This window comes from Protopterus annectens, chromosome 10.part0 (assembly GCF_019279795.1).
Source record: "Protopterus annectens isolate FY-2018-M chromosome 10.part0, PAN1.0, whole genome shotgun sequence".
NCBI classification, from domain to species: Eukaryota; Metazoa; Chordata; order Ceratodontiformes; family Protopteridae; genus Protopterus; species Protopterus annectens.
The window spans coordinates 1,592,794,050-1,593,082,407 of record NC_056744.1 but is presented as its reverse complement, the minus strand read 5'-3'; the positions used below and the strand labels follow the sequence as shown (position 1 = coordinate 1,593,082,407).

General features: G+C 40.6%; 1 protein-coding gene across 3 annotated transcripts; it reads left to right on the top strand.

Moving 5' to 3' along the window:
- Nucleotides 1-74,053: 74,053 nt before the first annotated feature.
- Nucleotides 74,054-250,977, top strand: SGF29 (SAGA complex associated factor 29). Of its 3 annotated transcripts, none has more exons than XM_044086261.1 (10): nucleotides 74,054-74,147; nucleotides 82,530-82,628; nucleotides 84,716-84,791; nucleotides 149,561-149,633; nucleotides 149,796-149,860; nucleotides 162,439-162,568; nucleotides 192,268-192,414; nucleotides 219,468-219,503; nucleotides 242,660-242,822; nucleotides 249,302-250,977. In XM_044086261.1, the coding sequence occupies exons 2-10, from the start codon at nucleotides 82,554-82,556 to the stop codon at nucleotides 249,416-249,418; spliced, it is 882 nt and encodes a 293-aa protein (XP_043942196.1). In that variant the 5' UTR covers nucleotides 74,054-74,147; nucleotides 82,530-82,553; the 3' UTR covers nucleotides 249,419-250,977. The 3 variants fall into 3 exon arrangements, with proteins under 3 accessions (XP_043942196.1, XP_043942197.1, XP_043942198.1); XM_044086262.1 differs by lacking the exon at nucleotides 74,054-74,147 and adding an exon at nucleotides 74,172-74,335; XM_044086263.1 differs by lacking the exon at nucleotides 74,054-74,147 and adding an exon at nucleotides 81,166-81,185.
- Nucleotides 250,978-288,358: the final 37,381 nt, after the last annotated feature.

Genomic DNA, 288,358 nt, shown 5'->3' with positions numbered 1-288,358 from the left:
TCATCACTGACTGTTTGCTTAGGGTATTACTATTGATGTGGTAGTTTGCAGGAACATCACCCTTGCCGAAGGGATTGATAATGCATTTTTTAGAATTAAGTTTAAGACCATGACTTTGGCACCAGTCATTAGTCTGTGTAAGACCTTCTTGCAGGATATTGACACTGCCAGGGGTTCAATGATTGCTCCCAGTTTTCAGTCATCAGCAAACTTTGCAAGCCACAGTCTTTTAGCTTTAGCCTGTACTTCAGAGAAGTACATTCTGAATAGTAAGGATCCCAGAACCGATCCCTGTGGAATAACACTGGTTACTGGTCTGCTGGAGGAGGTGGATTCCTCTGTTTTGACCATATGAGTTCTATCAGTGAGCCAGTTTGCATCCCACCTGACAATATATGGGTTGATACCCAGCTGGGTAAGTTTATCAATGATGCCTGAGTGGGAGATTGTGTCAAAGGCCTTGGCTAGGTCTAAGTAGGCTGTTTGCAAAGATTTGCCCTTGTCTAGGGCTTTGGTGACTGTCTCAAAGAAGTCCACCAAGTTTAATAGGCATGATCTCCCCTAGACAAAGCCAAACTAGGTGAGGTCGAGCACTTGGAGATTTTCTGTAGCTTTGTTAATAAGGTCCATGATGATTCGTTCTATGGCCTTGCAGATAAGGGTGGTCAGGCTAATGGGTCTGTAGTTCCCAGGGTCCGTGGATGCACCCCCTTTGTGCAACGGGATGACAGTAGCTGTTTTCCATTCAGCTGGGATGAAGCCAGTGCTTAGGCTGTGATTGAAAAGCATGCCCAATGGTGATGCCAATTCCTGTTTTAACCCATGAGGAACACACCCTGGGATGTTGTCTAGTCCCATAAAGGCTCTGTTTTTGGCATTGGAGAGGGAGTTTAAGACCTGCTCCTCAGAGATACTAGATGGGGGACAGGTCTTAGGGATGCTTTGGGGTATATGTGACGGGGACAGGGGATTGAAGTTTTCACTGAACCTGTCAATCAGCAGATTTGCTATATCCATGGGTTCTGTATATTACATACGAGTTCAGTGCAAATCTGGGCCTTACCTTTGAGGTTACGGATGTAACTAAAGAATGCCTTGTGGTTACCCTTAGTTAGGGAAGCTAATTTGGATTCATAGTTAGCTTTGGAGGACTTCACTAAGAGTTTTATTTGCTTGTTTAAGATGAGGAGGGAGTGTTTCCAGTTTTGAGGCTGTTCCTTCCTACACTTAGACAACAATTTCTTTATCTTATTGTATAGCCTGTTAATGGCAGTTGTCCACCAGGCAGGTTTGATTTTCCTTGAAGATCTTGCTTTGGTTCTGTCAGGTATGGCAGAGTCAATACAATTGTACAGGTGCTTGTATAAAGCATTGGTGTAAGCACAGTTGTCTGTTCCATCAGTGGGGGGAGGGGTTATGTCACGTAAGAGGTTGTAATTGGCCTTAGAGAAGTTTTTTAGTCTAGTTGTTTCTAAGGGGTGGGGGTGGGTCTTGTGTTATAGTTACTTCTAGCCAGACTGATTTGCAGTCAGATCTCACCAAGGATGGCCACACATTGGGGGTGGTGCAGTGATTCCCCCATGTTGGTAAGCACCAGATCCAGGATGTTTGAGTCCCTTGTGGGTGTGTCAACCAACTGGCCCAGTGCATTGGAGTTAACAGAGTCTAGTAACCTTTGGGCAAGTGAGTTAGAACACATATAATTTACTCAGTCGATGGATAGGTAATTAAACTCACCCAAAACCAGGGTGTTTGTTTGCATCTTGATTAACTCAAGTAGATCTAAGTAGGCTGCATGGATGCCCTGATTCATGGAGGAGGTCCTATTGCTGGCAATGACCTGAAGAGGGGTCTTACCTACAGTCAATTGCACCTGAAGTAATTAAACGGAATTGTGCTCTTTAACCAATCTAGAGGTGTATTTATCTTTAATTAATATTAATACACCACCTCCTTTAGTTCTCACACCTTCAGTTTATGATCTAAACATGTGGAAGGAAATGCAACCTGGTATAGCTGGGGTGCTCCCCATAGCCTTAAACTATGTCTAAGTGACTGCACAAATGTCAGCATATTCCAAGGTGAGGACTGCTTTCAGTGAATGCAGTTTCTGGTTTAGACTCCTAGCATTTAGCAGCATAACCCTGAGGTTGTTTTTAGATGGTATTTTTACGTCAGGAATTTTGTTCTTGTGACATTGCCTAAAAAGGCACTATGGGGTGGCAAGAGCCTTAGCCAGTATCCAAAATCCCAGGGGTGACAGATAACTGGATCCCCTTTGAATGACACCAGAAACTATACCAATTGCTGAAGTCAATCTTTTTTTTGTATTGAGGTATCATCCTAGTCAAAGATAAAATGCTGCTTAAGGCTAGGTACATACCTGCTGATACACATAATCAGAGAGTTCAAGTCATGTCTTTCTTCATGTAGTCCAGTGAGGTACATATCAAGTCGTTCACACCAACACAGACTATGACAGAGTCATAACAGTGCCTGTTGTTGAGAGACTTGAGTGTGTGTGATGTGGCAGATCCTAGCAACTGACAGACAGCTGACTTTGCTTTTTCCTTAGCCAACCAAGTGAGAGAGACATCTGTGTGTCTCAATTGAGTCACCTATGACTATGATGTTTGTTTTTGTGTTATGCCTTGGGGGTTTGACTGGTGAGACACTGGTGTGTAATATATTATGTGTACTATGGTCGGCTGAGGATGTGTTATGTGAAGTGTGCTCGTGTTTGTCTTTGGGAGGTCTCTGATGTTTAGGTAAGCTTCTGGTAAGGACCTCTACATATGTAGGTTTATGTATTGTTGGATTGGTAGGTGCAGGAGGTGAGGAGTGCATGCTGGAAACCTGCTTAATATCAGATTAACTGACTGGTGAGTGAGAGAACCTGAAGGTTCTTGATATAGAAGCATCTCTCACATAATGAATTTGTGTGGACTAGGAGAAGTGGGTTGTCAGTGTACATAAGGCAATTGCTAAATTGCCTCAAGATACCCATGTCAACCAGGCTGGCTGGAGACTGCTGGAAATTGTCCATCCATAATGCTACGTAAGTTGATGTGGTCTGAAAGCAGGGAGAGGACAGGAATGACGAGTTAAAGTAGAGGACAGGAGAAGTGGACAGAAATGTGTATGTGAGTTAGGGTTAGGGTCGGGGATGGGTGAAGTATATGTGTTGTATGTTTGTGTGCAAGTTTATGTATTTTAAGGTTAAGGTCAGGGTTAGATAAGTGGATGAATATGGTGTTGTTTGTGTGTGTTTATGAATGTCTATGTGCCCAAGTATGTCTTGTGTAGTGGCAATGTTAGGGGGAAGGTTTTTAGTAGGGTTAGGTTTGAGGGAAGGGGCAGCATTAGGGTTAGCACCCATTTCCAAGGTGGTGCGGGTGTGTGTGGAATATTTCCATAACACTGCCACTATTCAGATGAATTTAGGCTATTGTTATGGGAGGTTTTAGTGTTAAGATCCAGAGAGGAAATATTTTTCCTTTCTTGATATTAATTCATTTGATATTTTTTGTTTTTGGTATTGTATATGTTCAAACTTTTTTGTCTGTGTTTTCAATTCAACATTAAATTAGTCTGATCATACACAATAGAAGCATATATATATATATATATATATATATATATATATATATATATATACATATATATATATATATATATATATATAGATATATATATATACATATACACACATACATGTACATCCATACACATACATACACACACACACACACACACATACACACACACAAACACACACACACACACACACACACACATATATATATATATATATATATATATATATATATATATATATATATATATATATATGGATTCACTTCAGAAGACTGAAAGCCCAAAATCTTGAAAGTTCAAAATACTTAATCTCAGAATATTGAAACACAGGATACCAACACTTACTATATTCCAACACAAGTAGCTACAGAAACAAATACAAGACAAACCATATTACTTTTCTCCAAGTATAAGCAGGGGAGCTCCAACCCCACACCCCCTGCTACTTAAATATCCGAGATTGCACTTCACTTCACTAACATGAGTTATGTTGTAGTATAGCAAGTTAGAAGGAACATGACTAAGATTACAACAGGCCATCATGAAACATGTAATGGAATGTTTGCCATTCTGTTCTGTGGTCTGTGATCTCGGAGTTGATATATTTAAGTAGCAGGGAATGAGGGGGCGCTAGGGGGCATGCCCCCCTGCTTATACTTGGAGAAGTGGTAAATGGTTTATCTTTTATTTGTTTCTGTATGTAGTTGTGCTGGAATATAATAAGTGTTGGTATCCTGTGTTTTCAGTATTCTGAGATTCAATATTTTGAGTTTTCAGTTTTATGAACTTTCAAGATTTTGGTCTCAGTCTTTTGAAATTCAAGATTTTGGGCTTTCAGGATTCTGAAGTGAAATCTATATATATATATATATATATATATATATATATATATATATATATATATACACACACACACACATACAAGTAGATAGATACAAACATAAAAACAACAATCCAAACCAAAGCAGCATATAAAACCAACAAAAAAATTAAGTGCTTTTGTTCACACTATACGTCAGTATGACATATATATGTGTGTTATTGATTGATAGATAGATAGATAGATAGATAGATAGATAGATAGATAGATAGATAGAGAGACATAGCTATATAGATGTATATAGCGATACATATTTATCAACACCAGTGTCACATAAATGTGGAGAAGGAGAAAGTGAGAAAAAAAACACTAACAGGAGGCAACAAACGTTTAGGTTTGACATTTTGACTATTGACTGAATCTCCAGCAGCAAGCAGTATGGTTCTCTTTTTAAGGATTTAAGGTATTATGTTTTTAAAAAGTCATATGAAGTATTTAATTGCATAACTTTATTTTATTACTTTTGCTATATTTCATTATTGCTTCTGAATACCCAAATAGAATGCATCAAGGGTTAGAGGTGTTTGTATAAATAAATGCAACCTTCTTTAGCATTATTCTTTTGTGAAAAAAGTATCTTTTTGAAATCATTTTGATTTTGTGTTCGTATATGATTGTTTAGCATAGCTGAAATCTCAAATTATTTTCTTTTGGGATTTCTCACTGCATCTCTTCCATCATATATCCATAGCAACAGGCTCTGCCAGTGTGAGATATTATAGGTTCATAGAAATACATGGTGATTGATCCAGTAGACCATTAAGAGTCTAACCACTATAAGGCCCACTTATATATTTATTTATTTATGTTAGACTTTGTTAACCATGTAGGTTGTCTGGTCTTAGGACCCTTTTCATCCCAAACCAAGGTGTAACAACATGAAGGATAACAAGGAAATTACATCATACATCATTATGAGCAAACGTCTTTTGGTGAAAAAACATGCAGAGGCTGTGAACGACAAAGCAAGTGCATCAAACAATACACAAGCAAATACACACACACACACACACACACATATATATATATATATATATATATATATATATATATATATATATATATATATATATATATATATATATAACTATATATATATATATATATATATATGCACACACACATATATGGGTCTACCTCGACCCATCAAAATTACGTTTCAACAAAACGTAAACAGGTGAACTCTTTTTCACGAAAGTGCATTTTCACAAAAATGCACTTTCGCGAAAAGGAAACTAAGTGAACAGCAACGGGGGCTGCTGCTTAGATTGTGGCACAGCAGGGATAAGGGAATATAAGTGAGAATATAAAAGTAGCAGGGGTGTGGGGATGCAGGGGGGCTTGCCCCCTGCATAAATGTGGTTCATGTTGTGTTTTTTTTCAGCTTATTTGTATTTTGCGAAAGTGCATTTTCATGAAAATGCACTTTTGCAAAAAAGAGTTTGCCTGTTTAAATTTCATTGAAATGTAATATCAATGAGTCAAAGTAGTCCCATATATATATATATATATATATATATATATATATCTATACACACACACACACATATATATATATATATATATATATACACACACATATATATATATATATATATATATATATATATATATATATATATATATATATATATATATATATATATATAGTACTTACGTATTATCGCAACTAGATTTTTGCAATAATACTGGTTGCTTCACGATGTTTAAATTCAATCATTAATGCCGTGAAGATGTCAAGCAATGTGTTTTCTTTCATGTTTTACCTCCTGTTTCTGTCTGCTGAAGTACACAAAGTATTGTGCATTAAATTGCTTTCCTTACATTGGGAATATGTAAGAGATCCAGCACTCCGTATTATCACCACCAGGCATTCGCGATAATACCAGTTGCTTCATGATGTCTAAATGTATTCTGTTAATGCTGTGAAGATGTCAGTGTGTTTTTTTTCACAGTGAAGAGTTTTATTCATAACCCTGCCTAAAACAAAGGAAAAATGTAGTGGCGCTACTTATGTATGCAGTTTACTGACACCATGTTATGTAGGTGGCAGTAAAGTGCATAGACGCTTCAATTGTCAGGGCTGCTCTCTTACTGACTGCAGTTACTCTCACCAAATATTGCTTCACTTCACATTTCTTCAGCAAGTAAGAACATTGCAGTGTTTCTGTTTTTATGTAACTGTGCCCACGGCTTACTATATTAGTGTACCCAACAGCTTGCACTCACTACTGCAGAACAGATCAACTCGTTCCGCCGTTACATAATGAATTATACTGCCCTAGAAAATCTGAGACAATTGAAGCGTGCATGTGTAATGCACGCAAAACAGGAAGAAGACTAAAATGATTGTTTCTCTCTTCCTGAATGTCTTCCAAATTTAGTTGTCATCAGTAAGGACTTCAAATAACAGCTTGCGGTGTTTTCCCCACTTGTTTTCATGCCAGCATGGTATTATCGCAACCGCGAAAATCTGGTTGCGATAATACGTAAGTACCATATATATATATATATATATATATATATATATATATATATATATATATATATATATATATATATTTATATATATATATATATATATATATATATATGGGAAATATGCTTATGAGCTTATTGGACATCAAGTTACAGCTCATTTTTTATATTATTAGTATATGTATAGAAAGCAGTCTTCATGCTATACAGAACATTATTTTAATATTATTAGCAAGAGTATAAAGAACAATATCTAATAAATGAAGTAACATATTCTTAGTAAATGTCTAAAAAAAAGTGTTTTCTGTTTCCTTACCACATCTGAGAGTGATGTTTACAGAAAAATGACCCTTTGCACTGGCCAGGAATAAAACCCTTGTCAACTGTTTGGAAGGCAGTTATGTTCATTAATCTACCAGCAATGCACTAGAACATAACACACTGTTTAACTTTGTTTTCCATGCCCAGCTATTTTTGTCAGACCACTTCCTGTTAGTCTTCTAACACTACTAAAACATGTAACCTGATACCACACTACTAAAACATGTCACCTGATACCACACTACTAAAACATGTCACCTGACACCTCTGTGTTTTTATTTCCACTCATTTTTCTCCTCCTTGAATGGAATAGGAACCAGCAGCAACTACAAGGTTTCCTCATGGATGCCTGATGTCTCAGCATTACCAAAACACTCTGCATTACATGATGTTGTTTATTTTGTGTGCAGCTGCCTAATTTGTAAAATCCCTCCCTAAAGTCCAGGCTGTAGAAAAAAGATGGAGTGTGGCACCTGAGCAGTTACTTGTCACGTCTGCCATTCACTTATTCTGACCTCCCTAAGTCACCAAGGTGGTACTAATCCAGAACACCTGTCTCAGTTTGGATTCATCAAAGGCAGGCCATGCTTACTCAGTCTGGTGGACTTTTTTGAAAAGTTTACCAAAACAATGGAAGGAGGTAATATGGTACACACCGCATACCTCATGGTACACACTGCATACCTCGACCTGGCCCAAGTCCCCCCCCTACCACTCTGACATAGTAGAGTAGCTAAATAAACTGGTAATAAACCCCTATGTCACCCAATGGATTGCCAGTTGGCTCAAAGATAGGATGAAGAAAATCAAAATAGAAGAATTTACCTCCACAAAGAGATCAGTCACCAGTGAAGTCCCTCGGGGTTCTGTGTTTGGACTTCTCCTGTTTGGCATGATGTACTCCTCAGAAGTTAAAGCCAATACCATAGGGCTGTGGATGCCTAAGCTTCAGATGACTACTAGAGAGGAACAGTCATTGAATCTCCATATGACTTAGCCATTCTGAAGGAATGTTTTTCCAAATAAATAACTGGCACCAAAATAATGGACTGAAACTGTTCTTCTTTCTGCTTTTCCTGGTTAGGGGTCGCCACAGTGGAACTCCGGTCCACTAATGATTAGCAGTAGATTTTTTACGGGTGCCAAGGTGCCAGCTCGATGGCCAACTTTCAACGAAGGCACGTCCATTCTACGCATGTCTTTTGAACACCACTCTAAATGCCAAAAATACATTACCTTGCCCTTTGGGAAGTTATCTAGCCCAGAGAACTACCACATTTTCCAATACAGCCCTAAGAGTTGACCCAAATTTTTGGGACTTGGGAACTTATGTGGACAGTGACCTAACTTTCAAACAATATGCGTCCATGTTATAAGAAAGTCCTTCTATATTGCACAGCTTATAAACAAAGGGATTGTGTCTAGATCTAGACATATCTTTGTTCCCCTATAGTCAGCATTGAGTATAATGCCTACTCTGGCATGTACTTGACCAGACACATGCAATAGCTGAAATGCCCACAGAGGTACCTTACTTTAAGGAAACAAGGCCTAAGCGATATGTCCAACATGCACTTCAAAGCCCTGTCACTATACTCTGTATCCTACAAACTGCTAAGAAGTGACCTGTGTCTGGTATACAAGGAATCCTCTGATCTAATGCTCATGGATTTACTGCACACGAGCAAATGGCAATGTCAAATGGCATCAAAAATACTCAGTCTGCAACATCAACATAATGATTTGGAGGGACAGATTTATCTCACAGAAGATACCACTGCCCTGGACCAGGCTCTCCATCCACATAAAACAAAGGTCATCCCTGTCCATATTCGAGGACAACTTGGATCTACAGATAGAAAATAGAAACTTTACTCAGGGACTAATCCCTGTACTACTAATGGACAGAAGAAGCTCCTAAATGCTTTATCCCATGCATGGGTTCCCTCAAATTATTTATGGTGTGATTCCTGTTATTTTTGCTGGTGGCAATGTATAATAATTGACCATCGAATGGGTAAAGCCAATCTAACACCACATGGGATAGAGTTAATTCAAGCCCCAAAAGGGAAACAGGCTAGCCTTAAAATGGACCACAAGGGCAGCTAGCCTAGTACTTACCTATAAACCTATGAGCCTACAGGAGACCATTGCACAAAATCATGTTGAAGAAGACAGGCAAAGGAGATAAGCAAAAAATGACATGCACTGCCAATTTGCCACCACACACAGCTCAGCTACGTTAACATGGCAAGTTCCTGATGCAGATGATGACCCCATGAGTAATAATCTTTTTTAACAGAAATTTGCTGGCTTGCCTCCAGCCCTAGGCTTTTTGAGACGTAGCACATCTGCAATGACCACTGGCTGCATTACAGTCAATTGGTTTTATCTCAGAAACTATTAGGTATATGGCATAGCAAAGGAATGAAATCACTCAGGCAAAGATAATGTAATTCTTTGGAGTATCACACTAAATGCTTTTATTACATTAAAGTAAAAATTTTATGGCAACATTTAGCAATGTTGCCTCACATTTCCTGAACCCTAGTTTAATTCTGGGGTGGGGTGCCTTCTGTGAGGAGCTTGAATTTCCTCCCAGTGCTCATTTGGGTCTCCATTGGAATCTCTGGTTTCCTCACACATTCCAGAAACATGCTGACAGGTTGATTGGTGTTACTAAACTGTTTGCAGGTATACTTGTGACTGTGTGTGTCAACTCTGGTGGACTGGCATTCTGAATGGAGTTGGTGTCTGCCTTGTGCCTACTGCTTGTTGGGACGGGTCAGACCAACTTCAGCTTTGAAATCAATGAAGTCGGTATTAAATAATTAAAACTCTAATTTGTTTTTATATTTTCTCTGATATTAACATTCTCACTGACCAATTATATTTGAATTTTCAGTCATTATTTAGTTCTCAGTAAACTTGTTTTCTGTAAGCCAATTACAAAACTTTTTCCAGATACTAATTTCTGAAAACATTTGCAGAATGTGTAGCACAATTCTTAAATGTTAAATGAAAGACAGTGACATAAAATAATCATAATTCAGTGTGACAACTCCAGACTGGAACAGTTGTGTCCTGTAAGAATTTAGGGCTGCCTTCTGCAAGAACATGGGACTACATAAACACAGTACTTTTGTTCATCATCCAAATGTTTGATATCTATACTCTTAGACTTCAGTTCAGCTCACCCACAAAACTGTACCAAAGAAGGCGCATTTTTTATACTGTGTAGGTGTGACTGTGCTGCGCTTATGTCTGTATTTGTTTTTGCTCTTCTGTAGAAAGATTATCATGTATGCATGTATACATTTCTCCTGTATATAACTGCACATACCAAGCCTTCTGTCTGACAACCTCTTTGTTTTTTACATTTCAGGGTGGCCTCCAAAGAAAAGAGCATGAAACTAAAGTTATCTTCAAGAATGGGCTTGCAAAAGGTTATACTAAAGATTATAAAAACATCTCCTGTTTTCTGTTGTGTTTCTGTCTCAAGCCCCTATAATTAATTATGGTTTCACTGTTTTTTCACCTGTAGTCCTCTCTCACCCTTTATCTTCCACTATCCTCATGCCTTTTTATCCTTTTTTCCTCATACCTCCGCTCTTCAATTGTTTTCTTTCCTTAGTTCTGTTTTTCTATTTTTTTATCACCTCATAGTTTTGAGATTAACTTTCTGCTTTATAACCAGTAGTTTAGGATCATCTCATTTAGTATTCCAATTGAATCTCTCTGTTTCCCTCACATTTCATGCCCCATTAATAATCTCACATTTAATTGGATGTAATTAATGCAGTATGTGCATGTAAGTCATGATACTTGAGATTCATGGGGGTGCCTGGAAGTTGGCACTAATGCACAGAGCTTTGTTCCCTGCATATACCCCCACTGACCCAGTTTTGAACAGTGGGTCTTGGCAGTGGATGAGACCATAATGGAGCTTCTGATGCCAGCTTATCCATTTCGTGAAAATGGAAGGAGCTGGCTAGACTCCCACTGTAGAAGGGATTCCTGATACGTGGTCATGTAATGTTACTCTACAATTAGGTTCTTGTAGAGATGCGTACCTACTAGTGAGCATATCAGGCACTCTAACCACAGAACAAGGGGATATGTGTAAAAAAAAAGCCCACACAGCCTTGGCAAAGCAGGCATTGTAAGTGCACCTGCTACCTCATAGGGTGTAGATGGCTTTCCAAACAACACCTCAAGGCATGGACAAATAGTACTTATTCGATCACAACTAACTGAGAATATAAATTCCCATATCACTACCTCCACTAGTCAAAAATAGTATTTTTGAAGGATGGTAATAACTCCTTCATTCACCATGTTGAGGGCATCCCCCTCACTTATCCATGCTAACTCCAAGATTACACAATAGCGGGCAAATGAAAAATAGTGTACAGCAGTCTTTTACATTACAAAGGGATGCTTAAATAACAATAGTAACAGTAACACAGAGTAAATTTCATTAAGAAGTTAGAACTCAATCACATTTCCTTCAATGGCTCATAGGGAAGCTGAGCAAATAAATACATAAAAGAAGAAATTCCCCTACCTCTTCAAGATAACTGCTTTGCCAGCTTACAGTTTATATGGGAAGGAAGAACAAATAGGTCAAGAAGGAATTGTGAATGAGTTCAGATGGACACAGGTGGACAGTAGTGCCAAAAATTGTTTTAAAAAAGATTCATATGTGTTGAGGCTGCAAGTAGTCTGCGGTTCTGATATCATGAAATGTCTGAAAGGCTTTTCCTAGTTTTACTTCTCATAACACACATGATTTGTAGGTAAGAGCTAGTATGGAGTGTGAGTGGTCAGATGAGAATAGGCCATCATGGAGGCTGCTTCCTTCTCCTGGGCAGGATCACATGACATCTCCGCTCACAATAATGCATCACTGCTAGTTGGGTAGCAGGACAGGGTCAGGTACTTTAACAAGAGTGGTGACTTCAGATTGGGATTTGATTACCTCCCATGCATGACACAGCATCAAAGTGTAAAGAGAAAGACATATAAAATAGGAAGTAATGACTAGTGAGGCATGTTTCACCTCTTGGGGTTCACTTTGCTGCCCGTGTGATGATGTTGCTACCATGCCATGTGAATTCTAATGCACAGATTGTACTGCAGAGGCTACCCCATTCAGCCTACCAGTCTGTCACAAGCAGATGAAAGTCTTAATGAAAGAAAAGCAGTGGTCAGGAGAGTTTTAATTCAACATTTTTGAAATTCAGATCATGCTACCAAGACATAAATATACCAAGCATGAGGCACATGGGACCCATACTTTGTACCAGGTTTGAATTGGGAATTTCAGACTTAACGGTTACAGGCATAATTGTGTACTGCAGAAATAGATGTCAAACCTGCATTCAACTCTTTTAATATGAGGAGCATGCAAGACTAGAGTTAGGCTGTCATAAATGCAGCCAGGTGATGCACTTAAAATCTGAAAATAAAAATACTTGTGGCATGACAGATTTATAAATAAACTAAACAATAAACTTTATGTGATGTGATGCTAAACATAAGCCCAACAGTGGTTTGTGCCCTAGAGTTCGTGTTGCTCCTAGTGTTACATGTTATAGAGTTTACACACACACACACACACACACACACACACACACACACACACACACACACGCACACACACACACACCATATCAAATACAAACAAACCCCCTGCAGATGTTCCCTGAAATCCTACAATTGACAGTGAAGGATTATGGGTGTCTTATTGCACTGGGTTTTAAACATTAAATTCAAATAACTGCACATGAGTAAGGGCCACTCAGAAACAACAGTAAAATCAGTATCCTAATCATAGAAATCAAAAATAATCCAACTACTGTTCTGTCTATACATAAGCATCTTTTTATAATATATTGGTCTAATAGTTCATTATTAAAGCACACAGTTACACAGTATTTAATTTTCCCTCAACTACATGAATGGGTAGGGACATGGAAATCACCGCACCACCAGGGACAGGCACAGAGACAGATAATGGTACCTTTCACTGAGCCTTGCACAAGGGGTTCTGTCTGCTATTTGAAGCAACATATTTACAGAAACGTATACCTACAAGAAGAGTGCTCCAGGGCATGTTTACCAGCATGCCAAATATCTACAAACAGAAACTAGCTCCTTAGTTGAACACAGCTCTTCAGACCTTATTTCCATTATGATATAAAGTGGACAGAAACCACTGAAATAAATATTACAACAGCATAATATGTATAGTACTAATGAAAAGTGGCACGTGGGACAGTCTGAAATATGTCCAGAGAATCCAGAGAGTCTCAGTGGGTGCAAGTGAATATGTCCAGAGAATCCAGATTGTCTGCGTGGGTGCAAGTGAATATGTCCAGAGAATCCAAAGAGTTTCGGTGGTTGCAAGTGAGCTCTTGGAAGAACACTTTCAAAAAAAAATGTCACAGACATAAGAACAAGAAGACAGAGTCTGAAGACTGAAAACTAAAAGGAGACAAAAGGATTTGTCTGTGCAAAAAGGGCAGTGAATAACTGGAACAGCATTCCTGAAGGGGGACACTGATAGCATTCATAAATGAGTGGCACATGCATAAATTAATATGTATGCTGGGTGGAAGAATATATACTAATGATTTGGTTAAGAACATTCTGCTGCTTATTAAAATAAACTAGCTGAACCAAGCAGTCATTATTAACCATCAAAATCCATCCTACAAACAAAACTAGGCACTTCCTTAATAGGCAGAATGGTGGATAAAGATACTAAAGTGTACATCTCATGAAATAAATAAAATACCACAGTTAAATTTCCTTACATGGAGATTTTTCCATGGTGTTTCACTGTATACACAGTTGTTTCTGTTCCTGGGCAAAGGTCTTCACAAACATGGAGCAGTCACCTAAACACAATTGCACTGTGGATATAGTATGCTGTCCAGGGGCCATCTCTCTATATCTCTTAGCACAAGAAATCTGGACAAAGCCTAAATTAATCGGGGACAATGGCCCAAAAATAGAAAAATATTTTAAATATGTCTTTTATAAACTTAGAAAGTTGCTAGAATAACAAGATTTGCTTTAGCATGCATTTCTGAAGGTTATGAAGTCTGAAACTCAAATGTATGTTGCTATTTAGTGACTTCAGTCCTCAATGATTTGCCTTGTGAAGTACAGACCAAACATATTAGCAAAAATCTGGACATTATCTGAAAATCTGGACAATTGAGAGGTATGTCTGGTGCATGATTCATGGAGGTAAAGAAATACATCAGTCTGACAAATGCAGACCTGTGATACTGGCAGTGAATCTAAGATCTTGCATACATTTGTACTGAAAGGCATCCTTGCTAATGTATAGCATGTATGCCTCAGGATTAGCAATAACACACAAGGTGCATGAAAACTGTAGAAAGCTCAGAATTATTTAACTGGGAAAATTACTTACCCCTCCCCCATTTGAAACAAACACTTACCAGACAGTCCAATCCTGGTATATCATCCTACCTACCAGTCTCTGATTCTACTAGCTTTTGGATCCCATGACTCCAACATGCTACTAAATCAACCCTCCACACAACACAGTATGTACCTCACATCTCTACACAACTCAGTACTATGTAAAGTAGTAGATGTCAGTAGCTATTATAGCACTAGGATGCTTGATAGCACTGTGACAGTTTGCAACAACTGTGATGGCACATTGTTTAGGACATTGTGGATCGTCTCTGTACGTTTGAGAGGAAGGCATCCCCTTATGCAATACACACACACACACGTGTGTGTGTGTGTGTGTGTGTGTGTGTGTGTGTGTTGCAGTAAGGTATATGGAACACTAACATTCTGTCCTGCTGCCACTACTCCACAAATATGGCCAAGATGATTCATAAAGTTTTCAGCTTCACACACATACACACACACACACACACACACACACACACACACACACACACACACACACACACACACACACACACACACACACACACACACACACACACACACACACACACACACACACACACACACACACACACACACACACACACACACACACACACAGTTTTCCACATAAGTACATTTGCACCCTTCATGCACATATTTTTTTTCATACCTATAATGAAGAGGTGCAAGGGATGATGCAAGATGCCTTCATATTTATATAGGCGAGGTCATAAATGTTGTCCTCTCTAGTGGGTACTCTAATTGTTTCAGGGCATTTGTAGTGACAAAGTCCAGGAATCTCTGTGCTTCTGAACTAGTGGTGATGTATGTTTAACAGTCTATAGTTGGCAAGTTTAGCTCAAGTAACAAAATGTTATTGGGTTTAATATTGAATGATTCCAGTTCTGTAGATAGGCACTGTGGCTTTCATGGGTCATAGAGGGAGGTCTATAGTTAGCTAATATATGGTAGGAGACATGACTGATGGCTGTTTAGACATAAAGAAGCTCTAGTGCATCATGCTGTTTTACCAATCTTGATGTGATTCTCTTCTGGATGAAGACTGAGACACCTCCACCTTTTCCCCCTCCCACACAATGGCTGGTCTAAACGTGTGGAAGGCATTATAGTTCTACAGAGCTGGAGTGCTCTGCACCTTTTTAAAATGTCTCAGTCACTACACAGACATCTACTTCATTAAAGGTGGGGAGGGCTTGCTGGGATTGGAGTTTCGTTTATAGGCTCCTAGCATTGAACAGTAACACCTTTATATCTTCCTTTGCTTGCCTGATTATTTTGGTAGGTTTATCAGGCTTTCATTGGCTAAAAATGACACTGTGGGGTTGGACAATATCTTTAAGAATAATTGAAACCTTAGAAGGGATGGATGGGTGCAGGCCATCTGTGGTGAAGTAACACAGTCTGCCAATCATCTCCTCCCAGGCTGACAAATATTAGACCCTCATTCGAATCACCAAAAGCGTAGCCAGTTATTAAAGTTAAGTATTTTTTGCTCATTTTGCAGGATCATACTTGGAGAAGGTAGAGTCCTGCTCAATGCTAGGCTCATACCTGCATTGGGCATATAGTCTGAGAGCTCCATCACGTCTCTCTTCATATAGTCAGGGAGGCTTATCTCAAGTCATTGACATCCACATATCTTATGACAGTCATATTGTTACTTTTTTTGTTTTTGGACTTGAGTAGATGTGTGATCTGATGGATCCTGGCATCAGACAAGTAACTTTCACTCTTTCCTTGTTCACCTTGGTGAGATGTATATCTGTATGCCTTACAATGGAGTCATCTTTAATTAGAATGACTCTTTGTGTAGGTGCCTGACTTACAGGTTCAACATCTGTGACTTTGGGACTCCTTGCACTATGTGAGGTCATAGGCTTAACTTGCTGAGTGCACTTTATGCCTGTGTTTTAATTTGGTGGTCTTTGAGATTTAGACAAGTTAAGCTTTAGAACCTCATCATATGATGGACAGTGTGTATTGTGATGGCTTTGGATAGGTGTGATGCATGGTATACCGCTGACAGTTTTGATGTCCACGTTTACTGTGTGTGAGATTTTTGTCTCCAAGGACATTATATATGTACATCTTTCACACACTTTGTTATGCTGCTTGACTAGTAGATGATCGCCACACAACATGAGACAATTCTTACCCTGTCTTAAGATAACCATCTCAGTCAGACTGGCTACAGAATTTGTGGGGAACACGGTTTTGGTAGAAATGACTCAGTGAGGGGTAGGCATACCTCTCAACATCTTAGTGCAAGAAATCTGGACAAAGTCTGACAAAATGGGGGATAAAGGCCCAAAAATAGAGACAGATTTTAAATATTGCTCTTACAAACTTAGAAAGTTGCTAGAGTAATAGGGACTGTGTTAACATGCATTTTTTGAACAATCTGAAGTCTGAAACTCAAATGTATGTCATTATTTGGTAACTTCAGTCCTCAGATCATCCCAGTGATTTGCCAGAAAACCACAAATTTTATGAGGAACAGACCACAAATATGATTCTGCTTCCTCATACTTGCACCACCATGTAACAGATTATGCTTATTCTGACTATGCTTTCTAACCTTGTCCAATATTACTGTTGTTCTCCACTGGATGTATAATTTATATTGTATATGATTTCAACAATGCATTTCATTCATGTTGGTTTATTTATTTGTTTACATAGTCTAATGTAAATAATCTTATCTATTTCATTTGTTTTATACGTTAATGTAAATACTCTTATTTCCTTGTAAACTGGAGGTTTTCCCCTCGGGTAACCACTGGAAACGGGTCATATGGCTCATCCAGATTAACACGGTTAACAAATATCAAATAAATAATAAATAAATGAGGCAAAAATCCAGACATTTTTGGAAAATCTGGATTTTTCAGAGGTATGGGGTTAGGGGTGACTGTAACTACTTGGAGTTCAGTTTTACAAAAAATAACACTCCAGGAGCCAAGCGATACATGATGCAAAGTTCTTTCCTAGAGTGTCTTTTTTTGTGATTTTAGTTCAGTTTTAACCACAAAATTAATCTACTTGAATATTTCTGACTTTGGCTAACAGTCTTTTAGCTCCTTATTTTTTTTTTCCTGGGCTGTGATCTTTGAAGATCTCAGTTTATCTATTAGAACACTACCAAATTCCTAATAACCATGAGAGCTAGTCCATTTAAAACTTGTGCCTTGTCTCCCCTTACGAAATCCAGAGTTTCTTCTACTTCTGTAACTCAAGACTCGTGTACATTTACTGCTTTCCTCTCTACAACAGCTCACAGCATGGCACCATGCCTCAGTTACCTCACAGCATGGCACTATTCCCCAGTTACCTCACAGCATGGCACCATGCCCCAGTTACCTCACAACATGGCACCATGCCCCAGTTACCTCACAGCATGGCACCATGCCCCAGTTACCTCACAACATGGCACCATGCCCCAGTTACCTCACAACATGGCACCATGCCCCAATTACCTCACAACATGGCACCATGCCTCAGTTACCTCAAAACATGGCCCTATTCCCCAGTTAGCTCACAGCATGGCACCATGCTCCAGTTACCTCACAACATGGCACCATGCCCCAGTTACCTCACAGCATGGCACCATGCCCCAGTTACCTCACAACATGGCACCATGCCCCAATTACCTCACAACATGGCACCACGCCCCAGTTACCTCACAGCATGGCACTATGCCCCAGTTACCTCACAACATGGCACCATGCCCCAATTACCTCACAACATGGCACCACGCCCCAGTTACCTCACAACATGGCACCATGCCCCAATTACCTCACAACATGGCACCACGCCCCAGTTACCTCACAGCATGGCACTATGCCCCAGTTACCTCACAGCAGGGCATCATGCCTGAATTACCTCACAGCAGGGCAGCATACCCACACTTTTATTCATGAAGGTCAAAACAAACTGTTCATTTAAAACTTCTTTTTCCCTGTCTACTGTGATTTCTCCCCCATTCATAATTAGCATGAACAAGTCTGTCCCTCCCTTCCTCCTTTCTGCACTATACATAAAAAGCATCTGTTCCCATTTTGACCACCTTTTGCTTACTTCCTGTTGACTTGTGCCTTTGCTGTCTCCACCTCTTTTGTCATAATCCCACTTGCCTTCTTGTGTTGTGATCCTCTTTCTTCACCATCCTTGTTTTTCCACCTCGTCTTTGCCTTCTCTTTTGCCAAGATCTCATTTCTTTGTAATCACATTAGCCTTCTGTTCTCCCTTATTTTTTCTGACTCTGTTTCAAAGCTGTTTTCACAAAACTGAGACCTCTGTCCCTAAGCATTTCCTACACCATTTGCATCCCTCAGTTTGACTCAGTTCCCCTACAACATGCTTGATACTCAACCCATAAGAGCATAATCCAATCCCCCAAAATCCTGCTCCCTAGGTTTTGCCTATGGTTTCTTACCCTTCCTCAATTCTAAGCCATGCTATGGTGTGATCACAGTTGGTTACAAACACCTTCAGCAGGACATCTATGAAATTAGTTTGATCACCACTGGTTAAAAACAATCTAAGTCATTTAGCATCCTCCACCTTCATTAGGAGAACATCCAGAATTATGACCTTTTGGGTACAGCCCTACACCCGCTGAATAAATCTGTTGTTGTCCAGATCTTCAGTCACCATCAATTTCCTACCTGCTATGGACCTTAGGATTTCCCAGTCTACTCTTGCCAAATTCAGATCTATATGAGAATAACCCCCATCCCCTCACTTATTTTATTTACTTTACTGCCTCCCTCAGTCTCTTGTCATCCTTCCCTGATGTATCAGAGAACCAGTGCTCTGTTTTAATTCAGCAACACTCCACTTCCTTCGTTTACCTTTGTTACAAAGTCACCTATTCATGGTACTGACCTTTCATGTTACCTCATCCCTATTATAGAATGAGGTTCCTAATTTTCCTAATCTTCCTTTGACATTTGAATTCTTCTGTTGTATAACAAGTCAACAGTACTTCCCCATTCCCATCTGCCACTCCTTCATCACTCATGCTTGTCACTGGCCCACACTTTCTTGATATCAGTAATGCCCATCATCTCCTACAAAACCAGCACTTACAGCAGTGCTTTTACCATTGACTGTGTTTTTTTAATTTTAATAAATAATTCCATCTTCTTCTTTGCCATATTCTTTGCATTGTCTCATAATACTATCTAGCCATGCTCCAAGTCACCCTTGTTTGCTCCGTTGCCTTTCTCTGTGCTTGGTATGCCTCTCTGCCTTGTGCTTGAGTGCCTAACATTCTCTTCCACTTTCAGGGCAACCCCTCTACCCTTCAAATCAGTTTAAAATTATAGTCATGAAGATGTACATTTCAACCAGGCTTTGAATACAGTAGTCTCTTCTCAGCTAAGATGGAGATGGTTCTTGACAACATTTTTTCTCTCTACCAAGTATTCCCATCTGCTTATCAGCCCAAACCCTTTTGCTACTTCCACTGATGCAACTAGTACTTAAACTTCCTAACCTATCCTTTCACTTCCAACAACCTACCAATGACATTTTTCTGCCACGTATTTGGCCCTGGCTGCTACCATCTCAAATCCTTTTTCTAGCAGGTTCTGCTGCTTATAAGTACCACATCACATGACCACTTATCTCACTTGATGATTAACTTGATCACTTTCTCCCTTGTCTTACTAAATCTAACCTCTGTGATTGAGTTGACTGTAACATGACATCCGCTGTCTTTCTTGGTCTTTGGTGTCTATGTTTACAATCATAACACTGTTCCTTCTGTCCTAACACTGACTCTCCTTTCCTGCCTCACTTCTTTCTATGTTTACAATCATTACACTGTTCCTTGTGTCCTAACACTGACTCTCCTTTCCTGCCTCACTTCTTTCTATGTTTACAATCATAACACTGTTCCTTGTGTCCTAACACTGACTCTCCTTTCCTGCCTCACGTCTTTTTATGTTTACAATCATAACACTGTTCCTTGTGTCCTAACACTGACTGTTCTTTCCTGCCTCACGTCTTTCTATGTTTACAATCATTACACTGTTCCTTCTGTCCTAACACTGACTCTCCTTTCCTGCCTCACGTCTTTCTATGTTTACAATCATTACACTGTTCCTTCTGTCCTAACACTGACTGTCCTTTCCTGCCTCACTTCTTTCTATGTTTACAATCATTACACAGTTCCTTGTGTCCTAACACTGACTCTCCTTTCCTGCCTCACGTCTTTCTATGTTTACAATCATAACACTGTTCCTTGTGTCCTAACACTGACTCTCCTTTCCTGCCTCACGTCTTTCTATGTTTACAATCATTACACTGTTCCTTCTGTCCTAACACTGACTGTCCTTTCCTGCCTCACGTCTTTCTATGTTTACAATCATAACACTGTTCCTTGTGTCCTAACACTGACTCTCCTTTCCTGCCTCACTTCTTTCTCCATGTTGATACCTCTCACATCTGCAGTCTTCTACCTCCATTTGTGCTATCCCCAACATTCCCATCTGTTGCTGCCAGCTACTGTTCAATATGTACTGTACCTGACCCCTGCATCATCTCTCCTGCATGCTTTATATAAACTTTCCTCACTACTGTAAATTCCTGATTCCCTCTTCTGTCATACTCTTCAGTTCCTACAATCTTCTGCTTTTCTTCCCTTCATTCTTCTTTCTTCCCCTCCTCTAATTGATCATTCTGCTCTGTCTCCATAGCAGGCATCAGTATCTGACCTACGACCTCTCCTCGACGCTTAGCTGTCCTTCTCTACCTACCCCTTTTAGAATATAGATATATATTTTATATGCTAATGAGTTAGGTACAGGAAATTGCAGGTTATGCAGCGCACTTGCCACTAGGGTGTTCCTTCAGAGTAAAGACCATTTGGATGCTAAGGCAAGCATACTCAGTTTTTTTTTCTTTATGTTTTGCTTAATAATATTTATTTGTTTTTTGATGTTTTTTTTAATTTGCATCTTATGCATATCTTATTTAATTTATGTCTTATCTAAGACATTCTGCATGACTTATTTACAGGGGATTCAGAAGTGAAGAAATACTTACAGAAGTAGAGAAATATATCTGCAGAACTGAAGAAATACATTTGCTTTCAAAAGTCCCTTTGTCTAAAAGTAAAATAATATGGTACAGTAGCAACCACTGGGAATGATTTATTGTCAATGAAAACTAGCAGAAAAGCAGAAGCTATGAAATTTGACGTATTCCTAACTTTCATATGAGTGAGAGAACAACACCGAAATGACAGACAAAGACCACTCGCAACACCGATGGAAAACAGGACATGGAAGTGCTTGGCCAACATATCAACTTTGCCCCTAACGTCCACAGTAGTGCAATGTTGGAGTTGGTATATTTAGTTGGCGGGGGGGGGGGTTGCGCAGCCACCCACATAGAGGTTGTGGGGACAAAACCACACATGGGTTTGTTTTGTTTGCTGACATTGTTGTGTGGTTGATGGGTTGGCCAATGGGTTACTTACCATCCATTTTTAACCCCAAAACCTTTTAAATCTTGGGAGGTTGCTACTCAAACAGCAATGTTCTCAAGGTAGGAAAACCAGCTACTAAAGCATTTTTTCAGGGAAGCAAGCCTCGTGGACTCTAAAATGGAAGCAAGACTCCACACCCATGAAACTTACTTAAGTATGTATGTGTCATTGTATATCATTTATATATATATATATATATATATATATATAGATAGATAGATATGTGTGTGTGTGTATAGATTTATATATATATATATATATATATATATATATATATATATATATATATATATGTGTGTGTGTGTGTGTGTGTGTGTGTGTAGTATTTTTTTATACAACATTTATTTACTGGGAAAGTCCAACTTGGAATAAATCCAATTTTCAGCAGAGGCCCAGGGAAAAACACTCCAGACCCATGTCTTTGTAACATGGAAGGAAAACAGAGCACCCAGAGGAAACTCACACGAACACAGGGAGGACATGCAAACTTTGCATAGAAGTCACCACAGCTAAGAATCAAACTGGATAACCTTTTGCTGTGAGGTGACAATGCTACCGTTGTAGCGCTGCACCGTCCATGTTCTGTATATAATGACTGAAATATCAATGTCCATAACCTCTACATATTAATGTTGACAACAGAACATTGACACTCTGCTGTACATGCTCCAAGGATTAGCATCTTAGCATGCAAAGTGAAAAACAAGTGTTTTGGCAGGGGGGCAGACCCCCCTGTACCCTCCATGTGGGGGGATTTCCCTCTCACACCTCCTGTTAATTACATATACTAACTCCGAGATCACACAGTCCCTAGAGAAAGGGAATAATCCCCTACCATGGGGACTGTCAGCCTTGCACGCCTGTCAACCATCTGTTTTGTAGACCAAAATGTTTCTATAAGTCAGGTGTCGATATTAGAACATTTTGCTGTAAAGAATAAAATCCATATTACACACACACACACACACACACACACACACACACACACACACACACACACACACACATATAAACTAAAAAAAAAAAACAGCAGCAATATTCCATACAGGGGCAGGCCTCTGCACCTACTATCTAAGAGGGCTGCACCCCCAACACCCCATACCACTTTATATATATATATATATATATATATATATATATATATATATATGTATATAGTTGCACTTGAAAAGATCAAACGGCTGAAATATCGAAGACCATATGGTTGAGAACATATGATCAATATTTCAGATCGATCTTCTACTATTGTAAAAAAAAAAAAAAAAACAAATACAGGAAGACGTTACTGCAGGGGGGCAAGTCCCCCTTCATCCCCTATGTGGGGGGCTGTGCCCCCCACACCCACCCTACTTAAATATACCAACTCTGAGATTGCGTTACATCAGGGAATAAGAAAACTTCCTGTTCTACACTGTATTGTCAGTGTTGAGCGATCTCGGAGATGGTATATTTAAGTGCGGGGGGCACAGCCCCCACATGGGGGGTGCAAGTGGGCAATGTCTTCTTGTATTTTTTTTTTTTACAATTGTAGAAGATTGATCTTCTGAAATATCGATCATATGGTCTCGACCATATGGTCTTCGATATTTCAGCCGTTCGATCTTTTCAAGTGTAAATATATATATATATATATATATATATATATATATATATATACATAATTTTGAGATCACAAAACAGCTACGAAAGAGCATATTCACAATCTCTATGGTACTCTGGTCTCACACAATTAAATGGCATCTTTCAGGCAACTGTGCAGCAAAAAAAATCAATAAATTGAGGCAATGAAATAGACTGTTATTGAAACTGCTGTCTTTGAATCAATGCATCCATCAAAATGAAAGCCTAGCAGCTTTTTAGGGGTTGTCATCTGCAGCTTCAGTATATTTTAAGTATTTTTTTTTCTAATCTGATTATATAAACACAGCTTGAAAAATAAACTTTTTTGTTAAGGAATGGAATTAGGTAACCAAAAAATGCAGTTTGCACAAGAAGTTCAGTCAGCTGTATTTCAGATAAACGTTTTCTTTGGTAAACATTCATATTTTGCATACTGTACGCATTTCAACATACATGCAGTGTTTAGTACAATCAGCTGTAATGTTCTCCTTCACTAAATAGTTGACTAAAACAAATGAATAGTATTTGCAGTGACCTCAGAAGACAAAGCTAGGTTCTCATCAACTTCTCTCTCAGACAAGGTTAACCTAAAGTCTCTTTCTCATGCACTTCCTCACAGATAAAGTATATTGCCTTCTGTATGAGATCAGCTCCTTTCCTTCACAGGAACATTCTCAGGATGACTGGATTCTGATACACGTGACTCCTTCCATTGTTTTCTCAGGCCTCTCTTTAGATCCATAGCATCTGCTCACTAGTAGGGCATCTGGCCTTAAATAGGCCTGTCTGCAGTTGTTTCTGGTTAAAGTTTACTTGCCTGCTTTCTCTGAGCTAGCACATTTAAAGGGACCAGCCACCACTATGCCACTAGGCCTTCTCCATCACAGAACTATACGTCCAAGCCTCAGCAGATGGCTTGTATGACCAGGACAGTCATCTGCATATAAATGACTGTGGCCTGGCCAGTGCATTATGTTAAAATTAAAGGGCTACAGTGTCAGTATCTACAGAACTAACTGCAAGTTGATATTGTTTTGAAATTACAGCCATTGAAATGGTATGTGATCTGTTACAAGTAAAAATCCCTGCACAACAGGTAGCATTTACAGCTGATGAAGGCCAATTAATGGCTAAACCCTCTCTTTATTATAGCTGTCAGCATTACCCAACTTTCTGCTAATATAGCAGACTGGTTGTTCTTCCCCATCTACATATGTATGCAGTTATGCTAACCTCTATGGCATCTGTGAGTACTGTTTCTCTGTTTTGCATTCAATGCAACCTTACATTTCTTACCTTTAGCAGGTTAGTGTAGGGACAAGCTACAGTGGTGAAACTGGAAACAAATTTTAGATAGTTAACCAGGCCAAAAAATCCTTTACATACATTTTTTTGTGGTTAGAAAGGATCAATTCTGTGCGGTTATCATTTTTCCAGTCTGTGATTTCACTATCCCTTGGCCTATCACATAGGCAAGATAGTGGGTTTATGCCATACTTAACTTGTCCTTAGCTGGGTTAGCCGTCAGCCCAGCCTGAGGATGAAAATTAAATTGACATGAACTTTGGGTAGATGTCTTTCCCATTTACCCAATATTGCAGTGTTATCTAAGTAGGCCTCTGCATATCTAATATGAGGTCTGAGGTTTTATTTATCAGCTTTTGAAAAGCTGAAGATGCCCCATGAAGACCAAAAGTCAGAACTGTATATTGCAACCTATTATACTTACTGTAGTATCTTTAGATTTCAACCATGTTTCAGTAGCAGTATAGATGTCTACCTTGTTTGACAGCAATATAAAGTTAATTCCTATATTACTTTATTTGTATTTATTGCTTTCCTTAATATATGCAGTTTCTTGTGAGAAATGAAGAATACACAAAAAATGGTAATAACTTTCTCCGAATTACTGAAATACTGTTTTGTTCCCTGTGGCAAAAGATGTATCATAGCATGAGAAAGGTTTTTATATTCTCTAGACATCATCTCCCAGAAAATAAAAACTCCAGTTTCCTAGCAGAAGCACCAATGTCTGAGTCATCTGTTAAACTGGTTAGATTGTAGTGTATTAAAAGACATAACGTGTTTCACCCCTGGGAAAGACAAAAGCTTTGCAAAAGTTTACATTAACACCACATTCTATAATGTTATGTATCCCACCATATTATTCTTGAACTCATATAAACATGTTAATCTCATGTGAACACTTACTAGAATTTATCTTCTTGAGTGCATGAATAATATTTTGAAATCCTGGTGCCAGAGAATGAAGTTGCAGTAACTAAGACAGGATCTATAATTCCCACTTGTTAAGATCTCTTTACCTTTGTCAGGCGAAACGTTTTCTGAAGTATGATTCAGAACAGGAGGCACATTCCTCCAACTAATACTCTCCTTTTGACATTTTCCTTGGATCTGCCACATTCATACTCCTATTAATTGTTTTGGAGACCGCTTCTTCTTCTAAATTAAATCAACATTGGTTAAAAGAGTATTAGCCAGTCTTTCTTCTGCCAAGCATAGCTTTATTTTCTTCATTTAAGAGAATGCAATGTTACTTTATCTATCTGTATTTAGCCAATGATCAACCTCTAGGCCTGAATTACAGCTTTCTTCAGTAATACACATTTCAGTATTTGACTGCGGTGGTGGTGCTGCGGTAGCGTTGTCGCCTCACAGTAAGACATTGTCCTGTTCGATTCTCAGCTAGAGCGTCTTCTGTGTAGAGACATGCGTGAATGGGCATACATTCGTTGAAGGTTGTGCATCAGGGCTGGCAACTCAGCACGTAAAAATCTACTGCCAATCATTAGCAGACCGGAGTTCTGCTGTGGCGACCCCTAACTGGGAAAAGCCGAAAGACACAACAACAACATTTTTTAGTATTTGAACAAGGTGTTAATAACATTGTTTCATCCATCAAATTGCTAACTGAAATTGCAAACAGTGTGTGTGTGTTGGGGGGAGTATTCAAAAAAAATTAACTCACTGCCTTAGGTAAAATAGCACAATGATTAGTGGTGCACAGGTTGGGGCCACACAAACACACACAGATTTGTGCTAGTATGGAAATCAACACATACAGCACCATATGCAAATGACTTTATGTTTATATGCAAACAACAGCTATTATGGAAATGAGGAGACCACGTTCATGAGGCCAGGTCAATCATACCACTGCAGGGTCATCATCACTAGGTGGCAGGAAAGATGCTGTACTCTAGTTCTGTGTGTCTGCTCGTCAGTGGCACAGGAAAATAACTTGCTTGGGTGGTGTAAGCCAGGGAACCTTGTTGGCTAGGCTTGTGTAGGCCCTTGGGCTGATAGCCTAGTACCTACCTATGAACCTATGAACCTATGAGCTTAACCAGCCTCCCCTGTGAGGTATACTCATAGAGAAGCTAAAGGAGCAGAAGTCACATCTATGCCTACAGCCATCTCTAGCTGTGTTGGCATCCATAAGCATTGTTATGGCTGTCAGTAGCCCATGAGGGATATGTGAAACTATGGTCTGTTGCCCACAAAAATGGCTGTGGAACCAGATCCCATGATACCTGTAACAGATTCAAAGTGGCCCTCCGATACTCTCAATAAGTCTGTGGGTTCCTGGTCCCTATATGCCATATCAGTATACAGGCAATCCAGACCCTCTCATATGTCATCACATATACTATTCATCATTTATTTTATTTATTTTTATTTTATTTACAATTAGATTCCAAACAACAAAACTCCAGAAGTATCCAGGCTCAGAAAAAAGTACAAAATAAATGAAGAACCAAAGCCAGTCGGTCAAAGCAGCACCACAAAACTTTAATAGTTCCACCAGGTTAAGCGCGTTCGTCTTATTTGTCAGACATCATCAGAACCTAGTTAAAAACATTAAAAAAAGTTAAAAGCTTGAATGAAAAAGCACACCCATTGATACACCCAGTAGAAAAATTGTACATCACACACCCTAAAATATTGTCCAATCAGAAAGTTATATTCATCATCAGTTGCCAGACAAAATTTGTAAATGTTAAAAAAATCTGTCAGCTTATAGTATTTTTCAAGTTGACAGATTTTTTTAACATTTACAGTTTTTGCCTGGCAACTGATGATGCATATAACTTTCTTAAGGTATGTGATGTAGGATTTTTCTATTGGGTGCATAAGTGGGTGTGCTTCTTATTCAAGCTTTTAAGTGTTTTTTAAAATGTTTTTAACTACGTTCTGATGATGTCTGACAAATAAGATGAAAGCACTTAACCTGGTGGAACTATTAAAGTTTTATAGTGCTTTTTTGACCACCTGGCTTTGGTTCTTCATTTATTTACAATTAGTTGACCTGATAAGTCTCACTAGGCCAGCAGTCTCTTTCCAGGGCAGTCCCAAGGTGGTATTCACACTGATTGGGGAACACTGGGGAAAGCCATGAAAGCTTTGCAAACTGGCTGGCTGTTAAATCATTAGCAGGATATAAGCTACGTAGCTAAGGCTACTGCAGCAGTGATCAAATTATGAACATCTTTTTATACTCATTTTGATAAGTGGTGTGGAATATTTTACATCCACCTGAGCTATCGTCAGCTCAGGGAGATGTGGCTTTGCTTTAATGTCACACTCAAGACTGCTGCACCCCCTACCACCCCCCATGCTGTACTGCATTTTCAGTATTAGAAAATGAATCTAAGCACCAATGTAGGGCATGCCACCTACTGAGCCATTGACACTGCATCACAGTAATCATCTCTGGGTAGCATCTGTCTGTGAATAGATCAGTGACCTACCCATCTACTGACTGATGTCCACTGTGGCACCAAGGTCAACTCTAGGGCAAAGTAGGTGTTGTGGTTTCAATGTCCATCAACACATCTCTCTCTTCTGTTTTGGAACATTTTTGTCATTTGTGTAGACAAGGACTGTGCACCTTGCAATAGGTTAATATAAATGGCATGGCCATCCTCAGATGTGAAAGAAGCATGGGTGGGGTCAACAACCATCACTGGCATGTCAGTAAAATTGTGAGGTACTATGGCCTCCACTAAAACATTGCTGATATTGGCACTGTGATGTCTGGCTGTGCTATGAGCAGGCTGTCATTATTATCAGGCACCAGTGAAGTACTGACATAACTCATGTCCTGTTCCCACAAAGATAGCACCTGGCAAGGCATTTAGAGAAACACTTGTGTATAACTGAGCATATGTGACAATTCCACACCCTGTGGCTATAACACCATTACATGTAAAAAAGGCTTTCAAAGGCAAAGATCACATACATACATACCTTTTGGTGTAGGATGTGATGATAATATCCCTGATGTACATATGGGAGACCTATGGCACTGTTTACAATCAGTAAGTTAATGACAGTGGTGTACCAGAATACACAGTTACCAGATCATGGGCATATCAACCTAGTGTGCCCCTGATAGACATTTATGGTCTCTCCACCAGTCCAACACCTACATCCAAGTCTTATCCTGGTATGAGTCTCCAGTTGCTGTCCACAGATATTGAGACCAAAAACTCTACAGTGGATGTCAGGGTTTTTCTGTGATGCTGATCCTCACCCTTGGCCATTCCTTATCCTTACAATGGCCTTACTTTCAGGTGGGTATGGTGACCCTATTATGGACATGCATTCCTGAACTGTTTTGTTGTCCTACATCACTTACATCAACTACCATGTCCTGTCCCTCCTAGAAGGTCTTGCTACCCTTGTCCACATTCAATATCTGACTGTTGTAACAGTGCAGGGCTAGTAGGGCTACCTCCATCTCTGCTGGCCTAAACTTCTCCAGCCTCTGTCAGTCTTTAGGTGCCATTCGAATTCTTGCTGACATGCACCCCCTGCAGCTTGACCCATGCACCCAGTGTGACTCCCTCCTCCTCTCATCGCTGTGGGTATCAGCTGAACCTCTGCATACTGTGTTCCTTACCACTTACCCTCCCAGTCTGTGTAGTCACCCAGCAGAATCACCCCAGCAATTCTTGGCAGTATAGATTCCCCACAGGTGGTTTGGGACAGCCAAGACCTCTACTGTTTATGATCTCATTTCCCTCACAGTAATGTCAGCCTGTATTCAGGTTGCTGTTGCACATCCCAATGTGTCCTGTGTCCATGCCTGCAGACAGCCTGTGCCCCTTACCTTATACTGTTATACTCAGTAATTTCCATAGAACCATTATTATGTATTCTCCAAGACTTTGCTATAATGGCAGTCATGGCCTATATCTTGCCAGTATTGGCCCCATAATGCCACTGTTATGCTAATGAAGTGATTTTGTGAAATGCCAACTCTAGATTACCATACCAGGCACACACCAGTCTGTGCACTCACCTGGTAGTCCATCACACAGACTGCACATGCATAGGCACATCAGTATTGCCAGCCCCATGCACCATTGTGATTTTGCAAAAAATGGGTTACTGACTTTCAGTGATGTCCTAGGGCTTTCAAGTAACAGTGCACTGCCATGTTGGCTGGCTGTGTATTGAGTGGTATAGCCACATAACCATGTATAAAGGCTGTGTTAATGCCTCCCTCAGTCCATATATGTCAGTTGTGGCTACACAACTGCATTGTCCATTGTGCTATGCCATGCTGTTATGCTGTTTGGCAATGCACATCATGATGTGTGGTCATCCTAAATGCAATACCATTTTTCACCTGAGTCTTACTAAGAGTAGCCACAGCTTCTCTGGGCACTGACATTGGAGGAGCTTCCCCTTGGTGCCCAATGAAAAGCTGGACACTTCTGCACCTTCTCCACCTAGACTATGGGAGGGTCTTTTGGACAGTTATGAAAGTTCACTGTACAAGGTGGACCTATGGGACCTATGGGAGCAGCTTATCAGGCATCTGAATGGTGCCAGTGGCATTCTTACTCTGGGTAGCAGATCTGGCAGTGATAGCTTTGGAGGTGCAACACAGACCATCTCTGCCAGTAAGATGAAGAGCATTGGGAGGGAGAGCCACCTGTCTTTTTAAGTTGATTCTTATTACACTGACAGTGTTGCATAGTTTTTGTGTATAGATGATTATCAGTTCTTATGTAAGGGATATCTTTTTTTAACACCTTTATTGAATTATCTCTTGTGACACAGGCAAACTTACATTATTTAAAAGTAATCAATCTATATTAACAAGTTCACATTTACAGACATTATACATCACCTATATTGTTGCAAATCATATAAGCTAAGCAACATTACATAAATCTCTTAAACCTCATTCCTCCTCCAAAACATTTTTTCTGCATGTATTTTTCCCACAATTTCATTTTTTTCTATGTAATTTACTCCTTCCCTTTTCTAAAGATCTCATGTCCTGTTCATTTATCTCTGTTACAAAATTCACTACTTCAAGTATTGTCAGTTTAGGTTTTAATTTTCATTTTTTAGTCATTTTTTTTTTTTTGTTGTTGTTTTTTTGTTTTGGTAGCCACCAGAATTAAACTTAACAAGGCCTTACTATGTCTGGACAATTCAATTCAGATCCTGATTTCCTGCTCAAAAAAAAAATCATTTTCTTACTTACACTCATTTGCTTGCCTAGTGTTCCTGACAAAGTACTCTATAGGGATTTTTTAAAGTCTGCCAAGTCATTACACTCCCAAAACATATGCTCCCAGTTACATAATTTGGGTGGCTCAGTGGTGCAGCAGTTAACGTTGTCACCTCACAGCAAGAGGTTCTGTGGTTTGATTCTCGACTGGGGTGCCTTCTGTGTGGAGTTTGCATGTTCAGCCTGCGTTCCTGTGGGTTTCCTCCGGGTACTCTGGTTTCCTCCTACATTCTAAAGATGTGTCTGGAGCATCTCTCCCTGGGCCTCCACTGAAAACAGGCTCTGTGGAACCTAGTCGGACTTTCCTGGTCAACAAATGTTAAACAAATAATAAATAAAATCTTTCATCCCTATCACATCTCCAGCATTTGCCATCTACCTCAGAAAAAATTATCTGGAGTCTGCTTGGGGTATAAAAATATCCATGCAAACAAGTCCAGGCAAAAATTCTAAATCTTCTAGATTTTTTTGCATATTTGGGAACCATGCATAATCCCATTTTTTTTTCCTTTGTGAACTGCATATCTAATCTCGCTTCTCAAACTTTTCTGACCTCTTCTGATTGATTCCAATATTTTTATGTCTTACTAATTATCCCTTTTCTAACAGCAACTTTTCTTCTAGATTCAATTAAAAACTCAACCGGTGCAGGTCTTTCGTTTAGGATTACCCTGTCCCTTTCTCTTTGTCTGTATGTACTCTGATATCAATTCTTGATAGGGAAGGCAGTCACTAGCCTGGAATCCAAATGTCTTCTTGGCCTCTTCCCATTCTATTACCTTTCCCTCTTTAATAATTTGCTCTCAATACCTTGGTTCCTTTGCCAGCTTCCTCCAATAAATTCTAGCCCCCTCTTTCCCATTCTCTGTACCCCTAATTGCAGTCATCCCTATCAGCAGAATTTTCTTTCTCCACTCCCATGTTGGCTCAGTTCTTAATATACTTTATGTTATTTTATGAATATAATATTCTGTATGACTGCTGTTATTCTGTTTAACGATCTGCATCCAAAATCCCCCTCCTAACTTATTTCTTAAATTAACCACCTCGCAACACTTCATTATCATCCCTTTACACTATGAACTGTAGCTTTCTGCTTGTTTTTTGTATAAGAGCCTTAACCATGTAGCTCTAAAATAGCCATTCAAATCAAGAACTCTACACCTCCTTGTTCTACTAGGAGGATCAGTTTATCCCACTTGACTCTTGCTCTTTTTCCATACCAAATAAAAACATTCAGCTCTTTATGAATTAATAACCACAACTTCTATGTAAGGAATACATTGCAGTATTTCTGTTATGTTTTTGGTCTGCCTCACTCCAGGAGATTGAGGCTAAAAGATCAACCTGCCAACGGAGACATGCCAGGCTCTCCAGGTGTCAATCACTATGCTCCGCCTCCTGGTGTTGTATGTGCATGTGTTTGTTTGTATGAACCTGCCACCTTACAGTTATCCTAATTCATTCATGCAGTTGCATTTTATTACCATCCTCCTCTTCCTTTTGTCCTTATGAGATAACATGGCTCGTGAGCCTCATGCAGCTTTCACTGTCTTGCCTGACTACTAGCTCAAATGATTTCTACATTCTCACTAATCTGTGTGTCTGCCTCCCTTACTTTTTTGCAAGTAAACAGTGGATCACGTTTTTTAGTAATCAAGGCAAGGTTTCTCTTTATGGATTCTCTAAATACAAACTTAAGAGACAGCATTTGCACAATACATTGTCATCAGTTTTTTAAAGTTATTATACAGTAATGGTGGCTTCTACATATATACAGATATAACAGACAGTTGTTGTTGTTGTATCTTTCGGCTTTTCCCGGTGAAGGGTCGTATTATTTAGAAATGGTGGTGGGTATTCAGAAACCAACAGCACACTGCTCACCATCCCTATTACCAGCAGGCTTACTTAGTACGCTAATGGTGTGTGATTCATTGACTGCTGTAGAACTAACATGGACTACTAGCTAATGTCACACACAAAAGTGGCAGTCCAGGGGCATGGCTAATGTAAATTAGCATTATGCTCTGCCCCACAGGCTTGATTTGTTATCAAAATAGCAAAGTAAAGTCAATTACAGTCATGTTTTACCACTTTACTTTGGAGCAGTGCAGTAGGACGGATCACAGTATATTTTAGCATTTGCCTACTGCAGTCTGCGGGCAGCAGTGAGGCAGGGAGTGCTGTAGCTGTGTGTGTGTGGGGAGTGGGGCATGATTTGGACTGTATGGGAATACGCGCATGTGTGTGTGTGTGTGTGTGTGTGTGTGTGTGTGTGTGTGTGTGTGTGTGTGTGTGTGTGTGTGTGTGTTTGTGCACGTCTGTGCAGTGGTATTGCAGAAGTTGAAAGTGGAACACAGATGCATTGCAGTTCAGTAAGTTCAATAAGAATCACAATGAGATTAATTTGTTAGATATCTGCATTTCCAAAAATGTATTTAGGGGCAGTTTTATTACTAAATTATATCATGAAGAAGTGGCCAGTAATGCATGTTCATGCTCACATCCTGACTAATCACCCCCATAAGACACTTCCTTCTCTGTAACTTACCTCCTCCTACTACTACTAGGCTCTACTAACACCTTATATCTCATCCTCACTTCTAAACTAACCAGATTTCTTCTCAACCTCAGTTGCTTCCCTTCATGTTCCGTTTTACTTCTTATTTACTTTTTACATGAATCCACCTCAATTTCATTAAACCTTTTCTATTTCACTTTATTTCTTTCCGTCTTACTACCAACCCGCCACCACTAAATGTTTAACCATTAACTGAATCTCAAGTGTCTGTTAAGGATCTATCACATTGATTTTTCATTTAAATTTTACCATACTGTAAACTTTGTAAAATGTATGCATTTTTGAATCAATCTTTTGCTGTAAGCAACATAATAATAATTATGTTCATATGGGGCTTTTCTTCCTGGGCCTCTACTGAAAATGGGTCCATGTGTCCAGTCAGAATTTCACATCCAACAAAAGGCAAATAAATATTTGGATTTCAGTAGTGTGCATCCTGGTTATATTAAGAAAAATGTTATCAAGGGACAATTGATGACAGTCAGTAGGTTAACCACTGATAACACAGTTTTCCACTAAGAACTGGATGAATTTAAGAATAAGTTTTTGGCCACAGGCTACTAAAATGATTTTATAGATGGGTGCATTCAAGAATTGGGTGTACCAATATTATTTAAAGATTTTAATAGCAATGACCAGATGGTCAACAATGGCTTGGGAGATAATATTATTAGGGCGGGTTTTGCTTTAGCCCACAGTTTAGACAGTGAAGGGATCAGAGATGTGTTATCTAAGAACTGTAATATTCGAGCCTCCAACCTCATGGCATCAAGGGTGATAGGAGAATCTCTGTGTTTTATAAATAAAAATAATTTTAAATATCAAATACATTTAGACAGCTGTATATAAAAGTATTAGGAATCTTGAGAAGGTACTAAAGGTTACTTTGCTTGTAATGTTTAATGTTTTCAAATATTGTAGATATATTTCTAACGCTCCATCTTTATGTTGTCCTAGTAGTATGAATCATATCAAGTCCCTGAATATTTTAATTGCAAGTCAGAAAGTTTAATGTATGCAGCATCCTGTCTTACATCTAAGACATTTTATATGGGTTGTACTAAAAGAACACTATACAAACTAACATAAAAGTCTTTCGGCTTTTCCCGTTTAGGGGTCGCCACAGTGGAACTCCAGTCCGCTAATGACTGGCAGTGGATTTTTATGGTGCCGAGTTGCCAGCCTGATGCCCAGCCTTCAAAGAAGGCACACCCATTCATGCACGCACCTACCTACATGTCTTTAGACATCACTCGACCATGGGGAGGACATGCAGACTCCACACAGAAGGCGCTCCAGCCGAGAATCAAACGGGAGAACCTGTTGCTGGGAGGTGTCAACGCTAACCGCTGCACCACTGCGGCCATAGTCAAACTAGCATATGAACATATTCATGCTATTTTAGTGAAAAATGACAAAAAAGGCTTATATAAACATTTTCTTATGTGTGAAAATTTTAAAAGATTTTTTTTAAGAACTGGAGGCAATATATCTAGACCACAGAAATGTTGGCATTGAAGAAAAGCTTAATTCCAGACAGTACCATTGGCAGGTGGTATATAATGCCACCTTTTCCCAGGAATTAATGATCAAATTAATTTCAAGGTGGTCTTGAAAAGGAAGAAGTTACAACAGTGATTGCCTCTTGTCGCTCATGTGCTTTTTACTAACATGTGAATATAAAACTTACTTAAGTGGATTCAGTAGTCTGAGGAAGTCTGTTAATGAGATGAAAGTGCTTACTAGTGTTCTGTTGCTTTGTCACATTCTAAGTGTAATAAACATTGGCCAAGTGAGTTCTTCCCTATGCTTTTATTTAAGAATGTAAAAATGTTTAAATCTAGCAAAGTGGTTTTCAGGTTTGTAAACATTGTAATAAAGTGTCTGATTAGTGGGAGAGAAGCATGTTTTGATGTATAATTTATTTAAATGTGAAGTTGTGCAGTGAAGGTAATGGGTGAATGCACTAATTAATAAAGTAAATTTGTAGTGTTAGAGAGAGATATATACATAGATGTATGAATGTATGACAGTTAATCAAACTGCCACTTCATCAGGAGTCGATCTGTTGAAAACATTGAAAATGCTGACTCTGCACCCATTGACATTTGCCATTGACTTTACTGAATTGTGTTTTTCATAAGGGGTCAAGACCCTACCTGCACTCCCACTCACACAAACAACTTTCTATACATCAATTATCAGATCGCACAACAGCACAGTCAAAGGGAAACCACACTACCTGCATTGTTCTGCAATCCCCAACATACATACTGCCACGGCCCAAAGAGTTTCAGTAGCACAGCCACCAAAATCACACCAGAAACTCCAGTATGCAACATCCATCACCTAGTAACACTAAATAAGAGTGCAGATCTGTTCATTTAAAATGATTTATACTGTTACAAGAAACTTACATTTCCACTACCCTAGTCATCAAACCTTTAAGTCACCCAAAGTACTTTAACATTAGTGCAGTGTGAATTTTCAGCATTCAGCCATGTGATGTTCATGACCTATACATATATATCTATATATTTATATATATCTGCATATATATTTGTCAGACGCTTGAGACATTGAAGCATGTATCTCCGGGGAAGCTGCTGTTGCCCATATGGGTGCTATTTCCATCACTGCGGCTGGTTGCTTTGATGGTGTTTAGAGGACTGGGGACTTTCCTGCACAGAGTATAACACTAATGCTGCTGCACATATGTTAGCCAGACATTCCCTTTTCTTTAAATAAGCTGTTTAGCTAATAAGTTGTGGATAAATCCCTTAATGGTATGGGTATAAACATTTCAGACATTTCCTTTCAACATTCAGTGCTGCTGTGATACTAAAGTGATAGGCTGGCTTTGCCTCTGAGTGACACATAGATGTGGGTGATCTGTGCCTAAGATAGTATTATCAGACTTGTTTTTACAAGTGATAGGTGAAGAAGCTCTTGTTTTTTAACATTTCCACTTCAGAATTCTCCACTCTTTCAAGATTTGGATCATTGTATGAATAATCATTGTTGTGGAGTTCTTCTGCCCCAGGTGACTTCCAGACAAATTTACAATTCATTTGATACATCTATTTGTTTCTATTATAAATAGAAGAAACACATCTAACAATTTATATTTGAAACATAAGCAGATAAACAAGAAACAAAACCTTTGCATTAGAAAAGAGTTGCGGGTTGCTTTTGTTTCATAAGAAATACGTCACAGTGAATATTTCTTATACATAAATATAGTGCTTTGTAATAATAACATCATACAGTAACACTGTAGTGATTACGAAAGCTATGCAGTATTTTACTTTGCATTTCACAATGTGTTCATTCACGCATTCTTCTTTGTAGTCAGCGGTATTTTAGAGAAGAAGGGTAATAACGGAAGCGGTCATCGTCATAATTAAAAGGAGTACAAATGTTAGTTCCGCTACTTCATTATGTTTGGTATCACACCTCAGTTCCTAAAAGTTTGCATGTTTTCCTTGCATTCACATGGGGGTTTGTTTGGATTTCCACTTTCCTCCCACTTCCCATAGACACGTGTGCAACTTAATTGCCCCTGGGCAAATAGCTCATAAGTGAATACGCAGTGTGCATGTCAGTGTGCACGTGTATATCCTGCTGTGGATTAGATCTGTTCATGAATGTTTTTAACTTGCTAAGGTAGAATCCAATATGAGAACATGTAAGATGATAGACAACTATTTCAGTGAGTCCCAGATCAAATAAATTTAGTTGAAACAATGTTTGCCAACAATAGTTTTCTTTCTTCTCTACTGTTGTGTGACCTTAAAGTAGGTATATGTTTGAAGTGTGTGAGTGTATTCCTTCATATGGATAGTGCGGGGTTGCAAAAATGTGCCTCAAAGCTTCAAAGAAAGCTGCTTTGGATCTTTTTTTTTTTTTTTTTTTTTTTTGGTCTATCGGCATTTGCTGTAACAGTTATAGATTATTGAATTTATTTATTTATTTACTATTTGGTAATCGGGGGGGGGGGGGTGAACTGGTCCAGCAAACCTTATCAGCTGTGATCTGAAACATGATCAACATGATTTCACCTGCTTTTGTGGCCATGCATTGAATAAAGTGGGTACTGAAAACTGGATGGATGGGTGGATGGATTTTTAGCTTTAGCACTAAATGCATTAAAGGCAATTTTTTTAAACATTCCTCCCATCAGATATAGCACTAGAGACATTCTCAGTATTCCCATGTACTACACTGGGATGTTTTTAAACTCCAGCAGGGCCATAAAGACATCTTTTCCTTTTTACCCTGCCTTTTTTGCACTTGCTTTATTGCCCCTTATGATTCTTTTTGCCATGTCATTTGGTTGTGGTATGCAGAATTAAAGGCCACTTGTTAAAAATTACAATCTTTTGCAATTCTGAAAAATGTGCCTGATGAAAAGAGAGGGCAACATTTTGACACTAACCAATCTGGGATCTGGGATACTACAAATGTGGAAGCACTGATTACAGTAATGGTATTACTGGTGTAGAATCTGTTCCTTCTCTAGCAGTGCAACTTAGAAGCGATATTTTTTTTGGCAGTAAGTAATCCTATGCCTCTGATTTAAACAAATTCCATTTCTTGCTTTCTTTCTGGAACTCCATGTTCAAGTGTTACAAGCATTATTTTTTAATTAGCTGTAGGTTTCTGCATGTATATACAACCAAAGTGAACATCAGAGAATTTGCATATTTCAAATACAATTTCCATTAACTAAAAACATCTCTTATCCTATAGACAATATTTTTTTTGGGGGGGGGGTGCCAGTGTGCAATAAGAATACATGAGAATTTAGCTCCAGCCATCCAAGGAGATGGAATGTAATCCAACAATTCTTTAAGGCCTTAATGGAAAAAATGGCTGAAAGCGACAAGGTATGAATTTCAAAACTTACATATGATGTCAAATTGTTTAGTATGATGATATTTATGAAGGACAACAAGAACTTGAAGGGATATATGGCTCAACCGTATACCTCAGCGAGTGAACAATTAGTGTTGTACAACTGCAACAAATGTAAAGTTATGCATCTAGGGCACTCCAGCAATAGCTATCCCTAAGGATTAAACTCTAAGATTAATGCCCAGGCATTAAATTACAAGATTATTCAGAGGTGAACAGAGTTTAAGGACCTTGCGGTATTAATAAGTTATAGCTTCAATGTCTCTACTCATGTTACTGTTGTCATGAAATGTTATGGAATAATCAGAAATATCCTCAGGTCTGTCTCTTAAGTGTAGAGCTGTACATATACCATTGTATATAAATATGATTAGGCTTGTCTTGGAGTATGGTTCTGGCTTTTATAGCTATAACAGCAACAAAGTGAACAAACTTGAGAAAGTCCAGAAATATTTTCCATTGCAGAAATTTATCATAAAGTGGAAAATGAAAACTACTTAAATCTGCCCTCAATACCTTCTAGAATAATAAGGGGTGAACTAATTTGGGTGTATAAATGAACCCATAATACTTTTGTATGTACAGCAACAGATGTTAGCATGTCCTGTTATATTTTACGTACAGCTAATAATAGTTCACTTTACAAAATAGGGAAATACTATGGCATTAGGAAAATGCATGTTTTTTTTTTTTTACAATAAGAATATCTAGAGTATGGAACAATTTACCAATAACTGTTACAAGATGCAGAAATTTCATTTAGTTTAAAGGGCCGATGGATTCCCATTTTAGTGATAAGGTATGTATGTCCAGGACTGGATAGAGTAGGTCTCATAATGACCACCTCTTAGGTCCTGAACCAGTCAATAACACTGTAATATTGTAACCCACAAAACTGTGATTATAAGTAGTGTTTTCAGTAGGAAAACTGCCTTGAAGTGGTTATGCAGAAGTTTGGGGTTTCCCACAGGGTTGCTTGTATAAACGGATCCACCGGAGACAAAGGAAACTGACCTGAAAGTGATAAGCCTAGAGCACAGATTTGAACAATTAGTACTACTTACCAGCAAAGTGCTAGAAAATAGTGTTGAAATTAATCACATGGCACAACAAAATAGTGAAAACATTAAAGCATAGCAGTCAAAACTCAGTTTTTGGAGACCATCACTTCATTCAATAGAACACGGAGCCAGGATTTACAGGCTTCAATAAGGGAGCAGCATTTGGCAATTTGCAGCTTGCAGCAACTTTATGCAAAAGCTAAATAACATTTTAAATTGTCGATGGTGAAACAACCTACACCTTGTGGGGCTTATAGCAGGCTCAGAGACAGTAAATCTGGTGGCATACCCCCGATAACCTTTAAACCATGCTGAAGCTTGATAATTAGATAATTACTAAAAGGGCACATTATTGGCCGAAATCAGCTTCATCATTGTCAAACCCCACTCTCTTTTTTTCTACATGGGGTCTGAGTGTTGGGTGAACTGTTGCTATCTCTCTCGAGTCACTGCCACCCTCCTAACTTCTTTGATAGTCATGTGTGACTGTCACAGGTCATCTCTCATGCAATTCATCCATCTCTTTGCTGCACGTTTTGCATTTTTCTTGACTTCTTCCTGTCTCTCCCAAATCCTCTTCACCAAATCATCTTCTGCTTTCCTGCGCATGCCCATACCACTGTAATCTATCCTCTCTGACCTTCTTTGCAATAGGAATTACTACAGCTTTAGGTCAAATGTCATCATTTCTTCCTCTTCCCCACAGTGTGCATCCTACCACCAGTCTCAGGTACTTCACCTCCATTGATTCTAGCTTCCTCAGCTGCTCTGCCTTCACTGTCCAAATTTCTGTATCATTCAGGAGTACTAGTTGCACCTCTGTTTTGTACACCTTAGTTTTCAACTTCTTTGGCATTCTTTTGTCAGGCAGTACCTCGGACACTCTCTGCCATTTGGTAGCAGATCCTCTGATTCTATCTTTGACCTCTTTATTCAGACTTCCTTCCTTTTCAGCTACCCCTCCCACACACAAGCTGTTACCATGTCACCTATTTTATCTCCAGTCTCAAGTTTCAGCTTTTTCTGATTCCCCATTTGCTGCCATGAAAACTGTCTTTTCTGTACTCATTTTCAGAAATTTAACTAGGGTTGGAGTAAGGGACAGCTGCCACAGATGGTATGGGTTAGGGGTGACTGGCAGATCCAAAATGGCTTTCAATGCATACTGGCTTTTAAATGCCAGTACTGCCTTTGCAGTCAGCACTGAAGCATTGTAGCACACTGTGTGTGGCACAAACTGTAGTAGAAAAGTAGCATGCAGTTTGCTACAGTTTAAAATTAGAAAAGAAGATTTTTTTAGAGTGCTAAATAGGGGAATGGCCCTGGGTTCAAAAATATCTAACTACACTTCTGCTCAATCTTGCATTCCATTCCTCTATCATTTAATTATTCTCCTCTTCAGAGCCTGTTTGTAATGCCACATTGTCTGCATGCAGCATCTCTGTTGATCTTTCTCTCTCCTCTTCAGAGCCTGTTTGTAATGCCACATTGTTTGCATGCAGCATCTCTGTTGATCTTTCTCTCTCCTCTTCAGAGCCTGTTTGTAATGTCACATTGTCTGCATGCAGCATCTCTGTTGATCTTTCTCTTCTGATCTGTTTGTTAATGTTGTCTGTTAACAGTATGAATAGCATTGGACTTAGACCTGAACCGTGATGTATACCCTCTCCCACTGGGAACCCCTCTGTGGGACTAAACACTGTACTTGAGTCAGTGGGTACTTGTACATAGCTTGCAATAATTCTACTAATGTTTCCAGGACTTCAAACCATCGCAGTACTGGGCAAATCAGCTTTCTTGGGACCTTGTCATATTCTTTCTACAAATCTAGGACTCTTTCTTCATTTTTAGCTACTTCTCGACTATCTGTCTTACTGCAAACATCAGGTCAGTTGTACTGCATCTTGTCTGAATCTGAACTGCTTGTTTTCTACCTTCCCTTCTACTACTCTGCATACTCATTTGTCAAGTCACGGTCTCCAGCATTTTTATACAGTATGACATGACTTTGACACCTCCATACTCCCCTCAGTTGTGAATGTCCCCTTTGTTATTGTACGCCAACAGTAAAATGCTTACTCCTCCACCATCTAGGACATACCTTTCTCTCTGTACTGCTATTACTATCCTCAGGAGCCAATTCTCCCATAACTCACCTAATATCTTGATCAAATCTGCCATGACCTCCTCTCAGCCTACTGCTGTCCCTGGATTTATGTCATGATTTAAAGATGTTCTTACTTCTTTCAGGCCGGGCCCTTCTTCCTCTTCCTCTTTCATCGTAAGATGCATATGGGGCTGTACAGCTTCTGTGGGGTTCTTCTTCAGTCAGAAGTTGCTGGAAGTACTTCTTTGATGCCTTGTAGACTGGTGAGCAGATTGTTGCTGTCTGAAACTGCCATCAAAAAGAAGAAGCCAAACAGGGAACTGATTTTATGCATTTTGAATTCTTCAAGCAAATAGCTAGTTATGGAAGGAAAGGTTTCATGTTATATTGTCAGAAGGTGCATTTGCATCAGGATTATTCAGTAAACCTTGCGAATAAAAGGAAAGTATTCACCCATCTCACAGCCCTTTGTCACCACAACTCCATACACACTAACCTCAGGTGCCCAACCAACTTTTGCTTTAAACAGTAGCAATAGCAGCATTTGTTTGAAAGCCCTGAGGTGGCATGGAACTGTTTGTACTCAGTACTATGAAGAGAAACTGTGAATAACTCATTAATCAGTAAATCCACCACCAGTACAATCCAGCTTGCTTCCAGTTCTAGGGATCACTCTAAACATCCCTCAGGACCAGGGAAGCTTTTTGTGTTTGAGAGACCTGCAAATCAGATGCTATTAGATAACCAAACAAGCACAGATAACCTTTTAGAACAGGCCATAAGCCCTGAATGAGAGTGACAGAAAAATGTTAATTGGCATTTATTCCCTACTTCAACCCAGTGCAGTTTTGAGGTACTAAAGGGAGCTGAACCTGCTGGGATGGAAGTGCAAACTTTGAAGATGGTGCCATAAGGCACAAGAAGAAGAAGAAGAAACTTGAGGGAGGAAGTCCACAAATGTGTGCATTCCTTCCTCAACTCATCACAATTTAAGAAAAATAAGAACAAGCAGCCGAACAGAGCAATGGCAAGAGATAAACTGAAAATTTGATTTCCACAGTACCTAAAGAATGTCTCCCAGAAGTATATTTTGCCTTTTACATTAGCATGAATATTTCTTCTTGGTGTACAGAAACAATAAAGGATTAGTAATGGCTAACTCATAACCAACCTGACATCCTAGCCATCTGAGAAACCTGGTTCAAACCCCATATCTCTGACTCTGAAATCTTGCCTAAAGGATTTCAGTCCCTCAGAGCTGACCGACTAAATAAAAAAGGCGGCGGCACTGCCCTTATCTACTCTAATCTTCTTACCTTAATTCCCCTCCAAATTCCTATCCCACAATTCAACAATACTGAACTAATAGTTGGTCTACTAAAAATGAACAAGCACAAAAAATATCTGCATCATAGTCCTTTATTTATCTCCTGGTAACAACATCTCTACCCTCAAAGATATCCTCCTATGGGCCTCATCTGAAATTAATTATGAAACTTATATTCTAGGGGACGTAAATCTCGACTGGAACAAGTTCAATAATTCCTCTCCCACCCTATCCATCAACCTCTGTAACTTCACTCAAGTAATCTTGTCCACCACTTGACCCAACAAAACAAATCCCCCAGGATCCATTATAGACTGGATCCTAGTCACCCATCCAAATAAAATAACTTACTCTGGTACCATTCCCGACACCATTAGCGACAACTTCGCTGCCTTCATACATTGTTCAATTACCTCTACCCCCCATCAGCATCAGTGCATTCTCACCTGAAACCTTAGCAAGTTCAACCCCTCAACCTCCTCAAATATCTTCAAACAAATAAACTGGCAAATCCTAAACACCCTTACTCTTGATAAAGCAATAGAACACTTCAACTCTGTCTTTCTCGACACTCTAAACTCCCTAGAACCACTAAGAAACAGAAGAATAAAAGCTAAAACCGCTCCATGGCTCTCCAAAGAAACCAAGCGAATTATGCTTCAAAGGGACAAAGCCTGGAAGTTTTACCATAACAACAAACTGCCCAAAACCCTGATCGAATACAACCAACTCTGTAACCTTGCAAAGCAATGCATCACAAAGGACAAAAAATCCTACAACTTTAAACTCCAGTCCAACAATAACCCCCAAACAATTCTGGAAATCCATAAACTTCCTTCTCAACCTCGGCTCAAGAATAACCCATGCCCTGACCCAAGTATATTTGACCTTGAACTAAGCTCCAAATTTAATTAATTTTTTATTGAAACTATATCCAACCTGACCAAGACCTTCCCTAACAATAATCCACCTAACCACCATTCCTCTTCTCCTAACCACCCTTTGTTTGAGCTTAAGCCAGTCTCTACTAATCTCATAAAAAGACTCCTATCCAAACTTAAAACTTGCTCCAATGCTCCTGATAATATTCCCGCCTCCTTCCTAAAATGCGCAGCCGACAGTATTGCACTCCCAATTAGCATCATAATCAACATATCTATAAAGGAGTCATATGTACCCAAACTATGGCATTCTGCTTACATTCTTCCTCTCCACAAAGGTGGCAAGAATACTGACATCTCAAACTTCCAGCCCATTGCTCTGCTCTCTCCAATCTCCAAAATCTTAGAAAAATGTATCCATCTCCAACTTATACCTTACCTAACCCAAAACCAACCCCTAACATCTACCCAGCATGGCTTCTGCCCTGGCCATAGCACCATAACTGCTTTACTCTCCTTAGAAACTGACAACCAAGCCCAAGATTCAGAATATTTAGTTTCCACAGTTCTACTCGACCTTTCTAAGGCTTTCGACACTGTTTCCCATAACCACCTTATCTATCATCTCTCTAACCTACATCTCACTCCAAACACTCTCGCCTGGTTCTCTTGCTACCTGTCAGAGAGATCTCAGCCAGTTAAATGGAAGAGCACCATCTCCTCATTTCTTCCTACCCCAACTGACATCCCTCAAGGGTCCATCCTCGGAACAATGCTTTTTAACATCTTTATCAATAGCCTTCACTTTGCCATTCCTGCTGCCAAAATCTTTCAATATGCAGATGATTATACAATAGTCTGCTCTACCTCAAACCTCCCTGAATTACTGACTAAAACCCAAGCTGCCTTTTCTATCACTGAAAACTGGATGCAACAAAATCACTTGTCTCTAAATGCAAATAAATCTAAACTTCAACTTTTCTCTCCCTCCAAGACTTTCTCTTTTGACAAAAAATTATTTAAAGTCCTCAGCCATTCCAACTCTCCCATTGAAGTAGTTCCCTTTGCAAAACTTCTTGGCATTACTATTGATGAACACCTCAAGTTCGATATCCATATCCAACAAAATATAAAGAAAACCATCAAAAGCTAGGTATGCTTTATGGGAACAATCTCTTTCTCTCAAACTCTACTAGACATATTTTAGCTACTACTTACCTCCTCCCATCGCTGTTATATGGAGCCCCTCTTCTAACTAACCTGACTGCCACCAACATCTCTAAACTGGAAAACTGCTATAACAAAATCCCCAAATTTGCCTCCAGATCCAAAACCTCCACCCATCACTGCCATGCCCTTAATTCTGTAAACTGGCTAGAACTCCCTAATTACCTAGACTGCCTCCAACTTACCATATCACACAGACTTGTATTTCACCCAAATAAATGTCCAGCTTTAATAAACATCCTTCCCTCCTACACCCCCAATAGACCTCTTAGATCTTAAAATCAAAACCCAATTACTATCCACAAACCAAAACAGCCTTCTGGTCAGCTTCTCCTCTCTTTCTCACTAGGCAAGAAATTGAATTCTCTCCCTACCACTCTTAGGACAATAACTAACTCAGAAAACTTTAAAACCCAGCTTTTCACTTACTTGAACTCCAAATGGAAATGCACCTGCTTTCACCCTGTCTAATTCTTTCTAACAACTGCCCTAAGGAGTTGTTACTCCTTGGCTCCTAATCTCTCCAACACCCCAACAACTAGTTCCCTGAGCTGTCTCTAGCTCTCTGCAATTCCTTCTGAAGATACTATATCTACCTTGTAAATATTGTAAATAGCTTCTTATGTTGAATGAATGCATGTAAACTGTTTCCTTACTTTAATTGATTGTTATGTTTAATGTTACTACACTTCAATTGTTATGAAGGCATTTCCTAAATGAATCTCCACAGTACAGCCTTCCAGATACATAAAAATTGTCTTTTGTCAACTAAGCCTGATACAGAATGTTCATTCATGTAAACTGTACTTTATTTTTGTAACTTGCTTACTTTTGTATTTTTAATGTTTATGTTATATTGGAGCTTTTCTCTCTGGGTCTCCACTGAAAACAGGCACTCATGGGCCCAGTGGACTTCCCCGGTCACCAAACTGAAATAAATAAATAAATAGTAATGCGTTTACTATACATCACCAATCCAGCTAATAAACTGTTGATCAAGTCTTTTTTTCTCTTTTCTGGGCCATCATATTTCAGTTTATTGACACGTGTTCAGTGTCACTTTTTCAAATTTTGCATTGCATTCTTTTTGTAACTATAATGTTACAAAATCCATTCATCCACAAACCCTTTTCCCATTTTTGAACATGGGGTGGAAGTGTCACTTACACCAACAATCACAAAGAGTCAAGGTTCACACCACCAGTGGGATAGCCCTTCCATGGCTATTCTTCAATACCACATCATTGGTATGCACACTCACACATATGGCCAATTTAGAATGTCCAAACCACTAGCTGAATATCTTTGGAATGTGGGAAGAAACTGGAGCACCTGGTAGAAACCATTCTGAACACAGGGAGGACATGCAGAATCTGTACAGCAGGCATCCCAGCTGAGAATCAAACTGGAGAACCTCTTGCTGGGAGGTGAATATGCTACCACTGTGCCACTTTACCGACTTAAGAGTTTATTAAATGATTTTACCACAGAATTACATGCACTTAGATATTGTTAATAACGGGCATTTAATTAGCATAGACAGGTTCAATTTAAAATGTTTGAGAATAAACATTAGAGGTTTCAGTTCTAAGTCAAACAGGAATACAGCAAACATATATTTTAAATCTGTAAATCTGACATAATCATACTACAGGAGGTTATGATATCTAAGAGTTACAGGAAATGATTGGGATGGTTCTTTAGTGGCTGTCTGTTGGACAGTTCTGCTCCCACCTAAAAGAGTGGCATCACTATATTTGTTAACCAAAGTTAGGGTAGAGGAGAGAGGAAGTTTCTAAGGGTAAGGAGTGTAAGCAGCTACTACTGAAATTCCATTCCCTATAGGGACTGATTATATGAGGCACAATATATCACCCCAGTATTTATTTCCCCCTGATCATCTCAGAGGTATTTGGGGCCTTGAACCCATTGATGGAGAGCAACATTCTGATTATAATGGGGGACTTTAATGTGACCTATGACCTGCTGGAAGGTAGTTCTAACAAAAATTTAGAGAGGCATGACAAAGCCCAAGTCTTGCTTGATGAGATGAATAGTTTTGGAGAATTCCAGGGCCCTTAATTAAAAAATGGAGATTATGGATTACAATTTTCTGCATCTGGAGAATCTTTTCACAGTAGAACTGACTACTGGAAGGTCACCTCAAATCATTTACATCATATTATATCATATTTCTAGCCTCCAACTTAGCATATGTGCAATGTCAGACCATAATGGAGGAGTGTAAGAATTAGCAGCCTGTGCTGTGGAGACAGTGTACCCAAGCAATGATGGGCAGGCCCACTGATAATGAATGATACCAAGTAAATTGGATTTGTCAGGAAGGAAGGGATAGGCTTTATGGCTACGAGTCCAGTTAACAGTATTGCCATAATGACAAGGTAGGAAAGCTTTGCATTGGCATTGATTGAATGATATCTGTAGTGCAGCCAAGGCAGAACTTTATCATACAATGGATAGTAATATATGAAAGTTTAAATCCAGTGGAGGCTCTCTACTTGCTAGATGCATCAGCAGCAAATTTAAACAGCCTTTTACATCTTTCAAGCTCTTAATGCAAGAAATCTGGACAAAGCCAAGAATAATTGGAGGACAAAGGCCCAAAAATAGGGACACTTTTAAAATATTGCTCTTACATACTTAGAAAGTTAATAGAATAACAAGTTTGCATTAATATACATTTTCTAAAGGGTATGAATTCTGGAAATCTAATGTCGGTCATTATTTGCTGACTTCAGTCTTCAATGGATTTGTCAGAAAACCACAAATTTTATGAGGAACAGACCAAACTTATGAGGCAAAAAACTGGACATTCTGCAAAAATCTGTACAGTTGAGAGGGATGCAGCTTTTGTTAATTAAAGAGTACAAACATGCCAACTTTGACTTAGTGGTGCCCACCAGCTGTAAGAATAACATGTATTTACATAGGGCAGCACTTGGAGCATGGGGGTACTTGGAGACAGACCAGGACTGTACAGCAGGGGACATGTATCAACACTGCAGTCATTAAAACCTAAGGGAGACTTTAAGGCTCAAACAAGGGTTTTATGATTTCTATAGAACCTTATACATAGAGTTGGAATAAAGGGAAAGTCTGGCCAGTAAAAGAAATGCCAAAGTTTATCTTCAACAGGTAACCACCTTCTGTCTTTAAGCAGACCTTTCATTTGTAAGGAGATGAGTGCAGCCATAACACTTACTAGAACTTGATAGTCTGATTACATATATATATAACACTGAGGTTCAACATTAACCAGGCCATTGCAAAGCTGTCCTATGAAATGGTAACTACAAGGTGTTCTCCAGTTTCCACAAAGGAACTGAGGATAATAAACTGGGCAATGACCAATTTCATTGATAAACATAGATGTATAGCTGCATACTAATATATCAGCTAAGTAATTGCAACTAGTTTTACCCTACCATATATATCATAACCATGCTGGTATTGTGAAAAGTCACCTAAGTGCTGAACATGGAAGGACTCCTGATTTATTTCAAGCAGATACAGAAGTTTTGGAAGAACTCAGCATGTGCAGTGCTAGAAGAGTTTGGAAAAGCATTTAAATTGGTCTGTTGGAGTTACCTGTAGTCAGAGCTTGTGCGCTTTTACTTTTCCAGGCAGATGATAACTGAGATTCAAACCCTTTAACAAACATTCCTTGTAAAAGTACCATCTAATTCTACTTTATTGTCTCCATTCTCTCTACATACAGGATGAGACAAATAAGTCCCTTGTCCTCATCTTTCTTTACATTGGCCATGGAAGCCTTAGATGGACAAGCACGTGAAACAAGTAAATTTGCAGTATGCAGATTTTGGGACATTAATAACACAACTTCAAACCATGTAAAAAATTAAAAAAAGGCAGTCAGCTGATGGTCAGCTGGGAGTGTGCAATGGGGGGGGGGGGGGCGCTGCCATATTTGCTAGAACTTCAAGCATTTGAGCTTTGTCTGAGCTCTGCAGTTGTCTCGCCAACCTTTTTGCACACTAGTGAATAACACTCAGGTTTTAGAGGCAAAAACCCTCCACTACTGAGCCCTGTAGAGACATGAACACAAATAATACCATTGTCATCCACAAACATATGCTTCCATAACCCCTGTAGCATGCACATTCATAGGCAATGAATATTCCACTACAGTATACATTCACAGACATACCTTGTCATGCAGACTGCTGCAGCTAGAGAACAGAGGTACCCAGAAGGATAGATATTCAAATGGGCCTCGGTTAATCATTCACTTTCAACATGTAGTGGAGTCTGCTATAGTGTACTGTAATGGGCACTACTAACTTTGGATTTCCTCTTTAGATGCATGACTGGTTAGTATCAGCCCAGCTCCTACATCCAAGCCACTCCCAGCTATGACCTCACTGAGTTGCTTCTAGTGTCTGTCACAATGTTCCGTGTCTGTTCCTCTGCATTGAATATCATATCATTAACCTTTTATATTAACTGCTTTACAGACTTATTCTGGCTGCCCACAGTTGTTATATTCCACATCAATCTCTGCCAAATCTGATCTCTAAAATGCTTGTCTGTGACACATTTGCCTAGGTGGTGCATGCTTTGTGCCAGGAGGGCAGCATTAGTACTTTATTCTCCTGGCTAGTGATCTTTACGAGGCGCTTCCTCCCTCTGCTGGCCATATCAGTACCTGTGCACATCTGACAGGAGTGTAGCAAGCAAATTCCACTTTGTACTCACATGCTGTTACTGCTGCCCCCCTTGGACACCTGGCACTTAAAACTGGACACATCTCTCAAAATGCTGCTCCCCCCAAGCACTTAATAAACGCAAGTAACATTTTCAGCTGTCCCCCCTAAAACTATTAAAAATATTGTTTTTAGATTAGCAATATTACACGTGTTGTTAAAGGGATTCACTTAGACAGTTGTAGACATAATATGACCTGAAAAATTCATGTTGATGTGATGCTCAGAAACAAAATGTACTTAGTAGAGTATAAAGAGTATGCCTAGCTACACCCTTGACAGCTGAAGACAACAGCTTCATGAGAAGTCTAAGAGAGAGGCAAAACGTGAGAAAAATCTGCCTTCCTCAGATGAAAACAAATATGGCCTTCCTTGTGGACAAATTACTATTTTTCCAAGAAGCAAATCCAGGTGGTGATGGAAGTTGGAACCAGCGAGGGAGCATGAGTGGGAGCAGCCAGCACTACCAGTCTTGGATTAAAAGGTATGTCTTCTGGGAAAGGGCTGCAGACACGTGAGATCCCAAAACCAGCAAGGAGAGCCAGGGTAAGAAAAAATGGTGCATGCAATATACAGGTACTTGGGATATAAAGCAGCATTCTGTACATTGAACATGGCTGCAAAAATTAGTGCAGAAGAAGGGTATGGCTAGGAACACATGTTGCAGTCTTTGTCAGCTGTGATTCATGGCCACCTGGCATCTAAATCTCATTTCTCAATACCATAAATACCAAAGTAGTATAGGAGGCTAAAAATGTAAGAGAGGGCCAGGAAGGTTATATATGCTCACACTGAAGGGGGGCAAAAGAAACTGTATAATTGCTACTTATGTATTTCACTGGTACACCTGTTACTGACTTTGTTCCTGGCTAAACATTTTAATGTTAAATAATTTTATGAGCCTCAGAAATGCCCCTCCAGTCCCCCTACAACCTACTTTTTGTGCAAAGACTGACATATATAACCCACTATTTATTTTTTCCAAGATCAGATTTATAAGCTTCCTTGGGAACTTTCAGAGAATGGCATCCACAGGAGTCACTTCCCCTACCAAATATTCTTGAAAATATGCTGAGTTTGAATTTTTCTTTCCTTCATCCACATTTTCAATTTCTGTGTCTCATCACAAGAATAACCCTTCACCCATGGGTTCATAAGCCTATACTGGGCTAATGACCCCAGGGATCTTTTTAACCCTAGTCATGATTTTCAAATTTATCTAACAAGTTGTGGTACTCTGAGGTTATTTTAGGTATATGTTTAGGCTTGGTTTTGGGTGGTTAAGCCTTTACAGGTGACCTCTGTATATTACAGACATAGGCGCCAGACTAGCGGCAAATAGTCTCCATCCACTGGTCCAAGTTTAATTTGAATTGGATTATGGAAGAACTCTGGTTTGCATGGATGGGAAGCCAGCTCTAGAGAAGAGACAGTCTTGGAGACGCATATTGTCCCTCCAACATATCTTATCTATGCCACAGACAAAGTTTAGGTCCCTAGATCAGGTAATTCTGATGTTATTTGTTTTGTGGATAGGTAGCAGATCCGTCAAGACCCGAGGATGCCTAAGCCAAGCCTAGCTCACCTCTCATTAGTCTGTAGGAGACAGATTACAGGGATAGGGCTTTGAGACAATCCACATAGGACATTTTGTTATGCCCGATATTCAACTTGTTGCATGTATCTGGTCAGATACATTCCAAAGGAGGCATTGTACTCAAATGATCAGTCTAATAAAGACTGAGCACAGTGGAATGATGGAATCCTTGGATCTAAATGTCATACCCTTGCTAAGTTGCACAATGTAGAATGATTTCCTTAGTAACACAGACACATGATGGTCAAAGGCAAGGTTACTGTCCTGTGTTCCCATATCCCTGATTAATGGATCTATTCTTAGGGGTGCGTTATCAATGTGGACATTTCCAAGGGTAGCCAACTTTACTCATTCCCTCCAGTACAGCTCTTTTGAGTGTGTACCTTTAATTGCTAGTGGGTGTGGCTTGAGTCTTTAACAAATGAAGTTATCACCTTACAGTTACAAAGAAATACTTATTGACAGAAGTCAATTACAATTGTATTTGCCATCACGTATGCTTCAAGATAAAATATTTTGGTACATAGTATGTAGCATGGTTTTGGAATTATTAATGCAAATATGAACAAGCAATATTTGACTCCTAGACGTGCAGTAGGAGTTAACTGTAAAAACGCCTAGAGGCACACTCAATGAATACTATTACACGTTTCTGGGCATTGAGTTTTAGACCATGGCTCTGGCACCAGATATCTGTCTGTCAGGCCTTCTTGGAGGATATTTGCATCTCCAGGGATTCCATGTCTGTACCTAGTATGCAATCATGTGCAAACTTGGTAAGACAGAAGCCCTTGATGTTGGCCTTGACTTCAGAGAAGTAGATGCCAAAAAGGAGTGGAACTAGCACAGAGGCCTGATGAACTCTGCTAGTGACCAGAAATCGACTCCCCTATCCTAACTTCTTGGGTCCTATCTGTGAGCCAGCAGGATATACAGCAGGTAACATAGGAGTTTTTACCTAATTCCATGAGTTTTTCTATAATGTCTGAGCCATGTATTGTGTGAAATGCACTGGCCATGTCAAGTCAGCAATATGCATCATTTTTCCCCTCGTCCGTTGTTTTGGTGACCTTCTCAAAGAAGTCCACAGGCTGAGTAGGCATGACCTGTCCTTAACGAAATCAAACTGGGTTGGATACAGTGTCTGAAGGTTTCCTATGTAATTTTTATCATTTTTAGTCTAATTCTTTCCATTGCTTTGCATATGAGGCTAATCAGACTTACAGGTCTGTAGTTACTGGGATCTGTAAATGACTCACACTTGTGCAGGAAGATGACCGTCACAGTTCTCCATTCGCATAGTATAAAGCCTATCTGGAGGCTACAGTTAAATACTGATTCTAGTGGTCCTGACAGGTCATGTTTAATGCTATTAAGGAGACATCCTGGGATATTATCAGGGCCCATTGTTGCAGTGTTCTTGGCCTTGGAGAGTGCACCGAAGACCTGTTTCCTAGCTGTGGTTAGATGAACTATGTTCAATGGTATTTTCTTGGGGGGGGGGGCAGGGTTTAAAGTTGAAGTTAAACTTGCCAGACAGTAGATGTGCTATATCTTTGGGCTCAGTGCAGGTGGCTCCATTTACAATTAGGTTGACACATTGTTGTGTATTGCCTTTGAGCCTGTGGATGTAGCTGAAGAAAGCTTTGTGATTACCCTCATTCTGTGAGGCTATATTTACCTCAAATTTGGATTTTGCAGACTTGATTAGCCCTCTGAATTGCTTGTTCAAATTAATGAGGGGGGTTTTACCTTGCTGGGCATTGCATTTTCTAATTTTTGCTATGATTTTTCTTCCTTTTGTTATACAACCTACTGATGTTGGGATTCCACCAGGGTGGCTTGTTTTTTTGAGTCTATCCTCTGCTTGTTCCTGGTAGGTATAGCTGTCTGTATGCAACTATTAACATGATTGCACAGTGTTTCTTTGAACAATTCCTCATAGATAGTGGTGTTCTGAGGGTTTGACGGGGCTTCACATTTTGCCAGGGTGCCACATAATAGTAGGAAGTTTGCATTAGAATAGTTCCTAAAAGTTCCAGGGTAAGCTGAGGTCCCAGGTTTTATTTTTATTTCAAAGGAGACAGTTTTATTGTCTGACCATACCAGAGAGAATATTACACCAAGGAGGGTGCAACATTCTCCCATGCTTGTGAGAATCAGATGCAGGATGTTAGTACCCCTAGATCATGTATGGGGTAACTTTTCATGCTGTTTGTGTTTACAAAGCCCAGGAATCTCTGGGCCTGCATGTTAGAGGTCATGTAGGATTCTTAGTTTATAGTGGGATGGTTAAAGTTGTCCATGAATATGGTATTGGTTGAATGAGGAGTGTCTCCAGTATATTTAAGTATGTATTATGGGTTTCCTGGGTTATAGAGGGTGACATTTAGCTTGCAACAATATGGTATGGGACTTTGTCGCCAGTCTAAAAGATGGTCGCTGTTGCATGTTCATCTCCAGTGAAAAATTCCTACAAAGGTTTTGCGTGAAGAGCTGAGGACTGCGTTGTCAAGTGTGGTCTGCCAGTGCAAGCACAACCCAATTTCAGACATGACCACTCTACCATTATTGCTAATTTGCCCTTGAGCCATGAGATCTTTCACACCTCACTGGTGACAATTTTGGTTAACTCCCAGAGCTTTCTACTTAGCTGACAAGGACCACGGCCCTTCAGTAACACGAACATTCCATCTCAGTCATCCATAATCACTGAGTTTAGGAACAAGTCGGGCTAAGGAAATATAATGTGATGCATGCCTTACTGAACATTTTCCTTATCAGTGTGGTATGATACAGACATATGTAAGTATGTACGTATGTATGTATGTATGTATGAAGTATATGGGTTCCAGTCAGAATAGTTTTCCCAGTAATCACCTAAACAATGAATATCATGTCTTTTCTTCCCTTGGCCCCATTATCTGGAAGTAATTATTTGCAACTGTGACAGAAGCTGCTATGTTGTTACTTATGCTTTTTTTATGTGAGTTCACATGAAGCTTGAGAGGAAACTGTCAATCTAGTGGATGATAGATTGATTCTAGATGCTGCCTGTGCTGTTACTGTATACCGTGGTTGCTACTTACAAATGCTAACCTCTCACTAACCATCTGCTGTTATAATCTAATTAGTTATTGTTTTTCTTATGACTACACAATCTTGTGTGTTGCTGCTCCTGCCATATCATTATATTTTGCTGCCTTTGGCCTGGGTTGTAACCGAAATGGGACTTTTCAGGATCATTTCTTTCTCTGCATTAACAAATGAGTATGTAAACAAAATGCGAACTTGTAGGGTGGATGGCCTGAGGGTATGAAACATTTGTAAATTACAAATAGAAATGCAGAGAAACATCTGTAGTATTGAGAGCGTTCTTTGAGTGTCTATGTACCAAGACCTCAGAAACATATAACTTGACAGAAAATGCACTCAAGTAGGCTTTCTTAAATGGAACATTTTGCTGTGCTCCTTGCATGTCTGTGTTTGACTATATGATTGTTGTCATGTATATATGTATATATATATATATATATATATATATATATATATATATATATATATATATATATGTGTATATATATATATATATATATGTATATAATTTTAGTTAGGTTACGGTATTCTTGTTTTGATTTTTTATAGTCCCTTAGTGGAAGAGATAGATTTACTCAACCAGTAAAACTGTGAATACATTTTAATTCACTCGTAAATGCTTCAACATACAACAAACAAATAAAATGAGAGTTTAACAAAAGTCTGAATGAGATGAATAAAACTGCTGTACAGAAACTGTCAAAACTCATTCTACACCACCAAATTGGAGATCTGTTACTTTCTGTGAATACATGAAACAAAGTCTTGTTCAAGCTTGCCCTAGAGAGCGAGAGAGAGAAAGACAAGAGTCCAGAGACAGTGTGTCATGCATTTCAATTATTTTCAGTGTCTGTCATAACAATTTAATTAACCACACATGGTAAACCTCAAGGTTCACGTTATGCAAAACCCTTAAAATGGTATAGACAACAATGTGAAATACAAACAAGAGCATAACAAACAACAAAGGAAAACACTGCTTGCCCTCTATAGCCTCCAGGTGGTTGTGCCATTGTATTGCCTCTTGTCTGCCTAGCAGAAGGCAGCCTATTACAGAAAGTTAGTCTAAGCTCAACTTTGAACTCAGCCATGTCACTTGAAAGAAGAAAAATGCTAAGCTTTAGGCATGTATTCTGTAGAGGAAAGAAGGACACGGGAGGACTTAATAAAGGGCCTCAAAGGATCTAAATGGAATAATTAAGATTCTATTAATGATGTCTGCTAATTGCAATGAGGTAAAAAAATGATAGACCACAGCCTAGTGATGAACAAGGAAAGATCCAGGAGGAGTATACGAAAACATTTCTTTATAGAAAGGATGGACAAGTAGAATACTTCAATGTGAGATATGGACGATTGGAAATCAGTAAGTGGGGATAAGGATTGGGTGGTGGTCAGATGAGAGGAGGAATAAACATAAAGTTGAGAGCAGTAAAAGCAGCAGCTGTGAGACAAGGGATTTACTACACAGGCAGTTTCTGCAGTCCAGGAGTCATGCTTCGACATATGTTTTTGTAAACTCATATAAAAATTATAGATGTAGACTACTAATAGAGCATCTACAATCCTATTATACTATACATTTATTTTTGTGTTCCATTTACACACGTTAGAAAACACACAACTTTTGTTAACATGCCCTGCTTCTCAATCTCTGTAGACACTTAATGCCTCATGCAATTCAATTCCTCACCATGATCTACAATAGCCCTCTTTGCTCATTTCTAAATCATCTTAATGATGTCACTTCATCTGTGGCACAACCTCATTTCCCTTATTTCAAAGGTCTCAGCCTTTTAGTTACTGCCTTATTACATGCTTCAGGGAAGGGTCCTGTGTGGTGGGTGGGGGGTATAGGTAATTCTCCTTACAGATAACAGAATTTGTCCCTAATGCAATGGTGTGGTGTGCCTTAGCACCCATTGTATGCTGTACATTCTTTTGATGGTTCAGGATGACTGATTCCTCCTGCCACTGCTTGGCCCTTAGTGCTTCCAGGAGTCCCATGAGTAGTTTACACTCCAGGCTTCCTGATAAATGTTCAGACAGTAATTGCAATTCCTGGAACTCTGAAATAAGTAGTCCAAATAAGCTGATATGTACTTACACTTGGACTGCTATATCACAGAGTGATCTCCCTACTTCAGGGCACAGCAGTTTTGGAGTTAATATATACAACTAGCAAGACTTGAAAAGTAGGACTGTGAGTTTTGTACTTCACTACTGGTTGAACTTCAGTTTATTTATCAAAGTGTTTGGATTTGTATTATTGGACCTCCAATTTCTGATAGGGATCTCAAGATCTCCACAATCTCACTAACCTCTTGGAGTAGGATAACATGTCAATGATCTCTTTATCCTGGTTTCAGTCACCCTGAGTGTCCTTCCAAATTCAGGTTGCCAACATTACAGATGCCTTACTTTGTGCCAGAAGCTTTTTAGCAAAATGCAGATTTATTTTTCTTAATATTTTCATAAATTCCATGATTTTGGAAATGCTATCTTTTCACCGGATACTACTCCATGCCCCACTCTAGCCACACTATTGCATGCTTAATCTTGTTCCCTAGCATGATTTATTCCTTTGTCTGAAGCCGTTAGTGTCAGCCAGGAGTGGTGGCTATCTTTCTGATAACAGAATCTTTGTTGTCAAATAACAGCTTCAGATTTTTCTGAATTCAAACTTACCAAGTTAAACGTTTTACTTTTTTCTTAGCAGGAGCCAGAACATGTTTTACAAATGAAATACAAGTCTCAGACATGCATCTTCATGGCATAGTTTCAGATAAGTAAACACTTAAGTGCCCCCATTGTGAACGTGTATAGGATTTTTGGATTCCAATAATTTTTTTTTTCTTACCAGAGATTTTTTGTTCATGAAACTTCAGTACACACATTTGCTATGATTTTTCATATGTACCCAGAAACCAGTATATGACTGCAGTGGTGGTGCTGCAGTAGCATTGTCGCCTCACAGTAAGATGCTGTCTGGTTCGATTCTCAGTTAGAGAGTCTTCTGCGTGGAGACATGTGTGAATGGGCGTACCTTCGTTGAAGGTTGTGCATCAGGGCTGGCAACTCGGCATGTAAAAATCTACTGCCAATCATTAGCGGACCAGAGTTCTGCTGTGGCGACCCCTAACCAGGAAAAGCCGAAAGACACAACAACCCAGAAACCAGTATATAACAAAAAATGTGTAATAGTTACAAGAATTAAGGACAAATGCAGTAAATAAATGCCACAGAACTAATGGCTCTTTTATCTTTACAAAATAAGTCCTCAATTTTAATTAAAATGGATTATACTAGCTACTATATAAGACTTCAAACAAAGAGAAACTGCATAAATTATCATGCCATTGGCCAATATTCAATCCTATGGTACTAGGATTCATGTAACAGGAGCATTATAAAGTACTTAATTTTCCCTTCACAGGTCTATATATTTATTCACTGCTGACAGAGCAGCTGAGAATAATAGATAGCCCTCAACCTTAGTACTTTTCCAGTCAAAGAAATACTGTTAGTGAGCTAAAACCTATTAAATTACCAAAAAAAAAAAAACAGGCAGAAATATTCATCCACTGAGCTCCTTGCAAGGCTACAATATCTTCCACACATTCGGACAGTAAAATGAATGTGTGAGAACCAAAGGAGGCAGTGTTCTTTCTATATTAGAAATAAATCCACCTCCTGTCTAGTTAGACTGGACAACTCCATGGAATTACTCCAAGTTCAGATTACGGTGGGTAAGACCCCCATTCAAGTCATAGTTAGTTATAGATCTCCCTCCATGGGTCATGACATGCACAAAGCCTACTTAACCAATCTGGAGACAATCCAAATATTACCAAACACTTTGGTTATGGGGGATTGCAATTATCCCACCATCAGCTGGGAAAACTATGCTAGCCTTAACACGCCAGTGCAAAAGTTCCTTGTCTTTGTTAACTCAAATGCCCTGGAACACATTGTTTATACCCCAACAAGAGGAACAAACATACTAGATCTGGTCCTCACTAACATGTCAAATGGATGCACCACCATAACTGTCAGACTCTCATTAGTTAAATCTGACCACAAATCAGTCACCTTCATGCTGACACTAACATCAGAACTTACAAAGGGCGAAATTAGACTAAAAAACTTCACCAAGGCATACGATACCCTCCTAGGTGAAGGTATAAATGCATTCTGAGCCCCACCCCCAGCTGGAAGTGGTAATAACACCAAAGCTTACACTAAAGTCCTGTACTTGCATAAGTATATAGACTCGGCTGTACCAGAAAGAATCAAAGCCAGAGCCCAAAATAAAAACAAGCCACGGTGGTGGACATCCAGCATCGACAAACTTTACAATAAATGCAAAAAGTTGCTGTCCATGAAAACAAAGGCAAGACCCCCAACAATAGAAAAGCACCCTCCTCAGTCTCAGCAGGCAAATAAGACAACTTTTCAAATCCTCTGAGGGCCTCTTTGAGAAAAACTTAGCTAGCACAACCTAGGATAACCATAAGGCCTTTTACTGCTGCATATGTAGTTTAAAAGGTAGGACCCAAGAATGTGTAGAACTAACAGCAGGAAATGTGTAGAACTAGTGATCAACGGTATCACAAACACACTGACACCACAGAGATAGAAAACCGGCTAGCACATAGGTTTGGTGAAAATTTCACCCCCTATTCCCTCCAAATCTATCACAAACCTTGCCCCAAACTCCCCCATCCCACCCTACATATCTGAAGAACAGATCATCAAAGCCTTGTCCAAAGCAAAAAACACTGCCTCTATGGGACCAGATGACTTCCCAGGCTGTCTTCTAAACAGTCTAAAACATGGACTAGCATCACCATAAAATATCCTTTTCAATCATAGTCTAACCACAGGCTTTGTTCCTACAGAATGAAGAACAGCAACAGTTATTCCCATCCACAAAGGTGGCCTAGCAACAGACCCGGGGAATTACAGACCCATAAGCCTGACCAGCCTCATCTGTAAAGCCATGGAACATATCATTATGGACCTCATAAATAAAGAGATAGGTGACATCCAAACCCTGTATCCTACTCAATTTGACTTCATCAAGGGCAGATCCTGCCTGTTAAATCTTGTGGAATTTTTTGAAAATGTGAACAGGACCATTGATAATAAGCTAAGGAAACTGAATGTAAACCCCTTCATTGTAAAATAGGTTGCTAACTGGCTTACAAACCAGACACACACACACACACACACACACACACACACACACACACACACACACACACACACACACACACACACACACACACTATCAAAGTGGGTGACTCCACATCAACCAGCAGACCTGTTACCAGCAGGGTGCCACAGGGGTCAGTGCTGGGCCCTTACTGTTTGGTATATACTTCTCAGAAGTTCAGGTCAAAACTAAGGGACTGTGGCTGACCATGTTAGCAAATGACTGCAAACTGGGTGCAATTATTTAATTCCCAAATTTTGTCAGTATACTCCAGGAGGGTCTTACACAGATCAACGACTGGTGTCTTAGTCACAGTCTCAAACTGAATGCAAAGAAATGCACCATTATTCCCTTTGGCACAAACAATGTCCCTTCACTCTATCAAATAAACAACAATATCCTAAGTACCCAGGACGTGGTAAGGGACTTGGGTTCATAAGTTGACAACAACCTTAACTTCAACCACCATGTGTCTACTGTAGTAAGGAAGGCTTTCGACGTAGCATCCTTGATTAGTAAATGCATCACCTCGAGAGCAAAGGAGGTTATAACCCATCTATACGTGGCACTAATCTGGCCCATAATTGAGTATAATGCCCTGCTTGGCATGTACCATACAAAGCACCTGCAGCAACTGGATAGATCTCAGAGGTTTCTGACAAAGATCAAGCGACTCCAACTTGTGCCGTACACAGACCGACTAAAGTCCCTTTCACTTTACTCTGTATCACATAGACTTCTTAGGAGAGAGACTTATGCCTGCTAATGAACTTGCTGCATATCCATAAATCAAAGAGACTTAAGCCACCCATTCCAGGGACCTAAATATGTCTGTGACTTAAATAGGACATGCTGGAGTGATAGAATTATCTCCCTGCCACTGCCCCATCTTTGGAATAGGCTACCTATTCATGTGAAACAGAGCACCTCTATGACACTGTTCAAATGGAACCTGGACAAGTGGATGGAGCACCATAAATTCTTACAGGGAATAGCATTCACAAACCTCCTGGACATGGGCAGTCATTATTAAATACAATCTTGGGTATTAACTAACATTTCTATGGTATTACATTGAGATGAAACAGCTAGGCTTGAAATGACCTCCGGGTCAGTAGCCTAGTAATCTCCTATGATCCTATGATAAATCTTGGCCAGCTTCTTTGCTTTATTAGCAAACTCATCTTCAGTACACTCCATGATCTTAGCTGTGAACAAAGAATAAATAACAGACGATACGTACATGAAGGATAAGACCCACAAAAGACTGAAAAGTAGGGATTATGGGTCTTCACTGACTATGACATTGCACCATAGCCAAGTGCACATCCTCTTGTATAGTACAAATGATAGAAAGGCAGTATAGAAGTTGACACCTACTGGTTGGACAACAAAAATATCACTGTGTACACCTAGGCCAGTATTGTGTCAGGAAATGAAAATAAAGAATATTTAGTAAAGTTGAATTGATCAAAGATAGTAAGACAGAAGAGAAGAGCTGGGGAAGAGCCAAAGTCTCTGTTGCATCCTTATCTATCCTGCCATGCTGAAGGACACTGTGCCCCCCCCAACACACACACACACACACACACACACACACACACACACACACACACACACACACACACACACACACACACACACACACACAGATGCACTGTGACTTTTATCAAAAGCTTTGCTGGTATCACTATTATGGTGGCTCAATTGCTAGAAAAGGCTGTACACTAACCAGCAATTCCAGCTTTCTCAACATTGCTGTGGGACAGTTCTGTGACTCTGCTGCTAATAGCAGACAACATGTTGGTTTCTGTAGCCACATGAGTAGATCTGTGTAAGCAAACAATCCCTGCCACAGGGGAAATGTGCACATGGATAACAAACTACAGCCTCAGCAATGGATTATTTACTTTCCCTCAAAGCGTGTTGTGATCAGTTGTGAAGATGCAGCAAAAAACACTTGCAACAGATTGTGCCTTCACAGTGCTTGTCAGTCAACATCTAGACTCCCCATTGATCAGGATGAGTTTTGCTATCAGTCACTGAAACTGTGCCAGACCCTGCATAAACTGGGATGCAGGAAACTTAACTCTAACATCATCATATCTAAGTTTTTTTTTTTCCATTATAGAACTGTATATAAATGGGACCAGATTCCAAAAGACTTGTTCCAGTGTAAGTGAATTATTGCAGCATAAAGCCTATTAAGCAGGCTTACACCAGAGTAAGACACTTACACCAAGAGTAAGTGTTTTAGATTCTGGCCCACGTGGATGCCAAGAAGTTAAAAAATGAATCTGACATCCATGTTGGTAAAACATAATAACAGGTTATTATTAGATAATGGATCATAATTCCTTATAGTGGATGGAATTTTATCTGCTGCATGTACTACATTACAGAAAAAAATAAAGTGTAGCAACATGATGTGTTTTACCATTTATTGATGCATTTGAAAGCCAGTAGAGCACTTAGCACTGCCTAAAGGCAGAAACAAAGTATCCCTGTAAAGAACAAAGAACTTTAAAAGCTGTTAAACACTTTGTTCTGACATGCTTTTCATTTGTAAGTGTGGCTGAGGTGAGTATCTAATAGGTTTTAAAGCTGTTTTACCTTCTGTCACTGTTCTTTGTGGGCCAGCGCTACCCATTGTTAGGCAGTACCATGAGACATGAGCTTAACAGCACTAGAGGTAGCTGACAAACTATTGTCAGGCACCACTGTTAAGATTCGGTCTTATACTAGGGACATCTGAAAGGTGCTTAAACTTCTAAACAAAGGAATTGTGTCTAGATTGAGTGATATCATTGCCTCCATTACTCAGCTCTCATTAGGCCAATAATTGAGTATAATGCACCATTTGGCATGTAACTGTCCAGACACATGCAACAATTGGAATATACACAGAGATACATTAAAAAAAGGATACAAGGTCTAAACAATATGCCCTACATGGACTGACTCAAAGCCCTGCCACCATACACAGTATCCAAAAGACTGTTAAGAGTTTACCTATGTCTGGTATACAAAGCATACTCTGATCCAATACTAATGGATTTACTGGACATTACCAAGACAAATGACATCAGAAATACTTGGTCTAGGGATCTGATCATCTTTGACAGTATTACCAGAATGGTTTGGAGGACAGATATATCTCACAGAGGGTACCACTGCTCTAGAACAGACTCCCCATCCATGTAAAATAAAGCTCATTCCTGTCTATATTTAAACACAACTTTGATCTATGGATGGGAAAAAGAAAATTTACCATAGGACTGCCCCCTGTACTACTAATGGACAGAGGAAGATCCTAAAAGTTTATCCCATGCATGGATCCCACTCAGTTATCTATGTTATGATCCAAACTATTCTCACTTGGGTTAATATATAATAGTAAACCATGGAATGTGTAAAGTCAGTGTAGCAGCAAATGGGATAGGTTATTTCAAGCATCAAAAGGGAAACTGGCTGGACTTAAAATGCTCAACAATTGCAGTTAGCCTAGTACTTACCTATGAACCTATGAAGCTATTATCTTTTTACTTATTTTGGGTCATAATGATGGTTAGATTTATTCAACTTTTTATTTATTTTATTTATTTTTGATTACACTGATCAAAAAAAGATTGTTTACAGGCACAACCCAGGTGAATAGCATTCAAAAGAATAACATACAGAAATGATACATACAGTATGAGAGAAGGTAACAAAGTATATGTGAAGAAAGAATATGAATTACATAAAGTAAAATGAACAATAGCTTACAACAACTTTTTGAGAAAGTTCATGACAGGTAATGTGTGAGTATAAGACAAGTAAATGGTACATCCAGAAATATGCAGGGAAGAGTTAAGGAGAGATTAGGTAATGCCACGCTTTGAAAAACAGTTGTACTTTGTTTGTTGTTTTAGGTGAGATTTTTTAGGTCCTTTTTGAAGATGCAGAGGTTGGTGAAGTCTCTTAGGTGTATCGTTGGGTAAGGGAAGATACCCGGAGGTATGTGTCATGTATAGAAAAGACATTCAAGGTAGACAAGAGGCTAGATCTACAGGTGTTGAGAGAAGGGGCAGATTGGGAGTGATTATGCAGGTTGTATATGGAGGATTTTTATGTAGTTTTACTGAAAGTGGGGAAAAACTGCTTAGGTGAAGCAATTTAAAGAGCTAGGATCTGAGTAGTAGCTACATATAAGAATAAAACAAAACAGAAGACAAAGAGAAAAGGAAATGAACTGCCTGATTGCTATTACTTCAACCCCTGCTAGCATAGTTGCTCTGTTTCAGTAATTAATTAATATTATGTCACTAACAGGGGTCGAGAGGTAGCAGCCAACCTTACCTGCTGCAACATCACCTGCTCATTACACTTCAGCAAAAATCAGTAACAGAATATTATTATTGCTAAGGCACTGCTACTACTGTTATCAGCATGTGGAGGGGACTGCAACTCACCACCCTTAACCCCCTGCAAGTGTTTTTTCACTATACTGGGGGCGGGGGGGGGGGGGTCAGCACAAGATGATAACCCTCAGTGGTGAGGATAGAGGTATTCATCCTGGAATAGCAATACTGGGGCATACACTGGCATGTGTTATCAGCCTTAAAGGTCTTGCATCACTCCACATTCAGCATGGTAGCAGGGCAAGTATAGGGCAACAAAAAATGCCTGAGGCAGAAAGTATGATGCTATACTGGAAAGCCTAAGTTCATTGGTTCATAGGTTCATAAGTAGGTACTAGGCTATCGGCCCAAGGGCCTAAGTAAGCCTAGCCAACAAGATTCCCTGGCTTATGCCGCCCAAGAAAGTTAATTTCCTGTACCCCTGTCGAGCAGAGCCACAGAAGTGTTCCCCGGGGTGTATTTCCTATTTCCCCATCCACTCATCAAGATTTTTCTTGAAGAGTGCTAATGAGGAACTTTGCTTGACATAGATGGGTAGCATGTTCCAGAATATAGGAAGTCTCTGGGACAGGAATCTATCCCTCCAGCATGTCCTGTTTATTGTGGTGACAAGGTTTAGATCCCTAGAGCGTGTAGCTCGAAGGGATTGGGATTTCTTTAGGTGAGGCATGTCCAACAGCTCTGGGTTTAACATAGCTTTATATGTTAGGCAGAGATCTCCTCAGAGTAGGCAATATGCTACAGAGTAAAGCTGGAGTTTTTTGAGACGGTCAGTGTAGGGCATCTGTTTGAGGCCAGTAATCCTCTTTGTGGAGTACTTCTGTGGCCTTTCCAGCTGCTGCAGATGTCTTGTGAGGTACATTCCAAAAGGGATGTTGTAGTCTATAATGGGTCTAATGAGTGCCAAGTAGAGGGGAACAATGACCTCTTTTTTCCTGGATGAGGACCCTTTTGTTATGAGGTGTGCCACACAGAAGGATTTCCTGACTACAGTGGTGATGTGATTATCAAAGGAGAGACTACTATCCACCTGGTTCCCAAGGTTTCTTATCACACATTTGGCATTAAGTAGACTGTCATTTATGTGGTAGTTCATGGGTACAGAGTTTTTACCAAAGGGGATGACAATGCACTTTTTGGCATTGAGCTTGAGGCCATGCCTCTGAGACCAGGCATCTGTCTCAGTGAGGCCCTTCTGTAGGATGTCCACATCATTTGGGGACTCGACTATGGCTCCTAGTTTGCAGTCATCTGTGAACTTTGTTAGCCAGAGGTCTTCTGTGTTAGCCTGTACTTCAGAGAAGTAGCTACCAAACAGAAGAGGTCCCAGGACTGAACCCTGTGGTACTCCATTTGTCACTTGTTTGAAGTCACATTTGGAGTCTTTTACAGTGTGGTTTCTGTCTGTGAGCCAGTTGGCAACCCATCTTGTGATGTAGGGATTTATACCTAGTTTATTGAGTTTAACAATAATTCCAGAATGGGGATGGTGTTAAAAGCCTTGGCGAGGTCAAGATATGCTGTGTAAACCACCTTACCCTCATCTACAACTTTGGTGGCTGCCTCAAAGAAGTCGATCAGGTTCAGAAGACATGATCTGCCTTTCACAAACCTGAACTGGGTGGGGTCCAGAGTTTGAAGGTTACCAATGTCTTTGTTTATGAGTTCCATGATGATACATTCCATGGTCTTGCAGACCAGGCTTGTCAGGCTAATAGGGTGATAGTTCCCAGGATCAGTGGTGGCTCCCGCTTTGTGGAGTGGGATAACTGTTCTGTGCGCCATCCAGTGGGCACAAAGCCTGATGTGAGATTTTGATTGAACATGGTGCTTAGGTGGGGAGCCAGTTCATTCTGAAGTTCATGTAAAACGCAGCCTGGGATGTTGTCTGGTCCCATGGATGCTGTGTTTTTGGTTTTAGAGAGTGCAGCTTTTACCTGCATAGATGTGATTGCAGGGACTCTGCATTCTTCCTATATAGATAGGGGCCCTTTAGAGGGCGAGAGGGGGGTAAAGTTAGCATTGAACCTATCTGCCTGGATGTTGGCAATATCAGTTGGCTCTGTAATTTTCATGCCGTTGTACTGTAACTCAGAGCAGATCTGGGTATTGCGAGATTCTTGACATAGCTATAGAATGCTTTGTGGCTGCCCTTAGAATCAGTGGCGATTTTGTTTTCTTAGCTAGCTTTGGAGGATCTTATAAGGGATCTCAGCTTCTTACTAAGGCTGACCAGAGAGCTCCTCCACTCATGGGATTTTACTCACTTTTGCAACAGTTTCTTCCTTTTGTTGTAGAGTTTGTTTATGGCAGGGGACCACCAGATCAGCTTCCTTTTTTTAGAGGATAGCATCTTGGTTCTTTTTGGGATAGCACGATCCATGCACTCGTGTAAGTGCTTATAGAGTGCATTTTTATTGGATTCAGCAGTCATACCTGTATTATCCATCTGCATGGGTGTCATGAAGTTTGCCACTTCTGTCTTAAGAAGCATGAAGTTGGCTTTGGAGTAATTTTTTACCATGGTTTCCTTAATGGTGGGTGGGGGCGGGATGTGGATATCTAGGGTGATTAGCTTATGGTCGGATCTGACCAATGAGGAGTTGACTTCAGGTGTGGAACACTGGTCACTCATGTTGGTAATGACTAGGTTTAGGATATTGTTGCCCCTGTTGGTGGTGTGGATAAGTTGATCCAGGGCACTGGAATTTATGAATCCCAGAAAGCGTTGAGCAAAGGAGTCGGTACATGAGTAGTTTTCCAGTTAATGGTGGGGTAGTTGAAATTGCCCATTATTAGGGTGTTTGGTTGAACCCAAATATTTTCCAGTATATCAAGGATAGAGGAGTGGGAATCCTAGGGTTTGGTTGGGGATCTGTAGCAAGCTACAATTTGGATTGCAGTTTTGCTCAGAGTTAGTTGCACTTGGATAACCTCAGATGCATTATGCTGCACAGCTAGCCTGGAGGTGTGGATATCCTTAATGAGTATGGACACACCTCCACCATTGCTGTACTGGTCCAGGTTAGATGGCCGAAAAGTGTGGTATGAGCTATAGCCTGGTAATACAGGGGTGCTCTCTAGAGCCTTGAACCAGGTCTCAGTCACTGCACAGATATCAATGTTCTTCATTTTAAGGAGTGCCTCGAGTGAGTGCATTTTGAGATTTAGACTTCTAGCATTGAGTAGCATCACCCTCAGTTTTTGCTTGCCTATACCTGTTACAGTGGTGAATTTGTCATTTGAACCTTGCCCAAGAAAGGCACTATAGGGGCAGCATGTGACTGACTTCTCTCTTACTAAGGGAATAATAAATCCAGGGGGCAAAGTCAATTGGTTCTCTGTGTTCAGAATCGAGGACAGACACCAGCAGCAGTTGATGGCCTGCTTTATAGGAGCAAAAACAAATAGGGGAAGTTGGGGGGTGAAAACATCCCCCTTTTGTGCTGCAAAAGGAGAGTTCAGTGAAAGATTTGTAGTAGAAAAACATCATTTCTTAAAGACTGATATTTTAACTTTATGTGAGGGGTACAAATCTCCCCACAACATTTAGATAGCAGTTTCACTATTTTTACAAATTGGATGAGATGGGGATGCAGCAGCTTCCTTTACATGCTGTAACTCAACACAACTCAAAAATGGAAAAGAAGCAGTACTTTAGGAAAATAATAAAAATAACTACAAAATGGTCACAAGCTGTGCATGCTGTTTTATAGTTTATTTTCTTTATTCCAATTGTTTTATTTTATAATGATATGTTTTTTAATACTGTTTTCTGTTTGCATAGTAAATCTCAAGTGTACCTTATTATGAAGAATACTCCTCATTTTTAGCTTTAAAAAGTCCATGCTCCTCACAGTCATAGCTCTCAACAAATCAGGGGTAAATCCAAAAATAATCAGAGACATTTTTAAAATATTAGTACTATTAACTTGTGACTGACAGAATAATACTATATAAATCCATATACATTTTCTGAAATAAAACAAGTTTATAATGCTTATGAAAAAAAACAGGTCAACACTCCCCAAAGCAAATGCCACGCTGCTAATAAAAATGATTATAATAGCAACAGAATATGAAGCAGCGAAGACAACCATGCAGCTCAGTTAAAATGGAATAAAACTCAGTTGTAATATCCAAAAACAGGAGCTTTATTTCGTGCACATAGATGGTAAGCGCTTTCACAGATCAGCTTCCTCAGACCATTAAAACAATGTGCTAATAATTAATGCATCCTTAAATACCTTTACTAAAACAATTATGACATCATGTCACATTTTTAATTAATGACTCCATATTAAAGAAACCAAGCTGAAAACAATCATACATACTATTCATATATAAAAAAAAGTATATAACGTACAAACATCAATGTGTACATGTATACATACACCTTTATGGTAAAAAGAATACAATTAATATAACAAAATTATTGTCAACGTTAAATAACTATGCTAAAGCTCATAAAAATGTAAAATAATAATACAAGTTATAAAACAGACTACCTAACACGCATACTCTTAGACTTAAGAAAGGGTCTAATAGAAGCTCTCTCATTTAATCCCATGCCCATATCAGCCCTTAGGCACATAATCCACTTGACTTCCTTTTCTACAGTAATATTCCTAACCCCCCCCCCTTGCTGGAAATTCAGTTGAATTACCTCAACTACCATAAATCTAAAAGTATGTTCCTGTCCTGTCAAAATAACATGTTTAGCTAAAGCATTAGTAGCCAAACCTATCCTGATATTATAAATGTGCTCTCTGATTCTATTTATAAAATGATTGACAGGTTGCACAGACAGCAAGGTAGACTACATGCTGGGTATTACAGTTCACTGAACAGTTGAAGCTATATTCTATCCCTGTATTGGGGTGTATAAATTTCCCAGTGTTGTCTATATAGCAGCAAAAGTTGCATTCACCACAAGGAGTGGTCACTGATTTAGATATGGCCCTATAATCAGCATGTGGATAGCAGAGCATCTTTTTTTAAGTTACGCTTATTCTTATATCTAAACTTAGTCTTCTCACTAATAATATTACTGATATCTGGATCTGTCATAAGGACATCCCAGTGTTTGTTAAAAATCTCAAAAATGTTTTTGTTATCTGTAGTATAGAACATAGGTATCCTAATCTCTGGGTTTTGAGTAGAGTATGCAATTCTCTCACTGTCCCTATTATTAGAAAAATAGGGCTTAGCTCTATCTAATCTAAGGGAATCAATATCATGTAACCCTATATTCAAGTCATGTTGACCATATCCTAATTGTAGAAACCTATTCTTCAAATTGACCAAGTCTGACGAGTAGCCTATATCAGTATTATTCAATCTAGAAATGCGCATTCCTTGTCCTTTCACCACATTACGAAAAACGTAATTGGGATGCATGCTCTGCCTATGTAGAAGTGTATTCCTATGACACTCCTTCCTAAACACTCCTGTGTTGAAGGAACCATCATTTAGCCTTTCCACAAAGACATCTAAGAATACCACCTTTACAGGAGAAGAAAACATAGTAAACTTCAAATAGGTAGTGACAGCATTCAACCAAATTTCCGGAGGGGAAATGTTAGGAATATTACTGAAGAAAACGAAGTCAAGTGGATTATGCACCTAAGAGCTGATATGGGCAAGGGATTAAATGAGAGGGCTTCTATTAGACCCTTTCTTAAGTCTAAGAGTATGCGTGTTAGGTAGTCTGTTTTATAACTTGTATTATTATTTTACATTTTTATGAGGTTTAGCATAGTTATTTAATGTTGACAATAATTTTGTTATATTAATTATATTCTTTTTACCCTAAAGGTGTATGTATACATGTACACATTGATGTTTGTACATTATATATTTTTGTTTTATATATGAAGTAGTATGTATGATTGTTTTCAGCTTGGTTCCTTTAATATGGAGTCGTTAATTAAAACTGTGACATGATGTCATAATTGTTTTAGTAAAGGTATTTAAGGATGCATTAATTATTAGCACATTGTTTTAATGGTCTGAGGAAGCTGATCTGTGAAAGCGCTTACCATTTATGTGCACGAAATAAAGCTGCTGTTTTTGGATATTACAATAGAGTTTTATTTGATTTGAACTAAGCTGCATGGTTGCCTTCGCTGCATCATATTCTGTTGCTATTATAATCAAGTTTATAATGCTAATTACTGTCATTAAATGTGATTCACTACCTTTTCTCCAAAAGTTACCATTTTTAGGAGGGATGAACAGGGACAGAGCTACAATCTTCTTCTTCTTCTTTCAGCTACTCCCATTACAGGTCGCCACAGCAGATCAACTGTTTCCATTTCTTCCTGTAAATCAAGGATGTGCCTTAAAATCAGGGACAGTTGAGAGGTACGCTTGCAATGCCACATTGAAAGGGTCTATTAGTATACCTCTCAACTGTTCCCAATTTTAACTCAAATTTTAGTTCTAGCTCTCTTAATACCGCCTAAAACTGGTGCTTTTTGAGAAAATGTGATGCATTACTCTTAATATATAATGACAATTATTAGAGTTATAGACTTATTATAGTTCAGAAAATGGTTATTAATTCACATTTGTCTTATTCTGTCAATGCATCAGGTTAATAGTATTAATATTTCTTTTTAAATACCCATGATTGTGACTGATTAATTCTGGATATGACCCCGATTCTGTTGAGATTTGTCCCTGATTCATTGAGAGCTATGTCTGTCACACAATATGTATTAAGAATGTTTTAGTTAATGTCTATAATAAATTTATTTATTTATTCGCGGTGGTGGTGCTGCGGTAGCGTTGTCGCCTCACAGTAAGACGCTGAACGGTTCGACTCTCAGCTAGAGTGTCTTCTGCGTGGAGACATATGTGAATGGGCGTACCTTCATTGAAGGTTGTGTGTTAGGGCTGGCAACTCAGCACGTAAAAATCAACTGCCAATCATTAGTGGACCGGAGTTCTGCTGTGGCGACCCCTAACCGGGAAAAGCCGAAAGACACAACAACATTGACATTTGATTACCAGGAAAGTCTGACTGGGTAAGAAGCCTATTTTCAGCAGATGCTCAGGGAGAAAAGCTCCAAATTAATACAAAACATTAAAAAAAATAATTTTACAATCTTCAAAAATGAAACAAAAAATCTATAGTTTAAATAGTTGTAACAAATTAGACAATATAAAACACTGGTTAAAAATCAGTACAAGATATATGACAATCATTTAATATTTAGAGAAATTTTAGATAGTTTGTAAAGAAATTAAAGGTAAGTTAGTCTAATACAAACAGGAATTGCAATATGAAGTAAGGGAAAAACAGGCTTACGGTATGTTTAGAAAGTCAGGGAAGAGAATTAGATATTAGTAAGGAAGTAAGTGAAAAAGAGAGAGTAAGGAGGTATAAGAAATGAAAATGTACTTGTTCACATTTAGGGATATTGTTTATCCTGGTTTTGAGTAAGAGCAGAGCCAGATTTTAGCTTGGAAGTTTTTCGCAATGGTTTTGAAAGATGGGAGGAACGGAAGGAGTTCCATGCCTTAGCAATCTCCTATGAGTACAGATAATGCCCAGCAGATTTGCTAAGTTTGTAGACAGACACGAGTTTTTAGTCACTGGATTGCAATGATGGACAGAGAACATAGTTGTGTAGAATGTTTTTAGTGCTGGACATACAGATGGATGCTGGATAATTTTATAGATGGTAAAAAGTGTGTATGTTAGTGGATGTAACAGTTCTAACCAATTTAGTCTTTTCAGTGCTATGCAGTGGTGGTTTCTGAAAGGGATATGTGCTGCAAATTTAGCAACTTTGTTATAACGTATATTATATAATATGTTATAATGTATATATAATATGTGTGTGTTATTGTTATATTATTAAATACTCCTTAATCATATTAATTCAGCAAAACAATGCTTTATAAATACAAACTAATAGGTTCATAGGTTCATAGGTTCGTACTGGGCTATCTGCCCTAGGGCATTTATAAGCCTAGCCAGAGTGTGTGCGGCTTTCACCACCCCTGAGAATACTACGCCCTTTTAGGGTTTAGTTTACTGTGCCTCTGTCTAGTAGTGACACAGAGATGACCTCCGGGGTAAACCTACGATCTCCCATCCACTCGTCAAGATTTCTCTTGAATAGAGTTAGTGAGGGGCTCTGCCTAACATGGATTGGGATTCTGTTCCAGAGTGTAGGGAGCCTCTGGGTTATGAATCTGTCCCTCCAGCACGTCCTATTTATTTCTGTGTTGAGGTTTAAGTCGCTTGCTCTCGTGGCTCTGATGGATTTGGATTTTCTGAGGTGGAGCATGTCCATTAATTCCAGATTGGACATGGCCTTGTACGTTAGGCACAGATCACCTCTGAGTAGGCGGTATGCGACTGAATAGAGCTGGAGTTTTTTCAGTCGGGTAGCATATGACATATGTTTAAGACCCTTTATCCTCTTGGTGAGGAACTTTTGGGGTCTTTCCAACTGCTGCAGGTGTCGGGTAAGATACATCCCAAATGGGGCATTGTACTCAATCATTGGCCTGATAAGCGAAGGGTACAGGGGCACAATGACCTCTCTTGATCTAGATGTGAAACCCTTCATGATAAGGTGGGCAATATAGAAGGTCTTCCTAACCACTTTGGCAATGTGAGTGTCAAATGAGAGGTTACTGTCAACCTGGGTCCCTAGGTCCCTGATTACCTCTTCCGTACTTAATGGATTACCACCTATGTGGTAATTTGTGGGTACGCGTTTATCATCCTGTTTGCTTCTTTATTGAGGTTGGCAGTAAACTCTTCACAGGTGTTCCACAGATTGCCGATTTTTTATTTACATTATGACGGGCATTGTTTCAAATTAGATATGACTGTTGTATAAAGTTCATTACAGGAAGTGTATGGGTAGACTGGGGTGGTGTTGCTAATGCTCATCCTAGGGGGTTCTTTCCTACACAAGCTCTGCCAGAAGTTGAAGTTACATTACCCCTCCCACCTTAAAAATTGTTTAATCAGCTCACGAAAATGATTGTTAAAAATATAAATGGGCTGTTTCAGTATAACACATCTATAGCTCTCAACTGCCCCTGATTTTCAACAAAATCCCTGACTTTGTCAGGTTTTACCTCTGGCCGTCTTAAACCCTTGACTTTTGGATAACAGAGGGTTACTTACACTTACTAAATAAAGATAATAATTAGAGTTATAGACTTCTTTTTCCTCAGGGAAAAATTATATTACTTCACATCCTCTTATTCTGTCTATGTTTCAAATTAATAGTACTAATATTTTAAAACTGCCCCCCCCCCTCAAATTAATAGTACTAATATTTTAAAACTGCACCCCCCCCCCCCCCCCTTTGTTAAGACTTATGGACATAGCTGACCAAATTAGTTTAAAAACGTTATCAGGAGTATTAAAGAGTAGGTGCAAAATATATAACTACAATTCCCGTGAGGCGTCACGGTGATTGTTTGGTTATGTAACGATGCCAAGACTCGTCGGACCGGAAGTGACTTCTTAGGATTGTTTACATTCTGTTACGGGACCTAAAGTTCCATGGTTTTAGCAAATCCTTGGTGCCAGGTACGAGGGAAGAATAAGATTTGTACACAGACATTTTAGCGCTGGCATTTAGGGAAAGCTTCGTTTTTTTTGTTTGTGCATATTTGTGTTTCCGCCATGCTGGCCTAATTTCAGCCGATGCTGCAGATTTTACATCAGTATAGCGTGCATAAATAATTTTGTATGTGCCATGCTGGTTGCACGCCACTGTTAGTACCCGTTTTTTTTTTTTTTTTTGCATTTCTGACTTAGTATGAAAACCATGTTAATTTCAAGATTAATGTAACATAACTGATTCATAACGGCTGTGACTTTTTAATTTTGTCTAAGCGCACGCACATGTGAGTGCATATATAACACATGTGTACGAGGGTACTAAGTGCATAATGTGTGTATGCATGTGTAGAATGGGTATCCTATACGTGTGCGTGCATATATAACACATGTGTACGAGGGTACTAAGTGCATAATGTGTGTATGCATGTGTAGAATGGGTATCCTATACGTGTGTGTGTAAAATGTGTACAGGTGTATAGAGTGCATGTGCATCTGTCAAGTGTGTGTATAAATACTATATGTGCGCATAATTATATGCATGCACGTTACATATTTTGTATTTACATTTGTCCTTGTAGCGCCTGATGGCTGAAAAGGCAACACAAAGGACTCTCGTATTTACCAAGTTAACAAATATAATAATTGTATAGACAGACTGGAAAAATATGTTTGTGCTACTTGCTTTGACAAAGTTTAATTGCAATCCATTGTTAGAATGAATGGTTTGTAGTTGGTAATTTGTTGTAAGTCTTCACAAGTTAACTTCAAAATCTTGAATACAAAAACAGAAAATTCACTGAACTGGAAACATAAATTATCTTTGTGTACAGTTCTGAAGCAGAATATTATCAGTTGTCAGCCTATATCCTCTCACTGTAATTTATTTATTTGTTGACTGGAAAGTCCACTGGGTCAGGAACCCATTTTCAGTGGAGGCCCGGGGAGAAAAGCTCCAAAATTAATACAGTCAAATAAAAATATAGACACTTGACAAAAAAATGTTTACAAGTCGAAATATGCAAAAATTAAAAAAAATATATATAAAAGTAGAATACACGGACAATATAAAACTTATCAGTATGTATCAGAATTTATATAAACTTAGATAACAGTTGGTAGTATAGTACAAAGCTTGAGTTGTTTCTTTTTGGCATTGAATGAAAAAAAACATGGCAGTTCTTGCCAAACAGTTATAGTGGTAGTAGAGCTGTTTTGCTGTCAGGGTAAAAGTTATTTTGGACTATGGGACTGGGTTAGTAATATTACCTTCTTTTTCATAGTCTTTGCTGCTTAAGTCTTAGACATTTTCCACTATCATTACTAAACATGTTATTCATTTTCTTTTCTCTAATATTTCATAACTGTTCACTTCTGTAAGTCTTCTCTTTCACCTCATTTCTGTTATGATTATTTGGCTGTTTACACTACCAACACTAATCCTAATAATAACACTTCTTTTTTTCATAATTCTAGAAACTAGGGACAAAATAACATGTATGCATGCAAAACTATTTTATACTATCTCTTGTATTGGTACAACACTGTTATGCTTAGGGATTGTATTTATTTTAAATATTTGTCTTTTTTCTTTAATTGTTTGTTTTTATTATACATACATTTCTTTATGCATGTTCACAAAACCTTATTTGTTGTTAATGTTCTGTATTTGGAGATTGCTGCTGTGGGCCAACACTGAAAAGGACGTTTTTTTTTTGTTGTGGATCATGCGGCCTTTTGTGGTTAACAAAGAAAATAAAGAAGGAAAGAAATAACAGACAAACTTGTGTGTATATCAGACTCCATTAGTCCTGGAGGTGCTGCTTGCTTTATTTTCTGCCTCCTGCAAGAGTGAAATGATTGTCCCCCTTAATGGTTAGTTTTTTTTTTCCATACAATGAAACCTTGCTAAACAAAGTAATGCTGTCCTATTTGGCATGCCATACTTTTCACATCTGATGCTCCTTTAACAGCAAAGCATTTTGTTTGCTGTGACAGGGGGCACAGTTTATAACTACCTGACATAGATTACTTTAAGGCTGTTCTGCACTTGCAGTAAGATCATGAAAATGCAGTTTTGAGAAGGCACATCATATAAAGTGCAACATTTTCTGTGGCCATCCAGTTGTGATGCAAAGATTCAAATGAAGACACCTAAAAGCATATGTTAAGTAATTCAGGTGTACAGTATAAACCATTATCGCCTCATAGCAAGAATCATTGTTTTAACGCAACACTGTACTTGTAGAACAGCTAAGTTGATCTGCGCTTTACTCAAGTAAACAAACGCAAATAAATACACAAACACACTATTTCTTTTTCTCAGAGAGCATTTTCTTCCCTACAGATTGATGTTGATACTTTCATATGTTAAAATGTTACAAAAAAGAACATCATGATTTGGCAAAAGCCTCCATCCTGTGGCATTTATTTTCTAGTAAGCTTCCTTACTTTGCATTGTGTTGGGGGTGAATTAAACCTCACAATACTTCCAGATGTTTCCCTTGCTATTATGTAATTTTGCCTGTCACATCTGAAAATTTCTGGCTGAGGCTGTAACACTTGTATCTGTAATTCTTTTCTTATTTGCACTTACTAGGGTCATAAAGCTATTCATGTTTTAAGAGTTTGTAGCTCTACTGTCATTTATAGCTGCATTCTTTCACTTGCCCGAGTTCATAAACTTACTGAGCCTTTGCTTAATTCTGAATGTTAACTATAATTCCAAAATAATGCATAATTTAAACATCTGGGAACATGTGCAAAGTATAACAAGGATTTTAGATGTAAGAAGGGCATGACTTAAGCTACTGAGCTTGTCACTTTTAAGAAGGAGCACAGAAAAAATATTTTTATGTAACGCTCTGTATGAAATAAGGAAGCTCATTTGATGCTAAATGACTGCTAGTGTGCATAGGTTTTGTGTGCATCCCAAGGATGCATTTCAAGTTGTTTGTTTTACTGGGCACATTTCTAGTTAGGCTTTTATCTTTGTGCAGTCAAGATTTATAAAAACATTGTTTAATTTAGTATAAAATCTGTTGCAAAAGAAGACAGAAGGTAAGACTAGAAATACAGTTTTGCTAGCAGAACCAGGCACAATGACTTTTTATTGTATGACGCTGTTCAAACTTAATGATTAGTCAACATGCTGAGATTTTTAAGGTAGGAAATATGATACTGTGGCTGAATTAAGGTGTGGAAGGAGTGCTGAAACAGGGCATGGAACTCAAATTCCAGTTTTCGGTGGTGTAGTGGTTAGTGTTGCAGCCTCACAGCACGAGGTTCTCTGGTTCGATTCTCTGCTTGGCTGGCTTTTGTGCAGAGTCTGCATGTCCTCCCTTTGGTCTTCTGGGTTTCTTCCGGGTGCTGGGGTTTCCTCCCACATCCCACAGACATGCTGTAGGTGGATTGGGCACTCTAAATCGGTCTTAGGTGTAAGTGTGTGTGCCTTCTGTGGAAGGTTAGGTGCCGGACTGGCAACTCAACACTGTAAAACTTCACTGCCAGTCGTTCTGTAGACCGTTGTTCAGCTGTGGTGACCCCTAACTGGGAAAAGCCGAAAGGAGCAGAAGAAAAAGGGTGTGTTATCTCAGCTATTTCCTTTAACCTCATCATGCACTGTTTAAAGAATGTGTGCACATACATATGAAGATAAATCCATAAGATTTACAGCAAATCAATCACTGACACTTCCACTAAGGATTCTTAAGCTTGGCAGTATTTCTCAGTGCTTACACTGTAAGATTTTGACATTAAAAGTTCCTAATATATGCTCTCAGACACAGTGTATTATGGGCAAGAAATGCTTTGCAAGAAAAAGTAAGTCACTATGCTTGCCTCCATTCAGTATTGGAAAAACATTAAAATTAATAATAACTAGTTACAAAGTTCCTGGCAGGTTTTGACTGTGTAGAACTTCATGGTAAGATAAAAAAGTTTTCAGTGTCTGCTCATACAGATTCTTTAACAAGTGTTTGGAAATAAGCTTGTTTGATGTAGGAGGCATTTCGCAGAGTTCATTGGTTCATAGGTTGTTACTAGGCTAATGACCACTAAGGCTGTTATAAGCCTAGCTGCGCACCCTAAACCATTTGGATCCCAAGTATCATGGGGGAGGGCATGTTAGTAGGTAGATAGCTAATGATTTTTGGGAGGGGGTGTTAGTTAGGAGTATACTTTTCTTATTGATGGCCTGTGTCTATAAGGGCCATGGGGGCTAGACTGGGGTTAAATTTACGATTTCCTATCCAGTTAAGATTTTGAGTAGGGTCTAGGATGAAGTTGGTTTTACATGGGTGGGGAGCTTATTTCATAGTGTGGGGATCCTTTGGGACACAGATCTCTCCAGCATGTGCTGCTTATGTCACAAGTGATGTTCAGATCCATGGATCTAGTGGTTCTGTTGCTGTTTGTTTTGGTCATGTGCAACAGATCATCAGGGCTGGGTCTGTGGAAGCCCTGTAAGCCAGATAAAGATCCCATAGGAGACTGAATACTGAAACAGAGCCTTTAGAATGTCAGTGTAGGGCAGGGTATTCATATCCTGAATTCTTCTGGTGAGAAACCTTTGTGAGCATTCAAACTGTTGTAAGTGTCTGGTTAGATACATGCCAAAGGGGACATTGTATTCAATAAAGTCTGATAAGGGCCAAGTAGAATGGTACTATAACTTCCTTGGACTTGGATGCTATACACATATCTATAAGTTGGGTGACATAAAATTATTTTCTTGTTATCTTAGTTATGTGTTAGTCGAAGACCAGATTTGTTGTTCACATATGTTCCCAGATCCCTTACTACTAGGTTGACTCTTAGGAGTATTTTATTGATCTAGTGACTAACTTGGGTTGACAGTTTCCGAAAGGGCATTATAATGCATTTTTTGTAGTCTGTTTTAGCCCATGGCTTTAGTATCAGTCATTTGTCAGTGTTAAACCCACTTGCAAGATGTTTGTGTCTTGGGGGGAATCTATAATAGCTCCCAATTTACAGTCATCTGTGAACTTGCTGAGCCAGGGGCTTCTGAGAAGTAGATGCCAAACAGGGGTCCAGCATGGAGCCCTGGGGTACTCCACTGGTGACTAGTCTGTTGGTGGAGGTGGTCTCACCAATTCTAACGTCTTTGGTCCTATCTCTGAGCCAGCCAGCAATCCAGTGAGTTATGTAAGGCTGGTCATCAATGCCTGAGTAGGGGTATTGAATCAAATGCTTTAGCAGGTCAAGCTATGGCAGTATGCACTTTTTATTCTCGTCTGTTGCCTTGTTGACCCTCTCAAAAAAGTCTACCAGGTTAAGTAGGCATGACCTTCACCTAACAAAGCCAAATCAGGATAGGTCCACTGTCTGTAGGTTGCCCATGTCCTTGTTTATCATTTCCATGACAATTCAGTCCATGGCTTTGAATATTTGACTTGTAAGAATGATTGGTCTGTAGTTCTCTGGGTTGACTGATGGTCTGACCTTGTGGAAGGAATTGACTGTTGTGGTCGTCCATTCACTTGGAACATAGCCTATTTCAGGCCTATAGTTGAAGAGTGCATCAAGTGGTTCTAATAGGTCATGTTTTAGACTGTTCAGGAGGCAACCACGGGTGTCAGGATCTATGAAGGCAGTGTTCTTGACTTTAGATAAAGCTGCCAGCACTTGGTCCCTGCTGATAGCTGAGGGACGCAATACACTCAGTAGTGTAGCACCCCCATTATACTGCACTGCACTGTCAGCAATCCATTTACCTGGTGTGGAAGTAGAACCCACAGCTTTTATTTAACATTTGTTTACTAGGAAAGTCCGACTTGGAATGAGCCAATTTTCAGTGGAGGCCTGGGAAGAAATACTCCAGATGCATGTCTTTGTAATGTGGGAGAAAGCTAGAGCACCTGGAGGAAATCCATATGAATGCAGGGAGGACATGCAAACTCTGCAAGGAATGAACCCCAGCCGAGAATCAGTCGGGGGAACCTCTTGCTGTGAGGCGAATCGCTGTCCGTCCTTTCTGTTCCAAAGGTAAGTGTGTTAACTTTTGCGCAACTTACAGTTGTGGTAGAACACTGAATTGCGGATCAAGCTGGAGGTATATATTTGGATAGGAAAAAGGTACACCTGCACATGGCTATGCTCATGAGTCTGCTGATTTGATGTCTGTAAAGTGTTCTTTCTAAGGAACTTTGGGTGTCATATGAGTAAGTTTTGTCACCAGTACAATGATGCATTTTTGGTCTCTAGCTGTTAGCTTTTGTCTGGCTTAATTCTGAATAAAGGGCGCCTCCCTTATGTTCTTTCAGTGAGCATTTGGAGGGTAGCAGTCGAAATTGAGACCCTTTGTTTATCTGAAACTATTTAGCATTTCTCTGGGCATAGATTAAAATAAAATATGTCTATCTATAATTTTATACAATCAGTTCTGCTTGGGTAAAATAATGTAAATGTAGCAAAAATTACAGCATTTTTATATGTTGGCAAAAATTGTAGCATCTATTATAGATTCTCGTACTGTCAAAATATATATGGCTTTGCATGTTTTATCCCTGTTTACGTAAAGGAAAATCATTTACAGCAGCATATTACCTTATTAATCTATTAAAGATATTTAGCGCACTAACCTCCACATACATCTTGGCTACTTGAATATTAAGTGTGAGGACAAGAATGGTTTTCTCAAGGTCCCATTTAAATGTAGTTCACATACCTTACTATAAACTCTTTCTTTTGCAGCTTTTTTCTGTAGATACCATATGCATTTTGCGTTAAGGACAGGTTTTGTCTAACATGGATGTAAAAGGAATGGGTGCATATTTTTTCAACATGAGCAAATATAATTTTGTACATATATAGATGCGGTTTGTTTTCTTTATGCCTGTATTTTTTTCTGTTTGTTTACCCACTCCTAATGACCGTCAAGCCTTTCTGCAGGTGGCTCATTCATTCCTCTCATTCATTCCTCTCCAGAACTGGTAATAGAAGCTGCCAGGATGAAGAGACAAGTGCCAAAGAGTGCAGTGGGAGGTTAGCAGTTTTCTTAATGCTGTTAACAACCCTCCCCAAGTTGGCCTGCAAGAGTAGTGGAATATCTTACTATACTGAGCTGCTGCTAAGTGTATATCATTGCATACTTTTGATGTTTGACTCTAGTGCATGTGTGTACTGCTTGGCTGGGCTCATGCTTTTGAGTTCCTGTCAATGGGACTCCATCAGTGGGCCTTTTCTGTCTCCCATGTGGCAGTCTTCTTGTAGGACTTAACCAACTCCATCCCTCTGAGATAGGGGAATTACCATCCCTTTCTGGCTTGCTCCTCCATTGCAGAGTTTCCCAATTGTCCTCAGAGTGTCCATTATATGATTAGGATCAGAACCTTCATATCACAGAGCTGGCATCAAATAAGGACTCTTGATTAAGTGTTTGCCACTTTGTCATTATTAAATACCTAAAATCTTTTCACAGTGGGAATGTTTGTTATTTTTGGTCTCACCTACTTTGTTTTCTCAACCAGTTAGTGTGCCAGACTAACTAAAAAAGGCCAATTTCAGCCACTACCCAAGAGAAAAGACTAATTTTTATTACAGTTTACATTAGACCCCCTATGACACTGCATAAACGGTCACCCAACCAGTCTTCCCACACAGCCTTTGGTTATAACAGGTTTTTGCAAACTACTAGAAAATGGAAAAACACAAAGACAAACTGGAAAAACGAACTATGTTAAAGCCAAAAAAAACGGAATAGCTTCTTATGAAAATTTAGTTATTTCAAACACACAAAATAATGATAGATATATTCTTTTTTTGGAGTGTTGAACTAATAGTTTATTTTAGGAAAATTATAATTGTAAAAACAAGCAATAATGCTCTCTGGGTAGTTGAAAAAGGTGCTTTTGGAAGGGGAGGGGGTCTTTGATGTCATTGAATGGATGAAATGTGATTTGTTTGCTATATGTATTTAAACTGCTATGTTAAAATGCATTTTATCTGATGAAGTTCACTAATAGATTTGTAAAGTGGACAAAACCGCTAATCGTTTTTATATAAAAGCTTTTATGGGTTTTTATTGGTTTGATATAGTTAGTTTCATAAGGAGCTATTCCGTTTTTTGATTTTTTAACATAAGGTTTAGGCTTTGTTTGCCAAACTATACAGAAAGTCATTTGCCATTTATGAATCCTCATGCTTCTTTGCAATCAGTTTTCTAGTGTCATTTGTTGCTTGAACTAATTTCTGCATTTTCATTTTTTTTCTGCTGAAGCAGTGTATTCTGTTTCATACTATGATTCTATAGTAATGTTTATATTTAATACTTTGGATGAAAGCTGATATTAAGTCATGGCTTAAGTTTATTTATTTTTACTTTTTCAGTCATTGTCAAATTGAGAAGCCACCATGTCTCTAGTGTCTGCTGATACACGCATATCTGAGCTTCTTAGTGAATTGCATCAACTCATAAAACAAACCCAAGTAAGTAACACCACTGGATTATTTGAAATTTGGTTTACAGCTAACACAGAGATAAGGAAAAGCCACACACAGTTTTTACTTTGAATGTTACGTATATAAATAGTTTTCTTGTAAGTATTGTACGAAAAAACATAATTCAATGTGTAGTAGCTGTGCATCAGAATCCACTGTACAGTGGATTTCATCCTCTATTCTCATTCTTTTATCCTGACTTGCAGGCTAATAGATAGCTTTCAGTGGTTTCCATGGAGATGTCAAGCACCGCAAAGGATGTTTATGTCTGGGGTTTCATTTCTCTACCTTTTTGTTTTGTATTTCTACTCTGTGCCCTCTCACCAAGTTAATAAGTTTCTTCTTTTTTATGTAGATTGTAAGGTGATGTCAGAAGGAGGAATGGGGTCCATTCCTATGTATAATGATTATACTGTTCTCATGATACCTTAAGTTTTGTTTATTTATTATTTGTTATCCAAGTAAATGGGCTAGTTCATGGACCTTGTTCGGCCATGATCCAGGCCACAAGGTCAAGGGAAAATGAAATTGCACATAAATAAGTGAATAAACATGATTAAATATGTAATTGTTTTTCTTCTCCTGAATAATGTACATATTGTTTATTATTCTGTGTATGCAGTAAAAATACGTGTATACCGGTGACAAATCCAGTGGAAATTAAAAATGCAAAAATGTATAAATAAAATACACTGTAACCACTAAAACACTAAGGTACAGAAGCTCAAATAAAATCATATTGATTATGGAAATGGTTTCACTGAAGAAGCTTTTAAGTGAAACTGTTTTGAGTTTCATAATCAATTTGATTTTATTTGAGCTTTTGTGCTTTAGTGGTTCCAGTGGATTTTATTTCTACATGCATGCATGCATATCTACATACATGGGTGTGTTATGTTTTATTTTAGAAACGTTTTTCTAATTATAAGACATCTACAAATTTCATCTGAAACACATTTAGTGAAATCAGATTACATCTAAAACTGCATATACAGAAAATATTGCTCCAGCACCCCCACACCCCCTTACTTAAGTATGCTAATGCCACAGTCATACATCCAGAGACAAAAGAGAAAAAACAACCCAGTGACTCCCTGCTGATGCACAAACCTGTGGGTAGGTATTGGCAAGGTACAAATGGTGCACTAGATGTATTTGTCTTGTAATGCTTACCACCCTAAACCCCTTCAGTTTTAGTTCTCTGTAACATACTGTACTTTTCTGTCATAAGTGATTAAATGAGTCTTAGATCAAATTGTTACACATTTTCAGATTAGACTAAGGGAGTCTGATGAAATGTCACTTGTGCAAGTTTGCACATATGTGTGTGTGTGTGTGTGTGTGTGTGTGTGTGTGTGTGTGTGTGTGTGTGTACATGTAGGTATCACAGTGAGTAGCATTGTCACCTCTCAGCTACAGTTTTTCCTCTTTGTTTCTCAGCTGAAATGTCTTATGTACAGAGTCTGTATGTCCTCTCTGTGTTTGCATGGATTTTCTCTGGACACTGCGGTTTCCTCTCAGACAGGTGGATTGAAGACTCTAATCTGTTCCTTGTGTGTGAGCTTCTAGATCATGTGATAGTTATACCAGACTTAATACTTTTTCTGTTTTCTAAAATACATGTTATTTCTATTATTTTTTTTTATTCCTCTTTATGGTAGGAAACCACAGCGCAAGTATATGAACTTTTGGCAGGCACAGCTATTCTGTTTTATTGCTTATAAAACTTATTTACAAGTTAGTTATGAGGTAGCAGAACAGTGTTCCCTACATAAAATATAAGCAGAACTGATTTCTTATACCGTTCTTTAGAATATACTGTTTGCTCGTTAAATTGTATTTGAGACTGCTTTTCCAACACAGGCCTAGCTTTGATGTAGTGTCCTCATGAAACAGGCATATTTGTCTGTTTATCTCTGTGTTATTGGATGTAGTTTTGGTGTATAACATGTGGCTGCTGTTATTTCTGTGTTATTGGCTGCAGGGTTGATGTAAAACATGGATGCTGCAGTTCTTATCTTTGTGCTACTGGAGGACTATTGAGAACTTTTTCTTTTATGTCCTTTCTCCTATAGGAAGAACGTTCTAGAAGTGAGCATAATTTAATCAACATTCAAAAAACTCATGAACGCATGCAGACTGAAAACAAAAGTAAGTATGTTCAGTAAGTGTTCCTGTTTTGGTAACTTCAGCAGCTGCAATGCATACATATACGAGTGCCTTAAAGTTACCTGCCACAAGAAGGGCTTTATGTATTAAGTACAAATACTGGTTGTTCCTTCCAGCATAATTTAGCAGGTGGGTATGCGCAGGATTGGTTTATAAAGTTTGAGCTATGTCTGCAAGAGGTGGTCTGTCTTTTTTACAGATACTATAGCCTTCTAGTGGGAATACTCATGCTCATTGCAGCATCCTTCTGTCTGAAATAAAGCATAATAAACCTAGAAAGAACATTCTTGAACATTTTGTTCATGTTAGTTGGTTTGCATAACTCATTGTTGAGGGTTTCAGTTTGTTGTTGTGTTGGCTCTGCTGTTGTAGGGAGTCTTCTTCAGGAAGGAATCCGGTGTTGAAATGGGCCACAACAAATTGCATGTTAACTTGGGCTTGAACATTTGCAGTGCTGTCATATTTAATCATTTTTGTGTATCTTGTTTTGTTTATATATTTACGGACCAGATAAGAGTTATTACAGGAGAACAGCAACCTTTTGGATGTGCCTTGAGAATGCACGTATGACTAAGAAATGTGCAGACAGTTACGTGTTGCTCAAGTGCATATCATCTGGATCCATACCTAGGTGCTTATTGCTTGTTGTGCATCCCGCAGGCTTTCCTGCCAGCTGTAGTTTTGCTGCAAAGGCTGAGAAGAAATTTTGAAAGGCAGCAATGCTCTGGTGACTTCTTGCATTTGATCGGAAGCTGGAATCTTACAGGAGACCAGGTGCTGTAATATAGATTAATGGCTGCCTTTTGATAGCCCCATGTGGCTGGCTAGTGGATCTTGAAAATGACAGCTGTACGGTTAAGTCTACCAGACTAGTATCAGGAATGCTGTCTGGACCTTTCATCTACAACTTGCATTTAAAAGCTGGAGGCATAGTAGCAGATGATGTGGGATATTTTTATAACACAGCAGACTACAAGGGCAGCACTGGAGATTGACTGTCTCAAGTATGCAAGTACTGATTTATTTGACGGAGAGAGATGCTTCACACTGTTAATACTAATGCACTAGGTGTAAAGTGAGCATGAGGCTATTTTTTTTTAAATGTTCATTGATTTCATGACCTAAACCCCGCTTAATATGAATCCCTGCATATGTGGTCGTCTGCATTCTTTAGTACAATGCAAGTCTAGAGATTTTTGAATTTATGCTTGTGCTTTGACAAGCTGATTTCATTAGGTAGAATTTTTGATGATGATGGATGATGTGGTTGTCTTTGTTGAGAAAGAGAATTACTGCCTTAAAGTGGTTGCTGCCTTTTACCCAGCTACACTCAACAACATTGTGTTAAAGTAGCTGGTTTACTGTTCTGGACATGGTAGATAAGTTAGTGGTTTGTGTTATTTCTTCACAGAGCCCCTCCTGTATTAGAAGTTTCCTTGGATATTTATGTTCTGCTGTTGAAAAACCAGTTTGTGAATCACTATAACTTGCCAAATTTGGGGAGTAATGTGTATAATGACAGTCAGTCAGTCACAACCAAGGGAATTATAAGACGTCTTCATGTTTGCAAGATATATTAGGTTATAAAGGCAAGAAAATCTGAGATGGTGTTGCCTGCTCACACACAGCTGCCCCGTATACTTAATCCATACTTTGTCCCATCCCATTTCAAAGCTAAATACAAAATTTAATTCCATCAGCCCATTAGGTAAACTTTTCCAAGGCCTAATAATGCTTTCCTTGGAATAACTTCCTAACATTCCCCTTAAAATAATCCTTTGAATTTTGCTAGTCCTATCTTTTTTTTTTTTTTTTTTTTTTTTTTTTTAACATTCTTGTTTCCTTAAACCCCTCTGCCTGCAGCTTAGGCCTGTATTATGCCATACCCATTACTACTGTCCTCTGTTGACATCATTTTACTTGGAAACAATGTTTCTTGGTAAAGTAGTTCTCTCTTTGATACACTTCTTTGCATATTTTCAGTTCTGTTCTTTTTTCTATATATTGCTTCTATCTGAAGTACAGTGCCTCAGGTGAGATGCATACAGCACTGAACTTCATCTTGCCTACATTTTATGCGTTTGATGTGAATAGAGTACAGTAAGTCTATGTAGTTTGCCTTTTTAAACTCCTTTTCAGTCCCTCCCACCTCTCCTCCTCGCCCTTTATCCACATGTCCAATCCTGTCTTAAATGCCTCTATGGAGTCATTCCCTTCCCTCCATTTTTGTAGTCCATTCCTTAAGTCAATAACCCTCTCTGTGAAGAAGTACTTTTGCTGCTCTAGAAAGTAATTAGTATGTGCAGTCTGTTATCTGCGCTTCCTCTTCCATCTGGCCTTCCTGTTCAGGGTGGCCTCTTTATATCTCCCTCACATTGTCTTGTGTACCAATATCATGATCTCCCTTCTCCTCTGGTCTGGAGTGAAAAGTAGAAAAACTGTAGCTGTTCAAGTTTCTGGTCCTAATTTTTCTTCTCAGCTTTCATCTGGGCAGCTTGATGCCCCCGTCCTTGTGTGCCTTTGAAAAGTTTGCCAGTTTTTTTTTTCTCAGTAAGCTACCATGTAGGTTATTTACTTACATGTGAGTTATTATACATACTTTGATTTAATTTTCTAATCTGATATCTTCAAAGTAACGTTATGAAGCATATATTTTATTCTTGGATTGCTTACCTCAGACTTTTTTTTTATCATTAAAATTTAAGCCATCCATCTGTAGATGTCTGTACCTTTCTCAAATCGTGTTGAGGCTTGTTTATTTAATTCTGCTAAATTCCCATTAAGAAATATACATTTCACTTGGTTCTCCATTCATTTCTACATTAAAGATCTGCATATATATTTATGCTTTTACATTAGTAGAGAAAATATTAGACTGTAGTAACTATTAATAGGAGATATAGAAACCGTTTTGTCCTGCTGTTGTAGGATATTTTAGTATTTCACTATATCTTTCTGTCTTCACCAGTAGTAGCATAGGATTGTTGTGATATTTACCTCTTGTTATAATTTATGTGAGCATCATAGTAGCACCCCATGTAGTAACACATTGTTCATATGATTGAGGTACACTTGCATTGCCTGTAAAATTGTGTCATGCATGATATGCATTATGTGGAAGCTTCTGCAGGAATGTTAACATTCACAACAGAAGGCACAACATGCCTTTAGGTCTGCAGCCATCCACATCAGCCACTGAGAATGGAGTTAAGGACAGAAGAAAACTTTAACGGCTGCCTGGATGATGGCCTCCTGCAACCAGCTCTCACCTGCAGGGAACAAGTGGGTCATTCAGTCACAAGGGAGCTAATGATCAGCACACTGTGAGGAGTAGAAGACACTGGGGAAAAATAGGAAGTTTTGTCTTAACAGACAATGTCATGGCTATGAGGCTATGAGGAGTAAGGGTATGCTGGCCAACCAAAAGCACTGTCTCAGGTGCGATAAGATTTGGTATGTGAAAAATGAATATCCTGAAATGGAGTGCTTATGCAGTAAAAGTGGTCACGAATGTTAAGGTTTGGTTTCCCTGTTAGCTGTGGATTGGCAGAACTCTGCATCTTGTAAAATTTCCGAGAGATTAATTTTTTCTGAAGCAGAAGTGAAAAATTGAATTTATTAAGAAGGAAATGGGTCTTTGTTAAGGGTATAAGCTGTTACTGAGGTGGTATTTCAGAAAGTGTGTAAGGCAGGTAGAAAAAAATTAAGTTTACAGAGTTTATGCCTGAGAGATCTCATGCATCCCAAATCTCTGACAAGTTCTGATACCCTTGATAAGTGTAAGCATGGGCCTGGGAGATGAACCATTTACATCTTCAAGCTAGGCAAGAGTCCTATGACCCATTTGTTCATGCCCAGGGTGCCTCATCATTTTGTTCATTTCCCTCTATAGCAAAAGTCGGGTAGAAGAGAGCAGCCAGCTTTCACGTCTGGTGGGCAGAGGTCTCTCCCCATTCACACTGCAGCTCCTGTAAGCTCCACTTTGTTGCCTTACTGTGAGGAGGCATGCACAAAGTGGTAGGATGTGGTCAGCTGGTGCTGCCTCTAGGTGTTACCCAAGCACTAAGCGAGGGCCAACTCCCTCCTACTAGGATGATGAGCTGGCAACAGACTCTTTCCTCCTATACTCCCCTGCCAACTCCATCAGGTGCCAGAGCCAGTAATCAAACTCGGGTTGCATGTGTCATACTCGGGGCTTTATCCCTGTATGCCACCAGAGCTAGCCTCCAAGGGAGGTTTATTTGATGAAAAAAGAAATTAAAATGATTTGTAATGTAGGAAGATATGTTTACCTGTGGTCATTGATTGAATATGTGAATGTGCAGTGGTTCATGAGTAGCTGAAGAGATCAAGGAGGAAGTGGAGCTTAATGATTGAAATAGCAGAGAACCGGAAGCTTCTTTATTTAGTGTTATGAAGTATACAAGTTTTTTTTTTTTTTTTTTTGTGCCTGGTATTGGCGAACAAATTGGTTGAGCTGTTACATTGGCAGTTACTACAGAACTAGTTTTTCAAGGTGTTGCAATACATATTAAAAGGGGAAAGTGATGACTTTTAAACCTTGTTTTTTTGTTTTTAAAGAAGGGGTTTTATATTTAAAGGCAGTGTGTCTTCTGGTTTGCAATAAGATTTATTTCCATTAAACTAAGATATTTTTGTCACTGTTTTATACATTTAGCTGCTGTTTTTTTTTCTCATACTAACAGGGAAGAATGGAGTTTTTTCTTTTTTGGGGGGCTGGTGCAGCTTATGATATGTTCATTTATAAGACTTTGCATTTTTTGTAATTATGTTGAAGATAATGGGTTGGGTGTGATGCATTCTAGGATTATTTCTTTATTGTGTTGCTTTATAAATCAGAAAAAAAAGCATCTGGGTGGTATTCCGATTAAACAGCTCACTTATTAGCTAATAGGAGGAATTCAAAGGACTAGAATACGAGGGTGTAAGGAAGAAAAAATAGGAGGATGGGTGATTTACTAAATGTGTGGAAGAAAGTAAAAGTGCTGAGGAGTGATGTGGAACAAGTTTTGCTGTGTTGGTTTAATGAGTTCTATAAGGTTGTTACATAGGTACGTGGACAAGACAGCAGTGGTAATCCATTATATGCACAGTAAGGGGATTTTGGTATGTAAACCAGAAGAGTAACAATTTTGTGATAGGCAAGGTTGTGTTCAGAAGGAAAAAATGTGCAATATTTGTTTGAATTTTCCTTTTTCTTTATTTACATTTGCTAAAAAAAAATTAGAAATTGTACGAGCTTATGTGGTATCTTGTGATCATAGGCAGTTGTGAGAGATGTTTCATATTCCCGAAACTAACTGCATGAGGTTACTTGCTCCAAAGATCTAAACCTGATCTCTGACATGAGTAGATTGTGCTGGAGAGACAGATGTGCATCTCAGAGAGTGCCCCTCCTCTGGAATAGGCTTCCTACTCACATGAAGAAGAGCCCTTCCCTGACCATCTTCAAGTGCAATCTGGACCGATAGATGGGAAATTGCAAATTTACTGCTGGAGTGATGCATGTCCCTTGTGGACAGAGGCAGTCTGTAAAAATTAGCCAATATCTCACTTGCTGACCCTTGTTATCTTTCTCATGGTGATAGAAAATTGGGTTGGCCTTGTAATCTCCTATGAACCTATGAGAAAAGATATGGAAAATTGATTATGGTGCTTGGCTTGGAGGTGATTGCAACCGTGTAGTATTGTATATGGAGTACGGTTTGCTTTGTTTAATGTTTCAAGGCAGACATTTTGCTCTGCAGGATTTGACTGTGAATTCTTTTTTTTTTTTTAACTTGACAAAGTGAGAAGGGATAAAGAGATACTGGTTTGCATGTTGCATAGTTTTCATGTATCTGTTACAGCTGTGTTTCTTTTGCTGGTGAAATATATTTAAGCTGTCCACTGTGCCAGTTATTATATGCCGTAATTCTTATCTTCCACAGTGTGCTTGTTTTTGGCATAAATAACACTTATGAGAAGGTTGCTCCAATCTCCTGTGCTGACATCACTCTCTCATCTTGTTGGCGTTACATCGTTGTACCTCAACTATTGTCTGTAACAGCTTATTGGTGTTTACATTCCCAACAGACAACATGACCATCCTGTCCTTTACTGGCTACTTGGACCACCCCTTTAAGTCTAATCCCCCAAACTGGGTTCACTGTAACCTGGTCATTTCTGTCTCCTTCCCTCCTTGGTCAGTCCTGCCTCTCTTGCCTAGACTATGCTGTTGGCGACAATTTCCTGTTGTTAAAACCATAATCTTTACCCACGTACTAGCTTTACTGTTCTGCCTCATGTCATGGTTTCTACTGTCTGTAACCTTTCTTCTCCATTTTCATCATGTGCAGCATTCCTCAGTGTGTCTGCTAACTCTCTTCTACCCTTCTTTTCTTGACCCCTTTTTTATTCAAGTCTTCCTACAAACTCACTGCACTGTTTACACTCTTCTTCTCCTGTTATTTCCTTCAGTCACCTCCTGATGTTCTTCTTGACCCCTTTTTTATTCAAGTCTTCCTACAAACTCACTGCACTGTTTACACTCTTCTTCTCCTGTTATTTCCTTCAGTCACCTCCTGATGTTCTTCTATGCCCTCATATCTGGACACCACTTTTTTGTCCTTCCCCTCCTCTTTTGTGTTGATTCCTGTCTGCTGTTCTCTACCTGTGCTGTACCTGTCTACCCCTTATATAATATAAAATCTGTCCTCCACTTCCCACTCTGACTTTTTCCAGTCCACCTTGCTTCCCTCTGACTGTTATGAAGTAGCTGTCTATCCTTTCCTTTTTCCCTTTCTCGTACCGTTTAAGCTTTCTTGCTTGCTTAAGTGTCCCATTATCCGATCTCTTTAGTGTGCTTCACTTTAAGGCCCCCCCCCACAGAGATCCCTTACCTGTAGTGCTAGCCCACACTTAGCACAGCAGACCTATCTGCACTCCACCACCACCAGTTCCTGCCAACTTTTTCTCTGTGATGGTTCTAGCTGCTGTCCATTTTACATGTTTGTATAATGCAGTTGGAGTGTAACACATTTCTTTATGCTCGGCCAAATAATTTAATTGATAACAGTTGATTTACTTGCATCTGAACGACCCCTATGATTCTTTTTAAGCAGTAACTTCACCTAATTGAAGCTTGTAATCCTGCATTAATGCTACCTCTAAGTAATGATCATCTGTGTATAGAGCAGCCTAGAAAAAAATAGGGTCAATACTGTGGGCCTGGAGTTTGAAGAGAGCTGGCATAAGGCATGGGTGGGGGAAATGACTGAAATTGAATTACCATAAAAGATATGCAGCCTCTCATAGCCAAAAATGACAGCCTGCATGAGACCCAACAACATCCCTGGCTGCATCCTACGTGAACTCAGGCAAGAGCTCTCAGCACTATTAGGCACCCTATGCAATCAACGGCTGAGCACTGGCTTAGTCCCAGCTGAATGGAGGACAGCCACTGTCATCCCTCTACACAAAGGTGGAGTGTCCACCGACCCAGGCAGTTATAGGTCCATCAGCCTAACTAGGCTGATCTGCAAGGCCATGGAATGCATTTTCATGGACTTTATAAACAAGGACATTGGCAATCTCCAAACGCTGGTCTCCACACAGTTGGGTTGTGTCAAAGGGAGATCATGCCTGTTAAACTTTGTTGATTTCTTCAAAACCGTCACCAAAGCCTTGGGCGAGGGGAAGATGGTGCACACCGCCTATCTTGACCTAGCCAAAGCCTGCAACACTATTCACCACTCTGCAACACTATTCCCCACTGGGACATAATAGATTAACTCTCCCAGCTAGGCATCAACCCGTATGTTACCAGATGGGTGGGTAATTGGCTCACTGATAGAACCCACTCAGTCAAAATAGGGGAAGCCACATCTTGTAGTACACCCATAAAGAGCGGCGTACCCCAAGGATTGGTCTTGGGGTCTCTACTGTTTGGGATATACTTTTCTGAGGTGCAAGCCAAAATGAGTGGTCTGTGGTTGACCAAGTTTGCAGATGACTGCAAGCTGGGTTCTGTCTTTAATTCCCCTAGTGATGTGAACATCCTGCAAGAGGGTCTTATGCAAACTAATGACTGGTGCCAGACGTATGACCTTAAACTGAATGCCAAGAAATGCATCGTTATCCCATTTGGGGAAAATGGTGTCCCCACTAATTATCACATTAATAACAATGTACTAAGCACGCAGTCAGTTGTGAGGGACTTGGGCACCCAGGTTTGATAGCAACATGACTTTTGACCACCACGTTGCCTCCGTTGAATGTAAGGCTTTCTATATGGCCAACCTCGTAAGTAAGGATATTTTATCCACCAACAAGAGGTCATTATATCCCTGTATTCCTCCCTTATTAGACCTATTATCGAGTACAATGCCCCCTTTGGCATGTACGTTGCCAAACACATGTAGCACAAAGAGGTTCCTGACCAGAAAAATCCAGGGTCTCAAACACCTGCCCTATACAGATAGGCTAAAAGCCCTGTCCCTTTCTTCATTCTCATACATACTGCTCAGAGGTGACCTGCGTCTGGCATACAGGGCCATCTCAGACCCAGCCTTTGTGGAGTTGCTACATATCTGTAAGTCGAACTCCACTCAGGCAGCCTGCATGCAAGGCCTCAACCTGGTTTGTGACATTAATAGAACTTTTTGACGGAATAGATTTGTGTCCCAAAGACTCCCTCATTTGTGGAATAGACCCCTTTCCATGTCAAACAGAGTACCAAACTAGCCCTCTTTAAGAGGAACCTGAACGACTGGATGGGAAACAAAAAAAAATACACCCCTGGGATCCCACCTGTGTCCTGCTGGACAGGGGAAACAGGTGCTGACTTTGTGGGAACATGGCTAGGCTTATAAGGGCCTCTGGCCAATAGCCTTTTATCATCCTATGAACCTATGGAGAGTCACTTTATTTAAGAAGACAACAGGAACAAGGTGAAAGGGTTAGGAGAACTGTGTCCTACTAGTATTGTCATCAGTTAATCATAAACTACTAGTTTGTATATTTCCTTGATTTTAAAAGCAAGATACACAGTGCACTTGTTATTCTGTCTTTCTGAAATTCACAAGAAATTATGTAGCAAGCAGGTAGTTTACATGCATCAAAAGTTGGTGTCTGCAGACAGACAGTTTGGACACAGTCAAGGTTTGTGTCTGCTTTAACCTGTCAGTTGAGATGTCTGCTGTTTGGGCTGCAATCTGTACCAGGTAATTACAACCTTTCGTGCCTGAATGCTGTGATAAGACCTGCTGAGTCCTGAAGGGTTTTTGACGAAGGAAGTTTTCCAGACTATAGCTTAAAGCTGCTAATATCTTACAAACTAAAGTCGTACAGGAAAACTTCTACTGATACTTGTGTCTTTTCAATGGTGCTGTTTTCAGTCTTTCAAAATTTAATTGTGATTTAACTTTTGATTTTGAATGTTGACTATGGAAGTGACTAAAATATTCACAAGTAAACTTTTATGTGCCAGAAACCATAACTGCCTGTTTTAATCCAGGTACACTGCAGCTACTGTCTTCCCCCATCCACGTCTTAGCAGTGGATATATATTTTTTCTTTTGACATAGTATGCCATTTGTGAACTTGTATTGGTTAGTGTCAACAAGAACATTATTCCCTACGGAGTCTAGCAGCCTTCTCTTAAATACCTCTTCCATTTCCTTCCATGCCATTACTGTACTTTTATGTCTGGTACATCTTTTATACATTCTGCTACATAGCAGAAGAATATTTACTTTTTTCTCTCCCATTTGCCTTTTGGGATTTTTGTTTTTAATTAGTTAGATTGCTGTGCTGCGGTAGCGTTGTCGCCTCACAGTAAGACGTTGTCCTGTTCGATTCTCGGCGAAAGCGTCTTCTGTGTGGAGACATGCGTGAATGGGCGTACCTTCGTTGAAGGTTGTGAGTCAGAGCTGGCAACTCGGCACGTAAAAATCTACTGCCAATCATTAGCGGACTGGAGTTCCGCTGTGGTGACCCCTAACCGGGAAAAGCCGAAAGACACAACAAGATTGCTGTGCTATCCATAACATATCTCTGTAGAGCTTATTTTCTTCCTCTTCTCTTTTACTCCCTCTCTGACTTTCTCTTCCAGCCATTAAAGCATCTTCCTGCATCTGGCATTTTTTCCTGCTTTCTGCTGCCCACTGAATGACTCTATAACTGCCTGCCACCCATTTCAGTATTCCACTCTGTGTGCCTTTGCTCTCCCCTCTTTGTAAAGAAGTTTTCTAACAGATCCAGAGAGTAGTTAATCTCAAGAGTTTACTGCCTCTGCATGGGTGTTTGTGGACTGTAATTGTGATTCTTGGAATAGTGTTAGCACATACTTCTCTCATCATAAGTACTAAGTACAGCAGTCTTGGAGTTGATTGTGTTTAAATGGTTTAACAAGATATTTCAAAGTACGCAGTACTTGCAATTTCAGGCCCTTACCAGTGTGATAGGATGCATCCCCTTCTTTCTAATTGTATGCTTCCTGATCAGGATGACCCTTTTACATCTCCCTGATATGATCCTCTGCTCCAGTATCATGTCTACCCCATATCCTCATCAGATTGAAAAGTGATGCAGCTGCTTTAGTCTCTGGTCACATCCCTTCTCCTTCATCCCTTTGATCTTTCTGGTGGCTTTCCAATGGATTTCTCCAGAAGCTCGATATCTGCTTCATTACAAAGTCAGCAGAACCACACACAGCACTCAGTGTCTTCTGAAAAGGACCTGATTATAGCAAACTAAGCAATTGCAAAAGGAGTCTGAAGTGTTAAACCACATGGTCTCCCAAAAAGCTAATGCAGCACTTTATCATATTTAATAGTGACCTTACTTAATAAGAAGCTCTTTTTCGTATTCATAGTATTGTACATTTATAAGATGCTTCATTCCAATGACATTTACTCGTAGCCATAATGGCTCAAGCAAGCTACAAGTCAAACACATTAAGCAGTCCCCTGTAATTTTATTTAATATTTCTTAACTGGGTTAGTCTGACTGGACAGATGTCCTTTTTCAGCAGAGACCCAAGGGCAAAAGCTCCAATAGAAATCTTAAAATACACAAAGTATTAGACATATTAACATCAGAGGACTGTAGTTTTGTCTTGTACGTTGTTAAAAAAAGAAGCATTGTACAAAACTTTGTAGAGATATGTTGAAGAGAGGTAATATTATAGTGCACTAGATCTGAGGCAGTGCATAAACAGTAAGATGTGTTGTGTATTTTAAGATTTACTCTTTGTTTCAAGTAAAGTTGTAAATGAAACATGTAAGACAGCCCCTGTAGATAAGATCAAGCTAGTAATGTAACTAGTCTCAATAACCTCATACAAATATTACCAATGTAGCACCTCTGCTGGCCCAGAAAAGTTGATTCAGTGTATTTTACAGCAGGAATTAGTACACCTGCAAAAGTAGAGAGTCTTTGAGCTCATGTTCAAAGCTTTAAAGAAAGTACACTTACAGGCCACTATTGAAATCCAGCAGATGCAGTATGTTCAGTGGCAAATGCTTTCCCATTTTTCTTTATTGTTTTTCTTGTGTAGAAGCTTATCATATGGATGGAAAATTCTGACTTACTGCTTTCAAGTACTACAAACCTGAAAGACGTATGTTTTAGTCTTTATTGTATGTTTACATATATTGCATTCATGTGAGTACTTTATTATTTAGTTAATGCATTTTATGCCATCTAAGTGCCTTACTGTGCAGGTCAGTTTTGAAAAGGACTAGTAGGCAGCATACCCATCTAATGAATCACTTCAAGACTTCATTAAGAAGATCATGTGGGAGTGCTGTATGCAGCTAAGGCGACAATAATATATCCATTATTTTTGAAAATGTGTGTTTTCTTGCAGACCATTGTCTAGCTCTGTGGTGCTCGCTGCTTGGCATTACATAGCACAGTACTTCTGTGCAGATTGTACTGTTGGCCTAACGTCTATACTGCATAACAGCAACTGTAGCATTCTTCACTTTCCTACTGTGGGCAGTAAAGCTAAAGGAGTTGGAGTTTCAATATATATTAAAGACATACACACCTCCACGCTGGTCAAACAGTGTGACACACAGGAGACACTCCAGGTGCAGTGCATTGAGGCACAGGAGACACTCCAGGTGCAGTTAACCATTGACAAGACCCCTATACAAATCATAGCTAGCTACCAGCCCCCAAATCTGACTCAAGGTGCCCAATCCACCTATCTGGACCTCTTCGAATCTATCAAGATCCAACCCTTTACCCAGATTCTGGGTGACTTTAACTACCCAAACATCGAGTAGAAGAACTACTCATGCCAGAACACAAATGCCCAGAGATTCCTTGATTTTTGTCAATGCAAATGCCTTGGAACAGCTAGTCAGTACCCTCACAAGAGGTGCTACTTGGTATTAACCAGCATGAGCAACCACTGCAGCATCCCTGCAGTATCATCCTTCCTGTAAAATCCGACCATAAAGCGGTCACTTTGAAAGTCACCATCCCCTGACCCCCCTCTAGCTAGGGTCAAACAAAAAAAAACTTCTCTAAAGCTGATTACAGACTCCTGAGGGATGGTATAAACAGCTTCACAGCCCCCTCCCCCTCTCTAGGAACTGGCACCAGTATCCAGAATACACCTAAGTACTATACGAGTATTTATATAGATGCATGGAATCAGGAATACCCGACAGAACTAAATCATCCACCGCAAGGAAGATTAAACCTTTCTGGTGAACATTTGCAATAAATAAACTCTATAACAAAAGGAAAAATTTGCTGTCCAGGACCAAGAAGGAGCAGGTGCGCAACTGGCAGCAATCTCTCCTTAGCCTGAACAAGCAAATAAGAGCACTAGTGAAATCCTCCAAAGCTAACTTCAAGTCCAAATTGGCCACATCTACTAGAGACAATCATAAGGTCTTCTTCACATATGTCTGCAATCTCAAACCAAGCACCCAGATCCTTTCAGAACTGGTGGTCAAGGACACCACATATACAAATACCGTAGCTATAGCAATCTTACTGGCTGACAGATTCAGCAAAGAATTTCACCCCCTCATCCCCCCATCCGTAAATCAGGACATCCCCAGTACCTGCCCTTCCCCTTATATCTATGGAACAGGTCATCACTGCTCACTCAAAGACAAGGGCATCCATGGAATCCGATAACCTCCCAGGCTGCATCCTACATGAACCCAGGCAGGAACTTACAGCACCAATAGGTGTCCTATTCAACCAAAGCCTGAGTACCGGTTTCATCCCAGTGGAGGACAGCCACTGTCATCCCTTTGCACAAAGGTGGACTGTCCACCGATCTGGGAAATTATAGACCCATCAGCCTAACTAGCCTGATCTGCAAGGCCATAGAACTCATTATCATGGACCTCATTAACAAGGACATTGGCAACCTCCAAACACTTGCTCCGATGCAGTTTGGCTTCATCATGAGGAGGTTGGGGTCATGTCTGTTAAATTTGGTCGACTTCTTTGAGACAGTCACTAAAGCCATGGACAAAGGGAAGACAGTGCACGCCATCTTCCTTGTCCTGATCAAAGCTTCAGCACTATTTCCCACTTGGGCATAACAGATAAACTCTCTCAATTAGGCATCAATCTTTATGTTACCAGATGGGAAGCTAACTGGCTCACTGACAGACCCCACCAAGTCAAACTTGGGGAAACCACCTCAAGTAGTGGACCTGTAACGAGCAGCGTACCCCAGGGTTCAGTCTTGGGGCCTCTGTTGTTTGAAATATACTTTTTGAGGTGCAGGCCAAAATCAGTGGGCTATGGCTGACCAGGTTTCCAAATGACTGCAAGTTGGGCGCAGTCATCAATTCCCCTAGTGATGCAGACATACTCCGAGAGGGTCTTACCCAAACTGATGACTGGTGCCAGAAACATGGCCTCAAGCTTAATACCAAAAAATACATCATCATCCCCTTTGAGGAGAGTGATGTCTCCACAATTTATCACATTAATAACAACGTCCTAAGCATGCAGTCGGTTGTGAGGGATTTGGGCACCCAGGTTGATAGCATCCGGACTTTTGAGCACCATGTTACTTCCATTATACGGAAAGCTTTATACATGGCCCACCTCATAAGTAAGGGTATCTCATCCAGGGACAAGGAGGTCATAACATCCCTATATTCTTCCCGTATAAGGACTGTTTATTGAGTACAATACCCCATTCGGCATGTACCTCGCAAAGCACATGCAGCAGCTGGAGAGACCACAGAGGTTCCTCACCAGGAGTATCCAGGTTCTCAAACATCTACCATACACAGAAAGGCTAAAAGCCCTATCCCTCTACTCACTTTCATACAGACTCCTCAGAATTGACGTCTGTCCATCATGCAAGGCGATCTCGGACCCCGCCTTCGTGGGTCTGCTGCATATCCGCAAGTCAAGCTCCACTCGAGTTACCCACACATGTAGCCTCAACGTGATCTGTGACATCAATAGGACTTGTTGGTGGGACAGACCTGGTGTCCCAGAGACTCCTCCCATCTGTGGAGTAGACTCCTTCTCCACATCAAGCAGAGTACCTCTTTACCCCTTTTTAAGTGTAACTTGGATAACTGGATGGGAAACAGAAAATACATCTCTGGAATTCCACCTGTGTCCCTGCTGGACAGGGGCATTGGGTACTCAGTTGTCTAAACATGGGTTAAACTCTTGACTAGGCTTATAAGGGCCTCGGGGCCATTAACTAGTAACTTTCTATGATCCTATTCCCATGGCACAGTCAATGATACATTTAGAATAATTATAAGGAAGTGCTGTATTTCCATCTCTTTGGTTTTCTGCCTGTTATTCCTCTACTCTGTACTCCTCCATCCACTCTGCTGTTATCCTTTCTGTCCATATCATGTTCTCATTCTTTTTTCCAAAGTAAACATTCCCAGCCCCTGCAGTCTATCTTTGTGTGACAGCTTACATAGCCCTTTTTTATGTTGGCAACTGCTCTACTTTCTTCATTGGTTTAATGTCTTTATTTCTTTAAAAGCTCTCCAACGCATAGCCATTTGCAGGTTTAAACTCACTGTGTAATGTGGCTACATAGAATGTACCATAGCTCATCATTTTTTGCTTGCCTTTGTAAGAATATTTATCAAAAAATGTAACAAGATGTCCTGGATGCATCCACGCAGCCAGCACTGGCATCTTATTGATTATGTTATAGTAAGGAGAAGGGACAGGCAGGATGTTAGAGTTACTAAGGCCATGTGTGGCACAGACTGCTGGACAGACCACAGACTCATCCTCTCAAAACTCAACATGCACATTCAGCCTAGGAGGCATCTGCAGGGGAAAAAGACCAATAAGTGCCTGAATGTCAGCAGGTTAGGAAAGCACTGTGTGCCAGAACCTCAGGGAGGACCTCGACAGTAAGCTTGACCAACTCAGCTTTGGCACCAATTGTACAGAAGAGGACTGGGCAGCCTTTAGGGATGTGGTCTTCAACACTGCTCTTGCTCATTTGGACCTGAACACATGCAAACACCAGGACTGGTTTGATGATAATGATGAAGACGTTCAGAAGCTGCTGGATAAGCAGCGTAATGCCTTCAGATCCCTCCAGCAAGACACTACATCCGTCTTCAAGAAAGCAGCCTATAACTCCATCAAATGCAAGGTGCAAGCAAAGCTCAGAGAGATGCAAGACTCCTGGCTTAGTAGAAAGGCAGATGAGATCCTGAAGTACTCTGATAGCAACAACTCCAAATGTTTCTATGATGCCCTGAAGACCATCTACGGGCCACAGTCCTCTGGAACATCACCACTGCTGTGCTGACAGGTCCACCCTGCTTACTGATAAGAAAGCCATCCTGGAAAGATGGGCTGAGCACTTCAGCAATGTCCTGAATAGGCCTTCCTCTATCAATACTGAAGCCATTGGTCGCTTGCTGCAAGTCGCCATTAACACCTCCCTGGCAGAAACTCCAAAGGAATCAGAGGTTAAGGAAGCAATTAAGCTTCTCTCCAATAGTAAAGCACCAGACTCTGACTCCATTCCTGCTGAAATCTACAAGACAGGGGGATCAGTCTTGTTACAGAAGCTCACCGAGCTCTTCCAGACCATGTGGCAACAGGAAGTTATCCCTCAGGAGCTAAAGTATGCCTCCATTGTCCATCTCTATAAGAGACAGAGAAACAGGCATTTTTGTGACAACCACAGAGGAATCTCTCTCCTGGTCATTGCCGGCAAAATCCTTGCCAGAGTCCTCCTCAACTGTCTGTCAACACATGGAAGATGGACACCTGCCAGAGAGTCAGTGCTGCTTTAGAGAGGGCCGAGGGACAATGGACATGATATTTGCAAAATGTCAGATTCAGGAGAAGTGCCAGGAACAAAGCAGGGACCTTTACACAGCGTTCATGGACCTGACCAAAGCCTTTGACACAGTCAGTCGTGAGGGGCTATGGCAGATCATTGAGAAGTTTGACTGCCCAGGCAAATTCATCAGTATGGTGCCAGTTCCATGATGGCATGCTTGCTCGAGTAGTGGACAGTGGAAACTCCTCTGATGCCTTCCCACTCACCAACAAGAGTCAAGCAAGGCTGTGTATTGGCACTCATGTTGTTCAGCATGACATTCTCGGCCATGCTGGCAGATGGCTTCTGCAATGATGAAGAAACCAGCATCAAGATCAGATGCAGGACTGATGGCAGGTTCTTCAACCTGTGGAGGCTACAGGCCAAAACCAAGGTTGAAGAGGACTTTGTGCATGATTTCCTGTTTGCAGATGACTGTGCACTCAGTGCTGCCACAGAGGCCCAGATCCAGCAGAGTATGAACTGCTTTTCCACTGCCTGCAGAAACTTCGGCCTCACAATTAATACCAAGAAGACTGAGGTTTTGCATCAGCCCGCACCGCAGAAGACTTATGCAGAACCAACTGTCACCTCTGAAGGTGAGATGTTGAAGGCTGTTGACAAGTTTACATACCTCGGCAGCACACTCTCCAGATTTGTGAACATTGACAGTGAGGTAGACACACACATCGCCAAGGTACGCTCAGCATTTGGACGGTTGGGGGAATCGGTGTGGGAGAGGAGAGGCATCAAACTGTCCACAAAGTTGAAAATGTAGAAGGCAGGCATACTGCCCACACTACTGTATGCCCGTGAGACATGGACTGTGTATGAGCATCATGCCAAAAAGCTGAATCACTTCCTTATGAACTGCTTAAGAAGACTGCTAAAAATTACCTGGCAGGACAAAGTTCCAGACATAGTTGTCCTCTCTCAAACTGGACTGCCAAGTATCTACACCCTGCTGAGGGGAGCCCAAGTCAGGTGAGCAAGTCACCTTGTACGTATGTCAGACACACACCTCCCCAAGAGACTGTGTTTTATGGTGAACTTGCAGGAGGCAAACGCACACAAGGTGAGCAGAAAAAGCGCTTCAAGGACACACTGAAAGTCTCTCTGAAGAGCTTTGGCATTGACCCAGACTCCTGAGAAACCCTAGCGCAAGACCGCTCACCTGGCGAAGCTGCATCAGCAAAGGTGCTACCTCCTACAAGCAGAGCAGGACTGCAGAGGCACAGAGGAAGTGTGAGCTGCATAAATCCACAGCCAACTCATTGCCAACCAAATCAAATGACCACTTGTGCCCAGCGTGCAGCAGAGCTTTCCAAGCCCCCATTGGACTAATCAGCCACAGATGGACACACCGTACTCGGTCAGCATCCTTGACATGATGTCTTTTGTCATCGTCGACAACGATGGACAAAGAACAATGTCTTTATTCCTTAAAAGTTATCAAACACCTAGCCATTTGCAGGTTTAACTCACTGTGTAATATGGCTACATAGAATGTACCATAGCTCATCATTTTTTGCTTGCCTTTTTAAGAATATTTATCAAAAAAGTTGTCTGTCTACTCCATTTTGCACTTTGAAATCATTTTACAGTTACTCATAATGTGCCTCCAGCAGAGAGACACACACACACACACACACACGCACGCACATATACATATGCATTTAATTTAATATGTTAGGCAGACTTCATGCCACTTCTGATTTGTGCCCAGTACCACAAATTCTACTTCCTAAAGAATTCTTCCAACAGTGCGGCTGTGGCACCGTCCTAACTTAAGCATTGCTAACAAATCTCTACCCACTGGATCCCTTAATGTTTACATATTTTTCTTGCTACTTCTAACACATGTTGTAAAAATGCTGTGATGTGTTTAACAGAGACAAAAAAAAAGAAATACCGTCAAATGTATTTGATTAGCCACTGTGAAATAAGTAAGAACAGGGATTGTGTTGCTAGTGCTTGCCTTACAAGATGGTAACAGCAAACAAGATTGTAACAGTTTATAAAAGAAAAAACTGTTCCCTCAAAGTATTCATCAGCAATATAGAATTAACAGGAAGCTTTTCTATAAGCATTTATAAGAATGCCAGTGCATAACTCCTTAACCTTTGTAGACCCAAGGGGTAAATATCTTAAATTAATTTCAGACATGCAAAAGGTTTAAGTAGACCCATACCTTAGGTAAGTGATATGCTCACTTTAAGTCACTGAAAACTGTCCACTTTTAAATACTCTGTTGATAAATATTTGTATTTTAAATAGGGATTACATCGAAGTCATGCAAATGGTTTCTTTACAACAAGCAGTCATGCCCAGTTTCGTTTTAAACTTATTTTTAAATTAATTTCAAGTTGAGAGTTTTAACTTTAACAAAGTTAACATTGTGGGTGAGCATAAGCATGTTTTTGCAGTTTAGGTTTATTCTACAAGTTTATAAAGGTGCATGTGTTTTTTTTATAGAAAAACAAACATCACCTTTGATATTTACAGTGAAATATCATTTCATGGCAGTGGATTCAATTTGTGTGTTTTTTTTTTTTTTTTAATTTTTTATTTATTTATTTTTAATTTTTACTGTTTTAAAATGCATAACAAGCGAGTGAACTGATGACAGAAATATTAAAATAGTCAGATTAGCAGTACAGCACTGAAACAAAATGCACATGGATAAAATAAGTATTTTCTCTACTTCTGTGTACAAAGTGAAGAAATTGTTAAAACACAGTCAGCCTTTAGAACCCAACATAAATGTACCCATTAGATGAATGCATAATAGTATGCACAAAGCAGGGTCAAACTTTGATCTTACATGTCTTGTGTGACTTTGCTTACCTTTACATATATAATAGAAGGGCATCTAGAGTGCCAAACGTTTAGTAGCTAAAATAAGCATGGACTAAACCAGAGAAACTTGGGAGAATCTTCCAGTGCAGGTATCCAGAGTACCTTAACAGATGTGGCAAAACAAGATTATGACCCCTAGTAGTCGACAAGCCTTCTGCACCCCATTTCATGGTCCCTTATCCGAGGGAATTTTGCTAATACATGTCACCAAGAACTTTGTGTTAAACTGCAGCATGTCTACGTCTGTTAGGGGTCTGAAGAAGTATTTTGTTCAGTCTATGTAGGCTGCATGGTAAATTCAGAATTTTACAGGCAAACAGTTAATTGTGGTCGAAGATTGACTGGTGCCATTAATTGGGCAACTATTTCAAAATTAAACAAGTCCGTGAAAAACACATCTGTAACCAATACAGATCTGGAACTGTTGTGCATTTGTATTTAAATACTGTATAAGGCATTATAAGTAATTATACACTGACTGGCCATTAATATTCCAAAACGAGCATGCTGATTGGTCAGCCCAATCAGTGTGCCCATTGTAAATCTCAGCATATACCAACGGAAAAAGGTCCGGTCGCCCAGACATTTTTCCACTGGTATACACTAACTTTTAACTTTAATTTTTTGTAAAAAAAATAAATAAATAAATAAAAAACAAAATTCAGACTCCGAACTTAGCAGAGAGACATGACGGAGAAAATGCTAGGAAAATCAGGTACGTCATCCAAAACTAATGACACTTACCTGATTTTCCTTTATTTCCTCCATTCTGTCTCTCTCCTACCCCTAAACTGTCAGAAACATTTTTTTTTTATTAAAAAAAAAAGAAAAGTAAAATGGAGACCACCTTTTCTCCGTTGCTTCCTTTCCAAAGCACTGATGTACTGGGTATGCGTGGGAATGCAAGTCCCGTACGCATGCACAGTACATCAGAAAAAGGCAACGGGCTATATACCAGCCGTGGAAGGCAGCATGGCTCCATTGTACAAAGACATTATTTAAGAATTTTTTTCTTAAATGTCATTCTATAATCGCAGTAACTGACCCTGTGGTGTAGTATATTAAGATTTACCCACAGTTGGTGTGGTTTAATCATGAGGGCGAAGTTGTCGGTTTTTGCTTAAGTCTCCACCTCTGCCTGTCTTACTAATGCTTGTTGCCAAACATGATTTGTTATTGTAGGAGGAGGGGGCATTAACCTCAACCTGTAAAATATGGTAAGAGTATTGTGCTGACAGATGCACCGACACTCTGTTGTATGTTATCCAGTCACATTATGGCAGGTGAATGGAGGTTGCAGCCTCAGAAAAGGTCTGCCAGGTCCCATCCTGTGCAGCTACTTTATCATAAGTAACTTACTTGGTCTTCTGTACATATATGTGTGTGTATATATGTATATGTATGTGTGTGTATACATATATATATATATATATATATATATATATATATAAAATATGTATAAAATATGTATAGGTTTGGTGGACTTGGGTAGGCAGATGCTATATGCAGCAGTTGTTTTGCAACAAAAGACTGCTTGCAATACCTACCTAATACCAGAATAGAATCCGAGACAATATCTTATGTCTTTAAATATTTACAAACCACTTTTTCTGAGACCTCACTTAGTAGATCTTCTAAATGCACTACTAGTGTCTACTGAACCACAAATTCCGTGTTGCTTCATATTTTTCAACAAGCATCCAGGCACATTTTCAGAGTAAGAAATAGTAACTGTGTAATACCTTTAAGCACATCGTAACAGCCTCTAACCTAAGTTTAGATGTATGCCAGAAAAAAAATGTTGCGTGGTCTGCCATAATCTTTTAGTAGTTTTAGTAACTTGCAAGACCAGTGAGGTTACACTGGGATTTAGAATCTTAGGAAGTAACACAGCCTTGTTTAATTCTGCACTGTGATCTTCGAAATCCCACGTGCAAACTGTTTCACTTGATTTCCTTCTGTCCTCGACTATCTGACATGGGATCCTTTCACCAAGGCAGGTGCACTCCTAAAACATTGTGCCTTTCTGCAGTCAGTAGTTTTTGCTTATTTGTTTATTCATTTAACTGCGTTAGAACATAGATTCACATGGACCTTTTTCAGTATCAGCCCAGGAGCACAAGTGATTTGCTGTGAGTTGCACAGAAGGCAAATGTAGGCAGAGGGAATCAAACCCTAGAGTACAGGTTGAAGGCTGTGTACAGCTCGTAACCCAAATTCTGTGTGCTGTCTGCCAGATTTCCTAGTATTACTCTCTTGTGCTACCAGGCATCCTTTAAGTGTGTGTGTCTGTTTGTGTGTCTCAGGAATTGTCAGGTAATTAAATTGCCTAGCTACAGACAAGCTCTGTGCAAACATTTGGCACTGGTGAGGAGGATGAAGTCACTTACGAGAAGAGAATGTACTGGGATGTTGTACATCTGTATATGTTAGTCACTGTCTTTTTTATAATTGAATTATTAAGTATGTGTAGGGAAGCATTCAAAAAAGGCCTGGAGTGCAATTTGATCCCTCTGAGGCCGCGTTCCAGTCCTCCTTTGAAGGACTAGTTTTAAATACCTTACCACAAGAGCTCTCAGAGGAGCTTATCTTGGCATTCCTTTGGTATGAACCAAAGCAGTAGTAAGATTAAAAGGTGAAAAAGTTGCAGGGCCTACTGGCTTGCCAGTTAAGCTCTATAACAAACTTTTTCACGGGAAATTGCTGACACTGTTAAAAATTTGGTGGACTACGGTAGGATCTACCTTTCTAAGTCCACCAAACGTATATAAATGGAAGGCCATGCTGGCAGACTTGTATTACACCTCATAGTTGCCTCTCCAATGTCAGTGCTATCCCTAAACATCTCACAGTGGTATGTATTGTATCTCTCTTAAATATTGATTATCAAATTTATATAACTTTTTGAGCCAGAAGACTGAAGAGGATTTATTCTTCTGTTGATGCACAGTGTTCGTATAAGGCATATATGCAGAAGTTTTGTTAGGGCCACCGTCATTTGAGTGCTTTGTTCAATAAAAGTGTCTCCTTGGCATCCATATCACCTGTAATTCTAAGTCTGAATGCTGAGAGGGTATCTGATAGCGTGTCTTGCATGTTTACACTTCCAAGCCCAATTGCTCAGTGTCTATCCTCGTCTTCCACTTGTTCAGTAGAGGTTATGGTAACCAAGAGGGACTGCATCACAAGGGGACATCCCTTCCCTTTTAAAGCTGTGACTTTCTGTCCTTCATTGTGCCTGGGGTGGGTTCCACAGACACAGAAGCTATGTATGCTGTCTGGGTTGTGAAGCCGGACTGAACATTGCCTGCCTCCAAACTGGTACCCTGCCCCTTGACCACGCCACACTTCAGCTGCTGTCATTGTCAGAGCCCAGTTCATCTCCAACATCTGGCAGCAGTGGATGTATGGTGGTGAAGTCTGATAAAACATTACTTGTGAAGACACCAAAGGAAAATACCCACAATAAAAATAAATGATCTGTCACCATTACCTTAATCGCAGGGAATGAATGAATACTGCTCTCTGTATTTGTAGGACAGTTTATTGGATAACATGCCCTGTGTTGCTTGCTGGTTTCCATAATTTTCCTGTGAAAAGATGCGATAATGCTTTTAATGTGTACTAAACCACACACTTACCCAGTATGCATATATTTTAACCTGTTAAAACATACCATATGGAGCATCTCCAGTGTCTAGCTAAGCTCCTATTACCAAGGACTCCACCATGGTGTCTGGATGTGTCTGAACTACCAAGTAGGGAGCTGAAGAACGCTTCCATCTCTGATAAACATGGTTCAGTCGATGAGCTACTTTCCAATGGCCTCCTGTGTCTGTTGAGTGTCATGAGCTTTAGCAGCACCGATCATGTCAGGGGCCCATAGTCGGAGTGCTGAGAAGGTATCTGGCATTGCTTCTTGGGTGTTTATGCTTTACTAATAGTCCACAACAAAACTGTCACTTCTTCAGAACAGGAAGGGCATGTGTATATAATGTGTATTATTTTACTAAAATAATTGTTCTGAAGAAGTCCACAGTTGTGGAAGAAAGCACTCAACCTTCATGTTTAATAAACTACTGTTTTTACTTTTATCCTATTTTGGAAGCTTCTGAGTTCATGGGGGCCTCTGCCTTACTGGTGAAGTTTTTTTTTTGTAGTTTATTAGTTTGGCTGAAACCGTTTTGGTGCACTTTTCTGGGTTACTGTTTATGCTTTACATAGGTTACTATCTCAGTGGAATTATTTGCAACAGTCCCAGTATCTTTCTGTTATGTCTGTCATGTGTGTTAAGACCGGGTTGGAGATTTCATAAAAAAAGTTTGAAAAATTCTACTGGGCACAAAAATTCTACTGGGCACAACCTTCCCATCCCTGTTATTGTTTGTTTAATCAGACCATTGAGTCTCTTGCATTCAAGGTTAATGTTAAATTTCTCAGTCTCACAAAGGAAAATGTCATCATTACAGTGTTTTAATATTATTCCCATTTATTGAATTAACTTTGAGAAGTATCTAGCTTTATTTACATTTCCCAGATACAGATGATAGGAACTGATGTTATGGAGCTGAAATGGATGAGAGAGCCGGTAAAGATTGCAGGCTCCTGTGATCAAGCTTTTGAAATACAGCTCAGAAGAGTAACAGAAAGACATACTGCAGAACAAAACCTTGCCACAGAGTGGTGGTAGCAGACCAGTGTGTGTATTGTGTGAAGTTGGTCACCAGGAGACACGTTAAAGGCCATGGATTTGCAAGTCAAGCTTCCGGAATTTGTCTATGGCATTATCCCTTCTGATCCCTATTCTGACGATTCCTCTCTGTGAGAAAATTTGACATTCTCTTGAAGAACCATTTGCCTTTCTGTCATGTTTAAAATTTTACTGATCACTCATTTCACTTGGGCAACTGGAAGCTCAGGATGAAAGAAGGTGCAGAAAAGGGAACTTCACTAACTATTCCAGACCCTTCAACCCCAAAAGCACCCCAAGGATCATTCAGCAATTCTACTATTATGCAGTCATGAAGGGAGGTTGTGACCAAAATAACCACCTCTTTCCTCTGTGAGAGAGTGTAGGAAGAAGAAGCAACCATATTTATCTGACAGCAGGATCATTTTTTCATTTTCAGTAGGGCTGATATGGTTCTCTTGCAAACATATTATAGTGGGTGTAATTAACTTAAAATGCTGAAAGCATCTTGCCCTCCTAATCAGATTATATATTTGAAGATACTGTCTGGAGACTATAGTTGGTATGGAGATAAACTGCTACACTTTGCGTTAAACTCCAGTGTTTAATTAGCTGTGCTGATCCCCTGTAACTATTCTTTCTATGTTCCGAAGTCTTGACCTCCAATGTTACATCATTCCTACCTTCTTAAAGGATGAGTCAGAGAGAGCGAGAGAGAAAAATATAGACACTGGATTTTAAATTCCTAAGTTTAACAGTACTGTTTATAGTTTAAAATAATGCTCAGCTAGTAACAGTATATCTACCTTAATTAGAATAACTTTAGAACAAGCAAGCATTCTTACCATCTACAGATGGTGTATATACATGAATTTCAAGAGACTTGTGGCAGAAATGCTGAGAACAAATCCTGTTCAGGTCACGCAGGTAGATGGGCATTCATGCTGCCTACTGTCAGCTAATTGACACTACTTCCTGAGAGTCTAGCAAACCAAAATAAGCAAGAAAGCATTAAGACATGCTTCGCTCTTAAGGTGAATTGTTACGGTCAGAGACCCAATCATAATTTTTTGTATTGCATGGAGCTCTTGAGTATTATTGGTTACAGAAAAAAAAAAATAAGAAAAAACTGCAAAGTGTTTTACTTGTTTTGAAAGCTGGTAAAGCCTTTAGCAAGCACTGGTAGTACTCCATGCCTAGCGTGAGACCCAGTATTACCAGCGCTAACAAATTGCTAAGTACCTTTCAAAGCACTGTTAATATTGGGTCTTGTACTACAGTAGCGCTGCACTGGTTTTTGTCTTTTTCTCAGTTATTGAAGCATAATCACACCATGCACTACATAGAGGATTATGATCGAGTTGACAATCTCAACTTGCTTATTATGTGTTTGAGACATAAATGCCAAGTAATTCACCTCAAGAGGTGAATCTTGGTATCCATGTCAAGAAGACACAATATTAGGTTATGATCTGTGACATGTACTACTAGTTACAGTAAAATAGGAAAAAAAAAAGGCCAAGTGTTTTGACGGCTTTCAAAGGTATAAATCAGTTCGCTTTTACTGTCAGAAAGGTGGTGTAATGCAATCTGTTATGTTTAAACTCACCTTTAATATTACTCAGCTGTCTAGACTTTTTGAACAACATCCAGGTTATTGTTTCATATTTCTGCTCAGTTCCTCATAAAATTTGTGTTTTTTGGACAAACCACTGAGGATTGAAGTCACTAATTAATGACTGTTGGTATCCTTCAGAAAATGCAGAGGAACACACATTCTGTTATTCCAACTAGTTTCTAAGTATATTGGAGGAAGGGACACCTTATTCCTGTGGACAGCAGGCAGAAACAAATTTTTTGTCCTGCCATTGTCATTTTCTGGTCAGTACAGGAAGATTTTACTGCCTATTTGACCCGACCTTGATAACTTTAGCCAGCAGTGCTTAACATTTGTTAAGGTTGGGTCTCGCGACACTTTAGCACTTACCTGGTTTATCTTTCTGAATATTGGAGCATAATTACCAGGCCGCTTGCACTACAAAAGTTTTACATTGAAAGTATTATCACAGTGAAATGGTCAAATTTGATTATCACAGAACCAAATGGAAGTAGAAAAGGAGCAAAGGCAGCAAGTAAATATGCTTTTTTTATCCTGTTAGTGCAGAGGTTTTTAGAACCCATTCAGTTAGATGGCAGTAGTTTATGGTATCAGTTAACATTGTATATATCAGTGAGGACTGTGCTCTACAGAGATTAAGTTCTTCCACATAATCTTGCATCAGCTGTAACTTTTATTGTAGGAATGGTGAATTAGTAAGTGAACCATTTATACTCAGCAGTGCTTGATTAGGAAAAGAAAATGAACTGTGAGGTTAACATTTACAGAACCTTTTTCGTGCGCTATCCTAAAGTGATACTGCACTTAGCTCTCAACCTAGGCAAGGCCAAAAATAATGAAAGGACAAAGCCCCAGAAATTGGAACAAATTTTAAAGTTTGCTCTTATAACCTTAGAAAGTTGCTAGAATGAAAGGTATTGTGTTACCATGCATTTTCTGAAGCATATGAAGTTCGAAACTCAAATGCCTGTCATTATATAGTGAATTCAGTCCTCACTTGTCGCCCATGAAAATCCAGAAAACCACAAATTTTATGAGGAACAAACCAAAAAAAAATATGTATCAATGATCTGGACGTTCTATGGAAATCTGGACAGTTGAGGGGTATGCTACTGCATATCCTTTAAAAGAAGCAAAAAACGCTGAAATGCCACTCGCCTACAGTGCAGCAAAGATAAGGCAAAACCAGCCTGGATTAAATCAACATAAAACATTTAATAAAATCAGTATAGGTTGAGCGCTTTCACTCGCATCACACGAGCTTCATCAGAACAAATAAAAATTCAAGTCTACCCATTCAAATATCAAAAGTTGGCGCCAAAAATGAGTTCACCTCTTAAAGCTATATTGCAAATTCATTACATAAATATACTGGAACAGTTTCTATCCTGTATGATACTATAAATATAACTTTAGTACATGAATATCAATAAATCTGATGGTTAAAAAATACAATGTTACAAAATATTGAATAAATACATATACAAACATATCACACTTAGCTTCTCAGCATTAAAACAGGTTTTACAGAGATATAGTCATTGATACCTGGTGCAGTCATAGCATCAGTAAATAGCTGCCACCAGTATTCCCTATATGCCAGCAAGTTCTTAATATTTCCACCCCTAGGGTCTATTGCAATAACATCCAAGATGGCAAATTTAAAATAGTGTTCCACACCTTCTTTGTTAATATGCCTATATAGTGCATTGGTCATGTCCTTTGTTTTAATACTATAATTGTGAGCATATATTCTCTTTTTAAATTGTCTTTGAGTTCTCCCTATATAGTAAGCAGGACAGATCATGCACTTGGCCATATATATGAGCATATTAGTTCTACAATTTCCTTTTTTGAAAATAACAGTGGTCTTGTTGATATTTTCCAAGATTAACCTACTTACTTCCAGGATATCCTTACACTGGTTGCAAGCCCCACACTTCCTAGTGTGTAGATCTATAGATGTGTTAGTCCTAACTCCATTTTCAAAATAAAATTTCAAGCTCTTACCCATTTTATGGACAAAATAAGGTCTTGCACCTAAAATATTAATAATGTCCTGTTCAGCAAAACATAGATCCCAATACTTGTTCATAATGTTCTTAATAAATTTTGTGTGCGGACCAAATTCTAAAATACATGCCCTATTAAACTTGGTATTATCTATACTGTTCAGATCTTTAGTCTGGGTCCCAGCATCATTGTTGCTGTTTATTCCCAACAATGGAGTATACTTGGTGCCCCATTGTTCTAAAACATATTGACTAGTGTTTAACAGCATTTTCTCATCATATCCTCTCTCCATGAATAACCTGGTAATGAACCTCACCTCCTCAATCATGTCATTATAGTCAGAGGTCATCCTTAATGCTCGTACAAGCTGCCCTTTAAAAATATTATTTTTCAGTTTGTAAGGGTGATTACTGCTAAACTCTAGATACGAGTTAGTGAAGGTACTTTTTCTATGTATCCTAGATTTAAAGCTACTACCATCATATGTTATTAGTGTATCTAAATAGGCTATTCCAGTGTGATTGTATTCACATGTAAATTTCAAATAACTTGTACTATTGTTCAAGTAAGTGACAAAATCAGTGAATGAATTGCTGTTCCCATTCCACAAAATGTAGATATCATCTAAATAACGGGAATAATAAACAATGTTGTCAGAATACTTACTACCAAAAACATATGTCTCTTCCCAATCTAGTAGCACCATGTTGGCGTAAATGGGGGCACAAGCTGCCCCCATCGCCACACCTTGGGTTTGTCTAAACATCTCACCCTCAAAAAAGATATAATTATGGTCGAGTACAATACTCATTAACTCAGACAGTAGCCGGATCCTTTCCCAACTCAACTTACTATGTTTAATCATGCTGTTGGTAAAAGCAGTAATCACTTCATTATGAGGGATACAAGAGAATAAATCCACTACATCAATGGAGGACAATAATAAATCTTTACATGAGATGTGAGTAGGAAAATTTTTAAGAAAAACCCAGGAGTCTTTCACTAGATGTTTAATATCAGAATAAATAGGTTTTAACATGGTGTCAATAACTACTCCTATGGGGAAAGGAAAGATAGACCTGCCTTGCTCTAGTGGGAGAACTGACCATTACAAACTGGAAGCTAAGGATTTTACATTTGACTTTTCGTTTGCCAACCTCACCGAGGAAGCGAGAACAGGAACTAAGCCCAAAGTAACTCAACCTATCCGCACTTATGGGCAGGTTGTTAATAACAGCGTTAAACAACCAGGTACTGTTAAAAATTCTGTTTTTGCTGGACAAAAAGACAAGAGCAAATATAATTTAAAAGATTTCTTCACAAAAGACTGTATTTTTGCTCATAATGATGACGGACATATTGTTAATAACTCTACGTCACTTCAAGGTACCTTGAAGGACAACATTTATTCGTTTGGCAAAAAGTTGAATGTCATTAACGCTGTAAAATTGGATAATGCATATTTAGCTCATTGCATTTCACTCAAAATTGTACCTATGGGTCTGCGTTTTTACAAGGCACCCATTGGAATTGATATTACTAGGGAGATTGAGAGGGAATTTAATGTGTTATTTGATTCCTTCGGTTTTGAGTATATGAAGCTATTAATTAAGCACAATGATGCTAAGTTATGTAAATTAATGACTGAAGTTGAAAGGATGAATCAAGCTATTACTCAAGATTTAGCATTTCCCCAATGGGAAAACTTGTATTTTAAGCAGTTTGAGTCAGCAGATTTTAAGGCCAAAAAAGCATTTGAAAGAAAGAATAAAAAAATAAATAGAGACACTGATCAGTATTCAAGGCATGATATGTATAAATGGAGCAATAGGGAGAATTATTATAGAAGTGTGAATAACCATGTGTTTGAGTATGGTGAAGAACAGGGTAACTATGTTGATGGAAGTAACAGTGATTTTTTTTTCAAAACCCCAGGAGAAGGAATGTACAGAAATGGAGGCAGGGGGGTGGTTGGAAAAAGAAATTTTAGATTGTGCTAACTTTAATACGGAAACTGCAAACAGTGTAATTAACACCAATGAAGAGATAGATTCTAATGTAATCAAGCAGGATGGGATAACTTTTGAATATAATAATTTTAAAATATTCAATTATGTTAATTTAGAACTGGATACTACTTATTTTACTTTGTTTTCAAAAGGTATGAAATTCATACCTACAACCAACTTTAACTTGGTTGATAGCCTAAGTGAGCTTAAGCTCTACACTAGGAAATTAAATTTAGCTTTAATGTTTGGTGATCGGACTGACATTACAACACAGCATACTAAGTTAAAGAAAAAAAGTAGATGTTCTTCATCTCACATTGCTGCAGTCCTTACATATGGCTAGTCCGCTGTCCTCGGTCGGCCCGAATACCAAAGTATTAGGCTGACGTCGGTCAAGGCGCTTAAAACTGACATCAGGACGTCAGGGTACAAATGCGCATGACCGACGTCATATCCTCAGTCTTTTTTGCCGCGTGGTCCGATGCAGAAGCAGCGTTGCAAGTGCCGTTCGGCGTTCTGAAATTTTTCGAGTTCGGAGTTTCAGACCGAATCCAAGTTGGCTAAGTACCCCGTTGGGGAATATTTTGTTTTTTTCTTGCCTCAGTGTTTTACCGGATGTCAGAAAAAGTAAATAACTGTATTTCTTGTGGGAAACAGATACCGCATAGGGATTATCATTCTTTGTGTATTCCTTGTTTGGGGCCTGAGCATGACGTTGTTGGGTGTCGCTTTTCTGCTAGGTTCAATAAGCGCACTATTAAGCGAAGGTTAGATTGTGCTAGGCTGGTCTTCGGGAAGCGGTGCAATTATAATATGCCGTCGGATTCTCCGGCGCCCGCTTCTACGAAGAAGCGCAAAGACAAAACAGTTAAACCCAGGCAAGATGAGTCGTCCGTTCCGGACGCCGGTTCTTTAGAGGCTTCAGTGGAACCGGTGGTTCCGACGGAGGCTTCTCTGGAGTCTCAGGGGGAGACTTTGATATTGCAGGATGTGGCCTCTCAGGAGGCAGGTCAGGCTGAAGGGGCTTCTCAGGTTACTGTACTCCCCTCCCTTCCTAGGGTGGTTAGGCCCTCTCCTTCTGTTTCCAAGGCTTCTCCCAGAGGCAGGCCAGGTTTAGCTTCTGTTGGTGTCACTCCTAGTTCAGCAGGGTCTGTGCCCAAGAAGCACATGCTTAAAATGGCAGAAGATTTGATTACTCTGATTAGAGGTTCTTTGCCACCTCCTGATAAGAGGCCTAGGGTGGAGCCAGAGTTGGGAAGTTTTGAGCAGGCTTGGATGTTTCAGAGTCTTCGGCTGAAGACTTGCAGGAGTACTCTCCTTATTCTGATTCTGATGCAGATGATTCTACTCCTTCTGCTTCTCCTCCAGAGGATTTTTCTTTTCAGAGACACTTCATTCTATGAGGGAACATTTTAAGTGGGAAGGTCAGGACTTCTCTGATTCCGGAAAAGGCTTAGGGAATTTTGCTTTTACCCCAACATAGGCCCTTGGCTATACCCCTGTTCTGGATGTTGTGGAAGATGTGTTTGCAGAGGCTTCACTTAATCCTGATTCTCTGCCTCCTGCTCCTGTTAAACCGGATAGGTATTACAGGGTGCCTGAGGCTCATAAATATCTTTATAAGAGTCCTAGGGCGGACCCAGAAACTATTAGTCAGGGACCTAAGGGTGTCAAGGCCTCTGTTGTAAAACATCCGGTTCCTCCAGATAAAGAGGCCAGAGCTTTGGATAGATGGGGAAAGAAGGTCTATACATCTTCTACCTTAGCTATGAGGGCTTTGAATTGCCAGTTTCATATGTTGAAATATCAAAACTTTCTTCTTTCTCAATTGAAGTCGAAGGTGGATGCTCTGGCGGAAGGCATTGAGTGTAAAGAATTACAAGATTTGGTGCATGTCTCTGAACAGGTGGGTAAGCATTCATTACAATGTGGTTTTGATGCTGTGCAGGCCTCGTCTAGGGTGGCTGCCACTGGTTCAGTTCTTCACAGGCACGCCTGGCTGAAGGATCAGAATTTATCTGACCATGTTAAGACAAGGATTTTGGATGCTCCTTTGCAGTCTGATGTGTTGTTTGGTTCACCTGTGGAGTCAGTCTTGAAGAAAATGGAAGACAAGGCTAAGTCTATACAGGCTGTTAAAGATTTTTGCAAGTTCAGCCTCCGAAGTTTAGTAGGAATTGGCCTGCTAAGGGGTGGGCGATCCTTCTTATGATTCTCAGTCTAGGGGTAGATCTAGGCGTGGTAGGGGCAGAGCTCAGAGTTCTTTCAGACCTAGAACAGGAGTTCACCTGCACAATCTTGGTGAGGGCGGGGGCCAGTCCTTTCGTAAACAGGCCCAATGACCTACCTTTTCAGCTGCCAGATCCTTCTTGCCTGGCAGCACCTTTGGGAGGAAGGTTGGCACTCTTCAAGGAAAATTGGAATTTGATTACCCAAGACAAATGGGTATTGGATATCATACACCAAGGTTACAAGTTTTATTTCCATACCTTGCCTCCTTTCAAAGGCATGCCGGGCGTTCCTCCTCAGCAAAGACTAGAGGCTCACAAACAAATTTCTCTACTACTTCAAATAAGGGCCATACAACCGGTCCCTCTGCCAGAAGTGGGCCTAGGATTTTATTCTCGCCTGTTTCTAGTACCAAAGAAAGGGAACACATGGAGACCAATTTTGGATTTATCTATCCTAAACACATATCTGGACATTCCCAAGTTCAAAATGTTGACGTTACAACAGCTTTTACCTCTGCTGGGCAAAGATCACTGGATGGTGACTCTGGATCTCAAGGAGGCTTACCTTCATGTTCCTATCAGGCTCAGTTGCAGGAAGTATCTGCGTTTTCGGGCTGGGACTTCTCATTATCAGTTCTCTGCATTGCCCTTTGGCTTATCTACTGCGCCCAGAGTGTTCACGAAGGTTCTGGCTCCAGTGATAGCTTTCTTCAGGCTAAGAGGAATACAAATCTTCCTTATTTGGACGATTGCCTGATTCTGGCCCAAGGAAAGGACGAACTTCTTCATCATTTACAGTATGTGATGGCAGTGTTAAGATGCCTGGGGTATTCTGTGAACGAAATAAAGTCCAGTCTAGTACCCTCTCAGGACATGTGCTTTCTGGGTGTGAGACTGAATACAGCATCCCAGATGGCCTTTTGACCCCGGACAAACAAAAGAATCTTTCTCTTTACTTCCACCAATTGTCTCGTCAGTCCAGGCTGACTGCAAGGACAGTCCTTCAAGCCTTGGGGTTCATGGCATCTTGTATTCTGGTACTTCCCAATGCCAAACTGCATATGAGGAAGCTACAATGGTATCTCAAAATGTATGGACACAGCACTGCCAAGATATGGACACTGTCATTCAGATAATACCTTGCATTCAAAAGGAATTTTTGTGGTGGGCTCAGGAATGTCACCTAAACAAGGGACTCTCTGTGACCCGGCCAGAGGCGAGTCAGATTCTAACGACAGATGCCTCAGACAAAGCTTGGGGAGCTCATCTAAATGGAAAATGGGTACAAGACACGTGGCCTGCCAGACTTCAACATCTACATATCAACTTGAAGGAGATGTTAGCAGTCCAATTTGCATTAATAGCTTTCAAGGATTTACTTCTTCCAGGGCAGGTGTTGATTCTAACAGACAACACAACTGTCATGTGGTACATCAACAAGCAAGGGGAACATTCTTATCCTCTATGCAGACAAGCAATGATTTTGTGGGAGACTGCTCTCAGTTTACAGCTAAATCTTCAGGCAAGGTTTCTGCCAGGAGCACAGAACTCCTTAGCAGATGTGTTGAGCAGACAAATTATGGATCCCCACGAGTGGAAATTGGATCCTCATGTATTTCAGAAATTGACAGTGTTATGGGGAACTCCAGACATAGATCTGTTCGCTTCTCCACTAAATTACCAGCTGCCAAAGTTTTGCACAAAAGGTTTCATCCCACAGCTTGGAAAGTGGATGCTCTCTCATTCAATTGGAGCAATCTTCATGTGTATGCCTTTCCACCTCTGCCTCTCCTCCCAAAGGTACTCCTGAAGGTCAGACAGGACAAGCCAAACATGATTTTAATAGCTCCGGATTGGCCTCGACAGCACTGGTACCCATTACTGAGAAGTCTGGTACGGAGCCTCCATGGCCTTTGCCTTGATTCCTCACCTGCTGTCTCAGGAGAACAGTCATTTACTCAATGTCAAACTTCACTCTCTACATCTAACAGCCTGGCATATTCTGTTTTAAACCCTGGAGGGTCTCAGCTTCCACAACAAGTTTTGAATGTTATTTTGGAGGCCAGAAGGCCTAGTACAAGGAAAGTGTACGCAGATAAATGGAGGAGATTTTTATTTTGGAGTACAGCAAAGGACTTTGATGTTTCTAAACCTAATTTAAGTGTGGCTCTTCAATACCTTACTGAGTTACTGGACAAAGGTTTGTCCTTCTCCTCTATTAAGGTTCATGCTGCAGCAATTTCTGCTCACTATGACTGTGACCCACCATTGTTTTCTCATCCTTTGTTTAAGCAATTCCTTAGAGGGGCAAAGAATATAAGACCCCCACGTAGAGCTCCTACTCCTGCTTGGGGTCTCAATTTTGTGTTGGAGAAACTCACTCTACAACCTTTTGAGCCTGCAGCGACTGCCGAGTTGAAATATTTATCATGGAAGACTGCTTTTTTGTTGGCCATTACCTCTGTAGAAGGGTTTCTGAATTACAGGCCCTTATGGCAGTTGAGCCTTTCCTAATTTTCCACAAGGATAGGGTATCTTTGCGTACTAACCCTTCCTTTATGCCTAAAGTGGTTTCTAGTGTGGCTTTAAACCAAACTATTCATTTACCTACTTTTATGCAAACCCCAAAATAAAGGGGAAAAGATTTTGCACACTTTGGATGTACACAGACAGTTGCGATATTATTTGAGCAGAACTAAAGGGTGCAGGCAGTCTCAGCAGTTGTTTGTTTCATTTGCTTTGGGTTCTCAGGGCAAACCTGTTTCAAAACAGACTATTTCTAAGTGGATTGGTTTTGTATTGCTTTCTGTTATTCCCATCATGGTAAGGAGATTCCAGCTGGGATTAGGCCTCATTCCACTAGGGCTACTGCCACTTCTACAGCTTTTTAAGGGGGTGGCTACTAAAGATATTTTGGAGGCAGCTACTTGGAGTTCTGTGCATACTTTCTCTAAGCATTACCACCTTCCACTTTACTCTAAATCTAGGGCTGGTTTTGCCACTGCAATTTTACAGGGCATTTTGGCAGCTCCTAATGCTTTATAGTTTTGCCATCCTCCTTACCTCTGCTTTGGGATTCTACCCATATGTAAGGACTGCAGCAATGTGAGATGAAGAACATAGTACAGTTTTGTACCTACCATAAATGTAGATGTTCGAAGATCCACATTGCTGCAGTCCAATTTACCCCCTCCTTCCCTCTGTAGTTAGAGGCGGTTGTGTGGTTTGGGTTGTGAATATTGTAAATATTGTAAATATGATTAGTGCAGGGGTGGTTGGTTGTTTTTTGCTGTCTTTTGGCTTTGGCATTTCTTTTTAGGGCCTTCTGGCATCTGGGGCAAGAAAAGACTGAGGATATGACGTCGGTCATGCGCATTTGTACCCTGACGTCCTGATGTCAGTTTTAAGCGCCTTGACCGACGTCAGCCTAATACTTTGGTATTCGGGCCGACCGAGGACAGCGGACTACCCATATGTAAGGACTGCAGCAATGTGGATCTTCGAACATCTACATTTATGGTAGGTACAAAACTGTACTTTTCATTCCAGTCAGTAATCCGCTGGTACATATATATGAGAACAAGGTATCAAGGGAATTATATAGGTATAACAACAAAACCAAGAAGTTTAAAGGGAATAGGAATCTTACCATTGAAGAACAGAGTATATTAAATGGGCTGCGGAAGAATAACAATGTGCGTATTATGAAACCCGATAAGGGTGGAGGAATTGTACTTTTTGATGCATTTCTTTATAGTTCCAAGTTACATAACATTTTACATGACTCAGGTAACTATGTGACAGTTTCAATTAATGAAGTAAATACAGCATATAGGAGGATAGACATGTATTTGGAAGATTTTTTGACGGAACAGAGAATTTCTGAAGATCTGTATCATTACATGTCGGTTGATTCTCCATATATGGCCACGATTGTTGGCATTCCTAAAGTACACAAAAACATCTTGGAGCCCCCTTTACGCCCCCTTATGTCTGGAAGTAGATCAAAAACTTTCCCCATAGGAGTAGTTATTGACACCATGTTAAAACCTATTTATTCTGATATTAAACATCTAGTGAAAGACTCCTGGGTTTTTCTTAAACTTTTCCTACTCACATCTCATGTAAAGATTTATTATTGTCCTCCATTGATGTAGTGGATTTATTCTCTTGTATCCCTCATAATGAAGTGATTACTGCTTTTACCAACAGCATGATTAAACATAGTAAGTTGAGTTGGGAAAGGATCCGGCTACTGTCTGAGTTAATGAGTATTGTACTCGACCATAATTATATCTTTTTTGAGGGTGAGATGTTTAGACAAACCCAAGGTGTGGCGATGGGGGCAGCTTGTGCCCCCATTTACGCCAACATGGTGCTACTAGATTGGGAAGAGACATATGTTTTTGGTAGTAAGTATTCTGACAACATTGTTTATTATTCCCGTTATTTAGATGATATCTACATTTTGTGGAATGGGAACAGCAATTCATTCACTGATTTTGTCACTTACTTGAACAATAGTACAAGTTATTTGAAATTTACATGTGAATACAATCACACTGGAATAGCCTATTTAGATACACTAATAACATATGATGGTAGTAGCTTTAAATCTAGGATACATAGAAAAAGTACCTTCACTAACTCGTATCTAGAGTTTAGCAGTAATCACCCTTACAAACTGAAAAATAATATTTTAAAGGGCAGCTTGTACGAGCATTAAGGATGACCTCTGACTATAATGACATGATTGAGGAGGTGAGGTTCATTACCAGGTTATTCATGGAGAGAGGATATGATGAGAAAATGCTGTTAAACACTAGTCAATATGTTTTAGAACAATGGGGCACCAAGTATACTCCATTGTTGGGAATAAACAGCAACAATGATGCTGGGACCCAGACTAAAGATCTGAACAGTATAGATAATACCAAGTTTAATAGGGCATGTATTTTAGAATTTGGTCCGCACACAAAATTTATTAAGAACATTATGAACAAGTATTGGGATCTATGTTTTGCTGAACAGGACATTATTAATATTTTAGGTGCAAGACCTTATTTTGTCCATAAAATGGGTAAGAGCTTGAAATTTTATTTTGAAAATGGAGTTAGGACTAACACATCTATAGATCTACACACTAGGAAGTGTGGGGCTTGCAACCAGTGTAAGGATATCCTGGAAGTAAGTAGGTTAATCTTGGAAAATATCAACAAGACCACTGTTATTTTCAAAAAGGAAATTGTAGAACTAACATGCTCATATATATGGCCAAGTGCATGATCTGTCCTGCCTACTATATAGGGAGAACTCAAAGACAATTTAAAAAGAGAATATATGCTCACAATTATAGTATTAAAACAAAGGACATGACCAATGCACTATATAGGCATATTAACAAAGAAGGTGTGGAACACTATTTTAAATTTGCCATCTTGGATGTTATTGCAATAGACCCTAGGGGTGGAAATATTAAGAACTTGCTGGCATATAGGGAATACTGGTGGCAGCTATTTACTGATGCTATGACTGCACCAGGTATCAATGACTATATCTCTGTAAAACCTGTTTTAATGCTGAGAAGCTAAGTGTGATATGTTTGTATATGTATTTATTCAATATTTTGTAACATTGTATTTTTTAACCATCAGATTTATTGATATTCATGTACTAAAGTTATATTTATAGTATCATACAGGATAGAAACTGTTCCAGTATATTTATGTAATGAATTTGCAATATAGCTTTAAGAGGTGAACTCATTTTTGGCGCCAACTTTTGATATTTAAATGGGTAGACTTGAATTTTTATTTGTTCTGATGAAGCTCGTGTGATGCGAGTGAAAGCGCTCAACCTATACTGATTTTATTAAATGTTTTATGTTGATTTAATCCAGGCTGGTTTTGCCTTATCTTTGCTGCACTGTAGGCGAGTGGTATTTCAGCGTTTTTTGCTTCTTTTGTGGACATTTGGTGCGCATACTTAAGACGTTGTTTCAGTTGTGGAGGATGCATATCCTTTAAGGCACAGTCATATTTTTGAACTTGTGTTTATGGCATCAGTAAACAGGAGAAACTGATACTGTAATAACCGCTTTATTCAGGATGACTTTCTATATGCCTTGCACCCATTGAGAGCTGGGACATGTTTTGGCTCCCCCAGTTTTGCATTGAGTTAAGCGGGTAATATGAGGGTAATAAATATTATCTGATTATTTGATTGAATATGTTGTTGTAAACTATTAAAGTATCCCCTGCTTATAAAATCTCCACAGTCAGACTATACACTTGACTGTGAACTAATGTCAGGAAAATATAGTCGTGTAACTACACGTATTGTATGTAATTAGTGCAATAACATTGAAAAATGTAAGTAATGTATTATAAGTGTAACGCATGAAAACAGCAACAGTAATTTTAAACCTAATATTTAAATTGTTTCATTTGAATAAATGTGTTTTTAGACTATCATTTAGACATGGATGTGTAATTTAAAAGTCCATGCATTTTCTCTTTGTTATTATTACAGTGGTATATATATCTCCCCCCTCTTACACCTAATTGTGTTTGCTCAGTCATTAACGATATTTATACTTTTGATGTTCATCTTTTGAGTCTTTTGGAAGCTCATTCATTGCATCAGTTTCTCTGTTATTTCTGACAAAATGTTATACTAACCTGGTTTTAAATGTACATTACTTTTCTTTGTTGAAGATGTCACAAGAACATGTGATCTACACGCAACATACTGTGAGTTACAGTTAATGCAGTATCAGGTCTGAAGGGTTGCGCCTGTATGTTTGCAGCAAAAACTTTTGACTCTGTATATTGTTTTAAAATATGAGCAGTAGTTGCATGGATAACAACCAGATACTTTCTGTATCTTTGTCTCTCCGCCGAAGAAAAGGTTTATTGTCTTTATTTAGAAAAATTACATAAAGTTCTAAGTCTTCTATATGACTTCATTGGTTTATTTCTAATTCAGGGTGTTAACATTGGGTCATAAACCCAATGTACACCAAAGCTTTTCAACATATAGGTTTAATAACTCTGAATGTTCAGCAAACACACTGCCTTACTGGCATTTGGGTAGTAGTGCCTTGTTGCTGTTTCTCTAGCAGCCTACCAATTCTCAGACTCCCTCTGAGTGCCTGTCTTTGGGTCTGATGGACCAGTCATCTGGTAGTACAGGAACTGCCTTACAGATCCACAGATAGGACTCTTACAGTTTTCTAGTCTCCAGCAGGAAGAGAAGATGGAAACACCTACTGATGTTCATCGTGTTTCACTGTTGCAGTCATCACTGTAGGGTTCTTCCTGCTGGCAGGCAGCCCTCGGTTGGCCAGAATCCCAAAGTCTGGGTCCGGCGTCGGCTGAGAACGCATCCTCCCTGACATCAGTGTGCCAGGGGTACAAAGCCTCCAGCTGACGCCATGTTCCCCAGTCTTTCTTGCCACGCGGTGCCCGAAGCAGAAGCAGTTCACAAGTGCCGGTCGGCTGTCTCCTGTTACTTTTGGTGCTTCAGTCCAAAGAGTTTCTTCTTCTTCTTCTTAAGTACCCCATTGGGGAAAAACTCTTTTCTTGCTCCAGTCCGATGTCAGAAAAAGTTAATTGTATTTCATGTGGGAAGCAAATACCTCATAAGGATTTCCATTCTTACTGTATTTCTTGTCTATGCCCTGACCACGACGTAGCTAGTTGTCGGTTTTGTGCTAGATTTAATCAACGAACTATTAAAAGGAGATACGATTTTGCCTTTCATTATTTTGGGAGAAGATTTAATTATAACATGTCGTCGGACACGCTTCCGACTACCAGAATTCATAAAAGGTGCAAAGATAAGGATAGGCCTCTGAGGTCCAAATCAGATGACAGTTCTCTTTTACAGCCAGTTGCTGGTTCGGCCGTCGTCAGTGAGGCGCTTTCGTAGCCCCTGTCGTCCGCCATTTCAGATCCGCTTGCCGATACCAACTCCCACAAGGAGCCGACGAGGCCTTCGGATCTTCAAGGTGGTGGACCTTCGGACAATGCTCCCTCGGATGGGTCCGGAGCCGCTGTGCAGGTACCGGCTTCCGGGGGGGGTCTTCAGGCCTACACAGCTGCAGATAAAGACAAAGGCTGCAAAGGCAAAGACTCCTTCTAAAGCAAAGACTCAAGCCCAGACCTCCTCTGATCTGGGACCTAAATCTCAGAAGCAAATGCTTAAAATGGCTGAGGACCTATTGACTATGATTAGGGGTTCCCATCCCCCTCCAGACAAAAGGCCAAGACAAGAGTTAAATTATGAATCTTCTGATCAGGTTTCTGTCTCTTCAGTTTCCTCCTCTGAACAGGATTACACTTTCCCTCCTTACGAGGATTCTGATGCTGAAGATTCCATTCCTTCAGCTTCTCCTCCTGAAGATTACTCTTTTGGGGAGACTTTACATAGCATGAGGGAGCATTTTTATTGGGAAAGGCAGGAGTATTCTGAATCTAAGAGAAGGCTTAGGGATTTCCTTCTTCTTCCTCTTCCCCAACACAGGCCCCTTGCTATACCTCCTATTCTGGATATTGTGGATGATGTTTTTACTGAATCTAATTTATCTCCTGACTCTTTTCCTCTGGCTCCTGTTAAACCTGATAGATATTACAGGGTTCCTGACTCACACAAGTTTCTATTTAAAAATCCTACTGCTGACCCTGAAACCATTTCTCAGTGTCCTAAAGGTGTTAAGGCTGCCACTGCTAAGAACCCTATTCCTTCTGATAGGGATTCCAGAGCTTTGGAGAGATGGGGCAAAAAAGTGTACACTTCTGCAACTTTATCTGTTAGAGCTTTGAATTGTCAATTTCATATGTTGAAATATCAGCAATACCTTTTGTCTGTTATGAAACAAAAAATGTTGGCCTTTTCTGCTTGTGCAGATAATAAGGAATTACAAGATTTGATGCATGCTACTGAGCAAGTGGGGAAACATACCTTACACTGTGGTTTTGATGCTTTGGAGGCCTCTTGCAGGGCGGCTGCCACTGGTATGGTCATTAGAAGGCATGCTTGGTTAAAGGAACAAAATTTGCCTGATCAGGTAAAAGCAAAATTACTGGATGCTCCTGTTCAATATAATGTTTTGTTTGAGCCTAAGGCAGAAGAGGTTTTAAAGAAAATGGAGGATAAGGCAAAATCCATGCAAACGGTTAAAGATTTTTTACAAGTTCAGCCTCCTAGATTCAGCAGAAACTGGCCAGCTAAAAATTGGTCCTTTCCCAGCTCGGACAGGCCTCAGAGGTGTAGATATAGACACCCCAGAGGGAGGGCCCAAACTCAGACTTCGTACAGGCCTAGACAGTGGGAGTGCTTCCATCCCCAAGGGGGAAGAAGATAGGTCACACCCTTATAGGAAACAGGCACAATGACTCCTCCTGCATGGCTCAAGGACTCTTCCTTCCAGAAGCTCCTCTAGGAGGAAAACTTTCTCTTTTTCACCAAAATTGGACTTGCATAACCCAAGACAAATGGGTTCTGGATGTAGTTTTAAGAGGTTACAAATTCCACTTTCTCGCACCTTGCCAAAACCAAACGAATGGCCAGACCTGCCAAATAATCAATGGGCAGAGGCAGTAAAACAGGTGAGGTCCCTCATGGCTATGAGGGCCATAGAATTGGTTCCAAATTCAGAGACGGGGCAAGGTTTTTATTCGAGACTCTTTCTAGTTCCCAGAAAGGAAAATTCTTGGAGACCCATCCTGGATCTGTCAGTCTTAAATACTTTCCTGGAAATACCAAAGTTCAAGATGCTTACTCTGCAGCAGCTCCTGCCAATGTTGAGCAAAAATGCATGGATGGTGACATTGGATTTAAAGGAGGCTTACCTGCACATTCCAATCAGACAGGAGTGCAGAAGATATCTCAGGTTCAAGGCAGGCTCGAAGCATTACCAATTCTCTGCGCTGCCCTTTGGCTTATCTACTGCGCCCAGGGTCTTTACCAAGTGCCTGGTACCAGTTGTAGCTTACTGCAATCTCAAGGGAATTCAAATTTACCCTTATTTGGACGACTGCCTTATTCAAGCAGACAACAAGGGCATTTTACTCCAGCACCTGGAATTTGTTCAGAATCTACTCAAGTGCCTGGGATTCACAGTGAACCTAAAAAAGTCAAATTTGGTACCCACTCAACAGATAACATTCCTGGGTGCATTTTTAAACACTACAGCCCAGATGGCATACCTGACACCAGAAAAACAAATGCAACTGCTTCAACTTTCAAAAGCCTGGCATCAGTGTCTCAGCTAACTGCAAGAACATTTCTGCAGGCTTTGGGTTACATGGCATCCTGCATCCTGCTCATACCATATGCAAGACTGCATATGAGGAAGATACAATGGTACCTAAAAAGGGTATGGTCCCAACATTGTCACAGTCTGGAAACCATGATTGCAGTCTTGCCTTGCCTACAAAAAGAATTTCATTGGTGGACCACAGCATGTCTTCAAAATAAAGGGAAAGCCTTCAGTCCACCTCCAGCTACCAAGTGATCACCACAGATGCCTCGGATTACGCATGGGGAGCCCACATGCAGGGAAAAGGCATGCAAGGTTCATGGACAGAGGATCAGACGCACCTGCACAACAACTTAAAAGAGATGTTAGCTGTGCAGAATGCCCTCACAGCTTTCAGGGAACTTTTACAGCCGGGGCAGTTACTGATACAGACGGACAACACCACAGTTATGTGGTACATAAACAAGCAAGGGGGTTCCCACTCCTACCCCCTTTGCAGATTAGCCATGCCTCTATGGAACACAGCACTGGCTTACAAAGTGGATTTACAAGCTCAATTTCTTCCAGGAATAGTAAACACTCTGGTGGACAATCTGAGCAGGAACCTGTCGGACCCACACGAATGGATGCTGGACTCTTTCATATTCAAGATGATTACAGAAGCCTGGGGTTGCCCGGTCATAGATCTGTTTGCATCTCCCCAGAACTACCAGTTACAGACTTTTTGCACAAGGACTTATCACAAGCTAGCATGGAAGGTGGATGTTCTCTCATTCAGTTGGAGGAACCTTTCGATGTATGCCTTTCCTCCACTACCTCTCATACCAAAAGTGTTATTGAAAATAAAACAGGACAAGCCAAAGATGATCTTACTGGCCCCAAATTGGCCCCATCAATTTTGGTACTCAACACTGATGAATCTATCCCAGGAACCTCCTTGGATTCTCCCAATGATTCCAAATCTTTTGTCTCAACATCAGGGCCAGATCCTGCACTCCATATCAAAACTCTCAGTCTGGCAGCTTGGCGTTTACAAGACCTATAATTAATCCTACGCTTACCAAACAGGAAATGGATGTTATCTTAGAAGCCAGAAGGCCTAGTACTAGGAAGATTTTGTACCTGGATGCATGCTCAGGATTCGGATCCTCTCATTCCAAACAGTCCTCTGATTTTACAGTACCTAACAGAGATGTTGCAGAAGGGCTTATCTTTTTCCTCCATAAAAATACATGCCTCAGCTATTTCTGCGCATGATAACTCAGATCCACCAATTTTTTCACATCCACTTCTTAAACAATATCTCAGAGGGGCAAATAATTTAAGACCCCCTAGGAGGCCACCTATTCCTGCTTGGGACCTCAATTATGTACTGGAAAAACTTACTCAGCCACCTTTTGAGCCTGCTGCCACATCCGATATAAAGTACTTATCATGGAAGACTGCTATCCTTTTGGCTTTAACTTCAGCCAGGAGAGTCTCGGAGATGCAAGCACTCATGGCTGTGGAACCTTACATTATTTTTCATCAAGACAGGGTTTCTTTGAGGACTAACCCTACTTTCATGCCTAAAGTGGTTTCTAAAGTGGCTTTAAATCAAACTATTCACCTGCCAACTTTTTTCCCTAATCCTCAAAATAAGGGGGAGAGGATCTTGCATTCTTTGGACATACCTGGACAGAACCAAGGATGTCAGGAAAACAGAACAACTGTTTGTTGCTTATTCAGCTAATTCTCAAGGCAAAGCCATTTTCAAAACAGACCATTTCTAAATGGATTGCTCATGGTATCAGATTTTGTTACTCTCATCATGGAAAGCAAATTCCTGGTAGCATAAGGACACAGTCTACCAGAGCTGCTGCTACTTCAGCTGCCTTTCTCAGGGGAGTCCTACCAAAGACATTTTGGAAGCTGCTACTTGGAGTTCAGTGCATACTTTCTCTAAGCACTATATCTCCCTTTTTACTCTAAATCTAGGGCAGGCTTTGCCTCTGCAGTTTTGCAAGGCCTTCTAGCCGCCCCTTCTGTTCTTTAACCACCACCAACCTGTTTCTCAGCTTTGGGATTCAACCCTACAGTGATGACTGCAACAGTGAAACACGATGAACATAGTACAGTTGTGTACACTTACCATAAATGTAGATGTTCGAGTGTCTTCACTGTTGCAGTCTGGGTTACCCTCCCTCCTGTCCCCTACTTTTATTGGTGTTGTTCTCTGCCTTTCCCTTCTTCTGAGGAGTATTTGCTGCAGGTTATGGGGAAAGTTGTATGTTGTACTATTGTGATGTTTTGTTCTGTTGTTAACCTTTATTTTTGGGCACCTGACATCTGGGGCAAGAAAAACTGGGGAACATGGCGTCGGCTGGAGGCTTTGTACCCCTGGCGCATCTGACGTCAGGAAGGATGCGGTCTCAGCCGACGCCGGACCCAGACTTTGGAATTCTGGCCGACCGAGGGCTGCCTGCCAGCAGGAAGAACCCTACAGTGATGACTGCAACAGTGAAGACACTCTAACATCTGCATTTATGGTAAGTGTACACAACTGTACTTTCCAAACAAGGAAAAAAAAACAGACACAAAGCAACATAGCTCAATGGCAACCCAACACTGAACTATGTACATCAAAAAAGGGGGATGGTGGGTGAGTACTGCCAGTAAGGTAGTGTGTTCTACGAACATCTGCTGTTACAATTAAGAAGGACTTAGTACAGCTGAGTAAATTCAACAAACACACTGCCTTACGGATAAATGCATAGATTCCAGAGCTTACCCAACCTGAGAGGAGACAGAGTAAGGGTCCAGGAGCCCCAGGTGAATGGTCCTAGTTTAGTCTTCTCTGGTTCTAGAAAAAGCATCCAGCTTGTAGAGCTTCATAAATGTATTGACCGAGACCCAAGTTGCTGCCTCCGGAATACTTCTGGACCCTACTACTGTCCAGTATGCCACCGAAGAGGAAAAGGCCCTGGTGGAATGCGCCTTCACATTGTCTGCATTCATCTTGCCATGGCAGATGTAACAAAACCAGTGCCTGAGGACAACCAATGAACAGTGGTTTCCTTAGAGACAGGTTGACCCTTCTTTGCCCCTGTGTAGGAAATAGTGTTTCAGCCTTCCTGAAGGGTTTCATTCTGTCGAGGTAGTACTTGAGCTGCTGGTGCACATCCAAGGTATGAAGTAACCTCTCTTCCATATTAATAGGTTCTGGGAAGAACACAGGGAGGTTGATAGACTGATCATCAGTAATTCTGAGAACATTTTCAGCATGAAAGAGAAGGTGGTATGTAACACTACCCTATCTCTGTTCAAAATCCGATAAGGTTCCCCACCATGAGAGCTTGTAGTGCAGAGACTCGCCTTCCAGATATCTGAGCATTAAACAAAACAGTTTTTTCCACATTAAGCAACCTGAGCAGTAGGTATGAATGGTGGTAAGGTAAATTTTTCCAGAATGTAGTTGAGATCCTATGAATTAGGGGGTTGCTTGCAAGGGGGGGGTCTCATATGCAGTACTCCTTTCATAAACTGTTTTACCAAAAGAGAAGATGAAAGAGGGGAATCCATTGGCAGACAAGCAGAGATGGCCATTAAATGCACCTTTACTGGACCTATACAATAAGACGTCCTGAAATAACTCACACAGATCTTTCAAGACCAGAGGGATGTTAACCCCAGGGGACCTTCTCTTCCTGCTTAGGCACCACTTGGGAAAGCCCCCCCCCCCCATTTTGTAAACATAAGGTTTTCTAATACCAGGTTTTCTGGCCTGTTAACTCCTGCTTCACATCCTTATGAGACAAGTGCTTAAATGGAGTCAATATTGAATTATCTAGGCTGTCAGTAGCGACTTCTCCAAGCTAGGGTGCACCAGTCACCCCTGAGACTGTGTGGAAGTCTGTGGTAATTGCTCTTCACCAGTACCATTATAAGGGAAAACCAAGATTGCCTGGGCCAGTAGGGGGTCACTACAGTGATCTTTGGCATTTATTTCCGAATCTTCAGAAGTGCCTTGTAAATTGGTGGAAAGGGTGGAAATGCATACAGGAACATTTCCATCCAGGTTTAATGAGAATACGTCTGTCCTCCAGGCATAGCTGCAAGGATATCTGGAACAGAATTTATCTGGCTGGCTGTTGTGAAAGGAGGTGAACAGATCTTTTTTAGGTATTCGCCATATCTGGAGTAAACCCAGGAACACCACTGCCTTAAGTTGCCACTCATGCAATTCTGCCCAAGATCTGTTTAGTCTGTCTGCCACAGTGTTTTGCTCTGACAGAATGTATGATGCCTGAAGAGACAGAGAATGCTGTAAAGCCAGCTCTCAGGCAATCAACGGTGTGACCTTGTAACCCCTTGTTTGTTGAGGTACCACATCACTGTGGTGTTGTCTGTAACCACAAGAGGAGGACCTGTGTCCATAGGTAGTAAAGGAGTTTCAATGCTTGGATCACTGCCAACATTTCCTTGATATTGGTGTGTGACGTCAGATGAATCTATCTGGACAGATTGCATTGGAACATGTGGGAAGAAGGGAAGTCCTGGATTGATATTCAACCATGTTCACCACCAGTGTACCTCTCATATGGCGAAGGGTAGAACCAGCAACTGGGATTCCAGGGAATGTAGGTTCATAGGTATGTACTGGGCTAATGGCCCTGGGGCCTTTACAAGCCTAGCCCATAGAAGTGCCCTGGCATTGTGCTGCCCATCGTTAGTTTCCAGTGCCTCCATCAGGTAGTGCCACTGGAGTGATCCCCAGGGTGAACTTTCTATTTTCCATCCACTCATCAAGATTTCGCTTGAAGAGGGCTAGTGAGGTGCTCTGCTTGACATGTATGGGGAGTCTATTCCAGAGCATGAGTAGTCTCTGGGTTATGAACCTGTCCCTCCAGCATGTTCTGTTGATTGTGGTAATAAGGTTGAGGTCTCTGCAGCGCGTGGTGTGGAGGGATTGGGATTTCTTTAGATGTAGCATTTCTAATAGAGCTGGGTCAGACATGGCTTTGTAAGTCAAGCAGAGATTGCCTCTTAGTAGATGATTTGAGACAGGGAATAGCTGGAGTTTTTTGAGTCTGTCCGTGTAGGACATGTATTTAAGGCCTAGGATCCTCTTTGTGAGATACTTTGGTGGCCTCTCCAGCTGTTGCAGATGTCTAGTGAGGTACATGCCAAATTGGGCATTATACCCTATGATTGGTCTAATGAGGGAAGAGTAGAGAGAAATGATGACCTCTTTCTTCCTGGATGCAGAACCCTTGGTAATGAGATGTGCCACATAGAAGGACTTTCTGACCACAGTGGCACTGTAGTGGTCGAAGGAGAGGTAGCTGTCAACTTGTGTCCCCAGATCTCTTATAACTCCTTCAGTGTTCAGTGGGCGGCCATCGATGTGGTAATTAGTGGGAACTGAGTTTTTCCCAAAGGGGATGACAAAGCATTTTTTGGCATTAAGCTTAAGGCCATGGTTTTGACACCAGTCACTGATCTCAATGAAGCCTTTCTGTAGGATGACATCACTTGGGGAGTTAATAGTGGCTCCCAGCTTGCAATTGTCTGCAAATTTGGTCAGCTAGAGTCCCTCCGTGTTGGTCTGGACCTCTCAGAAGTAGATACCAAACGGGACCGATCCCTGTGGGACTCCACTCATGACTGGTCAGCAGTTTGACTTGGAGTCCACTACTTTCACACTGTGGGTTGTATCTGTGAGCCAGTTTGCAACCCACCTAACAATATAGGGGTTGATGCCTAGTTTGTTGAGTTTATCAGTAATTCCTGAGTGAGGAATGGTATCAAAAGCCTTGGCCAGATCGAGGTAGGCTGTATGAACTGCCTTACCTTCATCCACCGCTCTGGTGACTGACTCAAAGAAGTCAACCAGGTTGACTAGGCATGATCTACCTTTCACAAAACCAAATTGTGTGGGATCTAGAGTTTGGAGACTCCCTATATCCTTGTTAATTAGGTCCATGATGATGCACTCCATAGCCTTAGATATCAGACTCGTCAGGCTAATGGGGTGATAATTTTCAGGGTCTGTAGTCGCTCATCCTTTATGAAGAGGGATGACTGTAGCAGTGCACCATTCGGTAGGGACAAAGCCTGAGGTGAGGCTGTGACTGTACAGAGCACACAGATGTGGTGCCAGTTCTGTAATTCATTTAGAACACAGCCAGGGATATTGTCAGGTCCAGTGGAAGTTGTATTCTTGGCCTTAGACAATGCAGCTTTAACCTGTGCTGCTGTAATGTTGGCTGCCTGGCATTTTTCTGGTATTGAAATTGGTCCTTTGGTGGGGGGAGGGGTAAAGTTGGCACTGAATCTGTCACGTATGTTGGCAATATCTGTTGGCTCAGTATAGGAGGTACTGTTGTGCAGTAACTCTGAGCAAATCTGGGTATTACCATGGAGATTTTTGATATAACTATAGAAGGCTTTCTGGTTGTTTTTAGTGTCTGCCACAATTCTGCCTTCATAGCTGGCTTTGGAGATTTTGATGAGGGATTTCAACTTTTTGTTGAGGCTAATAAGGGAATTTTTCCAGTCTTGGAACGTCACCTTTTTCTGCAACAGTTTCTTCCTCCTGTTGTAGAGTTTATTAATGGCAGGGATCCACCAGGCTGGCTTCCTTTATTTGGAGGAGAGCATTTTAGTTATGTTGGGTATGGCTAGTTCCATGCATTTATGTACTTGTTCATACAGTGCATTGGTGTATGATTCGGCAGTCATGCATCTATTTTCCATTGGCATGGGTGCCGTGAAGTTATCCACCTGTGTTTTTAGGAGTCTAAAGTCAGCTTTGGAGAAGTTTTTCATGGTGAATACTATTGCGGTGGGTGTGGGTGAGATGTGGATTTCCATGGTGATTAGTTTGTGGTCTGATCTAACCAGGGAGGAATTGACTATTGGTGTAGAGCAATGTTGTCCATGTTAGTAATAACCAGGTCAAGGATGTTGCTTCCTCTAGTGGGGGGTAAGAATGAGGTACTGGTTCACACTGTTTTTCACATTAGGAAAAATCAGTGTTGACAGGCCAGTGGTATCATGAGAATCATGAACATCATTAGTCCTAGAATTTTTAGGAATTCTCTTTGTTGAGGTGGTGTGCCTCCTGGAGAATTCCTGAAACATCATCTGATAGGGCAGAACCTTGTCTTCAAGCAGAAGGACCATTCTTTTGCTGGTGTCGATTTTAAGCACCACAGACATGACTTCCAAAGGTTCAACTTGAACCTTGGCTAAGAGTGTAAGGTCAAGATCTTCTCTCATGATTCCAAACACCTGGCTGCAGACTCTACACAGATCAGTAAGTCATCAAAGTAAGAAAAAAATGTGAATGCCAGCAGTGGGCCACTGCCAGAGCAAGGCATTTCGTAAACACTCATGGTGCACTTGATAGCTTAAAGGGCAATGCAGAGAACTTGATAGCTTAAAGGGCAATGCAGAGAACAAGACGCATCAAATCTTGGATATCTCCTGAAGCAGTAAGTAGTGGAGTTATGATAACACACGTCCTTCAAGTCCAGGGTCACCAGGAAGCACTGGTCCAGCAGAAGAGAAAGCACTGTCTGTAGTATGAGCATCTTGAACTTGGAGACCTTGACAAAAGTATTCAGAAAGGATAGGGCCAACATTGGTGGTCTTGACCATTCTTTTTTGTGAACCAGGAAAATTCTGTAGTAGTAACCTTTCATTCCTGTGAAGGAGGGACCAGCTGTCTGACCCCTGTGTCCAGCATGTTGTGGGGTATAGGCTGGTGGATGAGAGGAAACCACCCTGAATGGAGGTGGATGTTCCATCCTCTGCCAACAATATTAGAAACCACTGATTGCCAGGTCAGCTTGTTGAAAGCTAACATTCATAATAAGGCACCCAGAGGGGAACTTGGAAATGACAGGTGCCGAACCTCGGCGTAGTCTTAGGTTGGGAGGTGGATATCCTTTTTGTGAAAGGAACCCTTTTGTTAGGTTGCTGGAGTTCTCATCCTCTTATTTCCTTTTGGTGCTGTGTTTTTTGTTCATCTGGGATTTTTGTTGGACTACAGGAAATTCTTGCTTATTGTAGGAAAACATGAGAATATGAAAATTAGACACCCCTTGCATCAGTTTGCCATCCTGGTGTTTAAGGATCTGATTATGTGTTTGGTACAGCAGTTAGTCATTTTCAAGTGGAGCTTTCAGAATCTCATTTTTTAACTCCTCAGAAAAGTTTTGACTTTGCAACAAAGCATACCTCCTTGCATTTCTTGAAACAGTTTCTGTCTCCTCCAAGGCACTCTTTAAAACATGTTTAGACACTAGAGAAACACTGGAAACTGTTTCACACAGTTTTTCTGCTGCACTAGTAAAGGTGCAGTAAACTTGTCTAAACTATACATACACCTCAATGCAAACTTCCACATAAAGTGCTGGTAAATAAATATATTAAAAGCTACCATGTTGGACCGTGCCAGCCTCTTTCCCTGAAATTCTAGCATCTGGTTTATCTTGAGGGACTAGGTTTGATAAAGACAGTCATTTTATTGGAAAATGTCACTGAGGACACAGAAGCATGGTCCACAGACAAAGGGGTTTAGAGTTCAGTCTTGGATGAGAGCATCCTGAATTTCTTAAATGCTTTTATAGGAAGCGACTCATTCAGCAGAGGAAAATTGCAAACTTTCTTAAAAACATCTTCTGATGCTGGGATCAATGGAGCAAAGGTCATGACATCTTGGGCCTCATCCTCCAAAAGATCGTACACCCTGCTGATCTCAATTGGGCAGCTGATGAGTGTTCCCAGTTGAATGCGTCCCTCAATCTAGCCAACATTTGGGAAAGAGAAAACATCTGTTTTTGTTTCTGAACCTGGTTGTCCTCAGAGAAAACTGACTGATCAGCTTCTAACACTTCCAAAGCCTTGGGTTCCAGATACCTTTCAAAATCTAGATCGTTTGGTGGTTGAGCAGGGGTGGGGGGTGGAAGTGTTGGCGCTGCTCATAACTTAGGTTTGTACCCCCTAATCAGTGGCTTGAATAATGGATCTAGCCATAGCTGTCAGTTCAGGTGGACACACAGTCAGAGACTGCTGCCATGCAACCTGGTGGGTCTTCTGATTTTTTTTTGAATGCACTACGCTAGTGGGAGACTCCATGGGTGAGACATATCAACACTAACACCAGATTTGGTACCCCTGACCTCCCTGTACCTAAAGAGTTTGATTCTCACATACCTGAACCAGGCAGTGGTACAGCCCAGAGGACATGCCTGACCCTCTTACCACTCACGCTTGTAGCACTCGCACCACGCCTAGGTACCCGGAGGCAAAAGAAGGGGAGTGGTCCAATAGCCTGCCTAAGGCTACTGTGGAGTCACAGGCCATAGGCTAAGGAATATTTCTTGATTTGCTTCTATGTTTTTTAGGTGCACGAGGTAGATGATGGAAGGGGCACCATATCTGAGCCCATCAGATCAGGGGACAAAAAAAAATAGCCAGTGCATAAAGAATGGCTGCACAGTCAGCCCAGTTAAAAAAAAAAAAAAAAAAAAGTGCACTATTCTCCCTCTAAATAGCAATCTGAAATCTATTCGTGAGAGGGACTCAAGTTCTGGGCTTCAGAAGGTTGCCAGAGAAAGGGTAGCAGGACATTGCCATCTGAATACCAGTGAAGGAGTATGCTGTACTCTAAATTTGCTATTACAGGTAAGTATGATGTTCGCAACATTTTAGGATTGTGACTAATGAGTTAATTTGACTGCCTTTGGTTTCCCTACAGCTATGACCTGTCAGTGTAATATATTTTACAGGATAGCCTCTTTGTGAAAACCAGTGCATCATAAAATCTGTCTCTGTTCATCTGAATTGATGCATATCTTGTTAACATGCATATGCTGAGAACATTTAGTTGAAAGTCCTGCACATTTTTACTTATGTGGACAATTAAGCCTCATTTGGCCATCATCTTTCCATTACAGTCAGGAAGTCCTTCTATCTACCCAGTTCATTTGCTAAGAAATATATTATCAGACCCATCGTTGAATACAGTGCCCCCTTTGGTATGTAGAGATCCATGCATATCACTGAACTGGAAAGGCCGTAGTGATTTCTTACCAAGAAAATGTAAAGGCCTTAAATCCTTCAACTGCCCAAGCAGATTAGCCTATCTCTCTTAATACTCTTGTCAGCTGCTTGAAGGTGACTTGTGTCTTACTTTTCGAGCCATAAAAGACACAGTACTATTTGACCTCCTATTTATTCACAAAACCAGTTCCTCTGCAAACATGCATACTAGCTCCCTAAATCTGTTGTAAGAAATAAAAAAGATATGCTGGAGAGAGAGGTTCCTAATTCAACTTATTCCACAGGCTGGAAATATGTTATCATTACAGGCCACCAAAGTACTACTTTGGCTACCTTTAAGGCTAGCCTTTGACTGGATAGGTAGGCATAAATTTACAAAAGGTTATGTACGTTTGTGCTCAGTTTGAGAGAGGAACAGTATTAAATGCTTCAACAGTGTAGCAGGAACTTTGTGTGTGTTAAAAGTGTATATTCCAAGGCATTGTATGGTCATTGTGACTGCCTGCCTAGTATTCCTATATTCCTGTGTTTTTGATGATGTGGCTGTGGCAACCCCTAACTGGGAAAAGCCAAAAGAAGAAGGTGGAGATGGCAACTATCTTCAGTAAAATATAAATCAGAACCATGTTTTCTTGTAAACTGATATGCTAATAATACCATTGCTTCTCCTTTTAATAAATTTATCAAAGTAAGGAATTACAAAGTCTTCTAACTCAGCCACCTCCTCCTTCCTAGTCAAATGTATCATTCAAGAACTGCATCTACAAATCTGGCTTCTCTAAATTATTGATATTTGTTTTGTGTTGAAGTTCTAATTGAACATATTCTCCCATCTGCTTATCATCAGACCCACATGAATATAGGCTTTTGTAGCTCCCAAGGCTGTCCCTTTGAATTGTTTGTATGATTTGTTACTAACAATAAACACAGTTGTGTTTAATTGATTGCGTATTTATAACATCATGATGATGGTGGTGATGATATCATTGCAATAGTTGTATACCAGTTTGCCACGTTTTATTGGTGTCATACATGTGTGAGCACAAAAATGATTGTGACTAAAAAAGTTTGCAGTAGCAGTGTAATATAGTTCATTAAAAAGTCACATGGTGGTGAACTGTTGCTGTAAATATTAAACCAACACAGCATATAATAAGGGACACCAGATTGTTTAAGCTGAAAAAAGTGTACTGTAGATGTTCATCGTGTTTCACTGTTGCAGTCATGACTGTAGGGTTCTCCCCTGCCGGCAGGCAGCCCTCGGTCGGCCAGAATCCCAAAGTCTGGGTCTGGCGTCGGCTGTTCAACCTAGCTCCCTGACGTCAGAGCGCCAGGAGTATAAAGCTGACAGCCGACGCCTTCTTCTCCAGTCTTTCTTGCCGTGCAGTGATAGCAGTTCGCAAGTGCCGGTCGATTGACTCCTGACGAATTTTTCTACGTACTTCGGTCTGAAGACTTTCTTCTCCACTCAAAGCTAAGTACCCCGTTGGGGAAACTTTTTTCTTGCTCCACTCCGATGTCAGAAAAAGTTAATAATTGTATTTCATGTGGGAAGCAAATACCTCATAAGGATTTTCATTCTTACTGTATTCCTTGCTTGGGCCCTGACCACGACGTAGCTAGTTGTCGGTTTTGTGCTAGATTCAATCAACGTACGATTAAGTGAAGGTACGATTTTGCTTTTCATTACTTCGGTAGACGCTTTAACTACAAAATGTCGTCTGATACTCTTCCATCTACCGGAGTTCACAAGCGTCGCAAGGATAAAGACAGGCCTCCGAGGTACAAATCTGATGATAGCGCACATGTGGAGCCAGCTTCAGGTTCGACTGTCGTCAGTGAGGCGCTTTTGCAGCCCCTGTCATCAGCCATTTCAGAACCGACGGCTGAAACGGACTCTCATGAGGAGCCAACCAGGCCTTTAAATATCTCTGTTGCAGGACCTTCGGACATCGCTCCTTCGGATGGGTCCGGAGCCGCTGTGCAGGTACCGGCTTCCGAAGGGGCTTTCAGGCCTACTCAGCTTCAAGTAAAGGCAAAGACAAAGGCAAAGACTCCTTCTAAATCAACACAGGCCTCTTCTGAACCGGCTCCCAAGTCACAGAAACAGTTACTCAAGATGACGGAGGATTTACTTACAATGATTAGGGGTTCTCATCCCCCTCCAGACAAAAGGCCAAGGCAGGATGTTTATTATGATTCCTCTGATCAGGCTTCTGTTTCCTCAGTTTCTTCTTCTGATCAGGAATATTCTTTTCCTCCTTATGAGGATTCTGATGCGGAAGAATCCATTCCTTCAGCTTCTCCTCCTGAGGATTTTTCCTTTGGGGAAGCTCTGCATGAAATGAGGGAACATTTTCACTGGGAGGGACAGGAGTATTCAGAATCCAAGAAAAGACTGAGGGATTTTTCTTCTTCTTCCCCAACATAGACCCCTGGCTATTCCTCCTGTTTTGGATATTGTGGATGATGCCTTTTCGGAGGCTAATTTAACCCCTGATTCTTTTCTTCCTGCTCCTGTTAAGCCTGATGGGTATTACAGGGTTCCTGATTCCCATCAGTTTTTATACAAGAACCCTGCTGCTGACCCTGAAACCATTTCTCAGGGTCCTAAGGGTGTTAAGGCCGCTACTGCCAAAAATCCTATTCCTACTGAAAAGGATTCTCGAGCCTTGGAAAGATGGGGCAAAAAGGTGTACACTTCTGCTACTTTGTCCATTAGGTCTTTAAACTGTCAGTTTCATATGCTTAAATATCAGCAATTTCTCTTGTCCGTCTTAAAACAGAAATTTACTTCCATTTCTGCCTGTGCAGAGGATAAGGAATTACATGACTTATTGCATGCCACTGAACAAGTTGGGAAGCATGTTTTACACTCTGGATTTGATGCCTTGGAGGCTTCTTGGAGGGCTGTGGCCTCTGGCACAGTCATTAGAAGACATGCATGGCTAAAGGAACAAACTTTACCTGAACAAGTAAAGGCTAAATTCTAAAGGAACAAACTTTACCTGAACAAGTAAAGGCTAAATTATTGGATGCTCCTGTTCAGCATAATGTTTTGTTTGGATCTAAAGCTGAAGAGGTGATTAAAAAGATGGAGGATAAGGCGAAATCCATGCAAACAGTTAAAAATTTCTTACAAGTACAGCCTCCTAGATTTAGCAGAAATTGGCCATCAAAAAACTGGTCCTTTCCCTCTTCAGACAGGCCTCAAAGGGGTAGATATAGACGCTCCAGAGGAAGGTCTCAAACACAAGCTGCTTATAGACCAAGGCAATGTACTGCTTCTACCCCTAGGGGAGGAGAGGACAGGCCACAGTCTCAAAGGAAACAAACTCAATGACTCCCTCTGTTGGGCTGTAGGAACGTCTTGCCTGGAAGCCCCTCTCGGAGGAAAACTCTCTCTCTTTTCTACCAAAATTGGACTCAAATAACCCAGGACAAATGGGTTTTGGATGTGATTTTAAGAGGTTACAAATTCCATTTTCATACCTTGCCAAGGCCAAGCGGATGGCCAGACCTTCCAAAACATCAATGGACGGAGGCCTTAAACCAAGTGGAGGCTCTTTTGGTTATGAATGCCATAGAACTGGTACCTCTTTCAGAGATGGGAAAAGGGTTTTACTCAAGGCTCTTTCTAGTCCCAAGAAAGCAAAATTCATGGAGACCCATTCTGGATCTGTCGGTCTTGAACACCTTTCTAGAGATTCCAAAATTCAAGATGCTTACTCTACAGCAGTTACTTCCAGTGTTGTCCAAAGATGCATGGATGGTGATTTTGGATTTAAAGGAGGCATATTTACACATTCCCATCAGGCAGGATCGCAGAAAATACCTCAGGTTCAAGGCCGGATCGAGGCACTTTCAATTCTCTGCACTGCCCTTTGGATTGTCTACTGCGCCCAGGGTCTTTACCAAATGCCTGGCTCCAGTAGTAGCTTACTGCAGACTCAAGGGAATTCATATTTACCCTTATCTGGACGATTGTCTAATTCAGGCAGACAGCAAGGATGTCTTACTCCAGCATCTAGACTTTGTACAAAACCTCCTCAAATTCCTGGGATTCTCTGTAAACATAAAAAAGTCAAATTTGACACCATCACAACAGTTAACTTTTCTGGGTGCTCTTCTAAACACTACAACCCAGATGGCATTTCTGACATCCGAAAAACAATTACAGCTGGCATCAACTTTCAAAGCCTTGGCAACTTTAACCCATCTATCTGCAAGGAAATTCCTGCAGGCTTTGGGTTACATGGCCTCCTGCATCCTTCTCGTACCATATGCAAGACTACACATGAGGAAAATACAGTGGTACCTAAAAAGTGTATGGTCTCAGCATTACCACAGTTTGGACATACTGATTCCTGTCCTTCCTTGCCTTCAAATGGAATTTATTTGGTGGTCCAGGGCATGTGCTCTAAACAAAGGGAAGCCCTTCCGTGTACCTCCTGCTTCTCAGATTCTAACCACGGACGCCTCGGATTATGCTTGGGGAGCCCATTTTCAGGGCAATTGTCTGCAGGACCTTTGGACAAAGGATCAGAAGCACCTGCATATCAACTTAAAGGAAATGTTAGCCATTCAGAAAGCTCTATTGGCCTTCAGGAATCTCACACAACCAGGACAACTACTGATACGGACAGACAACACCACAGTTATGTGGTACATAAACAAGCAAGGGGGATCTCATTCCTACCCCCTTTGCAGACTAGCTATGGATTTATGGAACACAGCTCTAGCTTGCAATCTGGATCTTCAAGCTCAGTTTCTACCAGGAAAACAAAACTTACTGGCAGACAGTTTGAGCAGAAACCTTTCGGATCCTCATGAGTGGATGCTAGACTCCAAAATATTCGGGATGATAACAGCAGTATGGGGATGTCCTCACATAGATCTCTTTGCATCCCATCTAAATCATCAGCTACAGAATTTGTGCACCAGGACATTCCACAGAGAGGCTTGGAAAGTGGATGCCGTGTCATTCAGTTGGAGGAACCTCTTGGGATATGCCTTTCCGCCTCTACCTCTTCTTCCACGAGTTTTATTGAAGATAAAACAGGACAAACCCAAGATGATAATCTTGTTGGCTCCGAATTGGCCTCGGCAATTTTGGTATCCAACTCTAATAAACCTATGCCTGGAGCCCCCTTGGATTTTACCTCAGTCTCCGAAACTTCTGTCCCAACATCAGGGCCAGGTTCTACACTCTCATGTCAGAACTCTCAGCCTGGCAGCCTGGTTAATCCAGGGCCTTTGATTTCTTCTTTCTTACCCAAGCAGGTTATGGATGTCATTTTAGAAGCCAGACGTCCTAGCACTAGGAAATCTTATGCAGGAAAATGGAAAAGATTTTGTTCCTGGATGCAGGCTCAGGATTCTGATCCTCATCTTCCTAACATTACTTTTATACTACTTTACTTGACGGATCTCTTACATAAGGGTCTCTCTTTCTCTTCCATTAAGATCCATGCTTCTGCTATTTCAGCTCATTATAATACAGACCCTCCCATCTTTTCCCACCAGCTCATGAGACAGTTCCTCAGAGGAGCTTGACCTCTTAGATCTCCTCCTATTCCTGCTTGGGATCTCAATTATGTTTTGGAAAAACTAACCTTGCCTCCTTTTGAGCCTGCCGCTTCTGCTGACATCAAGTTTTTATCTTGGAAGACAGCTATCCTGTTGGCACTAACCTCTGCCAGGAGAGTTTCAGAGTTACAAGCTCTTATGGCGGTGGAACCTTATATTATTTTTCATCAAGACAGGGTATCTTTGAGGACCAATCCGACTTTCATGCCTAAGGTGGTTTCTAAAGTGGCTTTAAATCAAACTATCCACTTGCCAACCTTTTTCCCCACTCCCCAAAATAAAGGGGAAAGGATCTTACATTCCTTGGATGTACATCGACAGCTACGTTTTTACCTGAACAGAACCAAGGACATCAGAAAATCAGAACAATTGTTTGTCTCTTATGCTTCAAGTTCCCAAGGTAAAGCCATTTCTAAACAAACCATTTCTAAATGGATTGCTCATGGAATCAGATTTTGTTATTGACACCATGGAAAGCAAATCCCAGGGAGCATACGGACTCATTCCACCAGAGCTGCTGCCACTTCTGCAGCCTTCCTCAGGGGAGTTCCTACCAAGGACATTTTGGAAGCTGCAACTTGGAGTTCAGTGCATACTTTCTCTAAGCACTATAATTTGCCTCTTTACTCTAAGTCTAGGGCAGGCTTTGCCTCTGCAGTCTTGCAGGGCCTTTTAGCCGCCCCTCCTTCTTTATGACCACCTCCCTTTCTTTCAGCTTTGGGATTCTACCCTACAGACATGACTGCAACAGTGAAACACGATGAACATAGTACAGTTGTGTACACCTACCATAAATGTAGATGTTCGAGTGTCTTCACTGTTGCAGTCTGGGTTTCCCTCCCTCCTGTCCCCTCTTATTTTTACTTTTGTGTGGTTCCTTTTTTCACCATTCTTCTGAGGTGTTTTTGCATAGGTTTTGGGACCATTTTCATTTTGGGACTCCTGACATCTGGGGCAAGAAAAACCGGAGAAGATGGCGTTGGCTGTCAGCTTTATACTCCTGGCGCTCTGACGTCAGGGAGCTAGGTTGAACAGCCGACACCGGACCCAGACTTTGGGATTCTGGCCGACCGAGGGCTGCCTGCCGGCAGGGGAGAACCCTACATTCATGACTGCAACAGTGAAGACACTCGAACATCTACATTTATGGTAGGTGTACACAACTGTACTTTATATAGAAGTCTGTCTCTTTGTTGTATGCTGGTCAGTGGCATATATATCAGCCTGAGAAGAGATGGTAGACCATACAAACTGCTTTTTCTGGGATGGCCTGTACCTTTCCTCCAAAGGTTTCCGTGTATTGGATCAAACCTTGTGTCCCATAGTGTCTTTTTTTGGGGGGAGCAAAGTCAGTTTTCTAAAACTTTGATCATAACTAAACTGAATCAGGGCAACAATAAGGTTGTGCTGCTCAATGCTAGGATCCATAACAAAAAAACAAGCACTACTTACCCTAGAAAATGTGGCTGTATGCATTATCACTGAGACCTGGTTCAGGAGCAGTGGTATCAGTCCTGCAGTGGAGGGCTTCAGTGCCTCTCACTTGTACATAGCCCACCATAGACACTAAAGGCGGGGTATGTCTGTATATTTAAAAAAATAATTTCCAGACACTGTAGACAAGATAACAACTTGAAACAATGCCCAACATTCTATAAACAAAACCCTTTATCACATATAGCGAACTATGGGACACCCCCTGTGACCCTTATCTCCTACCTAACCATCATGGAGTCCCTATGTGTTAAGCTAAATATCATTCTCCTAGGAGACTTCAGCTGTCTCATGTTTATATGTCCTCATACATGTATGCTCAGAGATTTTTAGACTTTATTAATGCAAACTCCAAACACCCAAATCAGCAGAAATAAAATCCTGGGCTTAATCATTAACCAGTATGTGACATCTGTGTTCCCTGCCTGTTGTAATGTCCTCCCTGGTAAAATCAGGCCACAAGTTAGTCACATTCACTTTAAAACTGAAGCCAGAAGAATCCTCCAATACCTCAGTATTCAGAGACTATACAAAGGCTATTCTACTAAAACTGAGTGATGCCCAAACTAAATTTTAATGACCCGTCCACATCATCGATCCCACTGATTATGGGAATCCTTTACTGCAAAGTTCTGTACACAGGTAAATAGGTGCATAGATGCATCTGTCCCACTCAGAAATAAATACAATACACAATTCAAAAATGAACCCTAATGTAAACAGTCTGTATAATAAAAGGAAGAGACTCATTGCATGTAAAAATAAATCTAACTCTCAAGAAGTCAAAACACTCTTGCTAAACTAAACTAGGAACTTCAAATCCTGATCTAATCAACTAAAACCAGATATGAGGTAAATACCCCCCCCCCCCAGGAAAAAGTTAAGCACAAAGCCTTCTTTAACTATGTTACAAATCAAACAAACTGTGTTCAGAGCTAGAGTTAATAGTAAATTATGTCACATACTCAGAATCGGAGGACATAACCAGTCTACTAGCAGATGGACAAATTCAGCTCCAGTTTCACAGCCTTCTCCCCTCCAAGATTCTCCAGTCAGATACCCACATCTATCCCCCTCCTCAAACCTCCTAAAAGCAAGTTCTAAAAGTACTATCTCAGGCCAAGAACACTACATGTATGGGGCCAAGTAACACACCAGGCTGCCAACTGGTTAGCCTGAAACATAGCTTGTCAAACCCACTACATAGGCTATTCAGTAGTGGTGTTAAAACAGTCTTTGTATCAGATTAATTGAGAACAACATCAGTTATTCCCTTGCACAAAGATGGAGCTAGAACCGACCTGGGTAATTACAGACCCATAAACCTGACCAGTCTCGGCTATGGAAAGAATCATTATGACACTAACGAACAGAGATACAGTTGACCTACAGGCCTTAACCCAACCCAATTCAGATTCATCAGGGCTGGCTCTGCTTTCTTATTCTGGCTGACCTCTTCAGTTAAAGTCATTGAGGCTGTAGTCAAGGGCAAATCGGTGCACACTGCCTGTCTGGACTATACAAAGGCATTCAACACCATCCCACACTCTTCATTGTAATAAACTCTCCCAGCAAGATATTAAATCCTAAGTAACTTCCTGGCTAGCACATTAGCACACAAATAGAACACAGGAAGTAAGATCTGTCACTAGTGGAGTGCTGCAAGATTCAGCCCTTCAGCCACGTCTCTATGGCATTTACTTCCTGGAGGTCAGAGCTAATATTAAGGGATTGTGGCTGACCAAGTTTGCAGATGACTGTAAACTTAGTGTCATCGTAAACTCCTCATGGGACACTGAACCTAGTAAAGTGTCTGTCACAAACAAATAGTTGGTACCAAAAAACCTGGACCAAAGCTAAATGCTAAGACATGTATAATTGTATCCTTAAGCAAGCATAACTGCCTTTGTAACTGCTACATTGACAGCATCCCCTAAAAACCGTTGTTAGAGATCTGACAACCTATGTTGACAGTGAACCTTTTTGATAACTATATATCCTGTATTATAAGGAAGGCCTTTTTCAATGCACAGCATCTTATTGAAGGGAGGTTATTTGCTCCTCTGTACTCGGCACCCAGTAGTCCAATTATGAGGTATAATGCCCCTTTCAGTAGGTACCTTTTCAAACAATGTTTTTCACAAAAACTATGCAGACCATCTCCTAGCTCTGTCGCTCTTGGCAATTACAGGCTACTGAAGGGTGAACTCTGCCTCACATATAGAGCCACATCAGACCCTGTTCTGTCAGAACTATTGCACATTCAGAAGTCCAGTGGTATCAGAAACACCTGCTCAAATTTCTTTATTCTGAGCATCCTGGAGGGATAGGTATGAGTCACATAGAATAGCACTTCTAATCAAAGCATCTTCCCTTCCAGATAAAGCAGAATACTTCTTCACTGTTCAGATGTAATATGGACGTATGAATGGGTAACCATAAATTCAACCATAGTTTAGCACCAGTGGCCCTCATGGATAGGAGAAATATGCAAGTACCCAACACACTTGTGTGGTCTGTCTTTGGAGATTCATTTGGCAGAATATAAAGGCTAAAAATTATCATGGGAATGCGGGACTAGGATTCTTAAGATCCTCGTAGATCAATAACCTAGTAAGCAACTATGAAAAAAGACCTCCTACAACTCCACAAACAAATTCCACTTAATGCACCAACAAGTACAGACAACGCACACCCCTGGTTTATGTCCCACTGTAAAGACTTTCTCAGTCCTATTCCTATACAACAGCAGTATATGCTTCACATAACATGGTAAGATAAATATGGGGAAGTCAACATTGAAGAAAGCAAAATCTACAAAAAATGAATTTAAGCTTAACAAGTTTATTACATGTTAATACAAACTGCTGTCTCACAAGTACTGCTTTTCCAGATTTGGTCCAAAGCTATGGGAATCTCTCCATTTTCATATCCACATCACTTCTTACCCATCATTCCAGGCTGAATTGAAAGCTGTTTGCCATTTAAATCATTCTAAATTCAAATGTTATCATTCAGGACGTGTAACATAGCAGCCTCTTTCATATCGTATTCTCACGTATAATGTTCAGCTCTCAGTACACTTTCACTTCATCTGTTTTATCACCTACTCTAACCTTCAGTCTCTAGCTTATCCATACCACCTTTCCTCTTCGGTTCCTTTTACTTCTTTTTTATAAATTTTTTTTTTTTGGTAGATAATGTATCTAATACTATATGTAGTGGTGCAGTTCTATACACACCGTTGAGTATTTTACGGAACTGTTAATATATTTCCTGTGTGAATTTATCCAGCGGTAACTAACTGTTCCATTGTATGATCTTGTGCATTTTGTTTTGATACTTCCACTGCTTCCAAGCTGAAACTGCAATTGTTCCTTTGAGGTCAGAGCTTTACCCAGCTAAACAAATTCTAAAAACAAGGTGCAGCCATGTTACAGGAGTAAGTAAATCCTATAGTTAAAAGGGAAGAGGAAGGGTTAGGAAAGGATGAAGATGCATGGAAAAACATCCATCACACATTTAAGAGGGAAATGGAGATTTTAGTGGGGAAGTTGAAGAGCTGTTAATAAAAGGAGATTGCAGCAATGTGGCACATACATGAGTACTAATGTTGGTGTTGCGGTTTTATGTTCTGAAAGCTAATAAAATTATGTAAATAAAAACAAAAGCCAACATATCAAAACGAGGCTGTAAATATTTTCATAGATCCAAGCCCCAGAATTCCTCTGACTTGTTAATTTAGCTATGTGCTTTGTGGTGAAAACAGTGCACTATGGTTTGTTTTTGCTGAAATGAAAAAGAGCACAATCTGCTGTTTACCAGTTATCTCTGCAGAAATCGAGGTCTGTATGACAGAAGAGGATAGTCAAACCCATCTCACCTGCTCTTTTAGTTACCAGCTGTTTCTCTTCTTGTTTAACTACCAGTTGGAAAAAGAACAGCAACAAGGTTGAAACTATGAAGGATATTCCCTACAGTAGGATGTTTAAGCCTGCTATTTTGGACCTATACAATTCACTTCTGTTTACATGTTACTTAAAGACTCAAGCATACAGGGATACACAGATCTTGTTGGCAGCATCTTTTGGTTGCAAGCTTTGCATAGCCTAAATATGAAAAGAGCATTTGACACTGTGACCCACAACCAAATGCAGGACATTGAAGAAAATTGTGTGGGCCAAGAAGTCTTAAATGAGTTCTCTGTGTGTCGGGTAGAATGGGTTCAGGCTCCTAGGCAGCGAGACATTTCCCTGTGGTACATTTGACTGGGGACACATGGCTGAAGTGACATTCAGCTGCAGAGAAATATGGCTGTTTGCAAATTCCCTGTGGGCAAAGAGAAGCACACACTGCCATGCTCACAGCTTTAATAGCCAAAGGTATGGTGGCAGAAGAAGTAATGAGTGTTGTGCTCATTGTAGAGGACATACTTATATAACTACAACATGTAGAAGTGTGCTACAGCATGGAGGAAATCCTGCAGGCTACTGTAGTCACATGTATGCTCCAGTATGCATTTTAGGTAATGTTCCCTAGACACTGTGAAGGGGGAAGTGGTCCACACACTCCAATTATAAAGGCACTGCCCATTGTGCACTGCATTTTTACTGCCACTGACATGCCCTCTGGCCAGCCTGCTGCAGATGCCTGCCATATTGCCTGTTGTCTCATGTTTCCTTGGAGACCATGGACATTGTTTTCCCCCTGTACATTTGGTTATTAAAGCTGTGGGCATGGCAGTGTATGCTTCTCTTTGCCCACAGGGACTTTGCAAACAGCCATATTTCTCTGCAGCTGAATGTCACTTCAGCCATGTGTCCCCAGTCAAATGTACCACAGGGAAATGTCTCGCTGCCTAGGAGCCTGAACCCGGGTAGAACATTCCTTGTGGTTTGTGGAAACTGTGCTTCAAACACAGGAACATTCAAAGCAGGAATTGCCCTGGTATTTGTACTTAATTGTCTGTAGTTAATCCTGACAAACATTTCAAACAGTCAGCCGTGATACTGTCACCCTTAGCGGCAACCTTTAACCTTGTACCTGCCTTTCCCAAAATAACCTCAGCCACCTGAAGCAACACGCCTCAGGAAATTAGGAAAAGAGGCAAAAATAAATGGCTACTGGTAAATAATAAAAATAAAGTGTAACATCTGCCCTTTGCTGTCCCCCTCCCATTCTAAAATAGTTACTATTTACATTGGCTGTGAACAGCAGTGAATAGTCTGAAGTGAGGTGGTGGTTCTTATGTTTGTCATGGGAAAGTGCCAGCTTTTGGCTGCTTGGATTGGGGGGTATCTTTTCATTTTTGCGCTACCATACAGTCACCATTCTGTCCTGAATGAGCATGCCTAATTTTTATTACGCAATCACTTGGGAAACAATTAAATTAAAAAAGTAAATGAACTGAAAAAAATATATATACTGCGAGCTACACCAAGGTTCTTAAGCTTGGTGTGCTCTATTGGTAAATGACAATGCTTTATGTTTTGGAATTTGCCATCCACCATGGTATGATGCATTTATTTTGTGAGTGGGGGTTTTCAGAGTATTGATTTTACAGCTGATGTTTGTTAATAACTTGTATCCCTGTTTTTGTTTTTGTTTTTTTAGTTTCTCCATACTATCGGACAAAGCTTAGGGGACTGTATACAACGGCAAAGGCTGATGCAGAAGCTGAATGCAAGTAAGTTTTGACATGTCCAGCTGTGTTCTGCCTCCTCCCAAAAGAAGAAATTAGGAATTACTGTGATGAAATCTGCTTTTTCATTTTAGTGTTTGTCATAAGTTGTAAAATTAAAAATCATACATACACTTTTAATTCATAATTCTTGTGACTTTTTCTCAGTATTCTGCGAAAAGCCCTGGATAAAATTGCAGAGATCAAGTCTTTGTTGGATGAACGCCGTATAGGTAGGTAATCTACCATTTGGAAGTAGCTCCTTACTGGAGTATTCTTTGCAGTTGCAATATGTCATGCTTTGTCCTTGCTGTTCTGTCTTTAGGTGTAGTGTACGTTGTTGTGTAGGCAAGCAGATTGTCATAATACACACAGAACACAGAGAATGGAGATTAATTTTTTTTTTTTATTGACAGATTTTATTTCTTGATTTTTTTTTCTGCTCTCCCAAGTATGTGCTACAGATGTAACTGTGTTTCTCTGTCAAGTGTCGGACTTATCAGTCAGTATTGGCATAGAGGCTCCCCTGCAGTCATATGGGTTTTGCAGTTGGTAGTATGTCAGGTCCTTTCCTCCCTATTTTTTCTCTGTAAGCAGTATACATGGTTGTGTAGGTAAGCAAGTTGTCATATTCTACATAGAAGACAGAACATACATATTTAGCTGCTTTGTGTAGTGACAGATTTTATTTTATTCTGCTCTCCCATGTATGTACTACAGATGTAACTGTGTTCCTTTGTCAGGCAGGGCAGGCTGCTGATGTGGCTTTTGAGGCTGATTTATCAGTCTGTCTCCGTAAAATTAAACCGCTGCAGTCATATGATGTTAGTTGGACAGGGAAGCATGAATTTTGTCTTGTAGAGGCCGAAACTCCCATTTTTTAATGTTGGGAGTCTTGTGCAGATGGGTTAGGACGTTGGATGGTGATGTCCTTCAAGGATGCATCTGCAGTCCTAACAAATGGGTTGTCCTGTCGTCAGGCAGCCCTTCGGTCGGCCGGATTCCAAAGTCTGGGTCTGGCCTCGGCTGATGTCGCACTTCACCCGACGTCATAGCTGCAGTTCTTCGGGTATAAAGGTATCGGCCGACACCATTTTCCTCAGTCTTTCTTGCCACGTGGCGCCCGAAGCAGAAGCTGTTCGCAAGTGCCGGTCGGTCAGAACCAGAGATTACTACTACCGAAGACTTCTAAAAAGCTAAGTACCCCGTTGGGGACTCTTTCTTGCCTCAGCCGATGTCAGAAAAAGTGAATAACTGTTTAACTTGTGGGAAACAAATACCTCATAAAGATTTCCACTCTTACTGCCTACCTTGTTTAGGCCCAGACCACGACGTAGCAGCTTGTCTAGCCTGTGCTTCTTTCAACCGGCGGACACTTAGACGTCGGTCGGAATTTGCTGAGGAGTTTTTCGGCTCCGCTTTTGCTTACAATATGCCGTCGGAAACTCCGACTTTGCAATTAACTAAAAAGCGCAAGGAAAAGGACCGACACTCGCGGTCCGCGGTTTCGGCCGAAACTGCGGTTAAGTCAACCGCGAGTGTCTCAGTTTCGCTGAAACCGAGTCCCGGTTCTTCCTTCGCCGGCTTGCCTCCTACCGAGGCCTCATCCAGCATGGCTGAATCTGCTACTGAAATCCCACCTGCTCTTGCAGGTTCACAGGATTTATCTGATACTATTCCTTTAGACATATCTACTCCTGCACGTGGAGCTGCTAGGCCCCCTGCATCCATGTCGATTAAGGCTTTTGCCAGGGCTAAAGCAGCAAAATCTACCAAGACTGTGCCTGCTAAGACCCCCTCTCACAGGCCTAGCTCTAGTACTCAAATGCTTAGTCTAGCAGAGGATCTCATTTCTTTGATCTGGGGATCCCAACCTCACCCTGACAGGGCCTCTCACCCACCTCCAGAGAAGAGGCCTAGAGCAGAGCCCCCTGAGCCAGTCTCTTCAGATTACTCCTCTGATGATTCAGAAAATACAAACCCTCCAGAGGGCCCTTATTCTCCTTATGAGGACTCTGATGCAGAAGACTCCATTCCTTCTGCCTCTCCGCCTGAGGAATTTTCTTTTGGGGAAACCTTGCATGCTATGAGGGAACAATTTCAATGGCAGGGCCAGGATTTTACAGACTCTAGGAAAAGGCTTAGGACCTTTTTGCATTTGCCACAGCATAGGCCTTTAGCCATTCCTCCAGTACTTACTGTTGTGGATGATGCATTTAATGATGCTTGTACTGCTCCTGATTCACTTCCTCCGGCCCCTGCTAAGCCCGACAGGTACTACAGGGTTCCGGACACACATTATCATTTGTATAAGGCTCCTTTTGCAGATCCTGAAACTATTTCCCAGGGACCCAAGGCAGTAGCAGCTACATCTGCCAAAAACCCCCTCCCCTCTGAAAGGGAATCTAGGGCCTTAGAGAGATGGGGTAAAAAAGTTTATACTTCTGCTACTCTTTCGGCTAGGGCCTTAAACTGTCAATTCCACATGATTCAGTATCAGGAATTTATGTTAGATCAGTTAACTAAAAAACTGTCCTCGTCTGAACCATTAGACAAAACATCTGTTCAGGAAATGGTACATAACATTCAGCAGGTCAGTAATCATTCCTTAAAATGCGGCTATGATGCACTGGAGGCTTCCTTTAGATCAGCTATGACTGGTACAGTGATCAGAAGGCATGCATGGTTAAAAGAGCAGTCCTTACCAGACCATGTTAAATCAAAGCTCCTTGATGCTCCCATGGATAAGCTCAATTTGTTTGGCTCCCCTGCACAGCAGGTGCTGAAGAAGGTGGAAGAGAAAGCAAAATCTGTCCAGACAGTCAAGGATTTCTTACAGGTCCAGCCTCCAAGGTTTAGTAGGAACTGGCCTTCCAAGAATTGGTCCTTTCCAAACACCTGCAGAGCTCAGCGAGGCAGGAATAGGCGCCCAAGAGGCAGGGGTCAATCCAGAGGTGCCTACAGGGGATGTCAGTGGCAGCCTAACAATCAGCGAAGTACTGCCACAGATCCAGCCACCACCACTTCCACAGGACAATCACAGTGACTTGGCTCTGAGACCGCCTACCAGGGAACAGCTAGAAGCACCCTTAGGTGGAAAGCTAGCCTTATTTTCAGTAAACTGGCATCACATCACAGGAGACAAATGGATTTTACAGACAATAGACCAAGGTTACAGGTTTCGCTTCCATACTCTACCAAGGAAGAGAGGCATGCCTAACCTACCTCCAAATCAAAAGACAAAAGCTCTAGAACAAATAGACCACTTAATAAGGATGAGAGCTATAGAAAAGGTACCGTCTATGGAACAAGGCCAAGGATTTTACTCCAGACTTTTCCTGGTGCCAAGAAAAGAAAACCAATGGAGACCTATTCTCGACCTGTCCGCTCTAAACACATACCTCATTGTTCCAAAATTCAAAATGCTGACCCTACAGCAGCTTCTTCCCATGCTGGGCAAGGAGTCTTGGCTGGTAACTCTAGATCTCAAGGAGGCATACCTGCACGTCCCCATACGACCAAATTGCAGAAGATACCTCAGATTTCTTGCAGGATCAGAGCATTATCAATTCTCAGCATTGCCCTTTGGCTTGTCTACTGCGCCCAGATTATTCACGAAATGCCTGGCATCAGTAATTGCTCATTGCAGGCTTCAGGGAATTCAAATTTATCCTTACCTGGACGACTGCCTGTTACAAGCGGACAACAAAAACAAACTAGCAAAAGATTTGAAAAAGGTCATTCATCTACTGCAAGCCCTGGGATACACAGTCAATATAAAAAAGTCAAGGCTGATACCATCCCAGAGGATAACTTTCTTGGGTGCAGAACTGGACACATCAAATCAAATGGCATCCCTCACAGCAGAAAAGCAGAAGCACCTTCCTCTCTATTTCATGGCATTAACAACGCAGAACCAGCTAACAGCAAGGAAAGTCCTGCAAGCCCTGGGTTACATGGCATCCTGCATAATATTGATTCCACATGCCAGACTACATATGAGGACGTTGCAATGGAACCTAAGGAATTTATGGTCTCAGCACAAGCACAGCCTAGAAACCCAAATTCCAATAATTCCATGCCTGAAGCAAGAATTCCAATGGTGGGCTCAGGTCTGTCAATTGAACAAAGGACTGCCCTTCCACAGCCCTCAACCAAGCCAGACTATCACAACGGACGCCTCAGACCTCGGTTGGGGGGCACACATGCTGGACAAGTGCATACAAGGCTTATGGACTCAAGACCAGCTAAACCTACACATAAATCAAAAGGAGATGCTGGCAGTAAAACTGGCAATTCAGGCATTCAGACCGTTTCTTCGACAGGGTCAACTGCTGATAAGGACGGACAACACCACAGTTATGTGGTACATCAACAAACAGGGAGGCACACATTCATACCTTCTATGCCGGATGGCAATGGACCTCTGGAATGTGGCCCTGAGCTTCGACATTCAGCTACAGGCAATATTTGTACCAGGAAAAGAAAATATACTAGCAGACATCCTAAGCAGAACTACCACGGATGCCCACGAATGGATGCTGCATCCAGACATCTTCAAATCCATTACAAGGAAATGGGAACTACCAGAAATAGACTTATTCGCATCCCCACACAACCACCAATTGAAAAAGTTCTGCACGAGGGCATACCACCCACTTGCTTGGAAGGTGGACTCCCTATCTTTCAGTTGGAAAAACCTGACAGCATATGCATTCCCACCTCTTCCTTTGATGCACAAGGTGCTATTGAAGATCAAAGAAGACCGCCCAAGGATCATCCTGATAGCTCCAGACTGGCCGAGGCAGCATTGGTACCCATTACTGAGGAGTATGTCTCGGGAACAAATATGGCCTCTGCCCCCAGTTCCCTTACTGCTAACACAGAACAACTTCAAAACACTGCATCCAAACCTAAAAACACTGCAGCTGACTGCCTGGAACATTGCATAAGACAAAATAACCCAGATTTATCTCAAAGGGTTAAAGACATTATCTTGGAGGCTCGCAGACCCTCAACAAGAAAAACTTATTCAGCAAAATGGAAAAGATATCTCATTTGGAGTGCAGCAAAAGGAGGAAATGTGTCACTGGTAAACATAGCTAACATCTTGGAATACTTGGCAGAACATTTCCACAATGGCCTGTCCTACTCTTCCATTAAGATTCATGCATCAGCTATTTCAGCAGAATACAACATGGACCCTCCAGTCTTCTCACATCCTCTACTCAGGCAGTTTCTGAGAGGAATTAAAAATGTAAAACCACCAAGGAAGCCACCATTGCCCGCATGGGACTTGAACTTTGTGCTAGAAAAGTTGACACTCCCTCCTTTTGAGCCAGCAGCAACAGCAGAATTACAGTACTTATCATGGAAAACTGCTTTCCTGCTTGCAATCACTTCAGCAAGAAGGGTTTCTGAATTACAGGCATTAATGGCAGTACAGCCCTTCCTTATCTTCCATCAAGATAGAGTGTCCATGAGAACTAATCCTACTTTTATGCCAAAGGTGGTCTCCAGGGTATCTTTAAACCAAGCTATCCACCTGCCTACATTCTTCCCCAACCCACAGAACAGGGGAGAAAGACTATTACATACCTTGGATGTACATAGGCAATTCGCTACTACCTGGACAGAACCAAGAGCAATAGAAAAACTGACCAGCTACTGGTAGCATATGCAACAGGAATGGAAGGAAAAGCAATTTCAAAACAGACAATCTCTAAGTGGATAGGAAATTGCATTAGATTTTGTTACTCTTACCATGGAAAAACAACTCCAGAAAACATCAGACCTCACTCCACAAGGGCTACAGCCACTACTACAGCTTTTTACGAGTGGCTACCAAAGACATTTTAGAGGCTGCTACTTGGAGCTCCGTGCATACATTTGCCAAGCATTATAATCTACCCTTATACTCCAGATCCCGAGCAGGTTTTGCCACTGCTGTTTTGCAAGGGATCTTAACTACACCGTAATCTTATTATTACCTCCTCCCCCAGTTTGGCTATGGTATTCTACCCATTTGTTAGGACTGCAGATGCATCCTTGAAGGACATAGTACAGTTTTGTACCTACCATAAATGTAGATGTCCAAGAGGTATGCATCTGCAGTCAGGATTACCCTCCCTCCTTCCCCTCTGTGGTACTCCTAGGGTATTTGCCCATCTTCTAGCTAGCTGGGGGAATCTATTATGGTGTATTTGTTTGTATATATGTATATGCATGTTTATTTTTATTTGCTCTCTGTTATTTGGAAACTTTTACATTTATCCAAATTTAGCCTTCCTAGAGGGCACCTGGCATCTGGGGCAAGAAACACTGAGGAAAATGGCGTCGGCTGATACCTTTATACCCGAAGAACTGCAGCTATGACGTCGGGTAAAGTGCGACATCAGCCGAGGCCAGACCCAGACTTTGGAATCCGGCCGACCGAAGGGCTGCCTGACGACAGGACAACCCATTTGTTAGGACTGCAGATGCATACCTCTCGGACATCTACATTTATGGTAGGTACAAAACTGTACATGTTAAGTTGTCAATCTCGCCTTCATTCTTGCTTGATGGGTTCGGAGCCGACTCGGCACTTGCTTTAGCTCGAGAACTCCTTTTACCAGCTCGAGGCAGCCCCATATCCCATGATGCAAGGCAGGAAGTACCCAGATCTCGTTGCCGCTTGGGAGGTCTTCTCTTTACCAGCTCCTGGTAAGTAGTTCACATTTGTGATATTTAAGCCCCTTCTTTTAGTTAAAACTAATATTTTTGATAGTTTAATTTAATTTTAACCTTTTTCTGACAGAAATCCCTGTCTCTTTTAATTTTTTTTAGTCAGTCAATTTTCCTTATCCCATCCCCCCCCCCTGTTAGGGTGTGTGTGTTGGTGTTTTTTACCAAATACCTCTTGGTATTAGTTTAATTTACTTTGACTGGTGTGTGTGTGTGTTGTGTTTAGGCACCATGTCTAAGGAGAGGGTTTCAGGTTTTAAGAAGTGTGACTCGTGCTGTCAGAAGATGTCTCTGACAGGCGGTCACACTTGCCTGTACTGTTTGGGCCCTCTTCACCTGCAGGACTCCTGTGCTATTTGTCACCTTCAGCCAGAGAGTCCTGCAGGAGAGCAATAAGTTGATTCTCAGGGGTCTTCTTAAGCGGAGGGCTCTCCGGCTAAGTCGGCTCCACAAAATCAACCAAAACTGCCAAGGCCCAGGCTTCTGTTTCTAAGCCTGCGGCCTCGGCTCCGACTCGTATAGAGTCGAGATCGGCTCGGCTGGAGCCGATTCTGATCCACAAAGCTTTCGGCGCCGATGGCTATCGGTGCGAATCTGCTGACCACTGTGGCTCCGATCGGCTCCGACACCCGAGCATCGGTGTCGGCTCGTCGGCTCCGACACCCATGTGGCACAGGCATCGGTGTCGGCTCGATCGGCTCCGACACCGTTACTTAGTAGCTGTATCGGCTCCGGCTGGAGCCTATACATCGAGACGTTCTGCCGGCTCTGAGAAATCGGTGCCGACAGGATCAGTAGTATCGGCTCCGATGGCCCATTCCAGGAAGAGGTCGAGGTCTCCTTCCTTGGAGCCGATACTTTCGGCTCAGGCTGCGCCTCTTCTATCGAAACGGAGCCACCGGAGCCGATCTTCAAGGTCATCCAGGTTGTCAGATCATGACCTAGAGAGTGGTCAGTAGATTGCTCAAGTCACAGGTACTGGCCCAAATGCTACACAGTCCGTCTCAGCAGGCGACTGTTGGTCCACACCCGTTACAGTTCCTCCTTCACTCTACCCCAGAGTTTGGAGTTGGAGTCTTGGGCATGGTTACTGCTTGGCTGGAGGCGGATACCTCCTTCTGTCCCTTCAGCCCCTACTCTTATCTCCTCTTCCTTAGAGGGATTGTGGTCGGGCTTCCATGGTCTCCTCCGAGGGGTGAGTGGCATCGGACCCTTGTCCGAGCCCGCTCTTCCCTTGGAGCCTCGCCTTGGTGAGCTCGGCTCCGACATCTGCCTCAAGACTTCCCTTCGGTGGCCCCTGGGTTCCTAGCTCTTGGAGCGGGTTCTCTCGGACCTGCCTGGGAGGAGCATTGAGGTGATGAAGAGTGTACTGGCCACTGGTATCAGTCAGCAGTCTCTTCCGTAGCTCCTCCCTCTATTGTACCTGTTGACATCTCTGCCACTTCTCTTGCTATAGGACCCAGAGATCCTCCGCCTCAGGTTTCCCCATTGGGAATTTCCCCTCTTCCGAGGATTCTCCTGATGTTTGGGAGATCCTCCTAGGAAGAGGACTTGTAAGAGGAAGCATGTAGACTCCCTGAGTCTGTCACTTGGATACTGACTTTGATGAGTCAGAGGGATCCCTAGATCCCCTCTGAGGATGTCTCCTTCTCAGACATCCTAGAACTTCTGAAACAGAGGGAAACTGGCCCACCAACAATCCCTCTGAGGATGAGTCAGTATACCTAGAGGCGTTTGGATCTCGGCCCTCCACCTCCTGGGTGTCTCCGCCTTCGACCCCTTATGCAGGTTATTGCACGAAGGCGTGGACAGCTCCTGACTCTGTAGAGCCAGTCCCTAGGAGGCCTTCTAAATTTATCACTGCCCTAGTGACAAACAATTCCTTACCAAGGGTGTCCCGCTGATGCCATGGTGGTGGCTGCGGCCACCAAAAGGAACTTGCAGATCCTTCCGTGCCCGTCCATCCTCCTAATAAGGACTCTAGGACCATGGATAGATGCGAACAGCGTGGCAAGCGGATGTTTTCCTCAGCGACCTTTGCTATCGTTCGCTGAATTATCTTTGTCACTTCACCAGACTCCAGAGAGATATCCTGAAGGAGCTGGGAGAAGTAGTTCAGGATCCTACAGCTGCAGGGGCTCAAGAAAGATTGCGCTAGGAACCCTCAATTCCATTGCTAACTCCTCCATGCGGCTAATATCTTATGCTGCGGATGGGTAGAGCGAGCACAGGTGTGGCTCTTAGGCGCCAAGCCTGGATGCGGCTATGTGATTTTGCGGATCCCTTTAAGGCGTCCTTCACAAATTCTCCCTTTGATGGGTCAGCTTTGTTTGGCCCTCAGGTGAAGGAGACCTTGACCAGGTGTGAGCAGGACGGCAAGACTCTTTCTGCTGTTGGAGTCCGTTTTCCACCCCTTCTAGGCCTTATCCCAAAGGACAGAAGGGTGGGAAGATGTGGTTCCGTAAATCCCAAGGAGTCACGCGATTCACGTGGTCAGTTTACCCCTAGAGGCAGAGGGGTAACAACAACAGACGCCGCTCTAGAGGCAGAGGGGGGTCGAAGAACCAGGGCAACAGGGAGTCTCTTCCTGAGAAGCCTTTTCAGCATCCCTGAGGTGGTGCCCGGCTGTCCCTCCTTGGAGGCAGTCGGGAAGATTATCACTGTACCCAGAAGCCTGGCATTCCCTCACTCAAGACAGATGGGTACAGTCGATCATATCCAAGGGTTACATAATTCCTTTCGAGGAAAGTCCCTTCTCCTCAAGTTCCCTTCCAGATGTACCACCGGTCTAAGGGACATTGCAGAGTTAGAAATCGCAAAACTACTGCAAAAGAGCCATTCAGCCAGTTACAATAGACCATTCAGAGCCGGAATCTACTCAAGGTTCTTTTGGTCCCCAAAAGACGGGAGACTGGAGACCAATATTGGATCTCAGCAGACTCAACAAGTCTGTCAGGAAGACAAGATTCGAATGGTCACTCTTCAGTCAATTCTGCCCTTCTTACAGAAGGACAACTGGATGTGCTCAATAGATCTTCAGGATGCGTACTATCACATCAAAATTCACAGACGCTCAGGAGATTTCTCCGCTTCGGCTGGGGTCCAGTCATTTCAGTTCAGAGCCCTGCCCTTTGGTCTCACTACAGCCCCAGAGTGTTCACCAAATGCATGGCAGTGGTCACGGCTCACCTGAGGCGTCAAGGATTCCAGGTGTTTCATCTCGACGACTGGCTCCTGTCAGCCACCACCAGGCATCAGCTTATACAAGCCAGGGATTACACAATAGACCTTTGTTCTCATTTGGGCATCTCAGTCAACTTCCAAAAGTCATCCTTATCGCCCTGCCAGTCTATTACCTTCATAGGCAAACTTAAACACTGTTCGGATGTCAGCTACCCTTACAGAACAAAGAGTTTCAGACATTCAGACTCATGTCAGGATCATTCTGGCCAGCAAGAAAGTACAGGCCAGAATGGTTCTAAAGGTATTAGGTCTCATGGCTGCGGCCATCACTCTTCTTCCCTGGCTCGATTCTACATGCGCCTCCTTCAGTGGATGCTGTTCACACAGTGGTCATACCAGCAGCTCCCAATCGTCACCAGATTCTGGTGACACAAACATGCAAAGAACATCTTGCTTGGTGGATCACATCGTCTCAGGTTCACCAAGGCAGATGCTTTGTACCTCCGTCCCGATAGCCACTGTCACCACGGATGCCTCCCTGATCGGGTGGGGGTCATTATCAGGGCAGGATGGTTCATGGGACGTGGCAACCGTCGAGTACCATCTGCACATAAATGTCCTGGAGATGAGAGCAGTGCTTTTAACGTTGCAAGCCCTCAACGACTTTCTTCCCGTAGGGACAATTGCAGTCCACACAGACAACATGTCTGTAGTTTGGTATATCAACAAACAGGGCGGAACCAAGTCCTACCCCTTGTGTCGAGAAGCTCAGACTATGGCAATGGGCGATCTCCTCTCATCGGTTTCTGGTAGCAACGCATATCCCTGGGAAAACCAACATTATAGCGGACAGATTGAGCAGAGCTATTCTCATGCCTCACGAGTGGTCTCTCAAGCAATCCATAGCGGAAGAGATTTTTCTGGAATGGGGTCGTCCATGTTGCGATCTTTTTGCTACTCCCCAAAACAGCAAATGTCCAGACTTCTTCAGCCTCTTCCCTCTATCAGGTCATCCCCCCAGAGACGCTCTAACCAGGATTGGCCCCAGGGACTTCTTTATGCCTTCCCCCCATTTCCTCTGATCCCTCAGGTGATCCAGAAAGCTACCGTTTTGAGAGCCAAATTGATTCTCATTGCCCCTTACTGGCCTCGACAAGTTTGGTTCCCGTTCCTCCATCATCACCTTTTGGTGCAGCCGTGGCATCTGGACCCAGTGCCAGATCTACTGATTCACCAATCTGGTCAGCTGCACCGGTCAATCCCTTCTCTCAACCTCACAGCATGGTTGCTCCACTTCCTTCCCTAGCCAGGCTTCCTTTGATCTCTAACCCAGTTAGAGATATCATAGTAGCTTCACTAAAATCCTCTACCAGGAGGATTTACACGAGCAAATGGAAACGTTTCTCTTATTGGGCTAAGGCCCAAAATATTGATCCTTTTACTGCCCCTGTTCAGGCAGTTCTGGACTTCTTAGCAGAGATTTTTCATGCAGGCTCCTCTTCTTCCACAGTCAGAGTTCAGTTGGCTGCTATTTCTAATTTTCATGTTGTGATAGCAGATCATAATATTATGTCCCATAGGCTCTGCAGGGCCTTCTTGAAAGGAATTTTCCTACTAAAGCCTCCAATCAGGAATCCTCCTCCTCAGTGGGATCTAAATTTAGTGCTGACATCCTTGATTCTTCCCCTTGAGCCAGCTGTTTCTTGTTCCTGAAATATCTTTATTGGAAAACTTTATTCCTAGTGGCTATTACATCTGCCAGGAGGGTGTCTGAACTTCATGCTCTTCGGTTCGACCCCCTATTTGATTTTTCACAAAGACAGAGTATCTTTGAGAACTAATCCATCATTTTACCTAAGGTCGCTTCAAAAAACAATCTGAATCAATCCATTGATCTCCTGTATTTTTCCTAACTATTCAGATAGAGCTGAACAAAAGCTACATTATCTTGGCGTCCACCGTCAGCTTAGATATTATTTGGACAGAACAAAAAATTTAGGAAATCTGATCAACTTTTTGTTTCCTATGCGGATAATAAAAAGGCCTTCCTGTTTCTAAAGTAACTTTGTCCAGATGGCTTTCTTGGTCATCACTGAAATTTATACGATCAGGGAAAACAGCTGTGCTCAAAACCTAAAGCACATTCAACTAGGAGTTTAGCTACTTCTACAGCTTTTCAAGCTAGACTGCCTTTGGACACTATTTGTGCAGCGCCACTTGGGCCACTCCTCATACTTTTTTTTCCCCTTACAAGTTGGACTTGGCCTCCAGGGACAGAGCCAGTTTTGTCTCTACAGGCCTCTAGAGTTTGTTCCATTGAGCCACCCAGGATAGAGGTGCTAGGACGGTCCCATCAAGCAAGAATGAAGGCGAGATTGACAACTTAACATTAAGAAGTTATGTACCTACCATAACGTTCCATGTTAGTTGTCTTCTCGCCTTCTTTCTCCCTCCTTCCCCCTGGCCTGGACAGACCTTGTATAAGAAACTATTATGCTAAAGACCATTCAAATCTGGTCCTTTTTCCATCTGTAAGTTTCTTCTTCCTTTGGGAAGTATTTTTATGCTTGGTGTTATTGCCCTTTTGTCAACAAACGAGATCTGGGTACTTCCTGCCTTGCATCATGGGATATGGGGCTGCCTCGAGCTGGTAAAAGGAGTTCTCGAGCTAAAGCAAGTGCCGAGTCGGAGCCGAGGGATCGGCTCCGAACCCATCAAGCAAGAAAGAAGGCGAGAGAAGACAACTAACATGGAACGTTATGGTAGGTACATAACTTCTTATTTCTTGCTGTGCTGTCCGTGTGCACCACAGCAATATTTGGACTAATTGTGAATGCTACACTAACAGTGCGGTTGGGCTAAGATGACTTAAGTTGCCATAAAGCTTTTCTTTTTCCTGTAGCCGCAAAGATTGCAGGACTGTACAATGACTCTGAGCCTCCACGGAAGACGATGCGAAGAGGTGTCCTTATGACACTTCTTCAACAGTCAGCAATGACATTACCACTATGGATTGGAAAACCTGGAGAAAAGTAAGTTTATTTCTTTGTTTCATAAGGGTACTGCTTTGTACAAGTAATTAATTGGACTAGATTATCTTTTCACAGTACCAGGGATGATGGTCACAGTTTATCTTTTTATTTATTTATTTATTTATTTATTTATTTATTTTTTACCATTTTGAAATTCAGCACATCTCTGGCAGAGGATGCATACATGTAATGTTTTTTTTTTGTGTTTGTGTGTTCTTAAACATATAGCATGGTTTGGTAAGTTCATAACTGAAGAGTATCAGTATTTGTAAACTCAGTTTGTCAGAGTGCAAAAGTATTGTTCTGTCCACATTACAGATGTTGTGCTGGTTTATTCAGTTTGCAGTTCCTTAACAATAACTCTTGAGACGTCTCCATTCAGAGACTGGGAAAGAATAGAGGTAGCAAATACCAGCCAGAACAAAATTCTGTGAAGATTGACCTGTAGGGTTATTTTAGCCAGATATTTTTCCCATTACAGAAATTAGGTTACAGTGAGGATCCTGTGTTATTTTGTGGTTTTGCAGCACTGTAGAGCTATTCTTTCAGACCAGAAGCTGTATGGCTGATTGTTTTGGTTGTAGCATTTGTTTTTATTCATTACCAAGCATCCAAAGCTTGAGTTACCCAGAGTCTGCAACTTCACTATGTTTATGGAAGGGAGTCTGTAATCATGAGAATTAGGCTACTGGGTCTTGTCCACCTTTTTGTTTGTTTTTGTAGATTTTCATTTGTTCTTAACACGCATGTCAGGTTTTGTAGTTGTGTACTACAATGTAATTGTGTTCTGTGTTTAATAGTTATTTGAACTGGATCACTGGGACATATTTTTCTTTTTTTACTCACAAGCTAGTGAACAATAAAATGAAAATAAAAACATTCAGCGGGAGCAGTAAACTGTGGAGTATAGTAATAGATTTATCCCAGTAAAAAGCAGTTGTGATTAATGGCTCGGGTCACTGGCGAAGGGAGAATGAGCTAGCCTGTACTGGAGAGGATGGACTGTGCTGGGCATCCTCCAGTTAGCCTTAGCTGAGGCAAAGGCTCACAGGAACTAATGCTGGCCTGGGAAGTGTAGGTAATAAAGTAAGAAATGATCAACCTATGAGTCATAGGTACGTGTCCAGGGATATAAGGTCACCTAAATCATTGCTTATTAGTTTAGGTATAATATGTTCCATAGCCTTGCATATAATACCAGGGATGGGACATGAATTTAGTGTGGCCCTCCCATTGCTAGCCCAGCTCGAACAATGTGATGTCAGCATGGGGGGAAGGGAGTTAGGCAAGTGAAAATTCACCTCACAGAAGGATGAAAACTTCTCCACCAGCTTGTCTCACCACTTGCATGGTCTGTACCTAAGCCCATGGAACTTCCACTAGGAGATGGAGCTTCCTTGTAGCAGAATTTCTCCACAGTAGGGAGATGCTTCCAGCATTGGAACATTGGATTTCTGCTGAGATGGGACTTGTGGGAGGCATAATTGGGTTGGTGGGGAGGACTGATGGTTAGTTGGTGAGGATGGGGAAAAAAAAGACAAAAAATTACAGTACAGGGCTTGCTAGTTAGAGAAATGCCAGAAGGCAGTGTTTATTCTGTGCTTACATGAGGTACTTTAATTTGCATTCCCGGTCGATGTAGTAGTGCAACAGAATGGGGTTATTGCACTTTTGAGGTGCCATTCTTTGGAGAAGACATTAACTGAGGTCCTACCTACCTGAGATGGTGTAGCTCAGGTGAATGTAGAAGATCCCACAGCATTTATTGAAAATAATAGGGGCATTTCCCAGTGATGTTCATCGTGCATACAGCTGCAGTCATAACAGATGGGTTCTCCTGCCGTCAGGTGGGTCCTCGGTCGGCCGAATTCCAAAGTCTAGGTCCGGCGTCAGTTGTCGTCGCTTCTTCCCTGACGCCAGTACGACAGGGGTATAAAGGAACCAGCCAACGCCATTTTCTTCAGTCTTTTCTTGCCGCGCGGTGCCCGAAGCAGAAGCAGTTCGCAAGTGCTGCTCGGCCAACTCCTGAAATTACGAAAAATTTGAAACCGAAGTCTTCTTGAAAGCCAAGTACCCCGTTGGAGAAACTTTTCTTGCCTCAGGCCGATGTCAGACAAAGTTAATAATTGTATTTCATGTGGGAAGCAAATACCGCATAAGGATTTCCATTCCCTCTGTATACCTTGTTTAGGCCCAGACCACGAAGTCTCGGTCTGTCGCTTTTGTGCTACATTCAGCAAACACACCATTAAGCGTCGGGCGGAGTTCGCCCAGCATTATTTTGGAAAAACATTTAACTATATTATGTCGTCGGATACTCCGACTCCAGTTTTGTCTAAAAAACGCAAAGGTCCGCGGCCTCTACAGACACCACGCCAAAACCAACTACACGTGGTCCGGTTCTCAGCGAGGCGCCTTCGCAGCCCCTGACTACCGACAACACTTCATTGGCGGTGTCTCCTGTGCCCGAGGTCACAGGCTGCTCGGCCCACACCCCGACTACAGATACCGAAGCCACTCTTGGCGTTGAACCTCAAAATGTGGACAGGTCTACCTCCACTCAAGGTGTCTTCAGACCTTCCTCTTCTTTTTCCATCAAGGCTTTCTCTAAGTCTAAAGCAGCCATGCATTCTAAGAGACAAGCTACACAGGGCCCATCTCCAGGCCCCATGCCTAAAAAACAGATGCTTAAAATGGCTGAGGATTTACTTACTCTTATCAGGGGTTCTCAACCCCCACCGGACAAAAGGCCCAGAGTGGAGGAAGAATCCCCCTCCACTGATCAGGGCTCCATTATTTCAGAGCACTCTGATGATCAGGAACATTCTTACTCCCCTTTTGAAGACTCTGATGCAGAGGAGTCCATTCCTTCTGTATCCCCCCCAGAGGATTACTCATTTGGGGAAACTTTGCATACCTTAAGGGAACACTTCCACTGGGAAAGCCAAGATTATTCAGATTCCAAGAAAAGGCTTAGGGAATTTCTCTTGCTACCTCAGCACAAGCCTCTGGCTATACCTTCTGTCTTGGACATCCTAGATGATGTTTACTCTTGAGGCCTGCCTTAACCCGGATTCCCTGCCTCCAGCCCCAGTCAAGCCTGACCAGTACTACAGGGTTCCTGACTCACACCAATTTCTATACAAATGCCATGCTGCTGACCCAGAAACCATCTCACAGGGCCCCAAGGGAATTAAGGCCTCCACTGCTAAAAATCCATTACCTTCTGAGAGAGATTCCAGATCCTTAGAAAGGTGGGGTAAAAAGGTATATACCTCGGCTACCTTAACCATGAGGGCCTTAAACTGTCAGTTCCATATGCTAAAATACCAACAGTTTTTGTTATCACAATTGAAAAGTAAAATGTCACAACCTGAACAACCAGACTTGAAGGAGTTGCAGGATTTGACGCATAATGCAGAACAAGTGGGTAAGCATACCTTACAATGTGGTTTTGATGCTCTAGAGGCCTCATGTAGAGCTGCTGTTACAGGATTAGTCATACGTAAACATGCCTGGCTCAAAGAACAAACCTTGCCTGATCATGTCAAAGCTAAATTACTAGATGCCCCTCTACAAAAGGATGTATTATTTGGTGCTAATGCTGAGGAGGTATTAAGGAAAATGGAGGAAAAGGCTAAATCAATGCAAACTGTGAAAGATTTTCTACAGGTACAACCCCCACGTTTTAGTAGAAATTGGCCTTCCAAAAATTGGTCCTTTCCAGCCATGGACAGACCCCAAAGAGGTAGATACAGGCGCCCAAGGGGCAGAGGACAATCCCAAGGATCGTTTAGAGGCAGACAATGGCAAGCTCCTACACAAAGAGATGGTGAGGATAACTCGCAATCATTCAGAAAGCAAGCCCAATGACTTTCCCCTTTGCATGCCAAGCAAGACTCAAATGGCAGCCCCCTTAGGAGGAAAACTGGCATTATTTTCAAAAAATTGGCATATTGTCACAAAAGACAAATGGATCTTGGACATTATAAACAGAGGCTACAGATTCCATTTTCACACCCTTCCAAAAATGAGAGGCATGCCAAACCTGCCACACAGTCAAAGGGCAGAGGCACAAAGGCAAATTACAGATCTCATAGACATGAAAGCTATTCAAGAGGTACCTACGCACGAACAAGGTCAAGGTTTTTATTCCAGACTATTCCTGGTACCAAGGAAGGGAAAAGATTGGAGACCTATTTTGGACCTATCCATCCTAAACACATTTCTACTCGTACCAAAATTCAGGATGCTCACTCTACAGCAGCTTTTTCCCATGCTGGGCAAGGAGTCTTGGCTGGTAACATTGGACCTCAAGGAGGCATACCTGCATGTCCCAATCAGACAAAATTGCAGAAGATACCTCAGATTTCTTGCAGGTTCAACCCATTATCAATTCTCTGCATTGCCCTTTGGCTTATCTACTGCGCCCAGAGTATTCACGAAATGCCTGGCATCAGTAATTGCCTACTGCAGACTTCAAGGGATACAAATATACCCCTATTTGGACGACTGCCTAATCCAAGCGGACAGCAAGCACATTCTTCTGAAACATCTGGCTTATGTAATAATGTTGTTGAACTCTCTGGGATACACCGTCAACAAAAAGAAATCAAGGCTATTACCCTCTCGGAAGATAATTTTCCTGGGTGCCAACTTGGACACAAACACCCAGATGGCCTACCTCACGCCAGAGAAGCAGGGGCAACTAACTCAATACTTCAGAGCACTAGCAAATTGCACCAGGCTGACTGCAAGGAAAATCCTGCAGGCTCTGGGATTCATGGCATCTTGCATCTTACTAATCCCATGTGCAAAGCTGCATATGAGGAAACTTCAGTGGTACCTGAAAAACCTATGGTCTCAACACAGCCACAGTTTGGAAACAATAATATCACTAATTCCATGTTTACAAAAGGAATTTCTATGGTGGGCTCAAGCATGCCAAACAAACACAGGTCTTCCATTCAGCAAGCCTCAAGCAAATCAAGTCATCACAACAAACGCCTCGGACTACGCCTGGGGGGCGCACATGACAGATCGGTGCATTCAGGGCAAATGGTCCCAAAAAGAAAAGCATCTTCACATCAATCAAAAGGAACTGCTAGCAGTAATAAATGCTATTATAGCTTTCAAAGACCTGCAACCAGGTCAACTATTGATAAGAACGGACAACACCACAGTTATGTGGTACATAAACAGGGAGGAACACATTCATACCCCCTATGCAGACTGGCCATGTCACTTTGGAACATGGCCATGGACTTACAAATCGAACTACAAGCACAGTACTTGCCAGGCAAGGAAAACAAGCTGGCAGACAACCTTAAGCAGAAATATGACAGGTCCACACGAATGGAAGTTGCATCCAAAAGTTTTTACAGAAATAATCCAAGCATGGGGAAGGCCAGACATAGATCTCTTTGCCTCCCACAAAAATCACCAATTGACAAAATTCTGCTCAAGGATTTTTCATCCAAAGGCCTGGAGAGTGGATGCTCTCTCTTTCAGTTAGACATCAATGACAGTTTATGCCTTCCCACCTCTTCCTCTGCTGCCCAAAGTTCTATTGAAAACCAGAGCAGACAGACCAAAGATGATTCTTATTGCTCCAGACTGGCCAAGACAACACTGGTACCCACTCCTGAGGAGCCTGATGCATTCCCCACCATGGACCCTGCCTCTAATTCCTCTTCTCCTGACTCAGCACAGCTTCAAAACTCTTCACAGCCAGCTAAAAACACTCAATCTAGCCGCATGGAAGATTCCTTAGCATCACAACAGACCCTACTCTCCAAGGAGGTGCGGGGTGTCATTTTGGAGGCCAGAAGGCCGTCAACTAGAAAAGCTTACTCCGCAAAATGGAAACGGTTTTGTGTCTGGAATGAGAAAAAGGGCCAGGATCCTGGAAAACTGAATTTACCTCAAATACTACAGTATAGCTGAGCTGCTAAGCAGTGGACTTTCATTCTCCTCCATCAAAATCCATGCCTCAGCCATTTCTGCAGAATACAACACTGATCCACCCTTATTCTCTCACCTTCTCTTAAGACAGTTCCTCAGAGGGGCTAAGAATCTAAGACCCCCCAAGGAAACAACCAATACCTGCTTGGGATCTCAATTTCATTCTGGAAAAACTGACCTTGCCTCCCTTTGAGCCAGCTGCCTCATTAGATTTGCAATATTTGTCCTAGAAAACAGCCTTCCTTCTGGCTATTACCTCAGCTCGTAGAGTTTCAGAACTACAAGCTCTCATGGCTGTGCAGCCTTTTATCATCTTCCATTAGGACAGAGTTTCCTTACGAACCAACCCGTCCTTTATGCCTAAAGTGGTATCCAGGGTAGCTTTGAATCGAGCCATACACTTACCTACCTTTTATCCTAATCCTCAAAACAAAGGGGGGAAGATTACTACATTCCTTGGACATCCACAGACAACTGCGTTATTATTTGGACAGAACAAAGCCTTTCAGAAAATCAGAACAGCGCTTTGTGTCCTATGCTGTAGGAGCTCAAGGAAAGCCAATTTCCAAACAGACCATCTCAAAATGGATAGCCTACTGCATACGCTTTTGCTATTCGTTTCATAGCAAAACTGTACCTACAGGCATCAGATCTCACTCCACAAGGGCCACAGCTACCTCTGCAGCTTTCCTCAGAGGAGTTCCTACCAAAGATATTTTGGAAGCAGCCACTTGGAGTTCTGTGCATACCTTCTCCAAGCACTACCACCTACCATTATACTCCAAAACTAGAGCAGGCTTTGCCACTGCAGTCTTGCAGGGCATCCTGGCTCCTCCTAGTTCCACCTAGTGCCTACCACCCCTTTCTTAGCTTTGGGATTCTACCCATCTGTTATGACTGCAGCTGTATGCACGATGAATATAGTACAGTTTTGTACCTACGATAAATGCAGATGTTCGAGTGCTAATACAGCTGCAGTCCAGGTTTCCCTCCCTCCTTCCCCTCTTGGGACAGGCCTATTGGCTAACACCTCCTCATACAACCTGATTGGGGTATTCATTTACGGTGTATTTGCTTGCAACTACTGTATTTTGATTATATTGCATTGCTTTATTACACAAATTTATGTACTGCCTTCCTTCTGGGGGCACCTGACAATCTGGGGCAAGAAAAACTGAAGAAAATGGCGTTGGCTGGTTCCTTTATACCCCTGTCGCACTGACGTCAGGAAAGAAGCGACGACAACCGACGCCGGACTTAGACTTTGGAATTCGGCCGACCGAGGACCCGCCTGATGGCAGGAGAACCCATCTGTTATGACTGCAGCTGTATTAGCACTCGGAACATCTACATTTATGGTAGGTACAAAACTGTACTTTCTGGCCAGATTACCTCTAGTTAGTAGGAATACCAACTCTCGTCCCCCCAGTCAATAAACGTAAATAAATAAGTACCCCATTTGCTTGCTTCTTCTGAAGTATCTGAGAATCCTTGCAAATGAAGCTAACGTTGCTAGTTTTCTAACTGAAGTTGGAAAAAAATTCCATTGGTTTTCATCCCAGAATAGAAAATGCTTTACAGGTACTTGCTAAAAATGTCTGGGAATGACTAGTGATACAACGGCAGAGAAGTTGACCCCAATTGTCCTTTTTATTGATATTAACAATATCATTCTTTCCGTAGATCTTCATAAGTTAAGTGGAGTTTCTTTTAAATCAAAATACAAAGTTTGGGTTTGTACTTAATGTGACTGGGTAGCTAAACAGTTTTGAGAAGAGTGGTGCAGAGATTCTTTTTTTTTTTTTTTTTTTTTTTTTGAGTCCTCTGTCAGAAATTTGCTTGTTTTGAGTCTTTTGCAGAAAGTGATGAATTTTTTCTCTGAGGTAGTGCATATCACTAGGGGGACGTATTCTTCTCTGAGGTGGCAGACACCACTGAGAGTACATATTTTTCTAATTTTGAGGTTAAAACCCCTTTGTTTAATACATATCTCATTTTATACAGCTTTGTAGCAGATGACTGGGATTGTAAATTTCTTAACTGACAGCCTTGTGGATATGAAAAACTTCAGCCAGACACTCTGGTATTTGAAACTGTACAGCCAGCTTCATCATGCCTTCACCAGGTGTAGGAATACCCAGTTTTATTTTCCCATGCTGTAGCTTGCTTGAGTTCCACCACATAGACCTGTTTTTTATCCACATTCACATGTAGTCGCGGTTGAGTCAGACCTTGGCCGAGTTTTGACAGATCATCTTTAAACTTTTTAATGTTTGCTGTGGGTGAAAGATAAGATCCCCAAAAGACTACGTTGTCAGTGTGCATTAGCTTTATACTTGAGAACACTAAAGTTGCATTTAGAAGAAGTTAAAGAGCATGGCTCCCAGGACTGATCCCTATGGTCGTAATTATATGATACTGGGTTTGATGCTGATTGGTAAATGAATAGAAAGCTGTATTGCACAAGTATGTAGTGAACCATTATGGTGCTGCAAGTTTTAAAACCATAAAGTGAAAATTATTCTTCCATGATTCACTGAGTGAAATGCTTTAGATATGTCCACAGACACTAACACCATCATGTTTTCTTTCATCCGATAGTATTACTGACCTGAGGGGGTGCCAGTTTATCGCCGTGTCCCTTCCTGAAACTATATTGTTCACCCAAAACATTGTTTGCTATCAGTAGTATTGCTGACTGAGAGGGGAGCCAATCTAGTGTTCTTATGCTTCTAAAACTGTAGTGTCGATCGCTTAAAAAAGGCACATGCATTTAACTGTTTCTTAGATTGCATTGTTCCTGCCTTCTGCAGAAGTTATGATAGTGGAGATAGTTCATTCAATAACAGTCTGCACTAGTTTTGGGTCCCTACTTGAGTAAGAGACTTCCAGACTTCAGATTTTAGGTTCATAGGTTAGTACTAGGCTATCTGCCCTAGGGCATTTATAAGCCTAGCCAGAGTGTGTGTGGCTTTCACCACCCCTTAGGATGAGAATACTATGCCCATTTAGGGTTTAGTTTACTGTGCCTCTGTCTAGTAGTGACACAGAGATGACCCCGGGGTAAACCTACGATCTCCCATCCACTCGTCAAGATTTCTCTTGAAGAGAGTTAGTGAGGGGCTCTGCCTAACATGGACTGGGATTCTGTTCCAGAGTGTAGGGAGCCTCTGGGTTATGAATCTGTCCCTCCAGCACGTCCTATTTATTTCTGTGTTGAGGTTCAAATCTCTTGCTCTCGTGGCTCTGATGGATTTGGATTTTCTGAGGTGGAGCATGTCCATTAATTCCGGATTGGACATGGTCTTGTACGTCAGGCATAGATCACCTCTGAGTAGGCGGTATGCGACTGAATAGAGCTGGAGTTTCTTCAGCCGGGCAGCATATGACATATGTTTGAGAACCTTTATCCTCTTGGTGAGGAACTTTTGGGGTCTTTCCAACTGCTGCAGGTGTCGGCTAAGATACATCCCAAATGGGGCATTGTACTCAATCATGGGCCTGATAAGAGAAGAGTACAGGGGCACAATGACCTCTCTTGATATAGATGTGAATCCTTTCATGATAAGGTGTTCAATATAGAAGGTCTTCCTAACCACTTTGACAATGTGAGTGTCAAATGAGAGGTTACTGTCAACTTGGGTCCCTAGGTCCCTGATTACCTCTTCCGTACTTAATGGATTACCACCTATGTGGTAATTTGTGGGTACCTTGTTTTTCCCAAAGGGTATGACTATACATTTTTTGGCGTTCAGCTTAAGGCCATGGCTCTGGCACCAATTATCCGTTTCTATGAGGCCTCTCTGAAGAATGCTTGTGTCCGCTGGAGTATCAATTATGGCGCCCAGTTTGCAGTGATGTGCGAACTTTGTCAGCCACAGTCCTCCTATGTTTGCTGCATAGGTCCCCAATGTCTTTGTTTATGAGTTTCATAATGATCCTTTCCATAGCTTTGCAGACCAGGTACGTCAAGCTTATGGGGCGGTAATTTCCAGGGTCTTTAGAAGCACCGCCTTTGTGGAGTGGGACCACTGTTGCCGTACGCCACTCTTTGGGTACGTATCCTGTAGTAAGGCTAAGATTAAACAGCAGCCTTATGTGTGGGTTTAGTTCCTCTTGGAGTTCGTGTAGCTGGGCAGTGAAGGAAAAGGAGTGAAGGGGCGTGGCCCACTTGGCTCTCTGAGAACACATAAGGAAGTACGATTTCTATGGTCGATGCTGGGAGAATCACTTCCCTTGCTTTAGGGTTGGAGTAGGACTGCTTGCTGGCAGCATCCCTTGCAGAAGTCTGGGATGACCAGCGAGGGCATTCCATTGCATGGCTCCTTGATGTCTGCTTGGCTGAGCTCCTTTGAGGAGAAAGCGCAACACAAGGTAAAAAGAAGCTGAACTGTTCCTGATGGTTGTCTGAATAATGGGCCTTTCCAGTCAATCTTTGCACCAGTGATGGGGAATAAATGGCTGACTGGAGAGGAGGGGCTGATGGTTGCCATTCAGTGGTGGGAGAGAATGCAAAAAAATGTATAACAGAGTTAGGGTAATAGCTCGAAATTGCACTTGAAAATCTAAGTATAATTTCACTGTAGGTTCCACAGAATATGGTGCTGTCACCTCCAAAGATTAAAATGAAACACTGCAGCATGTCAGAGCCATAAGATTTATAAGGAAACATTTTCAAGCTTGACAGCTCTTCTTCAGACCACATAGATAAAGTGGAAACGAGTATTTCCATAATTTCACTTTTAAAAATGAAATTCTTTTTTTTTAATAAATGTAAATGTGTGTCCTTTCTTATGGCCATTTAACTAGTAACCTTTTGTATCATCAGCATCAACAGTATCCTGAGATAAAAGCAAACAGAAGTGCTCTACTTTTCCTGTATCTTTTTGTTCTGTAGTAACTTTTCAAATGTTGGACAGTATCATTCGGAAAAAATAAATAGTAGACCCAATGTTGTATTTCCCATCCATCTCAATCTGTGGGTTATTAGATCTGACTCAGATCTAACTCCAGCCATTTTAAGAATCTTTAGTCCTGGAGCTCGACCTTCTCTACCCATAATACCATGCTGCAACTGCCTCTCCTCACATCTCATTTACCACCATTGAGTCCAGGTCATGGTCTGGGAGCTCTGTCAACTGTGTATCCTTTTTGGATAGTTTTGTCTTAATGACTTTTGCTGCTGTTCTATGCCTTATAGCTTTCTTATTGTTAGTTATAGTTTGTAGTTAGGTTTAATTTGTTTCTGTGTGTTTATCTTGCTAAGTAGGTGGTGATAATTTTTCCATATTATAGTAGTAGTTATTACTTGTTAATTATAGTAATTAATTGTTAATACTTTTAGGCTTAATACGGTTAAAATAGGCTTTTGTCAGACTGTGCAGTATTTTTATAGCTAGTGCTTGATGTTAGTGTTGTGGTGGTGTGTTTTTTGGTGTTTCCCGCTCTTTCATGGAAGCGTGATTTTCTCTTTCCAGTGTGTGTGGTGTTATGAATTTTCTTCCCCTGGGTATGGAGAAAACTTCAGGGTTTAAAAATGTGTATGCTGTGGCCACAAATTAGTCCCGCAAGACACTCATAAAAAGTGCATTTACTAATTGGGTGTGGGGCACTTGTAAATGGAATGTCAGGCTTACGCTTAACTTGGTGCCAGACCCCTCAACAAATGGAAGACCAAACTTGTCATTGATGGCCTTCCGCAGCCCTCAGATGTATCATTTTCCTCCCTCTCACCAACAATAAGCCGATGAAATGGGAGAAGGAAAATAGGGACAAGGAATCGAAGTCCCATGGAAAAGAGCAAGACGAGTGCAAATGCTCTTTCTTGTTTACTGTTGGCCTGCCAGAACAAAAGGTACCCTGCCATTCAGCCCCTCCAGCTCCAATTCTTTCAGGTACAGTGGATATAAAAAGTGTACACACCCCTTATTAAAATGCTAGGTTTTTGTGATATAAAAACATGAGTCCACAATAAATCCTTTCAAAACTTTTCCCACGTTTAATGTGACCTATAACCTGTGCAATTCAATTGAAAAACAAATCTGTTACGGGAAAAAGTATAAAAAATAAAAAATGTACAATAAGCTGGTTGCATAAGTGTGCACACCCTTAAACTAATACTTTGTTGAAGCACCTTTTGATTTAATTACAGCATTCAGTCTTCTTGGATACAGACCTGCCATCAATTAGAGAGACTCTGATTAACCACAAATAAAGTGTAGCTATCCTAGTAAGATTTTCCTGACATTTACTCAGTTGCCTGCTACAGCAAAAGCCATGGCTCACAGAGAGCTTACAAAACATCAAAGGGATTTCATTGTTGAAAGGTGTCAGTCAGGAGAAGGGTACAAAAATATTTCCACAGCATAGGATATACCACGGGACACAGTGAAGACAGTCATCAGAAAGTGGAGAAAACATGGGACAACAGTGACGTTGCAAAGAACTGGATGTCCCTCCAAAACTGATGAAAAGACAAGACGAAAACTGGTCAGGTAGGCTGCCAAGAGACCTAAAGCAGCACTGAAGGAGTTGCAGGAATTTCTGACAAGTGCTGGTTGTGTACTACATGTGACAACAATCTCCAGTTTTCTCGTTATGTCTGGACTCTGGGGTAGGGTTGCAAGACAGAAGCCTTTTCTTACACAGAAAAACATCCAGGCCCAACAAAAATTTGCAAAACAATGCATCGTCTCCAAAAGCATGTGGGAAAATGTGTTATGGTCTGATGGAGACCAAGGTTGATCTTTTTTGGCCACAATTCCAAAAGATACGTTTGGTGCAAAAACAACACTTTGCATCACCAAAAGAACACCATTCCCCACAGTGAAGCATGGTGGCGGCAGTATCAATCTTTGGGGTTGCTTTTCTTCAGCTGGAACTGGGGCTTTAGTCAAGGTGGAGAGAATTATGAACAGTTCCAAATACCAGTCACTTTTGGCCCAAAACCTTCAGGCATCTGCTAGAAAGCTGAAGATTAAGAGGAATTTCACCTTTCAACATGACAATGACCCCAAGCATCCATCCAAATCAACAAAAGAATAGTTTCACCAGAAGAAAATTTAAGTTTTGGAATGGCCCAGCCAGAGCCCAGACCTAAATACAACAGAAAATCTGTGGAGTGACCTGAAGAGGGCTGTGCACAAGAGATGCTCTCACAATCTGACTGATTTGGAGCACTTTTGCAAGGAAGAGTGGGCAAATATTGCCAAGTCAAGATGTGCCATGCTGATAGACTGCTACCCAAGAAGACTGAATGTTGTAATTAAATCAAAAGGTGCTTCAATAAAGTATTAGATTAAGGGTGTGCACACTTATGCAGCCCAACTTATTGTGCATTTTTTATTTTTTATATTTTTTCCCCCTAACATATTTATTTGTTTTACAATTGAATTGTACAGGTTGTAGCTCACATTAAAGGTGGAAAAAGTTTTGAAATGATTTATTGTGGTCTCATTTTTTTATATCACAAAAACCTGGCATTTTAACAGGGGTGTGCACATTTTTTATATCCACTGTACATCAAGCCAATTTGACCCCAATATCCAGTAGTTATGGTCTCAAGAGTCATCCAGCTCCCCTACCCTTAGCATACTGAGTCCCTTTCTGTCCAGGGTCCCCTCTGTCTCTTCGGACAAACTTCAAGTCTCCTTTCTGTGCAATTACTCCAGTGGATTTTTCTCCGGGGCCATACCCTGTTTGAATCCAATCTTCAGATCCTACAACCACTAGCAAGTCATCCATGCCACCTTTGGTGACATCCTCTTCTAGGTCTATTAGCTTGTTTGGGAGCCTTAAGCCATCAGTTCTGGAGCAATTGGTGAAATCCTTTCTTCAGGCCCAGATGCACTTTTCAGCTCCTTAGTGTTGCTATTCTTCCCCCTGTTCCAGGGTTATTGGATCAATCAGGCACCATCCACCCCAGGCAAATGCCCTGTGGCTCATTCATTCTCTGAGGAGAGCACCTAATTAGACCATTTGTCCCCCACAGAGGTGTGTTTGACAGAAGGGAGCAGGCCAGTGTGCTGGCTTCCAACCCTTGGAATTTCTAACCCCTGTAACAGCTCTCTTGATCTGTTATGTACTGCCTTAAGTAGGAACCATGTCCACGTATACACATGCCTCTCCCAACTTGCATGGTGTACCACTGGGCAGCTTATGCTCAGCATGCTCAATTCCTATGGGTACAGCACACTATGCTGCCCATGGTATCCACAGTCATGTTTCAACTAGTTTGCTGTCATTCATAGCCATCCCCCCTGTCTGTTGTCTCTGTAAGTAAATAAATAAAAATGAATGTTTCTCTAGTGTGGTTAGTATGTACTGTTACCATGCCAGTATTCATAAAATTGCCTACTAAAAAAAATTGTGAAATCTGGAACATCTGTTCTTGTTAATATTGCTAAATAACTAGAAGCTTCTAGGTGAACTCTGATGAGATTAGTCACTTCACATAGTAAGTAGACATGGTTGGTTAACCATTTCCTTTTACTATGTAAGATGGAGGAATTGTGTTCCAATTCCTATTCATTCATTATCTGCTTTAACCTAATAAGGCTCATGGTGCATGCAGCTTAATCCCACAACTCTGAATGGGATAAAACTGGTAATCGAAGAATTAATGAATGAGTAAAACATCATCTTAAGCTGTTTTATGTAGGTCTGTACTCCAGAGAAGTGTGCTTATGAACCTGTAGTGCTTTGCCTATACTTTGCAAGGTCTGTCACTGAAGCATATTTGTGGAGCTAAGTAACCGTAGAGAGTAATCCGCAAATGTGTTAATCATTGTCTTCGTGTAGGTAATGCTGTCCTCATTGATGTCTGTGGAGTAGATTTATTTCCTTCTTATGTCTGCCTTCTAAGCTTTTGTTTTCTTTCCAGAAGCCATTGATGTTTTCCATGTAAGAATGATTGTGTTTGCTTCGGGAAGATTGCTTCACTTCTGTTTTGTCAGCCCTGTTGCAGGAATTTCATATGCTTTTTTAAAGCAGAAACATCAATGTATGTATTATGTTTCAAGAAACCTTAGCACGGATATAAATAGGACGTGCTGGAGGGATAGATTTATCACTCAGAGACTCCCTATGCTGTGGAATAAAATCCCGGTCAATGTTAGGCAGAGCACCTCGCTGGCTCTGTTCAAGAGAAATCATGACCTGTGGATGGGAGATCGTAGGTTTACCCCGGGAATCATCTCTGGGTCACTGCTGGACAGAGGCACAACAAACTAATGGGCACAGTATTTTTTCATATAAGGGGTGGCGTAAGCCACAAAACCTTGGGCTAGGCTTATAAATGCCTTAGGGCAGATAGCCTAGTATAAACCGATGAACCTATGTATTACTCCACACACATATGTGGGGAGATGGGGTTTGAGCTTTATTTTTGCTAACAAAAGAATGTATCACACTTTTTTTTAATTCTCTTGCATCTTAAACAAGAGTACATAACTGATAGTATGCAAATCAGAAATTGAAGGCCACACTTTCTTTATGTGGAAGTCTCATAAACTTTAACCTTCTTTTGACACATACTCTGTCTTTTATATAGTCCCTTGATTACATTTGTTCATACTTTTGGATCTTGCTGCAGCAGTTTGCTAGGCATTACCTTGAAATTACTTTATGTGCCAACACCAGAATGTACATTATTGTTCATGGTTACTGGAAAAGTATTGGAAAACATTTAAATGCAAGTAGTATTTGTACTTTAAACCCAATATTTCATTGACTTTTATGCAAAGTCATTTACCTGATGAAACACTTGTTTTTTATGTATTTTGCTATTTAAAGTAGTTAGACAAGTAAAAGATACACATCAGTTAGCTTACCACTACAGAGTACCCTGTTTTGGAAAAGCTATAGCTCCCTTTAATTTACCATCCCACACTTTTTTGCATTTGAAGAAGTAACCTCTCTAGGGTGCTCCTCAGGTTTCAGTTATATGAACCTGTCATTGTATTTCCTCTAGTGTACATTTTACTGTAAATGTTCAGAAAACAGTGAAACCAGAATTCAAGGTTAATTGCATATTAACTAGACCAGCAAAAATTAGAACTCTTAACAGTATCAAACCATTCCTCTTGTCGAATGCAAGACAAAACACTGCAGTGATTTACTTTATTTAATTTGTTTTTTTGATTCCATGTACCTACTCAGTAATTTACAATGACCAGAAATCTACAGGTTTGAATTGGAATTAGAATACAGTAGAATTTCCAGATTTGCTGCAAGTCATCATGGGGAAAAAACACACCATTGCCTTTAACTAAGTAGTCTAAAATGGCTTACATTTGAGCATCACTTAACTCTTTAAAGTTAATTTTTATATGTGGAGTAATCTACACACATGTTCACCATACCTCTGAAGTCTACCTCCTTAAGAGGAATGTTCCTCATTTTTGAGTCTTCAAAAATCCATGTTCCTCACAGCTGGTATAAATTCTAAATAATACTGAAGCATATTAATGCCTTACTTAACTTTTTATAAGTATAAGCTGTCACATTTTAACCATCCTGCCAGCTTCCTAGTTGAAGTTGTTAGTAATCTGTAAATGTTCCATGTTTTGCCTGTTTTTCCCCACATTATGAGAAGGTAGTGCTCCACAGTTTCGCACTGGAGGCTTGAGAGCTGTGATGTCAGTACTGGCCAACACACTAACCTGACATAAACCTTGATGGGTGGTCTGATCACCTGCTGGTGGTCTCCTACGTATCCCAAAATCCATTATTAGGCATGAAGATGCATGTTACTTCAGCTTTGTAGATGAGCTTTGGAGCAGTTTTCCTTTTTACGTAAGCCCTTCCGAAAGAGACTTTCATATAAACATAAATTAAAGGAACATTTCATCAGACATTGGAAATGCCAGGTGTAGTGTAACATAAAGCATATGTAGTGCTGTTTCTGCATGTGCTTAAGATAATTAATGTATATGTTATGTTGGTACGTTTTCCAACCTTTTGTAAAAACCTATATCGAAGTCTTTAGTCATCCGTTGTGCAGGTTTGCAGTTAACATACTTAAGTCTAGTGGTAGCATTTATCCTGCATAGAAAGTAGGATATTGTGGAAGTAATGCAGTACAGACTTACAGGTCATCTGTGTTGTCATACATATTATCATAGAAGAGTGAACACCCTTTCTGTAATCCTTAGTTCCAGGCACTTACATGATGTCTTTTAGAATATTGTGGCATCAGTAGTCACATAAAAGTGGTGGTTTAGCCCTGCTTCCATGGAACGGGGGGGATGACTGTAATCCAGATGACCCTTGTCCAATTAGTGGTTCAGGTTTTGAAGAGGTTGGGCTGGAGTGAGGGGAATAAGCAGCCAACCTTGCCTATCCTAGAGGAGGGAGGTGGCACTGTTTGTTCATTTGGATGGACACCATGGGGAGCACTTGGTGTTGCACCCATAGAAGTTGTCATGCTGAGTACACGCTGTCCAGTTGTGCACCACACAAGTCAGGGGATGGATGTGTGAATGCAGACATGCTTCCTACAGAAAACAGTACATAATGGATCTCAAGAAAGCTGCTGCAGGTTTAGGAGTTAGTGTTGGAAGGGGAATTTGCGGCTTAGTGGCCTTTTTCCTACTTCCCATCTATCACCTCTGTGGGGAACAAATGGGCTGATTAGGTGCTTTCTTCAGGAAATGAATAAGCCATAGGTTTTTGCCTGGGTTGAATGATTCCTCAAACATGTCCCAAAGGGGATATAAATAGGTCATTTGGTAAACCCCAAAGGAAGGGGAAAAACAGTGGTCCAACAGACAGATGCATCAGTCAGGATATTTTGTGCAGACCGACTTTACTAGTGAGCACTGACTAGGTAGTAGATGGGCCTTCTGAGTTCCGTATCCAGCTGTATAGGCTATAACTGTAAGATTGCATGAAAGATTTGAAGTCTCAGACTAAGCTGAAGTTGGCCATCAGAAATGTTTGCTGGCACTGAAGACACGGGAACATGGTTATGATAATGACTTTGACATATTTGTTAACCAGACTCATCAGTCCTCTTCTCCACTCTGAAGAAACTTTAGAATTTTGTACAGTTGCCCTAAAGTTTGTTGTTTTATTTTAGGGGAGTGGTTGTTACAGTTGTGAATGTTTTATTAATTTTAAAATTGTTGAAGTTGTTGTTCTTAGATAAGTGTCTAGATTGCATTCAGTGCAAAAGTCATACGGGGTATCAACTTCATGAATTATTACTTTGAAAAACAAAATCCTGTCACAGTTCATTTCAGCTGTCACTGAGATGTTCATCGTGTTTCACTGTTGCAGTCATGACTGTAGGGTTCTCCCCTGCCGGCAGGCAGCCCTTGGTCTGCCAGAATCCCAAAGTCTGGGTCCGGCGTCGGCTGTTCAACCATGCTCCCTGACGTCAGAGCGCCAGGAGTACAAAGCTGACAGCCGACGCCATCTTCTCTAGTCTTTCTTGCCGTGCGGTGATAGCAGTTCGCAAGTGCCGGTCGGCTGACTTCTGACGAATTTTTCTGATATACTTCGGTCCGAAGACTTTCTTCTCCACTCAAAGCTATGTCCCCAGTTGGGGAAACTTTTTTCTTGCTCCACTCCAATGTCAGAAAAAGTTAATTGTATTTCATGTGGGAAGCAAATACCTTATAAGGATTTTCATTCTTACTGTATTCCTTGCTTAGGCCCTGACCACAACGTAGCTAGTTGTCGATTTTGTGCAAGATTCAATCAACATTACAATTAGCGAAGGTACGATTTTGCTTTTCATTACTTCGGTAGGCGCTTTAACTACAAAATGTCATTGGATACGGTCCCGGCTACCGGAGTTCACAAACGTCGCAAGGATAAAGACAGGCCTCCGAGGTCCAAATCTGATGATAGAGCACAAGCGGAGCCAGCTTCAGGTTCGGCCGTCGCATCCATCCAAATCAACAAAGAATAGTTTCACCAGAAGAAAATTTAAGTTTTGGAATGGCCCAGCCAGAGCCCAGACCTAAATACAACAGAAAATCTGTGGAGTGACCTGAAGAGGGCTGTGCACAAGAGATGCTCTCACAATCTGACTGATTTGGAGCACTTTTGCAAGGAAGAGTGGGCAAATATTGCCAAGTCAAGATGTGCCATGCTGATAGACTGCTACCCAAGAAGACTGAATGTTGTAATTAAATCAAAAGGTGCTTCAATAAAGTATTAGATTAAGGGTGTGCACACTTATGCAGCCCAACTTATTGTGCATTTTTTATTTTTTAGATTTTTCCCCCTAACATATTTATTTGTTTTACAATTGAATTGTACAGGTTGTAGCTCACATTAAAGGTGGAAAAAGTTTTGAAATGATTTATTGTGGTCTCATTTTTTTATATCACAAAAACCTGGCATTTTAACAGGGGTGTGCACATTTTTTATATCCACTGTACATCAAGCCAATTTGACCCCAATATCCAGTAGTTATGGTCTCAAGAGTCATCCAGCTCCCCTACCCTTAGCATACTGAGTCCCTTTCTGTCCAGGGTCCCCTCTGTCTCTTAGGACAAACTTCAAGTCTCCTTTCTGTGCAATTACTCCAGTGGATTTTCTCCGGGGCCATACCCTGTTTGAATCAATCTTCAGATCCTACAACCACTAGCAAGTCATCCATGCCACCTTTGGTGACATCCTCTTCTAGGTCTATTAGCTTGTTTGGGAGCCTTAAGCCATCAGTTCTGGAGCAATTGGTGAAATCCTTTCTTCAGGCCCAGATGCACTTTTCAGCTCCTTAGTGTTGCTATTCTTCCCCCTGTTCCAGGGTTATTGGATCAATCAGGCACCATCCACCCCAGGCAAATGCCCTGTGGCTCATTCATTCTCTGAGGAGAGCACCTAATTAGACCATTTGTCCCCCACAGAGGTGTGTTTGACAGAAGGGAGCAGGCCAGTGTGCTGGCTTCCAACCCTTGGAATTTCTAACCCCTGTAACAGCTCTCTTGATCTGTTATGTACTGCCTTAAGTAGGAACCATGTCCACGTATACACATGCCTCTCCCAACTTGCATGGTGTACCACTGGGCAGCTTATGCTCAGCATGCTCAATTCCTATGGGTACAGCACACTATGCTGCCCATGGTATCCTGATCATGTTTCAACTAGTTTGCTGTCATTCATAGCCATCCCCCCTGTCTGTTGTCTCTGTAAGTAAATAAATAAAAATGAATGTTTCTCTAGTGTGGTTAGTATGTACTGTTACCATGCCAGTATTCATAAAATTGCCTACTAAAAAAAATTGTGAAATCTGGAACATCTGTTCTTGTTAATATTGCTAAATAACTAGAAGCTTCTAGGTGAACTCTGATGAGATTAGTCACTTCACATAGTAAGTAGACATGGTTGGTTAACCATTTCCTTTTACTATGTAAGATGGAGGAATTGTGTTCCAATTCCTATTCATTCATTATCTGCTTTAACCTAATAAGGCTCATGGTGCATGCAGCTTAATCCCACAACTCTGAATGGGATAAAACTGGTAATCGAAGAATTAATGAATGAGTAAAACATCATCTTAAGCTGTTTTATGTAGGTCTGTACTCCAGAGAAGTGTGCTTATGAACCTGTAGTGCTTTGCCTATACTTTGCAAGGTCTGTCACTGAAGCATATTTGTGGAGCTAAGTAACCGTGAGAGTAATCCGCAAATGTGTTAATCATTGTCTTCGTGTAGGTAATGCTGTCCTCATTGATGTCTGTGGAGTAGATTTATTTCCTTCTTATGTCTGCCTTCTAAGCTTTTGTTTTCTTTCCAGAAGCCATTGATGTTTTCCATGTAAGAATGATTGTGTTTGCTTGGGAAGATTGCTTCACTTCTGTTTTGTCAGCCCTGTTGCAGGAATTTCATATGCTTTTTTAAAGCAGAAACATCAATGTATGTATTATGTTTCAAGAAACCTTAGCACGGATATAAATAGGACGTGCTGGAGGGATAGATTTATCACTCAGAGACTCCCTATGCTGTGGAATAAAATCCCGGTCAATGTTAGGCAGAGCACCTCGCTGGCTCTGTTCAAGAGAAATCATGACCTGTGGATGGGAGATCGTAGGTTTACCCCGGGAATCATCTCTGGGTCACTGCTGGACAGAGGCACAACAAACTAATGGGCACAGTATTTTTTCATATAAGGGGTGGCGTAAGCCTAAAACCTTGGGCTAGGCTTATAAATGCCTTAGGGCAGATAGCCTAGTATAAACCGATGAACCTATGTATTACTCCACACACATATGTGGGGAGATGGGGTTTGAGCTTTATTTTTGCTAACAAAAGAATGTATCACACTTTTTTAATTCTCTTGCATCTTAAACAAGAGTACATAACTGATAGTATGCAAATCAGAAATTGAAGGCCACACTTTCTTTATGTGGAAGTCTCATAAACTTTAACCTTCTTTTGACACATACTCTGTCTTTTATATAGTCCCTTGATTACATTTGTTCATACTTTTGGATCTTGCTGCAGCAGTTTGCTAGGCATTACCTTGAAATTACTTTATGTGCCAACACCAGAATGTACATTATTGTTCATGGTTACTGGAAAAGTATTGGAAAACATTTAAATGCAAGTAGTATTTGTACTTTAAACCCAATATTTCATTGACTTTTATGCAAAGTCATTTACCTGATGAAACACTTGTTTTTTATGTATTTTGCTATTTAAAGTAGTTAGACAAGTAAAAGATACACATCAGTTAGCTTACCACTACAGAGTACCCTGTTTTGGAAAAGCTATAGCTCCCTTTAATTTACCATCCCACACTTTTTTGCATTTGAAGAAGTAACCTCTCTAGGGTGCTCCTCAGGTTTCAGTTATATGAACCTGTCATTGTATTTCCTCTAGTGTACATTTTACTGTAAATGTTCAGAAAACAGTGAAACCAGAATTCAAGGTTAATTGCATATTAACTAGACCAGCAAAAATTAGAACTCTTAACAGTATCAAACCATTCCTCTTGTCGAATGCAAGACAAAACACTGCAGTGATTTACTTTATTTAATTTGTTTTTTTGATTCCATGTACCTACTCAGTAATTTACAATGACCAGAAATCTACAGGTTTGAATTGGAATTAGAATACAGTAGAATTTCCAGATTTGCTGCAAGTCATCATGGGGAAAAAACACACCATTGCCTTTAACTAAGTAGTCTAAAATGGCTTACATTTGAGCATCACTTAACTCTTTAAAGTTAATTTTTATATGTGGAGTAATCTACACACATGTTCACCATACCTCTGAAGTCTACCTCCTTAAGAGGAATGTTCCTCATTTTTGAGTCTTCAAAAATCCATGTTCCTCACAGCTGGTATAAATTCTAAATAATACTGAAGCATATTAATGCCTTACTTAACTTTTTATAAGTATAAGCTGTCACATTTTAGCCATCCTGCCAGCTTCCTAGTTGAAGTTGTTAGTAATCTGTAAATGTTCCATGTTTTGCCTGTTTTTCCCCACATTATGAGAAGGTAGTGCTCCACAGTTTCGCACTGGAGGCTTGAGAGCTGTGATGTCAGTACTGGCCAACACACTAACCTGACATAAACCTTGATGGGTGGTCTGATCACCTGCTGGTGGTCTCCTACGTATCCCAAAATCCATTATTAGGCATGAAGATGCATGTTACTTCAGCTTTGCAGATGAGCTTTGGAGCAGTTTTCCTTTTTACGTAAGCCCTTCTGAAAGAGACTTTCATATAAACATAAATTAAAGGAACATTTCATCAGACATTGGAAATGCCAGGTGTAGTGTAACATAAAGCATATGTAGTGCTGTTTCTGCATGTGCTTAAGATAATTAATGTATATGTTGTGTTGGTACGTTTTCCAACCTTTTGTAAAAACCTATATCGAAGTCTTTAGTCATCCGTTGTGCAGGTTTGCAGTTAACATACTTAAGTCTAGTGGTAGCATTTATCCTGCATAGAAAGTAGGATATTGTGGAAGTAATGCAGTACAGACTTACAGGTCATCTGTGTTGTCATACATATTATCATAGAAGAGTGAACACCCTTTCTGTAATCCTTAGTTCCAGGCACTTACATGATGTCTTTTAGAATATTGTGGCATCAGTAGTCACATAAAAGTGGTGGTTTAGCCCTGCTTCCATGGAACGGGGGGGATGACTGTAATCCAGATGACCCTTGTCCAATTAGTGGTTCAGGTTTTGAAGAGGTTGGGCTGGAGTGAGGGAATAAGCAGCCAACCTTGCCTATCCTAGAGGAGGGAGGTGGCACTGTTTGTTCATTTGGATGGACACCATGGGGAGCACTTGGTGTTGCACCCATAGAAGTTGTCATGCTGAGTACACGCTGTCCAGTTGTGCACCACACAAGTCAGGGATGGATGTGTGAATGCAGACATGCTTCCTACAGAAAACAGTACATAATGGATCTCAAGAAAGCTGCTGCAGGTTTAGGAGTTAGTGTTGGAAGGGGAATTTGCGGCTTAGTGGCCTTTTTCCTACTTCCCATCTATCACCTCTGTGGGGAACAAATGGGCTGATTAGGTGCTTTCTTCAGGAAATGAATAAGCCATAGGTTTTTGCCTGGGTTGAATGATTCCTCAAACATGTCCCAAAGGGGATATAAATAGGTCATTTGGTAAACCCCAAAGGAAGGGGAAAAACAGTGGTCCAACAGACAGATGCATCAGTCAGGATATTTTGTGCAGACCGACTTTACTAGTGAGCACTGACTAGATAGTAGATGGGCCTTCTGAGTTCCGTATCCAGCTGTATAGGCTATAACTGTAAGATTGCATGAAAGATTTGAGGTCTCAGACTAAGCTGAAGTTGGCCATCAGAAATGTTTGCTGGCACTGAAGACACGGGAACATGGTTATGATAATGACTTTGACATATTTGTTAACCAGACTCATCAGTCCTCTTCTCCACTCTGAAGAAACTTTAGAATTTTGTACAGTTGCCCTAAAGTTTGTTGTTTTATTTTAGGGGAGTGGTTGTTACAGTTGTGAATGTTTTATTAATTTTAAAATTGTTGAAGTTGTTGTTCTTAGATAAGTGTCTAGATTGCATTCAGTGCAAAAGTCATACGGGTTATCAACTTCATGAATTATTACTTTGAAAAACAAAATCCTGTCACAGTTCATTTCAGCTGTCACTGAGATGTTCATCGTGTTTCACTGTTGCAGTCATGACTGTAGGGTTCTCCCCTGCCGGCAGGCAGCCCTTGGTCTGCCAGAATCCCAAAGTCTGGGTCCGGCATCGGCTGTTCAACCATGCTCCCTGACGTCAGAGCGCCAGGAGTACAAAGCTGACAGCCGATACCATCTTCTCTAGTCTTTCTTGCCGTGCGGTGATAGCAGTTCGCAAGTGCCGGTCGGCTGACTTTTGACGAATTTTTCTGATATACTTCGGTCCGAAGACTTTCTTCTCCACTCAAAGCTATGTCCCCAGTTGGGGAAACTTTTTTCTTGCTCCACTCCAATGTCAGAAAAAGTTAATAATTGTATTTCATGTGGGAAGCAAATACCTTATAAGGATTTTCATTCTTACTGTATTCCTTGCTTAGGCCCTGACCACAACGTAGCTAGTTGTCGATTTTGTGCAAGATTCAATCAACGTACAATTAAGCGAAGGTACGATTTTGCTTTTCATTACTTCGGTAGGCGCTTTAACTACAAAATGTCATTGGATACGGTCCCGGCTACCGGAGTTCACAAACGTCGCAAGGATAAAGACAGGCCTCCGAGGTCCAAATCTGATGATAGAGCACAAGCGGAGCCAGCTTCAGGTTCGGCTGTCGTCAGTGAGGCGCTTTTGCAGCCCCTGTCGTCGGCTATTTCAGAACCGACGGCCGAAACGGACTCTCATGAGGAGCCAACCAGGCCTTTAAATGTTTCTGTTGCAGGACCTTCGGACAATGCTCCTTCGGATGGGTCCAGAGGTGCTGTGCAGGTACCGGCTTCCGAAGGGGTTTTCAGGCCTACTCAGCTACTAGTAAAGGCAAAGCCAAAGACAAAGGCAAAGACTCCTTCTAAATCACAAACTACAACACAGGCCTCTTCTGAACCGGCTCCCAAGTCACAGAAACAGTTACTCAAGATGGCGGAGGATTTACTTACTATGATTAGGGGTTCACATCCCCCTCCAGATAAAAGGCCAAGGCAGGATGTTTATTATGATTCCTCTGATCAGGCCTCTGTTTCCTCAGTTTCTTCTTCTGATCAGGAATATTCTTTCCCTCCTTATGAGGATTCTGATGCTGAAGAATCCATTCCTTCAGCTTCTCCCCCTGAGGATTTCTCTTTTGGGGAAACTTTGCATGAAATGAGGGAACATTTCCACTGGGAAGGACAGGAGTATTCGGAATCCAAGAAAAGACTGAGGGATTTTCTTCTTCTTCCCCAACATAGACCCCTGGCTATTCCTCCTGTTTTGGATATTGTGGATGATGCTTTTTCGGAGGCTAACTTAACCCCTGACTCTTTTCCTCCTGCTCCTGTTAAGCCTGATAGATATTACAGGGTTCCTAATTCCCATCAGTTTTTATACAAGAACCCTTCTGCTGACCCTGAAACCATTTCTCAGGGTCCTAAGGGAGTTAAGGCCGCTTCTGCCAAAAATCCCATTCCTACTGAAAAGGATTCTCGATCCTTAGAAAGATGGGGCAAAAAGGTGTACACTTCTGCTACTTTGTCCATTAGGGCTTTAAACTGTTAGTTTCATATGCTACAATACCAGCAATTTCTCTTGTCTGTCTTAAAACAAAAGCTTACTTCCATTTCTGCCTGTGCAGATGATAAGGAATTACATGACTTATTGCATGCCACTGAACAGGTTGGGAAGCATGGTTTACACTGTGGATTTGATGCCTTGGAGGCTTCTTGTAGGGCTGCGGCCTCTGTCACAGTCATTAGAAGGCATGCATGGCTAAAGGAACAAAATTTGCCTGAACAAGTAAAGGCTAAATTATTGGATGCTCCTGTTCAGCATAATGTTTTGTTTGGATCAAAAGCTGAAGAGGTGATTAAAAAGGCGAAATCCATGCAAACAGTTAAAGATTTCTTACAAGTACAGCCACCTAGATTTAGCAGGAATTGGCCTTCAAAAAATTGGTCCTTTCCCACTTCAGACAGGCCTCAGAGGGGTAGATATAGACGCTCCAGAGGGAGGCCTCAAACACAGGCTGCTTATAGACCAAGACAGTGGACTGCTTCCACCCCTAGGGGAGGAGAGGACAGGTCACAATCTCAAAAGAAACAAACTCAATGACTCCCTCTGTTGGGCTACAGGAACTTCTTGCCTGGAAGCCCCTCTCAGAGGAAAACTCTCTCTTTTTTTATCAAAATTGGACTCAAATAACCCAAGACAAGTGGGTTTTGGATGTGGTTTTAAGAGGTTACAAATTCCATTTTCATACCTTGCCAAGGCCAAGCGGATGGCCAGACCTTCCAAAACATCAATGGACGGAGGCCTTAAACCAGGTGGAAGCTCTTTTGGCTATGACTGCCATAGAACTGGTTCCTCTTTCAGAGATGGGAAAAGGTTTTTACTCCAGGCTCTTTCTATTCCCAAGGAAACAAAACTCATGGAGACCCATTCTGGATCTGTCGGTCTTGAACACCTTTCTAGAGATTCTAAAATTCAAGATGCTTACTCTACAGCAGCTACTTCCAAAGCTGTCCAAAGATGCATTGATGGTAACTTTGGATTTAAAGGAGGCATATTTACACATTCCCATCAGGCAGGATCGCAGAAAATACCTCAGGTTTAAGGCCGGATCGAGGCACTTTCAATTCTCTGCGCTGCCCTTTGGATTGTCTACTGCACCCAGAATCTTCACCAAATGCCTGGCTCCAGTAGTAGCTTACTGCAGACTCAAGGGAATTCAAATTTACCCTTATCTGGACGATTGTCTAATTCAGGCAGACAGCAAGGATGTCTTACTCCAGCATCTAGAATTTGTACAGAACCTCCTCAAGTTCCTGGGATTCTCTGTAAGCATAAAAAAGTCAAATTTGACACCATCACAACAGATAACTTTTTTGGGTGCACTTCTAAACACCACAACCCAGATGGCATTTCTGACATCTGAAAAACAATTACAGCTGGCTTCAACTTTCAGAACCTTGGCAACTTTAACTCAACTATCTGCAAGGAAATTCCTGCAGGCTTTGGGTTACATGGCCTCCTGCATCCTTTTCGTACCATATGCAAGACTACACATGAGGAAAATACAGTGGTACCTAAAAAGTGTATGGTCTCAGCATTGCCACAGTTTAGACATACTGATCTCCGTCCTTCCTTGCCTTCAAAAGGAATTTCTTTGGTGGTCCAGGGCATGTGCTCTAAACAAAGGGAAACCTTTCCGTCTGCCTCCTGCCACTCAAATTCTAACCACGGACGCCTCGGATTATGCTTGGGGAGCCCATTTTCAGGGCAATTGTCTGCAGGGCCTTTGGACAAAGGATCAGAAGCACCTGCATATCAACTTAAAGGAAATGTTAGCCGTTCAGAAAGCTCTATTGGCCTTCAGGAATCTTTTACATCCAGGACAACTGCTAATACGGACAGACAACACCACAGTTATGTGGTACATAAACAAGCAAGGGGGATCTCATGCCTACCCCCTTTGCAGACTAGCCATGGATCTATGGAACACAGCTCTAGCTTGCAATCTGGATCTTCAAGCTCAGTTTCTACCAGGGAAACAAAACTTCCTGGCAGACAGTCTGAGCAGAAACCTTTCAGATCCACACGAGTGGATGCTGGACACCAAAATATTCAGGATGATAACAGCAGTCTGGGGATGTCCTCACATAGACCTCTTTGCATCCCATCTCCGTCATCAACTACAGAATTTTTGCACCAGGACTTTACACAGAGAAGCTTGGAAAGTGGATGCCCTATCATTCAGTTGGAGGAACCTCTCGGGATATGCCTTTCCGCCTCTTCCTCTTCTTCCACGGGTTTTATTGAAGATAAAACAGGACAAGCCCAAGATTATAATCTTGCTGGCTCCAAACTGGCCTCGGCAGTTTTGGTATCCAACTCTAAAAAACCTATGCCTGGAGCCCCCTTGGGTTTTACCTCAGTCTCCGAACCTTCTGTCCCAACATCAGGGTCAGGTTCTACACTCTCATGTCAGAACTCTCAGCCTGGCAGCCTGGTTAATCCAGGGCCTTTGATTTCTTCTTTACTACCCAAGCAGGTTATGGATGTCATTTTAGAAGCCAGATGTCCTAGCACTAGAAAATCTTATGCAGGAAAATGGAAAAGATTTTGTTCCTGGATGCAGGCTCAGGATTCTGATCCTCTTCTTCCTAACATTACTTTAATTTTACTTTACTTGACAGATCTCTTACGTAAGGGTCTCTCTTTCTCTTCCATTAAGATACATGCCTCTGCTATTTCTGCTCATTATAATACAGATCCTCCCATCTTTTCCCACCAGCTCATGAGACAGTTTCTCAGAGGAGCTAAGAACTTAAGACCTCCTAGATCTCCTCCCATTCCTGCTTGGGATCTCAACTATGTTTTGGAAAAACTAACCTTGCCTCCTTTTGAGCCTGCTGCCTCTTCTGACATCAAGTTTTTATCTTGGAAGACAGCTATCCTGTTAGCCCTAACCTCTGCCAGGAGAGTTTCAGAGTTACAAGCTCTTATGGCTGTGGAACCTTATATTATTTTTCATCAAGACAGGGTATCTTTGAGGACTAATCCTACCTTCATGCCTAAGGTGGTTTCCAAAGTGGCTTTAAATCAAACTATCCACTTGCCAACCTTTTTCCCCTCTCCTCAAAATAAAGGGGAAAGGATCTTACATTCCTTGGATGTACACAGACAACTATGTTTTTACCTGAACAGAACCAAGGACATCAGAAAATCAGAACATTTGTTTGTTTCTTATGCTTCAAGTTCCCAAGGTAAAGCCATTTCAAAACAGACCATTTCTAAATGGTTTGCTCATGGAATCAGATTTTGTTATTCTCACCATGGAAAGCAAATCCCAGGGAGTATACGGACTCATTCCACCAGAGCTGCTGCCACTTCTACGGCCTTCCTCAGGGTAGTTCCTACCAAAGACATTTTGGAAGCTGCAACTTGGAGTTCAGTGCATACTTTTTCTAAGCACTACAATCTACCTCTCTACTCTAAGTCTAGGGCAGGCTTTGCCTCTGCAGTCTTGCAGGGCCTTTTAGCCACCCCTTCCTCTTTATGACCACCTCCCTTTCTTTCAGCTTTGGGATTCTACCCTACAGTCATGACTGCAACAATGAAACACGATGAACATAGTACAGTTGTGTACACCTACCATAAATCTAGATGTACGAGTGTCTTCACTGTTGCAGTCTGGGTTTCCCTCCCTCCTGTCCCCTCTTATTTTTACTTTTGTGTATTTCCTTTTTTCACCATTCTTCTGAGGTGTATTTGCAAAGGTTATGGGACCTTTTTCATTTTGGGACTCCTGACATCTGGGGCAAGAAAAACTGGAGAAGATGGCGTCGGCTGTCAGCTTTGTACTCCTGGCGCTCTGACGTCAGGGAGCATGGTTGAACAGCCAACGCCGGACCCAGACTTTGGGATTCTGGCCGACCAAGGGCTGCTTGCCGGCAGGGGAGAACCCTACAGTCATGACTGCAACAGTGAAGACACTCGAACATCTACATTTATGGTAGGTGTACACAACTGTACTTTTTAACTGTACTACAGCGTAGATGCTGCTGACTATAATCTTGCATTTTCTCACTAAATTTGCTGCTTTTTTCATTTGTCCATTGCAGACCTCCTCCACTTTGTGGTGCCATTCCTGCATCAAGTGACTATGTGGCCAAACCAGGGGACAAAGTGGCAGCTCGAGTGAAGGCAGTTGATGGAGATGAACAGTGGATCCTAGCAGAAGTGGTTAGCTACAGCCATGCCTCAAACAAGTAAGGAACAAGCAGAAAGCTCTGTCATACAAAAGCTGCCTTGTTTAGACAGCAGGAGAGAGAAAAAAAGCTGGGTTTGTGAAAGGGTAGAAGATTTTTATATTTGTTAATATTCACTAATACCACAAAAATACTGGCTCTGTATAGATGCACACACACATATATGTCTAATATAAAATATACACACATACACCGCCAAAACTGTTTGTGACACCCCAACCTTGTGCAAAAATGAGGAAAAGGGTTGATTGGATGAATGGAAGTTATATTCATACACACACACACACACACACACACACACACACACATATATAGTTCTATGTTGAATGACTGAATTTACAATTCAATGAAACCCACTTACCCGAGACCAGTTTTTCGAAAAGCCGACCGACCAAAACCACGGACTGCTGAAAACCTTTCCCTGTGAAAGGAACCACTTGGCCACCATGGTGAACTTTGCCTTGTTGTCAGTGTAGTGCGATCTCAGAGTTGATATATTTAAGTAAGGGGGGTCGGGGGGGGGCGAAGCTGGGTTTAATTTTGGTCCATTTAGGGTTTATTCAAGGTGGCCAAGTGGTTCCTTTCACAGGGAAAGGTTTTTGGCAAGTCCATGGTTTTGGTCGATTTGGCTTTTCGAAGAACTGGTCTCAGGGAAGTGGGTAGAGTTCACAGCAAGCAGCATCACATAAAACACAAAAAACATGTTTGGCCAGCACCAAATTATAAAGTTCACTAAAATTCACCTTTAGTAATCACTATGAGTCTGCAGACAGTTTTTTCCCCTGAATTCATATCTAGCACAAAAAAAAGCATAAAGGAGTTTTAATACTTCACTCATTAATTTACAAATGTATATAAAACAATTGAATTTGCCCAATCCTCACAGATGCATCAAACAATAATAAATAGTATCAAAAAAGTATGAACAAGTAACTTAAGTAAATTACTGTTCAAAAATGAATGCAAGCAAAACTTGTAGAAGTTCGGACTGTAGCAAGTGCTGAGAGAAAAAACATTTAAATGCTGACCCTTAATGGCCAAATATAAAAGTTGTGGTTGGTTCCATTCATTTTACAGTGTTGGTAGTATTATAAATGCTTCATTAATAAACAAAGTTCCTAACAAGCATGCAGAATGAATTTTTCTCAAAACATATTTTAAAAAAGTCTAAATGTGGTCATTCAGACCTGGGGCATACATAGCGTCTAGATTTACTCTCTCTATCCTTTTGATCCAAGACTTTGTGCTTTCTGCTGTCAGTTAATTCAAAACACTTGAAGCAGTCAATTCCAGTGTAAGTGAATATAGCATTAGGATGTACCATTTTATGTCTGTAGAGTACACTGTGCTGCAACCAACAATGAATACCTCTCACCTGCAGAGAAACATGCTGTTTTGAGATGATTGTCCAACATAAAGTAAACCACACAAACAGACAAACAAGTCATCCTTTTGGTTTGGCAGTTAATGAAAGACTATATATTAAATGACTTGGATGTTTTAACAGAAGCAAAACATTTTGTTTTGCAAGCAGATTTACAGTGGGTGCATTGGCCACAGGGGAAACATCCAACTTAAATGTTAGCTGTTAATAATCCACTATATTGCACTGTTTTCCCCACTTTCTTATAGCCAGAAAAAAATGCTTTCCCAAAGATTTTCTAAAAGAGAAAGTAACATTATTCGTCAAGGTATTTCCATTAAAATCATTACTAGTGCTATGCCAGAATTTCTGAAGGATTTCGTTTTGTCTCTTAGTATTTAAACCATATGTAGTAAGAAATATGTGGGTCTGGTTGACCGTATTTGAGTGGCCTTTATTTTTGTGTTGTAAAGTTTGTGAGCTTGTCAGTGTCGTAACTCTATCTGTTGCCGGGATACTATCTGCAAGTTCCTATCCCCTTGATAGGAACAGTTATTCCGTATGTCCATTGCTGCTCGTCTTGTATATTCAAGAAGACGATGAGGCTTGGGTGTTCATTAAAGTTGTTTTACACAGAAACACATCAGGATGTGTGGCTGGAATAAATCCTAAACGGACGAACTGATTGACTGTTACACAAATACATGCTTTCACTCCGGCTGCTCACTCAAAGTAGCACTCTTGCTTGCATGTGCTCAGTACTTATATTCATGTGCCCATAGACTGGAACGGCTCTTAAAGGTACAGCACACACTGTAATCTACATCCTCTCTGTTTGACTATTCTGTCATGCAAATGAAAATGACAATTGGATGAGCATGCAAATTATACAGACATATGCAGACAATAACAGTCATGTCCAGGTTGCCGTGTATTTAGGACTAGGTTTTGAAATACGACCTGACCTCATAATGTAATAATCAGAACTGGGTTTAGCAACAGGGGCAGTCATTGGGGAATGTTCTGTTGCAGGATTTTCAGGGATACTTTCAGGAACAGAAACAGACGATGAAATGGTCCCTGGAACAGGGACATTGGACAAATCACTCTAAGAATTAGTTTCCATTACAGGCAGGATGCTGTAACACTGGCTTGGACACCGGTATTAAATGTTTCCGATTCCTCCTGAATTCCATCCCTTACAACTCAATGATGTATGATCGCGGTTCCTCACACAAATGGTACACGAGTCCTATTCAGTCAAATCCTTTTGATGTCTGCATCCTCACTCTCTCTCCTTCTTTTAATGGATTCAGAGGCCTGCTGGTTTTGTCATAGTAGGACAAACGCTTCTTTAGTAGTTGAGCTTGTTCTGCTTTGTTGTTTATAGCACTCGGAATCAACAAATTTTTACTGATTGGTAGGGTGGTTCTGGTTTGTCTCGGCATAAATGTCTCAGCAGGTGAACCAGGTAAATTGTTGCAAGGAATGTTTCTGAGATTGAGCAGATTAAGAAAAACATCAGTACTGTCTCAGTTGGATTTCTCTAACAGCTGTTTCACACTTTGAACTGCACGTTCAGCCAAGCCATTAGATTGTGGATATTCAGGACTATTAGTAACATGAACTAAGTCCCACGTGTCAGCAAACCTTTTGATCTGCTGACTTGTAAACTGCCCACCATTGTCAGAAATGACTTTGTGCAGACTACCATGGACAGAAAAATGTCTTTTCAGTTTTGTAATGACAGTGCTAGAAGTTAGGTTAGAAAGTAGATCAATTTAGAGCCAATTTGAATAAGAGTCTACTAACACCAAATACTGTTCACCATTCCATTCGAAAATATCTGTAGCTACTGTCGACCAAGGTAGTTTAGGAATCTGGTTTAGCTGAAGTGGTTCTTTTTCTTGATGTGGTTTAGTACTGTTACAAACAGAGCAAGCTGAAATTTCCTTCACAATATCTTTTGACATCGAAGGCCAAAATACTAGTCCTCTCGCCCTTCTTTTGGTAGAGTCGGTTCCTGGGTGGCCTCAGTGCAATATTTTAATATTCTGTTGTTGCAAGGATTTTAGAACAGTTGCTTTTGGACCTTTCATGATGATACCATCTTCCATCAAAATCTTGTCTCTGTAAGGAAAATACTGCTGTACATCTACAGGTAAACAAGATTGCTTTGACGGCCACCTTCGACTAATAAAGTGGTTGAGCTTCTGGAGAATTGGATCTGTTGTACGAGTTCTAAGCTCATCAAGAGTTGTGGAAGAAGAATTTTTCACTTCCATGACTTCAAAATCAGGTTTCTTATTTTCATGCTATTCAGTGTTGTTCTTGGGCGATCTGGATAAAGTATCAGCAAGATAAAGAAGATTGACTTTTGTATAATCCAAGTGGAAATTGTAATTTTGCAATTTTAACATCATGCGTTACAATCTCGCAGGAGCTGTGTGCATTGGCTTTTTCATAATAGTGACCAAAGGTTGGTGGTCAGTCTTGATTTAAATAGGTCAGCCATAAGTATAATCATGAAATTTTGAACATGCAAACACCATTGCCAAAGATTTGAGCATACAGCATCTTGGTTTGGGTTAGAGTTCTGGATGCATAGGCTACTGGCCTGCCCTCTTAAAGAATAACTGCACTAAGACCAAACTTTGAAGCATCACAGGAAAGTTACTGGTTTGAGAACATCATAATATCTTAATGTGGGTGGACTGGCAGTTTTCTTTTTCGGGACATCAGATGCTCTTTGGTGTTGTTCTAACCAGGACCAGGTTACATCTTTGCATGTCAGCTTTCTTAGAGGTGCTGAAAGCTCACTCAAATCTGGAATGAACTTGTCCAAATAATTGACCATGCCAAGAAAATGTTGCAAGGCTGTGACATCATCTGGAGCTAGCATCTCAAAAATTGTAGTTTGCTTGGAAGGATCTAGTTGTACACCTGAAGTGGTAGACAAATGACCCACATAAATAATTTCTTGCAGCCTGAATTTACATTTTTGAGGATTCAGTTTAAGATTCACTTCACGAGAATGATCCAGAACTTTCCTGAGGTTTCTGTCACATTCGATTTCACCATTGCCTTCTACAAGAATATCATCTACTGTTATAGCACAGGGATAGCCAAAAAAAAAATGTTCCATAGTTGGAAGGCTTCACTGGCAGAATTTATTCCAAATGGCATTCTCAAAAATCTGTATCTTCCAAATGGTGTAATGAAAGTGGTTAGCAAGGAAGATTTTCGTTCATGGAAAATTTGCCAAAATTAAGTTTTTGCATCTAAGATGGAAAAAAACAGTGGCATTTGGCATACGAGTGACAACTTCTACTATACGCATTGGATGATGAGGTTGTTTTAGTGCTTTGCTCAAATCTCTTGGATCAATCCATGCTCTAATATTATCTGAGCCTTACTTAATGGGCTTCCACCGTTGAAGATACCCATTCAGTTGGTTCTTCTGCTGGACAAATTACTCCTAGGTACACCATTCTGTCTAGCTTAGCTTTGAGTCAGCCATGCAAGACTACTGGAACTTTCCATGCTGGTCTGATGACTGGGCTTACCTCTTGGTCTAAATGCATAAAGTACAGAACTGGGAGTTTGCCTAACTTGTTTGTGCAAATTTTTTGTTTTTACATGTCCGTATATGGTGGACTTCTTTTATTAAATGAAATCATTACCATTTTCAAACTGCCTTTGAGGCCTAATAATGACTGCACATGTCTCTTGAATACATAAAACTGCAAGTCATAGCTATTCCCAGCAGAATAACATGAAAGCACTACTGAGCCTTTGGTTTGAATTTCTTTACCGCCACAAGTAACAAGCTTTGCACACTTTGCCAGATCACGTTTAACACCAGCTTTTACTTTAACAAACATATCTGCTGACATAACATTGCACTTTGAACCAGTATCAACTTTGAACTCTACACGTCTCCTATTAATCCGAGCAGTACAAAATACTTTGTTCTTTGCCCACAGAACTACTGCATTAACCTTTTCCTCAAGCACAGACACACCATCAACATAAAATGTAGGGTCGGAGCTTTCTAATTGATCAACTTGCCTCTTTAAATGCACTTATTTAATAAAGGAATGTGCCCTTATAGGTTTACAGAGCCTTTTGAAATGATTCCACTTTTTACATGTGTGGCACTGCTGATCAAAAGCTAAGCACTTCTCTCACCTGGGCTGTTGGCTACCTCCACAATTACAGCAGTTGACTACAAGGCTTGTCACAGGTTTTGTGAGTCACCCCTCTGCCTTACTGAGTGTGCCCTGGGTTTTACTGTAGCTGCTCTAGGTTTTGCTGAAGCGACCACACCCTTAGGCCTGTATCTTTTAACTTTGTGCTGCATACTGTATCAACATTAGCACTGGAAGACACTGCAAGTATGCTTTTCTAATTTGTAAGCATATTTGTGTGCTTTTCTGTGAGTACATGTATCTGACAAATCTCTATCACCTTGTTTAACATTAAATCACTGTCTTGAAGCAAAATCTTTCTCACTGCATTATCTTTAATACCACCCACAAAACTGTCTTTTATCAACTTATGTTTCAGATCACCAAATCTGCATGTTTATGCCTTATTTCTCAAGTCGGTTATATATGCTGCAAAAGTTTTACCAGGCTGTTGATCTCTTGTGTAAAATATGTGCCTTCCCATTGTATTATTTATTTAGGGAGTTGCACATCTCCCTAAATTTTTGTTTTAAGCACTCAGGTTCTTCCCACGTTTCAGCTGGTACCACACTATGGCGGTCCCCCCCCCCCCCCGCAAATACAGCAGTTGCATGCACAAATGAACACTCCCTTTCAGTGGCTTCTGAACCAGCTAGATTAAGCAGAATCAATGCTTTGGTGCGCACATCTTTTTCAGAAAACGCATGCTATATGAAAATATCGTATTCATGCTCAAACACTCTCCAGTTTTCTGCAACATTATTATCAAGCACAAGTGGACCAGGTTTGCAAAATCCTTCTGCCATGCCAGGAAACAGTAGCATAGACCCAGCCCTTGTAATTATGTTCAAACGTGCACCAGGTACTTGAAAAATATTCAACCTCACAACAGTCTCTTTGAAGTAACTGTATTCTGCAAAATGTACTGTAATACTGTACTGTACTGTAATACTGCACACACTTGCCAACACTTTGCACACTTCACTTCAGATACTTTGAATAGCTTTTTTTAGTACGAAAAAGACATTTTCCCTTTTTTTATACATTTTATATGATACAGAAGTTAAAGCATTTTTGTAAGCTTTTTGAGTACTTTTATCAATATGTCACAGTTCTGAATATTTCGCTTAATTAGAAATTCATTTTGAATGTCTTGTTTTATAGTCGTTGAGTAAAAAATAATTTAAATGAGTTTTAGTACCTGGAATTATCTTTCTGTGCAGTTTACGAGTTGTTTTAGCTTCGGATGATTCACCTGTATATTCCTCAAAGTGTAACTGCGTGCCTCATAGTTTTGAAGAAGTTTCACTTTGGATCCCACTTCTGACACCATGTTACTCATCTAGTGTATTCAAATAAGATGATGAGGCTTGGGTATTCGTGTAAGTTGTCTGTTACATAGAGACACATCTGGATGGATGGCTGGAACATAGAACATATAGTTATTGGAGGTATGGGTGCATGGTCCCCCATGCACAGTGGGGAGATGCAGAGATGTTCTGCTCTCCCCAATAGACATGTTTAATGCTGTACAAGCAATTTAATTGTATTTGTGAAACTGCCTGTAATTCCGCATCTAGTTGAAGCTGGTTTCACTTTGCATGTTGATAGGTGCGCTGATTATATTCCCTTTGAAATTTCAAGAATCACTATTTTAATGACCTGTAATTTTTTGATATGGGCATCACCTCCATGTGTATGGGGGGGGGGGGTGATGCCCCCCAACCATATACCTGATGTTACTGTACCATGGGGAAAGAGGCTAATCATAAACCATTTTTTTCACTTTTGGGCTGTCCAGATTTTCTTCCTTGCACTTATGACTGGGAGCCATGCTAAACAGCATATAAACATAATTTAGCAGTAACTTAACATTTTATCTAGCTATTAATGTATTACAGATAAATGAGCTTGACCAACTGTTTTCTATCATTCCTGTTCATTTACATTGAAGAAGCTCCAAGTGAATATCAATAATATCAAACATGGATTATAGGGGAGTTTCTGTTCAGTAGGTTCTAAATTAACGTGCTTACTTTTATAAGTTACTGATAAGGGTATTAACCTGAAAAAGAGCAGTAAAATCTGGTAGCTGAGCAACAGAGGCATTTATTCTCAGTAAAAATAAAGGAATTTTCCTTACTAAGCAAGCAGTTGAAGTGGGCTGTTTATGTATAGTTGTAAGAATGTGCTTCCAAATTTTGATTCTGTGTGTCGAAGATAAATGCCTGATGCATGCAAGAGATTACCATAGTGGGTTTAAAGTTAGAGGTGTTGCAGAAGATAGACAAAGAAATCTTGACAAAGATTTTAAGATGATTTCTTAGAGGGTTGGCAGATAACTGCATAATCTGGTGGGAGGAGGGTAGGTTGTCAACATTTCCTAAGGCTAAACAGTGATGATCCCTTTGAGGAGAGTAGCACATAAACCCAAAGACTACTTAGAGTCGCTTGAAGTAAGTTAGCGTTACTTCCAGTGCTTTAATTAGAAACACGTATTTGAGTGTTAGTATAAGAATATCAGTATTAAGTGCAAATCTCTCTTCTTTGGGTATGCAGTCCTGAGTCATGAATACTATTTCAGTATGCTTTTATTTCTACTTTGCTGATCACATGCTCAGCAAAAGTGAGTGAAAGTTGCATCCAGATAATCATATACTGTAAAAGAGGCACGTGTTAAGTGAAACTACCAGAGTGGGGGGTAGCAAAGTGAAGTATTAGATGTTTCAGAGGTACAAAAAAAGTACAGTTTTGAACTTTTGAACAATAATACCTAATCCTTTGTTATTGACTCTGGTCATGGGTTAGTTTTAGTTAAGTCCTTTGTGTACATTTTCATATAAACTAATGAGGAGATCATCAGCGCAGTGTGATATGGACAGGTTTACAGAAAGCAAGAGAGATACTGAGGACTGTAAGCAGTGTAGGCATCAAGAATCTCCTCCATGGGAATGCTCACATTTAAGGAGAGAGATGAGTGTCCTTAAATTTATTGTTAGTATGGTTGGCTGGCTAATCGGGGAACCATTAAGTAACTTTGGTGTCTGTACTGTGTGTTTATAAGAAAGCAGTAAAGAGTAGAACACAGAATCAAAAGCCTTATTAAAATCTCCATAAACAACTATGTCCATGAGCTGTAGATTCTGTCAGTAAATGGTAAAAGTGCAGTGATTAAGCTATTCCTGTCTTGAAACACTTGTTTCATGGGACTTTAAGCTGTAACTTTGATACTGTTTTAACTTGGAAGAGACAACCTTGCCTAGGGATTTAGAGAGGTGAGGTAGTAAAGGAATTGCTCTGAAGGAGTCGTGCTGCTTTTTTTTTGTGCCAGACATAAAGATGTGTGAGTAGTAACTTGCTGTTTCCAAAGGTCAGGGAAAATCTTCAGGAGAGGTATTTATAATATGCTGAAAATGAGTAGTAATGGAAATATTGTCAGTTTTCAGAAGCTTTGGATTGAGTTCATCCATATTTGTTTGCTGTTAGTTGATGTTCCTAAGCCAGTAGTTATCCTCGTCAAAACTTTTAAATAAGTGACGATCAGGTTGGTAGTCTCTTGCAGTGAGTTTTTCATCTTTTAAGAAGGTCGAGAGATTGAGAAATGAGCTGTAAATGAATAGTCAAAGCACTGGGAGCTTTAGAAGAGGAAGAGCAAATGTGGCTGTTTGTTTATTTATTTTATTTTACATTTGTTAACCGGGTGTGTCTGACTGAGCCGAAAAGGCCCTTTTTCAGCAGAGGCCCGGGGAGAAAAGCTCCCCAAAGAAAAATTACAGGCACATTTAGTTATTTAGACATGATCAGTATACACACAAATTACAGTAGACATGTTTTTACAGTGGTATGCGGCACATAAACTGTTACAGTGGAGAGAACAAACAAAAAATATTAATTTTAAAAATAAAGGTAATTAATAGATTTGTGGTGTACAGCTGAAATTTGGAATATAGGTAGAATACATACATAGTACACAGGTACAGTACATACATTGTAGATTAGCCAGTGTTTGTGAGTAAGATTGAAAACTGTTATCAAGTGCTCTAGATTTTGTATGTATATGTTATCCGCTTTCATTAGCCTGGGGACCAATCATGGCACTGCCAACTTTCCTTGAGATGTTGCCTGATGAGGTCTTTAAAGGTGGCTTTGGATGATGTGTTTTGAATGCTTGTAGGGACAGAGTTACATTTTTTAGCCACTGAACTACTATATAGTGCATCTCCAAAGCTATTGTAGCTGTTGGTGACTTCTAGTAGAAGTTTGCTTGATGATCTAAGAGGCCTTCTGGCTGAGTGATGTACTAGGTTTTTGAGGGTAGGACACTCATTGGGGAGGTAATAGATAGAATGACAGAGGCAGAGCTGATTGTAGGTTAGGAGGTTGGGCAGTTCAAGCCAGTGGAGCTGTCTCAAAGCAGTACAGTGATGAGTTCTATATGAGCAATTTGCAGCAAAGCAGGCAATTCTGTTATAGCAGGCTTCCATTTTGCTTAGTTCAGTTTTGTTGAGATTAGTCAGACTGGGAGATGCATAGAGTATGGTGAATAGAAGTTGGGAGCGAGCAATGGCTGATCTTGTGTTGTTGGTAAGAAATGGTTTGATACGGTAGAGCGACCCCAGTTTGGCATGTACTTTTTTAATAGTTAAGTTGAGATGACTATCAAATTTTAGGTGGGGGTCTATGGTTATTCCTAATAGCTTAGCCTGTGCCACTGGAGCAATTGGAGTAGCATTAGTGGAGTAGATAGTGAATTGACTGTTACTGTTTTTGTTAGAACTGGTTATAATCATAAACTGAGTTTTCTTTGGATTGAGGATAAGTTGGGCTTTAGTAAGGTAGTTTTCAACGTCAGAGAATGCTAGTTGAGTTGTTTGCAGGAGGGTGGGAATGTTTTGTGCAGCACAGATTAAGGTAGTGTCATCTGCATACTGAATTATAGATGCATGCTGTATGGAGGTATGGAGGTCATTTGTGAAGACTGTGAATAGTAGTGGTCCTAAGATAGAACCCTGTGGGACTCCTATAGTTATGGGCAGCTGATGAGAGAGAGAATTTTCCCATTTCACAGCTTGGTACCTGTCAGTTAAGTAGCTTTGGAACCAGGTAAGAATGGAATTTGATAGATGATATTGGTTTAGTTTGTTTAGCAGGATTTGGTGTGAGACTGTGTCAAATGTTTTGGACATATCCAAAAAAAAGAGTTGACACTTGTAGGCCTTCATTTTTGAGATGGTTTACTGTGTCTGTGAAGCAGAGGAGGGCTGTAGTGGTACTAGAAGAAAATGTCACTGCAGAGTTTTGATTTTCAAGTAAGAGTACATTTTCCAAGCAGTGAATGTTTGGTTAGAGAGGTTTGTCTTTAGTTTTAAAGACTTAATTTTGGTCTCTTTTTTTATAGTGGATTCTAACCAAACAAGGATTCCATTAACGAACGTGACTTAAAGACTTGTAATAACTCCAGACTTCTTTCCTGAGTGCAGTAGCGTAGAGAAATTCATTGGCCTGCCCATGGAGCAGGGAGAGCTTTGACTCTATTAAGTTTATTCAGAGTTGTATTAGTACAGGAAAGGGCAAAAAATGTTGAAGTTGAGTAAAGCATGGCCTTTTTGGTAGAAGGGCGTACCTGACCATGTTGTTTGACTTTTACACCTGTTACAAAAGCATGGGATTAGAAAATGACTGTTTCTGTTGTATATGTTGATATACTTAAGGTATTCATTAAAGTTTTCTTTTAGATTATTACTGATTTAATGCTATTAATTGATAGTAATATTAAAATTGTCAAAACATTTACTATTGCAGTTGTATATGTTAATATAGTTAAGGAATTAATTAACATTTCCAATAAGATCATTATTGATTTACTGTTATCATTCATTGATAGTAATACTGTAATCTTAAGGATGTGCTCCTGGTTGGCATTGCAAAACATAAAAAGTAACAGTAGGTCAAGTAGATTTTGTTTTTAAGAGATGTGTCAGTTACAGTTTAATGCTAGAGCCTTGTTATTTAATGCGGTTGCATCAAATTTTCATAAACTTTATGATATATGATCTGGTATGTTTGTAAACTGGACTGATATTTAGAAATGATGTGCCAAGTGTGCCAGCATGTGTAAGCTGGGCTGCCATTCAGGCATACTGAATATCATTAATACCTTACAAAAACTCTTTGGAAACATTGTCAGAGATTTTGATAAATATTATTCAATATGTATGAGGGTGGAAGTTTACATATTGGATTAAAATTATTAAACGTATGCAGCCTCCCTTACCTGTCAACCTGCAGACATTGAAAATGAGTACAGAGGCACTTGAAAAGTGGGTACAACCAGCCAGAAATCTAGACATCTGATTAATGTAACATTTGTGTACCAAATAGCACATAACTATTCCTGCATCTAGAAGGAATGTGGGAAACTACTGAATGTGGGAAACTACTGAAAAATGTTTAAAAAGCAGAACGACAAAAATGATGGGGAAGTATAAGCATGTTATCAAGGAAACTGTGTGAAATCTGAATTAATGACCTCTCACACAAAATTCTACCTCGCAAAGTCATTTGTTTCTGCCTCTGAAATGGGGGGGGACACAAGATGTGTATCCTCTTTCCTATGTAGTGTGATTTGCTGTGTACTAGACAGCTTCAGAAATGACATGCTGTGAAGAGGAAAGTCAGAAGATGGTGTGAATGAGTTTCTCAAGCCTGAAAATACAGACATACCTCCAAAACATATGTACAGTGTATGCAGGGGTAAACCAGGCCTGAAAAATAAGAATGTTCCTCCAAAATAGGGACAGTTGAAAGGCCCTGTCCAAACAAAATATTGTCATTAAGGTGTGTGCCGTGAGCTAGGGTGCTTATTTTTCTCAGTGACAAGTCAGTAACTGCTTGTTACTGTAGCATGTTTTGAACTTTAAAAGTAGAGAAATGGTAGATGTAATCCTACTGTTTGTTTTAATTAAATCATGAAAATATGTAGTACTTTGTTAAAAAGGTAGGTAATATAAAAAGTTAGTAGTAATTTGATAGACTTGAATACTCATTCATTGGATTTTTAATTTGATAGAGGCAGTTTAACACGAAAATACATATCGTTTGAGGTTCTTTTAGGGGTACTTATCTTCCTTCAAGAAGCCATTCCCATCATGCTTTAAAACAAACTTTGTTGTTTCTTTCTCCAAAAGTCCAATTTTATTAAAATATGTTACTGATTCAGTGAAAGCTTATAAACTGTAGATGATTGCACAAATAAGTTTATTTTATCTGGCTAGCGGCAAACTGTTACCTGTCTGTTTAGAGTGTATGGTCATGCTTGTATGTGAACTGCATTCTTACTATATGGTTGTGCTCGTGTATAAGCTGTGTCTTTGCTGATCGCAACAGTTCCTCAGTTTCATTTGCCAAATCCCTCATTTCTTAATTTGCATGTCCTTCTCACACATAGCCTTAGCAACACTACTGGTATGCTTTTGAGCTCCATGCTTTCCTGTGACGCTCCCCAACTCCAGTAATCTCTGCTTTATTCCCTTCAGTGTCTCACACCCCAGTCACTTGGGGTCTGACTTCCTCTTCAGATTATTTTACATCAGGCTTGATTTGCCCTGTCGGACCTCACATATCTTGAAACCCTCTCCAAGTGGTTTCATTGTTTAACCAAAATCCTATTTGATCAGTCAACTATCTGTCCTATCCTGTTTACAGAATACTACAGTTTCCACCTAGCTAATTCTAGAATCAAAATTCTTTTTACTTTCGAATATGGCTTCTCATTGATTGCAGCTGTTAAATGAAGTGCATAAACCTGTGTACATCACATAAGTTAATAATGTGAATTTTACTGATTTTAATGAAGCTGATCAGTTTTCTTGTAACACTTTGGAGCATTTCTTATGGGGCTTCTACTGAAAATGGGGACATACTCAGTTAAAATTTCCTGATACTCAGTTGCCAAAAATAAATAAACCAGCAACAGTCCAGTCAGTCATAAAACAGCAGGGAAGCATGTAACTTTCCTGGTAATCAAATGTCAATAAATAATAATATAAATAAACCAGCAATAATCCAGTCAGTCATAAAGCAGCAGGGAAGCATGTTCAAGAAAAAATTAAGTCATGGACATTGAGTACTGCTCCACTAAGATGAGAAACCTAGAACAGATTTTTATAATAAAACTGCTAATTACTTAAACTGCCTTAATGTTTAGACAGTGGTTAAGTCTTCCATACTACCAAAACTTTACTGTTACTACATGAGTTTGCACAAGCTCAGTGAAAGGGGCTGAACTTTAGACACTTTCTCTTCTTTTGTGCGACCTCATGGTGGTGATAGAGAGGTGTGTAGGTAAAACACCCACACCTGGGGATGCAAGGAGACTTGTCTTCTGTATAAACTTTGTAATAAATTTAACAGATTCATGATACAGAAGGATAAACCCTTGACTGTGGTCCAGATTACCACTGGTTATCAATGACCCAACAAAAACGGCAACAATGAATCCATGTGCTTGTAGCAAAACTCACAAACGAGTTGCTAATGATCCAGTTGCTTTTGGAGCTGGTGAGGTACATTGGGTGGGGAGCAGTCAAAGCCTGCTTAATCCAAACAGGAAGGAGAGTGCAGTTTGTTGCAGTGCCAGTGACTTCTGAAGATAGGGCTTGCACAACTTGCAGCTCTGTGGACAGGAGATGAATACTTGTCAGGACTCAAGCCTCACATACAGTGTAGCTCCATGCATGTGTGCAGAAGTATGCATATGGTGTGATGTGGAAGCTTAGCCAGGATAATTATTTTGGGTCCAATAGCAGAAGTGAGCTAGCAAGTGAAAAAAATTCCAATGGCAGAAGAGAGTTTGCAAGTAAAAAAAAAAAAAAAAAAAAAAAAAAACCTTCCTTGAATGACTGCTCACTGTTTTACAGCTCTCACCTTCAGAGGCTGGACCTTAAAGATGCAATTACTGATAAGTTATTCCCTTCAGGAAAGTGAATACTCCTGCAATACTGGATACTAATGTCCAGGCAGGAAAAAAAGAACACATGGGTCATCTGAATTGCTACCACCATTAGAATACCACCTTCAGAGACAGTTGACTTTACAGATATTCCCCTGCCTTCGTCTGTCTGTTATTCGTTGTGTTTGTAGCAGTCTGCAGTGTTAGACAGTACTTAATCCATTGATCCTGTTGTCATATGACATTTTTTTTTACATGACTAGAATACTGTTGCCACCTTTGTGACTGTGTAATAACATACAGCCTTAATGTGACACTGCTTAATGCTAGAAGTCTAAACAGTGAAAGGCTGTTTCCTGATTCTCAAGCATGTTGTTTGTTTATTTACCTAAACATGATTTCACTGTATTGACAGCACTGTCTCCATATCTGGGTTCAGTACCTTTCGTGCATTCAAGCTCTCTGGCTGTATGAGCATACCTGTAATTCTGTCATTTCACACCATTTTCCTTATAATACTAACAAAGAACTTCCAGAAGTCCTAGCAATACTCAGAAAAACTAGCAGTCACATTATTACTAACTACAGATCCTCCACTGTTGCATACAGACTATATTCAGGCCAGATAAAACACATAACCTTAACTTTAACTACACAGCCATCAACTGAAAATCTTGACCTTGTCCGTAAAAATATTTCCCTCCCTGCATCCCTCTGTCCATCTCTTGTTCTTTGGTAAAAGGTCAATCATTAAACTGCTAGATTTTCTCCCCTGGAACTGGCACTCTTGAACCCTATGAGTCCTATCATATTTTAAAACTGTTCTTAGGCAAATTGCCTGTAATTTACTGATGTGAAAGAATTTCAAATGGGGCCTTCTCCCCCATGAACCAGTGCCAGTGTCACTGCATATGTTTCTGAATTTTTTATCACATCTAAACAGCTGTATTGAAACATCTTTTTATGTCATCATAAGTAGAATGGTAATTTAAAAAAATCGAACCATTTGGTTGAATTCACACATAAAACTGTGCGTAACAAAAGAAGAAAAAAAATGCTTTCTGTATATGTATTAAATCTCCTACATTGACCTAGACCTGACTACCAGACGTCTGAAGTGAACCGTTAAAACGTGCAAGACTGCTTTTGAACACAAGGTTGCTATCTACACCAGAGACAATCAGAATGCAGTATTACCCTGTACTACTTCAAGCTGTTAGGCTATGATACCGTTTATTCCAATTCCAAAGCCACTATTCCGTCTTGATGCCCAAGCTACCCTCTGTCCACAGTCACCCAAGGTCATGTCCCAACACCTTGGGTAAGCTAGAAACATTAGCCTCATAGTCCTGATAACACTTCTGGCTGCCTCCTAGTAAGTGAAAAACATAGCTTAGATTAGCTTCCTTTTGAACCTGATTGGCCTAAGCTTGTCCACTGTTTATATACACTGACTGTTTGAATTGATGCTTATTTATTTAACATTTGTTTACCGGGAAAGTCTGACTGGACACAGGTCCCTTTTCAGCGGAGGCCTGGGAGAAAATCTCCAACAATATGAAAAACAAACATTATACCACAAGAAAATTACAGAGTACAGGTCAACATTGAAATTACACATTCCAAAATATAAATAAATAACTGAAAGAGATGACACCTTATAAATTTTAAGAAAATTTGTATATCAAAGAGTATACGGTATTGTATAAACTATAGCATGTAGAGTGGATATAAAAAGTTTACACACCCATGTTAAAATGCCAGGTTTTTATGATATAAAACAATGTGACCACAACAGATAATTTCAAAACTTTTCCTACCTTTAATGTGACCTATAACCTGTACAGTTCAATTGAAAAACAAACAAATCTATTAGGGGAAAAAATATAAAAACTATATAAAAACTATAAAGTGTACAATACGCCAGTTGCATGTGTGTGCACACCCTTAAATTCTTTGATGTTCTTCGTGTTTCACTGTTGCAATCATCACATTTGGGTTATCTGCTTGCAGTAGCCCTCAGTCGGCCTGATTATCTCAGTCTTGGGTCCTGCGTCGGTTGCTCTGTCATCTTCCATGACATCAGGTAGTCGGGGGTATAAAGCATGCAGCCGACTCCATTACATCAGTCTTTCTTGCCGTGCTGTGCCCAAAGCAGAAGCAGTTCGCAAGTGCCGATCGGCCGACTCCTGAAATTTTCATTTTCGAGTTTCAGATCCGAAGACTTCAACGAAGCTAAGTACCCCATTGGGGATCCTTTTTCTTGCTCTAAACCGATGTCAGTAAAAATTATCCAGGACTGCAACAGTGAATACACTCGAACATCTACATTTATGGTAAGTGTAGACAACTGTACTTTGTGTGTGCACACCCTTAAACTAATACTTTATTGAAGCCCCTTTTGATTTGATTACAGCTTTCCATCTTCTTGGGTACACAACTGCCATCAATTAAAGAGACTCTGATTAACCACAAATAAAGTTCAGCTGTCCTAGTAGGATTTTCCAGATATTTACTCAGTTGCCTGCCTCAGCAAAACCCATGGTTCGCAGAGAGCTTCAAAAATAGCCAGCAACTGTACGCTGTGTAATAAATTATTTATTACTACATAAGACACAAGAAGTAACGGACTTCGGCTAAGTGATTAACATAACCTTCATCAGTGTAGAAAATACAGAACATCTTGTGATCATATATATAGTATAACCTTAATTAATGCTGAAATGTTATTGGTGAGCTCATAAATATTCATTTAAACCTGGGCTGAACAGCCATCCTAATTTGACAATCCACTTCTTTTCCATAGCATTCAATTTTGTGTGTCATCCAGTTTTATGGTTCCTATCGCCTATTATCCTGTCTATAATTGTAAAGTGAAAGGACGCTGTGGTGTGTTGTAAAGCATGTTTGGACAAAGCCTTACTCATTCTTTTATGCCTGACATCACATAGATGTTCAGAAATACTTAACCTAAGGGGTCTGGATGTTTGCCTAATGTAAAATGCGTGGCAGCTGCAGGTAGCCAAGTATATAACCCTGTCTGTACTGCAGTTTGCAAAGAACTTGATGTCAAATACCATGCTACAGTTGTTGCTAGAAAAATTTTTTGTTTCAAAACTTGGATACAGTTACTGCAGTGGCCACAAGGCTTTTGCAAGGAAGAGTGGGCAAATATTGCCAAGTCAAGATGTGCCATGCTGATAAACTCCTACCCAAGAAGACTGAATGCTGTAATTAAATCAAAAGGTGCTTCAACAGAGTATTAGTTTAAGGATGTGCACACACAACAAAGTATTAGTTTAAGGGTGTGCACAGTTCTGCAACCAGGATATTGTATGTTTTTTTATTTTTTATATTCTTCCCCTAACAGAGTTGTTTGTTTTTAAATTGAATTGTACAGGTTATAGGTCACACTAAAGGTGGGAAAACCTTTGAAATTATTTATTGTGGTCTCATTTGTTTTATATCACAAAAACCTGGCATTTTAACAGGGGTGTGCACATTTTTTATATCCACTGTATAGTAGAAAGCACGGAGTATTTTTGAGGAAGACTTGAAATGATTTGAGGTAATAGAGTAAGTATATATAGAGAAGGAAGACGGTATAATAGGGTAGTACTGTAAAGTGTAGATCTAAAGAAAGTCAGAGGGTGCGTATAAAAAGTGGAGAATATAGAGTTAGTCAGGTGGGTAGCAAGAGCAAAGCCAGGACTTTTCTAAGTGAGTAAATAGAAGCTTTTTAACTTGTACTATGGTGCAAATGGAACTGATGAAACTGGGTAGTTTATTCCATATTTTAGGAATGATGTTAGAGAATAAGGATTCTCCAGCTAAGTTGTTAGCGTTGGTGAATTTAACTAGGAGTTTGCCACTGGAACGAAGTGTTCTAGTAGTGGTGTATGGTTGTATGAGATCTTGAAGGGCTGGGTTTTATCTGGTTCATGGAGTATTTTATAGCTGAAGGGTAGTTGCTTGTATTGGAGGAGCTGAGGAAGTTCTAGCCAGTTTAGTTGTCTAAGGGCTGTGCAATGGAGTGTTTTGTAGGGGGAGTTTGTAGCGAATTTGGCTATTTTGTTGTAACGTGAGTCTAGTTTAGTAAGGTCTGATTTGCGTAAATTAGTTAGTAGAGGGGAGGTGTAGAGTAAGGGTGACAGGAGGTGTGACCGGGCAATGGTAGCTTTTGTAGATCTGGTTAAACATTTCTTGTTTCTGTAAAGGAGGTCTATTTTGTTATGAACTTTTTTGATAGTTTGGGCTATGTGATATAAGAATTTAGATTGTTGTTAATTACAACCCCTAGCAGTTTGGTATGAGTTACAGGGATGATATTAGTTTTGTTTTTGGACTCTAGGGTGAAAACTGGGAGTATTGTATGTGTTATTGAGGGATAGAAGAGGAGGAGTTTGGTTTTATTTGGGTTTAGAATGAGTTGAGAATTGGTAAGCCAGGATTCTACTGATAGAAATGAGTTCTGGGTTATGGTGTGGAGGTCCTGTATGGTGGGGGCAAAGCATATGAGGGTAGAATCATCTGTGTATTGTGTCACAGATGCTTGTTGAGTGGAGGCGTGGAGTTGGTTGGTAAAGAGGGAGAACAATAGTGGTCCTAAGATCGAGCCTTGTTGGACACCTAGGGAGACTGGGAGGAGAGTGGGCAGGTGATTTTGCCACAGTACAGCCTCTTGTCAGTCTGATAGGTAGTTTTGGAATTGGAACCAGGTAACAGTGGAAGCACTAAGGTTTAGGGAGGAGAGGACTTTGATCAGTTTGTTGTGGTTTACAATATTGAATGCTTTGAACAAGTCTAGAATTATGGTGGATATGAACTGCCCTGAATTTCTAAGTTGGTTGACTGTATTAGTAAAGGACATGAGGGCTGTACTTATACTAAGATGGGGTAAAATCCGTGTTGTGTGATTGATAATATATTGTGGATGTTAAGGTATTTCATGAGTTGAGTATGGACCGCCCTCTCTAGAATTTTGGATAGGGGTGATAGAATAGCGATTGGGCGATAGTTGTTAAAATCAATTGAGTTGCCTCCTTTGTGAAGGGTTATTATATGGGATTTTTTCTATATAGCAATCACTATGCATTCTGACTTAGATCTGTTTGAGTATTGCTACTGGGTAAGCTATTCCATCAGCAGCTACTTTCAGAAATTCGGCTGGTAGTTTGTCTGTGGCTAAGGTAGTTGGTTTTAGTTTGAGCAGTAGTTTTTCTTTTTACAGTATTTACTGTTACTGGTTAATGTGTAAATAGACTGAGGTTGTTTTGGGAGGGTTTACTGAGATGGGGAGTTATTGGGGCATGGCTATTGGAGTTGTTTGTATTGGCTAGGGCTAGTATTCTTTCAGTAAAATAAGTATTAAATTGTTGCTATGTTTTCAGGGTTAGTGGTAGAGGTTGGAGTTGGTGTGGAGGTTTTGCCTGGAAGATAGTATGTTATTAACTGCAGCCCATAATTTTTGTGGGTTATTATGATATTTTACTTGAATGTTGTGGTATTAATTGATTTTGTCCTGTTTGATGAGTTTTTAACTTTGTTACATAGTTCTAGAAATGTTAGCTTTGTGGATTGGATTTTGTGTTTGTGGTATTGTTCCCAGGCTTTATCCCTTGTTTTGAGAAGGGAATTGCATTCCTTGTTCAACCAGGGTGCATGATTGGCTCTGGCTCTAACTCTAATGGTTCTGGAGTGAGCATAGCAATCTAGAATCTCTAAAAAAAAAAAAAAAAATTAAATGAGTTGACTGCTTCATATAGGGGTAGCTGTTTGAGAGAATCCCATTTACAGCTTTTTGGGGCTGATATGAACTTTTGTGGGCTTTTGTTTCGGATTGTACAGTAAGAGGTGTTTAGTTTGGAAGATGTGGGTGTGCATGAAAAAGGCTGGCAAGTGGTCACTTAGGCCATCTGTAAGACAACCTGCTTGAGATGTTAGTGAGGGATTGTTAACCAACATCCAGTCAAGGATAGACTGGCATTTGGTAGTTTTGTCAGTTCTTGTAGGGGATGTGATAAGTTCTGTAAATCCATGGATGTTTATGTGAAGTGATGGGTTCAGAGCGGAACAGTCTTGCCAGTCAATATTGAAATCACCCAGCAGGACTGTTCCATGTGGGTATGTATTAGACGCCCAGTGAAGTATGTTTTCTAATGTGTGGATATTATTTCCTGGTGGGATATACCCGCCTATGATGTCAATGAACTTTTTTTGGTTGATTTTTAATTTAGTAAAGATAAGTTCTGTGTTTCCGAAGTTGGGGCTGTTGTTTTCCAGATAGTCTAGTGCTAGGTGTTCTTTAAACAAAATTGCAACACCCCCGCCCCTTTTTTGTGTGACCTATCCTCATACTGTATTTTTTTCCTGGGGCTACAATTTCATTATTGCAGATGTTAGGTTTTAACCACGTTTTGGTTAATAAGGCAATGTCATGTGTATAGAGGGAGAGTAAAGCATGCAGGTCATATACTTTATTCACAATACTTCTGACATTCCTATTGAGAAACAGTATGAAAGGTTTATCTTTTTTTGTGTGGAAGTCTGATGTTCGCAGGAGTTGGGTTGGATGTTATATCTGGTGTGGGGGGGGGCAGGATTGAAGTGTATGTCTCCAGAGTGATTTAGCTTCTTTGCAAGGTGTAGTAGGAGTTTTGTAAACTTGTATTGTAGTTTAGTGTGCTTATAATCTGTATGTGATATATTTATAAGTGGGTAGGAGTGTGTATGGTTGGTAGTGTAGAGGTTTGTAGTGGATGAGTTCTGGGTCTATGGTGTGGTTAACTGGGCTATTAGGGGAGGTACAGAGGAGGTTTAATGTGGATGGTTATTGATTGGGGCTGGTGGATACTTTAGAGCTGTTAACAATGACAAGAGATAACAGGGCAGTAGAGATGAGTAAAAATGCTAAATGTAGGTTCTTTTTATTAGAATGGTTCATTTTTATTGGAAATGTATTTTATTGTATATGATTTAGCTGTATTTGGGTAAGTCTTTAAATGCTGATTGAAAAATAGCTATTGTATTTGGGTAGTGGGTGCTGATAAGGTAGTTAGTGGTTTGGTGGGGAGTTGGTATATAGATTGCTAGTCTGTAGGGTGCACTAGAGTGTAATTAGATAATGTAATTGAAGGTTGCTAAGTAGATGGATTGGGTGTTATAATCCGGTATCTGATTACTGGGAGGTGAATGGTTGATGTAGTTAGAGTGGAGACTGTGTGTGTATCCTTTATGGTGAATTTCTGTTGGTCTGTGGAGAGTGGGTGTGGTTGGGAATGTATAAATATAATTGAAATGGGGGTGGGTGGGAATGGGGGTAGGCAGAGCGGAGCGAGCCAAAACCCAGTAGGTAGTTTGGCCAGATGCAGAAGAGAAAAAACTATCAGTAGCAATATTACATGAAACTGTGAGTCTTTTGCCAAACGTGCAAAAACTCAATGTCTTTGGAAGAATATAACTGCTGTTTACTTTTTAATTTATTTTTGTTTTAATTAATTTTATTTTGTTTGGTTGTATGTTTTTTACTTGGGACTAGAGTGGAGAGACTAGGTGAGTAAAGCCAGATGTTGATAATGTATGAAGTGAGCCCTTTGTTTAGAAAAGAGAGGATAGAGGCAGCAAAGTGTTAGCCTTTAGCACACTTTCCTGAAGTCAGATAGGTGCCAGAGTGATACAGAGACTAGGGAGAGAGAGATGCATACTTAGTTGGGGGGTGGATAAAAAGTGGTGGTGATGGGGGGTTAGTGAGCCGAGAAATATGTGTGCATTCCACAGCCTAGATTAATTTGCACAAAAAAAAGCTTTTAACAGCAGGTCAGGAAGAAGCAATTGGGACACACACATAAAGCTTGTGACGGTGTTTTTCTATTTTTGTTGGTTTCCTCCCATCCTTGGCTAGACAGCAATCCTTGTATCGCTTTAAGGGTCAGTAGATAGAATGTCCGCCAGGTATATTCAAGGTGGGGGGGGGGTTGAGGTCACTTTTCCGTGTAGTTGACTACTGTAAAATAAAAGAGAGATGTAATGAAAATAAAATAGTGAGCTTAAGGTGGTAAAGAAAATATTAAATCTCTAGAAGAGAGAGCAGTTTAATAGAGGGGTAGTGAATATTAGGGGCAAGCAGAAAGAGTGAAATAGAAGGCAAAGGATTGATAGAAACAGACAGACAAAAATAAAAATAGAGTGAAAGTTGCAGGCTGGAGGGTGAGAAAGAGAAAAGGTAGAAGGCCTGGAGAGAGGACTCCTGGATTTACAGGTAGCAGTACAAAGGAAAGACAAGACTAGTGAGGCTTAAGGAGCTAGAAAGGAGAGTAGCTTAGTTTACAACACAGATATGGAGGAGGGGGTCTTTAAATGGGCACTGGGAGGGTGGAAAACACACAGGTAATAGAAGAATGGTCATGGGAAACATGCGTTTACTCTTAACAATTGGAGTACGCAAAAGTAAGAACACAAAATGTAGTAAGGTCAAGGGAAGCTAGCATTTAGCCAAGCTGGAATAACAGAAGGAATAGATAATGCAGTTGCCAGTACCCAAATACTACATGCAGAAATTCTACAATGTAAACAGATTATGCTTTCTAATTGTACAGCATTAACAGTAAACAAGAAAGCAGCGGTTATTAAAGCACATATTTGAAGAAAGGGGCCTTTAAGTAGGCACTGGGAGGGGAGAAAGCACACAGGTAAAAGCAGAGTGGTCAAGAGTAGGCAAAAGAAAGAGAATACAGAACATAGCAAGGTCAGTGGATTCTAGTGTTTAATCAAACTGGAATAATCAGAAGGAAGAGAGATGCAGTTGCCAATATCCAATTACTATATACAGAATTTCTACAATGTAAACAGCTTATGCCTTCCAATTATATAGCAAAACAATAAACAAGCATGTAGCAGTTAATAAAACAGACAAGATTTCAGCATTTCTCTGCAGATAATACACCGTGCTAGGTTTCAGCATAAATCAAATGAAATCAAGCAGTTAAAGATTATCGACTGTACTATCCAATAAACAAGTCAAATGGGTAACTTCTCTGAGGGTCTACACACTGGCAGAATATAATACAAGTGCCTGGAAGTCTGTTTTGTTTCAGTAAAAGACAAACACAAGCAGGGCAGTACAGGTAAGGCACAAGGACTAAGAAGCCCATTGTGTGCATCTGCTTGTTCCTAGTCTTAGCACAGTAAACACGTTCAGTACATGTACATTTACCAACTGGTAGTTACAGGCCAACAGCAGTGTTACTTCTACCAACTTGTAATTACAGACCACCAGCAGTCTTACACAGCAAGTATACATTAGACAGGAACCCAGTACTGAAACAGATAAAACTAGTGCAGCAATATCATTCCTAGTATCCTTATTCAATATATAGTTATAGCAGTACAGCTGCATAAAGGCAGCCTTACCTCAGATCTTGGTAACTGTAGGCCTTCAAGTCATAGTAGTATCATCTGTACGATCACAACATATCAGCACTGAATTTTTAAGCAACACGTTTGGCAACTGTCAGTAGCTTGAGCAACATCACTTTGGCTTTGTGAATGGTAGATCCTTTCTACTTGGGTAGTTGATTTCTTTTAATGGGTTATTGACACCCTTAGTACGGGACAGCCTATCTACACTGCTTGTTTGGATCTTGCTAAAGATTTTTTCACTTTTCCCTTAGTGGATGTTACTATTAAGCTCATCCAAGTAAATATTGACTGTTGGATAGCCAACTGTGTCATTGTTCGAATCCATAATGAGGGTTGGAGGTACCCCCTCTATACAAAAAATTTACCTAAAGTGGTTTCCTGTGCTCCTTAATCTTCCGTGTCTATTTCTCTAATTAGGATTCTGACATCAGAGGGTTGTGGCTTGTCAAATATGCAGGTGAATGCAGGCTAGGTGCTGTTGTGAACTCCTGTACTGACGCTGGTGTACTCCAAGGGCCAGACCAAACTAGCACCTAGTGTAACGACCATGAGCTCCATCTGTCATGGTTAACTTCTGCCTGACACAGTTATTTTCATAGGTCATCTATCCCCTGTATGCTTAATGATGTCATAATTCCTCTCTGTACATCCCTCATTAGGCCTGTCATTTAATATAGTGACTCCTTTGGCATGTAGCTCTCCAAACCCATTATCTAACTAGAAGAATTTCAAAGATTCCTTTCTTTGGACATCATATGAAGCAAAACCTTGTCCATCTTTAAATCCATTCTCAGCAGCTGGATGGGTAGATACATTCATCCTGGGTGTATGTTGAATAGCTCTCATAGATTGAGTAGTTAATGCATGCCTTTTTTTTTGGGGGGGGGGGGTATTTGGACTGTTTACCAAGTAGCTGCCTATCAGCTTTTGTTCTTGAAGGTCTAGGAGGTTGGGCAGCAAAAAGGATGCAAAAATGTTTAGGAAATTCATTTCATGTTTTTAGTAGATTATCCATTGCATGTTTTAGTTTTTTACAGTCACTTATTCTGTAGTGAATAAATTGTGCTTTGTTGTATAGTTTTAATAGAAAGTGATTAACCATTCAGCAGTGTGATCGCTATCCACCGTTAGTAGACCCATGTTATTTGTTTTTTATGTTGCCTGTTTTTATCTTACTAATTTGATTTTGTTTACTCGATGAATTCTTTTACACCCGGGGCTCATTTACAAGAATATCCTAGTAAGAAAACTTTCACGGTTTATAAACTGTAGTGCTGATTTGTATCTTACAAACAAATGTATTACGTTTGTGTTATGTAAAATGAAGATTAAAATACATTAGGATTATTTGGCTCTGTTCGAACTTGTAGTGAACTGTTTGCCCGAACTGAGTATCTGATGGACCAGAGTGATGCAGATCAGATTATGGCTATGGGAAACTGAACTGCACCGATTAGAAGACAGCACTGTCAGTGTTGTGCCTGTACACCTGATCTCTAAATACACTACCTTGGAGACTGCACCACCTCTGAGAAAAGTGGCATGCAGTTTTGCCATTTTGTCATTGGTTGTGTAACCTCAACGATGGTGTATGTGTGTGTGTGTGTGTGTGTATATATATATATATATATATATATATATATTCAGAAACGCGTGTGTGTGAATTTTGGTCTGTCAGATATTGCATGTGAACAAATAGTCAAGTAACTTCAAATGGAGCAGATTATTTACTTAATGTGACCTCTTTGATAGATACCATTGCACATTATATGTAGTAGTTTGCACTGTTGCTCCCTAAATTCCGCTTGTCATGTGATATTATCTATTTAGTTGTTACGTATTATAGGAAGAGAGCTAGCTGATATGATGGAGAGAAGAAAGGTTGATATATTGTGTGTACAAGAGACCAGAAGGGGAAAAAAATAAGGCCAGGTGTTTAAACGGAGTTCAAATTGTTTTTATCATGTGTGTGGATGGCAGAGAAATGGGGTAGGGTTTTTTTTTTTAAGAAGAGCATAGGGGTGGGGTGGAAAAGAGTGGAGGAAGATGCCACAAGTTGATTATATGAAAGAGGTGGAAGGATGACAGAGGGTGGAGGAGGGGAAGGAGAGATGGTGGTGGTGGGGGAAGTACAGGAGAGAAGAGGCTGGGAAGAGGCTGAAGAGAGAAAAGAAGAATTGTCAAAGAGAAGAGAGAATAAGAGTATAAGGAGATGAGGATGAGGCGCAGAGAAAGAGAGAGGAAAAAGAGGTATATAGGGAGAGGAGAGGAGAGTTGTAGATTGGGACACTAAAGAAGAGAGAAAGAAGGGGACCTGTACCGAGGACAGAGGGAGGACAGAGCTGGGAAAGATATTACATGTAGAGGTGATGATAGGGGAGAGTGAGAAGGTAGAGGAGAGAGGAGAAGAGGTGAGTAGATGGGAAAGAAGATTTTTGAGAGGAATGAATGATGAGAGAGAGAGAGAGAGAAGGTTGGATGATGTGGGACATGGGTGAATCAGAAGTGAAACAGATTAGCAAGGAGGAAGTAAGGGCATGAATGAAGATGGAGAATGATGGAAAGGCTGTTGGCCCAGATGACATACCAATGGAAGCATGGAGGTGCTTAGAAAAAATGCAGGAATTTCTAACTAGATTGTTTTTAATGAATTTTGGAAAGTCAGAGGATGTTTAAGAAGGAGGTGATGATTAGTGATCAGCAGTATGGTTTCATGCCAGGAAAGAGCACTAAAAAGCCTAGAGTGCCTAGAGAAGATTTGTGAAGTGTTGTGGTGAGGTCGGAGGAAGTCAGAAAGACGTGAAGAGTGGGTGAAGATATGGTACGTAGGGTGTGTGTGAGTGTGTGAGGCAGTGGGTGGGGACAGATCCGCATAAGGTGAGGTGGGTGGACATCAAGGATCATCTCTGAGTCCTTTTCTATTTGGTAGTGGTGATGGAGGTTGACAGATGAGATCAGACAGGAGGCCCCCGTGGACTATGATGTTTGCAGATGACATTGTGATCAACAGAGCAAGATGCAGAGGATAGGAAGAAATGGAAAGAGATGCAAGATGAGTTGTTACGTAGCTACAATATTGTATTGTCACTGTTGTGACTTATTATTAAATTAATACATTTCTGTTTTTTTATAGGTATGAAGTGGATGATATTGATGAAGAAGGAAAGGAGTAAGTGATGTTTAAATTATACTGCTATTGTTTTGTGTTCCGCATTTCAGTGAGGTTGGTATTTTTCAGCATTTTCTTATCTTTCCTTCAAGTTTTTACATGCATATACATGCACACACGCATGCACAAGTGCCTGTCTGCATTTCATTTCATGTTTCAGTTGATTGTGCATGGAGAATATCATGTGAAATATGAAGGGTTCAGGGAAATAGCCTATTCCGCCATATTTGTGCTATTTAGTAATGGTTATAATTTATGTTTTATTTATTTACATTTGTTAATTGGGTAAGTGAGCTGGTCCATAGCCCTTTTTCATGCACGATTATGGGCTTAGAAGAGCTGAACAGCAATTACAGATACTGTTTTCTGTTACTTTGTAAGTGCAAAACTTTATCGAGGCTATATTCAGAGTTTATAATGTTATACACATTTAAAATGTGTGATTGTATGCAATTGGTGAAAAAGTTGTTTTGACAAGGAAGAAGTTTAACAAAGTATATTTACACTGTATAAATAATGAGATAAATCATTTAGAAATTCATTGCTCACCAACTTACACCTATTCTATACATAAAGTCAGACTCGGTGGTTTAACTGTTTTACATTTTTGGAGTGGTGGGAAATGATGCGGATTCCTTTCATGATAAAGGTTAAAACTTAAACAGTCGCTTGCTTGTTTCTTTTTATGAGTGAACTTTTTAAAATAGAGTTACCAATTCAGTTTGATTTGTGATTTTCTTTGATAAATTATTCAGCATTCCAGGGCCTATTTTGGAAAAGACTGTTTCACCAGTAACTGATTTGGAAAGAGTCCTAGCAAGGATTAGGCTATCATCTTGAGTGTTTCGTAGTGAATAGCTTTGTTCTTTGAGGGGAAGCTTCCATGGCATTAGAGAACAGTAACCAGCTTTTAGAACTTTGAAGCGGAGTGTTCCTAGTAGCAGGGTGGCATCTATAAGAAATACCATATTAATCGTCAAAATTCAGAGTATAGTTTCTTTTCATGACCTACATATGCGCAGATGTCTGCGAAGTATGACATGTGATATGATGCCGGTTTTCATTCTTCTCAACTGATGGGCTTGGATCCGACTCAGCCGTTACTAAAGCTCAGTAACTCTCAATCTTCTCTGATGTTCATTGTGTTTCACTGCTGCAGTCATTACACTTGGGTTATCCTGCCGTCAGGCGGTCCCGAAGTCGGCCAGAGTTCCAAAGTCTTGGTCAAGCGTCGGTTGCTGTCGCTTCTTCCCTGACGTCAGTGCTCCAGGGGTATACAAGATGCAGCCGACGCCATTTTCTTCAGTCTTTCTTGCCGCGCAGTGCCCGAAGCAAAAGCATTTCGCAAGTGCCGGTCGGCCGACTCGTGAGATTTCAAATTCGATTTCAGATCCGAAGTCTTCAATAAAGCTAAGTACCCCATTGGGGAAACTTTTTCTTGCCTCACACCGATGTCAGTAAAAGTTAATAATTGTATTTCTTGTGGGAAGGAAATACCTCATAAGGATTTTCATTCTTACTGTATTCCATGCCTAGACCCAGATCACGACATCACTAGTTGTCAGTTTTGTACTAGATGTAACAAATGCACTATTAAACGTCAGTTTGATTTTGCACGTCATTATTTTGGCTGAAGGTTTAATTATACCATGATGTTGGAGCAACCAACGACCGGAATTCACAAAAAACACAAATATAAGGATAAGGACAGGCATCCGAGGCCCAAAACTGATGACGAAGCCTCTTCTAGGTCAGTCGCCGGTTCTCAGTGAGGCGCTTTCGCAGCCCCTGACACCCACTTCCTCAGAGCCGCAGACCGCGACCGACTCCCATGTGGAGTTGCCTAGGCCTCAGGATACTCAAGGTGTTGGGCCTATGGAGACTAACCCTTCAGATGGGTCTGGAGCCACTGAGCAGGCTTTGGCTTCTGAGGGAGTTTTCAGACCTACACAACTTACCATTGCATCTACAGCCAAGTCTAAAGCAACTTTAAGGACAAAGAAGCAAGTACAGCATTCACCTGGACAGGCCTCCATGCCAAAAAAGCAGATGCTCAAAATGGCCGAAGACTTAATTACTCTGATCAGGGGTACCCATCCCCCTCCTGATAAAAGGCCTAGGCAGGATACACACTATGATTCCTCTGACCAAATTTCTGTATATTCTGACTCCTCTTCAGACCAGGGATATTCCTTACCCCACTATGAGGACTCTGATGCTGAAGAATTTATTCCTTCAGCCTCTCCTCCTGAGGATTACTCTTTTGGGGAAACTTTACACACCATGAGGGAGCATTTCCACTGGGAGGGCCAGGATTACTCAGAGTCCAAGAAAAGGCTCAGAGACTTTCTTTTATTGCCTCAGCACAGGCCCCTTGCTATTCCGCCAGTGTTGGATATTGTAGACGATGTGTTCTCTGAATCCAGTTTAAATCCAGATTCTTTACCCCCTGCTCCAGTCAAGCCAGACAGGTACTACAGAGTCCCTGACTCTCACACATTTCTTTATAAAAACCCTGCTGCTGACCCAGAAACTATTTCCCAGGGTCCTAAAGGGGTAAAGGCCTCCACAGCTTAAAATCCAGTTCCCTCGGACAGGGATTCCAGAGCATTATACAGATGGGGGAAGAAAGTTTACACCTCTGCAACTTAAGCAGTGAGGGCTTTAAACTGCCATTTTCACATGCTTAAATATCAACAATATTTACTGTCTCAGTTAAAACAGAAAATGAGTGCAAGCGCAGAACAACCTGATTTTAAGGAAATGCAGGATTTATTGCATGCAGCTGAACAAGTGGGAAAACATACTTTGCAATATGGTTTTGATTCATTAGAAGCTTCTTGTAGAGCAGCAGTTACAGGATCTGTGATTCGAAGGCATGCTTGGTTAAAGGAACAAACCTTACCAGATCATGTCAAGGCGAAATTATTAGATGCTCCCTTACAGCAAGATATTTTATTTGGTGTTAAAGCAGAGGAGGTATTAAAGAAAATGGAGGATAAGGCAAAATCTATGCAAACAGTAAAGGATTTCTTACAGGTACAGCCACCAAGATTTAGCAGAAATTGGCCTACTAAAAATTGGTCCTTTCCAGTGTCAGACAGGCCACAAAGAGGCAGATACAGACGCCCAAGTGGCAGATCTCAGCCCAAAGGATCTTACAGACCACGACAGTGGGGTGCTTCAACACCCAAAGGAGGTGAGGACAAGTCACAACCTTACAGGAAACGATCTCAATGACTTCCCCCTTCCAATGCTAAACTCTACCCTGTTGGCAGCTCCCTTTGGGGGGAAATTAGCACTTTTTTCACAAAACTGGCAGACAATCACCCAGGACAAATGGGTGCTGAATATTGTGTCTCAAGGTTACAGGTTCCACTTTCACACTTTACCAAGGCTAAAAGGAATGCCAGACCTGCCACGAAATCAATGGGCAGATGCACAAAAACAAATTACAGCCCTCATGGACATGAGAGCTATTCAAAAAGTGCCACAGCAGGAACAAGGACAAGGTTTTTACTCAAGACTCTTCCTGGTCCCCAGAAAGGACAAAGCCTGGAGACCCATTCTAGACTTTTCCACTCTAAATACTTACCTGGATGTTCCGAAATTCAAAATGTTGACACTTCAGCAGCTCCTTCCCATGTTTGGCAAGAAAGCTTGGCTTGTTACTTTGGACCTCAAAGAGGCATACCTGCATGTCCCTATCAGACAAAATTGCAGAAGATACCTCAGATTCATAGCTGGTTCAATGCACTACCAATTCTCTGCACTGCCCTTTGGCTTATCTACTGTGCCCAGGGTCTTCACAAAGTGCCTGGCATCAGTAATTGCATTTTGCAGACAAAAAGGAATTCACATATATCCATACCTGGACGACTGCCTGATTCAAGCAGAGAGCAAGGAGATTCTTCTAAAGCATCTGGCGTTTGTAAAAAAGTTATTAAGTTGCCTAGGGTACACAGTAAACGAAAAGAAATGAAAACTAGTTCCCTCACAAGAGATAATATTCCTGGGTGCCAGCTTAAATACAACAGCCCAGATGGCTTATCTCACGCCAGGCAAACAAGGACAACTGACTCAGTATTTTCAATTGATGGCAACAAAGTCCCAACTCCCTGCAAGAAAAATTCTGCAGGCCTTGGGATTCATGGCATCCTGCATACTTCTAATTCCATATGCCAGACTGCATATGAGGAAATTACAATGGTACCTAAAAAGTGTTTGGACTCAACACTCTCACAGCTTGGAAACGGTAATACCACTAATTTCCTGCCTGCAACAGGAGTTTCCATGGTGGGCACAGGCATGTCACCTCAACAAGGGTCAGCCTTTCACTCTACCCACAGCCAGGCGGACTTTAACGACAGATGCTTTGGATTACGCCTGGGGGGCACACATGGCAGGAAAATGTATTCAGGGCAAATGGAACACAAACCAAATACATCTACACATCAATCAAAAAGAGATGTTGGCTGTACAAAATGCCCTAACAGCTTTCAAGGACTTTCTGCTTCCAGGACAATTATTTTTAAAGGCAGACAACACCACAGTAAATGCGGTGCATGAACAAACAAGGGGGCACTCATTCTTACCCCCTATGGAGACAAGCCATGACCTTGTGGAACACAGCTCTAACTTATCAAGTTAATCTGCAAGCACAATTCCTGCCAGGAAAGAAAAATACTCTGGCAGACAACCTAAGCAGAAACATCATGGATCCTCATGAGTGGAAATTAAATCCACAAGTTTTCAGCATGATAATGCAAAAATAGGGGTGCCTGGACATAGATCTCTTTGCCTCCCCACTGAACTGCCAACTACAAAAATTCTGCACAAGGACTTATCACACACAAGCATGGAAAGTGGATGCTCTTTCGTTCAGCTGGAAAGGCCTACACGTTTATGCCTTCCCTCCTCTGCCTCTCCTTTCAAAGGTTCTCCTAAAAGCCAGACAAGAAAAACCACAGATGATTCTGATTGCTTCAGACTGGCCACGCCAACATTGGTACCCAATCTTAAAGAACTTAGCTCAAGGCCCACCTTGGATTTTGCCTCAAATTCTACACCTTCTGACTCAACAAAACAATCAGATCCTGCACAGTCAGCTCAAAACCTTATCCCTGGCTGCATGGCAGATTCATTAGCCAAACAGGCAGCACCTCTCTCTAAAGCTGCTATGGATGTCATTTTGGAGGCCAGGAGGCCTAGCACCAGGAAATCTTAACTCAGAAAAGTGGAAGAGATTCTGTGCCTGGAACCAGGCTCAAAGCCTTGACCCTCTTGTCCCTAACATACCTCAGATACTACAATATTTAACTGAGATGTCTGACAAAGGACTGCCCTTCTCATCCATTAAGATCCACGCTTCTGCCATCTCGGCTCATTACAACACAGATCCTCCTATTTTCTCTCATCCATTGCTAAAGCAGTACCTCAGAGGGGCTAAAAACATAAGACTGCCCTGGAGAGCACCAGCACCTACTTGGGACCTCAACTTTGTCTTGGAAAAACTCACTTTACCTCCTTTTGAGCCAGCCAATACAGCAGAAATAAAATAAATATCATGGAAAACTGCCCTGCTACTGGCAATAACCTCAGCACGAAGAGTCTCAGAACTACAGGCACTAATGGCAGTGAAGCCCTTCATTATTTTTCACCAAGACAGGGTTTCTTTAAGAACAGACCCTTCATTTATGCCTAAGGTGGTATCCAGTGTGGCTCTTAACCAAACTATTCACTTGCCAATATTTTATCCAAACCCCCAGAATAAAGGGGAGAGAATTCTACATTCCTTGGACATGCACATACAATTACGCTTCTACTTGGACAAAACAAAAGCTTTCAGGAAAACTGAGCAATTGTTTGTATCCTATGCTGCAAGATCACAGGGAAAGGCTATTTCAAAGCAGACCATTTCAAAGTGGATAGGACAGTGTACTGTATCCGGTTCTGCTACACACAGCATGGGAAGCCTGTACCATCTAACATTAGACCACATTCCACCAGGGCAACTGCAACTTCTACTGCTTATCTTAGAGGAGTACCTACCAAGGACATTTTGGAATCTGCAACTTGGAGTTCAGTGCACACCTTTACCAAGCATTTCCACTTGCCTCTTTACTCCAGATCCAAAGCTGGCTTTGCCAATGCAGTGCTGCAGGGCCTCCTAGCCACACCAAATCCTCTCTAGAGCCAGCCACCCTGACTCAGGTTTGGGATTCTTCCCAAGTGTAATGACTGCGGCAGTGAAACACGATGAACATAGTACAGTTTTGTACCTACCATAAATGTAGATGATCGAGTGTCTTCACTGCTGCAGACTTGGTTACCCACCCGCCTTCACCTCTTTCTTAGCTGGGTCTTATCTATAACTGTCTACACTATACTTTCTATGTGGTGTATTTGCTGGCTACTAAAGGTTATGTTTTTACCTTATGTATGTTTTGTAAGCAATATGTATTGCCTATCCTTTTGGGGGCACCTGACATCTGGGGCAAGAAAAACTGAAGAAAATGGCGTCGGCTGCATCTTGTATACCCCTGGCGCACTGACGTCAGTGAAGAAGTGACAGCAACTGACGCCGGACCAAGACTTTGGAACTCTGGCCGACTGTGGGACTGCCTGACGGCAGGATAACCCAAGTGTAATGACTGCAGCACTGAAGACACTCTAACATCTACATTTATGGTAGGTACAAAACTGTACTTTACCTATAATGCACAAACCCTACGTTACCTTAGATCTTGTTTGCTGCTTTTCGCGAAAGACATGTTTGACCTCAGCTCTTGAGCATTTTCAGATAAGTGATATAATTATCTTCTAAATCTTAATATTTTCTAATTTGTTTTACATTCTCTATAGTTCATATCCCTTATCTTCTCTTGAGCTATCATACAGTGTGAACTCCTTTAAAATACTATTGTTAGTATTTTTTTTTCCTCTGTACACTTGGTTTAGCCATTTATTACCATTGCAGGTAGTTTCTCTCTTACCTTTCTGTCCTGATATAAAAAAAAAAAATCTGTTCTTTCTTAAATTTATATGTGTAGTTATGGTGGAAAAAGACCCCACTGGATTTAAAAAGTGCTTTAAGTGTGGGCACGGACTTCCTAGATGGAATGCCTGCACTATGTGTGTTTACTGTCGTGGGCCTTTACATCTTCAAGAAGATTGGTACACCTGCCATGGGGCCAATCCTAGGACGCTTGTAGAAAGAAAGAAAGAATAAGCTTATGAGTCTCCCAAAACTAAAAGCAAAGAGTTGAAGATTTCATCTCTGAAACCATCTACACTATCCACCCAGGTTTTGGAGCCATCCAGGAAAAGATTTAAACTGTATCCGACCTCATCCTGACTTCTGAAAATGAAAAACTAGATGGACCAGACTACCTTGGATCTGACAAAAAAAGCTATCAGATCCAACTACCTCCAGCCCTGTTTATCTTCCCAGGAGTAGATATTCATTGTCCATTGATCCAGTGCCTTCAAGGATACCCTCACCCTTTTTGGAGCATCACTTGTCTAGGTCCCCCTCTATATTTTCGACTCATTCTTCCAGAAGTTTGACAGAGGAAGATGTGGAGAGAGTGGTGCAGAAGATCCTTTCGGCACAAGTCAGACGGGTGTCTTATCGGCTCTTGGGTCAGGAGGTCCGTGCATCGAATACACCCCACTTCAAGTTCCTCCTCTGATTCCTTCATCTGTTTCAGAGTCCCTGGATCCAAGACTTCCGGCTCCATCTGGCTTGGATCCAAAGATAGCAGTATCATCGGATCTGAAATTTTACTCTGAGTGCTCTGGTTCTGTCGGATCTGGAGCAGTAGCTTCCCTATCAGATCTGAGGTGTTGGAGCTGACTTCAAAGTTGTTGGAGCTGTCTCACTGCCTTGGAGCCTCGGCACTGGATAGCTCGGCTTCAGCTTCCACCTCTGGGAGATTGCTTTTGGATCAGGGGAATACAGCCGTCCAGAGGCTTGTCTTTTTGGAGCCAAGGTCTTCTCTTTCTCTGGAGCAATCAGCCTTTGCAGTTGTGAGGAAGGTTTTTTTCTGCCCCAAGAAAACGGACGGATCCAACCCCCTCGGATCTTCAACCTTCTACCTTGATGTCTCGGTGCTTGGAGCCTCATCACACTTTACCACAGGAACAACCAGTCCGAGACACCCAGGCTTCCCAGCAGGGTATTACAGTTTCTTCCAATACCTCCCCAGAGCATCCCACTGAGGAGTTGCCTAGTAAGAAGATGTGCAAGAGGAAGCACTTGGACTCTCCTCAAGAGTCAGTCACGATGCATATGGACTTTGATGAAGGTGAAGGGTCCCCTTGATCTGTAGATGTCTCATTTGGAGACATCCTTGAGATCTTAAAACAGAGAGGTTGAACACCCAGCAATCCGTTATCATAGGACCTGGTATTCCTGGAAGCTTTCAGTACTGGCCCATCAACCTCCTGGGTTACTCTGCACACTGACGAGCTTATTGAATTGGTGTCTTGGGCGTGGAAGGAACCTGCCACAGTTGAACCCATACCCAGGAGACTGGACAAGATTATGGCACCACCTTCGAATAAGCAGTTTTGGGGTAAAGGGGTGCCCGTTGATGCCATGGTCGTGGGAACTGCCACCAAAAAGGAACTTGTCGAAAATGGTTCCACTGTTCAACCCCTTAACAGGGAGTCTTGGGTGATGCACAGGTTGGGAAGCTTGTCTTTGCTTCAGCGATCCTTGCCTTAAGCTGAATTGTTTGGCACATTTTACAAGGTTTCAGAGGGATTTGATTAAGGAAAATACCCTGCGAGGATATTTTTCTGTAGAGGTCCAATCATCTGTGACTTCTCATTTTGCTACCCTGCATTTATTTGAAATTCTTCTATGAGGCTCATTTCACATGTAGCCAAAGGAACCCCAAGGGCAGCGGGTTCAAGAAATTCTATCAGGAGACATGCCTGGATGCACTTATGTCATTTTGTGGTGCCCTTCAAGTCTTTGACGGCACATCTTTATTTGGCCTCAAAGTGAAGGGCACATTATCCAGGTGTGAGAAAGAGATAGAAAGACCCTGTTTGCAGTGGGTGTGCATTTTTGACCCCCAAGAGATCTTTTTCAAGGAATTAATGAACTGGTCAAAAGATGTGGTTCAGGAAAAACCCAAGGACCTTTCCAGGACACACGTGGAGAAAGTTCCCCCAGGGGCAGATGGGGGAACTGCAGTGGTCGATGCTGTCCCTATGGCAGAGGAGGCCAGCAAAACCAGGGGTCCAGAGATTCTTTCATGGACAGACCCTACCAGCGCTCTTGAAAGGAGGCTCAATTGTCTGCCTCTGGAGGCAATCGGGGGAGGGGGTCAATTATCCCTGCAGTACAGGGCGTGGCTAGACATAACAAAAGATATTTGGGTGCAGAGAATTATTTCCAGAGGCTATATAATACCCTTTTCCCTTCCACCTCCAATCTCAAGAAAAATCCCCGATGTTCCACCCAGTCAGAGGGAAGAAACACAATTCTAATACAAAAGCTGCTAGAAAAAGTCATCCAAGAGGTCCTGCCAGACCAGATAGAATCCAGAACTTACTTAAGGTTCTTTAGTGTCAAAGAAGACAGGGGACTGGAGACCAATTCTGGATCCCAGCAACTTGGACAAGTCAGTATGTGCGTGATAGACCTTCAGGATGCGTACAGTCACATAAGGATGAACAGACGATCCAGAAGGTGGTACACTTCTGGCTGGGAGCCAGTCATTGTCAGTTCAGTGTTCTGCTCTTTGATCTCGCCAGAGCCCCCATGGTGTTCACCAAATGTAGCAGCTCACTTGAGACTGCAGGGATTCCATTTATTTCCATATCTAGATGACTGGCTCATTGCCACCCTGACCAGGCATCGGTTGATATGGGCAAGAGTTCAAGTTATCCAGAATTCTTCTCATCTGGGAATAACCGTAAACTACAACAAGTCTCAGTTGGAACCATCTAACAATTTGAAATTCATAGGAGCAGTTTTCAACACAAAGTCAATGATTGCTTTACTGCCTCCCTTAAGGGTTCAAACTGTAAGATCACAGGTCAGGACAATAATCTGCAGTACCAAGATTTCAGCCTGCTTGGTCCTTCAAGCTCTAGGATCAATGTCAGCAATTTATTTATTTATTTATTTATTATTTATTTATTGCAGTTGGTTTACCAGGATAGTCCATTGGGCCATAAAGAACCCGTTTTCAATGGAGTCCTGGGGAGAAAAGCTCTAATGATAACACTATTCCCTTTAGCCCGATTTTTGCATGAGGATTCTCCAGTGTATGTTATCAACATAATGGTTGATACTTTACCAACCCATATCAGCTGTGATTCGAATTGCTTTCAGGTGTTGGATTCTGTCAGATCACATTTTACAACGCTGTCCATTCATTCCCCTCAGTCCAAGACCATAATAACCATGGACACTTCCCAGTTGTTGGGGAGAGGCATTTTCTGGGGAACACAGTTCAAGGCACTTGGTCCCCTGAAGAGGCCAAATTGCATATCAATGTCCTATAGATGAGAGCAGAGCTTTTAGCATTGCAAGCACTCAAAGATGATTGCAGTTCAAATGGGCAATATGTCGGTGGTTTGGTACATCAACAAAGAAGGAGGGACCAGATCATACCCCTTGTGTTGAGAAGTGCTCAGAGTGTGGCAATAGGTGATCGCATCCAACTGCCCTCTCATAGCACTGCACATTCCAGAGAAGTCCAGTGTGATAGCATACGAACTGGGCAGGTCCATGCTGTACTTCATGATTGCCCCCCTCCCCCCGTCTCCTTTATACCTATCCACCAATCCCATTAATTCCAAAATTTCTACAGAAAGCTGTCAGGTTGAAGAGCAAAGTCATCTTCATTGCACATACTGGCCTTGATAGATTTGCCTTCCTTTCCTTTGGCCTCACTTACTTCATCAACCTTGAATTCTGGATCCAACTTCAGACCTCCTGTCTCACCCGATGGGCATGATCCATCCCATCATCTCAAATCTAAAGCTGACTTCATGGTTCCTCCAGTTCCGTTAATAGCCAGACAACCAATGCTCTCTTCCTTTGTCCGACATACAGTAAACTCTCAGTTAACTAGCTCCCATGGAGATTGGTATATGCCTGATAACTGTAGCTTTTGGTTGCTTTAGAGTTACTATTAAAAAGAGACCTGACTAATACTGTACCGTATACAATTTTTTGGTTTGAGTTGTTCTCAGGTTGGGGGGGTTGTGAGGGAATTTATTCCTGTATTCCTTTTTAAAACTCTAAAAATGTAAAGTATGTTTCGGGGGTGGGAGGACAGAAAGTGCAACATATGAATATTGTATTGTATTTCTTCAATGTTTTTTTTTTTTTTTGCTGGTTGCTTGAGAGTGCCAGCAGCTTGAGTTCTGGTTAACTGACTTTTTACTGTATTTTTTTATCTTCCCATAAACCTTCAACAAGAAAACTTTATAAAAGTAAGTGAAAAAGATTTGTTTACTGGGCACAACAAAATCATGTTGAGCCTTTTTCAGCTCCAGTACATAACATACTTGAGTTTTTAATCTTACTTTTTAAAGCAGTGACTAGTTCCTCAACCTTTAAAGTTCATTTAGCAGTAATATCAAATTTTCACCTTGGATTCGAAGGTTCTTCAGTTGTCTGTCACAAATTGTGCAGAGCTTTTTTACGAGGCACTCTGCTTTTGAGACCTCTGTTTAAGGACCCTACTCCCCCATGGGCTCTCAGTCTGGTACGGCAAGCTCTAATACATTCCCCCCTTTGAACCAGCAGCTAAATGGACCTTAAGTATCTTATTTTTTCTAGTAGCCATTACCTCTGCTAGATGTATTTCAGAGATTCAAGCCTTGTCTTCAAAACTTCCATACTTGATCTGTCACAAGGATAGAGTGACGCTATGATCTAATGCCTCCTTCCTTCCAAAGGAAGTGTCAGAATCTAATATCAATCAATCCACTAATTTGCCAGTATTCTTCTCTAATTTTGCAAACAAAGGTGGATACATATTACATTTATTGGATGTTCACAGTTAACGTTTTTACCTGCACAGAACAAAAGATATCAGGAAAACAGACCATTTGTTTGTTTTCTTTGCAGAATTGGAATTGGGCAAGCTAGTCGCAAAGGTAACTTTAGCCAGATGGCTACTTGATTGTATTTCATTTGTTTATAGCAAATTGGGTTTTGCCATACCACAACAGATACAAGCTCATTCAACTAGATCTGTGGCAACTTTTTCAGTTTTTCTTTCCAGAGTGTCCATGGATGACGTGCAGCAGCAACTTGGGCTACTCCTCATACTTTTATTACTCATTACAAATTGGATTTGGTCTCCAGGGGTAGAATATCATTTGGTTCAGCTGTGCACAGGAATGTCCTTCCTTAGCATTCACCTAGGGACTCTTGTCTCATTAGTAGAGGATAGAATGAAAATTGAAAACTTCAGATAAAGAAGTTATGTAGTTACCATAATTTTCCATCTGTGTTGTCCATTTTCATTCTTCCTCAACTTCCTGCCCATCAACCTCCATCCTTTTTATTTGCAAACTTCTGGAAGAATGAGCTGTTAGATGTACATAACTGTCCTTATAGTGAGCTCCAGCTATATTGAGTACATGCAAGTTTACATTTCCTATATTTATGTATGTTAAATATTTCCATTCTGGTAAAAAAATCAGCAAACAAGATCTGAGGTAACTTAAGGTTGGTGCATTATGGGTAAGGGAGAAGCTCAAATTTTGTTGTTGTCACGAGCTTTAGTAACGGTAGAGTCTGATCCAAGGAGCGGATCAGAAACCATCAGTTGAGAAAGAATGAAAATTGACAACACAGATGGAATGTTATGGTAAGTACATAATTTCTTTTTTTTTAATAAAACATTACTGCTTTTCCTTATTCATTCTCTGATACTGGCAGGGGTATGTGGAGACCCCATAAATTGGAGTGTAATGAGAAATTTGAACAGTTTCATATATAGGGGAGAGCTGTGAAAAATTGCATAGTAGAAGCCTATTTTGAGATGCCTTCTGTGGAAGGTTGGGTGCCGGGCTGGCAACTCGACACTGTAAAACACCACTGCCAATCATGAGCGGACGGTGATCCGCTGTGTCGAACCCTAAACGGGAAAATCCGAAAGAAGAAGAAGCCTATTTTGAGATGCTGTTTGGTTGTAGTCCAGGATATCATGGGAAGGTGACATTACAAAAAAGTATGTTTTATCATTGTGAACACTCCAGTTCCAATGTATGCGATTTTGGTGCACAACTAACCCCAGGTGTATGTTGCTTACGGTAATATATATCTGTTGTACTTAATCAGGAGTTACTTAGTTAATTCCTTCCTCAATTCCTTACCTTTTATTGTTGTTGGGAGTATTTTTCAGATGAAAAAGACTTGTGGCCCATCCTTGAAGCTTTTATGTGGAGAAAGGTATAGCATTGTTTGGATGTATTAGGAAAGTACATCTTTCCTTCCTTTCTACCAGTTGTGTGCATGAGACACACTCAGTAATGGTTCATAGGTAGGTATTAGGCTATTGGTCCAAGGGCCTAAGTAAGCCTAGCCAACAAGGTTCCCTGGCTTACGCCACCCAGGAAAGTTATTTTCATGTGCCCCTATTGAGCAGAGCCACAGAAGTGATCCCCAGGGTGTATTTCCTATTTCCCATCCACTCATCAAGATTTTTCTTGAAGAGTGCTAATGAGAAACTTTGCTTGACATAGATGGGTAGCTTGTTCCAGAGTATGGGAAGTCTCCGGGACAGGAATCTATCCCTCCAGCATGTCTTGTTTATTGTGGTGACAAGGTTTAGGTCCCTAGAGCGTGTAGCTCGGAGGGATTGAGATTTCTTTAGGTGTAGCATGTCCAACAGCTCTGGGTTTGACATAGCTTTATATGTTAGGCAGAGATCACCTCAGAGTAGGCGATATGCTATGGAGTAAAGCTGGAATTTTTTGAGACTGTCAGTGTAGGGCATCTGTTTGAGGCCAGTAATCCTCTTTGTGAGGTACTTCTGTGGCCTTTCCAGCTGCTGCAGATGTCTTGTGAAGTACATCCCAAAAGGGACGTTGTACTCTATAATGGGTCTAATGAGTGTTGTGTAGAGGGGAACAGTGACCTCTTTTTTTCTGGATGAGAACCCTTTTGTGATGAGATGTGCCACTTAGAAGTATTTCCTGAATACTGTGACGATATGATTATCAAAGGAGAGACTACTGTCCACCTGGGTCCCAAAGTCTCTTATCACACATTCGGCGTTAAGTAGACTGCCGCCTACGTGGTAATTCATTGGTACAGGGTTTTTACCAAAGGGGATGACAATGCACTTTTTGGCATTGAGCTTCAGGCCATGGCTCTGACACCAGGCATCTGTCTCAGTGAGGCCCTTCTGTAGGATGCCCACATCATATGGGAACTCGACTATGGCTCCTAGTTTGCAGTCATCTGCGAACTTTGGTAGCCAAAGGCCTTCTGTGTTAGCCTGTACTTCAGAGAAGTAGATATCAAACAGAAGAGGTCCCAGGACTGACCCATGTGGTACTCCACTTGTCACTGGTTTGAAGTCAGATTTGGAGTCTGCAGCTTTTACAGTGTGGGTTCTGTCATTGAGCCAGTTGGCAACCCATCTTGTGACATAGGGATTTATACCTAGTTTAGTGAGTTTAGCTAGAATGGAGAATGTTGTCGAAAGCTTTGTCGAGGTTACGATAGGCTGTGTGAACCACGTTACCCTCATCTACAGCTTTGGTGACTGCCTCAAAGAAGTCAATCAGTTTCAGGAGGCATGATCTGCCTTTCATAAACCCGAACTGGGTTGGGTCCAGAGTTTTGAGGTTACCAATGTCTTTGTTTATGAGTTCCATGATGATACGTTCCATGGCCTTACAGACCAGACTCGTCAGGCTAATAGGGGATCAGTGGTGGCTCCCCCTTTGTGCAGTGGGATAACTGTCGCTGTGCGCCATTCTGTGTGCATAAAGCCTGACATGAGGCAGTAACGCCCGTGCCCTAACCCAGCAATCAAGGAGCCTCAATCCTTAACCACTAACACCAGAGAGGGTGATTCATATATGAAGAAAGGGTAACAAATACACACAGTAAAGTGCAATTTCTCTTAAGAGCACACAGAGATCACAGTCAGTCCGGGGCTGGTCACTCCCTTGCTCCCCAGCTCACCAGTAAGACTCCCCACTAGCACAGCTATAGGGTCCAGAGCTCAGCCTAGCTGGCAAGCTAACCTCCAGTACCCTCTCTGTCCAACCAGTGAGTCATGTCCCAGCCCAGGTAGCTGACACACACACAAACTTTGAGATAAGTATTTATACAACTTCACAGACACTCCTGGGAAAGGCTGACACAGATTCTGCAGCTGTGCCCCTTTACCCCGACTATATGGTAGTAATTACTGCCACCACCAGCTAATAGTTATCAGCTACCCAAAGGCCCTTAAAAGGGTGTCCAATTATTACTGTGCAATATTATTATCCAATAGTAGTGTAACTTAAGCAGTCAAGGCTTACTGGAAGGGCTTAGTACAAGATCACTTATAAGCATGCAATGTACTCTAGAGCTTAAATTGTCTCTACATAAACCAGCCACAGTTGAAAAGGGTTTAAAAATATTTAATAATAATAATAATAATAAATACTAAAAACACAAGACAATACTACTACACCACAGTGCTATTCAAGAGTTCAGAGATCACACATAAACTTAAAATAATTCATTGGCACAGTTCTGACATAACAGAAAAAACACTTTGTCTAATCTTTATAGTCCTAGCTATTTCTACAAGAAAACATACTTCTAAGATAACTTACTTAAGACAACAGGCAGTGCTGAGTTAGATGTCCAAGGTCAAAATGCTTAATAATCTCTGGTTCTCACTGTTTAAATTGAAACTGCAGTTCTGCTAAACATTACATCATCTTTTACACCTTCTTGGTTCACAGGCCACACAGAAACTGCATTTACATTCTTTTACACTTAGAGCAATAAAGGACACTCCACATGTAAATTCTGGTCATTGACTTTAGCCTTAACACACTAGGCAGGAAGCCTTCATCTAGCCGGACCGGAGCCGAATTGTAAAACATCAAAGGCAGTGATAAAATAATTTTAATTTCAAAGAACAGATGTGAAATGCTTGACTTAGTTTCCTTACAGCAGATGGCAATGTTGCTACAATCTTGAAGTTCAACATTTTAGTATTTTTTTCATTTCAGAAACAATCCTGTATTTTGCATTTATATTTACAAATGCCAGAATTATGTATCAAATTCTATTTGGCTAGGCTGGCAGCCTTCACCCACCTCTACCCAATCTTCACAGAGGCTATGATTAAACATGGTGCTTAGGTGGGGAGGCAGTTCATGTAAAACACAGCCTGGGATGTTGTAAGGTCCCATGGATGCTGTGTTTTTGGCTTTAGAGAGTGCAGCTTTTACCTGCATAGTTGTTATTACAGGGACTCTGCATTTTTCCTGTATAGATATGGGCCCTTTAGGGGGTCAGAGGGGGGTAAAGTTAGGGGGGTAAAGTTAGCACTGAACCTATCTGCCAGGATGTTGGCAATATCAGTTGGTTCTGTAATTTTCATGCCATTGTGCTGTAACTCAGAGCAGATCTGGGTGTTGCCATTGAGATTCTTGGCATAGCTATAAAATGCTTTGTGGTTGTCCCTAGAATCAGTGGCGATTTTGTTTTCGTAGCTGACTTTGGAGGATCTTATAAGGGATCTCAGTTTCTTACTGAGGCTGACCAGGATGCTCCTCCACTCATGGGATTTTACTCTCTTTTGCAACAGTTTCTTCCTTCTGTTGTAGAGTTTGTTTATGGCAGGGGACCACCAGATTGGCTTCCTTTTTTTGAGGATAGCGTCTTGCTTCTGTTTGGGATAGCACAGTCCATGCACTCGTGTAAGTGCTTATAGAGTGCATTTGTGTAGGATTCAGCAGTTGTAACTGTTCTGTCCATCTGCATGGGTGTCATGAAGTTCGCCACTTCTGTCTTAAGCATGAAGTTGGCTTTGGAAATTTTTTTTTACTGTGGTTTCCTTAATGGGGGCGGAATGTGGATATCTAGGGTGATTAGCTTATGGTCGAATCTGACCAACGAGGAGTTGACTTCAGGTGTGGAACACCGGTCACTCGTGTTGGTAATGACTAGGTCTAGGATATTGTCGCCCCCTTGTGAGGGTGTGGATAAGTTGATCCAGGGCATTGGAACTTATGAATTCCAGAAAGTGTTGAGCGAAGCAGTAGGTACATGAGTAGTTTTCCCAGTTAATGGTGGGGTAGTTGAAATCGCCCATTATTAGGGTGTTTGGTTCAACCCTAATATTTTCCAGTGTATCAAGAAAGGAGGAGTGGGAATCCTGGGGCATGGTGGGGGATCTGTAGCAAGCTACAATTTGGATTTCAGTTTTTCCCAGAGTTAGTTGCACTTGGATAACCTTGGATGCATTATGCTGAGCACCTAGCCTGGAGGTGTGGATATCCTTAATGAATATGGACACACCTCCGCCTTTGGTATTCCGGTCCAGGTTAGGTGGCCGAAAAATGTGGTATGAGTTATAGCCTGGTAATGCAGGGTTGCTGTCTGGAGCCTTGAAACCAGGTCTTAGTCACTACACAGATCTCGATTTTCTCCATTTTAAGGATTGCCTCGAGGGAGTGCATTTTGAGATTTAGACTTCTGGCATTGAGTAGCATTAACCTCAGTTTTTGCTTGCCTGTTCCTGTTACGGTGGTGAATTTGTCATTTGAACATTGCTTAAAAAAGGCACTATAGGGGCAGCAAGAGCCTTAGCCAGTATCCGGAATCCCAGGGGTGACAGGTGCAGACCCTCTCTGACAAAGCATCTTGGTCTGTCGACCATGTCATCCCAGGCAGACAGATACTGGATCCCCTTAGAATGACAACAGAAGCTTAGCCAATTGTTGAAGTCGGTCATTTTGTCCTTGTACTGCGGTATCTTTCTGGGTGATGGCTGGATGCTACTCAGGGCTAGGGTCATATCTGCTTGGGCTACAAGATCAGAGAGCTCTTCCATGTTTCTTTTTATGTAGTCCAGGGAGGTACGTCTCAGGTCATTCAAACTTAACATGGACAAAGACAGAGTCATATTTGTACTTGTGGAGTGACCTGAATGTGTGAGTTATGTGACGGATCCTGGCACCCGACAGGCAGCTGACAGTAACCTTCTCCTTGTTTAGCCTGGTGAGTGGGACATCAGTGTGCCTGACTATAGAGTCACCTATGACTAGTGTGTTGGGTACGTTGTTTTGCATTATGGGCTGTGGTTGAGTGGCACACTGAGTCTGTGGGCTGTGTGTCATTTGGGTTGCGTTGGGGGGGTGTAGGTTGCTTGTGTTTCTGCTTTTGGAGGTCTCTCTTGCTTGAGCAGATTATTATTGAGAGCCTCCGTGAATGTTTTTGTGTTTCTATGTGTGGATTTTGGTGGTGTAGGTTTAGTGTGACTATGTGATGAGTGTGGTGTGGTGCAAGTGTTTACCTTCTCCTCTTAACTGTCAAGTTCAGTCTTGGTTGGAGAGAGCTTTACCTCCAGTTTGGCTAGATAAGTGCATCTCTCTCCGGTTGTAGTGTTGGGTGGTAGGAGGAGATGGTTGTCTGTGTACATGAGGCAATTGCTACATTGCCCCAAGATTCCCAGATTCATCAGATAGACAGTAGAGAACACTTGGAGCTGACTCTTAGACATGCCTGAATAAAAAACTCTTTCCCTGTAGACAGGTGAGGAAAGTGAGTACAAGAGCTGCTTTCTGCAGAGAACACTGGGAGCTGACTCTTAGACATGCCTGAATAAAAAACTCTTTCCCTGTAGACAAGTGAGGAAAGTGAGTACAAGAGCTACTTTCTGTGAGGAAAGTACAAAAACTGTTTTCCTGTAGGTTATGAGGAAGGTTGAGTGCTGTAGTAATTTGTAGCTTATTTAGTGCTTACAAGTTCTGAACAAGTGCTGAGCACGAATATGCAAATTCAAGTGCTAAAACTAAGAATCTGTATCTGAACTAGACTAGTTACAGGAATGAAACAAGTGCATATCTGGGCTTTTAAATCAGAAAGTTGAGAGATGGAAAAACTGGCCAGTGGCCAATAACTAAAATTTTTGGGCCAGAACCACTCCTTATGTGGTAGATAGGTTACCTATTGCTTAATACTCCCACTGATAAGCTAGCAGGCTTCCCTCCAACACAGAAAGGCTTGGGGGGCCTCAGAAGCTTGCAAACAGTCCTGGATACAGCAAATCTGTATCTGGACTAGACTAGTTACAGGAAAGGCAGGAAACAAGCATAAAGTTCTTTTGTTACAGTTAAGCAGAACCCAGGGAGATTTTAGCAAAGTTTTTTGGTAAAGGAAAGGGAGAGAGGAGAAACAGAAGATAATTCAAAGTTTGGAAACTAAGTGGGTTGGCCTTCTCAGATATTCTCTCTGTATTAGGTAGAATCAGCTAATGACACTAGACTTTGAGGAGTGTCCCAGATCATATTTACAGTAGGGGCTGGAAACTGCAAAGCCACCAAGCATAACAGCAAGACATCAACAGGAAGGGAGGGTGGGGAACAATACTAAAGCTACTAGCCTACACTCTTTTAGACAGTAAACACTACAGAAATGTATATCACAGCGGAAGAACAGCAGTGAGCCACAAAATAAAAGTTTTAAACAGATAAAGGAGCAAGGAGACTCTACAGAATGCTTTTAACTGCAAAAAAATCAGTTACATGATACACTCATGGCAGGAAGTCAGAACAAACAAATAGGTGCTTAACAAGTAGAGACAATTTCCGTTAATGCCTTTCACACAGTTAAACTAGCTGAAAAGCTTTACAAACAGTGTGACAGTAAAAAGTTTATTTATCAGGCCCTGAAAAGCAGACAATTTTAGTTTAACCATGCAGATTAGTTAATAGCAATATAATACAGTAAAACGTATTCAGCAGGCAATAAAAAGTGGTATATATAAATTGCTAGAAGCAATAACTAGTAAAAAATAAGCAAAAAAAGGATACTTATTGTTATATATCTCAGATCAGAGTTGTAGTCAATGCCCCTCCTCCACTCTTCTTCATGTCTAGCAGGCACCATCAGAGCTTAACATTTCTCTGTTATACTGCCCATATCCAGCATGGTACCCGTTTTGTTCCAGTAGTGTCCATCAGTCAAACACACAGCACAGCTCTTATTTGTATACATCAAGCAGTATGAATGCATGACATGCGTATTTTTCATGTATGGCCGGTGCACACCAAAGCCACAGCTGCCATTTCCCATAGTGAGCATAGGTAGCAGGTACACGCAAAGCAGTATACCCCCTACTTCACATGAGAAGCATGCAAAACACTGTACCTTATCCTGCATCCCAGACACACAGAAAACATCATACCCACTGCCATTTGTCACTGTGTGCAGCAGGTGCACAAAAGCACAGTACATTTCCTTTGTGCTTTTCACGTACCACAGGCACACAAAGCACAGTACCATCCTTCTTCATACGGTTTAACGCAGTGAAGGCATGCACATAGTATTCCTTCCATTTGAATGTGTCGGAAACACAGAAAGTGTATTACCTTTACGTGAAATGTACAGGAGGCACACATCTTTCCATTATGCCATTTATGGTAAGCAAGCATGCACAAGGTGCAATACTCCTCTCCTTTATACTGTTTATATACAGCAAACCCACACAAAACACTGTACCTTCCTTTATACTGTTCTCATACAACAGCAACACACAAAACATAGTATGCCTTCCTTTATTCTGTTCTTGTATAGCAGGCATGTACAAGGCATAGTACTCTTTCTTTGTATTGTTCATCTACAGAAGTATAGTACCCCTTTTTTTCATACCACCTTTGTATCACAGGCATGCATGAGACATAGTACCCCTTTTTCATAGTATTCTTGCATAGCATGCAAGCATGCATAAAGCTTGGTACACTACTGTGCATGAGGCATAATTCCCATCCTTCATATTGTTTATATACTGCAGATAAATATAAAGAACAGTATCTATTTTCCTTCCATTTCTGTCCCAACAGGCACACAGAAGGCATGATACCTTTCTTTTGTACAGTTCTTATACATCAGACAAGCACAAAGCTTTGTGCACTTTCTTCATATGGTTCATGCACAACAGACCACACATAAAGCCACAGTATCCACTCTGTAATGCCATATGTATACATCAGGTAAATACAAAGCATAATACTCGTAAGGCAGACACTACCTGTTCAAAAGAAGTTACTGTGAATGATTTAGATAGATGTAGAATGGTCATTCCGTATACTAGGAACATTGAAGAAATAAGAGAGGTCATTTTTAAGAATTGGATGATATTAATGACAAATGATAAACTCAGGGAACTTGTTGGTGAGAAACCAAATTTTGCTTATAGAACTAGTAAATCTTTGAAACGATTGTTATGAGAAAACCAACAAAAATAAGCAGGGTATGATATATCCCAAAGGGTTGCCACCTTTGGTTGTAGAAGATGTAATTTTTGCTCCTATGTAGGGAATACAAATAGGTTTATTCATTCGACTACTGAGATATCGTAAGATTTCCATATATATATATATATATATATATATATATATATATATATATGCAGATTGTAGGACTAGAGACCTAGTATATTTGGCATTCGATAATAAGTGTCCTACATTTTATGTTGGGAAGACCAACAGGACCTTAAGAGAATACATAAGGGAACATATCTATGCCATTAATAAGGGAGACACAACCAATGTGTTAGCCAGGCATGTCTGTGAAAATGGGTCAACACACAGGTTTAAGTTTATAGTTGTAGAGTTAGTCTTCAGAAGCCTCCAAATAGGTAGTATTAAGAATAGGCAGAGAAAATGGAGGTTAAGTGGATCATCAGACTTCAGGCTGATAGATATTTCAGCCTGAATGATAGAGTTTCATTGCAACCTTTCCTAGCAGGTAGACCATTAAACAGGTAGATCAAAATTATAGGGTCTTTCTTGACGGTGCCTATTTTTGATTCATATGTTTTTTAATATGATTTTTATATATGTGTTTATCATTTTTTAAGATTATGTGCATGAGAAATGTCTTTTTTTTTTGTTTTTTAGATATGTTATTTTTAATATGCTTGGTGATAGTAGTTTTATACAGGATGTTTAGCTTTAAAATTATTTCTAGTATACCTAGATTAAATACTATTTAATGACCTTAGTTTTTTAATTGGATGCTCTGAAGCACTTGCTTCTTATTTAAGTAGTTGGTTTGAATGTAATTTTTAGAGAGTCTGAGGAAGCGTCAGTTTGGACGTGGAAGCGCTTACTCTTTATTAAATGTTTTTTCTTTCAGTCATGTTTGTGCCTTCCTTTGTTTATTTTGGACATAAGCATAATTCCTTTCTTCATTCTATTTATGTACCTCGTATAAATCACAGCATCGCTCCCTGCATACTGCTTGAGTAAGTTGGAATAAAACTGTGCATGGTACTACTGTTTCTAGACCACTCATATACAGAAGATGCACGCAAAGCATGATTCTTATGCTGTACCATCCATGTTCCTTTGGCCTGCGGCATTTTTCTTTTCTACCATATGTGTAGAACAGGTAAACACAGGGAAAGCATGTCACCTCTTTTTTCTATTAGTCCTGCCCAGTACACTTGCAGCATAGCACTCTCCTTAACCAAAGCACATCAGTTCTGTTTTTTTTTTCCAGTGGACAGTATATTGTAAATGCTCATATAGGAAGCAAACCCATCTGTTTAGTCCTCAGCAGAAGGAAACATGTTCGTAAAGCAGTACTGTGTGTGTGTGTGTGTGTGTGTGTGTGTGTGTGTCATGAGTTGTATGAATAAGTGTTCTGAGTGCCATTTTGATGCAGTTATTCCCTTTAACAGTACTTTGTTTCCCCCCTTTCCATCTTCCTCCCATCCCAAGCATATACAGATGTTATGCACATGTATAAATATTTGTATTTTTTTCTTTTTCCATTTAGATAACTGTGAAGTAGTGATTTGCTCTCTCCACCAACATGTCCCATTAGCTTCCATAGTTGTCAAAAAAACATCAGCATCTTGGGGTACCAAGGATAATGTTAAGTCTTTGCAAAACTCATAGAATTTTTTGTTTTCTTTTTTCAGGCGACATACTCTTAGCAGAAGAAGAATTATCCCTTTGCCACAGTGGAAGGCCAACCCTGAGACAGACCCTGAAGCCTTGTTTCAGAAAGACCAGTTGGTGTTGGCTCTGTATCCACAGACAACCTGTTTTTATCGGGCTCTTATCCATGCACCACCTCAACGGGTAAGAAGTGCTGGCGAGATCATTCTGATTATAACATGGACAGAGGATTGCTTAGTAGCACCCACTGGGATTGTGCATGCAGCAATAGCTCCATTACATTATATATTATAGAGTTTATATTTTTTCAGAACAGTTTAGATCTGCCTTTGTCCATTACTCAACTTAGTGGTTTTGTTTGTAAGGTTGGGCTGGGACAGGCAACACCTTTGTAAAGTGTATGTGTACATTGTTGGGCAGTAGTGTTCATATGTGACTACTAGGCTAACTGCCATAAAGGGCTATTTTAAGTAACCCGAGGTCAGAATCAAACCCTGTACCTCGTGTTTAAGGGCTTAACTGTTATGCTAAACTCAAAAAAAAAAAAAAAAAGGCAATACTCTTAGAACTTTTCGGAAGTTCAAGGCTACTGTGTCTTGTGACCATTATACCTTACCAGTTATCACCTTACAAGATACCTCATGCCTGGGGTGTATTTATTAGTAACCAAAACAAACAGAAATGCAGCAGCTAAAGAGGATGATACCACCAGTTACAAAATGTTATAAAGAATGATGCTTGGAACGTCCTTACCACTTCAGCTTTTAATAAAAACAATAAAATCAATAAAACTAACAAAGATTTTGAGAATTACTTCTTTCTCAATCCTAATAACATAAGCAGGCTTCTCATAATTTAAGTAACAGTCACATGAGTAAAATAAACAGACTGTGGCACACATTTTAAATAATTAAAGGTCCCATTTTTAAAACTGGTTTAGTACTTATTGTATTATTTAAACCTGGTATTTATGTATACAAAATAATAAATCCGTTTATATTCTATGCATTCTGTTCTTAAAGCAGTGTCATCGTCTTGCCTTCCTGAACGCAATGTAGTAACAACTCTAAAGCTAATTTTATGCATAATACCATTTTCCCCAATATGTTTAGTTAAAGCATTTAACAAATCGTCTGAGATGCACTTTTTCAGTATTTTATTTTTACTAATGTAGAAGCCTCTACATTGTTCATAATTTGCTAGGAAAACTAAATTAGCACACTTTACAAGCAGCAGAATGACACGTAAACTTTTACCAATAACAGGATGATTAATTTCATTGTTTATCAATTTTGCTCTTTTATTAGTAAAGTCGGTTGAGTTATAATGTGCCGAAAAATAAGGTCTAGCCATCATTTTACGTTCATTTAAAGCTGTCTTTTTTTATAAGTATTTCTTTGTTATAGCCTCTATTTTCAAAATCCATAGATGACATGTTTAACTCATTAATTCAGTCTTTATCTTTGGTATTTAACCTGCTCGCTTTCATAAATTGGCTATGCAGAGTTCCTTTACAAGTATAGTGAGAGTGCATACTATTATGGGAATACCCACAGGCTTGTACTTCCTTTTTAAAAATCTTGGTACCAAGTTTTGCTTGTTCAAAATAAATACATATATCTTAATAATTAGTACAATTAACTTAAGATTTCACTTTAAATGTTAAAAAAAATAGTATTATGTAAAAGTGAGATAAAATCATTTAAATCTAAATCTCCTCTCCATGTTATTAAAATATCATCCTTAAATAATTTTATATTAGAATAATATGGAACACTGTCATTAAAAATAAATTCATCTTCCTACACTGATAGAGAAATATTAGTGTAGGTATTGGCAACGGGAGTCCCCATTGCTACACCTTTTGTTTGGTGGTAGAATTTCTTATAGATATATATATATATATATATATATATATATATATATATAATGTATATGTATCCCCTACAGAAGACCGACAGCTCACAACACCAACACCCACATTGCCGACACACGAAATACCGACAACAGTGCTAATGCAGAAAAAAGGAAAATAACATTGCCTTTTTTCTGCTAGCAGAGGGGCCACACGTAACTTTAATATACCAACTCTGAGATCACACTACAGTGCAGGAATGGAAATATTTCCATTCCGCACTATGGAGACTTACCGTTTCCCCACTGCGGTATTTCATGTGTCGGCTTTTGGTGTCGGTGTTGTGAGCTGTCGGTCTTCTGTAGGGGACCCATATATGTGTGTGTATGTATGTGTATGTATGTATGTATGTATATATATATATATATATATATATATATATATATATATGTTGACTTTGTTACCAGGAACAGAGCACTGTTCCCATTGGACGCATTTCAGTCAATAGTTGCATGACAGTCTATACTGAGTGAAATGACAAAAATACAATATATATGTATAGTATATAGAAAGTGAATATCATAGTTGGCTTGAGGGAATAAAGGTAATAGATAAATGACCTATATAGAGTGAGCAAAAAATTGAATATACATGCATTATATATTGAGTGAAAGTCAGAGTTGGCATGCTGAAAGAATCACAATCAAAAGTACTGTCAGAGCAGTGTATGTAGACAGACGAAGGGGATGAAATGGTTAAGATATATGACCCGATAGATAGCATTTGCATTTTCTTAGCATCTTGAAATTTATTTTTATTTGTGACTGGAAAATAGGAAAATAGAGTAAGAGGAGTGATCGTTAAGAAAATAAAGGAGAGATTCCCCTAGTTTGGGACCAAGGACTTAGTATGGTCTTTGCAGCGAAGCTTAGTTGTGGGGTGGAGGAGAGGACATGAGTGGTTAAGCTGTCTAAGGTTGTATGTCTGTGCATCTCCAGAAACTAGAGGGACAAGATGTCATTCTTGATATGTTTAAATAATTGAGAGGCAAGTAAAAAGTCAGCATGTTGTTAAACAGGTAGCCATTTAGTTTCCTTTTTTAAATGCTTTTGCAGTGGTGTTCATTTCTTTTGGAGCCAGCGATAAATCTGCAAATGGCATTTAAATGGACTGAATGGTAGATACATTTCTTTTAGATCCTGCAGCAATTAGTGGGATACAGTATTTTAGCTGAGCCAGTAAGATACCTTTACATATTACATTTCTGCATGTCTGGATAGAAAAGGGGAGATCCTATTAGCCCAAAATAGGAGAATTAATTTTTTTCTGTGTAGTTCAGGTGGAATTGGTACTTGAATTAACTGACATTTTCAGTAGTGTTAAGATGATTGGAGTTTGTAGAGGCTTGGAGATAGAAAAACATTAAACATAAACATATATAAAAAACATTAAACATAAACATATATGTTAAAATGTATGTAAAACTAGGCCTAATAAACTACAGATAGTTTCAGTCTCCCTTATTTTTACATAAGCTTGTAACCCCAAATCATTTGGAGTCATAGTAAGTAGAGAAATCACATCCAAGTACCAGAAATAGAATTTCATGTAGGTATTGTGCTATCACCAGTATAACTGGGATCCAAAATCCTTATATCTAAACTTTTAACATGAGATAAGAATGGTTGTAAAACAGTTTTGAGCAATTTAGAAATAGGTTCTGCTATCCATCGAACTAGAGACAGTTAGTCTCATGAAAGGAATACTTAAATCTCCATGGATTTTTGGTGACCATATATGAATGGAATAGCAGTGTCAGAAACCAACTTAAAAGTGTGCAAGTCTAAAGTAATTGCATTATCAACCTACAAATCATATAAACTAATTTTCCACTGTATGTATTAATTGTTCAACAAAAATTCTGTTCAAACTCTCAAAAGTAGAAGTATCAGGTAATAAATTATCCATGCTTCTGTTGTAATCTGTCTTATTCAGCAGTACTGTATTGGCGTGTTTAATAATCAATTTATTATTTGCGTGAAGCTGTTTCATAGTCAAAAATTCACTTCTAGTTAGATTGTAATGTTTATGCTGATGTTGATCAGGCCTGTTATAATGTGTTCCATGGTGTTATATCAGCGGTTCATCAGGCTGATGGGCCTATAGTTTCTGCAGTTGATAGTAGGACCACCTTTGTGGAGTGGCATCACCTGTGCTGTAAGTCATCCGTCTGGCACTGAGCATATAGCCGGGCTCAGTTAAATAGCTCATGTAGCGGTTCTGCCAGGACATGTTGGGTACTGAAATAGTCAGGTATGTTATCTGCTCCCATGGAGGAAGTGTTCTTAGTCTTGGTCAGCGATTTCAGTAAATTCATTTAGTGATGATAGTGGTTTCAGAGCTATGGGGATCGTACTGCTTTGGATAGGGGTCATTACATACAGCAGCACCTAGACTTTTCAAATGTATGTACCTCTGTTATAAGTCATGAAATCATGTTTCTTCTTTATTGCATAATACATTTTTTCTTTAAACTTGTGCTGTGTAGAGCACTTTGTTGTTCTGGCAGTACTTAAATCATTTCATAGTAGTGTTCTGACACCAGCTTAGCATTAGGTACGCTGTACTGCATTGTGCATTTGCAAATGGGAACAACTTTATTAAGTGCTTGCTGGCAGTAAAACATCAGGTCTGATCCCAGATTTACTTGGATAATTTTATTTACATGCCCCCTAATCTCTTTTAAGTAAAAGAGCTGCTTTGCCAGTTGCAGTTCATGTTTATTGGCGCTGCTTTTATCAGGCCAAGTATTTTCATGGCAGCAGTGTGTGACATGCAAGGGTGTTGTAACAGATTATGTTGTTAAACATTTCCAGGTGTTACATAGCAGCCATCATTGTTGAGGAGAGTCAGTGTCACAGTGCACTGACTTGTGCACTTGCATAATTCAGTTGCTGTGAATTTGCATTATTGTAAAGCATTACTCATAGTGATAATAAGCATGTCACGTGAATTCTCTGTTAAGAGTTTATACATTGTTGCACTGTAAGAGCACTTTGATTCCATAAATGTATGTATCTTCCTTTTATTTGTTCTTTAACATTATCATATTACTCAGATTGTAGCATCCCACTTGTTCCTTTTGTACCAGATCATGAAGTCACTCCTTCAAACAGAATGTGATGTTTTCAAAGTTTGAAAGTATAAGCCATTTGTTTTGTAAAATGAAATCTAAAAGGTTTATGTGACAGAAAATACAACCAGTGCAGGATTGGAACATTTCACATTTACACTGACATTGTTTTGTACATCTTGGAAGTAATGTCTCTGGGCCAGTTGCAGCTTGTTCCAGTTTGTTGACATAAAATGTCAAGGTGTTAGTGGATAAATCTGGGAGAACTGAGCACGTTGCACCTTTACTCGATCCTGAACTGCAGGCCGACGACCTTGATGCTGTCCATTTTGCTTGCTGAATAACAGCAGTTGATGATGCAGCATGTAATTGCGTATACTGCACACACATAGCATACAGATCATAAATCCAGTAGCTGGAAGTAATCAGAAAGTTAAAGGAAGCATGCATGGACATTGCCCATAAAATTATCTTCCAGGTTTTGTCAGCCTGTGTACCTGCATCCCCAAATGTTAATTTGCAGCATATTTCTGGTCTTCGTTTTCCAAAGCTGCATGTTTCATGGATGCAGCCTGACTTGTATATTGGCAGAGTTATGTCTGCTTGCTGGAAATTTACAGCATTTCTGCTAAAAAAATGTTGCCTCTGTACTTCTGTATATAAATCCTGTGTATTATGTTATACCACTGAACACTAATTGTGTTTTGAAAATGTTAAATGCCATCTGGCCCAGGTCATGGCTGAAAATGAACAGAGATCCAGACCACCTACCCAGTCAACAAAGTTAATAAACAAATATACATTGGTTATTCAGCAGGATGTATACTTGTTAATCAGCATCCCTGGATCTTGTTTTATCATTTATTGATAACACTGAAAAGTAAAAGAGAAGAGATAGATCACCTTGACTGGATTGCGTCAGTTGCTTCTTTGTTGGCAGCACATTAGAATTGGTTTAACTGGTACTTTCTTCATACGTACTGTTCTTATTGTTTCTAATATAATAGAAGAGTTTAAATATCAGATGTGCAGTGAGCTGACACTGAGCACATTGGTATGAAAAGGGTCACATAACCCAATTCACAGGGTAAATGAACTGCAGGAATCCTAACTATAGACCTGGTTGTAGAGAGTTGTACTGTTGGGAGAAGCCACTGAACATTGTTGTTAGCAGAACTGATGCACAGATTGCCTTGATGTAGAGGTGGTATGCCTCAATGCCGGGGGTCAAAAGGCAAAAAAAAAAAAATTTATTGGCCTTCTTTTTAACTTAGAGTAAGTTTTGTATTCTTCTTTTGTCATAGCCTTTCCAAACCAGATGTGCTAAAATATTTGATATTTGAAATAAGTCCATTGTGTATTTTTTGGTATGGTATTGAAGGTTTGTTTTTTTTTGTAAGGATAGTTTGTATTACACTAGGCACCATATTGTCAGAGGCCTGAAGTGTTAATTGTAGTACCCTTGTGTTTATTTTTACATTGTAAACATTGTTTTGTTGTTGTTTTTATTTAAGACGTGTTTTGCACTGTTGTGTATGCTGATATTTGAATGGGACACTTGCACTAATTCATGTTAAAAAAAGTTCTGTGTATGTGTGTTTCTGTCAGTGCCTTTGAACCAGCAGCTGTGGCTATTTCAGATGGTAACTGTTGTTTTTCTGTTTTGAATTTCAGACTCAAGATGATTATTCTGTATTGTTTGAAGATACGTCATATGCTGATGGATATTCACCACCTCTTAATGTAGCTCAGCGTTACGTTGTGGCTTGTAAAGAAACAAAGAAGAAATAGAAACAGTGAAGATGTATATCATAGTATATGGAAAGATGAGCAGATCATAGCCATTTTCAGTTACTGTATTGGAATGCCTAGTCTGCAAGTGATACAGATAGAAAGAACTCAAGACCTCTGTGAACTAAGTGCTGATCCGGTGGACTCCTGGAAATATTGACCCAGGAACTCGGAAGATCTTGGCGCTAGTTGATTTCGCACTTTTCTGAATTTATAGATCATAATGTTCATTTCTCTGTCATACCCCGTTACTGCTTTCATTTTTTGGGGGAGGGGGGTTCACATTGTAGTATAGCAAACTGACAACCTTTGGTGCCAGTGGCCTTCACTTCTTTGTTATATAATGCTGTTGTCCTTCACAGATCCATCCATCCACAACCCCTTTTCCCATTTTTGCGCATGGGGTCAGGGTGTCGCTTTACCAGTAAGAATCATCTGGAGCCATGGTTTACAACACAGATATTGAAATGCAAAATGTAATGGAGAGATGGACGGTTGTAGGAACATCGCTGTTGTGGAATTCATAATGTAGAGCATTTCAGAAGAACATGGCAAAAATGATTGTCAAGTATGTTTAAAGTTTTAGTAACAAACCTTCAGAGTTGGACATAATGTCTGTACTATATACAGTACCAAATTACAACAGTTTTGATGCAATACGTGTGTTATTTTTGCATTTTTTGGTTGGTTACAGCAGCCTTGGGAAGTTTTTCTGAGAGCTAAAGACTGCTGATGTGACATCATGAAAAACTATCCCACAGTGCTTCACTGCCTAAATTAGTGTATACTCCACTGTATTTCTGTACTACTTACTGCAACAGGAGAACCTTGTTTTCTAAAAAGAGAGGTTATCAGCAGTATGTTGCCAGTGGAACACCTTACAGTGAAAATGAACACAGGTGATGATGTCATGGTAAAACCACAGTCAAGTATCTACTTTTCTAAAGAAGCAAGTTATTTTTAATTTCCAAGAAAACCGTTCTGGTGTATGTAAATAATTTCTCAATGCCTACCATTGTATCATTTGTGGGTATGATCATCAGAAAAACTGAGTAGCTCATGAAATCAAAATATCCAAAAATATTCAGTAATTTCCATGATTTTTAAAACTATTTGCATCATGAGAATAACTGAAAATAAAGTTAAATGTAAAGCAAAAACGCACTTGTAATGCAGACAACATTTTAAGAAATATGAAAACCTTGTTTATCTCATTTTCTGAGTGTCATAGCTTTTTCAGGATTATCCTGTGTTAAACATTTCAGCATTTTGACTAACCACGATTCTTTCTGTGTTTTCAAAGCCAACTTTTATTCTGCCGAATTATTTGATTTGCAGATGTTTAGGACCTGGCTGTGAAACGCATTTTGTTTTATTTGTGTGCTACTGCTTTTTGTATATTTTTATAATGGTCATATCTGTTCTTTATCATGATGACGGGTAGAACAAACATTATTGTGTATTTTTATATTTTAATTTATATGTGGTCTAGTTGACATATGGTGTGAGATGTTGCCACCCTGACTGATGATATGTAAATAAAAAAAAGTGAAATACAATTCTTTTCTCGTTCTCATCGTAGTAGTATTATGGGAATCTTTGTTTAGTAAACATTTGTTAGTGATGGATGTTAATTACATTAAAGGTTGATTGTAACACAAGTGCCAATATTTAGTGTTATAACTGGGGAGTAAGCCACAGTGAAAAAGTGGAAGTGAACAATAACTCCTCACAAATATGTTGGACAAAATAAGTAATAAGTGAAGATAAGTTACCTCTGTGTTCAAAACAAGATCATTTGCATAATGTTTTTTGAAGGAATTGTTGCAGTTCTGATTTGAAGTTAGAACTGAAAAATATGTGCTCAGGACCATAATTACACTCAGTAAATGAAATGGTACACGATTCATTTTTATTATAAATTAAATTTTTTTTTTATTTAAACATCTTATTCAAGGATAAGCACTCTTCAGCAGGGTGTTAATCTACAGGTAATGCCTACTAAAACACAAGTCTACTGCTTCCCAGTGGTACTATTAGTTGATGTGAAGCTCAGACCGTTAAATAAAAAAAAAATAATAAAAAAGCAAATTGCCATGAGTTTTTATACTCGCCAAACAAGGCTTTGCTGTTTAGTGAGCATAATTAAAAACAAAACAAAAAAAAGAAACTAGTGTGTGTGTGTGTGTGTGTGTGTGTGTGTGTGTGTGTGTGTGTGTGTGTGTGTGTGTGTGAGAGCATGCAGCATATTTAGAAAGGAAGAAACAGTCCATAAGAGACCATGAGAAATATGAAAGTCTAATGCTAGGCATTATTGTTTGCTTGAAAGGGGAACAAAATGTAAACAATGTGCCACCATCTTTGTTTGCCATCATTAAAAACAGCAGTGCAAACAGTATAACACAGAACCAGTTAATAAATAGAGCTGTATAAGTTAATTCCCTACATACAACAAATCTATTACTTAACACTTTATACACATCAACTACAGTTCCTTAAAATACTAAGTCCATGCTTGCCATACTATATTGCCTTTGCTAAAACTTAATATCATATCGCAAACTATAAAATGTATCAAAAAGCACAACTCTAAGAGAAATGGAGGGGATAGTGGAGAAACTAGCAAAGCACATTCATAGTACAACTGAAAATAATGGCTCCAGTTACTGAAACTCATGTAAGCAAACCCACTGTACACTCTAGAAAAATTTTAAAATGTAAAATATACAAGTATAAAATAATAGAAACTCCCCTGTAACATGATTAGCGCAACAACTAATCTCTAATGCCACTTAATTAACTTTTAAAATACATACAAAAAGTAACTGAAGTAATGCAAAGCAGTCTCAACAGCAGCATAGTTGTAAAATCCCATACAAAAAAAATTATATATATATATATATATATCTATATATATATATATATATATATATATATCTATATATATATATATATATATATATATATATATATATATATAGGGTCTGTATTACCATATCGTACGAGTGAACGATCAACCCCATGTAAGCGAATGCTTACAACGTCGAAACTTCAGAACAGTGATTATTTTCCAATGGAAAACAATCACTGTTCCGAAACAAAAAAAAAAAAACAGTAAAACATTACTTAACGTGGGGGGGCTATGCCCCCCACACACTCCTACTTAAATATACCAACTCCGAGATCGCACTACAGTGCCGAAAAGGCAAAGTAAGCCAAACAAATTCTTTCCCAGGAAAAGAATTTGCTGAAATGCCGCTTCGCATTTTTGCCTCTTCGCGCTTTACTGTTAGACAAAGACGCATTCGACAACCTGCATCTTATACGGTGTAATAGGGTACACATATATATATATATATATATATATATATATATATATATATATATATGTATATATATGTATATATATATATATATATATATATATATGTATATATATATATATATATATATATATATATATATAGCCAGTTTGGTTTTGTGAAGAGTTGATCATGCCTGCTCAACTTGGCCAACTTCTTTGAGTCAGTCATCAGAGCTGTGGATGAAGGCAAGGTGGTTCATACAGCCTACTTTGATCTGGCCAAGGCCTTTGATACCATTACTAACTCAGGAATCATAGAAAAACTCACTAAGTTAGGCATCACCCCCATATCACTAGATGGGTTGCAAACTGGCTCACAGGTAGAACACACAGTGTGAAAGTAGCTGACTCCAAGTCAGACTGCTGACCAGTCACAAGTGAAGTCCCACAGGGTTCGGTGTTGGGTCCTCTCCTATTTGGTATCTACTTCTCTGAAGTCCAGGCCAACACGAGGGGGACTCTGGCTGACAAAGTTCACAGACAATTGCAAGCTGGGAGCTGTTTTTAACTCCCCAAGTGATGTTGACATCCTACAGAAAGACCTCACTGAGACCAACAACTGGTGTCAGAACCATGGCCTTGACCTCAATGCCAAAATATGTGCATCATGCCCTTTGGGAAAAACCTGGTTCCCATGAATTACCACATCAATGGTAGTCCACTGAACATAGATGGCATTATAAGAGATCTGGGAACACAGGCTGACAGCAGCCTCTCTTTTGACCACCACATTGCCACTGTGGTCAGAAAGTCCCTTCTATATGGCACATCTCATTACTAAGGGTTTTACATCCAGGAAGAAAAAGGTCATTGTCTCCCTCTACTCTTGCCTCATTAGGCCAGTCATTGAGTAAGTATAATGCCCCATTTGGCATGTACCTCACTAAACACATGCAACTGGTGAGGCCACAAAAGTACCTCACAAAGAGGATCCTAGGCCTTAAACATTTGCCCTATATGGACAGACTCAAAAAACTCAATTATTCGCTGTCTCATATCGCCTACTTAGCTCTGTTAGAAATGCTACATGTAAAGAAATCCCTCCGCACCACATGCTCCACAGACCTCAACTTCATTACCACAATCAACAGAACATGCTGGAGGGACAGGTTCATAACCTAGAGACTGCCCATGCTATGGAATAGACTTCCCATACATGTCAAGCAGAGCACCTCACTAGCCCTCTTCAAGAGAAATCTTGATGAGTGGATAGGAAATAGAAAATTCACCCCAGGGATCACTCCAGTGGCTCTACTCGACAGAGGCACTGGGAACTAAGGTCGGGTGGCACAATGCCAGGTTATTCCTCTGGGCTAGGCTTGTAAAGGCTCCAGGGCCATTATCCTAGTACACACCTATGAACCTATATATATATATATATATATATATATATATATATATATATATATATATATATATATATATATATATATATATATATATATATATATATATATATATATAGATTTAGATATAGATTTAGATATAGATATGTAGATATATCATAAATTTAATGTGCATGCACACACACACCAAGTAATAGCCAATCAAAATACAGAAACCTGGCAATGTGAGATGACCACATAACCTAGCAGCACATACATCAGACTGGCAAAAGACGACAGAAAAAAAAGATCCAAAAACCCTTTTAAAAAAATATGCAGCCTAGTTGATATTACATTTCAGCTCAGAGATACAACAGATTTAACTACATGAAGATATACAGCCTACACTGAAGACAGTTGTAAACAGAAAACAAATAACCTATTCAGAAGGCAACAAAGAATATGAAGAAACCTAAGAAACCTCAACTATCGAAAATATAAACACGACCACCATCTTTAACTCTAAAAATAAATAACCCAGGCATTTTCAGAAGCATCACAAAAAAATTAAATGAAAGAGAATAGAACAGTAAAGAAGAAAAATACTCACTGAAACACCAAATGAGCAGTAACCGTACTACAAGAATAGACTCGATACAAAAACATAAAAACTGACGGCATGCAAAAATTAGTGCTAATAAAAATATTCTGCACTGATATACGGACAACAAAAGGAGAGCAGTATTCACTACAGATCTGTATATATTTAAGAGCTGAAACTAAACAGAGCATTAAAGATTATGTCAACAATGATAGAAAAATAAAACATAATAGCATTCAAAATAGCAAGCAATGTACTACACTTCTTGATAATTTTTTTTGTTAGGAAAAGAAAACAAAGACCATGCCAGCCACCCAAAAAATTTAAAAAAAAAAACAGCAAAGCACAGCCACCAGATGCACCATAAGGACTGATACCAAAAGTATGATTCAATTTACAACTCTGCATGACACAACAAGGAAGAGAAGGACAAAGACAGCTGACACCAGATTGCTGTGACGCACTATCAGATGCCATAGGAGCAAGATGCAGAACACTTACAATGAATGAAGAAACAAAAAGAACACAAATCAACAGAAACAAGCAAACCAAACAAGGAAAGATACAGAAGTCAAATATACAAACAAATAGGAGACCCACTGTGCCCAGTTTCATCAAATACATAGCAAATTACTACAAAACCCACATTCCTATTCCTATATTCCTACATCTAAAAAAAAAAAAAAAAAAAACCTCTTAGAACACCGTCTTTAACTTCAAATATACTGGTACACCAGAGAACCAATGAAAATATGCCATGGATGAACAATGTAAACCTTTCCCGAATAGAGATCAACCATGGTATAAGAGCAATTGCTGTACAAATCCTTGCAGAACCTAGACCAACACCAAGAGAAATAGCATCAGCAACAGAACACAGATCAGAAAACAATCTTATAAACTATTGGATACCAACAGCTGAAGACAAAAAAATGGAGCAACACAACTATCTTACAAAACAGAAGCACTATAACAAGGACAAAAAACAACAGACATCAATACAACCAACAACAAAGAAAAAGTCAAAATCATAAAGCAGAAACAACTTACTTCAAACCAACAGCATGTATTTTCATTGTACCAGTAATGTTTTATGTAACAGAAAACAAAGCAAAGTTAATATTGCAATAAATCTATATTTTCCTATGAACAAAATGTGATAAAATAATGTTACTAACATAAACTAGGACTTAAAACTGTATTTCCACAACTCTTAAGTAACTGACAAAACTAATAGTAACACAAATGTTATCTACTGTATAACTGAGTAGTTAAAATTCTAAACTATTTTATTGAAATATCACAGCTTTCATCATCCTTTAGTCTGTTTCTCTTAAAAATGTTGAGTGATCTTTGCTTTATTAGAATAATACATTTCTGTAAACAACGTTCTAGTTTATGACAGTGCTGTAATAAAATTAATTTAAAAGTGTATAAAAACTGCTGCATTCTTCATTATTTTATTTAGACGACAATCTTCCATTCTGTAAGTGCAGTAATGCCCTCCAGGGTGTGTTTTATTGTGCAGATAATGCCCTTGCTGGGGTGTAAAGCCCCTCTGACTGCAAAGTTAGGCCTCAGAGCACCCTCGGGCATGCTTTATTTCCTCAATAATACACACACTTGTCAAACATTATTACTTGCTTAATCCTTAATGAAGAAAGTTTTTTAAGTTCTCTTTTATGTCTTTTAAGATGATTTTGCACTGGGACTGTGAAATGTACTTAACGTTTTTTTAAATTCAGAGAAAAGTTTAATGTGGATTTAAGAAATGTCAGCTGTTGCATTCATGGCTTAATATGAAGAGATTGTCTCTCATATGCTATATTGTTTATGGCCTTATTTGAAAATATGTTTATTTATCCAACAAGTTTTGTTAAAAACAATGTGATTATGTTTAAACGCTTTATTGATGATTTGGTTTTGTGTGTAGGGGTAATCCGTGTGAATTTGGAAACTTCATGAGCATAGTAAGTCAGAATTATTTTGGTTTAGAATTTACATACAGAGTCAATGATAAAATCATGCAGTTTCTAGACGTAGAATTTTATGTAGATACAAATAGGAAGCTCCAATATAGGCCCTTTCATAAAGCAACTGCCGCAGATAATTTTTGGAGGTTAGCAGTGCACATCCTTCACATTTGATAAAATCTTTACCCTACGGGGAATTTAAGCATACTATGACAAATACTTCAAACAAGAAGGTCCTAGAGAAAGAATTTATTTTGGTAAAGAACAGACTATGTAAGAGAGGTTATAGAGATACTTATATTCAGGTAGCTTTGGATAAAGTCAGAGGGGTGGTGAGTAAAGGCCATGACCAGAGAGGTCCCAAGATTAATCAGAAAATTCATAAAGTTAAGGATTAGAAAAAATGGAGCCCTATATATTATGTAACTAAATTCTCCCCTTTTTCAGATGTATTAAGAGAGTTGGTTAATAAGTGATGTCCAGTTTACAGGGATGAATTGGTAGGGAATTTGTTCCCAAAAAAAAAGTAACTTTTTCTTATGGCCGATTCAACAATTTAAGGGAATTATTGAATCAGAAGGCACAGAATACTGTGGGGAAAAGGCTGGGGCATTTCCTTGTGTAATGTGAAAAGTGTGTAAAAGAATAAAAAATGTGGATTGATGGGTTATTAATGGAAAGAAATTCTGGATAAAAAATTAGTTTAAATCTGACTCGTGGGGTCATCTGCATTATTGGGTGTGGATGTACACACACAATGTGATATATAGGACAAACAAAGAGAAAAGTTAAATTAAGAATATTAGAACATCTAGGTAATGTTAGAAATAGGAGATTGGCAAGTCCAGTGGCCCAACATTTTTGTGCTGCCCATGGGGGAAGTGTTGACAGCTTTTTCTGTTGTGTTCTGGCCCAACCCTTTGGATGTCAGAATATGGGGGGAGAAGAATTTAGCCCTAGGCTGTTGAAGCTGGAAACAAAAATTATTGCGAACCTGGAAACTTTATTTCCATACTGGCTTAAATCTAGAAATTAATTGGAATGTTTAAGGAAATTATGTATAAAAATTAGGGGTTTGCTAGAGTGTATATAGGTAGTTGTATAAAAATGGTAAGAGTAATGTTAATACCATATCAAGGGGAAAAGTGCAATATAGGCTAGTTGTATGTAAGTAATGTAAATTAAAATTATTGAACAGATTTGATATGAAATTGTTAGTAACTAATGTTTAATAATTGTGTAATTAATTTGTGAATAGTGTATGGTATAACTGTGTAAGGCATTTTCTAGGCTATATTTGGGAAGTGCTTCTGTATGTTACATTGGATAGTTTTTCTTTCTTTCACTTATGGGGGGGGGGCTTTAAGCCTTTAAGCTTGGGTGGAAAGTTTGTAGTAATTAGGAATTTATTAATTGGAATGTATTAGTACACTTAATTAATAGGATGTAAAAAGGCTGCTAAATTTGTACTATTTCATTCCTTGAAGGCTTGTTAGCCAAGGTACCAGATGAAGTGTAAAAAATAAAAGAAAAAGCAGCTAAATTCTTTTGCTTCCTGACTTCAGTTTTTTTTTTTTTTTTTTGGTTAATATGAAGAGATAGTAGGTTGACATTCTGGGGAAAGATACTAAAAATTCCATTATAGTAAACACAATACAGTGTAGTATTTTTTTCTGCTAATTAATCTTCATCAATTTATACAGTAGAAAGTATTCCCAGACATACTATGCCAGTAAGGGCAACAGTTTACAGTACTACTTGGCAGAAATACAAAATCTGTCCCACAGATAGTAGGTAACATATCAGTGGTTATTATAAAGCATTAAAAATAATTTAAACAGCTTAATTTTCAGAAAGAAACGGATCCAACAAAATGTGTTTGAACACCAACGCTATCTTCTGGTTTAGTTGGAAAAGCTCAGACTTAGTATTGTTATCAGATGTACAGATACCTTAAAGAAAGAAGGAAGTATATATTTATTATAGGACACTCAAACCAATGTATTGGTTATACATAAATATGAGGAAATAATCAGTAAAACACTCAATCTTAATTTTAAGCTTATATGCTTGGATTCCCACCAGCTAAGGGATAGCTCTTATTTTTATGGCTTTTAATGGGAAAAAAAAGCCACCCCTGCTCTGTACCTGTACCCATGAGGGATGGAATGTAAATAACAGTATATTGTTGTTCTGTCTCCTTACAGAACTAGTATAGCACAGTTATAGTTCTTAGATAAAACTTCTTGGATAAAACTTGCTTGATCTGTCCAAGAATGCTGTATTAAAAGGGGGAAGCAGAACCTGTACCCTCTTTGCCATGGGCCTTTGGTTGTCCACCAAGCAGAAATAAGAATAAAAGCTGTGACTGCTAATTCTTTTGAAAAATAATTGAGATTTGGAGTTTCTGGTGGAGTGGAGCCCTAACTCTTTGCTTGAACTCCTGCCTCATGTGTGAGCCCTTGTGGTTGGCTTGTAAAATCCTAGAATATTACTAGTTCCTCTGGAAATTGTTGCACTTTAAGTTAAAATGAAACCATTGTTTGCCCAGTTGATACAGTTTGAGAGTGTAATTGGTGTGGCATTTTAAGTCGCCGATGACTAGCAAATGATGAGGACTAATGTATTTTCCTGTTTAGGGGTCGCCACAGCGAAACTCCGGCCGCTAATGATTGGCAGTGGATTTTTACGGCGCTGAGGTTCCAGCCCGAGATCCAACCTTCAAACAAGGCACACCTATTCACACACACACACCTACCTGCATGTCTTTAAACGGCATTTGACCACAGGGAGGACATGCAGACACCACACAGAAGGCGCTCCAGCTGAGAATCGAACCGGAGAACCTCTTGCTGTGAGGCGACAATGCTAACCGCTGCACCACCACGACCTGATTAGCAAGTGATGAATATGGTTTATTAATGTGCAATAAATTAAAGTCTGCCAAATGTGTGTGAAGGAATCCTGGACCAGATGTTAAACTTAAAGCAATGTTCTAATATACAGTTGTTCTGTAGGGCTTACTGTAGTTACATCTGTAGTTTGTATTTGTTGTAACTTAAAGCATAACGTTTTAATGTTTTTTTCTCCATTAGATTCTCATTAATGCATACATTCTAGAGATTGCACTGAACCAATGTCTGTCCCTGCCAGACTGTGTGCATTTCCTTTATCATGTTAATTTGTACAGTCACCTTTTGTTCATGCTGTCTAATTGAACAAAGTCTATTTTTCTGCATTTGTTCAGATATGCCTGTGGGAAACTTGTGACAAGTTCAGTTTCAGTTATTTAAATTGTTATGTGAAAATTCTGTACCCATTCAGCTTTATTTAGCTGAAATAAAACCAAAACCATGTTTGTGAAGGTGAAGTCTAATGGAAGCAAGTTCACAGTAGATAAGTGTAATTTAGCTGTAGATTACTAAAAGTAGTAAAACTCAGATTATACCATGATCCCCCCAAAACGTGCACGCTGATTGGCCAGCGTGCCCGTTGTAAATCGAGTTATACTAATGGAAAAAGGTCCGGTCGCCCGGACTTTTTTCCATTAGTATAACTCGTTTTTTTTAAAACACTGTCTCGCTATGTTAAATGGGTTTAACATAGCGAGACAGCTTTAAAATAAGCAACGGAGATCTCCGTTGTGTATTTTAAAGCTGTCTCGCTATGTTAAACCCATTTAACAAAGTAAGACAGTGTTTAAAGCAACGAAAAGCAAGATCTCCGTTGCTTTTTTAGTGTTCGCTATGTTAAATGAGTTTAACATAGCGAGACAGTTAAAATAAGCAACGGAGATGTCCGTTGCTTATTTTAAAACTGTCTCGCTATGTTAAACTCATTTAACATAGCGAAACATAAAAAAGCAACGGAGATCTTGCTTTCTCCGTTGCTTTTGCTCAACTCTGATGTACTGCGCAGGCGCCAGTACATCAGAACTGCCGTGGATGCCAGACATCTGCGGAAGGGCAGTAAACAGGCATTATACTATGCCATTATTTAAGAAAATGAATAGTTTCTTTTCTTAAATAATGTCATGGTATAATAGCAATAACCCACTTCTGGGTGTGGGTAATGCTAAATTTACCCACGGTTGGCTTTGTTTGGTCCTCGGGCTCCCTGGGACCAAACCACGCCAACCGTGGGTAAATTTAGCATTACCCACTCCCAGGCATGGGTTATTGCTATAATAAATCATGTAAAAGGGGTAGCAATCTATATTATGAAAGTTCAAGAGTTAATTCCAAACTATAAATTAAATATATGTTTTCTTCATTTTGATATTGACAGTGATGCCTTTTGCCTTGGTCCATAGTGTCCATATTTATTAATTAAAATTTCACAAGTGATAAAAACATATGGCTAGTGAAAGTGTGCTAGATTTGAGACATTATCAGAGAAAAGTGATGTACAAAATAAAATGTTTTCAACCAAATTAAAATGTATAGTTTGATATTTATAAGTTTAGAAATGCTATACATGCCCTGATTCCAAAAGATTGGTCTTGGTGTGACTTCCTCTAGTCTAATGGCTTTCAGTGAGAGCAACTAATATGGAATCTGGGCAGGCCTACACTAGAGCAGGTCACTTTCACTGAGAACAAGTCTTTTAGAATACAGACAGGTTTACAGAAGGGTAAGTTACTTTCACCCAGAACAAGTCTTTTGGAATCTGGCTGATGGCATGATATTTTATCAGATTAAAGAACCTGGGCTAGAACTGTTGGTTTGCAGATGCTGATGTAGAAATTAAAGCATATTGTTTTTGAGTTATAATTCTAAAAAACAGATGAATGGCACAATTTGATCCACATTTGACCATTGTAAATAACAGTTGAATATGCCTTATTTGATCTGTCTGTTTTTCAGCTGAAACTGATAAAAAAATACAGCTAAAAATTTTAATATCAGTAAAATCTATCAAGTCTGAGTCTAGATGTGAAAAATATGTCGAGCTAAATAAACAGTTAAAGAACTAGACAAAGAACTGGAGGAAGGGGAATTCAGAAAGTCTTACTGCAATGTGGAAGCCTCATCTTGGAAGGTTTCCACATTGAGGTAAGCCCTTCCTGATTTACAAACTGTTCTATATCTGATGTTCTGCCCTCACATGTATGTATGAGGAACCTGTACATTCATGCAACAGTCCAGGATATTTAGCCATATTCTGTCCCTCAGAAATGTTCTCTGCTAAAGTTAACTCAACTCAAAAAAGTGAGTGCCATCAAAAATGGCCTATTCGCTACTATGGAAGTACTTGTGGTGCAGGTAAGTGCAGAGTAACAGTGTGTGTGTTTGTGTATGTGTAAGGGCGTGCTTAGGTTGAGTGTGTGTGTGAGCACGCGCACATCTGTAAGAGCATGAATTAGGATGAATGAGATTGTATGCATGTCAGACCATGGGTGATCACACTACAGGGGCTGGGTTAGGTAGTGGATAGCAAGTCCGCCTGTGTGTGTGTGTGTGTGTGTGTGTGTGTGTGTGTGTGTATATCTATAGGAGTTTGCATGCGAGTGTGAGAGAGCATGTGTGGTGAAGCTTGTTTGTTGATAGTGTGTGTGTGTGTGTGTGTGTGTGTGTGTGTGTGTGGATAGTGGGTGCCTTTGCTTAAATGATGTTTGGGCTGCTTTGGAGAACACTAGCATTGTCAGGTCCCACAGTGCAGTCATTAAGAGATCTGTCAATGAGACACTAAGTGGGAGATTCTCTGTGTGGCTTTAACAGTTCTCGAAGTTAAAATTGTTCTCAGTCTCCAGTTGACTAACCCACTTTGAGCAATATAGCAAAGTAATTTTCAGTCTTAGGATACTGATGAGAGACAAGTTAACAGCAGTGTGTATGGATACTGGGGAGGTTCATTCCTACACAAGTAGCAAGTAAAACTTGCTTTTTCTGTAAAATGCTTACTTTTGAAAAAAAATGAAAAAGTTCATACAAAAAAAAAACATAAGTGCTTGACATACAGAAATAATGGATATCATCTCAGCATATAAAAAAAGTATCATTTAAAATGTGTTCAGAATATTTCAAACATCTGAGGCAATAACTGTATAAAAATATATATATGACCATATGTAAGACTATACAATAAGTAAAACAGGATCCAAAGTTTGACTGCAATTGTAGTTTTAAGCAGTAATAATTTGTGTCTGTGTGTCTCTCTGTGTAAATAGAGACATTCAGCATAACCTAGTACTGAGAAAATGTAGTTTTCCAGCCTTCAGGATAGTCTTGAGGATTCAGTAAACTCTGTGTAGGCTTAGCACGAAGCCCACACCGAGTTTACATTTTTGATCGATGAGCAGCATTTCTAATTGCATATGCATGCCACACAGTGTGCTTACATGGAAATTAGCTTGGTTTTGTGGCCAGCAACAGTGTTGCTGGCCAGGAAATCATGTAATGCAACATGGAACACCTGCAGTCATACAATCCTGTTTACTTAGGGGCAAACTAGGTCTGTGGGATTGTGCAAAAAGCCACAGTGACTACCAGTGCTTAATATAAAGCAGTGTATATAGTTCTAATACACAATATGAAAGTATAGACAGTGCAAAGTAGTGTGCAAACCTGTTTTGGCATACTGAATAAAAAGTTTTGCTAGTAATCAGAAAGGGTACATAGACTGCATTAGAAATAAGTATTCAGGAGAGGTGTGTATATTGAAAAGGGACACATGAATTATAGGAATGAACACAGGAGAAGGGGAATGGTGAAAGAAGTTAATGTGCAACAGATAAGTGCGAGTCAATGTACATACACCACAAAGACAAGACAGTTGTAGCATGAACAGCAATCGCATATCTACACGATAGAGTATGTACTGCTGTTTACACCTCCTGTGTGGGTATAGTCATATCATCATGCAATTATTGTATATTATATGACTGGACATGGTGACATATCAATGGCAAAGATGTTTCATGATATAAGCATCCTGACATGACCACTGGAGAGAACATTTATCAAGGATGGTATATACAAAAAGGCAAACGCCATGCATTTCAAAGATGCATGGTAAGTAAATAGACAATGCCATCAAGGATAATGGCAATCTAATTTCATGAAGGCCAGTTGGTTGCACATTTGACAACCACACACACACACACACACATGTGTATAGATGTTCTTCGTGTTTCATTGTTGAAGTCATCACACTTGTGTTATCTGCCTGCAGGTAGCATTCGGTTGGCCCAAATACCAGAGACGTAGTATTTTTGTGTCGGTTGCTGTCGCTCCAGGTCTGACGTCAGGGGTATAAAAACAGGCAACCGATGCCATTACATCAGTCTTTCTTGCTGAGGAGCCCGTAGCAGAAGCAGTTTGCACAAGTGCCAGTCGTCCACTACCTAAGTTTTCATTATCGAATTGAATTATCCTGAAGTCTTCTAAATCTAGGTACCCCATTGGGGATCCTTTTTTCTTGCTCTAACCGATGTCAGAAAAAGTGAACAGTAGTCTTACCTGTGGAAAGCAAATACCACACCGAGATTTCCATTCTTACTGGGTCACCTGTTTAGGCCCAGACCATGATGTCCCTCACTGTCGGTTTTGTACCTTATTCAGTGCCCAAACTATTCATCGTTGGGCCCTTTTTGCTGCTAAATACTTTTGTTCTCGATCTCCGTATTCCAAAATGGCTTTGGTAAGCCATCTGACTACCGATCTACCGAAAAAACGTAAGGATAAAGACAGAGACAGACTGCACAGGTCCAAAGCTGCTGACAACACTTCCGTTAAGCTAGTCGCAAGTTTGCCGGTACTCGGTGAGGTGTTTTTGCAGCCCCTGATGCCCACATCAATAGATTTGCAGGCCTCTACTGAGACCCGTTCAGAGTCTGGTATGCCGTGAGACTCTTCTTCGATGGAACCTGCAGATGTCTCTACCTTGGATGGGTCCAGAGTCACTGAGCAGGCACAGGCTTCTGAGGAAGTTCTTCACACTAGTGATATTTGATATAAACCGATGACTTATTTTGCTTCTTCAATTCTAAAACTACAGAGTTTCTAAGGCCAAGAGTATGCGCTACGCCTAAAAAAACGACGGCCCAAAAACATGCACTGGCTTCCTTGACACAACATCAAATGCTTAAAATGGCAGAATACCTTATTATGTTGATTAGGGGAAGTCAGCCTTCTCCTGATAAGAGGAAAAAAGACCTGTTCCCAGCAGCTTTAACAGATCGAGAGTCCGACATCTCTGAGGTATCTGATTATGAATACATGCCTTTATCTGCTTATGAGGATTCAGATGCAGAGGAATTTATTCCCTCTGCTTCTCCTCCAGAGGATTTTTCTTTTGGTGAAGCCTTACATACTTAGAGCATTTCCACTAGGAATGCCAAGACTATCCTCAGTCCAAAAAGAGCCTCAGAGAATTTCTAGACTTGCCACAACATAGGCCTTTTGCAATACCCCCAGTCCTGGATGTTATGGATGATGTCTTTATGGAATCCAGTTTAACTCCTGATACCTTACCTGCTGCTCCTAGGAAACCAGACAGGTAATACAGAGTTCCTGACTCTCACAAATTCCTTTCCAAAAATCCTACTGCTGACCCAGAGGTCATCTCCTAGGGGCCCAAAGGTATCAAAGCAACTACAGCAAAGAATCCCACTCCTTCGGACAAGGATTCCAGAGCTTTAGACAGATGGAGTAAGAAGGTATACACCTCTGCAACTCTCTCCATTAGGGCTTTGAATTGCCAGTTTCACATGCTGAAGTATCAACAACATATTATGGAACTTAAGCAAAAAATGTCTACCTTTACGGACTGCGTAGAAAATAAAGAATTACAAGAGTTTATGCATTCTGCAAGCCAAGTCAGCAAACATACATTGCAGTATGGCTTTGACGCACTAGAAGCATCTTGCAGGGCAGCAGTCACTGGTTCTGTATTAAGAAGGCATGCTTGGCTTAATGAGCAAACCTTGCCAAACCATGTCAAATCAAAATTACTAGATGCTCCTTTGAATAAGGAAAATCTGTTTGGCACCAAAGCAGAAGATGGGAAAAAAAAGCTAAATCAATGCAGACAGTCAAGGATTTCTTGCAAGTACAGCCTCCTCGATTCAGTAGGCATTGCCCCTCAAAACATTGGTCCTTTCCAGCCTCCTCTAGGCCATCTCAAACTAGACCTAGGGGAAACAGACACACCAGACTACAGTCTCAGGGTATGCAGAGATCTAAGCAATGGAATGCCTCCACTTCAAAAACAGGGAGTGCTAAGCCACCCCTTTATGGTAAGAATTTCCAATGACTTCTCAACTCTACACCCCACCATTGCCCAGCTGCTTGTGCCCCTAGGAGGAAAACTTGCCCATCATGCAAAAAAAACTGGACTTCCATTACCAAAGACTGATGGGTCCTCAACATTGTATCCCAGGAGTACAAATTTTACTTTCACTCACTGTCAACCCCAATAGGGCTTCCAGACCTTCCTCCAAACCAGTGGGCAGAGGCACAAAAACAAGTTCATACGTTCATAGGTAGGTACTAAGCTATCGGCCCGATGGCCTACATAAGCCTAACCAACAAAGTTCTCTGGCTAACGCCACCCACGAAAGTTCTTTTCCTGTGCCACTGTCGAGCATAGACACAGAAGTGATCCCCGGGGTGTAGTTCCTATTTCCCATACACTCATCAAGATTTTTCTTGAAGAGTGCTAATGAAGAACTTTGCTTGACATAGATGGGTAGCCTGTTCCAGAGTATGGAAAGTCGCTGGGGCAGGAATCTATCCCTCCAGCATGTCCTGTTTATTGTGGTGACAAGGTTTACGTCCCTAAATCATGTAGCTCAGAGGGATTGGGATTTATTTAGGTGTAGCATGTCCAACAGCTCTGGGTTTGACATAGCTTTATATGTTAGGCAGAGATCACCTCGGAGTAGGCAATACACTACAGAGTAAAGCTGGAGTTTTTTGAGATGGTCAGTGTAGGGCATCTGTTTGAGGCCAGTAATCCTCTTTGTGAGGTACTTCTGTGGCCTTTCCAGCTGCTGCAGATGTCTTGTGAGGTACATTCCAAAATGGGCATTATACTCTATAATGGGTCTGAGTGTCGAATAGAGGGGAACAATGACCTCTTTCTTCCTGGATATATGATGATATGGTGTGCCACGTAGAAGGACTTCCTGACTACTGTGGCGATGTGACTATCAAAGGACAGAATACTGTCCACCTGGGTCCCAAGGTCTCTTATCACACATTCGATGTTAAGTAGACTGCTGTCTATATAGTAGTTCATGGGTACATAGTTTTTACCAAAGGGGATGACAATGCACTTTTTGGCATTGAGCTTGAGGCCATGGCTCTGACACCAGGCATCTGTCTCAGCGAGGCCCTTCTTTAGGATTTCCATATCATTTGGGGACTCTACTATGGGTCCTAGTTTTCAGTCTGTGAACTTCGTTAGCCTGTACTTCAGAGAAGTAGATACCAAACAGGAGAGGTCCCAGGACTGAACTCTGTGGTACTCCATTTGTCACTGGTTTGAGGTCAGATTTGGAGTGTGCAACTTTTACAGTGTGGGTTCTGTCAGTGAGCCATTTGGCAACCCATCTTGTGACATAGGGATTTATACCTGGTTTAGTGAGTTTAGTTCTAATTCCAGAATGGGGGATTGTGTCAAAAGCCTTCGCGAGATCAAGATAGGCTGTGTGAACCACCTTACCCTCATCTACGGCTTTGGAGACTACCTCAAAAAGGTCAATCAGGTTCAGGAGGCATGAGCTGCCTTTCACAAACCTGAACTGGGTGGAGATCCAGAGTTTTGAGGTTACCAATGTCTTTGTTTGTGAGTTCCATGATGAGACGTTCCATGACCTTGCAGACCAGGCTCATCAGGCTAATAGTGATAGTTCCCGGGATCAGTGGTGACTCCCCCTTTGTGGAGTGGGATAACTGTTGCTGTACACCATTCAGGGGGCACAAAGCCTAATGTGAGGCTATGATTGAACATGGTGCTTAGGTGGGGAGCCAGTTCATTCTGAAGTTCGTGTAAAATGCAGCCTGGAATGTTGTACGGTCCCATGGATGCTGTGTTTATGGCGTTAGAGAGTGCAGCTTTTACCTACATAGTTGTGATTACAGGGGCACTGCATTCTTCCTGTATAGATATGGGCCCTTTAGGGGGTGGGGGGTTAACATTAGCACTGAACCTGTCTGCCAGGATGTTGGCAATATCAGTTGGATCTGTAATTTTCGTGCTGTTGTGCTGTAACTCAGAGCAGATCTGGGTGTTGCCACTGAGATTTTGGCATAGCTATAGAATGCTTTGTGGTTGTTCTTAGAATCAGTGGTGATTTTGTTTTTGTAGCTAGCTTTGGAGGATCTGATAAGGGATCTCAGCTTCTTACTGAGGCTGACCAGGGAGCTCTTCCACTCATGGGATTTTACTCTCTTTTGCAACAATTTCTTCCTTCTGTTGTACAGTTTGTTTATGGCAGGGGACCACCAGATTGGCTTCCTTTTTTTGAAGGATAGCGTCTTGGTTCTGTTTGGGATAGCACGATCTATGCACTTGTGTAAGTGCTTATAGAGTGCATTTGTGTAGGATTCAGCAGTCATAACTGTATTGTCCATCTGCATGGGTGTCATGAATTTTGCCACTTCTGTCTTAAGAAGCATGAAGTTGGCTTTGGAGACATTTTTTGCCATGGTTTCCTTAATGGGAGGTGGGGGGCGGGATGTGGATATCAAGAGTGATTAGCTTATGGTCAGATCGGACCAACGAGGAGTTGACTTCAGGTGTGGAACACCAGTCACTCATGTTTGTAATGACTAGGTCTAGGATATTGTTGCCCCTGGTGGGGCTGTGGATAAGTTGATCCAGGGCACTGGAGTTTATGAATTCCAGAAAGCGTTGTGTGAAGGAGTTTGTACATAAGTAGTTTTTCCAGTTAATGGTGGGGTAGTTGAAATTGCCCATTATTAGGGTGTTTGGTTGAACCCTAATATTTTCCAGTACATCAAGAAAAGAGGAGTGGGTATCTTGGGACATGATGGGGGATCTGTACCAAGCTAAAATTTGGATTGCAGTTTTGCCCAGAGTTAGTTGCACTTGGATAACCTCGGATGCATTATGCTGAGCAACTAGCCTGGAGGTGTGGATATCCTTAATGAATATGGACACACCTTCGCCTTTGGTGTTCCGGTCCAGGTTACATGACCAAAAAGTGTGGTATGAGTTATAGCCTGGTAGTGCAGGGGTGCTCTCTGGAGCCTTGAACCAGGTCTCAGTCACTGCACAGATATTGATGTTCTCCATTTTAAGGAGTGCCTCGAGCGAGTGCATTTTGAGATTTAGACTTCTAGCATTGAGTAGCATTACCCTCAGTTTTTGCTTGCCTGTTCCTGTTACGGTGGTGAATTTGTCATTTGAACTTTGCCTAAAAAGGCACTATAGGGGCAGCAAGAGCCTTAGCCAGTATTCGGAATCCCAGGGGCAACAGGTGTAGGCCATCTCTGACAAAGCATTGTGGTCTGTCGACCATGTCATTCCAAGCAGATCCTTGCTCTCTATAAGGGCAATTCAACATGTTCTTGTGGAACAGATGGGTCAAGAGTTTTATTCCAGACTTTTCCAGGTACCCAGAAAAGAGCGCACGTGGTGCCCAATCCTAGATCTCTCCAATCTAAACAACCTCCTGGTAGTACAAAAATTCAAAATGCTCACCCCGCAACAGCTTCTTCCTATGCTGGCTAAAGATGCCTGGTTAGCTACCCTGGATTTAAAAGAAGCCTATCTGCACTTCCCTAAATGAGACTCATGCAGGAAATACCTTTGCTTCAGGGCAGGATCTATGCATTATCAGTTCTCTGCACTTCCCTTTGGCTTATCCACTGCTCCCAGAGTATTCACAAAATGCCTGGCTCCAGCAATTGCTACTGCAGACAGAGAAAAATTCATATTTACCCATACTTGGACGACAGCCTGATTCAGGCAGTCAGGAAATGCTATTGCAACACCTGACATTTGTAAAAAAAACCTTCTAACCTCCCTGGGGTATACCATCAACGAAAAGAAATCAAAACTAGTCCCCAGTCAAAAGATTGTATTCCTGGGAGCAAGCTTGGACAGCATCCCAGATGGCATTCCTTACACCAGAAAAACAAGCCTATCTGACAGACTAATTCAGTCAAATGGCCACCAGAACCCAGCTATCCGTAAGAAAATTCCTGCAGGCCCTAGGGTTCATGGCCTCATGCATGCTACTAATTCCATATGCCAGGCTGCATGAGGAAACTTCAATGGTACTTAAAAAAATCTTTGGTGCCAACATTCTCAGGACCTGGAAACTGTCATTCCTATCACACTTGTCTAAGGACAGAGTTTCTGTGGTGGGCAGCAGCATGCAACCAACAAGAGACTACCCTTTACTCAACCCCACGCCACTCAGACCCTAACCACAGATGCATCAGATTATGCCTGGGGGGGGCACACCTAGATGACAAGTGCATACAGGGCCACTGCAGCCCAAGTCAAATTCATCTGCACATAAACCAAAAAGAGATGTTTTCTGTGCAGCACACTCTAACAGCTTTCAGATCCCTACTCTCACCGGGACCCCTGCTAATAAAAACAGACAACACTACAGTTATGTGGTACATCAACAAGCAGGGGGGAACCCACTCTTAACCACTCTGCAGGCTAACCATGGCCCTGTGGAACACGGCCTTGGACATGCAGGTTCATCTGCAAACTCAATTCCTGCCAGGCAAATAAAACTCACTGGCAGATGACAAGCAGATATCTCCTAGACCCACACAAGTGGCAATTAGAGCCCAGCACCTTCAGCCTTCTGATTCAGAAATGGGGGACCCCAGAGGTGGGACTCTTTGCCTCCCCTTGCAATCACCAGGTCAGCAAATTCTGCACCAGGACACCTCACTGCAGGGCCTGGAAAGTGGATGCCCTATCCTTCCAGTGGGTAAACCTCTCAATCTATGCATTTCCCCCTCTGCCCCTTCTCTCAAGAATATTGCTCAAGATAAGATGGGACAGACCAAGGACAATTCTGATTGCCCTGGACTGGCCATGCCAGCACTGGTACCCACTCCTGTGCAGCCTGTCACCAGTGCCACCCTGGCACCTACCCCAGAGCCCCACCCTGCTCACTCAGCAGGGGGTGGGGTAGATCTTGCATCTGCAACTGCAAACCTTAAATCTTGCAGCCTGGCTTATTCCTTGAATTCTCCCCACTGTGTCCAGCCTAAGCAAGCAGATACTGGGCGTCATCCTTGAAGCTAGAAGACCCAGTACAAGGAAATCATATGCTGATAAGTGGAAAAGGTATTGCTCCTGTATTCAGTCTAAACGAGCGGACACAACTCTGTCCTCCCTACCTCTAATCTTGGATTACTTATCAGATCTACTCCACAGAGGCCTATCCTTTTCCTCCATTAAGATCCATGCATCTGCCATCTCAGCTCATTACAACTCTGAGCTGCCTCTATTCTCTCACTCTCTTATCAAACAGTTCCTGAGAGGGGCAAACAAGGCCACCAAGGAGAGCACCTACCCCTGCTTGGGACCATAACTTTGTACTGGAAAAGCTCACACTACCCCCTTTTGAGCCTGCAGCATCAGCAGACTTAAAATTCCTCTCTTGGAAAACAGCATTGCTCCTGGCCATCACTTCAGCAAGAAGTGTGTCTGAGCTACAAGCACTTATGGCTGTGGAAACCTTCATTATTTTTCATGCTGATGGGGTCTCCCTCAGGACTAATCCTTCCTTTATGCCCAAAGTGGTGTGCAGTGTAGCTCTCAACCAATCTATCCATTTGCCAACCTTCTTCCCTAATCCTCAAAATAAAGGGGAAAGGATCCTGCACTCCTTGGATGTGCACAGACGGCTCAGATTCTACCTGGATAGGACTAAGCCCTTCAGGAAATCTGACCAGTTACTACTCAGTTTTGCACCAGGGGCAGAGGCAAGGCCATTTCAAAACAGACAATTTTCAAATGGATAGCACACTTTATCCATTTCTGCTACAAACACCATGGGAAACCACCCCCTCAGGGGGTCAGAACACATTCCACTAGGGCAACTTGTACCTCTACAGCATTCCTCAGGGGAGTCCCTACCAGGGACATTCTGGAGGCTGCTACCTGGAGCTCTGTACACACATTCACCAAGCATTACCACTTGCCTATATTTTCCAAATCCAGGGTGGGTTTTGCAACTGCAGTCCTGCAGGGCATTCTAGCCAGCCCAAACATTTCTTGACTGCCTCCACCCTTTCTACAGCTTTGGGAATCAACCCAGGTGTGATGACTGCAACAGTAAAACATGAAGAACATAGTACAGTTGTGTACACTTACTACAAATGTAAATGTTCAAGTGTATTCACTGTTGCAGTCCTGGTTTCCCTCCCCCCAGCCCCCTTCTAACCCTCTCTCTGTCTGTCTCTCTCCTCTCTGTGTATACTACCCACCCCTTGCAGGGATATTGGTATTGTATTTACTTTTTAATGGTGGAGATTTTTCCACCATAGCTTAGCTCCCTACTGGGAGGCTCCTGACATTTGGGGCAAGAAAAACTGATGTAATAGCGTCGGCTGCCTGTTTTTATACCCCTGATGACCTGACATCAGACCTGGAGTGACAGCAACCGATGCAGAAATACTAAGTCTCTGGTATTCAGGCTGACTAAGGGCTACCTGCAGGCAGATAACCGAAGTGTGATGACTGCAATAGTGAATACAGAGACGACTTTGTTGAAAGCACAATTTAACGAACACTCGGATGAATGGAAAGTTACTATGGGAAAGGAACCATTTGGCCACTATGGTGAACTTTTCCCCTTTCCCCACTGTAGTGCGATCTCGGAGTTGATATATTTAGTTATGGGTGGGTTTAATTTGCATTGGCTTGATTTTTTTTGTGGTGCCAGACACATGGTTACTTTCCCCAGAGTTTCTAATCGGTGATCCGAGTGGTTCGTTCATTTGAGGTTTCGGCAAAGTTGTCGACATTTAGTGATTTAGGTAAAAAAGGTTTTCGTTCTTATGAAGTAGACCCATAGGTTTAGTTGCCAGTTTGCTTTATTGCAGATAAAACTTCTGATTAAAATTGTCAGTGGTTGACCAAATTATGTGGTAGTCAGCTTTCAATAAACTATAGTACAATTCAGAGTTATTTCACTTTCTCCACAGCTGTGCCACTGTGGAGTAAGCATACATAAGTTACGGGGGTGGGAGGGGAAAACTCCCCCTAGTAAAAAAGTTGTAATTGAAGTCTTATTGCAGGGTAGGAGGTTATGTGGTCTGTGGGTATGTGTTTTAGTCTACAGGTCCATCACAAATGGAAAAACATTGTTTATGTTTGTAGTTTGTATCAATGTATATTTTTGTTTTGTGATGAAAATGTTTGTAGATAAAATTGGCCAATGTATTATGATTCAATCCATTACACCACGACGCAGTGGTTACTGTCACCTCACAGCAAGAGGTTCTCCAGTTTGATTCTCCACTGAGGTGCCTTTGTGGAGTCTGCATGTCCTCCCTACGTTCGCATGGGTTACCTCCTGGTGCTCTGGTTTCCTCCCACATTCCAAAGATATGCATCTAGAGTGTTTCTCCCAGGAGTCTGCTAAAAGTAGGCTCTGTTCAAGTCTTTGTAATAAAGTCACAAATAAATATATATATATATATATATATATATATATATATATATATATATATATATATATATGGGATCCGGACACATGCTCGACTAGCATATGTCCGAATCACAAAACATCGAACACATACACGAAAGCGCTTAACATCGACAAGCGCTTCCGTGTATGTGTGACTGTTTCGTACATCGGACTACACTGTGGGTAAGGGAAAATTCCCTTTTCCCCACTATAGTGCGATCTCGAATTGAGAATAATAAAGTAGGGGTGTGTGGGGGATGCAGGGGGGGTGAAGCTCCCCTGCAGAAACGTAGATTTTTATTTTTGAACTACACATACACGGAAGCGCTTTTCGATGTTAAGTGCTTTCGTGTATGTGTGTTGGATGTTTTGTGATTCGGACATATGCTAGTCGAGCAGGTGTGTGTGTGTGTGTGTGTGTGTGTGTGTGTGTATGTATATATATATATATATATATATATATATATATATATATATATATATATATATATATATATACATGTATATATACACATATATATATATATATATATATATGTATATATACACACACACATACATGTATGCATGTTATTAACAGTTGTATATATTTAAGGCAATATAAAGACTGAGTATTCATAAAAACATAAGCATTCTGCAATCTTGAGTGTATTATGAGTAGGCGATTCAGACAAATGTCTTAGGTTCATAGGTTCATACTAGGCTATCTGCCCTAGGGCATTTATAAGCCTAGCCAGAGTGTGTTTGGCTTTCGCCACCCATTTTAAATTAATTTTGCTATGCCTTTTTTTGAGGTTAGTATACTGTGCCTCTGTCTAACAGTGACACAGAAGTGATAGCCGGGGTAAACCTACGATCTCCCATCCACTCATCAAGATTCCTCTTGAAGAGAGTCAATGTGGGACTCTGCCTAACCTGGACTGGGATTTTATTCCAGAGTGAAGGGAGCCTCTGGGTTATGAATCTGTCCCTCCAGCATGTCCTATTTATTTCAGTGCTGAGGTTCAAGTCTCTCGATGGTAGCTCGATGGGATTTGGATTTTCTGAGGTGCAGCATGTCCATTAATTCCGGGTTGGACATGGCTTTATACATCAGGCACAGATCGCCTCTGAGCAGGCGGTATGCCACTGAGTAGAGCTGGAGTTTCTTTAACCGGGCAGCATATGGCATCTGTTTGAGCCCTTTGATCCTCTTGGTGAGGTACTTTTGGGGTCTTTCCAGTTGCTGCAGGTGTCTGGTAAGGTACATCCCAAAAAGGGCATTGTACTCAATTATGGGCCTGATGAGGGATGAGTAAATAGGTACGATGACCTCCCCTGATCTAGATGTGAATCCCTTCATGATTAGGTGGGCTATATAAAATGTTTTTCTAACCACTTTGGCCATGTGGTTGTCAAATGAGAGATTGCTATCAACTTGGGTCCCCAGGTCCCTAATGACTTCTTCTGTACTTAATGGCTTACCACCTATGTGGTAATTTGTGGGCACTTTGTTTTTGCCAAAGGGGATGACTATACACTTTTTGGCGTTTAGCTTGAGGCCATGGCTCTGGCACCAGTTTCTATGAGGCCCTTTTGGAGGATGCTTGTGTTGGCTGGAGAGTTGATTATGGCGCCCAGTTTGCTTGTAACTGGTTTGGAGTCTGACATGGCTCCAGCAATTCTAACCATGTGGGTTCTGTCCTTGAGCCAGTTTGCAACCCATCTAGTGACATAGGGGTTTATATTTAAGCTGGTGAGCTTATCTGTAATGCCCGAGTGGGGTACTGTATCGAAGGCTTTTGCGAGGTCCAGGTAGGCTGTGTGGACCACCTTCCCCTCATCAATGGTCTTGGTGACTGTTTCAAAGAAATCGACCAGGTTTAAGAGGCAGGATCTGCCCTTAACAAAGCCAAACTGGGTAGGATCCAGTGTCTGTAGGTCCCCAATATCTTTATTTATGAGGTCCATGATGATCCTTTCCATAGCTTTGCAGACCAAGCTAGTCAGGCTTATGGGGCGATAGTTTCCAGGATCCATTGAGGCACCACCTTTGTGGAGAGGGACCACTGTTGCTGTACGCCACTCTTTGGGTACATATCCTGTAGTAAGGCTAAGATTGAACAGTAGTTTTATGTTTGGGTTTAGCTCTTCTTGGGGTTCATGTAGGATGCAGCCCGGGACACCATCTGGTCCCATTGATGCTGTGTTTTTTGCTTTGGAGAGGGCGGCTCTTACCTGAGCATCTGAGATGTCAGGGGGGGCAGCACTCTGTTGGGATAGATATTTGCCCTTTTGGGGGGGGGGGGGAGAAGTTTGCACTGAACCTGTCAGCTAGGATGTTGGCAATGTCTGTGGGCTTGGTGTATTTTTTGTCATTTTGGACTAATTCTGAGCATATCTGGGAATTCCCACCCAGGTTCCTAACATAACTAAAGAAAGCCTTGTGATTATCCTTAATGTCCTGTGCAATTTTTCTCTCGAAGCTGGCCTTAGACGATTTTATGAGTGCCTGTAGTTTTTTGCTAATACTGATCAGAGATGCCTTCCCTTTTTGGGATTTTGCTCTATCATGTAGTAGCTTCCTCCTTCTATTGTATAGTTTGTTTATGGCTGGGGTCCACCAGACAGGACGTCTGCCTTTGGAGGATTGGGTCTTATCTTCCACAAAAATTAACTTATGTGGTCATTAACCAAATGTAAATAACAGTACTTTTAATAGGGTTAGGTGCCGAGTTCAAAATCTATAATACCCAAGGTATTTCTTTTGGTTTACTAACATGAACAGGTGCCAGGCTTTTCTCTCTGGCAGTCTTTCATACATAAATGCCTCTTCTCCAGATCCATTCCCCTTAGTCTTTAGGTCATTTTTTCAAGAATGAATACAGTCTGTAATTCCTATTCTCTCTTAGCCCCACTTTTATACATTATTTTGCCTCATTATTGCTGAGATTTGGTTAGTGAATCTGTCACCCATATGTACCTCTCTTAAAGGTGTATATCACTATTTTTATGCAGTCACCACTGAAGTACTTGCTAGAAGTAGATTTACAATTATATGTTTATAATACAAGTACTTAGGCTTTTGCCACCTTTTACTAGTGAGAACCACCATACCATGTTACTACGATCTGTTGTATATACATAGATGTGTATATGTATATGTGTATATATAAAATATATATATGTATATGTATATCTATCTGTATATAAAATATGTAGTATATTTATATACACAACAAATTACTGACATACAAACACACACATGTAGTCTGTAAAGTGTGTACATACATACATGCAACACTCATGTTTGATATCACAAGTAACCACGGCACATTTCCATATTTTTTCACACGTAAAAAAGTAGCTTTGTTAAAAGTAAAACTATTTTTTCAGTGACAAATGAATTTGTGCATAACTTCAGATGACCTATGAGATGACCTATGGAAAAAAACTGTTTTAGCATTACTTCATGTGACAGATGAGTACAAACAGTCATTTAGATATGAAAGTTTTCCTGCAATCCTATTGGACGTTCCAGGCATAGGTAATTAATGGTGAGGCAGTCTCTCAATGGGGCTTATAAGCAAAATGTAAAATCTTAGATCAAAGACATAATCATTTTTATTCACTATTACCAACCACTGTTGCGTCAGGGCTTTAAAAATGAGTACTGTGTCACGATAATGCAGCTTCTACTTTTAATAAAATCATTGGGTCTTTATTTTGAGGTGATGCTCTGGGGAAAAATGAAGAGTCATCCTTGTGTTGATGGTCATTATTTTCAAAAAAACATTTTGTCCACTATAAAAATAATATTCCTTGGCTCTCCAAGCATCATCCTACCATCTCATTTTGACTTTCTCCTTTTGGTCTGTTTTTCTACCTTCTTTCTCTCTTCATGCTCTGGATCTGGTCAAACAAGATGTATTATTCCTGGGGATGTATGTAACAGGCTGTGAGGCCTAGGTCCAACAGTAGAATGTGCAGAAGTTCTGCCTGCCCTCAGCATGCTAGTTGCTGTGGATGGATAATAGCAATCCTTAGTCTCACAGATATTCTTCTGCCTGAAGTTTCCAGCAAGGCCATTAGTTTGTAACTAAAGTGGAATCACTTTCCTATGAGCAATACCTTGGCACTTGTAGAGTTCTTATATTGATTGTTAAAAAGTGGACCATTCTCAGTTTTCACTGTCTTTGCTATGTGAAAATTGCAAATACTTTGCCCAAAGCTGGTATGCAACATTTAAGGATGTGAAGAAAATTGCTGGTTCTCCAATGTAGAAACTAACAGGAATCATAATGTGCATTCTTTATTACATACTGGCCAATAAAAGTCAATGCTCATATCAATGTATTGTTTTTTTAGAAGTTCCAGTATTTGTATGGGAACAGCTTTAATGTATTGTAGGTTTGGCTGGCACTGCAAGCAGACTTTCACCATTTGATTACGTAATCCAAACTGGGAAGCCATTTTTCTGTCTCACCACTGACTTGTTCATTATCCTCCAGGTGGGTTTCATATGTTATCCCTGTTTTCTTCTGTAATTCCTTTCATACCTGGACCCAATGAGAAAACATTTCCCTGTTCGGAAACTCATTTCTCCTTTCCAAGGCTCAAATCTCTTTAATGTCTGTATGTACTAATGCTTCCTTTTCTGTATTATACAGTAAAAATAGTACATCAGAAGTCACTAAGATCATCTTTCGCATTTAAAGTGAGTTTTTACTTCGAAATTGCTGAATATAGGTGGAGTCATTTGTGATCATTTATTAAGATAAAGACTTTTCCAGAAATGTACATATGAAAAAGGCTTACATGCTTAAAAAATAACTAGACTTCCCCTTTCAGTAGGTTGCAGCTCTTTTCAATATCAGGCAAGGACCTAACTGCATCTTTTATCTGATTTAAAATGTTACCAAGCTGTACATAACCTACGTTTAATATAGAACATTCACATAAAACAAAGTGCATCCCTATCCATATTCAAGCGTAACATAGATCTATGCATGAAAAACAGAAAATTTACCCCAGGACTGCCCCCTGTGATACTAATGGACAGAGGCAGTTTCTAAATGCACTATCCCATGCATGGTTCCCTTCAAATTATCTATGGTATGATCCTAGTTATTCTTATAAGGGGTAATATGTAATTATCAACTATGGGACAGATAAGGCCAATCTCTAACCAAATGAGATAGATTAATTCAATCATAAAAAGGGAAATTGGCTTGGCTTAAAATGGCCTGAAAGAGCAGCTAGACTAGTACTAACCTATGAACATGTGAACTGTTTTTATTAAAATATGGCATTGTTGTCTCTGAACTTAGTTTATTCTTCTGTATTGATAGTATTCCTTCTTCTTTTTTGTGTTCTTTTGTTTTATACATCTGCCCTGACCTGATTCTAACTTCTAGTTATGCTCCTGAATATCCAAACAGTTCTCCCTGGGTAATTCCGTAGCTCTTTACAGGACAATCACAGATGTGTCCCTTCAGTGGGTGAGTCTCCTGACTTCCCATGAAGTATGACTAAGTTCTAGAACTAGGGAGTTAGGACCCTTTAAGAAACACTGAAAATGGTGCCAAGAGAGGGCATTCTCTAGCAGCAGTTGGTCAATGATGTACAATGATGTTAGGATGTTTGCCACTCCTATCTACAGACAGCTGACCTGTCAGACTCCTTGTCTTCATCAGAGGTTATACAACCTTTGGATCTGATGTTGTCAATTTTCATTCATCCTCAACATATGGGACTCGGATCTGACCCTTGGATCCAATTCTGCCATTATTTCAGTTTGTGGAAGCCTACACACTCTCCAGCTCATCTCTATCCATAATGCTCTGGTCCCCATTCCCCTCAGATCTCATTTATCACTTTTCGTGTACAGATGTAGTTGCTGACTACTCTCAAGTCTCATCATCTTGAGTGAGATAAGTCCATTTAAAAGAATTCATTTTTGAGATGATTGTATCTTTTCTGTAATATTCTTTATGCTGCTGTAGCTCTATGATCTCTCTGTCCTTTTTCTTGGTACCATTATTGGTACATGTTTTCTCCCTACCCTCTACAAAAAAAAAAAAAAAAATATATATATATATATATATATATATATATATATATATATATATATATATATAAAATATAACTATCTAATCTGCCTTTAGTGTTATTTCTATATCTTTGGTGTGTGTCTGTGCGAGTCCGTGAGTGACAGTGCTGTCTGCAACTTTGAATTACTTTCCTTTTTTTAACAGGTATCTTTCTGCAGGAAAATGTCTGAGAAAGGTTTTAAAAAGTACACAAAATGCAGATACAAGATGCCCTTTTCAGGTGGGCATTCCTTGTGTGTGTACTGCTTGGAACCCAAACATCTGAACAAGCAGTGTGTGACATCTGTGAGACCTTTAATCCTATGGCCCTCACAAAAAAAAAAAAAAAAAAGTTAATTTTGAAGGGGATGTTACCCTCGACTTTCTCCCAAGCAATCTCTGGGGTCCACCCTTCAACTTCATCCAAGCCGAGGGATCGAACAAAAAGGTCCAGGTCAGCTGAGGCTCCATCCTCCTTGGAACTGAAGAGAAGAGTGCCTAGGTCAGATGTGATTTCACCAATGTCTCGTAAATCTTTGGGTCTGACAAAAATTTAATCCCCAGATCCTAAGAGAAAGATGGTTTTGGATCCAAAGTCCTCAGATTTGAAACCTCTTCTTTGGGCTGTCTGCTCGCTGTCATTGACTCCTGTACAATCTAGAGTACCCATTCCTTTTCTGGAGAGGTGCTCTAGGCCTTCTATTGTGTCCTCCCACTCTTCCAAATGTCTTACTGAGGAAGATGTGGCAAGGATAGTGAGAGAACTGGTCATGGAACAACTTCAGAAGGGTACCCTTATAGTTCCAACGCCATTGTATCAGGGAATTCCACCAGCATCTACTCCTCCTCTGACAATGTGCGGGATCAGAGTTATGAGATCTGAGTGCTCCAGGCCCATCTGTGTCAGATCCAAAGAGACTGGTATCTTTAGATCCGACAATGTCTGTGAGTTTGTCGGCTCTGATTTTTTGGATCCAGGTGGCTGTCGGAGCAGATGCTTCCACGTCAGATCCGAGGGAGTTTAGTCAACTCCAAGGTTCTTGGAGCCATCTCTCCCTCTTGGAGATTCAGTGTTTGATAGTTTGGCTCCAGCTTCCTCCTCAGGAAGACAGCCTGCGGGGAGGGGAGGACTGGCAGACCAGGGACTCCCACTCTCTGCTTAGTTGGTCTCCTCCTCCCTGGGGAGGTCAGCCTTTGAGGAGGTGAAGAGGGTCAGGCTTTGAGGTGGTGAAGAGAGTCTTTTCTGTAACACAGATCAGGTGGGTCCTCCCAACTCAGTTTCATCCTTGACCACTCAAATGACTTTGTCACATGATCCTCACCACTCCACACCACTGAGACAGCCGGCCCAGAGATTCCAGTACCTCTTTCAATACTTCCCCAGACCATCCCATTGAGAAAGTCCCTAGGAAGAGAAGGTATAAGAGGAAACACCTGTACTCACCCAAGAGTTTCTCACCATGGATACCAACTTTGACAAGGGAGATGGATCTCCCAAATCACCACCCAATGACATCTCTTTCAGAGACATCCTTAAACTCCTAAAACAAAAGGATGACTGGTCTGCCCACAACTCATTGTGTGAAGAGTCGGTATACCTAGAAGCTTTCAAGACTAGCCTGTCTACCTCCTGGGCAGCCCTGCCTGCTGAGGAGCTGATAGATTTAATTTCTTGAAAGGCTTGGAAGGAACCTGACTCAACTCAACCTATCCCCAAGAGACCAGATAAAATTATGGCACCTCCAGCAGAAAGGCAGTATTGGAGTAAGGGCATACCGGTTGATGCCATGGTTGTGGCAGTGGCCACCAAAAAAGGAAATCACTAAAGAGAGTTTGTCTTTCCACCCCCTAATAGGGAGTCTAGAGCCATGGACAGGTTTGGGAAGTGAGTGCACACTTCAGCAACCTTTCCCATATGTTCGCTGAATTATCTAGCCCACTTCACGAGATTGCAAAGGGACCTAATTAAGGAATTTTCTAACTCATTAGCAAGGATCACTACTGAAAAGGTCCAAACATCTGTAGCCCCTCAGTTGACTACCTTACAATCGAATGTGAACTCATCTATGAAGTTCATCTCCAGTGCAACAGAAAGCACCTTATGGGCGGTGGGATCAGTCATATCCATCAGCAGGCATGCCTGGATATGGCTGTTTGATTTTGTGGAACCTTTGAAGTCTTATTTCGTCAGTGTTCCATATGACAAATCTTCACTTTTCGGAACCACAGTGAAATAAACACTGTCCAGGTGTGAAAAAGATGGAAAGACCTTGTCTGTCATTGGAATACATTTTTTGACCCCCACCCCACACCATGAACCTTTACAAGGAATCAATGGGGAGGCCACAAAATGTGGTTCAAAAAATCTCAAGGTCCATTGCAAGACATATGGGGATCTGGTTCTCCCAATGGCAATGGGGAAAATGATAATGACACAAGATGCCCTCATGGCAGAGGAGGCTTGCAGAATACAGGGTCCTGAGATACTTTCTTTGATAGGTCCTATCAGCACTCCTGAAAGGAGGCCCAATTGTCTTCCTCTGGGGAAAGTCGGGGGTCAACTTTTCCTACATCAAACAGCCTGGCTAATTATAACAAATGCCACTTAGATGCAGAGAATTATTACCAGAGGATATATCATGCCCTTCTTCCTTTTGCCCCTGTCAATAACAAAGCTCACCAGTGTTCCACCCTGTCAGAGGGAGCCACCAACTCAACAAATTAAGTAGATGCTCACAAAAAGAGTTATCCAAGAGTTCCCACCAGACCAAATAGGATCCAGACCTTACTCAAGGTTCTTTTTGGTTCCAAAGAAGACAGGGGACTGGAGACTGATTTTAGATCTCAATGTGCTAAACAAGTTGGTTACGCACACCAAGTTCTGGATGGTCAAGGTACAGTCCATTCTACCCTTTCTGGAAAAGATGACTAGATGTGCTCTGTAGACCTCCAGAATGAGTACTATCACATAAAGATGAACAAAAGGTCACTTCTGAGTGGGAGCCAGTCACTATCAATTCAGAGCACTGCCCTTTGGTCTTGCCACAGCCACCAGGGTGTTTCACAAATGCATGGCAGTAGTAACAGCACATCTAAGGCTGCAGGGAATCTGGGTGTTCCCATATCTGGATGACTATCTCATCACTGTCCCAACCAGGCATCAATCGGTACAAGCAAGAGACCAGGTACAAAGAACTTGCTTAATTCTTAGAATCACTGTAAATCACAACAAATAGCACTTGCAACCCACCCAGAAGCTGTAATTCATAGGTGCAATCTTCAACGCACAATTCTTATTTTCATCCCATCTATCATCATATGTACAGACTGTCAGAAACCAAGGCAGGAGAATCATCTGCAGTACAAAGATTTCAGCCAGAATTGTTCTGCAGGCTCTAGGATTGATGTCTGCAGCCAATAACCATAGTGCTCCTGGCAAGGTATCACATGAGACTTTTATAATGGATGCTGCAAATACAGTGGTCTTTTTCATTCACCTTATGTCCGCAAAGATAGGAGTGACATGCAAAACTTACCTCTCATGATGGACACAGTCATGTCAGCCCCAACAAGGTTGACTGTTCCTACTTCTTCAGCCCAAGGCCATAGTGACCACAGATGCTTCTCAGATTGGGTGGGGGGACATTATCTGGTGAAGACAGTCCAAGGCACTTGGTCCCCCGAAGAGACCAATTTGCATATTGAGTTTCTAGAGATGAGTGGTGTTTCTTGCATTCAAGCACTCCAAGACTGTCTCCCTCTCGGGACAGTTGTGATTCAGACAATATGTCAGTAATTTGGTATATCAATAAACAAGGAGGAAACAGATCTTATTGCCTGTGTCAAGAAGCTCTCAGAGTATGGCAATGGGTGATAGCTTTCAATCACTTTCTGGTGGCAATGCACATTCCAGGGAAGTCCAATGTGATAGCAGACAAACTCAGCAGGTCCTGTTATCTCAAGAGTGGTCCCTCAACTACAAAGTGGCGGAAATTATTTTCCATCAGTGGGGTCCGCCTTGCTGTGATCTCTTTTCATCTCCCCTAAACAATAAGTGCAGCAGCTTCCTTGTCCTAGTCCCCCTGACAGGGGAGTCACCGAGGAATGCGCTTCTCCACAACTGGCCCCCTGGTCTGTTATACGACTACCCCACCAACTCCCTTGAGTCCCAGATTTCTACATAAAGCAGCCAGACTGAAGAACAGAGTCATCCTCAGTGCACCCTACTGGCCTCAACAAGTGCGGCTCCCCTTTCTTTGGCTTCATCTATTGTCTACACCTTGGATTCTCAGTCTGACTCCAGACCTTCTGTCCTATCCAACAGGACTGATTCACCCAGACATTTTGAACCTCAGACTTGAGTGCATGATTTCTCCAGTTTTGTTGATGGCTAGGCAACCTATGCTTTCTTCCCCTGTCCATTCCATTCTGTTATCATCCCATAAACCATCCACCAGTAAATTGTACAAAACCCCCTTTACAGCTCCTATACACGCAGTCCTTGAATTTCTAGCTGGGTTGTTTAGTAAAGGAGCAAGTTCATCTATGATTAAAATTCAGCTAGCAACAATTTCATATTTCCTTGTAGGACTGCAGAATTCTTCTTTGGCTTCCTCAAAAATTGATAAAGTATTTTTGAAGGGTACTCTCTTGCTCTCCTTTTAAAGACCCTGTTCCCGCATGAGATTTAAGTCTAGTGCTGCAAGCCCTGACTCAGTCTCCTTTTGAACCTGCAGCCAAATGTGATTTAAAATTTCTATCTTGGAAGGTAGCCTTTTTGGTTGCTATAACTTCGACCAGAAGAATATCAGAACATCAAACTTTAACCTCAAAACCTCTTTGCTTAGTCTTTCATAAGGATAGTGTTACCTTACCTAAAAATGCTTCCTTTCTACCAAAGGTGGTGTCAGAATCCAATATTAACCAGACCATTAACCTCCCCGTATTCTTTCCAGTTTTCAGTAACAAAGGAGAATACATACACCTTTTATTTTAATTGGTTTGGCTGACCCATATACATATCAAAGTCAAAGTCAAAAGTAATTTTATTGTCATTCATCCCATACACTAGTATACAGCTAAAAGAAATGTTGTTTCTCCGAGCTCATGCACAAACAGAAACAAAAATACACGTATACAACAACAGTGAATGAGTCAACTGAAGGCACAGAAGCTTCAAAATGGAGCACGATTTAATGGACTACAGCAATCACTCTTCTACACCACTGCCACCTCTGACTCCATCATCAGGATCCAAGTCCCAGTCCTTCTTTCCGACACCATATACCCTCACAACCACCGCTACCTACAGACCCAAATGGCCACAATCAGTTAAATGAACTTATCTCCATCACCAGTAACATCCAAGTCCCAGTCCTTCCTTCCGACACCACATAGCCTCACAACCGCCACTAACTGCAGGCCCAAATGGCCACAACTAGTTAAACGAGCTTTCCTCAATCTTTACCATCCATACCGTCATTTTCACTAGTTCCATCTCTAACACCATCAGCAGCATCCCAAATGTAGCCCGAGTTCCACAGATCCAAAGAAACAAGTCTGGTCCCTTTAAATCACACTTGGCATACAAAGGTTACGGCCTCCGCTTCCCCCATTCTGCATCCAGTCCAACTTGCCACTGAAGGCCTAAACTTCCATGTGTTCACTGTTCACAAAACAAAGCAAAAATTTAACAAGGACACCATGGATATCACGGACACCACCGCCATAATCAACTGCACACTTGACCAGTCCAAACAGACCAACAGACCAATAATCCATGAAAATACAAAACAAAACATAAAAATGCACAACAGGAGCCAGAGAGGCCACTGCCAAACAAGATGCTTCCATATTGCTCTAGCATAACATACTTCTTCACATTTGCCATTGTACTCAAACTGTTATGATCTTACCATTATAGTTAAAGAAACTCCTATATCTATCTGGATTTTAACACTTGATTTTTTATTATATTTCCTATAATATCTGGCTTTTACACATCATCTTCCTTCCTTAAATTGTATATTCATGTAACATTTTCATTGCTATTATATTTACTCTTGGCTTTGTCACTATGGCTGTGATGTACTATTCTTCACACGTCTTCCTGCCTTCCATCTTCGATCTCCTTTGACCTTCTGGTTTGTTATCTTTATATTGTGCCATCATTACTACTCATGTCTGCATTTCTTTACACAGTGGTTGTTTTTTTTTTTCACTTCCAAACACTTTAATCAGGAATAGGTACTTTATGCTGTATATGGTTATGGTTATGCTGTGTATGGTGTTATGGTTCCAACAGAGTGTCTACATTGTTTCATAAATTATGCTGCTCTTGTATTTATACATTTTTCTTCAGTTTCTGCTTCTTTCATTTCATGTTTGTTGTTCTTTATTATTATTTTTTAGAATCTAGCTAACTTAATTTTTCTCTTCACTCCTCTGTTGCTTTTGTTTGAAGTTCTGATATGTCAACAGATCTGGAAAAGTCTGCTAACAAGTGTCTAGAGTAATTTCTGGCACAGTCTGCACTTTTCTTCTTCTTACCTTTCCACTGCTACAGGACTGCATTATGTGGGTTTGATTTTATTAATATCAGTAAGTTCAGAATTTCAAGTAAGTGCCCTATGCCTTTTGCCTTGTAGTCCTGAATTTTCTATTCTTTTTTGATTTGCTTTAGAATGACTGTTTAGCCTAACTACTTGCATCTTGGAGATTATTATCTGGACCAGCAATTGCTTCTGTCCTGCAGTCTTTTAGAGTAAAGCATTTCCTCTGTCCTCTGTGGACATACTTAGGGCTGTAGAATAATTATGGATTGTGACCACCAACTTCTTTCAGTGTGACATTATATTGTGTGTGCATCACTGTCTATATCAAATGATCTGAAGTAGTTTACTTCATTTGGTCTTCAACCTGTGGGTACTGGATCCCTATCGGATCCAAACCGGCAAATTTACTAGCATCTGCTGCAAGCTCCAAACTCCTCCCCTTACCCATAATACACCTCCACTACCTTTCAACCCCTAGATCTCATTTGCCACGGCTTACCTGAAGCATCATGATCTCCTGAGCTCTGAGTTAGAGAGTGAGTTTTTTGCTTATTAAGCAGCTTTTCTTAAATTTGTTGAGTGTTAGGTGTTTAGTGTAGGTTCCCTCTCCTCCTCCCCTCGCTGGCTGGTCGTGTATTAGAAATTTTCCTGTAGTTTACAGTGTTAGTTTGTTAGAGTGTATTGCTTCCCCTCCCCCCTCAGTGTTCTGTGTGCCTTGAGTGTGTGGTGAGTGGGTCTGAGTGGGAAATAGGTATTTTCTTCTCCTTTTCCTTCTCTTTTTGTGTAATATTTTCCTCTGTAGAGTCAAGGCAAGCCTGTCTTCAAAAGGTGCACTGAGTGTGGACACAAATTGTCTCCAGCAGATGGCCACACTCTTTGTGTTATGTGCTTGGGCATTGCCCATTTGAGTACTGAATGTATTATTTGCGGGGGTTTTAACCCATGCGCTATTAAGAACGGGAAGGCTAAGTTGGCCCTAAAAGGCCTTCTACCCACTTCTGAGGCGGCTGCCTCATCTACTGCTTCGGTCACAGCAGCTGCTGTGGAAGCCTCTCCTTCCTCTCTGGCCCTTGCTTCTCCTCCCTCCCAGGCTGGGACTCAACCTCCCTTTTCCAAGCCTGTAGAAGTGGAGCACAGAAGGGGCAGAGACAAGGAGAGAGAGCATAAAACAGACAAACACAAAGCTGAGAAACGCAAGAGGTCTCCAGACCTTCCTTCTCCCACCAAAAGTCAGGCTAGGTTAAGTGACTCCCCTCAACTCCAATCTCTGAGATTTTCCCCGGAGCCAGAGGAGACTCATCCTCCATTTAGGGCCTCAGTTCTTCGACCTGCCAGGTTGGAGTCCATGGCCTCGTCGAGATCCACGAGTAGCTTATTGGAAGTTGACATGGATAAAATGAGGAGGTTCATTCGTACTCAGATCCAAATGGGGGTCTTGCCAGCCCCCCTCTCCCTCTGGAGGGGCGTGCTTGCTTCCTTTTTTCACACCAATGTCTCCTTCTCTGATCTGTCCACTGGTTTCAGAGTACTCGGATCCGAGAATGGCCTCAGTCAGGGGGTTGGCGCCGACGGTACCTGTCTCCTCATTGCCGGCAGCTGCCTGGAAAGTGTCTGATCTGGCCAGTTCAGATCCAAGCAGCTCTTAGAGCTGGAGCCTAGGTGTTGGATCCGAGGGAGTGGAACTTTTTCCATCGGCTCCGACTTTGTCGGGCCAAGTTCCCTCTCTTGGAGCTCCATCCACTTCAGGCCCAGCTCCGATTCTCATGTCAGATCCAGGGAGAGTGACTTCCTTAATGGTGCTCCAGGATGCCCATTCTTCCTCGGCATTTGACATGGTAGAAAGGGTTCTCTCCACTAGATTGAGACCCTTGACTATTTCCTCGGACTCTGCCCTGACTCCCTCGGCTCTGTCTACAAATTCCATCATTTTACCAGAGGGACAGCCCGTGCTCGAGGAGCCCCAGGCGGTTCCCCCAGAGGAACAATTGGCTTGCTAGTTCCCCCGGAGAGCCCCACTGGAGACATGCCTCGCAAGCATACGTGTAAGAGGAGACACTTGGACTCCCCAAGTCCCTCACTGTGGACATGGATTTGGATGATGGGGAAGGTTCCCCCAGATCTCCTCCCGAGGATGTCTCCTTTGGAGACATCATGGAAATCCTTCACCAGAGGAGAGGTTGGTCCACCCCCAAACCTTCTTCTGATGAATCAGTGTTCCTGTTGGCTTTCCACACGGGCCCATCTACTTCCTGAGTGTCCCCTCCCGCAGAGCCCCTGGTGGACTTTGTCACCTCGCAGGCCTGGAAGGAGCTGGACACCATGGAACCAATCTTAAAACATCCAGATAAGATCTTGAGTCCACCCTCAGATAGAACAGCATGGAACAAGGGCTCCCCTGTAGATGCTATGGTGG

Coding starts and splice junctions, on each gene's coding strand:
- SGF29 (XM_044086261.1), top strand. CDS start 82,554: ATGTCTCTAGTGTCTGCTGATACACGCATATCTGAGCTTCTTAGTGAA. Junction 162,569..192,267: donor ATTGGAAAACCTGGAGAAAA/GTAAGTTTATTT, acceptor TGTCCATTGCAG/ACCTCCTCCACTTTGTGGTG. Junction 192,415..219,467: donor TACAGCCATGCCTCAAACAA/GTAAGGAACAAG, acceptor GTTTTTTTATAG/GTATGAAGTGGATGATATTG.